General features: G+C 41.8%; 36 protein-coding genes, 1 non-coding gene and 2 pseudogenes across 57 annotated transcripts in view; 16 read left to right on the top strand and 23 right to left on the bottom strand.

Moving 5' to 3' along the window:
* LOC127766601 (uncharacterized) overlaps nt 1-3,324 on the top strand; it is a 3,852-nt gene extending 528 nt beyond the window's left edge. The window contains exons 2-9 of the mRNA XM_052291688.1: nt 282-397; nt 503-560; nt 696-845; nt 1,112-1,322; nt 1,731-1,776; nt 2,274-2,394; nt 2,511-2,583; nt 2,750-3,324. Coding sequence (XP_052147648.1) covers nt 282-397; nt 503-560; nt 696-845; nt 1,112-1,322; nt 1,731-1,776; nt 2,274-2,394; nt 2,511-2,583; nt 2,750-2,978 — 1,004 coding nt within the window. The 3' untranslated portion in view covers nt 2,979-3,324. The remainder of the gene's footprint in view (nt 1-281; nt 398-502; nt 561-695; nt 846-1,111; nt 1,323-1,730; nt 1,777-2,273; nt 2,395-2,510; nt 2,584-2,749) is intronic.
* Nucleotides 3,325-4,202: 878 nt separating this feature from the next.
* LOC127766600 (protein root UVB sensitive 3) lies at nt 4,203-9,280 on the top strand. Its single transcript, XM_052291687.1, has 15 exons — nt 4,203-4,528; nt 4,612-4,669; nt 4,994-5,053; nt 5,173-5,211; nt 5,316-5,378; nt 5,664-5,720; nt 5,863-5,926; nt 6,203-6,286; nt 6,377-6,459; nt 6,551-6,680; nt 7,201-7,293; nt 7,769-7,907; nt 7,994-8,031; nt 8,109-8,296; nt 8,963-9,280. The coding sequence occupies exons 1-15, from the start codon at nt 4,368-4,370 to the stop codon at nt 9,059-9,061; spliced, it is 1,356 nt and encodes a 451-aa protein (XP_052147647.1). The 5' UTR covers nt 4,203-4,367; the 3' UTR covers nt 9,062-9,280.
* A 93-nt stretch (nt 9,281-9,373) lies between these two features.
* On the bottom strand, nt 9,374-18,233 carry LOC127766596 (uncharacterized; annotated as a pseudogene).
* Nucleotides 18,234-19,822: 1,589 nt separating this feature from the next.
* Nucleotides 19,823-21,591, bottom strand: LOC127765601 (uncharacterized). The gene is made up of 2 exons (XM_052290538.1): nt 21,489-21,591; nt 19,823-20,728 (listed from the first exon to the last, which is right to left on the bottom strand). The coding sequence occupies exon 2, from the start codon at nt 20,623-20,625 to the stop codon at nt 20,137-20,139; it is 489 nt and encodes a 162-aa protein (XP_052146498.1). The 5' UTR covers nt 20,626-20,728; nt 21,489-21,591; the 3' UTR covers nt 19,823-20,136.
* A 2,053-nt stretch (nt 21,592-23,644) lies between these two features.
* LOC127765385 (DExH-box ATP-dependent RNA helicase DExH14) lies at nt 23,645-43,583 on the top strand. Its single transcript, XM_052290273.1, has 49 exons — nt 23,645-24,041; nt 24,126-24,178; nt 24,295-24,463; nt 24,565-25,009; nt 25,087-25,152; nt 26,240-26,344; nt 26,432-26,731; nt 27,879-27,995; nt 28,103-28,162; nt 28,298-28,369; nt 28,477-28,593; nt 28,660-28,821; nt 29,059-29,124; nt 29,197-29,349; nt 29,427-29,510; nt 29,900-29,974; nt 30,048-30,179; nt 30,245-30,310; nt 30,501-30,566; nt 30,661-30,783; nt 31,409-31,558; nt 31,854-32,066; nt 32,138-32,293; nt 32,376-32,600; nt 32,680-32,781; nt 32,887-32,967; nt 33,141-33,221; nt 33,960-34,160; nt 34,245-34,361; nt 34,685-34,807; nt 34,875-34,964; nt 35,043-35,168; nt 35,283-35,345; nt 35,537-35,625; nt 36,209-36,299; nt 37,116-37,265; nt 37,347-37,538; nt 37,691-37,756; nt 37,831-37,986; nt 38,078-38,221; nt 38,593-38,660; nt 38,753-38,918; nt 39,028-39,090; nt 39,633-39,728; nt 39,860-40,027; nt 40,150-40,320; nt 41,230-41,379; nt 41,915-42,046; nt 42,776-43,583. Exons 1-49 carry the CDS (start codon nt 23,935-23,937, stop codon nt 42,857-42,859), a joined length of 6,252 nt encoding a protein of 2,083 aa, XP_052146233.1. The 5' UTR covers nt 23,645-23,934; the 3' UTR covers nt 42,860-43,583.
* Nucleotides 43,584-46,253: 2,670 nt separating this feature from the next.
* LOC127765014 (uncharacterized) lies at nt 46,254-55,717 on the bottom strand. 2 transcript variants are annotated; one of them, XM_052289812.1, is made up of 8 exons: nt 55,444-55,717; nt 51,196-53,612; nt 50,961-51,076; nt 48,457-50,109; nt 48,258-48,306; nt 47,935-48,173; nt 47,702-47,821; nt 46,254-47,242 (listed from the first exon to the last, which is right to left on the bottom strand). In XM_052289812.1, exons 2-8 carry the CDS (start codon nt 53,377-53,379, stop codon nt 47,014-47,016), a joined length of 4,590 nt encoding a protein of 1,529 aa, XP_052145772.1. In that variant the 5' UTR covers nt 53,380-53,612; nt 55,444-55,717; the 3' UTR covers nt 46,254-47,013. The 2 variants fall into 2 exon arrangements, with proteins under 2 accessions (XP_052145772.1, XP_052145773.1); XM_052289813.1 differs by having other exon boundaries at nt 47,702-47,803.
* Nucleotides 55,718-59,896: 4,179 nt separating this feature from the next.
* LOC127765804 (uncharacterized) lies at nt 59,897-63,235 on the bottom strand. The gene is made up of 9 exons (XM_052290764.1): nt 62,978-63,235; nt 62,773-62,857; nt 62,646-62,687; nt 62,360-62,528; nt 61,939-61,991; nt 61,543-61,761; nt 61,234-61,280; nt 61,047-61,126; nt 59,897-60,604 (listed from the first exon to the last, which is right to left on the bottom strand). The coding sequence occupies exons 1-8, from the start codon at nt 63,190-63,192 to the stop codon at nt 61,072-61,074; spliced, it is 885 nt and encodes a 294-aa protein (XP_052146724.1). The 5' UTR covers nt 63,193-63,235; the 3' UTR covers nt 59,897-60,604; nt 61,047-61,071.
* A 632-nt stretch (nt 63,236-63,867) lies between these two features.
* On the bottom strand, nt 63,868-67,262 carry LOC127768019 (uncharacterized). The gene is made up of 7 exons (XM_052293520.1): nt 67,107-67,262; nt 65,822-66,171; nt 65,396-65,623; nt 64,963-65,317; nt 64,754-64,878; nt 64,492-64,627; nt 63,868-64,395 (listed from the first exon to the last, which is right to left on the bottom strand). Exons 2-7 carry the CDS (start codon nt 66,163-66,165, stop codon nt 64,156-64,158), a joined length of 1,428 nt encoding a protein of 475 aa, XP_052149480.1. The 5' UTR covers nt 66,166-66,171; nt 67,107-67,262; the 3' UTR covers nt 63,868-64,155.
* Nucleotides 67,263-80,733: 13,471 nt separating this feature from the next.
* LOC127767934 (beta-glucosidase 6) lies at nt 80,734-88,025 on the top strand. Its single transcript, XM_052293423.1, has 13 exons — nt 80,734-81,066; nt 83,228-83,294; nt 84,124-84,182; nt 84,313-84,388; nt 84,524-84,595; nt 84,679-84,766; nt 85,232-85,487; nt 85,595-85,710; nt 86,050-86,273; nt 86,619-86,650; nt 86,752-86,854; nt 86,963-87,071; nt 87,206-88,025. The coding sequence occupies exons 1-13, from the start codon at nt 80,875-80,877 to the stop codon at nt 87,375-87,377; spliced, it is 1,566 nt and encodes a 521-aa protein (XP_052149383.1). The 5' UTR covers nt 80,734-80,874; the 3' UTR covers nt 87,378-88,025.
* Nucleotides 88,026-89,237: 1,212 nt separating this feature from the next.
* LOC127767443 (probable mitochondrial-processing peptidase subunit beta, mitochondrial) lies at nt 89,238-93,881 on the bottom strand. Its single transcript, XM_052292783.1, has 9 exons — nt 93,057-93,881; nt 92,381-92,545; nt 92,119-92,256; nt 91,898-92,049; nt 91,683-91,791; nt 90,900-90,998; nt 90,745-90,810; nt 90,551-90,658; nt 89,238-89,729 (listed from the first exon to the last, which is right to left on the bottom strand). The coding sequence occupies exons 1-9, from the start codon at nt 93,732-93,734 to the stop codon at nt 89,643-89,645; spliced, it is 1,602 nt and encodes a 533-aa protein (XP_052148743.1). The 5' UTR covers nt 93,735-93,881; the 3' UTR covers nt 89,238-89,642.
* Nucleotides 93,882-94,546: 665 nt separating this feature from the next.
* On the bottom strand, nt 94,547-99,124 carry LOC127765441 (microtubule-destabilizing protein 60-like). Of its 2 annotated transcripts, none has more exons than XM_052290348.1 (8): nt 98,054-99,124; nt 97,913-97,964; nt 97,740-97,817; nt 96,200-96,319; nt 95,831-95,929; nt 95,572-95,726; nt 95,290-95,355; nt 94,547-95,139 (listed from the first exon to the last, which is right to left on the bottom strand). In XM_052290348.1, the coding sequence occupies exons 1-8, from the start codon at nt 99,037-99,039 to the stop codon at nt 95,115-95,117; spliced, it is 1,581 nt and encodes a 526-aa protein (XP_052146308.1). In that variant the 5' UTR covers nt 99,040-99,124; the 3' UTR covers nt 94,547-95,114. The 2 variants fall into 2 exon arrangements, with proteins under 2 accessions (XP_052146308.1, XP_052146307.1); XM_052290347.1 differs by having other exon boundaries at nt 94,549-95,152.
* Nucleotides 99,125-100,240: 1,116 nt separating this feature from the next.
* Nucleotides 100,241-103,423, bottom strand: LOC127765509 (SNAP25 homologous protein SNAP33-like). 2 transcript variants are annotated; one of them, XM_052290421.1, is made up of 6 exons: nt 103,217-103,423; nt 101,744-102,112; nt 101,195-101,285; nt 100,991-101,115; nt 100,817-100,914; nt 100,241-100,708 (listed from the first exon to the last, which is right to left on the bottom strand). In XM_052290421.1, exons 2-6 carry the CDS (start codon nt 102,062-102,064, stop codon nt 100,609-100,611), a joined length of 735 nt encoding a protein of 244 aa, XP_052146381.1. In that variant the 5' UTR covers nt 102,065-102,112; nt 103,217-103,423; the 3' UTR covers nt 100,241-100,608. The 2 variants fall into 2 exon arrangements, with proteins under 2 accessions (XP_052146381.1, XP_052146382.1); XM_052290422.1 differs by having other exon boundaries at nt 103,223-103,423.
* Nucleotides 103,424-104,235: 812 nt separating this feature from the next.
* On the bottom strand, nt 104,236-106,070 carry LOC127765167 (B3 domain-containing protein Os03g0212300). 2 transcript variants are annotated; one of them, XM_052290011.1, is made up of 5 exons: nt 105,777-106,070; nt 105,526-105,662; nt 105,158-105,444; nt 104,942-105,077; nt 104,236-104,834 (listed from the first exon to the last, which is right to left on the bottom strand). In XM_052290011.1, exons 2-5 carry the CDS (start codon nt 105,607-105,609, stop codon nt 104,541-104,543), a joined length of 801 nt encoding a protein of 266 aa, XP_052145971.1. In that variant the 5' UTR covers nt 105,610-105,662; nt 105,777-106,070; the 3' UTR covers nt 104,236-104,540. The 2 variants fall into 2 exon arrangements, with proteins under 2 accessions (XP_052145971.1, XP_052145970.1); XM_052290010.1 differs by having other exon boundaries at nt 105,158-105,447; nt 105,777-106,064.
* Nucleotides 106,071-106,663: 593 nt separating this feature from the next.
* LOC127765166 (plant intracellular Ras-group-related LRR protein 7) lies at nt 106,664-110,328 on the bottom strand. 2 transcript variants are annotated; one of them, XM_052290008.1, is made up of 10 exons: nt 110,080-110,328; nt 109,166-109,235; nt 108,709-108,755; nt 108,473-108,581; nt 108,208-108,293; nt 107,964-107,996; nt 107,790-107,880; nt 107,348-107,433; nt 107,074-107,160; nt 106,664-106,988 (listed from the first exon to the last, which is right to left on the bottom strand). In XM_052290008.1, the coding sequence occupies exons 1-10, from the start codon at nt 110,176-110,178 to the stop codon at nt 106,875-106,877; spliced, it is 822 nt and encodes a 273-aa protein (XP_052145968.1). In that variant the 5' UTR covers nt 110,179-110,328; the 3' UTR covers nt 106,664-106,874. The 2 variants fall into 2 exon arrangements, with proteins under 2 accessions (XP_052145968.1, XP_052145969.1); XM_052290009.1 differs by lacking the exon at nt 107,964-107,996 and having other exon boundaries at nt 106,665-106,988; nt 110,080-110,322.
* A 3,012-nt stretch (nt 110,329-113,340) lies between these two features.
* On the bottom strand, nt 113,341-115,323 carry LOC127768453 (UDP-glucose flavonoid 3-O-glucosyltransferase 7-like). The gene has a single exon (XM_052294032.1). The coding sequence runs from the start codon at nt 115,255-115,257 to the stop codon at nt 113,761-113,763; it is 1,497 nt and encodes a 498-aa protein (XP_052149992.1). The 5' UTR covers nt 115,258-115,323; the 3' UTR covers nt 113,341-113,760.
* Nucleotides 115,324-118,367: 3,044 nt separating this feature from the next.
* Nucleotides 118,368-122,554, top strand: LOC127765036 (probable leucine-rich repeat receptor-like protein kinase At1g35710). The gene is made up of 11 exons (XM_052289833.1): nt 118,368-118,629; nt 119,140-119,287; nt 119,994-120,065; nt 120,651-120,722; nt 120,970-121,041; nt 121,131-121,274; nt 121,370-121,450; nt 121,545-121,616; nt 121,702-121,773; nt 121,874-121,945; nt 122,053-122,554. Exons 1-11 carry the CDS (start codon nt 118,518-118,520, stop codon nt 122,141-122,143), a joined length of 1,008 nt encoding a protein of 335 aa, XP_052145793.1. The 5' UTR covers nt 118,368-118,517; the 3' UTR covers nt 122,144-122,554.
* Nucleotides 122,555-128,051: 5,497 nt separating this feature from the next.
* On the top strand, nt 128,052-134,256 carry LOC127767276 (probable galacturonosyltransferase 14). The gene is made up of 6 exons (XM_052292553.1): nt 128,052-128,815; nt 129,833-129,891; nt 130,003-130,158; nt 130,905-131,492; nt 132,034-132,336; nt 133,334-134,256. Exons 1-6 carry the CDS (start codon nt 128,488-128,490, stop codon nt 133,631-133,633), a joined length of 1,734 nt encoding a protein of 577 aa, XP_052148513.1. The 5' UTR covers nt 128,052-128,487; the 3' UTR covers nt 133,634-134,256.
* Nucleotides 134,257-135,003: 747 nt separating this feature from the next.
* LOC127769139 (U5 spliceosomal RNA) lies at nt 135,004-135,121 on the top strand. The gene has a single exon (XR_008016706.1). It is a non-coding gene; the product is annotated as a U5 spliceosomal RNA (small nuclear RNA).
* Nucleotides 135,122-135,328: 207 nt separating this feature from the next.
* Nucleotides 135,329-139,667, bottom strand: LOC127768400 (heparanase-like protein 2). Of its 2 annotated transcripts, none has more exons than XM_052293979.1 (10): nt 139,175-139,667; nt 138,613-138,840; nt 138,468-138,504; nt 137,774-137,954; nt 137,454-137,602; nt 137,092-137,325; nt 136,487-136,676; nt 136,235-136,360; nt 136,056-136,155; nt 135,329-135,857 (listed from the first exon to the last, which is right to left on the bottom strand). In XM_052293979.1, the coding sequence occupies exons 2-10, from the start codon at nt 138,829-138,831 to the stop codon at nt 135,468-135,470; spliced, it is 1,626 nt and encodes a 541-aa protein (XP_052149939.1). In that variant the 5' UTR covers nt 138,832-138,840; nt 139,175-139,667; the 3' UTR covers nt 135,329-135,467. The 2 variants fall into 2 exon arrangements, with proteins under 2 accessions (XP_052149939.1, XP_052149940.1); XM_052293980.1 differs by having other exon boundaries at nt 138,613-138,833.
* Nucleotides 139,668-142,221: 2,554 nt separating this feature from the next.
* Nucleotides 142,222-145,295, bottom strand: LOC127765386 (pentatricopeptide repeat-containing protein At3g29290). Its single transcript, XM_052290274.1, has 2 exons — nt 143,490-145,295; nt 142,222-142,814 (listed from the first exon to the last, which is right to left on the bottom strand). The coding sequence occupies exons 1-2, from the start codon at nt 145,068-145,070 to the stop codon at nt 142,647-142,649; spliced, it is 1,749 nt and encodes a 582-aa protein (XP_052146234.1). The 5' UTR covers nt 145,071-145,295; the 3' UTR covers nt 142,222-142,646.
* A 1,097-nt stretch (nt 145,296-146,392) lies between these two features.
* Nucleotides 146,393-148,919, top strand: LOC127767709 (remorin 1.4-like). Of its 3 annotated transcripts, none has more exons than XM_052293138.1 (6): nt 146,393-146,707; nt 147,091-147,179; nt 147,550-147,804; nt 147,895-148,222; nt 148,298-148,346; nt 148,552-148,919. In XM_052293138.1, the coding sequence occupies exons 1-6, from the start codon at nt 146,682-146,684 to the stop codon at nt 148,741-148,743; spliced, it is 939 nt and encodes a 312-aa protein (XP_052149098.1). In that variant the 5' UTR covers nt 146,393-146,681; the 3' UTR covers nt 148,744-148,919. The 3 variants fall into 3 exon arrangements, with proteins under 3 accessions (XP_052149098.1, XP_052149097.1, XP_052149100.1); XM_052293137.1 differs by having other exon boundaries at nt 146,395-146,707; nt 148,298-148,379; nt 148,552-148,916; XM_052293140.1 differs by having other exon boundaries at nt 146,705-146,783; nt 148,298-148,379; nt 148,552-148,915.
* A 1,620-nt stretch (nt 148,920-150,539) lies between these two features.
* Nucleotides 150,540-155,385, bottom strand: LOC127768774 (uncharacterized). Of its 3 annotated transcripts, XM_052294419.1 has the most exons (3): nt 155,203-155,235; nt 154,283-154,370; nt 150,540-153,218 (listed from the first exon to the last, which is right to left on the bottom strand). In XM_052294419.1, exon 3 carries the CDS (start codon nt 153,157-153,159, stop codon nt 150,844-150,846), a length of 2,316 nt encoding a protein of 771 aa, XP_052150379.1. In that variant the 5' UTR covers nt 153,160-153,218; nt 154,283-154,370; nt 155,203-155,235; the 3' UTR covers nt 150,540-150,843. The 3 variants fall into 3 exon arrangements, with proteins under 3 accessions (XP_052150379.1, XP_052150381.1, XP_052150380.1); XM_052294421.1 differs by lacking the exon at nt 154,283-154,370 and having other exon boundaries at nt 155,203-155,385; XM_052294420.1 differs by lacking the exon at nt 155,203-155,235 and having other exon boundaries at nt 154,283-155,139.
* A 6,553-nt stretch (nt 155,386-161,938) lies between these two features.
* LOC127768935 (uncharacterized) lies at nt 161,939-164,558 on the bottom strand. The gene is made up of 2 exons (XM_052294602.1): nt 164,358-164,558; nt 161,939-162,964 (listed from the first exon to the last, which is right to left on the bottom strand). Exon 2 carries the CDS (start codon nt 162,915-162,917, stop codon nt 162,135-162,137), a length of 783 nt encoding a protein of 260 aa, XP_052150562.1. The 5' UTR covers nt 162,918-162,964; nt 164,358-164,558; the 3' UTR covers nt 161,939-162,134.
* Nucleotides 164,559-165,838: 1,280 nt separating this feature from the next.
* LOC127765848 (uncharacterized) lies at nt 165,839-167,732 on the bottom strand. Its single transcript, XM_052290807.1, has 2 exons — nt 166,496-167,732; nt 165,839-166,383 (listed from the first exon to the last, which is right to left on the bottom strand). The coding sequence occupies exons 1-2, from the start codon at nt 166,723-166,725 to the stop codon at nt 166,242-166,244; spliced, it is 372 nt and encodes a 123-aa protein (XP_052146767.1). The 5' UTR covers nt 166,726-167,732; the 3' UTR covers nt 165,839-166,241.
* Nucleotides 167,733-175,382: 7,650 nt separating this feature from the next.
* Nucleotides 175,383-184,962, top strand: LOC127765413 (uncharacterized). 2 transcript variants are annotated; one of them, XM_052290317.1, is made up of 9 exons: nt 175,383-175,961; nt 176,875-177,063; nt 177,610-177,702; nt 177,825-178,007; nt 178,081-178,183; nt 178,273-178,461; nt 179,056-181,463; nt 182,318-182,904; nt 184,376-184,962. In XM_052290317.1, the coding sequence occupies exons 1-9, from the start codon at nt 175,761-175,763 to the stop codon at nt 184,383-184,385; spliced, it is 3,963 nt and encodes a 1,320-aa protein (XP_052146277.1). In that variant the 5' UTR covers nt 175,383-175,760; the 3' UTR covers nt 184,386-184,962. The 2 variants fall into 2 exon arrangements, with proteins under 2 accessions (XP_052146277.1, XP_052146278.1); XM_052290318.1 differs by having other exon boundaries at nt 184,372-184,962.
* A 130-nt stretch (nt 184,963-185,092) lies between these two features.
* On the bottom strand, nt 185,093-186,802 carry LOC127765414 (uncharacterized). Its single transcript, XM_052290319.1, has 4 exons — nt 186,511-186,802; nt 186,016-186,105; nt 185,743-185,839; nt 185,093-185,648 (listed from the first exon to the last, which is right to left on the bottom strand). The coding sequence occupies exons 1-4, from the start codon at nt 186,695-186,697 to the stop codon at nt 185,510-185,512; spliced, it is 513 nt and encodes a 170-aa protein (XP_052146279.1). The 5' UTR covers nt 186,698-186,802; the 3' UTR covers nt 185,093-185,509.
* Nucleotides 186,803-188,310: 1,508 nt separating this feature from the next.
* LOC127766964 (uncharacterized protein At5g39570-like) lies at nt 188,311-189,787 on the top strand. The gene has a single exon (XM_052292151.1). It carries the CDS (start codon nt 188,377-188,379, stop codon nt 189,550-189,552), a length of 1,176 nt encoding a protein of 391 aa, XP_052148111.1. The 5' UTR covers nt 188,311-188,376; the 3' UTR covers nt 189,553-189,787.
* Nucleotides 189,788-191,919: 2,132 nt separating this feature from the next.
* Nucleotides 191,920-194,656, bottom strand: LOC127766965 (uncharacterized protein At5g01610). Its single transcript, XM_052292152.1, has 3 exons — nt 194,401-194,656; nt 193,836-193,890; nt 191,920-192,708 (listed from the first exon to the last, which is right to left on the bottom strand). The coding sequence occupies exons 1-3, from the start codon at nt 194,485-194,487 to the stop codon at nt 192,329-192,331; spliced, it is 522 nt and encodes a 173-aa protein (XP_052148112.1). The 5' UTR covers nt 194,488-194,656; the 3' UTR covers nt 191,920-192,328.
* A 2,512-nt stretch (nt 194,657-197,168) lies between these two features.
* LOC127767156 (pre-mRNA-processing factor 39-1) lies at nt 197,169-203,749 on the top strand. 2 transcript variants are annotated; one of them, XM_052292399.1, is made up of 15 exons: nt 197,169-197,321; nt 197,436-197,549; nt 197,632-197,822; nt 197,903-198,009; nt 198,497-198,726; nt 199,248-199,415; nt 199,667-200,027; nt 200,528-200,671; nt 201,266-201,418; nt 201,500-201,616; nt 201,947-202,027; nt 202,139-202,288; nt 202,656-202,919; nt 203,180-203,284; nt 203,384-203,749. In XM_052292399.1, exons 3-15 carry the CDS (start codon nt 197,786-197,788, stop codon nt 203,522-203,524), a joined length of 2,058 nt encoding a protein of 685 aa, XP_052148359.1. In that variant the 5' UTR covers nt 197,169-197,321; nt 197,436-197,549; nt 197,632-197,785; the 3' UTR covers nt 203,525-203,749. The 2 variants fall into 2 exon arrangements, with proteins under 2 accessions (XP_052148359.1, XP_052148358.1); XM_052292398.1 differs by having other exon boundaries at nt 197,193-197,321; nt 197,436-197,822.
* Nucleotides 203,750-204,752: 1,003 nt separating this feature from the next.
* Nucleotides 204,753-206,724, top strand: LOC127768583 (uncharacterized). 2 transcript variants are annotated; one of them, XM_052294191.1, is made up of 3 exons: nt 204,753-204,861; nt 205,220-205,340; nt 205,445-206,724. In XM_052294191.1, exons 2-3 carry the CDS (start codon nt 205,239-205,241, stop codon nt 206,543-206,545), a joined length of 1,203 nt encoding a protein of 400 aa, XP_052150151.1. In that variant the 5' UTR covers nt 204,753-204,861; nt 205,220-205,238; the 3' UTR covers nt 206,546-206,724. The 2 variants fall into 2 exon arrangements, with proteins under 2 accessions (XP_052150151.1, XP_052150152.1); XM_052294192.1 differs by lacking the exon at nt 204,753-204,861 and adding an exon at nt 204,991-205,036.
* A 2,053-nt stretch (nt 206,725-208,777) lies between these two features.
* On the top strand, nt 208,778-209,233 carry LOC127768767 (cysteine proteinase inhibitor 6). Its single transcript, XM_052294412.1, has one exon. It carries the CDS (start codon nt 208,831-208,833, stop codon nt 209,170-209,172), a length of 342 nt encoding a protein of 113 aa, XP_052150372.1. The 5' UTR covers nt 208,778-208,830; the 3' UTR covers nt 209,173-209,233.
* A 1,698-nt stretch (nt 209,234-210,931) lies between these two features.
* On the top strand, nt 210,932-211,523 carry LOC127768938 (putative cysteine proteinase inhibitor 7). Its single transcript, XM_052294607.1, has one exon. The coding sequence runs from the start codon at nt 211,004-211,006 to the stop codon at nt 211,355-211,357; it is 354 nt and encodes a 117-aa protein (XP_052150567.1). The 5' UTR covers nt 210,932-211,003; the 3' UTR covers nt 211,358-211,523.
* A 2,776-nt stretch (nt 211,524-214,299) lies between these two features.
* LOC127769055 (putative cysteine proteinase inhibitor 9) lies at nt 214,300-214,644 on the top strand. The gene has a single exon (XM_052294755.1). The coding sequence runs from the start codon at nt 214,300-214,302 to the stop codon at nt 214,642-214,644; it is 345 nt and encodes a 114-aa protein (XP_052150715.1).
* Nucleotides 214,645-218,217: 3,573 nt separating this feature from the next.
* On the bottom strand, nt 218,218-229,630 carry LOC127768902 (rho GTPase-activating protein REN1-like). 7 transcript variants are annotated; one of them, XM_052294573.1, is made up of 27 exons: nt 229,479-229,628; nt 228,474-228,597; nt 228,085-228,195; nt 227,456-227,575; nt 227,047-227,083; nt 226,122-226,198; nt 225,132-225,199; nt 224,972-225,050; nt 224,590-224,734; nt 224,370-224,474; nt 224,107-224,184; nt 223,854-223,909; nt 223,695-223,764; nt 223,450-223,534; nt 223,005-223,248; nt 222,716-222,898; nt 222,118-222,151; nt 221,843-222,021; nt 221,708-221,757; nt 220,993-221,053; nt 220,828-220,911; nt 220,547-220,633; nt 220,263-220,429; nt 220,086-220,158; nt 219,513-219,597; nt 219,208-219,401; nt 218,219-219,021 (listed from the first exon to the last, which is right to left on the bottom strand). In XM_052294573.1, the coding sequence occupies exons 3-27, from the start codon at nt 228,118-228,120 to the stop codon at nt 218,866-218,868; spliced, it is 2,553 nt and encodes an 850-aa protein (XP_052150533.1). In that variant the 5' UTR covers nt 228,121-228,195; nt 228,474-228,597; nt 229,479-229,628; the 3' UTR covers nt 218,219-218,865. The 7 variants fall into 7 exon arrangements, with proteins under 7 accessions (XP_052150529.1, XP_052150530.1, XP_052150527.1 ...); XM_052294574.1 differs by having other exon boundaries at nt 218,220-219,021; nt 220,263-220,372; nt 220,517-220,633; XM_052294572.1 differs by having other exon boundaries at nt 218,220-219,021; nt 220,517-220,633; nt 229,479-229,627.
* A 1,317-nt stretch (nt 229,631-230,947) lies between these two features.
* On the bottom strand, nt 230,948-235,134 carry LOC127766043 (uncharacterized). The gene is made up of 5 exons (XM_052291051.1): nt 234,860-235,134; nt 234,049-234,122; nt 233,809-233,888; nt 232,937-233,088; nt 230,948-232,558 (listed from the first exon to the last, which is right to left on the bottom strand). The coding sequence occupies exons 1-5, from the start codon at nt 235,080-235,082 to the stop codon at nt 232,488-232,490; spliced, it is 600 nt and encodes a 199-aa protein (XP_052147011.1). The 5' UTR covers nt 235,083-235,134; the 3' UTR covers nt 230,948-232,487.
* An 868-nt stretch (nt 235,135-236,002) lies between these two features.
* LOC127767649 (methionine--tRNA ligase, chloroplastic/mitochondrial) lies at nt 236,003-243,471 on the bottom strand. Its single transcript, XM_052293053.1, has 12 exons — nt 243,129-243,471; nt 242,523-242,666; nt 242,281-242,430; nt 241,695-241,862; nt 240,598-240,722; nt 240,048-240,141; nt 239,114-239,212; nt 238,143-238,323; nt 237,887-238,002; nt 237,140-237,295; nt 236,702-236,830; nt 236,003-236,502 (listed from the first exon to the last, which is right to left on the bottom strand). The coding sequence occupies exons 1-12, from the start codon at nt 243,408-243,410 to the stop codon at nt 236,338-236,340; spliced, it is 1,809 nt and encodes a 602-aa protein (XP_052149013.1). The 5' UTR covers nt 243,411-243,471; the 3' UTR covers nt 236,003-236,337.
* A 5,937-nt stretch (nt 243,472-249,408) lies between these two features.
* On the top strand, nt 249,409-254,342 carry LOC127766987 (probable protein S-acyltransferase 22). 2 transcript variants are annotated; one of them, XM_052292179.1, is made up of 9 exons: nt 249,409-249,757; nt 249,858-249,971; nt 250,470-250,829; nt 251,346-251,414; nt 251,513-251,584; nt 251,816-251,944; nt 252,088-252,168; nt 252,446-252,637; nt 253,120-254,342. In XM_052292179.1, the coding sequence occupies exons 1-9, from the start codon at nt 249,716-249,718 to the stop codon at nt 253,855-253,857; spliced, it is 1,797 nt and encodes a 598-aa protein (XP_052148139.1). In that variant the 5' UTR covers nt 249,409-249,715; the 3' UTR covers nt 253,858-254,342. The 2 variants fall into 2 exon arrangements, with proteins under 2 accessions (XP_052148139.1, XP_052148140.1); XM_052292180.1 differs by lacking the exon at nt 252,088-252,168.
* Nucleotides 254,343-254,396: 54 nt separating this feature from the next.
* Nucleotides 254,397-257,044, bottom strand: LOC127766988 (vesicle transport protein GOT1-like). The gene is made up of 7 exons (XM_052292181.1): nt 256,880-257,044; nt 256,222-256,302; nt 255,572-255,663; nt 255,399-255,479; nt 255,221-255,318; nt 254,959-255,040; nt 254,397-254,862 (listed from the first exon to the last, which is right to left on the bottom strand). The coding sequence occupies exons 2-7, from the start codon at nt 256,250-256,252 to the stop codon at nt 254,824-254,826; spliced, it is 423 nt and encodes a 140-aa protein (XP_052148141.1). The 5' UTR covers nt 256,253-256,302; nt 256,880-257,044; the 3' UTR covers nt 254,397-254,823.
* Nucleotides 257,045-269,813: 12,769 nt separating this feature from the next.
* Nucleotides 269,814-273,371, bottom strand: LOC127769051 (uncharacterized; annotated as a pseudogene).
* Between the last annotated feature and the right edge of the window lie 1,590 nt (nt 273,372-274,961).

The following is a 274,961-nucleotide window of genomic DNA, read 5'->3' as shown; positions in this document are numbered from 1 at the left end:
CTCTCTTCAGATTTGAGCTTGGACATTGATTCACCCTATTCTCTTAGCCCACTCAATTAGGCCAACAAATAGTTCAGAGTTCTGATAACAGGTTATAGATTTCAATTACTCTGTGACATATCATGGTTTAATTTCATCAATTTCTTTGCACTTTCAAGTTTCAACAGCAAACTATGTGATAACTTGTATTAGGGTTTTACACTTTTACTGCATCTGGGCAATGCATTTTCCAGAAGAGAAACATGCATTAGATTATTGCTAAGATAAACCCTGTAATGCAGTATGGAGGGAATTTGTATGGGGAGCAATTGCAGGCGCATTCGGTGAAGGCATGATGCATCCAGTCGATACTCTGAAAACACGGCTTCAGAGTCAGGCTATAATCACAGGGGCTAAGGTATGAGATAGTTTACTTTACATGTGCACGGACAGTAATGTTTCTTGCTGCAATTCGTGATTTGATACATGGATACTGCATCCTTCTTTTCTTTGTGCTGAGCAGGCTCAGAAAAATATATTCCAGATGATCAGGACAGTCTGGGTCTCTGATGGTCTGAAAGGTTAGCCATTCTCTGTTGTTTGTTTACTAAACAAAGGAAAAACAACATGAAGCAACTTTGTATTAGCTCTGATCAAAACCAGTTACTTCGTATCAGCAGCAATCTTGATGAAATTCAATACTCACCCATTTTCAGGTTTTTACAGAGGAATCAGTCCAGGTGTTACTGGATCACTTGCTACAGGGGCAACATATTTTGGTGTTATTGAATCAACCAAGACATGGCTGGAGCATTCTAATCCTAATCTAAGTGGCCATTGGTCTCACTTTATTGCTGGAGGAATTGGTGGGTAGCTATTTTCTTATGTCTCTTGAATGTTTAGTATTGTAAATATTTATGACGTTTACCTAAACTTTTTTATACTAGGTTTTATCAACTGTGATCAATATTTATTTTTAGAAGTATGCCCTTTTTTTCCACGCAATGTAAACATTTCTGGCTGATGGAATTTTGCCTTCTCATTGGAATTTCGCTGCTGGAAATTTGCCTTCTGATTGGAATGCATGGAACTCGAGAAAAATTCTTATGCCGCTTCATTGTGCTCATTGCAGGAGATACACTTGGGTCTTTTATCTATGTGCCATGTGAAGTCATGAAACAGCGAATGCAAGTCCAAGGCACCAAGAAATCTTGGGCCTTAACTGCCACAAAAGGAAATATTTCTCAAACTCCAGGGGCTCCGATGTATAACTACTATAATGGAATGTTCCATGCTGGTTGTTCTATCTGGAGAGATCATGGTCTGAAGGGACTTTATGCAGGGTATTGGCACTGTTTGCTTGTTGCTAGCATGCCTATCGTTATTGATAGTGCGTTTCATTTATTTATAGTGGAGGGGAAGCTTTTGTTTTAATGAATTATTATTTTCTAGACACTCTAAAATCGCATCCATTGAAATATGCTAGAAAACTATTTCTGCTCGAATACTGATTATTGAATTATGCTCGAATACTATTTCTCAACCTTTGAATACAATTATTGATCATTAAAAACTACATTTTATATACACATTTCTGGACGCGTAAGTGTACAGTTGTTGATTGAACAAACCTACTATCAGTACAGTTTGTATGTAAAGAGACAAACTGATACTATCCCTTGCGTGATGATAGGCTAGTTATCATTCATTTCCTTTTTCTTTAAACTGACACAATCTTTTGTCATACACAGATACTGGTCTACACTTGCCAGGGATGTACCTTTTGCTGGTCTTATGGTAAGTGAGAAATTCAGCTTGCACTTTTTTCTCATTGTTCTAGTAATTTTAATATACATTTTCATATCTCAAAGCAATAGGTTTGGGGCCCTCCTCCTTCATGCAGTAGGCATGTCTTAAGAGCTAAATACTCACCACAACATGGCAGCCTCAAGCATATGAATTTTTAAAATTTGGCCAGGTCTCATCCCAGATTGCACATGCTTGATAAATAAATATGTTTTGCTAGAGGGCTGTCTTCACTCTTTAGTAGCTTTCGACTATTAGAGTTCGGATTTGAATTGAGCCTTTGAGCTCCTGTACCCTACCTGTTCTATCTTCTATGCATAATTATCTCTACCATGACCCTAATTCTTGTAGATATTCATTTCAGCTTACAGTCTGATTTTATTGACAGATCTACGCATGTAATGTACACTTTAAGATTCCTTAGCTGCAGACAGTAAGAGAGTTCCTTTTTATCCTTTTTTGATGAGCATGATCTTTTGCATTTTCAGGTCACTTTCTATGAGGCAATGAAAGAACTGACTGAGTATGGGAAGAGGAAGTATTTGCCAGAGAGTAATTTGCATGCTAGCAGCTCCTTCGAAGGGCTTCTTCTAGGAGGCTTGGCAGGCGGTAGGTCTGGTCCAATTTTGTTAATACACCAAATGTTGCCTATAGTATTACTTGATTATCCGAAAATGCTTAGGTCTCTTGATATTTACTTATTTTCCAATGTTTTTCTATGTCAGGTTTTAGTGCATACTTGACAACCCCCTTGGATGTGATCAAGACAAGGCTGCAAGTACAAGGATCAACAACTAGGTAACTGGAAAATCTCACCTATCTCTCCTTTTCTGCTAGGCCAATATGACAGTCATGAATGAACTTTTATGATAACTGCGATATCCAATTTATACTCTCCCAAATCGTCACACGCGTCATTTTGCTGTTTGACAAGGTACTGATCATTCTTTTGTTTGTTAATCAGTTACAATGGGTGGCTGGATGCTATTACGAAGACATGGGCTAATGAGGGAATGAGTGGCTTGTTCAAGGGGAGCATTCCTAGAATAATATGGTACATACCTGCATCTGCATTCACGTTCATGGCAGTGGAGTTCCTCAGGGATCATTTCAACGAAAAGATCGATACAGATGCCCGTGAACTAACCGGCTTGTCAATGGACACAAGATCAGAAGTTGAGGAAGCTGCATGAAGCCCTGAAGGCCTGAAGTAGTTCCCTGTTTTGTAGGACTGATCCAGAGGAATTTCTGATTTCTCCGTCAAGTAAAGTTCATTTCACGAATATAAGTGTGAAAAATGCAATGTCAGCCAAGTTTCAACGTTTACAAGCGTAGAAGAGATAAGGAAACTGATCATCCTTCATCTACTCAGTATTTTTTTGGGGGTGTTGGAAACCAGGATTGTTGGTGGGCAGTAGTTCTTCTGGGTCTTCAAAGCCCATATTTGGACCTAACTGATGCACTCCAAATTCCATACCATATGTACCTTCCAACATTTTGTTCTATCCAAATGCAATTACAACGTAGTTCTTTTTTTTATTATTATTTTTAATGAACGAGCCGGCACTAGAATGTATCAATTCCATTGAATAGAGCACGAGTACAACGCAGTTCTTTTGTTCATTCAAAAACAGTAATACAGTTTGCTGCAAAGCGCCGTCCATTGGGCTTCTGAATCTCTTCCGAATTTGTAATGGAGAAATTTTTGCAGTAATTTCACGAAATTGGAACCGATTCCTGGCAGAATATAGAAGAAGCTTTTTATCATCGAGCGTCTACCCAGTGGGTCCCTCCCGATGCACACTAGTCCGATTGTCATTAGCTCAGAATATAGAAGAAGCTTTTTTATCATCGTGCGTGTTAGAGCAAGGTTAATAATACACTTTGCAAGTATTCTCTCAGCATACCCATATTCTCCCTCCATCTACTTTTGATAGTCATATTTCATCTTGGCACACAGACCAATGATAAATAATTCCAGTTATCATCCATTTAAATATGCTACTAGTCATTCCTTGTAAACAAATGAATCATTAATATTTACATTTCTCGATGTCCATATAGCAAATCTTGTGTGGAAAAATGAAGAGTCACGTATTAAATCCGAGAAAGTCATTAAGATGATATGTTATTGGATTGAAATATGCCTATCAAAAATAAATTTTTCAGATTTGGAAATATGCATATCAAAAATAGATGGAGGGAATAATAGTTAGCTCTCCCACATGTCTCTCACAGAATTTATTGATTCTTGTGTCAAGTCGACTAGTCCGCTTCTCCTTTCTCTCATCTATACGGGCTTACAGCCTCCTATTGTACTTGCTCTTAGCTTATCCAGTGGGTCCCTCCCGATGCACACTAGTCCGATTGTCATTAGCACACGTGAGTCTGACAAAAAGAAGCAGAAACTCCACCAGTCTCCTCGTCTTGAGCTGAGCAGAAGCCCGCGACGTGCCCTGCACTGCACGCGGAAGCAGAGCTCCGAGCCGTGGCGGCGGCGGGCGCGGGGCGGCGTCCGATCCAGATCCGCGCCGCCGGCGTGGGCGGCCGGCTTACGAGGTGGTGGGCGATTGGTTGGCATCATGGACTCCTCCCGCTCCCGGAGTGCGGCGGCCACGGAGGCGGCGGAGGCGGAGGCGGCGGGGTGGGTGACGGTCGAGGAGTGGGCGGGCTCCTCCGCCGCCGCGCTCTCCCGCACCGCCGTCCTCACCGCCTCCCCCTCCTCCTCCCTCGCCTCCCGCAGGTGAACCCCCGTTCCTCCTCCCTCGGATCCGCTTTGCCCCCGCTCACCCATCTCACCCCGCGACGCGGCGGCGGCGCGCGCAGGTTCGGAAGCCGGTGGGGGCGGGTCGGCGGCCGGCTGCTCGGCGCCTTCGTGCCCGAGGTGAGTGAGTCGCCGTGGTTGTGCGCATCGCCTCGCACGCGGAATCGTTGCTCTCGTTTCTCGCCCCTGCTATAACACTCGCACAGATGCAATGCAATGCAAACACCCTCGAGGAATTGATCATGTTCAACTACTACTACTACTACTACTACCAACACGCGACTTGATTGATTGCTTTGCCCTCTTCGTGTCAATGGCGACCATGGGCAAAGCATGTGATTAAGGCCGGTGTCTGATGGAATTTACTGCCGTGGAGTCTTCTCCATTTTCACACTTTGAAAATTGTTGGTAACTCACGAGCGAGAGCTGCCTCTCTGTCTGCAGGGCTTTCCTGGGAGCGTCACTCCGGATTACGTCCCGTTCCAGATGTGGGATACCTTGCAGGTGAATTTTTTTTCTTGTGGCAATGAACTGTGTGTCACAATGTCTATTACCTTCGTTTTTAATAACTGCTTTGGGCTAAGTTCTTAGCCAAGTTGGTATTATGCTTTGCTTATTTGCAGGGTCTCTCGACTTACATCCGTGCAATGCTGTCTACTCAAGTAAGCTTGACGCTGCCCAATCTTCGCTCATCTTGCACTCATGTCCTGTCATATTTTGCACTGTTCTAGATGGAATGCCATATTAATTTTTGAATGGACTCCAGGCTCTTTTAGGCGCTATTGGAGTAGGTGAGAAATCTGCCACGGTTATAGGTGCCACTTTTCAGGTAAATTTCGATTTCATGTCATGGTTTAGCCTTCTGCAGTTTTTCTTAGGAGCTAGGCATAACGTAAATGGTTTCTGATGAGCATACGTTAACTTCTTTTTGTGTCTTAAATTTGTGCATATATGAAATAGATTGCTTAGGTTGTTGTTTTCATTGCCCTGAGCTGCAGTCAGCTGGTAGTAACTTGCTCTGCAGTCTAGTATGTGTTTTCCCTCCTCAATTTTCTTCTTTTATGGGCTTAGTTTCAATTTCCTCATCATCTTTAATTACATGCTATTCTTGCAGTGGTTTCTCAGGGATTTGACAGGAATGCTCGGTGGTATACTGTTCACTTTTTATCAGGTGTCGAATTCTCTTGCTAACTCGAATAGGCAATGCCATCTTATTGCCATTGATAGTTTGTTTACTGATGAGATAACTTGCTTGGTCAGTATTTTATTTGTCTATAGGGTGTACTAATTCTTTGTGCTTTCACTTTTCCCAGGGATCTAACCTTGATAGCAATGCTAAAATGTGGCGCCTAGTTGCAGACTTTATGAATGACCTTGGTAATATAGTCTATATCAGTAATCGCTGTATTAATTCTTTGAATGCGGGCGTCTAATTTAAAGGTCCTGCAATCGTTTGGTATTTATATTCAAGACTAAGCATTCATTTTTCTTTTGAGGTATTCTGCTATAGTAGGTGAATATTAAATAGCATATGTGTCACATGCCCCTGCAAATGCATTTCACATGGAATCTGGATTTAAAAAATCCTTTGTTTAATGCGAATTCCTTGTAGTATCAAAGTATGCTAGCAGAGTTTGTTTGTTGGTTTTGCAGGGATGTTGATGGATCTCTTAAGCCCTCTGTTTCCTTCATCATTGATTGTTATAATGTGTTTAGGCAGCCTATCTCGATCCTTCAGTAAGCGGATTTACATGATGAATTTCATAACCTTTTAAATTTTCTTTTAAAATGTTTGTTCGTTAACTAATTATTTGACTATCTGTATAGCTGGTGTTGCTAGTGGAGCAACTAGAGCAGCGTTAACCCAGCATTTTGCACTTGCCAATAATGCAGCTGATATATCCGCAAAGGTAACTTTGCATTATCTTGTAACATCCTAAATGGCAATTAGATGGTAAATTTCTCTAAACTGTAGCTGCAGAAGCATACTCAACTTTTCAGGAGGGCAGTCAGGAGACACTTGCAACAATGTTAGGAATGGGACTGGGAATGCTTCTTGCCCATGTTACCAGAGGGCATGCTTTCGGTGTATGGGTTTCATTCCTTTCTCTAACGATATTCCATATGTATGGTGAGTGCATCATTCCAATATTTATTTATTTATTTTTGTAAGAAGGCCTTTATAATTGAAGAATATTATTCAATTATGAGGTCAGAGGAATATGAACAAAAGGTGTGTAGATAAGTTTTTCCATCAGGACACTGCCACAAAAACACAAATGAATAGTGAAACAAATATGGTACACTTGAATAACATGAAGAAAGCAGTTATAACAAGAATGCTGCATACATGGATTTCCTATCGAAATTTTCTATGGATTCTGGCAGTTTAAGGTATCCAGAGATTCAGACGTGGCACTAATCTGGATTTAGCTAAACTAGATAATTTTTATCTGGATCCCGAGTCCTAACCTCCTTTCTGGTCCATACCAACTTTTCACTAAATAAGTTTTGTTCTTTTCCTACTTTGTTCTTAGGAATAGGTTAGTTTGAAACCTCATTTTTCTACTTTGTACTAGATAATTTGAAGCACCACCGAGTATTTGCAGGAACTCTTCTATTTACATCTTGTTTTATTTGGGACTATTCAGCAAATTACAAGGCAGTGCAGTCACTTTCACTCACAACACTAAATTATGAGAGAAGTTCCATCATGCTGCAGTACTTCATGGACAATGGTGAAGGTGAGTACACTATTTTCCTTTTCATGGTATCATGAAATTCATGCTCTTGCTATCACTATTGCATGCGAAAAAAGCTAATGAGCCCTGGAAAGTGTTAGTAGCTTGAAGAGGATGTAAATATATTTTACTGTAATAGTGTTTGTATATCATCAGCGGCTTAATGCTATGTGCTTTGTGCCCATTATTTTCTTCTATATCAATAAAAGCCCAAGCTTGGTCAGCTTGTGGTTAGCAGGCCATTACTAGATGCACCTAACATATTGTAACAAATTTCAAGTATAATGTGTACTGCACTCTGAAAACGTCCTGCTTCTCTATTTTATCATGAATTCATGTGTTGATGTTGAACTATTCACGGCATATGAAATCATTTCCTTAACAATAGCTTTTGCTGCTTCATCTGTGTGAATAAAAATTCCATGGCAAGCCATTACATTATTTAATCATCAAAATTTCTTGGGTGGAATTTTCCTAGTCCTCACACCACAACAGGTTTCCAAGCAAGAGCATATTCTTCCATTTTGGTCAAGCTGGCGGAAATTGCTTAGAATTAAACTGCCACATGAGCATGTACATTTAGGTGCTAAAGCCTCAAGGCTTACACACCCTGATTTGTAAGTACTAAGTTTTGAGTTATGCTTTTATGTGTTTATCACTCTATGGGGGAAGAAACATTTACTCTGTTTGTCAAATTTGATAGGCTGCAGATTGCAAAAACAAGGCCCTACTATAGAAATGGTATAACTCGTCTCTTGGTTAATGTAACACTAAACTAACTGTTGCTGACTTTTCTTTTACTTCACAAATCTATTCAGAGAACTATTTCTTGCTGGATAAGGGAGGCAGTGTTCACATTTTCATCCACAAGCAGGCAGCGGCAACAGATATTTTGATGTCCTTCATACATGGACTCGTGTTAGCACATTTGATGCAGAAGAGCAAATCTGGGCATGCGGAGGCTCGCCAATGGATTGATGAGAAATATAACACTTTTATCTCAAAGGTAAAGCCCTATACCATAGAATATAGATGTTCATGTTGCGTTTGACTTGCTACGACATTAACTGATGTTAGTTTATCCTTTAACTGATGTTAGTTTATCCTCTCAGCGTTTCTTAATTTGTATTCACATACAATTGGTGGTAATTCATGCAAGACCAAAATCTTTAAAGAACCATCTCTCTGAGCTCTGAGCTTATATTCGTAGAATGAACACACAGTTGTAAATGCCTTCTTCTATATCATTAATGGTAGGGTTGTGGAGATGTACTATACTCCCTGACTGTCTGTTACAGCTAATGAAAAATGAGGATTCCACGCATTTGCCTGTTGTATATGACACCAAACTGCGGTGGGAGAAGTCAGATCCATAAAGTTAAGGAATGCTCTATTTTGGGTATGTCAAAAACCAAAAGCTGAGTCATCGTAACACTGATTTTCGCCTTAGCATGGCTACCCCCAAATGGCGTATATCCCCATCGCAGATAGCAGTATAGCACCATCTTATGCACGTGTGTTGGAGTACATTCAGGTCTCTTAGTAGCCTGGTCCTTGTACTTTGTCAAAGGGTGGATTTAGGTCTGGTAACATTTTATGATATAAATGTGAATTTCAACGTTTTTGCAGTTGTCTTCTACTGATGATGATTAGTTTTCTCCCCTTTGCGCAGTTGCAAGTTGAAGGTTACTCAACAGAGCGACTTCTTTCACACTCGATCGTGTGGAGGGCACATTGGGTTCATGGTCCCTCTGAAGAGAAGCTCGAGTAGAAGGAAGCAGGCGAAGGTAGCAGTATCTGTTCAACGCGATATTATTAGAGCAATTCGACATACTGCATAGGATGCTTTGCATATCTCGTTTGTTTCCGTTCCGAATTGCCACTTTTCACCATGGAGTTGCACTGCATCTTGTAATCGCATGGGATATACTTTAAAAGCTATACTTGATAATAATACTATTAAATGATATAGCAAATGGTTTCGTCGATATTTGGTGGTACCAGGTTACTCGTTAGCTACACTTCGCAAGAAACCCAAAGCTGCGCACTTTTGTTAACAAGTGTTGCTTAAAACGAAAAGGTGCCGCTTCCTGTTGCTTAAAACAAATGATATGGAGCGCCACAAATCACCCCTTTGGGAACTCTTCGCTGCATACAAAACATGCACATTCATCACCTGAAATGTTGCCAACTACAGCATTTGCTTCTCGTGTCAGTACTGTAGGACCTGACACTTGTATATCAACTAATCCTTCCCTTGAGATTGGTTGGGAACTCAATGTTCGACGATCCATGACTCTGTTTAGAGCTATGCGCCCATTCACCCTGAGCCTTTTGAGTGTATCTGCAGGAGAAGGCTCGGGTGATTCTGGGTGATCTCTCTTTCTGTCCTGTATTTGGTTGTCTGGTGCATCATGAAACTTGCCTGCAGAAGGTCCACAAACTTCAGTGCAGTTTATATGAATACTTGTTTTTTTTTTAGTAAATTTCATAAAACTACATGTATTTTTATCAAACAATCATAAAACTACAGATTTAAGACGTATCACAAAACTACAGATTTAACACCATATTTATCACAAAACTATAGATTTAACCTATTTAAGGTTAAGTATCACAAAACTGCATATTTAATATTTAAGTTATCACAAACTATAACTTTTAGAGTTTAAATCCCTAGCACCACTATTATGCTGGAGCTATAAACATTATTGTTTTATGACTAAATTGGTTCTAAACCTATAGTTTTGTGATAATTTAGTTACTAAAAACATGTAGTTTTGTGACACTTCATCTTAAATGTGTAGTTTTACGATAAACTTGGTGTTAAATGTTTAGTTTTGTGATGCACCGAGTTAAATATGTAGTTTTGTGATAGATTAGTCATAGTATTTGTAGTTTTGTGAAATTTAGAAAAAAAAAGATGAATACTTGTAGGCTTGGGTGAAGCATTTGTGTTCGCATTAGAAGAAGCCGAAGAGCTCAGAATATCAGAAAGAAGCCTGGTCTTTGGAAACAAACGCTCCTCTGAGCTTTCGTCCCGTTCTGTTACTACCTGCACTAGTACAGCTGCTAATATCAGCTAAACAATGAATATATAATTCAAATGGAATGCAAGACAATACATCGTGCAAGGCACAAAGACAGAAGATAATTGGAAACTATAAAAATGCATTGTGAAGTAGGAACACAAATATATGGCTAAAATTCAGCCTCTGACTTCACATTTACTTAAATAGCATAAACTCGTCTTCACATTTACTGAAGATAACTTTTTTTTTACTCGCAGAATTTTTTTTAAGAAGCAAAACATGGCTATGATTGAAGCCACAAGGAGCAAACAACAAAATGATAACTAAATTTTGGCATTTCAACAAAAGATACCCTGCTTCATTGAAAGTCTGAAACAACTATTAGAAGAGATGTAAAGGATTTTTGAAGGGTTTCAATCCATGAAACCGCAAGTAAACTATCATCAGGCAAATCAAGAACCGAAAGCCTCAGAAACAATTCTCATCATGTTTTGAACAAAAATCAGGGAGTATTTTTTTCCATACTAGCAGCAGCTTACTGGAATGTGATTCCATGAGCAAAACATTGGTGTGAAATAATGCACAAGCGGAGCAGTACATATGCACACATGCACTTAAAATAATTCTGAGGTTCTGCCATTAAAGTATTGGGAACACATTGAACATAACACAACACGGCTTACTAGAACATGGGACAAATTGGCAATGGTTGGTAAAGGACAATAAAATCTCGTTTAAGGAAAAGGAAATTAAAGATAATTTAGAAAGCATGGGATTATTAAAATAATTAGGATGGGAACCATGTTGTACCTCATCCTGCTTACTTTTAATTTCATCTTCTTTTCCAGTTGATGCCTTCTCTGTGGCCATACAGATTGCAGGCAACCCAGGCTCTTGTTTCACTGCAAGCAGTTTAATAAATCCAGGAATGGCTTCTGTTTGTGCAACCCTTGGAACATTCAGAGTGAACTTAATGAGGGGTTTCTTTTCAGAAACAACAGTTTCAGATCCAGCAGTAGATACTATGGGTAGACGATGGGCTTTAGTAAATCCCGGAGGAACATCAAGAGAAAATCCTAGAGGGGTGTCCCAAGAAAGGCTGTGACTGTGAGAAGTGTTTATGTGAGACTCAGTAGTTTCTCCTGTATGAGGGAGATGATGAGCTTTCATAAAGCCAGGAGGGATATCAAGAGAAAGCCCTGGAGGTACGCCCAAATTAAGGCTTGGAGATGAGTCTATGTAAGGCTCAGTGGTTTCTCCTGTATGGAGGAGACAATGGGCTTTTGTGAGGCCTGGAGGGTCATCATGAGGAAACCCGGAAGGTGTGTCCAAAACAAGGTCAGAACCAGCAGGAACTCTAGGAGCAGATTGACAAGTAAAATCTGTAACTAGAGGAAGTATAATAAGCAAATCATGGATGAACAAAAAACAAATCAGTAGAATAACAAGATGTGCCGGCCCATACAAAAAAGCAATTGTACCTGAAGAGCTTGCCGCAGCATTTGGATCAGGAGTCAGCATTCTCATGCATTCGTTGATCCTATCTCTTTCTCTGCTAACTGCCGAATCCAATTTATTACCAATCTCCCCACATTTTTCCTTCTCTGTTTTTTTGTCTTGTGTCTCCAAAATCTTGCCAGTTTCCTTATTTTTGTGCCTCTCAATCTCTTTGCATCCTGTTGCATCAAATGACATACTTGTTTGATTATAGGATCTGTGCAGCGCCCGGAAAACACCCCAAAAGTAAAACTTATCACATTTTCCTGTTAAATTGGTAATTATACAGAAAAGGTTAGATGATAAATTTGTACATGCATACCACTTTTTAAAACATTTAACAGGGACTGTACAGCTATGCTCATGCAAACTCCATGTGATTTCATCTGGTTGCAAGAGAAACTACTGCGACGAATCAAAAACAGGTATCACAAAAAAAAATCAAATTAAAAAAATATTCATACAAATAAGATTACCAAATAGTAACTTTGAGATATGCATGCATCACAGCATCAGTTTGTTTAAGCATACAAGTGTAACAAGTCCAAGCATTGTCAGTTATGGGGGGATACATGACATGGTTTATAATGGAAATGGGACATAAAAAGGATCATGGAACATACTTTGATATTCTTGGGTAAGTAACTTGGATGAAAATATCAGCAACTCAGTAGCACCAATCTTGGTTCGTAACCCAATATGCGAAGAAATATTTTTCAGGAGATGGTCAGAACTCCCATTTGGTCTGCAAAGAAAAAGAGAGAAAACACATAAATGCAGATAAGCTTCATGCACACAGCTGCATTCTGTAGTTGACAAAAAGAGATTAAACTCCAAAAGCACTCGCATTTATTTTTCAGAGATAAATTGTTGAATCGGTTTTCAATTGCCGGTAACTGAAACGAATACTCCCTCCGTCCCAAAATATAGCAAATTTTCCACTTACATTCTCCTCTCAACCAATCAAAACCTTCCACATTTAATTTCTCCACCTACCTCCTTTTCTCAACAAATCATAACATTCACCCATTTCATTCCACCTACTTCCTTAATACCCGTGTTCAACCCCAAAACTTTTTATATTTTGGGATGGAGGTAGTACTTGTTAGGATATGACAGATGATGTGGCTGAACGCACCAAAAATCATTGGTGATACTTCTGAGGTTAATTTCTATCATGCCACTAAACATCTGAGAACTTCCTCATTTTATAAATAATGAGTTGGGTCCATACCAGCAGGCCCACATGCCACTGAGACAAGTGAGAGGAACAAAAGGAAAGTAAGTAGAAGCATTGATTTGAGGGGTTGTACCTTTGAAGAGAGCTAATGAAGCACAGTCCAATATCTTGTCCTTCTGGAGGTTTCATCTTGAATGTTTTCGGCCACAGATGAGAAAGAGGTCTAGCCTCTAGCTTTAATATTTCAGGCATTTGTTTTGAAGCCTCATATACTTGGGCAGAAATTTCGAAAGGGAAATGGGCTTCAAGTCCATCACAAATATGTGTTAGCTCTCCAGTCACTTCAAATTTACCCCTAAAGAACATGGAAACAGAGCCTCAATGTTTAACTGAAAATCAAACACACGTATACTAAAATAGCAAAGTCTCACAGACTTTCCATTATAACTTAACTTCAGCATTGGATAAAAGTTCAACACTTCCAAATTGCATAATAATTCCAAAAACAGAAGCAGCATCACTTATCATACATGTGAAAATTGTTCTGAGATACTATATAGCTTACCACATTATCACTGGCACAAAAAAGCTCAAGATAATTCTGCAGATACTCTGCTAATCAACTATATTTGCTGATTAGCTTCATCCTTACCAGACAAGATTCAAGGCTTATAATGCAAGTGAAAAAAAAAACAATGCTCTTTTTTAGACAAGAATGCCAATTTCATCCATTAGTACATCAAATTTGAGGACAACTTTTGATAACTTTGAGTTTGTAATTGATCCCAAAACAATTTTTTATACAACACGGTAGCTACAGCTTATCCGGTCAGATAAATATAGGGCATGTAACTGGTAAAATACAGTGTGATAAAAATAAATTCTAGTGATAATTCAAAAATACTCTAATGCATGAAGTAAATTACTTACTTCCAGCAGGCTTCTGGTTGGTAATGCTTCTTGTGCAGCTTTGTATGTAAAATTACTGGGATACCTGTTTGCACCAATACCAATGTTACTACAGCAGTGTTCTCAAAATAAGTTTTTCATCAATAAATCTCCACAAGGTAAAATGGCATGCCCATGGCTAAAACTTAGTACCGCTGCTTTCACTTTTGTCACCTTTTCAATTTTCAATAAGCATAATAATTGAAGGGCTAAATGCAGGGATGTCTGGATGCTACAGTACTATTAATGTCAGCTATTTTAAATATGTAGATGAAAGAATAGAAGAGATTACTGTCAGGATCCACACTGTACCTGAAGATACATTACAATTGATTGGTGCCTCCTGGTTCGTTTGTTTTTCTGTAATTATATGGCTCTTAGTAGATGGAACTGCTTCAAAATCATCAGGCGGTTCAACACATCGTGCATGAGATGTAGACTGTGGACTTTGTGATGGAGGAATGATTGTTTCACTTTGCGGTGAGCCCACCTTGCATTTTGTATCAAATAAATTTGGTCTGGAAGAAGGCCTTGGAGCAGTATCAGGATATGCCTCGTTGGACTTTTCACTAAGCACAGATTTTGGGCTCGGTAATGCAGGCTCCATGGTTAGCTTTTTTTGCACTGAAGGCGCCACAGCAGTTCTTGTGCCTTGACATTGTAACGTGCCCAACTTACAGCTCATAGGGGATGACTTCTCATTGCCAGGCGCACAAAAACTTTCAGCAGAAGGTTCTGCATTTGTACCAGGAGGAACTACAGTTGAATGTGCATGCGCAGATGAGAAGGTTCTGGTGCGTGAACTGCAACTTTTGACATATGCTTCTCTATTACCCGATCTGCTAAGATTCTTGGGAGCAGTGGCATCAGTACCAAGAGGTGTCCCAGAAGGCTGTGAAAGAACAGCCATGCAGAATGGTGATGGACGCTGTGAAAGAGAAGCTATTTGTGTTGTAAAGGAATTTGTGATATAGCCCCCAACAAGTGAGTGACCATTTCCAGCTGTCTCAGGCCACATAGGAGAGATAGGTGAGGTAGCAAGTGAGTGAATCTTTTTAACTGCCCCAGGCCAGTTAGGAGAGATAGGTGAGGTAGCAAGTGAGTGAATCTTTTTAACTGCCCCAGGACAGTTAGGAGAGATACCTGAGGTAGCAAGTGAGTGACCATTTTCAGCTTTCCCGGTCAAGTTTGGAGAGATACATGAGGTAACGACTGAGTGAACATTTTTAGCTGTCCCAGGCCGGTTAGGAGAGATACGCGAGGCAGCTGGTGAGACTGGTGGTGTAGGCCTCTGATTAACCACTGTAGGTGTCACAAGAGACACTTTACGTGAACTCGGAGGGGGGGTGACACTTCGTCTGCGTTGCCTTTTCTGTAATCCATCTGAGCCAACAGTTTTACCACATAGTTTTCCATGACGTACATATGTAATTTCTTCTGCAGGAATTATCTTTACTCTTGCATCAGGTTTTGAATATGTACCACCAGAAGATTTGTGCATCCCATACTTATTTGAAGAGTTTGGCTTTGCAAATCCCTTTGCCTCAAGCATTGCATCATTCGTATGATGGATTTCATGCTTTCTGAGATGGCCCAAAACAGCAAAAAAATACTACTATTAATTATAAAACCAATAGGACTAGAATTAACACATAAATATTGCAGAATCTGTCATGTATAAAAATGTGCACGACATTTGAATACAATCCAGGTAACAGAGGATTTTATAGTCTGTCAAGAGCTTGCACAAGCCAAAAAAATGTATGCATGCCTCACATAATGCTGTAATAACAAATATCCACTTTTATGAGAAATAGGATGCCATACAAAATAAGGAAGCCAGTAGTCTAGTATATACACGTGAATACTCAATGGTCAACAGATATAGATTTTTTTTTAAAAAAAAAAAGCTTCAGCCAATACACCTTATCTTATTGAAAGAAGTATTATGCTCAGAATGACATCATCTCATTCTAATTTTGCAACACTGACTTGATATCAGATGTGAAATATATTTTTTTTGTGTGTAGAAAATTTACATGTATCAAGTTATTAATTGGATTATATAAACTTATATGCAACTCAATTAAATTCAAATTTACAGCTTCTTTCTATTGCCCGATTCCTTTGGGTCATTATGATCCATATTTGTGCATGTGCAAGAAAAAATAATACTAAGGGGTCTAGTGAAAGCCTAATAAATAGGTGCAATCACATAAAACCTCACATAGCCAATAATTACCCGTTGGATGAAAGATGAATGAATGGCTACCCCGGACTAGGCGGAAGCAGTGATATTCTAATAAATAACCATCTATGAATTGAGTGGCTTATTAAGAATTTTATCCACCACGACCCTTAAATCCCTGAAAATTTGATCCATTCATTTATCCAACATATGTTGGTTAACGTGTAAAGTCTGCATGATTTCATCTAGCTATTGGTTGCACTAGATATGTCCCCTTTACCAATATTTAATTATTTATTATACGCATTGGTGGGTTAGGAATATGGGTTAAGTTTCTCAATCTATGGACATTTATGCATGTTAAACAGACAAGCTACCTTGGTATTACGAGTAGTTTGGACACTTTCAGTAAATTGTTGAAAAGTTTTTTGGCACCAAAAAGAGAACAGACCACATTACAGTTTGAAGAAAACAATTCAGCATTATCCTTGTGGACATAAATGCAAATTACAATGATAAATGGCAAGCTTCTAAAAAATTCTTTAGGTAAAATGCACATGACAAAGGTGTAAAAACAAGCCTATCTTTGTTTAATATAACTAAATAAGCACAAATGACAAACAAAGGGACCTACGCATGCTCTGGAGATTTCTTGCACTGACAACGTATTACATTTCCTGAATCAATTTTATCACCACAAGTTGCACAAGCTCTATCCTGCAGTAGTTGAACAAAACAAAACAAAACAAAGTTACACATTTAGGTGTCTCTGTATGGAAATAAAAACAATAATCTGGTAAAGGAATAATTTATTTTAATTTCATTAAGCAGAACCAGAATTTAAAGAACAATTGAACAAACGGTAAGAAAATAAGAAAAAGGAAAAAAATGGGCTAAAGGCCCAATGACACACTATAGAGTATAGATTACCCAGGAATGAACTGGTTTAAACAAACGCTCCCACCAAACACTCACACCTTGCCTTTGATCTTATGAAGTAGGGCTTGTTGGGCCTGTCTCAACATGTTGGAAGACCCCTACTACCAGATTCCCCATGTAACAAGATTACAAGAAAGGCATAATGAGGGTGGACTCTTGACTCTAGAAATCCTAATCCAAGTGTGAAAGTTAATTGGAAGGCTGTTATATATATGCATGCATATATATGCCCGTCACAAAGATTAGGCCGACAAGATGAAACTAAGGTGCTATGCAGGAAACCAACAAACACGTCCTAAGAGCATGTCCACACAAATGTAAAAAAGAATCAACCATAGAGATGTCGTGTGTACTCAATGTGGTAAACGCTATCGCACTGGTAGTTTCATACTTTCATGGCATGTTTGAAAAAGAAATGGCCCACATAAGTACCCGTATATTAGATCAAACGAGGTCAGACATTGTGAAGCACCGGGTGCTAGGTAGTATACTAGCTAGTGCAGAACAACTGAACAAGCACAAGTGCTACTGCTACTACTACCAGCTTTACAAATTAAACTGGGTGACATTGCGCAACGATTAGAACAGAGCAATCCCCGCAAAGTAAGAGAATAGATAGCCTCATAACAACAAAAAGTAAAACACACATACAAGGGTTCCGCAAAATCTATGGAACCAAACAGTAATTAGACCCAAAGCTCTGCAAAGCGGAATGCACGCCCTACCCCAAAAACCCCTCTTTTCTTTCTCACGCGACAAAATCGGACCAAAATACCCAAAAGGGGGCGAACTAGGCGATTGCTACTAACGCTTATCGAGAGCAAAGCAGCACATACGCAAAACGCACACGCAACCAACTATTCCACGCCGCAAAACATCGCCTGTAGAACCTTAATAAAGCAACCGCGATCGCCAGAAATGTTGGGGGTAAAAAAAAATACTAAAAAAGCAGAGTCCGCTCCGATGATCACCTTCATCCGCGCAACCCTCCGTGGCGCGTCGCGGAGGCCAGCGGCGGCGGCAGCATCCGCCGCCGCGAACGGCGGCGGCGGCCGAGCGGGCCCGGGGCTAGGGTTTCGCGCGCGCCCACCCAATGGCCGCGCCGCGTGCGCCATTGGATCCCTCGGCGATCGCCGCAGAGAGAATTGATGAAAGTGGGTTTTGTGCTTCTTGTTCGGTGCGTCTCTTCGATATGAAGAGAGAGAGGGAAAAAGGAAGGAGAAGCCGAGAAGGGCCTCCTCCTCCGGGCCCACCTCGCAGCTTCTGTTTCGGGAAATACACAGTCCACGCGACGGGGTCTTCCGACTTCCGAGCCTACTGGCGGGTGGGTCCCACCGCGTGTGGGACCGGGATGTCATTGTGTCGTTGCCCCGGCGCGTAGACAATATGGGGGGGCGCGGGTGGTTGTGTGGGAGGTGAGGGGCCCCACGTTCCCAGTTCGAGCGGTGGGCCCCACATCAGGCGTGGTCTGGCCGGACCAGTTTTGGCAGGGGGGAGGAGCGCATCGGGCCGTTTATGATGGACGATCCGACGGCTGGAGATTAATCTTGGGTGGAGACGCATCAGAAGGTTACAGAAGCCCGAAGGCATCACCTCTGTTGCTCACGGATTTGACCGCTGGGCTCCACGCGAGGAGGTGCGTTTTGTCTTGATCGCACGGTGAGGATTTTTCATGCGTTAGGCCCCTTTTTCTCTCAGAGAAGTTGGATGAAAATCTGAATATTCGGTGCATGTTTTTTAAACTGTTAAATACTATCTCTGTTTTAGGTTACAAGACTTTCTAGCATTATTCACATTCATATAGATGTTAATGAATCTAAGTGTATATATATATATGTCTAGATTAGCTAACATATGAATGTGGACAATGCTAGAAAGTCTTATATAATGAAACGGATGAAGTAGTATATTTCATGTGAAAACTTTCTATATGAAAGTTGTTGTAAAATATCAGATAAATCTGTTTTTAAGTTTATAATAATTAAAACTCAACTAAACATACGTTAATACCATATCGTTTTACATAAAACACTTAATCTTCATCTTTTACCATTTTGTGTTAAACACTTAATTTTCATTTTCATGAAGAACACCACCTAGTATTGCATATGGATGGGCCGAGATCTTGGTTATTGATGTTTACGGACCGAGATTATTAGATTAAGGCCCATTGAAACATATCCTACGAAGTTCTTTTAACACCCTCTCCTGAAGAATACGTCCATGTTTCCGCATGTTGTCGGCGAAACCAGAAAATGGCATCCAATCCATCAATCATCAATTATGTACAAGTTCTATGATCTATCAGCAAATTCAACCATAGCATATTAACATGGCTTGAACACAGCTCATGCCGATGGAAGTGTATAATCACAAAGAACGAACACAGGCAGGAGTAATGAACAATGAAACTGTAATAAATACACCATAACTCCACAAGTGTGGAAGGTTCACTATTGCAGTGTCAGTTTCTCCATTTGCTCGGCGTCAATCATTCAAGATTTGCAAGGATTTGATGACCAACTTGAGTAAAACAGCCCAACTACAAAAGGGCACAGCCAGCAATGCATTTAACTTGAGTAAAACAAATATCAGAAACAGTAATTCTCTGTAGTCTGTACCCTGCATTTGCTCAGTCATAGCTGCTCTCGATTTCTTATGCACTATAAATATGAAACAATGTCAGATTTAGGTGCACAAGATAGCAGAAACACAAGTACCAAGCTGAGTGAAATGGCAAGTGGAGAGGAAGGAAACACAAGAGCAATGCAGTGAACTTATATATATCACCAAAGATGTTTGATGGCATTCGGCAAGTTTCCATGATTCATCATTGAATAACCCGAGTAAACCTGCTTGTCCAGGCAACTACAACTTCTGAACACCACAGTGGTAAAAACCAGATATACTAACCACCTCACTAAATTAGTTAAACAGTGCCTTCGGTTGGGATTTGACAAGTTGAGCCCTCCAAAGCAAAGGTAAACTGGGAAGGAGATAGTGACCTGACCTCCAGAGTTCAGTTCAATAGTTTAAAAACAACTGATAGCAAGGTCCATCTGCTAGAAGAGGCCTCGCTGGCGAGCAAGCGCGATCAGGTCCATAGGAATGGCAGGAGTGCTATCCCTTGTGGGAATCATGAGAACTGCCTTGTACAGAGGATCACCATCCTTGTTCTCCACTTCAGAGGTGGTGCGATCTGGGCTTGGGGTTGGGGTCCTGATCTTGGCACCCCACCTCACCTTTCTTGTGCAAACCCTAGGCCTGCGCCGCTGCTTGACAATATCGCTCATCTCATCGTCTCGGTTGTCCTCTGAGGAGCTGCATCCAGGGGTGGTGCGCGACACGGCTGCTGGTGATGGCAATGGTGCTGGTGCTGGGGACTGGGACTGGGTGAAGGGGAGGGTGCACATGGTGATGGCGTCCTCTTGAGTTGTGGGAGGTGTGCTGAAGACCTCACCATCATCACCACCATTGAGGAATGAGGAGTGGGCAAGGAGTTCTTCCTGGGAAGCGGAGATGTCGCCACACTCCAACACCACTGAGTCCATAGCTGATTTGATAAAACCCAAATTGCAACACTATCACTATCAAATTTCCTTTAACTTCCTTTAACTCAAAACACCCTGAAATTGCCAGATAACTTCTCCCTCCCTGAAATGAATGCAGATGCAAAAAGATCAGTACTAACAAATTTTTATTTGCAATTAGGATTAACCATTTGTCAAAGAACAACTACTGATTAACACCCCAAACCGAGCACAATATCTTCATTGACCCAAATGGAATGCAGACAAAAGTAGTAAAATGGGTACTACTGCATTAATTTAACAGAGCTATTGCCCAGGGTTTAGATATGATATTCTCACTAATCACATGTATGGAATATCTTCCAGTCCTACATGAACACTGACATGAAGCTCGTACTTCATCGGTTTCATAATGTAAGTCATTCTAGCATTTTCCACATTTCATTAACATCAATATGAATGTGGAAAATGCTAGAATGACTTACATTGTGATACGGAGGGAATAGTAAGTTAACATCAAGAAATAAACATAACAGAGAAGCCAGTCAAAACTCAATTAAATTTTCTACTTTAGCACTAAACAAAGAACCCTGGAATTGACTATTATACCTCAACAAATAACCAAGATCACATATCCCTGGGCATGAGACAGGGGCGAATCCAACTTGGGACATGGGGGTTCAGTTGAACCCCCAAACTTTTGGGGGGAACAAACAATAAACTGTTGTTACTTGTATTAAGGTAAGGGTCTGAAATTAAGAGAAGAGCTTCTTCCAGATCTAGAAGAGAAGCTAGGGTTAACGAACGCAAGCAAATTCCAGACAAAAGTAGTCCCGGTGGGAGAGAGAGATGAATTCTGAGAAAGAGGATATGTGGATGCTCACCTGCAGGATCCCCTCCTCTCCCCTGCTCTGCTCGCCGCCTCCCCTGTTCAGCCGCGAGATGGCGCAAGGAGCGGAGGAGCCGAGACGGGAGATTTTCTTTCAGCTTTGCTATTTTGCAGTTGCCTGAAAAATTGCAATCCGTCACCGTCAGCCGATTTGTGGGCCATTAGATTTCTGTCAAGATTCGTGCGCTATTGGGCTTGGTTGTGGATGCGCGTTTTGTAATGGGCTGCATCCCTTTGGCCCGCTAACCATTTGTTTTTTTTTTCCCTCACCAACAGCTAGAGCCAGACCTACACCGAGCAAGCCGGTGATTTGGGTCGCTGGGCAGCCATGCGAGCGAGGCCCTGTGTAGATTCCGGAGTAAAATTTTTTAACATGTCACATCGAACGTTTGAATACCTGCATAAAATATTAAATATAGGCTAAAAAATAACTAATTACACAGATTGTAACTAATTTATGAGATGAATATTTTAAGCCTAATTGCTCCATGATTTGACAATATGGTGCTACATTAAATATTTGCTAATGACGGATTAATTAGGCTTAATAAATTTGTCTCGTGGTTTACTGACGGATTCTGTTATTAGTATTTTTTGTTAGTGCCCAAACACTCCATGTGACACCCCATATAATATTCAATATGACATGCAAAAAACTTTACACCTTTGAATTTAAACACCCCCTGGACTAGCAGCGGTGGTGCCAGCGGACTAGCAGCGGCGGTCGAGACTTTGTTTTTCTTAGCGTCTTCTCAAGTACAAATCGATGAATCGATCTATTTTGTTTATGTGGATCTGATAGAAGTTCAAATCGTTCCTCCTCTCCACTTTTGTATGCGGGGCCGCACCCTCTAGTTACCAACATGTCTCTTCTCCTCTCCCATTGTCATGCACACTATTGTTATGGTTGTCGTTTAGGTCGGAGGTGTTGGGCCTGCAGTGACTCAAGGAGGCAGGAGCTGACCCAACGAAGAGCGGAGACGCTAGATCTGAGCTCCTTGCTGGATCCCCAATTGTCGGAGGGAAAATAGAAATAGAGAGAGAGACTTAGTGTGTGGAGTGGTTATTGAGTAATCGGACTTGTAGATGGATAGAATAAGGTGGTCCAAAATAAAATGTAAATAATGGTTAAATAGTGACATAATATGAAAACTTTTAATAATACATAGTATAAACTGTATTTTTTTTTCTCTAACACCGTTAAAGATGAGTCGTCCATTACCCGATAGTGTCGTCAAACTCTATTATACCATAAGCCCATGTAAGGCTTATTTGGAAATTAGCAAATTAGAAATTTCCAGTTCACATGTGCTTTGAGTTTTTTTTAAGGAATATAAACTATTTGCCACTCTTATAGGTGGCAATTAAGGATTTATCATTGAGCTCATGTGTCATTGATACATGAAGGCCTATATGTCGTAAAATGTGAGAGGTAAAAGTGGCAAAAAGTAAAATGCCCCCTCCCGTGTGTTTTAGGCCATGTTCTTTTCTCCCACAAAAGTTGGATGGAAATTTAGATATTCGTGAAACGTTTTTCAATCTGCTAAACGGTGTGTTTCATGTGAAAACTTTTTATATGAAATTTGCCCTAAAATATTACATAAATATATTTCAAGTCTGTAATACGTTAGTACTACCTCGTTGTTATATTTGATCTCATGAGTTTCAAAGCCTATCTAAAGGTCTGTTTGGGGGAGCTTAAGATTCTCAGCTGGTTGGTAAACATCTTCCAAGAATATGGAAAAGTTGGGTTTCACAGCTTCTCAGAATCTAGACCAAAAGCTGAACTGTTAGAGGGAACTTCTGATTCTGAGAGAAGCTGTAGTAGCTAGAAGCTCCCCAAACATGCCCTAAGGGCCTGTTTAGATGGCAAAAAATTTTTGCCCCTGCATATCATATCAGATATATGTGGATATAAATTTGAAGTATTAAACGTAGTCTAATAACAAAATAGATTACAGATTCCGCCATGAAACTGCATGACAAATTTATTAAGCCTAATTAATCCATCATTAACAAATATCCATCGTCTCGTAATTTCCTGACGAACTGCGTAATTGTTTTTTTTCTCCCTTTAAATACTCCAGCGTGAAATTTTTTGTTTAGAGCTAAACATGCCCTAAGTAATAAGGGGAAAACAGCCCGCACGCGATAGTCCGGTGTCCGGACGAGACCGATCCAAAACACCAGTAGACCACCAGTAGTAGTCCACCATCCCGCCGGCGCGACCGCCTCCGGCGCTTTCGTAGGGGACAAGCTGCTTGCGCGCGGCAGAGGCCTCTCCTCTCCTCCCTTTTAAGGGCCTTGGCGTCGCGGCGCGATCCAAACCGCCACTATCCCCCAATCACACCGACAACCCGATCGCCGCATCGCCGCCCTCGCCGCTCTGCTCCGCCTCCCGCACCGAAACCCTCGCCGGCGGCGGCAGCCGCTACGCCGAGATGCTCGCGCCGCTCCCGCGCCTGACGAGCGCGCTCCGCGGCCACTACGACGCCGACCAGGCCTACCTCCTCCGCAAGTCCGCGCTCCAATCCCTCAAGCTCCCGAGGTTTATCCCTCTCTCTCTCTCTCCCCTTGCCGTCCCCAAAATCCCAATCGCCGCGGGGAGAACCTAACGATTTCGCCTCCGCAGGCCGCGCGACGAGTGGGAGCTCGCACGGAAGATCGTCCCCGACTGGGACGATGGTAAACGCCTCCAAAACCCTCGACTATCGTGTTGCTGCGTCTGCTGCGCGCGAGCGCTTCTGATTTTTTCCTTTTTTGATACAATAACTGGTTGCGATTGCCCCCTTGTGTTGCAGCGCCCAGTGATGTGCGCCAGGCGTACAAGCAGTTCCTCGGTGCCGTGGTGGAGTTGTTGAATGGGGAGGTCGTGTCTGAAGAGCTTCAGGAAGTTGCCCCTGCTGTGTACGCCTTGTTTGCTGGCGATGATACGCAGTCTAATCTCGCTGACAATGTCCTTCGCAGAAGGTAATGACACAATTGTTATGGTTCGAATTTGTATGTTCAATTGATGATTTCATGTAAATGCTTTGGATATCCCAGTACTTAAGATGTGCCTATCTCCTCAGGAATGAATTGGAGAACCTTGTGGGTTACAGTGTGCAAGACTCTGTTTTAAAGAAGCTAGCTCAGTTAGCTCAGATGCTCTGTTCTCTCCAACGGGCAAGGGGCCATGAACTTATTCAGATAAATGCAGATGAAAGTATTACAAGTGAATTTGGAGCAAACTTTGATTTCAAACCACCTTCTCGTTTCATTGTTGATGTTTCCCTTGATGATGACCTACCCTTAGGAAGTGGTGTATTGAGCTCTAAACCTGCTGAACATGATCAATACGATGCCAGCAGCGCATCCGTAAGTCATAATTCAGTTTCTCCTGGGGATTATGTAAATTTGAGGTGGCTAAAGGATCAGTGTGATTTGATAACTAGAAGTGGTGGCTCAGTTCTCTCAGGAGATGAACTTGCAAAGGCTTTGTGCAGAGTGCTCCTATCTAATAAAGCTGGCGATGAGGTTTGCAATGCCGTGGAGTAAACTGCTTTTAGTCTTTCCTTTTGTTGCTATAATAATCTAATAGCACCACTTCGCAGATAGCTGGTGAACTGTTGGACCTTGTTGGTGATGCTGCTTTTGAAACAGTTCAGGATCTCCTTTCGGTAAGAGCGGAAGGCCATTTTATTTTCCATGTACAGTTTATTTTGCATGTTGTTCTTCATACATGATACATGGATAAGATAACCAAAAGAAAGATTATGAGATGACCTCAATTGTTATAACTTGTATTGATATCAGCTAGATGTTAGTATTTCTGTATATGCCACTTAGTCCTGTATTCTGCAACCTATCTAGGAAGTAGGGCATATGTACCAGACTAATTCCAGGACTCACTTTACTGGTACAAATCACACAATAAGATCACTAAAACCTCCTAGTTGGCCATATATATCCAAAGTCTATGGTGTAGCCAACATTCAGAACTGTCTTGGCTCTGTTTAAGTTCAAATTTTGACCGCTTGTCTTTTTGCGGAAAATTTATAAATACTTGAGCATATATTATATTACTGAAGTGTGTAGCGCCATAAATATAATCATACAACTTTCATCCATCATAAATATAATCATTTAAAATTAATCTGTCATAAAAGTGATATGGCCGTAGTCAACAATGTCAGTTATGTGAGAAACGGAGGGAATAGTGAACACTTAGTACAACAAGAAGATTATCCATGTCCCAAATAGGAAGTCGAGTGCTAGAGGACTACCTTAAGCCTTATTGGTGCTGTTTTATTGTGGCTACCTAGCGATACCATGAAAAGGAGCCACACAGTAAATGAACTGTTCTTATGAGGATATGCACACATGAGAAATATCGAAACAAAAGGGGGTGGACTTCAGTGAATTTTGGACTCTGGGACATACAAATGTAATGCTGGATTTCTAATACTATGTGCGTGTCAAAAAGTACTTTATCAGGATCTGATGCTTTATTGATCATTAGGAAATATGATAGTGATCGGTGAGTGGTCACTGGTGCAATTATTTCCTATGGGCTCACCCTGATTGCTCAGCACATTTCCATATTTAGAGTTAAATATCTCGTTTCAAGATTGCAAAGTTCCTTATTTATGGTTCAGTTCATTAATACATAGTGGATTTCATTTGTTTATCATGATAATAAATTTTTTTTATTTTTGGTCTGCCATATGATAATGTAATCAAACATGATCATGTCATGCCCTGCAGCATAGGAAAGAGCTAGTGGATGCAATTCAGCACGGATTGATGATATTGAAATCAGAAAAGTTGTCTTCAAGTAATCAACCAAAGATGCCAACATATGGCACACAAGTATGCCAACTTGGTTTTTTGATTGCTTCCAACTTCCTATGTTGTGGATACCTTGGTAAAAGTTAAATGCCCTTTCTCGTATTGTAGGTAACAGTACAAACAGAATATGAGCGCCAGCTTGATAAGATTAGGAGGAAAGAGGAAAAACGTGGCAAGCGTGGTACAGAAACTGCAACAAATGATATTTTTTCTGATGATTTTTCATCATTTCTCCTGGCGAGTGAAAGAAAGCAGCCATTTGATGATGTGGTTGGGACTGGAGAAGGGGCGAACAGTTTTACTATAACTTCTCTTCCTCAAGGGACCACAAGGAAACATATGAAGGGGTATGAAGAAGTGAAAATTCCACCAACTCCAACAGCACCACTGAAAGCCAATGAGAAGCTGGTACATCCGTGTGTTACCCTTCGTTTGCTTGTGCACGTGTTTTTTAATTGATTTGAAGAAGCTGTGGTTCTGTGTTACATTAAAAGAAACCAATGAAGCAGGACAAGCCATGCATTACAATTAGTAGCAACATAGCCATGTGCTATGATGGATACCCATAAATATGCTATAATCTCTAGAGTTAAAAATACAGAAACATATTTATCCTCAACTCTGATATTATACAAATGGCTATATGTGATCAACCAAAAATCTAAATACAAAAATATGCAAGGAATGTGTTTTTATGTAAAAGATACCACAAACAACTCACACATTCCCTCATATATCTAGCCACAAAAGATCTTGATGGTGGGATGGTTGTAGAACATACCATCACCCCCAATTCCTCTAAGGAGTAAACATTTTAAGATGATTGCCTGGAGTCATACTTGTTCTTTTTTTTTTACTTGCAACAATCTTTATGTAACTCTTTGACCCAGAGTGAATGTTTAGAATGTGGATTAATGAATACCTAGTACTCCCTCCGTCCTAGATTATAAGCATTTTTAGAGTTGGACACGGTTATTAAGAAAGTTGATAGAATTAAATGAGGGAGTGTTGTGATTGGAGGAGACGTGGAGGTAGGTGGGAAAATTGAATGGTGGAGGTTTGTGATTGGTTGAGAAGAGAGTGTTGGTGGAGAAGTTGTTATATATTGGGACAAATTCTAAAGGCTAGAAGTTGTTATATTTTGGGACGGAGGGAGTACTAAGATTATCATGGCCTGAATGGGTTGGCCACCATGCATGCAGTTTTGCTCTAGGGTACTCTCAGATGCAAGCTACTGCAGGTCAGGGTTCACGGGTCAGCCAACCAGATGAAACTGGTTTTGAAGTTTCAACATTATCTGCTGGTGAAGGACTGAAGGGATCAATTTGCTTCACAACTTTCTTGTCTAACCCACTGCTTTAATCCGTGGGAAAAAAAACCCACATTTTGCATATGCGCGATAGTAGTCTTTCTCTTCTTTAATTTGCTTGGCAAAATGGTTTCACTTGCATGAATCTCATAAACTCTTCAGAATAAGAAGATCTTAACAACTGATTTCATGTCAATAGTGGTGTTCTTTTGCTGGTAACTATGGTGTTCTCTTTGTCTTCGCCAGATTGAAATAGGAGAGTTGGATGAACTCGCCCAAGCTGCTTTCCAGGGATACAAGTCACTCAACCGTGTTCAGAGTCGTATTTTTCAAGCTACATACTACACGAATGAGAACATTCTAGTGTGTAACTAAGTCTGCGAACCATGCAATTGCACCATTTTTTTAATATTAGACTTGTGCCATTTCATGTACTTTTGTTATCATAGCTAACTTGCATCGATTTTCAGGTTTGTGCTCCAACAGGTGCTGGCAAAACAAATATTGCAATGATTGCTGTTCTTCATGAGGTATTCATTGGCAGAACCTTGAAAAGCTACCCAATTCTACAAGCTGCTGATTTCTAACATTATCCCCCTGTTTTATCTGCTCGTTAAACATCTAGTTGGGAACCTTAAATATTGGGTTGGGCACTTCTTTTGCAGGTCAAACAACACTTCAGAGATGGCATTTTGCATAAAAACGAATTCAAAATAGTCTATGTTGCCCCTATGAAGGTATTTCTTCTTTCCTATTCTATGTTTTTTTTTACCAGGTCACCTGATCTATGTTATTGTTCAATGTTCTGATTGTTGTGGCATTTTTGCAAAATTGTGCCATTTAGGCTTTGGCTGCAGAGGTAACATCCACATTCAGTCGCCGATTATCTCCGTTGAACCTGGTTGTTAGAGAACTTACAGGAGACATGCAGCTGACCAAAAATGAGATTGAAGAAACACAGGTATGCAACTTTGTTTCATTATTTTCAGTTGCAGGTCTGAGCTGTAATATTTGGTGCTTTCCATAGATGATAGTGACTACTCCTGAGAAGTGGGATGTTATTACACGGAAAAGCAGTGACATGTCACTGTCAATGTTGGTGAAGCTTATAATCATTGATGAGGTGCACTTGCTAAATGATGATAGAGGTTCAGTCATTGAGGCGCTAGTTGCTCGGACTCTTCGCCAGGTCAGTCTTTTTAAAGGAGCCCCTTCTCCTTTTCCTTTTGATGTGGAAAGGGTCCTTATGCTTAATGATGGCAAAAATTAAACTTGAATGATCTGTAAAAAACTTGTGGCTGTTAAGATGGACATGCTTGAAATTTATTACGCATCCATATGACTAAGTCTTTAGATCATGAATGCTCTTGTTTAGATCTTGTCTTTTACCCTTGATTTATATTTATGAATAGTCTGAATCTTACAGGTTGAGTCTATGCAATCAATGATTCGCATTGTTGGCCTATCTGCTACCCTGCCCACTTACTTGGAGGTCTGTTACCTTAAATTCCATGTATGCTACATGAAATTGCATATTACTGATACCATGAAATTCACATTTTAGGTTGCACAATTTTTGCGGGTTAATCCAGATACTGGTCTTTTCTTTTTCGATTCGAGTTACCGTCCAGTTCCTCTTGCTCAACAGTACATTGGAATCAGCGAAAGGGATTATGCCAAGAAAATCGAACTATTCAATACATTGTGCTATGAGAAGGTCTCTTTTTGTATATCATGGTCCCATATGGATTTCTGCCTCGTTACCTATCTTTAATTTCTGTGTTAAATTAATAGGTTGTGGAGTCCATTAAGCAAGGTCACCAAGCATTGGTTTTTGTTCATACTCGTAAGGATACGGGGAAAACTGCTAGAACATTGGTAAGCCACATACTAGTGTTTAGCGTGACATCGTTTAATTGCTTTATAGAACTACTATAATAATGTTTTCCTATTGTTTTCTATTTTCTTTGTATGTGCTGGATATCTTTTTTCTTTTACCAAAATACTGCAGGGGAAGGCCCCACAGTGCAGTTTTATTTTAATTATAATTAAAAGAATAATTTACATGTTACATTACAAGCCATGAATCCAAATGGATATTACTATTTATCAAGTGTTAGAATGCATGCTCTTAAGTTCTTCCTTATTGAAGATTGTTTGTAGCAAGTGATTCTGGACTCATGTTTTTGTAGTACCAAATATGCTGTGTTTATATAATTTATTCATTTGAGTATTCTGGTTTCTAATTCTTTTCACATGCTATGCAGATCGACCTAGCTGCAAATGCAGGAGAATTGGAGTTATTTTCATGTGCTGACCATCCCCAATATGCATTAATCAAGGTATGTTGTTACCTTTATCTGTAGCGTTAATTTGAATCTACTAGTCATGATTCAACTAGTCTTTTGGTTGCAGAAAGATGTTAGCAAAGCCAAAAGTCGTGAAGTTGCAGAATTTTTTGAATCTGGTTTTGGTATTCATAATGCTGGAATGATTCGATCAGATAGAAGTTTGATGGAGCGCTTGTTTGCTGATGGGCTCCTGAAAGTAAGTACTATTCTTTTCAGCCAACCAACAGTTTTGACAAGGGTTGTAACATATTTCTGTTTTAGGTCCTTGTTTGTACTGCAACATTGGCTTGGGGAGTGAACTTACCGGCTCATACAGTCGTTATAAAGGTCAGTATCTGCTTTTTGGGTCCAAAACAGACGTGTGACGGCAACACCCAGTTTCCTGGCATCTATTATGATTACTTTTGTGACTGTATTGGTAAATTGTAATATACTGTTAATATGTCAAGTGTTAGAATTCATTTCCTCCAGTTTAGTAAACGAAACACTAATAAATACGGTGACTTCCCACAAACAGGGAACACAACTATATGATCCTAAAGCTGGTGGATGGCGAGATTTGGGGATGCTTGATGTGATGCAGGTACCGCTTTGAACTTGCCTTGATTCTGACGTGCTATATTCATTTCTAGCTAGCTAAAGTCTATGTTTCTAATGTTAATTTTATTTTTTATTAGATCTTCGGGCGTGCTGGACGACCGCAGTTTGACAAAAGTGGCGAAGGAGTTATTATCACGACACACGACAAATTGGCTTACTACTTAAGATTATTAACAAGTCAGCTTCCGATAGAAAGCCAGGTTAGCAAATTACTTTTTGATTCGGAGAGTATTGAAATAAGGATGCGGAAAATATCAGTCAGCCTTTATCTTAGTTCAGTTATGGGTGAAGAAAAGATTCAAGAGGATATGGCCCTAACATTGAATTGTTGAGAAAATGAATATGCCATGGCCAAACATAAATCAGTCACACTTCCCATTTGTCTATATTAACCCCTAGGTGGTTGACTAATTTTCACATAAACCTATTTTTGTTTACCATGTCAGTATCTTCTTAAGATTATTTATGAAGCCTTGAAAAAATTGCATAGTTATGTGGAATGCCTTTTCCACATGTACATGTGGGTACCTGCACTACTGTCATTGACAAACGGGCTTTAAGACTACTGTGAATTTCTAATATCCAAACCAATCAGATATTCAAAAACCAGATTCATTGTAATGTCTTCGGCACAAATACATAGCGCTTTAGATGGGTAGGATAATGCATACACTAGTAAGGCCCATAGATACATTTGGAAATACATCTTGTAGTTTTCTTTCCTCCCTTTGCTTCTTGGTCTTGGCTGGTGGTCAGTTGGTTGATGTTGCATGTTCATTCGGTTTGATTTGAATTTGACTAATTGTGGCCATGTTCATCGTGCAGTTCCTTGGATCTTTGAAAGATAATTTGAATGCTGAGGTTGCCTTGGGCACTGTTACAAATGTCAGGGAGGCCTGTGCCTGGCTTGGCTACACATACTTATTTATAAGGATGAAGACTAATCCTCTGGTGTATGGAATAGCTTGGGAAGAGGTATCCTTTTCTTCCCTTGTTTACATCTTCGATGCAAATGATGTTGCATAAGCTTATTCTGGAAAGTATGTATTTTGCAGTGTGAATTGAATGCAGTGCTGTATACTAACTTTTTATGCATTAGCACTTGTGGAAATGTGACGTATTATCTGTATTTTACTAACGATCGTTTCTATCATGTGACAAGCAAGATAATTGTCCTTTTTATCGTGCTTCATTGCACAGTTGATACTCATGTTCTGGTTTTTGAATCTAACTTTAACCTTTATCTACTCCCACCCTTATATTTGTCAAGGTTATTGGAGATCCTTCCTTGGGTTCCAAGCAAAGAGCGTTTATTATTGATGCTGCACGTGCGCTAGACAAGGCTAAGATGATGCGGTATGATGAAAAGAGTGGCAACTTTTACTGCACAGAACTTGGTCGAATTGCAAGCCACTTTTACCTTCAGTACTCCAGTGTTGAGGCTTACAATGAGATGCTTCGGCGTCACATGAATGAGAGTGAGGTAAGGTTTTATCTCTTTTTGTTTGGTTGATGCTTGTGAGGTTGTACTAATCATTCTGGATACTGCCTCAGGTGATTAATATGGTGGCCCATTCCTCTGAGTTTGAGAATATTGTAGTAAGAGAAGAAGAACAGGATGAATTAGAATCCCTTTTTAAGAATGCATGCCCACATGATATTAAGGGGGGGCCAACTGACAAACATGGGAAAATTTCAATTCTCATACAGGTATCTATTGGATAACTACTGTTTTTCCAATGTCTTGAGCCTAACAACTTTCTTTAACCAATCACTGGTATCAATTTTGCAGGTTTACATATCGCGTGCTCCAATTGATAGCTCCTCTTTGCACTCTGATGCTCAATACATTAGTCAAAGCTTGGCTCGCATTATGAGGGCATTATTTGAGATTTGTCTGCGCCGAGGGTGGTCTCAGATGACATCCTTATTATTAGAGTTCTGCAAGGGTGTTGACCGCAAAATATGGCCCGAACAACATCCACTTAGGCAGTTTGACAGAGACCTTTCTCATGAGGTTTCTTATCTGCTACAGCTGACCAATAATTTACATTTTTATGTGTTTGCTAATATTTTTTATGTGTTCTCTGAATTAGATATGTAAAAGACTTGAGGAAAAACATGTTGATCTGGATCGTCTTTATGAGATGGAAGAAAATGATATCGGAGCTCTTATTCGGTTTTCTCATCTAGGAAAGGTATGCCCTTACTTAAGAAGTGGTACCTGTAACTTGCAAGGTTGATTTGAATACCGCAATCGCTGAAGAGTACTGACTAATGAAATTTACATTCTTTTGCTGAAGGTGGTTAAACAATATGTTGGATACTTTCCATATGTCAACTTATCTGCTACTGTGAGCCCAATCACCAGGACTGTTCTTAAAGTAAGGGCTACTGTGACCTGTAATTATTTCTTTTCTTAATAAAATTTCTAGCTGTGGGGGCCTCCTCTACTGTGGTCTTGGTAACAAAATAAGTAAGGGCTAATGCTAATTGATTAATCTGAAAGAAATACCAAATTAGTTGATTATTTATGCCTTTATCTCTTGCTTTGTAGGTGGACCTTCTTATAACTCCTGAATTTTTGTGGAGAGATCGTCATCATGGCATGTCGCTACGATGGTGGATTATTGTTGAGGTTTATTACTTTGCATATATTATTTTGATGCTCCTGCCGCTACATCATTTTAGAGTTGTAGCATAACATATCTTCCACCATTTTGATTGTCTTATTGCTTTGATGAAATATTCTCTTATAGTCTTGTTAGAGATCGCTTTTTTTGTTGACTCTGTTCAGTACTGTATGAAGTATGGAACTATGGATAATGCACCTCTTTTTTTAGTATGAATGTTTTGAGGATTCCAACTATATTGGACAGTGATATTGATTCGTGGATAGCAAATTAGTAACTCCAGAGACAGTTATAAATCTCACCATCTTCCTCAGCAACCTTGTCCATCAACTGTATCACTCATGCGGTTATACTAAAAGCTAACACAGTGTTGTGGGTCACGACAAATATCAAATAAATGTATCATAAATTCTGAGTGTAAGAAATGCAAAATTATTATTTTGAAAGAAACTAAAACGCTATAGATGTAGTCACTTAGGATCTACAGATAATGCAATCCTTTTTCCCCGCAAAAGATCCTACAAATTCACAGAAGGGTGATAGTATAGAGTGCTAGAGGCTAGTATTATCACCACCAACTCTTGTTTTTAAGTGGTAGAGGATATACGAAGCATGTATATTCCCTTTTATATGTTTTTAATTTGATCCTGTAGAACTCTATCTATATTTATGTCATGCATTAATGTATTTACCGCCAAGTGATTTAGGAAAATGCGTTGGTAACATTCAGTTTTATTTTCCAGGATTCTGAAAATGATACTATTTATCATTCAGAGTTGTTCACACTAATGAAGAAGGCAAGAGGAGCACCTACAAAGATTTCTTTTAATGTACCGATCTTTGAACCTCATCCACCACAGTACTACATACGGGCCATATCAGATTCCTGGTTAGGAGCAGAGTCACTGTTTACTGTTTCTTTTCATAACCTTACCTTGCCACAGGTGAATTCGACGATGTCTTGCTGTAGTTCTATAATGTTTTCTTTTGACTTATCATATACTGAAGTTTTCAGGTGTTCTTTACAGACACAAATAACACACACTGAACTTTTGGACCTGAAGCCTCTTCCATTGAGTGCTCTTGGCAACAAGACGTATCAAGATCTATACAGATTTTCCCATTTCAACCCGATACAAACACAGGTTCGATTGAAAATCAAATTATCTTGCGTTTTAGTTGTCCATGTTACATCTGCATGCTATAAAGATGACTGTAATTACACTGCATAACCTTTCTATTTGGCTGGAAGTGGAAGACTTCATTATGAAAGGCTCATAAAATCAAGAATCAAGAAAAAACTTTGATTAAAAAAAAAGAATCAAGAAAAAACAACCAGAAGCTCATGCTGTGAATTTCTTTTACTATATAATGGCCAATGCATATATCTGTTAATGCATGCAGACTCCACTTGAATTTTCTTTTTTATATGTTTGCTTTTTATAATCTGATGTTATCTTTTTTTCAGGCTTTTCACGTCCTCTATCACAGCGACAATAACGTACTCTTGGGAGCTCCAACTGGGAGTGGCAAGACGATTTCTGCAGAACTAGCAATGCTTCATCTTTTCAACACACAACCAGACATGAAGGTTAGTTCATTAAATACTTACAATGAGCTAAGATTGTTTCTGGAATTGATTTTCAACACCCTTTCAGGTAGTTTACATTGCTCCATTAAAGGCTATAGTACGGGAAAGAATGAATGATTGGAGACAACGTCTTGTTACTCAGCTTGGGAAGAAGATGGTAAAGGGCAATCTGTTCTTCTAATTTTCCAATACACCAATATATATATAACTTATCTCAAGTAATGTGCTTTGGCAGGTTGAGATGACTGGCGACTTCACTCCAGATATGATGGCCCTATTATCAGCGGACATCATAATTTCTACCCCTGAAAAGTGGGATGGGATTAGTCGTAGTTGGCATAGTAGAAGTTATGTTATGAAGGTATGAGTTTTTCACTTTCTACATCAGCTTTAACTATTTGCTGATTTGTAATTTTGCTTTACTTTGTGATAAATAACACTTCTATTAAGTATATCTTGTTAAGCCTGTTAATAGGTTGGGCTCATGATATTAGATGAGATACACCTTCTTGGAGCTGACCGTGGCCCTATTCTCGAGGTATCATTTCTGGAAGTCAAAGACATGCAACATGTGTTATGGTCCATAAGTAACTTCATTTACTTTAACTCTATCTCAGGGCAACATAATTTATTGTCTTCTGCATTCATCTTAATCCCATCTATTCATGCTGTGCTTGTTTTTCAAAGTTATCTTTTTGCCAATTGTTTACCATGATGATTTTTTTTCAGGTCATTGTATCAAGAATGCGATACATATCATCACAAACAGAACGTTCAATTCGGTTTGTTGGTTTATCAACAGCATTAGCCAATGCTCGGTATGTTACTAAGGGAAACTTTGGCATGCAATCCTCTTATCCCCTATCACATAGGAATACCTTCTACATGACTAGTTCTATATAGATCTGTATGCTGTCCACAACCTTCTATACATGTATTTTTGCTCCATGGATTGCAGAAGTCTAGTCACATCAACTGTTATGAGTGGTTACTGCCTTACTTGTGGTTGATGGTATTGTTAACCCTGGTTGTTGGAGTCCTGATCATGATCAATGTTACATTGATTTTGATTTTGATTTTGATTTTTGTGTTAGATTGGTGTGAATTTTAAGCTCTTGAAAATTTTATTAGTGCCTCCATCCAAAAATATAATTTCTAGCGTTCAAAATTTGCCTCAAAATATAGCAACTTCTCCACCTACTCCCTCATCTCATGCAATCACAACCGATCTCTAATTAAATTTCCCCACCATCCTCATCTCAACCAATCACAGCCATCTCCTCATTTAATTTCACCTACTTCCTTAATACCCGTGCAGAACTCCAAAAAGGTTGTATTGACTGTGCACTTGTGCATTATTTTCCTTTGGCTGACCTCTTTCCATTTGTCATGGTACTTCAGTGATTTAGCTGATTGGTTGGGCGTGAGAGATGATGGTCTATTCAATTTCAAGCCCAGCGTGAGGCCTGTACCTCTTGAAGTGCATATCCAGGTAAGTAGGATTTTCACATTAACTGAAGCTCCTATTCTGGCTCAAAAAGAGCTAACACAGACATTTTTTTTAGCACAGCCATTTGCCCCATTGTATTGCTAACTTTACCTGGAAAATGCATCAAGCTGTTATTTTCAATATATGTACACACACACACATGCACATTTCTCTTACAATGGATTAGTATTTGTTTTGATGTATTCTTGAATGGTTCTTAAGAAAAGAGAAAAGACTAAAAAGAGGGTACAACTAGGTCCATGTTGCATTTTGCTCAAGCAGGTCACTACATTTGATTTTTAGTGAGCAAACCTAATGAGGGTGGTGTGAAATGCTTGTAAGTCGTAAGTAATGCTTTGCACCTCTTCTAGTTGCTTAACGGATGCGAGATAAACTTGTACATGAACCAACATACTTTGACTGCAGGAAAGTAAAATGCAGAATGCATGTTATTATCTCATTGATGGGTATGGTATGAGTGTGCTTACTTTGCGAAATTAGTGCCCCTCAGCCTGTGTAGCCATCCAACTCAGCTATATTAGCCCACATTTCATGATCAGTGACAAAGTTTGCATCAACAAATCAAATTTTGGTTGACTTTTTTGATCAAAATGCAAGATGTGTGACTTATTCCACCATCCACTTTGCAAGTTTGGTGCTTCCGTTCATTTTATTCTTTAAGAAATGCATTAGCAAGCATTTGAGAAATCTATTTTTAAGAGTATTTGCTTGATGGGCCACCTTTTGTTACTTTCAGTTTCCTACTCTGTGTAAACATCTCTATCATCAATTCTTAGTGCCTTTGTTTTATACCAACAGGGATATCCTGGGAAGTTCTACTGTCCAAGAATGAATAGCATGAATAAACCAGCATATGCAGCAATATGTACTCATTCACCAGACAAACCAGTTCTGATTTTTGTATCATCTCGTCGGCAGACTAGACTTACTGCTCTTGATCTCATCCAGGTGGATGCTGTTTTGGATTCTTTTATTTAATGGATATATAGATAACTGCTATCTTATACATTTACTGTACTCTTATTACAGCTTGCTGCATCAGATGAAAAACCAAGGCAGTTCCTAAGCATGGCAGATAACTCTCTCGACATGATTCTTTCACAAGTCTCTGACACCAATTTGAGACATACTCTGCAATTTGGAATAGGTCTGCATCATGCAGGTCTAAATGATAGAGATAGATCCTTGGTCGAGGAACTCTTTTCAAACAACAAGATTCAGGTTTGTTTGGCGTCAAGTAGTGTTTTTTTTTTCCTGTAAACATGCTATTCTTTACATTTAAGTAAGATTATTGCGATTTCTCTTGCAACCCAAGCTAATTACATACCTGGGCTAATTTAAACATCATTTCTTGTTGCTTGATGTTTTTCCAGGTACTGGTATGTACTAGCACACTGGCTTGGGGTGTTAATCTTCCAGCTCACCTGGTCATAATTAAGGTAACACAATGCTATATATTTTGTTTGTCTTCAATTGTCATTTTCCTGAGAACTCATTTAATCGTTTGTTATAGGGAACTGAATACTACGATGGCAAAACAAAAAGATACATCGATTATGATATCACGGATATTCTGCAAATGATGGGTCGGGCAGGTCGACCACAATATGACCAACATGGCAAAGCTGTTATTCTTGTTCATGAACCAAAAAAAAGCTTTTATAAGAAGGTTTCATATTACTTTTTCACTTTGTCTGCCTAACAAACATTCTAATGCATATTTATCTGAAGTTTAACAATGAATATTGTAATATTCTCAGTTCCTGTATGAACCATTCCCTGTTGAAAGTAATCTAAGGGAGCACTTGCATGATCACATAAATGCGGAGATTGTTTCCGGCACTATCAGTAATAAAGAGGAGGCGATCATTTATCTTACTTGGACATACCTGTACCGAAGACTGGTATTTATCTCGTGCAATCCATTTCTTTACTCTTTATGTCCTTGTAACTTACATTGAAGAAACAAAAGTATTTAGTCATTCTGGTTTCAGCATGCTTTGTGTTCTATCACAACTCAATTATTTGGGTGGAAACCGTTCCTACTCTTGTAAAGTTGAAAACAGAATCATTACTATAAATCATATGGCTAGTAGTTGACAATTGATGCAGTGAACTGTCGACATTCTTATTACACTGGTTAAATCTGTGGCTATTTGAAGTTTTCAGCTAAAAATGACTAAAGACTTTAATTCAGTGTAACTTCTTATATGTTCGTATGAATCTATTGTATTTCCTTTTGGTTCGTTACCAACATTTGGTTTCTGCATGGCAGGTTGTTAACCCAGCTTACTATGGATTGGAAGATACTGAAACGTACACCTTGAATTGCTACCTCTCAAGGTGATGATGATGACTTCTGTTGTCTTAGATCTCATCTGCCACTAGCTATAACATCACATGAGACCAATTACTTCTCACATTTATCTAAACAGGCTAGTGGAAACAACATTTGAAGATCTTGAGGACAGTGGATGCATAAAAGTGGATGATCACTCTGTAAAGTACTTGATTTTGGGAAAGATAGCGTCACAGTATTACCTTAGTTACCTTACAGTCTCAATGTTCGGGACAAATATAGGCCCCAACACATCATTAGAGGTAAGTAAAAGTGCTGCCCCATTTGTTTGCAACATTATTAGTTCAACCTGCTTGTAGTGCTAGTTGATTTGGAATGCCTATATAACTAACAGCCTAAATTGCTTTCTAGGCATTTGTGCACGTACTGTCAGCTTCTGCAGAATTTGATGAGCTTCCTGTACGCCACAATGAGGTAATTTGTCCTATTACTTTTTTCAGAGAGCAATTGAATACTTGCTCCAGTAAAAGAAATATGATGTTTGACCTTTTTACGCTCTTCGAGGTGCTACTTTGACCATAATTTTTTTATTAGGATAAATTTATAATATTGTGAAAGTGCTTCTCACGAGAAATCTCACATAACATTTCCATGTTCTCAAGCTAAGGATTTTATTAAAATTTCATTTATAGTCGAAGTTTCTGAAGTTTGACCAGATCTTTTCGAAAACGCCATATATTTATAATCACAGAGAGTTAGTTCATTTTCAAACTGGTAGTTACTTCTGCAAACACTATCATCCATTGGACATAAAACAATATGTAGGCAAATTTAATATTTTGATTAATGTTCCCTGTCCTTTCATCTACCAATTTACAAGATTAATGTGTATATCTCGATGGAAAGAAATTGCTATTCAACCAGTTTGTAAATGCATTATGATCTTAGTCGGGCCTGAATTTAGTTGTTATCATGGTGCAATCTTTTGTTGTATTCAATGCTCTTTGCTGATTCAGGATAACTTGAACCGAACCCTGTGTGGAAAAGTCCCGTACTCAGTTGATCAGCAACACCTTGATGACCCACATGTTAAAGCAAACTTACTCTTTCAGGTAAGTAGATTTGAGCTTATGATTGGAAATTTGGAGTATCATCTTATTTTTGTACTGGCATTTTTATGATAACATTTGAATGCACAATGAATGGTTATTACCCCCTTTTTTTCCCTATTTCTTGCTTGCAGGCACACTTTTCCAGAGCAGAATTACCAATTAGTGACTATGTCACTGATTTGAAATCGGTTCTTGATCAGAGCATACGTATTATACAGGCTATGATTGACATATGTGCCAATAGTGGATGGCTTTCAAGCGCATTGACTTGTATGCATCTTCTACAAATGATCATACAGGTCAATTTCATTGTCTCAGATTTCTCTCCCCCCCCCCCCCCCCCTCTCTCAATTTGTTGTTAGTCCTGTATCAGAATCCCAAATAGATATATTGTTGAACTAGACTTCATTAACTTTGTCAGGGTCTCTGGTTTGAGAGAGATTCATCGCTCTGGATGCTACCATCCATGAATGATAATCTTCTAGATCATCTGAAGGGCAGAGGAGTTTCAACAATTCCAGCCTTACTAGGTCTCTCTCGTGAAGAATTACATAGGTTGCTTCAACCATTTTCTGCTTCTGAGTTGTACCAGGTACTGCTTGAGAGTTTGGACATACTAACCTTATTTGGAAGAACGATTTTATTTTTTGGTATTTTACAATGGTAGCTGAAAACAGATTATTTGCAATCACATTGCTGTATTTCATTCTTTGCCCAGCCCTTTTTGCAGCCAAGAGGAAATGCAAACAGAGCAGATTCTTTTTTTCTCTTATCAGAATGTGGTGACTGTTGTGAAATCAGCACCACCCAACATTTTTAGTGTTATTATTGTTTCATGTACTGTATTCTAAAAATGAGAAGAATGCTAGGGAATCTGCTATTCAATCCTGCTTAAGATATCATGTGTTAGGTTCACCCACCTATCACTATGCTTTGTACCAGGGTTAAAACCCTGGGTTGGACATTTTTTCCAACTTTACCAAGTAAATCATGGACCATACTCGTTTTTATCTCAGTTTACTTTAGAAGTTTGTAGAATTATCAGCTTCAAAGAACACATAAATATGTATGTACCCTCAGTCTAATGAACATTAAATAGCAGTAGATAACACTCACAGGAGCGATGCAAATTCTGGACCTCAGTGGGAAATCCGGTTCTGCTGATAACCAGCAGTATTTGAACCGTGCTCAGCAGAACTTTAAATTTTCTAGCTCTACAGTATTTACTGTTGTAGTTATTGAATATTTTGTACGATATAACAAAATGTCTCAGGATCCTAAGGTTTTCTCTATTGTGTAGCAAGTCAAAACTACGTGTCACTCCTTCCTTTACATTTTGTATAGCTGGGTAATTTTGTAGTTTCTGTGCAGTTGTTTGACTTGTTTCCCTCAAAAATAGTTTCCTTGCAATTATCTCATTGGTTTTTATCCACATATTTCTCGATGGAGATGTCATCACATCATTAACTCATGAATGAATGCTGGATTTTGCATTATGCAGGATCTGCAACATTTCCCTTGTGTGGATGTAAAACTTAAGCTTCAGAATGAAGATAAGGACCAGTCCAGGCCTCCAATTTTAAGCATTAGATTGCAAATGAAAGATGCGCGCCGTTCAACATCAAGAGCATTTTCCCCTAGATTTCCCAAGGTCAGTAACTATACTGATTACATGAAATGTACAGAGTTCACTAATCACAGTGAAGTACCAGGCTACTGGTTTTAATATTACTTATCTTACTATTTTCTTTATGTTTGTCACTTTTTGACATTGATGACCTCTTCGATGAATATGCTTGATTGTTTCCTATTCTTATTATATGATGGTTTTTATATAAAACAAATAGGAGTACAAGATTTGGTGAAGATTGTACTATAATTTGTCTGATCTAAATACTTTTGGGTGTATGATTTTTTTACTTCATGCATTCTAGGACAACAACTAAAGAAGGGGTAACTATTTTGAATATCCATGCAAGAGTATGCCTGAAGAATAACTACCTTTGAGAATTGTAAATTAATACTGGCTCAGCATAACAGTACGAAAGAAACAAATCAACTTATAATCTGCAAAATTGATATATGTTATGGAAATCTAAGTGAATGATTCATAATACAAAGTATAGAATTATGTGCTGGGACTGTGTGCTGATCTGTATTCAACATTTTGATACTGTATTCTGTAGGCAAAACAAGAAGCTTGGTGGCTGGTCCTTGGGAACATTAGAAGTTCAGAGCTCTATGGTCTGAAAAGAATTAATTTTATGGATCGGGTGGTTAACACTCGGATGGAATTGCCAGCAATGTTTGATATACAGGTATTAAAACACTACACCATGTGCAAATTTTCTAGGCTAAGCTAAGCTCAAGGTAAAGATTTTTATTACTGTTTTGAGTGATTCAAGATGTCTGTGCCCGTGACTTCCATATGTTCCATATTTTGGCTTGTTGATTCTTTTGATTTTTAGTTCTAGGCAATAGCAATGACAAACTGATTAGCAACTTAGTATAACGAGCCTTCAGCATCACAAAGCTGACACCAAATCGTTAATAGATTACCTTTTGTCTTGTCATTTGTGATATTTCATTGTGTATCAGCTAGAAAATGTTAGTCTAGCAGTATTTCAGGATGATGTATATTGTTGAACCTGAGGAATAGACAAGTTGTATGTACCTTGAACTTAGCTGGACAGATTGAGAATGGTTGGAATTTTACTCCTTGCCAGTTACAGGTCGAAACTACTCTATTCATTATTCGAATTCAACCTATTGTGTCAATTTTCTGAGCCTTCTTGAATTTTTAGCAAGCAACATAGAGGAATGTGTACAAAGTAAAACAATAAAAAACTGGGAAAAAGAACTACCAGTACCACTAAACTAAGCTTTCCGTGCCACTGTTCTGGATGATTCTGTTATTTTTGTCTTTTCAAAAATAACTGGGAGAGTTAGATACGTTGTTGGAGATCTAGCTCAAACTGTGTGCTTAGCTGGTCCACTGATCCTTATTAACCTTTTTTATATGTACTGATGGGGCGATTCTTTTTCAGGAGACGAAGCTAATTTTGGTGTCGGATTCCTACCTTGGGTTTGATCAGGAGTACTCACTTGGGCATCTTGCAAAGGGTGTGTGATGCTCTTGTTGGCTTACCAATGCAATGCTCATCTACTGTAGGGCCCAACACTCAGCAGTGCCGATCTTGCCGTGGTTTAGTTGTTCAGCATATCTTATCTTAAGAGCCCTTGGGAGCTTACATACAGTATGACGGGCCGCGAACATTATGAAATGAACGGTGGAGGTGGCTCATTCATCTCATTTCTCCTTCATCTCATTGTCTATTACTAGCCATAACAGTCAATGTTTATTAGCCTCTGGCCTTAAATTTTGTTAGTATTAACCATGGGTATTAACCTCAGCCTAGAATTTCACGAATGCTTCATTTGCTTCAACAATGCATGAATTTTGGCTTTGGCCTGGAAATATTCGTGTATTAGTAATTTGGTCCAAAGTTTCATGAGAATTAAACATTAGGCTCAAAAACGAGTGTCTATTAGTCGTTGAGCTAAAATTCCAGGAGTATTAACATTGGGCCTATAAAAGCATGAGTATTAAGGCTTTGGTCCAAAATTTAATGAGTATTAATATTGGGAAAAATGTATGAACATAACCTCTGACCCAAAAGAATTTTTGGTCCAAAGTTTTAAAGAGTATTGGCCTTGAGTTTAGAATTAAAATTTCATAGGCATTCACTCTAGGCCCAAAAGCATACGAATATTACACTTTTGCAGGAAATTTTATGACCTTTGGCACAGAAACACATTAGTATTAGACTGTCCCAATATTTGTGAGCACTCCCTTCGTCCATAATATAGTGTCCTTTTAGCTTTGAATCACTGTCCAAGTTCTATTTTAGAGAAGGCGGTAGTTTTAACTTTGTGCTCAAAACGTTTTGCTTGGGCAAAAAAGGTAGTTTTAGCCCTCGTCTCAATAACATGAGTAGCCTTCGACATAAAATTCAATGAGTATTAACCACAAAAAAAACACATGAATAGCTATTTGCATAAATTTTCATGATAATAAACTGTCCCCCCAAACACGTGAATATCATCCATCTGCTGAGAATCGTGTATATAGTTATTTACTTATTTACCTTGGAAATTGCGTTCGGCCTTGGGTCGGGAAAAACATGCTAATTATCCCTTCGCTCCAAAATTATTCACCTTAGGTCCAAAATGCATGAAAGCCTTGGCCCGAGAAGGAGTGAATATTTAACATTTTAACCATGGGCACGTGATGTTTATTCTTTAACAGAAAATTTGAATAGTAACCTTGGATCCAAAAATAAACAATTATTGTGGCCCAAAAATTAATAAGTATTAGCCTTAGGCAAAAATGTGTGAATATTTGCTTTTGGCCCATAATTTCATGAGCATCACCTTTGGCAAATGCATAAATATTATCCTTTTGTCCAGAATTTTGTGATTATTAACTTTGGGCCAAAAAAACGCATGAATATTAAGCCTTTGGTTTTAAAAAATAAATCAGTTTTAGTTTTGCTCCAAAGTTTCATGAGAACCTTATTGGGACCAATCACACATGAACATTAGCCTTCAACCCTAAAACAAATGAATATACCCCTTTAAAATTTCATGACAATTTTCCTTGGGAACAAAAATTCATGAATTTTAGCCAAAAAAGACATGAATATTAGCCTTGGGAACAAACTTTATAACTATAGATTTTGGGTCCAAAATTGCATGAACATTGCCTTTGGCTTAAAATTTCTTGAGTATGAACAATATAATATTATCCTTCTGCCTAAAATTTCGTGATCAACATGGGTCCAGAAATGCTGAATTTTAGACTTTGTCCCAAAAGCACATGAGTAATAGTTATTGGCATAAAATTTCGTGAGCACAAACCTTTGACCTAAAAATGAATGATTAGCTTTCAGTCCAAAATTTCATGAGTTAAATACACATGAGTAATATTCACCCATGAGTAATATTACACATGAAGTTCCGTTAATACACATGAGTAATGATTCACCCATGAGTATTATTGAGAACATCATGAAACTAACATACTTTCATGTGTAATATTCATGTTAGTACGCATGCTAACCATGGGCCTGAAACTTAAAAAGTCCAAACCTTGGGTAAAAAAAACACAAATATTAGATTTTGCCAGATTACGCATGAGTATGGTTCTTCGACCCGATCTGAAAACACAAGTATTAATCTTTTTTTTTGAAGAGAAAGTATTAATCTTTCTCTCAAAAGTACATGGTTCAGTGGCCCAAAACACATGAATAAAAATGAAGGAGCACTGGCTATTTATCTGGCAATTTCATGCTTATTTGTCTTGGGAATAAAAATGCATGAATTTTAGCGTTCAGGCAAAAAAAAAACACACATGAGTATTAGACTTTGGCCCAAACTTTCACTAGTATTGTTTTTTAGGCTAAAAGAGTATGAATGTTATCTTTTGGCCCAAAAGTTTCATTAGTATTAACATTGTGACCAAAAACCCTTGAATCTTAGCATTTGGCCAAAAAATCATGAACATTTAATATTTTAAAATTAGCATGAATAGTAAAAGAGAATGAATATTTGCATGCGATTAAAATTTTCATGATTATGAACCTTGGGCACAAAAATGCATGCATTTTAGAATTTGGTTGAAAGCTGTCCAATAGTAGCCTTCAGCCAAAATTTTATGAGTTTTACCTTGGCCAAAAAAATTAGTGATAGTGTTTATGCCATAATTTTGTAAGTATTAATCTTACACCCAAAAGTGCATTAATATTAGCATTACTATTAACCTTGGGAACAAAAATGAGTAAATTTTAGCCTTATGCCCCAAAACAAGTTAGTATTAGCATTTTTTATCAGTGGCGGATTTAGGCTATTTCTGTGGGGTCGGCTAACTCTACAGCTTTTTGAAAAACATCCTATAAACTTTGATTTTTATGTATAAATAAATCCAAAAGAATTTAGAGAAATGACCCTACTTAAATACAAATCACTAGTAATTGACCCCACAGGTTTAAATTCCTGGCTCCGCCACTGCATTTGACCCAAAAATTCAGAAAGTATAGGTTTAGGGTCCAAAACATATGAATATTATTATCCTTCACATAAAATTTCACAAGTATTAACATCAAGCATAAAAACGAAGGAGCACTGGTCTTCGTCCAAAAAAATCATGAGTATTATTAGCATTGGACATAGAAATTTATGAATATTACCATTTTTTAGAAAACTGTGATTTTAGCACTATGCCTAAAACACGAGGATTAGCCTTTGGTCTAAAATTTTGTGAGTATTAACCTTGAGGAAAAGGAGTAAATATTAATCTTCTACTTGAAATTTCTTTATGCTTAGAGTTTCTCTAATTATTAACCCGCGCACCAAAAACGCGTGAAATTTAGGCTTTACCAAAATTATTACCTTTCTCACGAACCGACTCACGCAGGAGGCAACAAAAACAGACAAATGATGGGACTATCCAGAGTTGAAAGCATATATCAATGCCAACTTCAGCATCCGCTTAAGAATACAACTAACAATAAAACGAGCATCTGGCTCAAACAAAAGGTTACATGAAGCACAAGAGCATTCTTACCTCAGTTATATTTTCATTTTAAATTTACAAGAACCCATTGAGATTTCGACATCACGGGGATTCAAATTACAACAAGTTTCCAAGCTCCCTTACCCGCCACTTGTTCCATGAATGCTTTCGGAACTACATAACTCTAGTAATTAACTGCTGACTAACACTGGTCAGTTAGACTGGACACACTAGCCAATTTGCATCCCATCCTAAACGAACAAAAGAACCCAGAGGAAGGTTCCCGTTATTATTCCCCCCTCTAACCAGCCAACACTTCATCATCATGGATAAAAAGATGACAAATAGCTACATAGTTCGCCAGATGTACTAAGCTAGCAAAGCACTGGGCTCTCTAACAAAGTATGAAGCTAATACTCTTCCTTCATCAGAAAAATGATGCGAGATCCGTAGTTTCAACTTGCTTTCCACAATATACAGGACCTATACTTGATACAAGGGAGGAACAACGGCAGCCAGCACTGAGTTGATCGGCTGGACGCACCCCTTGGCTTCTCCATCACCATGGTATTATGTGATGGTTTCGATTTTTTTTGGACTACCCCTGGATTTGGTTGCTCTGTATGAAAGGCCATGCTTTGCATGAGAACAAGGAGCACTGGAAATCACAGGGTGAGTAGTTTGTAAAAAACGATGGGAGGAATCAATGCACTAGAGTGACAAACAGTACACCCCTTCAGGAAGATTTCCAGGCACTGCAAAAGACATGACATGTCTTTCGGGAAAAATTCTGCGAGGAATCATTTCTGAAGCCGATGAGGCCTCGACTCCCGCCGCATGGTTCCGGCCATGGAATCTTCCCAAACGATTTACAATAGAAATTCTTTCCAAATCTTGGCATTCAAGTTGCACATCTAGCATAGAAGACCTCTTGTTCAAGCTGCAATAATGAAAAATGGAGATGATAAGAATTAACATCAATCTAGTTTAGACAGCATCCCAGGGGTGCAAGTAAACAAACTGTCCTGACAAGTAAAATATGGGATGGAAGCTGGTGTCAGGGATTTTAAGAAGTGCAACACAGATCACATCTTGTTGTGTAGTTAATAGATGGTAATGAATTAATTCATTCACTGTGTGGACCAATGAACATGCAACCAATAAGTACTAAAATGACTTCTTGGGTTCCAATCAAAAATTTAATTTAGCACATGGGACTACAAATAAGACTTAGACCTTTGGAAAAACCAAAAAATGGAATAGGTCTTAAGACTTTTTGATGGATGGAGTATGATGGAACTCTTTTAGCGACAGATGTTGCATAATGAAAACTTTTATGCATAAATAAAGGAATAGCATTAATGTCTGCATTCGTCAGGTGGGAGTTAAACGTGTGTACCTCACAAAGTCATTTTCCATCTTCTTGATTCTTCCAGTAAATACTTCCACAACCTTTGACAATCTGTCTTCCATTTTCTTGGCATTTGTTTGTTCAGATGAGCTGCCGAATAGTGCCAGGCTTAGAACGAGAGAATTAAGCAACGGGTTTATTCAAATAAATCAGTCTATCATGCTCATAAGAGAATAAGCAAATAAGGCACAACAAAACTCATTCAATTTACAGAAACTTACTTATTTTCATGATCAGTAAGAGTGCGAGAGTTATATGATGCCATGTTGCATGCATCTCCTAGTGTGAACATAGCGATGTTATAGGTTACACCTTCATAAGCTGATGCAGCTTGTGCTCTGAGGACCTTTGCTGGTATAGCAGGAAGAATTTGCTGGATTAACCGTGTGGTCAATCTTAACCTTTTGCGCCACAAATAATTTACAGGGACATCTTCTAGATTTTCTGCATCATCCTCTGCCTGTTTTTTGAAACTTAATTCAGTACCAAATAAAGATTGCTGTGCTCAAGACCTAAAAGGTAGAAACAGTAAGGCCCTACTAACCTTCTCCATTAATCTATTAGCTGCCCAAGCCCAGTCCATCTCAGTTGTGCTGTCAAGCCAATTGAAGATTGTCACGACAGAGAGCAATATCAAGACCATAAATTAAAGCAATTCAACATAGAAACACAATTGTCACAGAAACTAGTGATAAAAAGTATCAACTAAGGACAGGCTAAACCTGTAAAGGGTGGGGAATTACCTCATGTTTCTCAAAGTTTTGGGGTGCTCAATGAGTTTATGCCAAGAAACAAGATCAGATTCTGCAGATTTGCGCTTCTTTGGCCTCCTTTGCATTATACTGGAAGGGACTGAAACTTCCATCTTTTTCGATGAAATGTAATGCCCAGGCTTAACAGATTGGCCAGAATCGATTCTTTGCTCAGCAGAATTATTGTCCATGTTCCAAGAAGGTTTTTGGACATTATATGGCGGAACAGGTGTCTTCTGCAAATTGAACATGGAAAGATTCTGACCATTTCTGTGGTTTCCATAGCGCTCAAACCAAGAAGGTGCCATTTGAGGGTTTATCCTGGGCCTCTCACTTCTTTCAATTAAATCTGATGATGCATTTGCTGGCTCAGTTTGTGCTGCAACTGCCATGCCCTGAGAGGGAGGTTCTCTTGAAGGGAATTGAGAAGGTATGCTTGGACCTCTATCTTCATTGTTCCTTGGAGCAAAGCTTAGCATCTTCATGTCAGCAGGGAATGGCCCTGGGACATTTGCATTGCCAATGTTATCTACAGACGATCTGACCGAGTTATTGGTTCCATGCGCAAACCTCTGACCAGATTTCCAGTCAACCTGTGAAGCATCAGAACCTGTTTCAGGTGATTTAAGCTTCTTTCCAGCTATATTTGCCGGATCAACATCCACGTGTCTCATGGCTTGCATTTGATGGAGTAAAGAGTAATTCTGCTGCTGAATGTTTGACGGTGTCGGGCTTCCATGTAACCCAATACCAGTGTTCTGAGAAGTCTTCATAGCTTGAAAGTTCGCTGCAGGGTTCTCCCCTTGTTTAGGGTTCATGATTCCCTGCTGGTGCAACCGTGCCAAGGATGAAACATGCATGGCAAAATTCCCGTCTGACGAATGCTTCTGTATGGATTCTCTCGACATAGTAGCTCCTGTTGAATCAAGATTTACCATCTCAGAAGAAGCTAACCCTGCATCACTGTCCCCACCTTGCTTTGTTTCTTGATTTTGTGAATTGGTAGAACTTGTGGCAACATCAGATGGAGTTGATGCTCTCTGTCCTTGATCATCAGCCTTTTGGGAGCCCCATAAGTTGGTATCTGCAGCGCTATTGGGAAACATCATAGACTGGAGAATATTGGGTGTAATTTTGTTAGGTTGCACACCGGCTAGACGCTGTGCTGATATGTTTGTCCATACATTCTTGAACACTGTTGCAGAACTGCCTTGCTGAGGCATCGCTACAGAACCAGATCTTGACTCAGAGACAGGGTATTGTTGGCCTGAACCAAACTGGTGAAATTGCCCAGTTTGCTGTCCAGTACTATCTATTTCTGAAGAGTTAAACGGTGTCGGTTGTGAACTTGGATGCCCAGGTGGCAAAGACTGGCTAGCAGCGGAAGGCTGTGTTTGATCTTCTCCCTTTGTTGAGTGCTCAGGTTGCTTGCCATCAACATCAGCACGAGTAGACCATACATGGCCTGGAGTCAATTGTCGTTGTGATGGTGGTGCGAGTCTTAATCCAAAACCTTGCAGAGAAGATTGATTAAGCTGTTGCTGAACAGTACCAGTATTATCAGGAGAACTGTTTGGCATATCAGCAGCAGCATTGCTATCTGTTGAATTGTCCACCTTATGCAGAAGTTGAAGCATATGTTGACTGCATAAAGCACAAATGTGTCAGTGCCTTATGAAGAATTTCAAGCATAAAGTGGCTACAGAAAAAAAAAAGATCGAAGAACTATGCATGGAAAAAATACACTGTTTGCAAAAGAGTTAATCAGTCCTGCAATAAATCCCAAGTAGAATATAAAGCAAAGGAATGCTTCAGTCCTACAGTGAAAGGAGCATTAATGTTGTTTGCAACCTTATGTTAAAGGCTACAGGGCTCCACAAATTTGAGTTCACTCCATTAGTAGTAGATGGCGCATATACTAACCAGTTACAATAGCTCATTTCATTTTTAAAAACACAGCCAAATACCATGTGCTGCAACGATTTCTACATTGAAAGGAGCATTGATGTTATCTTAATGCTAAAGGCAGCATACAGTTCTCCACAAATTTGAGTTCGCTCATTAGTGCTAGAGGGCACCAAAGCTAACCGGTAACAATAGCTTACTTCATTAAAAATAACTAGCCAAATACCCATGTGTTGCAACGATTTAGAATACGTACATCATAAACTCTTAAGTTTAAAAGAATATATATTTTTTAATTGAAATAGGCAAAATAATTATATTACAAACCATGAGTGCAGATGGTATAGTTATCCAGATTCCAGATAAGATTTTTCAAGTAGTATACATTTCACAGAAAATCCCATGGTGGTGGTGATGCGATGGCAGACTCACCACCATCACTCACTTAGTTTATAATAGTAGATAAAGGAACAAGTGTAGGAAACAAATTGCATAAATTACAGCAAAAAATAAACCTAAACTCTTACAAGTGGAAGATCTAGAATTCGGCAAGCAACACATGATTTGAGTAATTAAGAAATAGGAAATACCTGTTTTGAACTGCTCGATTTTGAGGCAGGCCAGCATCAGATCCTCCAAAGGGTGGTGAACTGGAGCTATTTGGAACATGTCGAGATTTAAATTGCTCCTCTCTCATCAGCATTTTCTAAAAAGGAAATTACTTCATAAATAAGACGAATAAACAGACTAAAAGTACATTAATAAAATGTATTCAAACAAAAATAACAATACTCTTCATTATGTACATGAAGTTGGCAGGCATACCTCATTTACTGAAGCCATATTACTCGAAGCCTGGGAGCTAGGAATGAATCGAGGTTTCAGGTTATTATGCAACTGATGTGACTGAGATGGAAACTGATTAGGCACTGGATTGCCTGAAGAATGCCTAATGTTCATTCCTGAGTTATCCATGGCATGATTCTGCAACATGTATGATCCCATTGCTTGCTGACCAGATTGACCCAAATTTTGGGATTCTTTTCCAGCAAAGAAAGGATGCCTCCTGGTAGCAAAATCACTGCTCACATGTTGTCCATGATTTGAACCATGCCCTTGCCTTTCAGTAGGGAGCACATTTAGGTAATCCTGGTTGTGGTCATTTGACTTTTGCTCTGCACCTCTTCCTAGTGATCCTGTAATCTCTGGACCCTTACGTCCCATATTATGGTTTTGCCCAACATGTTCACCAGTTCGACCAATAATGGATTGATACTGATCCTGATTTAAAGTTGGCATGTTTGAGCCCATCGCACTAGTGCTTTTACCGTCCGAACTGTCATTTGGCATTTGCATGGTGCTTATATCAGGCTTCATCTGTTGAGGCCTGTGGACTGAATTTGCATTGCCTCCACTAGACTTCCAAAAGCTCCCATCATTATTAAAGACGTTTGGGGTACTGTTGATGTCCTGTACAAGGGGGCCCTTGCTTTTCCAGTCATTTTGGGTGCTACCAGACTCTCTGCTGATATTATGATCAATACTGTTTTGTTGGGACATCCAAAATCCATGTGCACTTGGTGGTGTAGCATGTCCACCAGATGAGTGTGAATTATTTCTTGGCATTTCAGGTTTCTGGTGTGCCCAAATGCCATTTGATGCGTTCATTTGTTCTTGTCTACTGTAATCATCAGATTGCTTTTGTTTCATGCTCTGCTGAAAATATCCATTATTGACTCCTGCAGTTGATTGATGATTGGTACCAGTGGCATTAGAAGAATCATGTTGCATTCTGTCCCTTTGCTCATAAGGAGTTCTTGCAGCATGCTGAAAACCAGCAAAATTTGGATTATGCATTGTTCCATCACCGTAGCTAGAAGCTGATGAAGGCCGTTGATTTTCTAGATTGGCACCACTCAATGCTGAAAATTTATTCTGGTCATGACTTTGCAAGGTTGAATTGTTGGCTATAATTTGTTCTTGTTTCTGGAAGCTCAAGCCACTCCATTCTTCCTTGGGACTGTTGTCACTGGTTGTAGACTGTAGTGCTTCCTGCATAAGGGCGCTCCAGCTCCCACTCTGGAGAGATGGCAGAGCTCCACCAAAGTTGTCATTATCCATAGAACTGCCATGATCGTTGCCACCCCTCAACAGAGCTCCCCAGTTGCTATCCTCGTCATTGCCAAATAGGAACTTCTCCTCGGTAGGATCAAGGCTAGCACCACCATTTCCTGACTCTACCTGCATTGTTGATTTTTCACGCAGGCCTGCTTGAAAATCAACTTGGTTTGGCCTACTATGAAAATCTTGGTGTTGAACACCATGTTGTAGATGATTTACTGGAACAGGGGTGCCCACCTTAATATTATCACCTACCTTCCCAAGGAAATTTTGCATAGAGCTGGATGGACCTTGTTCACTCATTAAAGAGCTAAATTGCATCGATGCCTTTTCGGACTGATGTGCTGCTGCCCTTGCCATTGCATTCCGTGGATCAGTTGGGATCCCTAAGAACTGAGAGTGCTGATTTCCAGATCCATCTCTGCTGGTAGTATTTATTGGATATAAAGATGGGTTCATTTGGTGTGCAGCTAATCCCATCGGTCTCATGGGCTGAATCGGAGTGTTTGAAAACATTGAACCGTTTACAAAATTGGCTACACCAGGAGCACCACCATATTGCTCCCAATTTGTGTTACTGCTAGGATTCAACATTTGAGAATTGCTTGCCAACCCTGGGTCACTACTACCATGTAGTTGATGTGACCATGCATAAGCTGTAGATTCATTGTTTGGCATTTCATTCGTCATTGCCGAGAGTTGATCAGTTGGAAGTGGTTTTGCAGGAGCTTGAAACTGTCCAAAAGAGGGTTGCATCCTGGCTCCATGATCAAGCTGTTGTACCTGCTGCTGTCTCTGAAACTCTTGCAATTGCTTGTACATCATCTGTTGTTGCCACACCTGAAAATCACTATCACCTCCATGCTGAGTAGGGTGAAACTGTGACATTCCCAACGTATTACTGTGGGTCTAATGCACGTGAAAACGTAAGGCGTCGGCAATATGCAAACCCCAAAGTTTCATATCAAACGACACTACATGCAGCTCTTAGATCTGTCAGGTTCAGGATGATGAGGATGATTCCACTGATATTACAGCTAACACGGAAGGGTAACCCTCAACCAATAAAGCAGAATTCAAGCTGAAAGCAACCTGAAACCGGCCTCTTATTTTTCCGTAGCCTGAAATGTTAAAAATGTTCACGTTAGACTGCTGTTGAACACTATACATTGAAAAGAATAAGGAGTACAGTTCGCTGCATTGCATTGACATGCAAACACGAGGTGTTAAAGACAACATAGAGACGATAGCAGTAAGTATCCATTAAGCAGGTGTAAATTATCTCCCATTTAAAACAAGGAGTTGGTTGTGATTGTGCAATCTACCCCCATACTCTTCTCATCAAAATATCTTTTGTGGATGGATCTGCATAGACGTGCATCATTTGTAAGCTTTTGTAAAGGATTGCACCTAACATTCAGCGGTATGGTTGATCCAATTAGAATTGTGTCTGCAGTATTTTAGACTACAGAATCATTATTCTTGTGTTAATTTAAGATTAGAACCTTAAGCAATACTTAATTGAAATCATCACAATGCACCGCCTGATAGGAACTATGCTACTTGAATTAAAAATATGTAGTCATGTTTGAATGGTGATGAGACAATTTACCAAGATTAGTATTTTACATTCCTGGATAAGTAATCAACAACAAAAGTGGATCTACATCTGTATTAGAGTTAAGAAACGTTGTCGATAAATGTAGCAAGGAGGGATTCAATTTGTGCACCAACAATCTTCAAAGAAGACATTGTTGCATTTCTGGTTTGAATTATGTAAATAGAGTTCAAAGTTTGTTGGTGGCAAGTGAAGAAAGCTACGAGTGCTGCAGATCAATGCACAGGAGACACAACAGCTCATGAAACAACACACTACTTAAGCTCACTTGCTAGAGTGCCATACTTGACCGAAACTGGCATGGAGACGAAAAAATAAACACAAAAGCTCAGCTAAGTTAAGCGTATCTCCCAGGAAACACTATTAGTTAGCACGACCGAAATGGCATCTCTAAACTCATGCTGTATTCGGAAGCTATGAGCAAGGAAAAGCGAACAGAGTAGAACCATGAATTCAAAACAAAGAAACTTGAACTTGAACACATCATCACAACTATGTCAGCAGATTCATAAATACTATCACTATAATTAGGCAGCCAGCTTGAAATCACAAAGACAAACTCCATTCCCCTTAAGCAGGCACCAAAGCAAGCATATATGCAGGAGAAAATAAAGCCTGGAAATGTCGATACCAGCAGACACACCATACGATCTATTTGCTAAGCTCAAAGATGCCATTTTCCCCCACTTATATACCATTAGAAAAGGGATGCAGCCTGTAAATCTCCAAAGATGCAGAGGAGACAACAACGAATTAGCTCGAACTCTGCATCATCAACTCAGACCTCGATGCTCAAAGGAACCATGAAAAGGTGGCCACACGAAATAAAGAGAACGCATCTACTGAAGCAGACCCCAAATCCCCCACGTTTCTCCGCCGCCAGGAGACGCCCGAATCCCGGAGCATGCAACCAAGAGCAACCCAAAGCTACGCTCCCGCGCTGCTTAGCACGAGCCTACACTTTTAAGCAAGTAGATGAACTCAGCTGAAGTGAGCTCAAGCTTGAATCCAGCCAAACCCTCGACCATCCCACACAAATTACCCCTCGGAAACCTAAAATTTAGCACCCAATCAAGCAAACCCAGCCACAAAAACCCAAGATCGAGCGCCACATAGCTCCCAATTTCCCCACTCACACAGATCCCCCATGAAACAAACGAACCCCCAAACTTTTCCCCCCTCCCAAAAAAAAAAATCCCCAAGCCCCCGGTCACGCCACGACCCCCTCCCACCCCCACCCGATTCACACCCATCCCCGCAGCCCCCCCACGCAGGCACACCCCAAGACCACACCCCCCGCGAATTCCGGGGAGCCGATTCGGGCGGAGACCTACCTCGATCGGCTTCGGAACTTTAGGGCGGCGAAGCGGATCGGATCGGCGGCGCGCGCGCGTCCCCCCCTCCCTCCCCCGGGACGCCCCCCGCGGCGCTCGCTCGCACGGCCCGCGCGGCTAGGGTTAGGGTTCCCCCCCGCGGCCGCGCAAATGGCGAGGGTTTCGAGCTCCAGCAGCAAAGCGAGGGGGGCGAGATGAGAGAGAGAGAGAGAGCAGCGAGCGCAAGCGAGAGGAGAGGAGAGAGAAGGAAAGCTCAGCTCTCGCGATGGGGCTGCAAAGATAAAGCGTGGTGTGTTGTTTACTAGCCCTCCGCGAAGATTTCAACGAAGGCGCCCACCCGGTCCAGTCCGGTCCGGCCTGGCCCGGTTCGGCGGCGTGGGCCCGTGCCGACCGGCCGGTCCGGCTCGGGGGGGTGGTGGGGGTGCATCTGGGCCGTGGGTTGGGGGTCGGCGGGGATGCGGGCCGTTGGATGGGGGGGAAACGGCGGGGAGATGACGGCGTTAGTTAGGGGAGGGAAAGGGACGTTGGTGGGGGGGGGGGGGGGGGGTGGCCGCGTGGGTAGGAAAGCGTGGGTATTGGGATGCGAGCCGGGGGCGCAGGGAAAGTGGTGACTGGTGTGAGTAAATGCGCTATGGACCTGGTTGGTTTTTACTTTAAAAGAGGGGTTGTTTGCTGGTGAGCTACATGGATTTTTCCATCTAAAGATGCTTGAAAGAGTTTAGGGCTATAGATTTTGGGTGAGATGTTTTGCTTTGTTTTTATTTAAGTATATTTATCATATATATCATTGCTGTGGTTGTATAAGATAGTACTCCATCCATTCCAGATTGATCTTTCTCTGAGCAAATGACACCAAAACCAAGAACACCAGAATATTTATCATTCTTAAATTAATTCTCATCGGTTAAGGTGTTTCATCGTTTTGTGACTCATGTATTGCTCATATCTAAAATATTGCATGACATTGCACCAATAGAAATTAATCTTAATGGTGCACATTTACTTTTTGCACAAATAAACGAATGACTCTATAATTTTGCTTATTCGGGGAATAAGCAAAACGACAGATTTGCAAACGAAAAATAATTTGTGGATAAAATTTTTATATTCGTATTCTTAGATATCTAAAAGCAAAGGCTGAAAACTAAACTTTGATGAAAAAAAAACCTCAAAATCAACTTCAAATTTAAGGTTGGAAATTCAAATTTTGTCTAATAAGCATAAGCATAGGCTAAAAGATGAGACCGGAAGAGATACTTATTAGATAATGTTTATTTTGGGAAGACATAAAAATCCTTAGGGGATGATGAAAATGGGGATGAAGGGAGTAGCAAATTTATGAAGCTTGAGCTGAAACTATCATACTTTGGATTAGGTAGAGATATGTTTAGCTTGATAAAATTTAAGTTGAAACAACTAAGTTTTCTTACTATAATATTTATCATTGTAGTGAATATATTTCAGTACACCACTTTTATATCAGGGTAGTGGTTATTATTATCTTTTTATAAAATTAATTAAGAGTTACTCAATAGTTGAGAGCTACCTCTTTTGCATGTGGATAGAAAGTACGTTTTGGTATGATTCTCTAAAAGGATATGATAATATTATTAAGATATAACTGATACTCAAACTTAGGTGGATGGATACACTTGTATGCGTACCATTTGTTGTTCATAAGAGAATATAAGCATATCAAGTTACTTATCCTACCCTCCCCCCTCCCCCTCGGCATGACTACCACCGGGGGAGGGCCTAGGCCTCGGGGCATCCGTCCTGAGGCCCAAGGCATAGGATTGGAGGCCCATTATGATGTACATTTTTTCAACATGTAAGACGCAACTCAGCATGGGCTAGCCCTAGCCTGACCCTTGAGCCAATCCTGGGTCTATTCCTGGCCACCACTACTCCCAAACTGGGGCAGATCCAGGACAAGTTTGGAGGGGCTCATCTTCCTCCTCCTCTAGCCCCCTACCCTTTTAGTCCTTCTCTTATTTCCTTCTCTCCATAAGGATCCATCAGCACCCCCGTGTTAGATCCTCCATGCTCCCAAATTGATATTGTTTTATGTCGTGGCGTTCAACTTGATATGGTTGCTAAAAATAAAATTTTGACCGTTAGTTTGTTTAAATCTACAAACCATGCTGTAAAAGTACTCTCAAATCCGACTACAGTGTAAACATGCATATTGTTGAACTTCTTGTTTGTCAAAATTAATAAAGTTCTCTGAATCTTGAAATGCATAGTACCTGGTAAAAATCCTATTACTTGAATACTAGACAAATTTGAACACCTTCCAGATCTAATATGATATCACTCGCACAACAACATATCATAAGGCTTAATCCGAGAATTCATCATACCACAAAATAACTTATGATAATAGAGTTATTTAAGAACCACTAGAACATTTTCTTGCTCGATCAGCAGTAGGAGTGGATTAGTGGAAGCTTTGGTGCATATGTTCATAAATAAATACCAAACTTACTCTACATGGCTTATAGTATATGAGTATAACAAAAGTCAAGTACTCAGCTTGGAAGAGTTCCTGGACCATATATAGTGGCATAGTCCCCACGTTGACGGCCGGCCTCTGTTATCTAAAGCAAACAGTACTCCCAAAAGAAAACCAAAGGGAGAGACGGCAGCAGCAGCAGCAATCAGCCAGCATGAGGAGCCGCCACATCGTACTTCTCTGCGTCAAAGAAGCTGCCAATGGGAGTTATTATCTCATCATCATACAACACTCACTCACTATATCTCTGTGCACTACACTGCACTGCATGCATTGCTGTACTTCTCCTAGAAGTACTAAAGTACAAAACGCTTTCCATCTCGTCATCAAATCTTTTCTCTCTCTCTCTCTCTCACACATACACATGACTTTGGGACTTGGGACACATGACTGCAACTGCAGCATCAGCATCAGCAGGAGTACACTTGGAACATTCTCTGCAGTGCAGGTGTGCAGGCCATGCCAAAGCAGTACCAACAGTTTTTGATTGTACTCTGTCCCTGCTGCTACTACTACTACAAGACACTGGCATGCATATGCAGGCAGGATATGGCAGGTTCTGTTGCCTCGGTTAATTGCAAATACTCCATTCAGACACAGAACACAACAGCACGGGACAAACAAAGCAGCCGCGCTGACTGACTGACTGACTGACGCACACATGTTAAGCCCAATATACTGTCTCACTGCAATCTCACACTGGGCCACTGGATTGGCTGCGAGCCTGACGTTGTGTGTGCGCGCCACATGCCCAATGCCCAATCACAACACGTCGTCTGGCTGCTCATGGTGTGTGCACTTGCTCCAAGATTCTTGGGGAAATTAAAGCGACTTGGATACAAGATTCTTGCTCATGGTAACCTTTTTTTCTTTCTTCCTTTCTATATTTCAATGAGAAAAAAATAAAGAGCCGTGCAATTTACTATAGATGCGTAGGAGGAATGTAAATATTAGGGGAATATTAGTATTAGTGCTGGCTTAGTTAGCAAAGTGGATTTGATGGTCACATCATCGCCGTGCTCTTTTTTTCCTTTTGTACTTTGGCGTCAGTGTGTGTGCGTGACTCAAGTGACAGGATCAGATATACTCCACCATAGGTTCCCTTTCTCTTCTGCCTTTCTTATCTGAGAATTAGACGGAGGTTGACTGACTCGAGCTGGCCTTTTCAAAAAAGCCCTGCCGATTTGGACACACTACTGAAGCAATGCAGTGTGTGTGCACAAGTAAGCAAAAGAAAAAGACATTTTTAAGGCCCTCTCTCTCTCTCTATCTTTCAAACCATAAACAAAAGTGACAAAACCGATTCTCATCGCATCAGCACTACTACTACTACTACTTGTGCACGAGGCTGTGGCTGCACTTTTTCCTCGACGATGACGACGACAACTACAACGTCGTACTGCAGCTGCACGACCGGATCTACTGAGAGAGAGAGTTTGACAGGGACAACCGGGGGCAGCAACTGCTGCTGCTGTCGTGGCAGTGTAGTGGTAGTACGTGCAAGTACTCCTCATCCTGGAGAGAGAAACTAATTAACGGATTTGGTTGGCATCGAAAAGAACATTGAAAAGGGCCAAGTGGACAGGAACACATATATACTCTCTCGTGTGGTGGCAAGTGTATTGATTTGATTAGTACGACGACGTGATTGGCTCTCGATCGATCGGCTACTGCCCGCCGCGTCGTCACGGGAATGTCCCCTGCAAAGTCGCGTGCTGCCGCTGGTTGGATGATGGATGGATCGATGTGGTCGGCTACTCGGCTGGACCGGCCGGTTTGGTCATGTGATCATGTTACGTGAGGCAGCCCTGAAAAGAAACTACTCCCTCCATAAAAAATAAACCACATATCCCGTACGAGGTTGGTTTATTTTGGTACTGAGGGGTACTACTCGTGTGCTTTGCTTGTGACAAACAGGAGAGGATAAATTGGGAGATAAATGGATCAGGCCGGTCTCGGCTAATTTAATGCCAGGAAGAAGAAGGAGGAGGCACATGTGTGTTGGGTTTGACTCATAGTAGCATCAGGGAGTGAGCATTTTGTTTTTTTGGATGTTGTTGTTGTTTCTTAAAGGAGGAAAGGGCAAGGGAGCTGACAGGCATCAGAGCTGGTCCATGGTATGGAAGGAGCATTTTTAAAGAGCATGTGTTACTCTGTGAGTGTCCAAGCCATTAAAGCCATTATTAAGGTGCTATTGGAGTCGAATTCTTGAGCAAAGGAATTGGACCCTTCTCTGCAATACATGGAGTCGTCGTGGATTGTCACACCTGCTGCAGGAACATACTCGAGCGGTTGATTGCAGGCTGTTTCTCAGGAACGAAAAGGGCGTTTGATTCCTTCAGATATCTCAAGCAGATTGTGTTTGTGTTTTTGCTGGGCAAGAAATAATTTTTCTCGAGTTCAGCAAAGTTCCATCTCTTTCAAGGACACGGAACGGGAAAAAAAAAAGCGTTTTCTATTTGGAGGTGCTGACGGGCCAACAGGCCAAGCCAGGCCTATCGCAAGCCCAGCAACCAGACACAGTGTTTCCTTTTGTCCTTTTTCACACACCTACCACTACCAGTCAATCCTTCAATTATGAACAGAAGGCACAATACATAGGTATGAGCCTCTATGGCTTCATCCTTCACTTCCCTTCATCCATTCCTTCACGCCAGATTATATCACACGCAAAATACAAACACAAGTTAAAAGGAGTTACAGGTGTGTTTTGCATGAACAGATGTCATCAAAATTATGGGGCAATTTAATGATGTATTCATAAGAAAATTGATTATGTACATATATGATGAGCCAGAACAGACTTGAAGCTAAGGATAATATACTTTAGAACTTCAAAACCTTGTTTAATTCGATAGCGGATGATGGCTTAAGACTTTTCAGATAATGATCAGTGCTCTCCCTCAAACGTGATTCCTCAGTGAACCTTGAGGATTCTGTTTTAGTGTTAAACTTTCTGTTTGTAAAATCTAAATTATGAGAGAATGGTTTTCTCCCTTGGGGTTCGAGCAGATTACATAAGGTTTTAGCATTTAGGACTTCTAAGGAAACGAAACCACAAACAGGAGGATAGATCAACTTTTCTTACTTATAAGTCATACGCATCAGAATCCTCAAGACAATTTTATCTGCATCTCCTCCCCGACAAGCTCAAATATTTCATCAATTCTGAAATAGTGCAAAGTCACTGTTACTATCACACAAGTTATGACATCATAACTATAGTTCTTAGTTTATGAAATCCATAAGATAAAAAAATACAATAATATGATTACCTGCTTGTCTTGATGTTCACATTAGCAAGCCAAGAAGTCAAATAAACCTGCAAAAGAAACTCTGGAGCAGTTAAAAGATATAAACCCAATATGCTAACTTTTGCACAAAAAAATCCAATCAAAAGATGGACTATTAATTAACTCTTTATATACATAAGACAACTTTGTCTTTACTATGAAGACAACCAGACAGAAGATGTAAAATATATGAATCAAGACAGGATCAATTGAGCTTTCTTCTGTCTTAAATGCCAAAATTCTCAAAACATAAGGTTTCAAAAAAAAAATTCTCAAAACATCAACCTGTACCTGTAAAACCTCATGGGATGGGGTTTGATCAGGTTGCCATGCCTTTGAGACACCAGCACTCCAATTTTTGGGCAGTGCGTAGTTATCTCCTGACAGAAGGCCAATACTCTGAAACTCATTGAACTCCCCATCAAATAGCTCATTGGACCATTCTAATGATGCGTCATGTTGTACACCTTCCTTGAAGGTTACCGAGAGGAGTTCCAAGACAAGCAATCTCTGTGATATGGAAACAATTTCCATTGTCAGGAAGGTTCCCAAAGTAACAAGGAAGCAGGCATGTATAATAAAACCAATATTTGTACTGGCTAAAAAAAGCTAAAAGTAAATGCATATGCTGTTTCTGGAATCAATAAGCATCACCATAGAACAATAGAAAAAGAACTCTCGATATACCTTCAATTGCAGTTCTGAAATGAACATATCGACAAGTTCTTGAGCAAGATTCTCTGTGATAAACCACAAATAAACGAATTTAAATTCAGGAGTTTATCTTGTTTGATTAAAAGCAATGTATTTTCACTGGGAGGATCTGAAAGAAGATCGTCCAATAAAGAAAACCAGGAAAAACATAAAAAACTAGATACTGATCCATGGGATACTGTTAAACTGAATATTATATGCAAACTAAGAATCAGTTTGCTAATTATAATCTACGCCCGGCATGTACCTGGTACGCAGCAACATGACTTCGAGGAAATGTTCTTCAGAGATTATACGCGCTTAGTTGGTTGGATGTCATATCGACCAGAGAGTAAAAGAAGGGGGCATGCTAACTTAAATCAGGTTTTGCATTGAAACAAAATGAATAACCCACCGAATTCTAATACGGAGAACCATTTGAATACAGGGGATCCTCCTCCGTCCCCCGAATCATTCATATCATCTTGGCGCTCAGTAAACCGTATCAACGGACTATTCGCGGCTACTTTGGAAAAACAACGCATAGAGTGAGAAGCTCTAACCAACTCGGCCGTAGCAAGGACCTGTTAACAGGTGAAACAAGAAGAACTATCACATGAACCGGCCATGCTTTGCGGTATCCAATCTTTGGATTGAACAGTCAATGAGAGTTTCGACCAAGCACAGCCTTACGCCCTTACCATCTCCCTATAAGCCGATAGAAGCATGCTCTGGCATTGCTCCTGAACAAAGCAAGATAGCAGAGCAGATCAGGAGACATACAAACACTTCATAGGCAAAATTCACCGAAATGATGGCGATGATTACCTCCCTACGCGCAAGCTTACCGCTCGCCTTCTCGCGGATCCCGGGCATGTCCTTGAGCACCCCCAAATCCATGCCCGGCATGTACCTGTAACCACGCAGCAACACGCCCATCGTCAGCTAGTAAAACCCAAACCCCCCAAACCACCACGAAGGAAATACCGGGGCATGGAGGCGGAGAGAGAGAGAGAGAGAGTGGTGGACTTGCCTGCGGGAGAGGTGGGCGTTGACGAGGGCGGAGGCGTGGGAGCGGCCGTCGGCGGCGGCGGACAGCCACCGGGCCTTGGCGGCGAGCAGGCGCGACCACTGGTTCCGCAGGTTGCGCTGCGCCGCCGGCCGCCACTGGCGCAGCGACGCCGGCGACGGGGACGGGGAGGAGGACGGGGCGGCGTGGGGAGGGCGGGTCGGGGTGGCCGCCTCCATCGTCTCGCCTGAGAAGAAAGAGAGAGCGTTTCTCTTCTGTAGCATAGACGACATGGGTAACTCGCATACACGTTGGCGGGCCGGCGAATTGGCCCACCCACCCTTAAATTACAGGGGGCCCGTTGCTAGATTGACGTTTCGATATGCTCCAATCCGGAGGCTGGAGCACTTAACCAGAGACAATTCTTATTGGAGTACTAGTTTTACATGACGTGTTTTTTCATACGTTTGATCTCCCGTCTTGTTTAATTTTATTAAACATATAAACATATAGGTTATACTTAAAGAACCTTTATTTTTGAAATCACAACAAATTACTTACTTCATCTGTCTCAAAATAAAATATAAGAACCTTAAATCGAATGGAACATGTCCTAGCAATATAAATTTGGTCAGACTCCAGTCATTCCTGATAAGTTCATCAGGTTGTAGGTTCTTACATCTGGGGGCATATTTGGGGATGTAAGGAATAAATGATAATATTTATATGACTTTTTTTAGTAAGGCGAATAGTCACCAGTCTCAAAAAGTTAACGATAACACATGCTAAAAAATGAGAATGTCTTTTGAAAGTTAACATTTTATCCATGTGGCCAAACACTTGCAATAAGAGAAGCAGCAGGGAGACATAACACCAGATTAGTTTCCAGTGATCAGAAACATTAGTCACGAAGGTTGCAGCAAAAAAGAGATCAGGAATCAAATATACTATCCAGTTTAAAAGATAATAAAAATTGATCGCAACACATCCAGTTACTACGATGGCCATTGCTGTACTCGGGGCAGGAGCAGGACAAATAACTCCATACACTGGCATGAACAAAACGCATACTGCTACAAGATTCTCATTGTAAGTAAGTCGGCAACCTAAGCTGATTCTGAGGTCTCCCATTACATGACAGCCGGCCAAGCAGCACTGTGACTCGCAAGAAGTTCCAGCTAGGAGTTATACAGCTAAGGTGATCAAAACCCAAAGAAACCTAGCTCGGTAGCCCTTTCTTTCTCGAATGTCTCAAAATACTGGTAGATGATTGTAACAGCGAGCAGTATCCCAGTTCCTGAACCAATTGCACCCATGAAATCAGCTAGGACAGTCAATGCACCAATGCAGACTCCACCAAATGCAGCAGCTGTAGGGATGTATCTGTTCAATTCTTTCTGTAAATTCGACTCACGATGGCCTGGCATCACCATTTGTTGCTCCTGTTAAATTGCAAAGGTTGGTGGTTTAAAGGTAGCTCTTGCATGATAATTCTGCATTCCAGACCAGATATAGAAAATAGTTTTGTTTTATTTTACCTTGAGCTGTTTAGCAACATCCTTTGCTGATGAACCAGATACTTCAATCCATGTCTTTGAGAAGAGAGCACAAGCTGACAGCATGAAGACCACATAGAACAGTGCATGGAATGGATTTGCGAGAACATCAGCTAAACTGCAACATTTCCAGTGCATATGCCAAGGTAAGTATAATTAAAAGTAAATTTTATCAAACAGTAACAGAAACTAAAATTGCGAGCACAAAGAGATGAAGGCCTCATTGATGAAATTGATTCTTCACCTTGATGGAGCAGTTACATAGTAAGCAAGACCACCAACAGGAACAGAATGGCCAGAGTACTCAGATTCCTTCCATTTCCCAATAAGGTTGACCAGGAAATTTCCACTGTACCTCCTGTAGAGAAGCTGCCAAAGCAATACAAACATGTTAATGCTAAACACAAACATTAAAGATTTATCTTGCTAAAGCAGTGGAATTGAAGTTCAGACCTGGGATATGAAATAGAGGTTGGTAATCAGTGCAGAATGCAGAATGATGGGCATGTTTGAAGTGTAGAACAGCTTAATTGGGTATGAGCCTTGTTGACCACGGGCATTCTTGGATCTCACTGGTAGCACAACACGGAAGCCTTGGAAGTAGATAACTATGAGGAAGACTAAAACAGTAGCAAGCAAGTTGGTCACATTTGGAAGATTCTGGCGGTAGAAAGCCTCGCGCAAGGCACGGACTTTGTCGGTTCTAGTAATCAACAGATGGAACAATGCAATGACAGCCCCCTCGAACTCAGCACCACGGCCACTGTTGATAGTTGTGGGGCTAAATGCCTTCCAGATGATATTCTCACTACAGAGAAAGATTTCCATAAGTCAAGTTGAATAGAAAATGTCAACAATAGAGAAGAACAAAGTTCAATGTGCTCACCAGATATTGGTAGCAATAAAGAGAGAAATGCCAGAACCCAAACCATAACCTTTCTGGAGAAGTTCATCCAGACAGATGACAATGATGCCAGCAAAGAAAAGCTGAAGTATAATGAGGATGGCATTTCCAGTTCCAAGCTGGCTTACACTGCCATACATTCCAGACAAAACATATGCCACAGCTTCCCCAATTGCAATCAGGATACCAAGTAACTTTTGTGCGCCATTCCTGGGTAAAAAAGTACATTAGCGTAACAAATATAATCAAAAGACATGGTAAACATGAATCAGATACGTAGTAGCATTTAATCAATAGCCATTCGCTGAAATATGGTGGGCTACAAACAGCAGACCATAGTAAATAAGGCACTAAGTTTCAAGGTTCAGGTAATAGTAAAGAACATAGTGTTAATCTCATAATACTTACAGCAGAGCACGATCCTCTCTCACACTGTTGTCAACTTCAATGATCTTTGATCCCACTAGAAGTTGCATTACCATGCCAGATGTCACAATTGGAGTGATACCCAGCTCCATAACAGTACCACGGTTTGATGCAAGGATAACACGCATCCAGTAGAAAGGATCAGCTCCAGTAGTTGAATGGATGCCATACAGTGGTAGCTGGCTGCATACCAGGAAAATGAATAGGGAAATAACAGTGTAGATCACTTTTTCTCTAAATGGTATTTTCCTATCAGCACTCTGTACTTCAGGCAGGAAAGCCAGAAAAGGCCTGACAAGATGCAATACCCTAAAGCCACCAGCCATCTTTTCCTGTGACCAAGCAAAAAAATAGGTCAAGATTTTGTACAATGCACACAAAATTATAAAACATGTGTCTTGTAAAAAAAATTCAAACTTGGTAGTTCAGACTTTAGACAGTATATCACACTTCATTTAAGAAAAAAAAACACTGAATCATAATAGAACCTAACAAACTAGAGAAGTTATTCTTCACCATAAACAGGAGGGCGCATTTGAAAAAAAAATGGAAACCCACATTAACATGAACAATAATAGGCATCTTTCTTAAATAATGTGCAAACATGAATGTTTATTCAGCTGCATGAACTTGAAATCAAACAATATGATCACATCACAATGAAATAATAATAATAATAAATTCTCAGTTCCTCATGCAGACTTGATTGAAACAGTTCGGTGAAAAAGATAACTCTGGCTAGGCCCGGGCTGCACAAAAGGAAGCTGATGATCCGCATCCATCATATGAATCACAGAATGAATAAATGACACGCTTTCCATGTCAATCTGACAACATGCATAGATGAATCACACGCCCGATAAATGAACAGGGTAACTGGCTGCTGGCCATGTAACGCTCATATGACAAATATGAAGGCCACTAAAACTATGGCATCCCTAAATTTATTTTCTAAAGCAATCCTCATGGATCAACCAGCTTGGATCTAGAACAAATTTCGCTAGCATCAGACCTACATCTACACCGCACGACCAACCGAGCGTTCCATCACACGCGCGCACGTAGCACCCAGATCAGCCCCCACAAAAAAAAATCCCCAAACTGAGCACGAATCCACCACCGGAACTCCCACTTCCCGCTTTTTCACCGATCAAAAAGTGGTCGCCGCAAAAACGTAATTCTAACGACAAGCCACTGAATCTGAAACGCATCGCCTCCGCGAGATCCAGACACGAGACATGACGAGGAAGGGAACACGCGGATCTACCTGGTAGCGGACAACGACGACGGCCCGACGCCGAGGAGTGCGGATGCCTGCCTCGCCGCCGCAGCCGGTGGTGACGAGCTCGTCAAATCCAACGCGACGAGAGAGAGAGAGACGAAGAGAGGAGAAGAAACAACGCGCAAGGCGGAGGTGGTGGAGGGGGGGGGGGGGGGGGGGTTTAGAGGGATGGGGAGGAGACGAATCGTGCGTGCCCCCTCCTCCACGCTGGCGCTCACTGACAGGTGGGCCCCGGAACGTGGAGGCCGTCGGATCTGGATCGTGCGGTCGAGATGCGCTCCCGTGACGTGGAGGCGGGTGTCTAACAGAAAGGGGAAGGGGGGAATGGGTGTCCGCACGGGACAAGGTTTGCTTTTACGGTTTTTGGCGATGACCTGGTCTCTCATCTCTCATATCTACCATCTTTCCGTTCGGATAACGTGATGAGCTGGGTGCTTTTGGTGAAAGATTTGTTAGGCGTTTTTGTTCGTTCTGGCTTTTGATCATGGCCATCAGATTCTAACTCAACGTACGTGCCCATTGTGAAAATTGTTGTGCGTTTTTCACGAGATGTTTGCACCTATATTTGGAGTGAGGGTCCTCTATAGCTGATATATGGGTCCCACATACCCTCGGCCACACAGTATTTAAAACTAATCTTTTTAACTTATAGTTTCTCATATACTATACTATAAAGTTTATTGCAATAAAATTATAATCATATTAAAGTAAATTTAAATGTCAATCCAATAATATTAATTTTAGCAAATAAAATCTAATTTATATTATAATAATTGTTGGTAAAATATTTTTAAAGTTAAATCTTGTAATTTGTGCACGTCTTATATTATAAGATAAATGAAGTAATATTTTATAGATTCGTGTTTCACGAACTACTAAACTATAAACAGTGTGTTTTTAAAAATAAAATTTAGCTGTTGCTCTCTCTTTCCCGGTGAGAACACGAAGAGTTGGTCAGAAACAGGGTGACGGATTTTTCCTTCGCAACTTGCAGGGGTGAAAGATGCTCGGTCTCCCTGATTTTGTCTAGTGCAAACGAGTCATAAAGAGTGGGCTCAGTCAACATTGGTCGTGTGCCGGTGTGATAGCAATTGATTTTCACCTCTCTGCGAAAGCCCAAAACGTGCCGACTCAAACAGAAAAAAATCCCAAAGACTTCTCCAACCGTGCAAAAAAACGAGTGACTATTTAACACTGTAGATCCCGTTTCGCAAATGCACACTGTAAGAGATTGGAGAAAGGGAAATAATTAATGGGGCCATCGTTTCGCTTATTCGTGCGATAAGCGAAATGGCATATTTGCAAACGAAATTTTAGCTCATAAGCATAGGCGAAATAATATGACCCTAAGTGAACGGTTAAAACAAAATTAAATTACGTGAGTCGTTCGAAAAAAGGACAAAGATGGCCAATCTACTTCGCGGCTTGTGCTCACAATCTGTGGAAAGCCCGGAATGACAATGTGTTTCAGCAAAAAAACTGCACATTATCAACCCTACTCCACAAAATCAAGGATGACATCAAAACCTAGGAAAACAGAGCCAAACCAAGCTTCCGAGTGCACATTACTAACTGAGCATGCAAGCTCAGCTAAACTGTCTTACACCTTAACTTTCAAGTTTTAGTTCTTTTGTTTTTTCTCTTGTGATTATTCTTACTTTCTCTTACATTCTGTTCCCATTATTTTCAGTATTTCTTCTGTCTTTCTGAATTTGGCAGCTTGGCCTGTACTCTTTGACACACCATTTTCATTAATGGATACAAGGTAGAGTCTCTCTACTTTTTTGCCAAAAAAAGAGGAAAAAATATATGGGAAGAATGTATGGATAATATATAATGTCAAGCTTTAATAAGTGGAATATTATTTCCTACCACATTTGCCAAAGAACCCCTTTCAAATCACTAATGCATCATAATCACATTTTGACGCAACCAAGATTGAGGAAATGAGTCATATGCGGTGATCAACTAGATACCGCTGGGTCCCGGGATCCTGGAGGCCATGGCCCATCAATTGAACTGTTGTTCCTTCCTTGCTGGACCTCATTATGGCCCATCTCGAATAACGTCGAGAGAGGTAGCGTTGGGCAGCAGCAGTAGCAGAAGTCCACTTGACATCCCTCGTATTTACGTCGAGTTTAATGGGCATTCCTAAACTACAATAAAATGTTCACCTCTCGTCTTAGTAAAATCATCCAAATCAGGTCCCATGACAATATAGATGAATGGTTTCACCAACATAACATGTCAGCAGAAAAAAAAAAACATATAAGGCCCATATTGCCAGGGTCATGGATACCACATACCCAATAGTAATCGACTAAGCTCGGCAGGGCCCATCACATACCAAGTTTTATACGGAATCATACCTCGTATATATAAGGAGTTTCGGATAAGGAAGGACGAATAAAGTTCTATATAGAAACGACAATGACTACTCGGATTGTATCCATATTGGTCTCTCTAGTTTTACTCAAACAAGGGGGCATCTATGAGTATAAATACAAGCCCCCTAGGAGGAGAGGGGGAAGCAGATCAACATAGATAATACACCGGCTTCGACCAACAGGATATAGAGCTATTACCTGTCAGATAAGGGGCCCGGACCTATATAAAAATCCTTGTCTCCATCTATTTTACCTCAATCTCGCATATACCCCTCTCCCTCTCTTTCCTTGTTTTTTTTCTCTGCTCTCTTCCCTTTCTTCACGTTGAGGGAGACGTAGAATGAGTCGATCAAGCCCACCCTCGTCGTTTATGCTAGCTAGGAGTGGCGGGAAGCGGGATGGATGGGACAGCGAGCGCGACCGTCGCAGCTTGGGGGAGACAGTGAGTATGTCTAGGCGGTGGGCGAGCCCCTCCGAGCTCTAGCTCGCCCGGCCTCAGGGTGAGGGAGGAGGAGGATGAGGGCGAGGTGCTTGTGCTTGAAGATGCCACATCAAGGAAGCCACCATTTATACTGTCATGCGGTCTGATTTAGACGATTTTGCTAAGATGAGAAGTGAAGATCTTTTTTTTTTTTTGACAGGAAACGTGCTCTTTATTATCAGTTGGTTCAGTGTAATCACGAACCATCAGGGACTGTACAAAATCTGGGAGGGGGTCAGCCCAAATGGACATATGACCCGGGTCCCAACTAGCTCCTTGATAAGCAAGTTCATGAGCACAGTTATTACATGAGCGACTAGTAAAAGACACTCTGATCATAACAAAATCCAAATGAATCATCGCTTTAATCTGCTTGAAGATGACACCCGCCGTAGTTCGGTCACAGCAAGAAGACTCCAAGGCATTCACCAGGGTGACAGAGTCTGTCTCCACAGAAATGTGCGAGAACCCATGATCTACTGCAGCTCGCAACGCATGCAAACAAGCAACAGCCTCGGCACTTAGAGCATCCTGCACCGAATCAATCCTCCCTGCACAGCAAGCACAGCACTCCCCGCATGATCCCGGATTGCAAAACCCCACCCTCCAGTTTTGTTTTCACTGAAGAAAGATCCATCAAAATTCAGCTTTAGCTCACCTTGAGGAGGAGGACACCATGTTTTTTGAACGCTGGGACTTTTTTTTTTTAAAGATAATGGAATATAACATCCCAGCCTTTGCTCAAAAAGAGTTACGGCCAATTATTACAAAATAGCACTCCAGAAAAGAGTGTAGTTCAGATAAAAAGAACACACCAAACAAAAATAAAGGTAACCAAGCCAAAATAAGGAGAACACATTTATTGAAGTCTATTTGTGAACCTCCACCCATAATTGGTAAATAGTTGTATAACCATCGACTCCAACCTGTGGCATGCAACCTTTAGGAATTTTCCATCATCCTCACACCTTTATAGCTGTGCCCAAAACCGGAGCCAGTGCATTGCTCTGAAAATTACCTTGCAGAGCTGAAGAAACTATAGTGCCCAACGTTCTCGGTGGCGACCTCCTCGGAGACGGAAGAGGACCGCTCCAGGGTTTTACCGCACTTTCCAAGTCTGCCAAACTATGACCGGAATCGTCGCTAGACGCATCCTGCAAAATCGAAAAACGAGATCCCGATGAATCACCGTATTCATTTACCTGATCAAACGCAGCGGACGATCCATGCACAGCTCTTGGTCTTGTCGCAGAAGCCGCCGCCGCCTCCACCAAGCGGCCAAGCCGAAAACGAGCGCGCTCACATTCTTCAGAAGAGGACTTCGCCGGCGAAAGGCTAGCTGCTAGTCCCTTGGAAGAAGTCGCCCAAGACGGCGCCAGAGTGAGACGACGGCGGCCATTGCCACCTTGGCTTCTCATTCCATCAGAGAGAACCAGCACAGACTAACTATCGAACGCTGGGACTTGATTGGGCTTTATCATGGTTTAAGGATGCTAAATAAATTTAACCTTAAGATGAAAGCGGTAAGTGAACTTATTCCTAGCACAGCACGCGCCCATGCCGGCAGGTAGTTTGTCTCCTGATGAGATAGTCCATAACCAGTCAGCACATTTCAGATCCAGAGCTAAAGGAATTCAGTTTGACATACTCGATTGGGAACGTGACATGACACGGGCACATTCAACGCCGGACATCGGAACATGGCTTCTCGCCTCAGGGAATTTAACTATTTGCCACTTTTAGATTTATCACTTATCCAGATGTCCCTATTAGGTTAGCGTTTAATAATTTACCACTGGAGAGAGAGGTGATTTCTTAACTACTCCCTCCGTCCCAAAAAAAACTTAACCTAGGAGGGGATGTGAGTATTTGCCACTCTTGCCTACGTGGCGAGGCATCATGGTGTGCCCGTGTGAAAAACGACATGGACACCACCAATCAGCCCCTCCCCTCACCTTATTCTCCACCTCCGACTGTCGTTTCTCCTCCACCTCAGCTCGCCAGGGTTCTTGTTCCTCTCGCCGGCGTTCTCCTTCCGGTGCTAGACCGCCTCGACCTCTCGCTTGTCTCGTCGTGGGGGCACCCGCTCCTCTCCTTCGTCCCGCCCGGTGGCGGCGGCACGCCGTCGTCGTCAACGTCGTCGGGAATGAAACTGTACCACCTCGAGGAAATCTCCGAGTAGAACGCCTCCATCGCCACCCATCTCGCAGGTTGCTTTCCGGCGGTGATGTCACACCCCAATCCAGCACTGCCATACAACGGCACCTGACAGGAGCGTGTCGTAGGAAAAACGGCGCGAACCGCTTCCTACGAAACCGCAATCTCAGTACCAGTCCCAAGACATAGCGCTGGTACCCACGGTGACAAATATGAATCGTTGCAATCCTTATAATAAGTAGAGGACTTATTTACCTTAACTTAGGTTGCAGCTCAGAATAGCCCGAGAATGCAACCGACGACACGGACGAGGAAACACCAACAACAGAAGCAGCAACGGCGGAACCAACGGACTAACACCTAACACCACAGGTGACGGCTGGGAACCAGGACAAAACCCTACGCTTCACTTCACTTCATCTTCTCTTCAGGGCGGAGGAACTATATATATATTTATATAGAGCAAGGGTGAGTACTTTTGTACTCAGCAAGTCACGGGAACTTAGGTGTTTAATACAAGCTTGGAAGAGAGGCAAGGTTGTTTTGCAAATCCTTTATTTTGAAATCATTTTGAAATCACTAAGTGATTTATTTCTTTCTAAGTTTGGGCCGAAAAGAGACTTGCGTCTCGATTCGACTTTAAGAGATGTTTTTCAACAACTCAATTGGTAATGTACCGACCTCCCGGGTCAGATCATTACTTCTCGGCTCCTAGAGCCATTTCACTTGATTAATCGGCTCCCAGAGTTTTTTCATTTTCTCGGACTCCCAGAGTCCAGCTGCCCAGCAGCACAACAATCCGCTTCCACTCGGGAAACCTAGTCTATGATATCCGTAGACATCCCGAATCACACAGATTCGTTTCTTGACCACTTAGGTCATCCATCTGCCACATAGGCTGATTCTGGTAACGGTTCCCACACCACAACAACTTTTCACAAAGCACAAGCAAACAAATCTACGCTACAGGAAACACCTCACATCCGCCCATGACCGTGGGCACGGCTGTTCGAACAGTTAGTTAACTTCTGCAGAGAGGGTACACTTTACCCACACGACATTACTAACCCGGATCACCCAGCCCGTGAGATCAGCCACGTCGGGAGACCCTAAGGCTTTCATGACAAGGCATTTCGAAAGCCGACACAGGGTTGCCATATGCCAACGAGAGGGGTCCCAGACCGACAACAGGTTAGGTCCCAGACCATACTATGCCAGGAAGCCCGAGGGTTCTACCCGACACCACCCCGTTGAATCCACATGTCTTTTGGCATCAAGGCTTCCCTGGTTTGCTATTTACTCAGCCAGGGGCGTCCCATTGCACCCGTGTGGTCCCACTTGTTATATGCTCGGATGAATTTCCCACAGGAATCGGTCCTTATATGCGAATACGGGACAGTGCCACATAGGCACAACCCCCGCATTGCGAGTTTTCACAATTTATTTTATTTTCAAACACGCGATACCACATGTCGGGTTTTCAAGGCTTCTCAAACCCATTTCCCAAGTTTTCGACAAACAACGGTGTATGTGGGATATTTGGTATACGCGCTCAGAGAGCACGGATACCGAGTTACCATAAAAGTGGAGCGACAAGGAATCAGGGTAGTATGGCCTACAGGAATTAGTGCGACTACTGGGTAGGTCCGTCGGTTTGCACGCAAACCGAGGTCAAACAAGTTAAACGTGAGTGATTCTAATAATGCAAGTTGCAAACAAAATAGTAATGATTTTTCAATTATAGGAGCAATTGGTCAAAGGGTGACTAGCTTTGCTCAAGGCCTTCACGGAGCTTCACGAATCTTCGAGAAATCCACGATCGATGGAAATCCGGTAGCTGTAACTATACGCAAACGATCAAAAACCTAAACAAAAGACCAAAAGAAGATCCTATTTAGACTAAATAATAGTGCCATTGAATATATCTCAATTTTACGGAATTATTGGAAGTGGAACGGAGGCGTTCGGACGAGCGGATCAAGAGATATGAATTTTGGAAGGATTAAGGAATTTCTGTCTAAAGGAAAAAGGATTTATTAAATCCTTTTTGAAAAGAAATAAAGGAGGGATGTGAATCAGACTTCGTTGGGCGGCTTAGGGCGCGGCCCGATGGCTTGCGCGGCTCGGCCGAGCCGTATTGGGCCGGGCGAGCGCGGAAGTCGGCCCATTAGGGCACGGGAGAGATGGGGGCGGTTCCGGTCGACTGATTGCACCGTGCGGGGTCCCGGGTGGGGCCCGCTTATTGGTGACACGGCCCACGGTGGGATGGGCGCACGCGAGGGCGGCGCTAGGGTTCGGGGGAAAGCGGTCCACGCGCGGCGCGCGGGTGGACGCGGTGTGCTTCGGGCCCACGCGCAGCCTCTCGGCTCTCCGTGGACCCCGCGCGCGAGTGAGGAACGGAGGGAGGCGGCTGACCGAGGTCAAGCGGGGCCGGGTGGGCTGAGGTGGCGTCCACGTGGACTTCCACGCAGGCGCAGGAGAGAGGAGGAGCTGCCCGGGATCGGACGGCTCACGACGGCGCAACGCCGCCGGCGAACGGCGACGAATCGGCGTAGGCGGCGGGCACCGGAAGCGAGAGGGAATCAAGGCGGTTCCATTCACCGGCTCGGATGAGGGAGAGGTGGCGCGACGGCGGTCGGCGACGACAGCCGTGCGGCGGCGGGATGGGTGGCACGGCGCGGGCGCAGCCGGCGAGGCGGGCGGCCGCGGTGGCTCGCCGGGGAGGTTCAAGGGGACACGGGGAGGGTCACGGCGCAAGGAATCGGTGAGAGAAGGGCCTACGGCGGCGGATTGCGGCGGCGGCCATCGCCGGCGGAGAGAAGGGGAAAACTCGCCGGGGCAACGGGAGTCCAATTCACCGGGGAAGGAGCTTCTACACGATTCCGGGAACTCGTTTCAAGCGACGGGCGGCGACGAGCTAACCTAGGGAGTCATGGCGACGGTGAGCGACCTCCGGGGCAGGGCAAGGCGGCCGGCGAGCTATGGCGAACGGCGACGGGCGCGGCGCGGCGTCTAAGCGCGAGAGCACGAGGGTGACGGCACTGTGTTCATCGAGACGAAGAACACGGTGCGGAGCTCACCGACGAGAGGGGAGCGGCGTTGGCGGCGCGGATGGAGTCGCGGCGAGACGGTCGCGACGGCGGGGCGACGCGGCACCGAGGGTGCGCGGCCGAGGAGGAAGGGAGGGAGAGGTGGCGCCCGGAGCTCCTCGTCACGCGTCCACGCACGCACCGGCTCCCCCGGTGCTCGGCGACAGACGGCGACGGCAAGGACAGCGGGAAGGCGACAATGGCGCGGTGAAGGCGAGGGAAAAACGAGAGGGATATGGGGAGGAGGCTCGGGCTTTATAGGCGCGGGGGATGTCGGTTTGGGGAGGGAGGAAACCGACCTCGTGGGCGGTCAAGGATGCAAGGGCGGCGAGCTGGCGGTCGTCGACGCGTGCAGCCAAGGAGGCGGCAGGTGATGACGCCGGCGGTGTCGGGCAAAAGTGGAAAAGGAGGGGAAAAAGGGAGCTCTTCTCTTTGCCGAGTTGGGGAGGGAGAGGGATGGGAGCGGGAGCTCGGCCTCACGGTTTTGGCAGGACACGCGTCGAGCGGCTCGGGCACGCGCTGCAGAGCTCGCGGCAGGCAGCGGGGCCGAGCGGCAGCGCAGCGCAGGCGCTGACGGTGGTGGCGACCGGGCGGTCGGTCACGACCGGCGCGTGCGCGGGAACCAAAAGCGGTGGCGGGTTCAAATGGCGGCGGCGAAAATCGAATCACGGCGACGGTGCATAGCGCGGCGAGAGGAGAGAGAGAAAGGAAGCAGAGAGAGAGGGAGAGAGCGAGGAAGGAGAGAGGAAGAAGAGAGGCGCTGCCTCTCTCTCTTGGCGCGTGCAGCGCACGTGCGGGGAGGAGGAGGAGCGGCCGAGAGGAGAGAATGGGCCGAGCAAGGGAGAAACGGCCCACAACCAAGAGGGACGCAATGTAGACTTTTTCCGAGGGAACTGATTTGAAGGGTGTTTTTGAATTGGAGAGAATTTGAGAAGGATTTTGGAATTTAACCTTGATACTTTGACTCTAGGAACATAAGGTGAAGTCAAGGGAAGGATTCGAGGCGGGATTTGAATAATTTTGGATTCGTAGAAGTATTTGACGAGAATTCAAAGGAAGGATTTGAATTTCAGAATTGATCTAGGAAGTTGAATCGGAATTGACATTTTAGAGGTAGAGGATTTTGATGGCGATGGGAGGGAACAATGATGGATTTAAACTGATCCACGGCACGACTTAGACTCGCACACAAAGAACGGAATTTTCGCAATTAGAATTTTGCCGAATTAGTTTTTAACGTCCCGCTAAAAGCGCGGCGTTACAGGTGACCTCGCTCACCGTCTACTACCGCGACCCCACCACGCTCGCCAACCTCACACCGCATTGGTAGGCCTCCCTCCACTGCGTCAAGCTTGTGCGCTGGCACCAGCGCCCGCCCAACCTCCCCCACGGCGTGGATCTCGACCTGATAGGTAGAGAAACGGCGGCCGGAGGTGGAGAAGAAGGTGAGGGAGGGGCTGACGGGTGGGGTCCACGCTATTTTCCACGCGGGCACGCCACGTAGGCAAAAGTGAGAAATAGTTAAGAACTCATCTCTCTCCGGTGACAAATTATTAAGCGCAAATCTAAAAGGGTATTTGGATAAGTGACAAAGCTAAAAGTAGTAAATAATTAAATTCCCCTCTCGCCTCTGTAGTCAGTTGTTTCTTGCTTCTGCATCATCAGTAGTAGTAACACAGAGTATCCCAGCTGTTCGGCGGCATAGTTCCAGTCTCCACCGATCCAATTAATTATCATGGGCCTGTCGAATATATAAACCAACGAATACCGGCACCGGCACGCGCATTGCCTGCTCTGAATTTGATTTCTGAATGTGAACGAAGATTTCATCATATCATAAACAAGACGAGACGAACAACACAACGCCTAAACGATGACAAAGGTGTCGTTCACACTATGCATGATCAAAACATTATTGCAGGAATGAATCGAGGAACCGAAGCACATACACTAGCCAGCTAAGGTCGGTCGGGATTGGGGTCGCAATCAGTGCAGTATACTCCCACAAATCAAATTATTCAGACTGCAACGCACGCCAGCGACTCGCAATGCAGTGCATGCAACTCGCTTGCGGCGAATGTGAAAGCCGCGGAAGCGCCCAAGCTTAGACCGAGACACAGCTTGTTTCTGAATCTCTGAACTGAAAGTACTCGGTACAATCTGTTAGCAACTTTCTGTGATAAGTTGATAAGCACGATCACAATATTTAAACGCCTTGCGGTGATATGGAGTCACCAACCACCTCGATCTAGCCAAACGGCCAAATCAAAATGGGTTTTATGGAAAACAGCTAAACCGGCTAACGGAGCCGATTTAGAGATCAAAATCAGCATCTAGGCCGATTTAGATTGATATGAGGATAACTACCCGTCTCGTGGGCAAATCGGAAGATTTTCATGACAAACCTACAAAGAGGTGTCGCACTCTCGCAGCGGCGGCGGACGATTTACGGCACAAATTGACAAAGATGGACTAAAACTAGGGTAAAGTGGAAAACATAACTGAAAAAGTAAAGATAAAATAAAAGGCTACTCAAGTATATTGTGTGTTCAGGGATTACAATTGAATCGGCCTTGTCCCTTAAATAGGGGTTGGTCTTGCCCTCTACAGACCTACCTCCATGTCCAACTCGGGATAGAAACCAAAGAAACCCGAAACATGCCTTCCCAAGCAAGAAAATCCGAAACCCGACGAAAACAGACTCGAGCTCGGACCCTGACGGTCTGATCGGCCACATACATTCGGTCAGACTAGAGTTCAGGCCGCGGTCAGACCGTCCACATACCTGCGGTCTAGCCGGCCCTGTGAAGGAAACCCGGCACTTTTCAAACTTTGGCAATTTTCCCCTATTTCGTCTATAGGTGATAAATTTGGTGTAAACACAATCTACTATTTTCGTTCCAAGATAACTCTTTTCTCTGCTCTGAATTTGATATATGTTAAAACAACGAATATTAATAAGTGTTTGGACCAGCTACAGCTGCATAAAGAAACACGGTGGCTATTGGCTGTCACACAATATATGAAAATAAGTGTAGTCAAATAGAGGCTTTGTTAAGATTGATCTATCATAGGTTGGGTTATTTTGGGACGGAGGATTAATCCGCTGCAGGTCAGGACAGGTCTGGTCCGATCTGACGCGTGCATGAGTCGCCTACAAGTTCGCTCGCCGCTTCACACCGATTTCGTACTTCCAGTGAGGCCAGCAAATCATCGCCATGAAGGAGACGGCGACCAACACGAGGAGATCGACCGAGAGATGCGCAAGAGTGGAGTGGAGTCGCGAGCGCCTACACGTTTCGCCCCCCCATGTCCCGTGTATCAATCAACACTTGTCGTTTCACACAACAAACCTTCAAAACTTCCAGTCTGATGTTCCTAGTCCTAGGGTAGAAGCTCAGAAAAAGGAGGGTTCAGATCATCATCGAGTCCATTCAGAATATATATTCAGAATGAACACAAGAATATGAAATGGTTCAGATAGCGCCAGCCAGCTGGCCACCGGTGTAGTATCTGTATGATCGATCGAGACGAGCATGGACAAGACACCGATATTATATATCGATAGGTTCGCATATATCTGAAAAAGAAACTTCTATACTGGTACAGTACATTACTAGTTGTATCAGCAGTTCAGTACTGATGATCTGTGCATGTGTACATGCACCATGGAGATTGATTTGAGCTGGCAAACTAAGACGCGAAATCAAATGATTGGGTGGAGGCAGCCAAAGCAAAGCGAGATATAAAGAAACAAGCTAACAGACAATTATATTGATATATAGAGAACTGCATATATGATGCAATAGTGCCTCTCACAAGTATGGAGGCAATGTATTCGGGGAAACTATTCTAATCTCTCGAGAGGATGTTCCCTCGTTTGCTCAAAAACCATCTAAACGGTTATGAAAAATTCTGAAAAAATTTGACAACATTCATACAACACATATATACAACTTCACAAAATCTTAAGTCCAAACTCAACTCACACGTCGAGATATAAAAAAGACAAATTCAGCGTATGAATAGTAGCGTACTGTTTATATCTAAATTTGTCTTTTTTGTTTCTCGATTTGTAGATCTAATTTGAACATGAATTTTGGTGGACTAGTAGGTATCATTATACTCTATATTGTCAATTTTTTTCAGATTTTTTCACAACTATTTACATCGAATTTAGAAGAAAAAGATATACGAGGGGATATCCCCTCGAGAGATTAGAATCCACTCCCATGTATTCGTTTTGTGATGGTCCGTACATGCAAGGGATCATCTGTATCAATTGTGCATTTGTTTGCGGCAAATTGCACGGTTTGTGGTTGGAAACATGCGAGATGATAACGAACTAATCATGACAACCTTGGAACATGCCAAACTCTCTGAAAGTAGACAGGGGAACACACGCGATTAGGTTCCTTGTAAATCTGAACCACGTTGATGCAGATGTTATTCACGTCTTTAATTTATCTAGGATCAATGCAGACGCAGTCCTTTTCAACAGATGTCCGCATGCAGGCAAGGTGATCAAACCCCTAAAAACTGGCTCGATTTGTGCTTATCTAAATACTTGAACTGGTCAATTTGCTCCAATTAACCTGCCTATTCACAAGTATCCATGCTATCTGATCCTGTTAAAAACATTACATGCCGAAAGAAAGCATTGATTTTTTTTCACAGATAATATGCATTCAAATAGTGGATAAAAATACTAAAATAGTACACCTTTTTCTAGATAATGGACATTTCATTCATCCGGCTAGTGCACTAGGATAAAAATAGCACACTGTTAAAATTTGTTATAAATACGTACCCTGATCTCAAATTTATCCATTTTTTACTCCATTCCATGGTACTTATTTAATACATTAATTTGATGCCCCAATAGAAGCACGCCAATCATGTTATAATCAAACAGCAATCACCATTTCATAGTAGTTACCAATTTAAAATGTTTGATTCCCCAATAATAACACTGATCACTGATCAATCATGGCATCATGCAAGCAGGACTAGCAGAATGCTTTCTCCTCCCACACTTTCGCTGTTCCTTCATTTCTCTCCTAACCAAAGGACCTCATCGTCTACCCTAGTACTTATAAGTTGTTGCCAAAATTTAAATTTTAAAACTTGATTTGGACCAATGCTTTTCTAACGTAGTTTTTCTTCATCATTAGTTTTTGAGAAACTTTATAGTCCTTAATAAAGTACCTTATGGTACTTAAATTTTACACTATAATTTTTAGTATTTAGAGGTAGCAAATTATACACTATAAAATATGATATCTCTAGATATCTTCTCAAGGATGGTAAAATAACCATTAGTTTTTTAAGCCGTCAAAAACAGATTTGTAAAAGTTCTTATCTATAATGTTTTAATCACTAATAAACCATTACGGTCACAGGCAACCGATAGAGTCCCAACCACGCTTCACACTTCCATCCCTTAAAGCAAGAGCTCACTACTACATACATACACACACCGAGAGAGATCACATCCCAAGCGAAAAATTGGTTATTAGTGGGAGCGTGCATGCCTCCATTTCTGCCGCTATAAATACTCATCTCATCTCATCATCCACCATCAGTCCGTGCAGTTTGGAGCCCACACACCACGATCTCCCGTACCTTCTCTCTGCGAGATGGGGAGGATAAAGAGTAGTAGTGGGCGATGCAGCACGGCGAGGCTGGAGGCGGTCGCCGTCCTCGTCGTCGTCTTCGGCGTCGCGTCGTCGTCGCTGCGAGGATGCATTGCGCAGCAGAGCGGAGGAGGGCTAACCAGGGGCAGCTTCCCCGAGGGGTTCGTCTTCGGCACCGCCTCCGCCGCGTACCAGGTTAGTCACGGATGGATTTCCCATTGTTGTTTTGAGAGATAAACTTGTGGAGAATCTGTTGTTCGGTTTCAGAGACAAACTTGTTTGTTCATCCTTTTTGCCGTTTTAGTCGTACAGTGGTTGAACACACGTACGTACGACTTGATCAGTGATGATTAGTTACCAAATTAAGGGGGAATAGCCGGATGGAAGTGCAAATGGGATAAGAAACAAACTTTGCTTTTGTTTCTGGAATTTATGTGTGTCTCTCGTCTTTGCCGGATTCTCGATCTCCCCCCTCCCTCTCAAAGTTGTGTTCTTGTCTTGTGACCTTGGGTTTGCTCGTTTGCTTTTGGAGAGTGGCGTCTCAGATCTTGAAATCACCTGCGTCGTTGCCATCTCCGAATGTCCGGTCCTCCATGCGTCCACCTCAACACATAGCTTTCAGCGTGCACGCGCCCATACGGCAGAATTGCACACTTTTGTTACAGTCGCGCGCGCCAGATTGGCGGAAGCTTTTTTCTTCCATTCTAGTAGAACAGTACCGACAAAAGAACACCACTACACTCTGATCTCTTCTCCTTTTTCCATCCCAAAACAACAGGTTCGGTCCATACGGACTACATTGGTACATGTTCCAGAGTCACCATGTGTAGTGGACTATTTTTACTGAAAACGAATGTGCGCAGCGTGCGTGCGTGCGTTGCGTCTGATCGTCGCTCGCCGTTGCGCAGGCGGTTTTGGCCGTGGTCCGTGGAAAATTCCGCGGAAACGATCGGAACCACCTCCACCACCAGCAGCGGTTCACGTGCCGCGTCCGCTTGCGAGGAGAAGACGAGAACGCATGGGGGGACGTGGCCCTGGGCCCTGGCCCCGCGCGGCCTACCGCGAATTCGATCGCCAGAGGCGCGCGGACCAGGAGTAGTTGGGGGCGCCTTGGCGGTTGGCTGGCTCCGCGCCGCGCGACACCACCGCCCAGTCCACCACCACCCCGCGCCGCGCGGCGCGCCGGCGCCCAGCTTCTCACGCATTCTCTCGCCGTCTCCCGCGCGCGCGGCGCGGCCATCGTGAGATCGTGGCGCCCGGAAGAGGAGGCTTGGTGACCAGAGTATTTCCCCATCTGAATTTTCATTAAAAAGGAGGGCTACAAAGTTTGTTACACATTCGTCAGAGTTTGAAGTGGAGCCGAAAAGATAAGCTTCCAAGAAGTTATTACAGAGCGATGCTCAAATTTGAGGCGTTCTAGCCAAAGACCACATTCCTCCATACATTTGCGAAGAACCGATTGCAGAGACGGGGACATGTTCCTGAAGAAAACGTCATGGCGATGATTCCACAAGGACCAAAAACATAGCAGATAGAACACCCTGAAGTGCAATTCAGGCAGATTCCCATCGGGTTTAAGATTGGCCATATCAGTAACCATGTGTATTCGAGGGCTTAAACCTATTGCCTCCCAGAAGCCTTGAGCGAAGGGGCAATTTAGACAAAAATGACTTCCGTCTTCCACTTCAAGGTTGCAGATGTCACAAGTAGCAGAGGAAACGATTCCTTTTTTAATTAGATTATGTTTCGTTGGTAACCTTTCCTTTGCTAGAAGCCAGGCAAAAAATTGCACTTTTAGAGGTGCTCTGTTGCACCAGATGAACTTCCAATTCACACAGCGAAGGCGGTCATTGAAGTTTTTGAGGTAAAGTTTCTTTACTGAGGGAATAGGCACATTTGAAAGCTCTGAACAAATCCTCACATCTTCACCAGCATGGAGAGAAACCCCCTGGAGCTCTGCTTGGTGACCAGAGTAGACACGAAAACAATCGGAAATGATCATAAACGGTATCATTATTTTATCATTTTTATGAAAACGATCGAAAATAATTGAGATATTTTTATATTGTGAATTAATTATTTAGTGCCAATTTCAATGCAACATTGATAGAATTAAAAAAAACTAAATTTTAGGAATGATAAATATTTGTAAAAATTGTTACTTATTATATTAGTTTGGAAACGGTATAGGTACGGTAACCAGATTCAGTTGGTTTGTTCGTTTGACGACAAGACACGCTACGCTAAAAATACCGACGCGACCATGCAAATAGCAGCACTGTGAGTCTGATTCAGATTCGTGTATGTATTTTGATGTGAATAAACAGTGGGTTTTTGTTTTTTTTTTATTTCGTAGTACGAGGGAGCTGTGAAGGAGGACGGGAGAGGGCAGACCATCTGGGACACGTTCGCGCACACCTTTGGTACGTACGTATTGCTACACGTTTTTCTTTTCTCAGTACTGCAAAGTTTATTCCAGATTAATCTGCCTGTCGTCATATCAAATTAGGGCGTTTCTGCAAAGCAAATACTCCTACTTATACCTATCAAGTTCAAGCACATTCATGGTGATTTCATTTCTGAACACGTTTATTATAGGACACTAGGGGTGTGTTTGAGGAGAGTTTAAGATTTTAATAAACAACTCGTGGATAGTCAGCTTCTGGCAATCTGAAAAGGTTGTGCTTTTTTTTCAGCTTTTAGCTCTTCTAGATTCTACAAATGTAGCTTCCTAAGATCTAAACGAAAAGCTATACTATTAGATGATAAGAAGCTGTAGTTGTCTGAATATCTTTCAAATATAGCCTAAAACTGCAATAGGAAAGCCGAAAGCTCCCCTTTTGTGGAGAATCCAATCATTGGATCGTGCCACTTGTACATCTCGTCTCTTGTGCAGAGTGCAGACATGGTACCTAGATAGACAGTATAGTTAGTGCTTGAAGCTTGTTGCAACTTTCTTCACCCAAAGTTGGATAATGGAGCAAACAAGACCGCAATTGTGCTATTTGATACTAGATCTCACCTACCTTTCATAATTAGTAGTACATGTAATTCAGTAGTGGGGATAACTAAGGTAGTGCTCATGTAGCTTAAGATAGTGGGCCTAGTGGGTAAGAATTAGTTGGCATCTGTGTTCATCTTTCGTAATACTGGCTGATCTTTAACCTTAACCAGGTGTTCTCAGGACTAGTAGTTGCAGCTAGTCACTACCGTAACGCTAATGTTTTGCTTATTTCTCATCTTTTTGTGCAGGAAAGATCACCGACTTCAGCAATGCTGATGTTGCAGTTGATCAGTACCACCGTTTCGAGGTGAGCACCACTCTCTCTGATTCTCTCTATCTTTCAGATCAAGTGCACACGTATTCATATCTTATCCATTTATCCTGCAAAATGAGCACAATATAATCGATGTAGCCTACGAAATGGATGCTTTTTTCAGGAGGATATACAGCTCATGGCAGACATGGGGATGGATGCGTATCGGTTCTCGATAGCATGGTCAAGAATCTACCCAAGTACGTGGTGTCCAACTGAGAAACTAGCGAAGTCGACCATGATGTCAAACTGCGTCTTCAGAGTCAGAAATTTTTACCTGCACTTTCTGTCCCCATATTCTAATTAGCCTTTGCATCATCTCGTGCTTACTCCAGATGGTGTTGGTCAAGTCAATCAAGCTGGTATCGACCACTACAACAAGCTGATCGATGCACTTCTAGCAAAAGGTGAGCACACAGATTTGAAAGTGATAAATTCAGGTCATCTTGACAGCTTCTGAATTTGCTGAAAAAGTATAACAATCTTTCAGGAATTCAGCCATATGTGACACTCTACCACTGGGACCTCCCCCAGGCCCTTGAAGACAAGTACAAGGGCTGGCTTGACAGGCAGATAGTGTGAGTGTCGTCTCCCTCAATTAACTAACCAGTTACACACTTACAATTCAATTTCCTTTTTTTTAAAAAAAAACAAAGGAAGAAGTTCTGCCTCATTTCATTGATAAAAAAGAGATACACATCAACTAAAGAAAGGGTTCATACTGAAAACACCATCCTACAAGCACCTAAGATCATTCCTCGAAGCTAGCACTAAACACCTGAAAACACCAAAAACGTACACTTTCAACTAACCCAGCAACAATCTTCATGGCAGAGTTACCAATCCCAATGGCAATTTCAGTTAACTAAGTAGGAGAAATTAACGATCTTGATGAATGAATGTATCAAAAAAATGCAGAGAACTTACACTTGAACTAATCCAGCATCAATCTTCATGACAGAATTACTAATCCCAGTGGTAGTTTCAGTTAATTAAGTAAGTACACTAACCATCTTGGTGAATGTACCTATCCAAAAATGCAGGGACGATTTCGCGGCGTACGCGGAGACGTGCTTCAGGGAGTTCGGGGACAGGGTGAAGCACTGGATCACGCTCAACGAGCCGCACACGGTGGCCATCCAGGGCTACGACGCAGGGCTCCAGGCCCCCGGCCGCTGCTCCGTGCTGCTCCACCTCTACTGCAAGGCCGGCAACTCCGGCACCGAGCCCTACGTCGTCGCCCACCACTTCATCCTCGCCCACGCCGCCGCCGCCAGCATCTACAGGACAAAATACAAGGTGACAAACTGATCCGTTCTGAATTTCTTCCCATGTCAATGTGTTGCTGCTGCGTTCTTCCCATTATCGATCTTTATCTTACTATACGGATGGAGTGGGAATCGCAGGCGACGCAGAACGGGCAGCTTGGGATAGCGTTCGACGTGATGTGGTTCGAGCCGATGTCCAACACCACGATCGACATCGAGGCGGCCAAGAGAGCGCAGGAGTTTCAGCTAGGATGGTGAGCTAAGCTCTCTTCACCTCCCTTTTCATACACCGGTCTTATCGTCTTCTCATTAGTCATTATCTACCTCTGCTTCGACCTCGGCTATATTTGATTTAGATTATTGTCGCGGATTATCTACTTGGGTAAATAAATATCTTAAAAGATAAACTTAACAGATGGCCTGAAAAAAGTGGTCTAAACAATACAACAGAAAAGTTTTTTTTTTTTAGAAACGTATTCCATTTTTAATGAGTTGAAAAGAACAGTGCCGAATCGACATGTTCTTTTTTTCTAAGGAAAACATATCACACATGTTACAGTATGATTGACCGGCTGCATTGTTTGCAATGGAAGGTTTGCTGATCCGTTCTTCTTCGGCGACTACCCGGCGACGATGAGGGCGAGGGTGGGGGAGAGGCTGCCGAGGTTCACGGCGGATGAGGCCGCCGTCGTCAAGGGGGCGCTGGATTTCGTCGGCATAAACCACTACACCACCTACTACACGAGGCACAACAACACCAACATCATCGGGACATTGCTCAACAACACCTTGGCAGACACCGGCACCGTCAGCCTCCGTGAGTTCTCCTTCGCCATTTTCGTGCTTGGTTTTTAGTGTGATTCCAGGGTTCATATCCTCTACCTAGTGACACTATCATTGTACTCCCTCTGTTTCACAATGTAAGTCATTCTAACATTTCCCACATTCATAATGATGTTCAATATGAATGTGAGAAATGTTAGAATGATTTACATTCTGAAACGGAGGAAGTAAACACTAACCCTACGATAGAAAGGTGTGACCCACATACCAGTGACTATAATGATAGTAATATTATGGTAGAGAATCCTCACCCATAATTCTGGTAATGGTATGGATGCTGATTTCTTCTTTTTCTTGGTGATGGTTTGCGCTTTTGCAGCATTCAAGAATGGGAAGCCAATTGGAGATAGGGTGAGTTTGGCACCAGAATTAATCTTGTGGACTCCGGATGAGCATTCCGAATTTTGCAATGTCACACTGAATTTGAAACGAGGTGTGCTGTTGTTTCGCAGGCAAATTCGATATGGCTGTACATTGTGCCCCGAGGGATGAGGAGCCTGATGAACTATGTCAAGGAAAGGTACAACAGCCCACCAGTGTACATCACTGAAAACGGTAAGAGCATGAATCCTTGCTTTACCCATATTTTTGCGCATGAAACTAGCAGTCGTGAACCCAAGATTACACCAGAGTTGTGACAGTGTATAGCTGATGATGATTCAGGGATGGATGACAGCAACAACCCGTTCATTTCCATCAAGGACGCCCTCAAGGACAGCAAGAGGATCAAATACCACAATGACTACCTCACCAATCTGGCTGCTTCCATCAAGTAAAGCTACAGCAACTACGATTCTTTGCTAATTTCACATTGCAAATATTGGTTATATGCATTCAAAGTGTAGATATATATTTTCTTCTACAATAAAAGCTTTAATTAGTCCTCCGTGGATGGTGATGTTGCAGGGAGGACGGGTGCGACGTACGTGGGTACTTCGCGTGGTCTCTGCTGGACAACTGGGAGTGGGCGGCCGGATACTCCTCGAGATTCGGGCTCTACTTCGTGGACTACAAGGATAACCTCAAGAGATACCCCAAGAACTCGGTGCAGTGGTTCAAGGCCCTCCTGAAGACCTGAACTCCAGCTGAGAAGTAGTGCTACAATAGTTTGGGCGCCATTTCCATACATCCGGTAGATTTATTGGTCTGCACATATACGAATATACGATACCCTGCATATCTCGGAAATGTTTTGTGGTTTTTGTTTTGTTTGTGATACGATAGAATGTATCACTGAATCGTCTGGTCTGTTAGCACACGAGTGAAAAGGGGTAGTACTGCACTCTGCACCTTGTCAGCTTCAAATTGGAAGTCCGGATTCGGATCCTCTGCATTAGAGAAGCTAATGCACAGGGTGGCATTAGCTCCAATCCTCTCCATTTATCTCTATCCAACGGCTGTGATTAGTTAAACCTCTTTCTTTTTTATTTCTGTTGTTCGTATATTTTGACAGGGAGAAGATGGTTGCAAGTCTGAACGTTAATGGTTCTTGCATGTTTGAACCACTGACTTGTATAAAAACTCAAGTCAAAAACTGAGTTACTGTTCTTGTTGAGGAGCTTTGCCACTGGGGAAAAAGAAACACGCGTGACCGGCGCACCCCAGTAGCCAAAGGCTGTGTTTAGTCCCACTTTCAACTTTTCCATCACATCAAATATTTGGACACATGTATGGAGCATTAAATGTGAACGAAAAAAACCAATTACACAGTTTGCATGTAAATTGTGAGACGAATCTTTTGAGGCTAATTACGCCATTATTTTACAATGTGATACTACAATAAACATTTGTTAATGACGAATTAATTAGGCTTAATAGATTCGTCTTGTAGTTTACAAGCGAAATCTGTAATTTATTTAGTTATTAATCTACATTTAATACTTTAAATGTGAGTCTGTATACATAAAAAATTTCATACCTAAACAACTAAACATGGCCTGTACCCCACCTTCCCCTCCCGGCGGCACAGCAGCGCGCGCCGCGCACTCCCACGACCTGTCAAGATCCACATCGGAGTAGCGGACGGCGAGACGGTTTGTTGCCGTTCTTGCCGATCCGATCAGCCTGAGCCTCCTTGGTTCAGGCCTTCAGGCGCGCAGAGCGGAAAGTAACTAGCTGTCCTAAAGCGGCGGACACCATGGCCCGAGGATCTTTTAAGTACGAGTACACAGGACGATAAAGCTATTAGTATATAATTAATTAGGTTTTAATTATTTTAAATTTTAAAAATATATTTATCTGATATTTTAATTTAACTTTTATATAGAAAGTTTTCACATAAAATATATCGTTTAGCTATTTAAAAAATATGCTACCAAAAATTAAGATAAGATCTGTATCTTAACTTAAAAAATGAGATAAGACAAGATAATACTCCGCTCTTCCAGATTCACTATAAACTGGGATATTAGGTCGTCTTGGCCTTGGAAATGCCAGGGAGTATATCTCAATACTCTCTATCGCCATCCACCGTGTGTAAACAAACCAATGAACTAAGGCCGAGTTTAGTTCCAAACATTTTCTTCAAACTTCTAACTTTTCCATCACATCAAAACTTTCCTACAAACATAAACTTGTAACTTTTTTCTTCACACTTTCAATTTTACACACATAAACTTGTAACTTTTTTCTTCACACTTTCAATTTTAGTCAAATTTCTAATTTCAGCGTGGAACTAAACACAACCTAATACAGAATCAGTCCAAGTCGCGACGCCCGGCGAACGGATGATGCCAACTGCTCAAGCGCCAAGGCCGTGCGAGCGTGACTGGAAACGTAACGCACAACAATTTCGCCATGACCTAAAAAGAGCAGCCGGAAAAGGCGATGGAGCGTGAACACCGCACAAGGAGACACATGGATGGCTGTTACCGCCTCGTTCGAACCATTCACCGCCATACCTTCCCAAATACTACAACACAACGAACCAACAGCCAAGTTTCTCCAAGAGGCAATAAGAGATTAACAGATCGGTACAATTCGCACCTCGTGCAGTTGTCAATAGTCGACACAGCAAAACTATCATCTTTACATAAGCAGCTTCATCAAATTATTCCAAGAAAAAGAAAGCAATTTTGCAATAAAAAAAAAGGATAAGTAGGGGTAACGATTCATCGTAGAAACAACGGGTGGCAACTCAAGTAAGCCACGTCAGTTGAATTTGCCTATCATTATTGACAGCTTTGTTGGTTTTGGACAAAGAAAACAAGGAAAATGGTGCTCAAAAAAATTTCCTCCACGTCGCACACACAATGTGCATGGACGAGGCCATAATATACTGATGCCAAAAGAGGCAATTATCTTGCCTTTGCAGAATGTAAACATAGTACATCGGTTGGAGAGTCTAGTAACGGAGCATGTAGGTCCGGCGCCTGAACCAGTTGTAGTCCGGAAGACCCTGAATGGGTCCCATTGCAGCAATAGCGATATCCTGAGAAAAAGAGATAATGACAATGAATATTGGCCTCCTGCCCACTGAGCAAAATTTAAGTTCATATGATGTAACGTTTGTATTGCTCTTCACATAAAGCGCAATATTTGCCCAAGCCACCAAAAATACTTGCTCCTAAAAATCTGTGCATCTTGGGTTCACAGAATGAGAATTTGTTGCTCACAGCAAAGCAAAAGCATAGCATTGAAACTATATGTACACAAGTAACCAGTAAACTATTCTGTAGGATGGTAAGGAAAGAAAACACGCGTTTATCACTAGTGATTAGTGTGAAAGAGAGGATTACTGGCAGCTCCATAACAAAGCATGCCTCATGAAAAACATGATACAAGTGACTAAAATTTGGTAGGTTCAGCATATTAATACTATGAAAAACTAGCTAAAGGACCATGCATTGCAACGGATATTATAAGAGATAAAAGCAAAAGCAAAAAAAATACAGTTCATAGCATAGTTAGGCATATAAAAGTGCCATATCGAAAGCAAAAGCATATTCACGTGTGGTCGTGTGGGGACCTTATGGCCCCACATGTCAGCTTGTGGCATTGGAGATAGACTCGGACAGCACCACTAGCATCATTTAAAGTAGTATAGCAAAAGCAAAAAAATATAGGTTACAGCATAGTTAGTTGATTAGGCATAGAATGCCATATCTAAAGGAAAAGCACGTGTGGTCGTGTGGGGACCTTATGGCCCGGCGTTGGAGGCAGACTTGGACACCACCATTATATCATTTAAAGTAGTATAGAAAATCAAATATTCTACATGCCATATCTGTATGCTGGCAAAATAACAATTACCTGGTCAAAAATGAAACGGTTGGCCACTCGCTTGACTGTGCTTGCGTCAACTGCATCTATTCTTGCAAAAAGCTCAGGAATAGGAATTCTTCGACCATAGATGAGTAACTGAGAAAAAAGAAAAAAATAAGCTAGTGTGGATGGCATTAATCAAGAATGTGATGTGACATCACATAGCTAAAACCTGGTAATACCTGACGACCAATATCCTCAACAACAGCAGTGGAACCATCGAGGTGCAGTTGGATGGAAGATTTCAGCTGGAAGTCAGACCAAAGTAATGAGAATGTGAAGCTGAAGTGCATAGTACTATATTGTGGCCCAAATCAGTAGTAATTCAAAGAGATACCTGATTACGTGCACGGATAACATCTTCCTCAGTAACCCGGTATGACAGTTTGCTAATCTCTTGCATGATTGCAAAAGCCAAATCATCCAAGCAGTCAGGCTGCAAAATAGGTGATACAAAACCATCATAAAAAAGGAGGGTGTGAACACTAGCAACAATATTATCACAATACTACTGTGCATTTCGAGAAGCCCTCGATCAACAAAGTGCTATAAAATCGAACAGACAAATCAAGTGGACCCAAGAAAAAAGAAGAGCAATATCGTGTATGTACCATGCTCATGTCCGACAGAGGAAAATTTTGCATACTGCGCTAGACTACCAAGTTTGCCAAGATATTTCAAACTTGCTAGCCAAAGTAGGGGAAGAATAACCCCACAATGCAAAACACACACACACACACACACACACACACACACATACACACAAAAACATCCACTTCATCTAAGCAACCCATGAGTATATCTGTGCCAAGTAATCAAGTTTAACACTTCATTCGACGAAAAAGCAGAAGCAAGAATTGGAACAGGAACACCATCACCACTTCCACAGATCAGTAATACAGAGCTCTTTAGGCCTGAATTTTTGTTCAATTACTCTAACCATAACATTTGAGGGGTTCGGACAATTATTATTATGGTAACCATGGATAGGAAGGATTGCATGACCAAGGATTTGCACTTCAGACATACATCACTATGAAAAACATATAAGAATAAAAGACCAGTTCGAGCACTTAATATAAACTTTTCCTTGATAAATAGACATTCAAGCAAGACTTACCTTAGCAACAGCGTAGACACCAAAGAGGCCAGTGTCCTTGTAATTTGTATTAAATGCCATTATACTCTCAGCAATGTCATTGATCGCTACCCTTTGTACAAGCTCTGAACTGTAAAAGTTATGTAGGATGATCATCAGTCAGTAGAACAAAACAAAATTTGGTCCATATAGAAACACTGATAAAAACACCAAGAGCTAGAGAAAGAAAAAAATACCCCATGTGTTTCCCTCCTCCAGCACTCTTGTTCCATGAGCCAAGCATGGATTGCATGACCATCAAGGCAATAGAATCAGGATCTACCCATGATGCTCCATTAAAGGCAACAGCAAATTGAGCAAGGGGCATGTCATCATCAATGATGCGGACCTATTGAGTAGCATAAACTGAGATCAAGCCATATTAACAATAGATAGTGCAGGTAAGCGTCAAACACACCTCAGAACCAGTAAAGCAGGCTGGTTGGGTAGAAACCAACATGCTTGTTGTTGTAGGGTCAGTTGGTAGGTCATTAAACAGTTTTGTTGCCATCTCTACAATATCATCATGCTTAACAGCACCAGCAGCAGTGATAACCTGAAAACATATAGAAGCGTATGATATTTACTAGTGAAAATGGTCCATCCAACTGCAGCAATAGAGGTACTATAAAACAATAAATCTGTGAATAAAAAAATTCAATAAATTCATTATCATGTACCATTCTAGGAGCCGTATAATGTGTTTCAATATACTTCTGGAGGTCCTCTTGGGTAATTGACTTGACATTTTCTGCAGAACCCAAGATCGGTCTGCCAAGAGAAGTGTACTGGAATGCAGTTGCATGGAGATGATCGAATATAACTTCCTCATATTGTCCCTCAACCTAATATAAGATAGCAACAGTCAGAAGTTATGCCGATGCCCCTCAAACAGAAAAAAAAAAAAAAGGCCTTAGCTAGTGAATTATGACACAGTGTGCCTTAGCTAGTCAATCAAAGGATTAGATAAATATTGGTTTCCACAATTAGGATAAATAAAGCAAAAGAAACAATCTATAGAAAAAATTCATGTGAACAACCGCAACGCTTCAAAATTAGTATGTCTATATGTCTAACATAAATGTACTTAATCCAAAAAGAAGATTTAGAAGATTTCGCATCATACAAAAATACCCATAACACAACAGGATAAGGTGAAGTTATTTCCATCCAGCATCTGTCGTGTTGAATTTGCATTTGAATGCAGCTTATCTAATTTATCATGGGCCTAAAGGTAATATATAATGCATATATAATCTACACCAGAACGTCAACAACTAGTAACATAAATCAGCCACCATCACAATGAAGATGATTAATTAAGGGATGTTCACATCTAAGCATAAGGAAGCAAACCTCTTCCATCTCTCGCAGAATAACATCGCGCTCACGTTCAATGCGGGACTCTTCCAACTTTGAGCGCTGCAGAATGTCCGCAAGAATATTAAGTGCACGCGGCACATCCTTGTCGAGTACTTTGGCATAGTAGGTCGTCTGCTCCCGCGACGTGTATGCGTTGAGGTGGCCGCCGATGTTCTCGATCTCCTCCTCGAGCTGCGCGGCGTTGCGGTCACCCGTGCCCTTGAACAGCATGTGCTCGACGAAATGCGCGACCCCGGCCGAGTCCTCCGTCTCGTACCTGCTCCCGGCGTCGATCCACACGCCGACGGTGGCGGTGCGCGAGGCGAGCGAGGACTCCGTGGCGACGCGGAGCCCGTTGGGGAGCGTCGTGACGCGGGTCTCCGGCGCGGCGAGGATGGCGGTGTGGTCGGCGTGGGCGGGGACGGGGCTCGCGTAGCGGAGGAAGCGGGGGTCCGGGTGCTCGAGCCGACGGAGCCTGGCGTTGACGGCCTCGGCGATGCGGTCGTACACCATCATCGGGGGGCGGACCGGGGCCGCGTCGGGGGCGATGACGCCGGGCCCCGCGGCGGCGACCGCGGTGGATGCCTCGCGCGCATTCCCGGGCCCCGCCGCCGCCGCCGCGGCGGCGGAGCGACGGCGCACTGCGGCGGAGAGGAGGCGGCGGAACGCCATCGCGGGGGGATCTGTGGCGGTGGGGCCTCGCCGGAGGCGGCGGCGGCGGCGGCGGAGGTGGAGATCTAGCTCGGCTAGGGTTTGGAGAGAGACGGGTGGATCGGGGAGATGGGGAGAAATAGAGAGAGAGAGAGAGAGAGAGAGAGAGGAGGGCGTTGTCGCGTGGAGGCTGGAGGGTGGGATGCCTGCCAAGTGGGAGGAAGAGAGGGCTTGGGTGCGCGAAGCTTAGCTTGCGGAGGTCCCACCTGTCAGTCAGAAAAGGCGGTTGGACTTGGACCGCGGGATCACTGGGCCATTGATTGACTTCGTTTCTAGCCCATGGGCTCTTCTTGGGCCTAATGGAGCCCATAAAACGAATGCTAGGTTGTACTCTCTTCGTCTTGTAAAAAACAAACATATTTAGATTCATATTATTAGTATATGTCACTAATATGAATATGAATATATTTGTTTTTTATGAGAATGAGGGAGTACTATGTAGTAGATCTCATGTGTTCTTTTGACGTCTGATAAATTTCGTTTGGAGAAATCAAATATACTCCATCCTTTTAGTTCTTAATCTTATTTTGTACTTCCTAAAAATATATTTGGTGATTAGGATAAATCTAGACAATTTTTAAAACTTTACCTAACAAATTTACATTAGAATAATTTTGTTATACAATATAACAGATTTATGGTATGTATTGGTATTTTTTCAAGGCAATACACACAATTTTTTTTAAAAAAAATAAACATTTGAGAAATATTTGATATCAAAGTTCCAATACTTGACCAAATCATGCCAAATGTTTATGATTGGAGGGAGTAATTCATACAAATTCATACAGTGACCAAACATTCAGCAGAGGGAACAAAATAGGAATATTATGGGCATACATCATTTTAAACCTGAGAAGCATATACATGAGCTCCTTTTTAGCACACAAGGAGATGCTCAGTTCGTCAGTTCCAGTTTACTGTTTTTACAGCCAATTATTTTCAGTCCAGTGAAAATCGCCGTAAAAATCTTCATCCAGAAGTCCAGAACAAAATGAGCTAAGAACCAAGGTATATATACGAACACGATGGTATTTCTGATTTGGCAAGAACGAAGGTTTTGAGTACAAGAATACTACTGCAGCATATCATAGAAATTCTTGTTTGAATTTCCACTTTTATGTTCCTTGTACAACTTCTCAACCTCGGTGTGGTTGCATCTGAAGCACAGAGCTACTGATAAGGCATGTACATAAAAAGAACTCGAGGGGACAACTGAAGATACAAAAATTAATGTGATTTTGTTTCCGGTTCAGATAGTTCAAAGAATCTAGAACATGCGTGGCAATGCCTTGGATTTCTCAGCAAGTACAGTCGACTGATCATGAAGACATGATGAACTCAGCATTCCGGTGTCCATGCATCGCTGTCGACATAAACTGTCAGACACCATTGAAATATAAGAAGCATTAAGAGCATGCTTCAATTTGTGAATGCAGAAATATTTATTCTGGATTAGAATCAATGAACTTCATAAATAAATACATTTTCTTAGCTCCCTTGAAAGTAAACTCACCATGACTGTTTTTCCGGCCGAGGATGAAATTTTGGTTCCTTTGGAACTGTTGCTGGTTTTGCAGATCTTTTGGAGAACAAACCAGAGATAGAACTGAGTATTAGTAACTTGTGCAAATGGTAAGATAATGCTGGTGTGCTACTGCAAAGTAAATATACAGCATTGATTTCTTTAGAAAGAAATGACAATACTGAATCATTATTTCCAAGCAACAGACGAGAGTGAAAGTGCTACAAAAAGAAATTTGGCAGGCTAAGTTTCACTTATAAACTGGATATTCACCTTTTTGGAATGAACGGCCGATCAAAGTACGGCATTGGCTGAGCTTTAGGAACCAGCTCTTTCCTGAGCTGCTTGATCATCTCTTCCTCCTCCAGCTTCTGCTGCCGCTCCCTCTCCAGCCTTAGTTGCTCAGCGAACTTGTTCCTTTCTGACACCTGCATTCTCAACCAAGCATACCAAGTATATGCAATAAGTAACGTTGTGGTTTACTTAAATATAATACACAAGACATATAATGAGTTTGTGGTGCGATGCTCACATATTGATCAAATTCTGCACGTTCAATTGCTCGTACATCACTGTGCAGAACAAGGTCAACAGGCTCGGTGGTTTCTTTGACTGGTGGCTTTATCAAGCACTGCAGAATAAAAACGCAGAGTCAGGATACCATAGAAAATAGGTAAAATTATTCATCATACTGATTTCAAAGAAAAATAGGTAAAAAGCTGTGCAAATATACTCAATCCTGACTATTTTGATATGTTAACTAACCTAGCTGCAATGAGAACAGCCAGGACAAACAAGCGCAAACAACAAATTTTAAGCCAACTCACTTTGCTTTTTGAACAAACTGGTAATGAAGGCCTTGCTTTGAAGAGAAAACAAGAATGCTCTAGTCTAGACATACCTCAGGTTCATCTGTTGTCCATGGAAGTCCTTGTGCAATATGTATACGTTGCTGCTCTTCCTCCATAAGCATTTCTTGTACTTTTTGAATAAACTGTTGTTCCTTCACCCTTCCCCGTTGCTGTTGCAAAAAAGAAAAAAAGGAGTGATTGATTTTGATGCACTAGTTTATTTGAGGGAACAGCTAGAGATTGTCATCAAAAGAATCATAATCTGTAGAAAATACAGAGCAATGCACTGAGCAAATTGTATTTGCAAAATCCAACGAGAAGCAAACAGCCTCATCGTTTGGTTTTTTTCATAATAAGCCAAAACGGCTTATTAGAGAATAAAAATGAATTTGTAGGTAAAACTTTTATATATGTGTTCTCGGTGACTTAAAAGCCAATGCTGAAAAAGAAACTACGTTGAAAATATCTCAAAATCAATGTCAAAATTAAGTTTGAAAAATTCAAATTTTGGCTTTTTCTTTGGCTGAATAGGCCATCCGATAGGAGCCAAAGTAAATCAGAGATTGAACCAAATGTTGTTGCATTGGATGTATCAACATGGTACTAGCAATTGGCATGTCAAAGAGAAACACTAAAGAATAGTATGGCACGACACATTTCAGATATCTAATAATCTTTCCATAAGCATCAGATGTATGTTGCCATGTTTATCCTTATAAACACATACAACCAACTCATTGAAACGCTTCATAATAAAACTATACTTTTATGCTACCATTCTACCCATTGTCACTTGATGGCGCATTTCAGTTTGAAGAACAGTAACACTGGCTGGTAATGGACTTAATAAACACTTCAAAATTGACACGAACCCAGGTATAGGTCGATTGTGCTGTTGTTGTCACTGTAGTTTCAAATTAACCCAATAGGGCCCCTTTGAATCGCAGGGTAGAAAAAACAGAGGAATAGGAAAAACACAGGATTCTGACAGGATTTGAAGTGTAAAACAGAGGATTGCAAAACACAGGAAAAACATAGGAATAGTCGTTTGATTGGAGCGCAGGAAAAACGCAGGAATCGGATGAGAGAGATAGACTCAAAGGAAATTTTCCAAGAGGTTGGAGCTCTTGCTAAATTTCCTCCAAAATCCACATGCAATGTGCCATTCCATAGGAATTTCATAGGAATTGGAAAGCTTCAATCCTTTGAATCAAAGGGCCAAATAGGAAAATTTCCTATAGGATTTGAAATTCCTATGGAATGGCACATTGCATGTGGATTTTGGAGGAAATTTAGCAAGAGCTCCAACCTCTTGGAAAATTTCCTTTGAGTCTATCTCTCTCATCCGATTCCTGCGTTTTTCCTGCGCTCCAATCAAACGATCATTCCTGTGTTTTTCCTGTATTTTGCAATCCTCTGTTTTACACTTCAATTCCTGTCAGAATCCTGTGTTTTTCCTATTCCTCCGTTTTTTCTACCCTGCGATTTAAAGGGGCCCTAAAACTTTTGTGCACTTCTCCTATCCTAAACGGCCTAATGACACAATAGATTTACAACAACGATTCACACTGCATCAAACATATCGTTTACCTCGGTTCTCAGCTTGAACGGATGCTGGCTTGTGACCTTCAGTTTCTTGTTCCAACTGCTTCTTAGAGACTCCGATGTCTGACAATCAAAGAATAATATACGTTCACATCAGAGGCCAAATATGAAACATAATTAACTCCCAAAAGGAAACAAAATTCATCGTATATCCTCACATTTCGCCTGCTCCTGCACTTCCCTGCCGATGTCCGGCTGTCCCAACTCAACCTGAAAAGATACAGAATTGTTGATCAAACTATTGCATTGGCAGCAACCAAAACACAATCCATATCCCCCACTTGTTCAAATTGACCAACCTGTCGCTTTTCCCATCAAGTGAAGAACAGAGCCTGTTCGGTCCTGCATTCAAGAACTCAGCAGAAGAGGACACCGACACCGGCGGCATCCCTATCTTACCCTCGCAATCTTCCTTCCATGCCTGTAACCCGGGGAGCGCCCAGGACCCCTCACCGGCCCTGTCGGCGTCAGAGGTGGCTCCAGAGATGGAGAGGATGCTCTCGAAGGCCTGCACAAGGTGCTTGACACGACCAGCGCCAGAATCAGGGACGCTGCTCAACGCCTTGGTCATCACTTTGGTCCTCAGCGCCCTCACTTTGCTGCTCCCTTCCAGTTCCGCTACATCTTCCTCCTCCAATGTCTCCAATGCGCCTTTCTTGGCTTCTTGCGCGGCCGCCTTCTCCTCCTCCTCCTCCTCCTCCTTTTGCAACTGCTCCTCTGCTGCTGCGGCCGATGCGGCGCGCTCCTTGCGGAAGAACTCCTCGTGAGACGTGCGCAGGGCCTCGCGGGCGGCCTCCCTGCACTTGTCGAAGTCGAAGTCGCCTCCTCCGCCACCGCCGCCGCCTCCATTGGCGCCGTTGCGCCTCCGCCGCGCCCTCTTCTTCGCCACGAGGAACCGCCTCTCCCGCGGCGGCGGCGGCGGCGCCGGCGTGGAGATCTTCTTCCTGGCGGAGGCGGAGGCGGAGGCAGACTTGGACGCGGTGGTCGGCGACTTCGCGGGCTTCGACGGCGGGGGGGACCCCAGGATGTTGGGGTGCGCGTTCTCCGACGAGGCGTGCGAGAGCCGCGCCAGGGTGGGGTTCTTGGACGGGGTCCCGGCCTCCCCCGCCGCCGCCGCCGCCGCCGCCGGGATGTTGGGGTGCGCGTTCTCCGAGGAGGCGTGCGAGAGCCGCGCGCGTGAGGCGGGCTTGGAGGACGGGGTGGTGTTCCCGGCCGCCCTCCCCCCCGCCGCCGCCGCCGCCGCCGCCTTGGTCGGAGTCCTCGCCGTCGCCGTCGACGTCGCCATGTCTAGGGTTTGGGCCTCGCGTGCGTGATGAGTGAGGTGGTGGATTTTCTTTTGCTACGATGGAGAATTGGAGATTGTGGGAGGGGGGAGCGGAAGGAGATGGGAAAAAAAGAGAACGTTGCGGCGAGCGGGCGATCCTAACGGCTAGTTTCTCGCGAGGCGGGCCCACCCGAGGTGGCTAAAATGGTGGTGCTACTTTCTGCACCTGTGCCGTTTCTTACCCGACCCACTAGATGTGGGCCAGGATCGTGGGTGGGGCCCAGTTTCATCGACTAGGGCAAATGTGGTCGATGTGGTGTTGCAGTGTAGCAGCTGTCAGGTGGGAGAGACGCTTGCGTGGCGATTAATCCCTTTCACAAGATTCCAATTCTCTTGAGATGATTTATTTTACACATAATCCTCCTCAATCTCTTCAAATCCTTTTTTCCTCGGGGATTAACCAAACAAAGTCTGGAGAGTGTCCTAACAGTGCAATAAACATGCGACAACTGAAGGTGTTCTCAGTGCAGATTGTTATAATTTTGGGTCCAATTTGATGAAATTACTCCTACCTAGCAAGATTTGATTGTGTTTTGTAATTATGCAACTAAAGTTGCTATCCATCTCAAAAGCAAATGATTGTCAGTTTTGCTGCTCGTCCAAACTTAGCAATAATAATAATAATAATAATAATAATAATACTAATAAAATTACATAGGCGCGTCCAACCAAGCAACACAAACTGTCACAGGCCGCATCACCAGCCGTCTCCTTGCCGGCCGCGCCCACGGAGAGCGCGCTTGACCATGCTGAGTACCGCCTTGGGCACAGCGGCGACCCAGCTCCCGGCCCTGCGCGCCCGCGCCGCCGCCGCGGCGCCACCACCCCCACCTGCGCCGCCGCCATCGCCGCTCCCGCTCTCCAGCAGCCGGTTCAGCCGCACCACCATCGCGTTGAGCTCGAACGAGTCGTACAGCGCGCTGCGCCGCCACCGCCCGCCGCCTCCTCTTCCGTCGACCGGCCCCGGCGGCGAGATGACGCCAACGTCGCGGTCGGCGCCGCATGGCTTCGTCGTACCCGAGGCCATCGCGCCGCCCGCCGCGCCCGCGCGCGAGCACACAGACCAAGCCCGTAATAAGCGTGAGAGCGCGGCAAATCGACAAGGGCAAAACATGGGTTTTGACGTAGCAAAAGCGTACGCCAAGTCCTAAGATGAGCTTCAAGGACAAAACAAGGAGCACACATCAAATTTGCTGGAGTAATTCTATCGCTTGATTCAATTCTCTTCTCATCTCGTTCTGGCATATTTAGGAGTACAGATTACATCAAGATTCTAAGAGAAAAGGGGAATGGTGGTTATGTCCTACACCAAGTAATTGAAGCTATCAACTTATCATACAACAAGTGTATATGACGATTTCTCATACAACAACACAACACGGGAATCTGAATATTTGCTCAGAATTCAGACACGACAGAATATCCAGATGAAGTAGGCGCATCTGCTAATCGCACTCACAAGTCCTGAATCCCATGGGGTGGAGAAAACTGCTAGAAACAGAGTTGCTGTGGTTCGACAACCTGATGGCATCATTTGCCCAATAACCGGCGTCCCCGTTGGTTTGCCCCTTTAACTCTGAAGTTCAGTTCATCAACATCATCACCGAAAGCATCCAGTGATTTATTTTGCCTGCAGCAAAATGATAACTCCATCAAATTTTATGAACAGTGAAGTGAACAGCTGAAATGGGCAATCTCTTCTATAACATTTTTAACAAATATTTGAAAGAAGTATTACCTTTCAATTTCTGTGCCCATATCCAATGCCATACCCTTCAGCTCTCCCAACATGTTACTCAAGTCTGAGAGCGCATCATCCTGCTTTGCTATCTCAACCTAAAAGAAGAAAGTGGTGTAAACTTCCAGAACAAATTACTCATTCTACAATTCATGGTTAGATGGGAATGCAGACCTGAACTTTCTCGATTGCAGTTGCAGGTGAACGATGTACTTGATTTGGAGATGGCTGACGTGTTGAGGAAATACCTAGCCTCTGCCTCTGTTCCATGTGGTTCGCTGAACTTGTGAAAGAATTATCTGCCATAACTCAAATGGATCAGTTAAGCAAAAAAAAATAGAGAATCCCAGAAATTAGTCAGAATCTAAACCATCATACTTTGTGAAATCGGTCCTTTTATCTGTTGGTTTCTCTTTGGCTTCCATGTCTTGGAAAACAGCCCCCCTAGACTTCCCAAAAGCTTCTCACTCTGAAGAGACCATAAATTTGGATTTCAGATTTTTTTTTTCTGATGAGATTAAGAACAAGGCAAAGAATCTCTATAACTTCAGAAATAAAATACATCATGTAATTTATATCTTAAAAACAAGCCAAGCAAAACACAATTATCTAGACAAGCAAGAAAAGGAATAATAATAGTACTTAGTAAATCCTCCATGGTATAGCCCAGCAATTGACACGACATAGAGAAACATAAACTAGAGGGGAGTTAAGATAGTGAGATAAGGATAGATATGTGCAAAACATCACATAACTTATCGTTGAGGTGCATAGAAATTTAGTCTAATGTTTGGATGAAATATTGAAATGATGACTGAAATTTAGTACTAACACATCCAAAAAGTTCTATGGAGCTTCTACCCATATTTATGAGCAATACTCATGAGAAGAAGATCAAGGATACTTGGGTTCCACAATATAACTTACCATACTAAGATCGTGTTCAATATCCGCGGCTACTCGATGAGTTCGGGTGATCTGTTCACCTTGACGATGCAAAGTAACCAGTGTTTTTGTAGCATCTTCTCTGATTGCTTCAGCGGCTCTGACACAATCATTTACTTTGCGTGAGGTTTCTTCTACTTTATCAACAGCATAGTCCTCCAGCTCTTGTATAGATTGATCTGTGCGTCGCACTGGGACAGATTGTGCCCTTGACGGTCTTGAGGGCACTTCAGAATCAGAGTCAGAATCGAAGGGATTTGTCCTGTAGACAGGAGTGCCTAACGAGGTCTGTTTCTTATCCATTAATATCGGCACTGTCTTTATTCAGAAACTGGAGTTGTTTGCAGCAATCTGGTGTGGAAACAGAAGAAAAGGGAATCATCAGGAAATGTTACCTTTGTGAGGTGGTGATGCCTATTGCCTAGCATTCGTGAAAAGAAATTATACACTAGAAAAATGTGTTTAATAGAAATAATGAATGAAGGCTAAATTGCTAACCCACCATCCAGAAGAACATGTATTTACTATGGAAAAGAACAGTGAATTGAATGAGATAAATTTTATGAAAAACCACAGTTAATTGGAAAAGACAACACGTTAGCATCTTGCACACATGCTGTCATTCTTCCACATGAGCTTATCCAACAGCATACGAGGTGTAAGCAAGACGAGATTGCCAAGAATTTGCCCTAACACAAGCAATCATTTGTAATGTAAATAAGAAAAGGAACTAGTAAAAGAAGCCTAAGGCCATGACTTCTTGAACAGCAAACTACCTGGTCTGAAACCCGCAGTTCCGAAATTTTGTAAAGTACGAACAGCAAACTATGACAAGCACAATGATACAGTTATAGTAAATTTCTGTGAAAAACAACTAGAGCAACAACAACATTCCAGTACCAAAAGACCTTATAGAGGCCGGATTTCTATCCATTATCTAAAAAAAAGAGTACCAAAAGTCCAATTCTGGTCGATTGACCATCATGTGCAATGCGCCAGATCGTCCAATGCCAATCTGTGGGAAAGGGCAATAACAACTTTTGAAGGTACAGATGTGCTATCTCCTACCAAAACATCCAAAGAAGTGCGTTCTTGATAACATATACCCTTCTATTGCATTTTCTCTGCTATGTAATTAGACATGAGTTGCTGAAGCATTTGAATAAAAAAAACATGGGTCATTGGGGCTCTAACCTATCAAGTTGTTGGTATCAAACTAAGGATACCTAAATCCGCACCAACCAAAGCCATCGCACGCGCGCATCAACCCTAGCACACAAGGGGATCGGGGGAGCCAGATCTGATAGATAACTCGCATATGCTTTCGTAGATACTGCCCGTGTCATCCACGGATGTAAAGAAGAACCGCAAGACGAAATCACAGCAAAAACTACAGAAGAAAACCCCTAAATCTCTCTCTCTCTCTCTCTCTCTCTCTCTCGGGGGAAACCTTACCCTTACCCCCAAGGTTGACTCCGGCGGAAGGAAGCCGGCAGCGTCGCCGCGTAGCGCGCAGGCGACCACGGCGGAGACCCCCTCGCTCTCCGGTGACGAGGACGCGGCGGCGGCGGTGGTGGCGCGAGGGGGAGGAAGGCGAGCACGCGGCGCGCGGCGGAGTCAGCGAGGATAATGTGACCGTTGGAGCCTCTCCTGACCTGGACGTGTCATATCGTGTGCTTCATTTATGCAACTGATTCCGGGTATCAGGGTGCACATCCCAACACGGCAACGAAAAGTACATAAAATGACAGGCGGGCCCAACTATATGGGCCTTGGGCTAGCAGGCTCGTTTCCAGGCAGATGTATGGGCTTTTTTATTGGGCCGGGCTATATGGGCTTTAAAATCCTTTTAGTCTGAAGATTTCTACCATGGAGTGGAACGGTTCAGTGTCGTTCCTTAAGCTGTGTCACTCTCACACTTTGGATCTGTTTGGATGGTTCAGTTTTTCATTCAGATTTTTAGAAGATACAGTTACACATATTAGAAAATGGACTAGATGCTTAGGCCTTGTTTGGTATCTAAAACAAAAACTTTTCACCCATCACATCGAATGTTTTGACACATGTATGGAGTATAAAATGTGGAAAAAAACTAATTACATAGTTTACGTGTAAATTGTGAGACGGATCTTTTAAACCTAATTGCACCATGATTTGACAATATGGGGTTACAGTAAATATTTGCCAATAATGGATTAATCAGGCTTAATAATTTTGTCTCACAGTTCCTGGCGGAATCTGCAGTTTGTTTTTTATTAGACAACGTTTAATACTTCAAATGTGTATCCGTATATCTCAAACTTCGGAAACAAGATTTATCAGTTTTAGCTTTGAACATTGGCTTATACTTTATACGTCTCAAAATAAATAAATATGAGATAGAATGAGATATTTTATAATATAATAAATTTAAATATAAAATATCACGTTTTATATTAAGTTGGTTTACATTAACACTGAGGGAGCACTTGCGATACGAATCCATCCAGTCTTATGACGAGATTGGGTTGTTTCCCATTGTTGTGAATGCGAAACACAGGGCCTTGTTCGTGAAAGAGAGTAATAAAGCAGTTCGGTACACAGCTCGGCCACCTGTCGATCTGCCAGTGGCCACACCCACAAACACCATCCGATCAAGTACCAGACGATTTAACGTAAGACAAATACGGGCCATTTAGAACGACTAACCAACACCTAAACACACACACACACGACGAGACGAGACTACGAGAGCGCGCTAATTAATTTATTAATCTCAGTAGTTAATTAGTAAGATCGATCACTCGAGGGTGGTGCCGTCGGCCTTGCGCACGGCGACCTTGAGCACGTGGTCGTCGGCGGCGCCGCCGCGGCGGAGGTCGCCCTCGCGGAGGACGCGGAAGAAGCAGGTGTCGCCGACGGCGAGGCCGTTGTCGACGCAGAACCGGTGCCACCCGTACCGGAACGCCGTGCGCTGGCCGCGCTCCCGCCTGCTGTGCTTCAGCCTCACCGTCCATGCCTCCCCGCGCATCCGCAGCACCACCTTCTCCCGCCTCGCGTACTCGTGCGCCTCCTGGAACTCCATCGGCACGTTCTGCGCCGCCGCCGCCGACGGCCGGTGGTCGGATTGGTTAGCTACTTAGCTAGCACATGGCAATCGGCAACAAGAAATGGCAGCAAAAGAAGTGGGCACGAGCTCACCAAGTACTGCGCCTGCTTGTCTTCGAGGTTGCACTGCCGCAGCGTCACGGCGAACTGCGACAGCGCCACGTCGCCGACCCCCTCCGCCGCCGCCGCCGCCGCCGCATCACTGCTGTCGCTGCTGCTGCTGCTTCCGCTCTCTGCAGGCGGAACACACAGGTATCAGTCATGCCAGAGCGAGGGCGGCGGCGGCCGGCCGCGGCGGCGAGCAATTACGTGCCGGCGGCGTCGTGGTGGCGGCGGTAGTCGCGGCGGCACATGGTCTCGTCGAAGACGGTGACGGTGAACGCGGCGGCGCCGTCGTAGCGGAAGACGAGGAAGTGGCCGTCACGCAGGTCGTGGGCGCGGGCGAACTCCTGCCAGCCGCGGCCCAGGTACACGTCGCCGCTGACGTCGTCGTCGAACACCTTCACGTCCCACGGGCGCCGCCCCTCGCCGGCGACCCGCAGCCTCGCCTCCCGGAGCTCTCGGTCCCCAAGCTCCCTCGCGAACTTGTAAGGCAGCTTCTGCACCACCACGGATCGATCAAACACACACTAGGCTGAAGCTAGAAACCCAAGAATCAACAAAAAAAAATGGTTTACCAGTTTCGTTTTGGAGGATCCGGGCAGGATGATCCTGAAGAACTCGAAGTCAGTCAAGCGAAGGTTAGCCATCTGGTCCTCCATTCTTTGGGCTAGAATTTGAAGGAGATCAGGGCAGCAAGCAGAATGGGCGAGAACTAGAAATTCAAGAACACAAAGTGCAATTGAGTCAGATCATGAGAAAGATAACTCCAAGCAAAAACAAGAAAGAAAAGTGGTGGTACATGGTGCTGATCATCACAGAACCTTACCTTTGATTCGATGTCTTCGACGATCACGCAGTTCACTTCGTGTGATGATGCAAGATAGAAGAAAAATGTGAACTTTGCTAGGCTAGCTGGACTTGTGGGTGAAGAGAGGGGAGCTACATTGAAGAGGGGGGGTGCCTAGGAACCCGGTCAAGAAATTTTTTTTAGTTATAGTTCATATATTTTCACCATATATGCACCCCTTCAATCCAAACTCAGTTACTCATATCAGTCTAAACTCGGCCTAAAGCAGATTAAAGCAAGCAGTGGCACCCCTCCCCATTTCGTTCTAGCTCCGCCCTCAATGGTTAGGTCTTTCTTCCACAAGCTCTAGCCAGTCATATTGCAACAAGTATGACTACGACATCTCTTCACCCATCCAAGCAAAAAGAAAAATGAAAAAAAAAAAAGAACAATGCAACATCTCATCGTAGGCTTTGTTAAGGGTCCTCAACCTCAAGAAGCATTTTCCATTGCCTGGCCAGAATTAGCATGACACTTTTGCCTTGCGCCACTACTGATGTGCAAATCACTTAGCTTTTTTCTGTTTGGACGGAGGGAAAAATGAAGCATATATATTGCATGCTGTAAAAGTATCAAGCATATGTGATTCTCTAAAAAGCACATGTTATTATTTCTTAATTTTCAGCTAACGAGTTATTAAATTCTTCTGTTTATATGGTTACCTCATCTAGCATAGCCAACACGGAGAAGAGAAGGTACTCTTGCTATATTCATGCTTCATAAAATGGGTATTCAATACTCATGGGTCTAGTCTTTATGTTATTTTTTCTCTTGCACCATTGGAGTTGAACTCCTGCTGATGGGTATTCAATACTCATGGGTCATGGCTTGCATTCCTTAGCAAGCAGCAGCAGTACTAAAAAGACGACCCTTACTGGTAGTAGATCAAAGATGGTGATGTACACCTAATTCATTGAATATTTGCAAAAATTACACAGTTCATTCATTAGTGTGTGTTATACATTTATTTGTCTTTTTACCAAATCAGAGTATGGGAAAAACTAATATGTACACTAGATTTACAGTTGGTCTTTTGACTAATGGGGTAAATATAAACTAAATAAAATTTCTGAAAAACTAGTTCAAATCAATGCCTTCATCCAGTGCTGTGGAACTCATCATGACATTTGAATCAATCTGTTTGTCAAATTTTTTCCTTCGGCGTGCCTCAAATTCCGTAAAGCCATCCATCTTCAACAGACAAAGAAAACAAATTATAATTGAATCAAGATTAATCAAATTACAAGAATCTGTATTAAGCTTTCATGCCACTAACTTGTTGAAACTGGTCCATCGAGATTGGATTGTCATGCAACGATATGTTCTGAAGAGCCTTGCAGTCTTTCAGTAGGTTTTGGGGAAGCTGTCAGGGAGAGTCAAAGTTCGGAGAATCTTTGCTTATTATTTTGTACGTTACAAGTTGGCAACAATGTAACCAGGATATTTCAAATCTAAATGAATAGTCATTATTCACTGACTTTGACCCTAGAGCCTCCAGGTTCAAACACAGAAGTAATCGACGAGGGAAAAGCATATTCATAAGTTCGTACCTGACGAATCTTATTCCCGTTCAATGATAGGGATTTGAGGCAAACAAGGTTACATATTGATGAAGGCACGTCTTCAATTGAATTTCCTGAAAATGTTTTCGTGAAGGTTATCTAAGATGATGCATCGAAAACGAAAACCACGATGTGCTTTGCATTTTTTTTTAAACAGCATATGAATGGTTGGATCATATTTGAGTTAGATGACAAAAGGTATCTAAAAATGGTTCTGGCATGCCTTTCCCAATGGAATATCAGGTGGTATAGCATACGAGATAGGAAAGTACGACGGCACAGAGCACTCATGTTTGTGTGTGTGTGTGTGTGTGTGTGTGTGTGTGTGTGTGTGGCAGCAGTATAGCATTAACATGGATGCATGTGAACAGGGTGCAGAGAAAATTGAAATGATATAAATGCTACCATTGCAAAAAACTGATGGACTTACCATTTGCCTGCAATTCTTCCAGGGAACTGCAACCTCCAATTGATTCAGGAAGTGCAATTAGTTTGTTGTCAGATACATTGAGTAGCAACATCTGCATCAGGAAAAAAAAAGGTTGAAAAAACAGTGATGAGCACAGCATAGTCTCCATTATTAAAACAAGTTTAAAATACTTACTAGTAAAGAAGAAACTTTACGGAATGTAACAAGCTGCGTAAATTTCATATGAGGAAATATAGAATCAAGAGTTTATTTGATTCTGAAGAGGAAAATAAAAAGAAGGAACAGCTTGTAACTCTGAAGGCATTCATGCTATACCAAAAAAAAAGTTTTGAGAAGACAAAAAAATATTTTGTGCCTAGAAAAGTTGCTTTTCAAAGATATATAAAATTTAACATCTTGAATCGAATAAGAAACTTACATTGCGCAAATCTCCTACACTCTTAGGCAGGCGTGATAAAGAATTCTGAGAAATAGAGAGTTGTTGAAGATTTGATAGAGAACCCACTGGATAGAATGGAAGAAACAAGTTAGGACTTAGAAGTGGGAAATTGTGAAGTGCAATATTGCAAAAGTCAATAAATCTCTACTAACTTGTTGCTAGGATTAAGAATATACACGTGGACAAATGATAAATATTATCTAAACATATAAATAAAGATAGCATTAGGTTTTTATGAACTAACATTCTTCAGGTAAGACAGAGATCTTATTTCTGTCAAGTGTGAGGATTTTAAGATTCCGCAGATATCCAATGTTAGCTGGGATGCTTTCAACCAAATTACCAGCCAAAACCTACAGGAACAGAAAAGAAATAGTAAACTTAAATGTCAAGCAAAGAAGAACCATTCTTAAAAATACATGTCTCTAGTAACTTGGTAAGATGAACCAAATCATGATTTCTATTAACATTAACTCTTACAAGTCTTTGCATATTCACGAGTGTGCCAACTTCCTGGGGAATCTCAGCTGCAACATAAAATATATATTTAATTGATATTTCTCAAGATATAGAAACATCTAAATACAGTGTGTGCAGTTCAATTGGATTTTTTTTCTACCCAAACTGTCAAAGAAACCCTGCAAGGTAAAAAAAATAACTTGTCGAATTGTTGCTGACTTGCTTCAAGTATATGCATTTGTTAGTGATGCCAAGTGAAAAAAAAGGGGTGTGCATAATTTTTTTCCTCTCATAATCAATCAACAGGAACCATCTGATACTGATGTGCATAATAAAAGAAAGAAAGAAGCAATGAACGACTCCAAACTAGTTTCTTCCTGACAATATATGAGAAAAAAAAAGAGAGAGAGAGAACATATTGATACTAGCATTGCAGAACTTCTAAGTATCCAGGGGTCATGGTCTAAAGTCCAAATACCTATCTTATTGTTAGTCAAATCCAGAATCCTCAGGGAATTCCCTACTTGTAGAACTTCATTTGGTACTACCTGCATGGTAACATTGACATTTAACAATTTTGGAAGAAAAGTTCAATTTCACAGTAAAAGAACCTTGTGTCTTCGTTCTTTGAAGAAAATTAAATATAAATTGGCATTGACTTGCAGGATAAATATATATTTTAGATGAGATAGTAGAACATATCACATACTGATATGAGGACAAACAAATGAATGAGAACTAACGCCAATATTAAAATGCACCTCTATCTTCTGGACATGGAACAAAGCACTAAAATCTTACAATCTGGTGAGTGTTTATTAAATATTTAGTCGCAAAAAGTACTTCCCATGCTAATTAAGAATTTAATTATTGATAGGCAGTAGCTCCATTATGCAAATAGAGGAGAAAGTACAGCAGTTGTTTTAGAGAGAGAAAGAATAAAGGGTAAGTATAAAGTGTGGAAGTGCCATGGGCAAAAAGTTTTTAACCATCAGCATTCCCTGAAACTACAGTGAAAAAGAATTGGCCAAGTTAACCCATCAGGCCATCACCATTCACCAATCACCACGTATGATTACATACTTGTAACGGCAAGATTGTGCCTTTCCTTCAGACCTCCACCTAGCAATCCCGTAGGATTAAAACACCCGCAAGCAATCCAAAAATCACACCTTTGCTTAACCTAACGCCTATGTGGCAGTAGACCCCTTCGGCTGATTAACAGAACTCCTAGGATGCATCATCATATTTGTCGTGTCATCGTGTACCCGAATCACTAAGCATCAGATGATCAGAACTCGGGAGCACCGAAATTCCTCCACGCCCCAACTAGCAGACTAGACAGAATCCCCAATGGTACTAAATTTACAGGAAAAATCAATCAACAGGAACCTTCAATCTGGCGTCGCGGAGGGCGACGATCCCGGTGGAGCGCCAGCGCGTGACGCGGCTGGCCGGCGAGTCCGCGCTCCGGCTGCTGCAGCAGCCCATCTCGCCGCCAAACTCGCTCGCTCGCGGCGCTCTCTCCCCTTCGAATTCGACGCGGGGAGGAGATTTTTTTTTTTTTTGTTCGCGGGGAGGAAGAAGAGCTTGGTCGTCTCGTCGACTTTGGTGGGATCTGTACTACTCGTCCTCTCACTGCTCGGTGGGGCCCAGCTGTCTGTCTCTACTCACCGCCTCACCGGACGGTGGCGGCCGTTTTCTGTTGCGTAAAAGCAGGCTGTACAGTTGGACAGTTGGACGACCACGGGAGAAATCGGCCAAATGTTCGACGTTTAAAGGATAAGATTGGTTTTAATAATTTTTATAACTTTGTCCACAATTTTACATCAGACATGTTCATAAATTCTAACGAGTTTACGATCTTATGATAGTACTTTTCTAAAAAAGGAAATCTACGGATAGAGATTTTCAAAACCAAACGGTTTGAGAAATTATTAATAGTTAAAATTTTAAGGTTTGACGAGGGCGCTGTCCCGGGGGCGACGCGGGACCCCCGCCCTTCTCCTCTCCCCAGCATCGCCGCCGCCTGAGCCACCGTCGGCGAAGCCAGGTGGCTGCAAGGACGGCGGCGGCGGGCTCCCTCTCCCTCGCTCGTGGTCAAACCGTACGGGACGCCGGCAAGACAGGAGCTCAGGCTTGGTGCCGGCGACGAGGAGAAGCGCTCGGCGGCGGCCAGATCCGGCACCGTGGAGGCCGGATCCGGTCCTCCATGGCGGGATCTGCTCGGCGGCAGGGTTGGAAGGTGGGTCGGGGGCGACAGCGACCTGGAGTGCTCGGCAGCAGGGTTTGGCGACGGGTCCGGGGCGGCGACGACCTGGCGTAGCTGGCGACGGGTCGTTGCCGGCGCTGGCTCCCCTAGCTGCGCACGGACGCTGTCGGGATGGCGACTGGCGGCGGGGAGGGCGACGGCGAAGGCAGGGGCGCGCGGTGCCTGGGCGGCGGTGGTTGACTCCACCGCGCCAGCGCCAGTTCAGCGAGCTGCCCCTATGTGCTTCTGATTTATGTTTGTGCTCCGCAGCTGCTATCCTCGCACTCCGCAACCGCTGTCCTCGCCGGCCCCTCAACGCCCTCCTTGCCCTCATTTCCCTCCGTTGCCGCTTCCTTGCCGGTGCGGGCGAGAAGGTCTAGGAGCAGCCGCACTTGGCTCCGGTGACCTGCTCGGTAGGCTAGCCAGCTACCTTGGCATATGCAAGCCTGCAGTTTGGGCTTGGGGAGAGAGGGCGAAAGCTGTGCACCCCCCGGTTGTGCGATCGACGGCGACGCCTTTTGGTGCCGTATACCTCCCTGGAAGCGTTGATTTTAGTCTCCCCAACCAAACCTGCAACCATCTGCCCGGTGCTCTTTTCGTCGATGGTGGCGTCCGTGGATGTCACTTTCCTTGCTGAAGGCATCGACGCAAGCGTGCCCCCTCCTGCTTCGCCCTTTTGCTCTCCAAGCTTCTAATCTTGTGCCAATTCCCGTTGTCTCCCATTGATGTCCTTCTTCCTTGTGGAATTCCCCTCCTCAGCCATCTCCCTTTATGTCCAACTCCATGTTCGTCTCCATCCATTCCTTGGGATGTCCTCTATCACATTGCTTCGCTGCCTTCCCTCTTTTGAGGCTTCCTTCCCTCAATGGACGTTGGAAGGCGTGAAGCCAACAAGCAATTCGTTTTAGCCTGATCAAAGACGACTCCATGTAGGCGGCTCTGGGCCGCAACCTTCAGTGCCTCTCCCCCCTCTGGGGCTTCCTTCCCCCAAAGGGCGTTGGCGGGCACTGTTCTAGCTGCAACAAGAAAATGTTTGGATTCTTGAAGGCTTCATGCGGGTGGTCTAGTACTTCCATAGCCTTTTGGTCACCACTTTCCCCTGCCGGCATGCTCATGACACTCTGCCCTTTGGCGCAGCGTTCTGGATTCCAAGGCTGCTTGAGGATTTGTTTGTTGTTGATCTAGGAAGTTAGCTTTTAGGCGGTTATGGTTTGTGACTAGGTGATTTTGCAGGAAAAACGTCTTTGGTTTCCTCGGAGGGCCACCTTTTCTCTCTGTTGTTTTTCTCTTCTTTGTGTTTCCCTGTGTATCCTCTACTACTATCCTCCAGGGCACCTGCGCTTGTGTAGGCCGAGCTTGCCCTGTGTAATTTCGTTTGACTTAATATATTCAGGTGGGGAAACTCTCCCCCCCCGGTTGATTCAGTCAAAAAAAGGTTTGATTAAATCTTACTCCAAACATCAAATATTTATTACGAAGAAAGAGAGAGAGTATGTGTGCGCAAAGAAATTGTTCCCTCCATTTCATATTATAAATCGTTTGATTTTTCCTTAATTAAACTTTATTAAGTTTAATCAATTTTATAAAAAAATAACATCATCTAAAGTATACTCCCTCCGTCCCAGAATATAAGAAGTTTTATAGTTGTACGCGGTTATTAAGAAAATATATAGAAGTGAATGGTGGAGGGTTGTGATTGGATGGGTAATGAAGGTATGTGGGAAAATTGAATGGTGAAGGGTTATGATTGGTTGGGAAGAGAATATCGATGGAGAAGTTGTTATATTTTTGAAGAAATCCTGATGGTTAAATGTTGTTATATTTTAGGACAGAGGGAATACCAAATTAGTTTCATTAAAGAGAAAATCTACTATATGCTACTGAGTTTGTCTCAATTCAACGATTTGCCATCAACATTGTCTATTTCTATAATATACCGGTGACTTTACCAATTGTTTTACAATATGCCACTAGTCTATACATTTTTTTATAAAATGCCCAAAATACCCTTAAAGACATACTATGTTAACAATTGTTTTTTATCTCATTAGAAGTTTCAAAAAAATATGAAATTTTTTGTGTTGCCTTTTTATACAACATGGAGGTTTGTATATAAGTTTCATGTTTTTTTTTGATATTTTTATTTTCTAAAACAATATATTTTTGTGTAGAATTAAAGAGAGAAATTACTTACACAAAAGATAATAGCATAAAAATAACTTATATAGCATATCAAAGATGATTTATATTAAAAATAACAACACAAAAAAGTATTTTATATAGCATATAACTGATAATTTATATTACAAAAAAAATATAAATGAAAAAAATCTTAAAACTTGTATTACAAACTTTCATATCGTGTAAGGAGGCCAAATAAAAAATTTCATATTTTTTCCAAACTTCTAATGAGATAAATCAATTGTCAACGTTATATGACTATAAGGGTATTTTAGGTATTTTTGAAAAAGATCTCCAGCCCAATAGCGTATTGTAGACTAATTGGTAAAGTCGCCGGTATATTGTAGAATGAGATAATGTCAGTGGCATATTGTTGAACTGAGATAAACTCAGTGGTGTACACTAGATTCTCTCTTCATTAAACCTCACATTGAATATATTTGTTTATGTTGAAAATACTACTATTATGCTTTTTTTTATAAATTGGAGAGTTTGATCTAGAAAAAAAAAAGTCAAACGTCTTGAAATATGAAACGAAATAAGTAGTCATCAATTTAAGCCCGATATACACTCGTTTGGTAATCGGTCCAAATTTTTAGTTATGAAACATTTTAACATTTCAGTTTGTGATTCATATGGTTTCATACTTCCTTCACGTTCCGTGGATCCGCCGCCATCTCCCGGCGCCGGCGCCGGCGCCGCACATCCTCCAGCAGCGCGCCGACGGCGTCGTACGACGACCCGCCCACCTCGACGGCGCGGCGCGCGCGCTCGCCGACCTCCTCCGCCCGCCGCCGCATCGCCTCGTCAGCCATGGCGGCGCGCACCCTCTCCGCCACCTTCTCCCTGCCCACCACCACCCCGCCGGACTCCTCGCCTCCCCACACGTACCCCCTCTCCGCGCCGACGCCGGCGCCCGTGCCGGCGAGCCCGACCACCAGCGCCTCGTTGTAGAACTGCTCCGCGAACACCGGCCACGCCAGCACCGGCACCCCGGCCGCCGCCGCCTCCGTCACCGCGCCCCACCCGCAGTGCGTCACGAACGCGCCCACCGCCGCGTGCCTCAGCACCGCCACCTGCGGCGCCCACCCCGCGATCACGTGGCCGCGGCCGGACGACACGGCGGCGTGCACGACGTCCGGGAGCAGCGGCGCCGCCGACGCGTTCTTGCCCCCGACGACCCACACGAAGTTCACGCCGGAGCCCGCGAGCCCCGCGCCGAGCTCCGCGACCTGCTCGTCCGGGAACCGGGTGAGGCTGCCGAAGCAGACGTACACCACCGACCGCGCGGGCTTCTCGTCGAGCCACGCCAGCGCGCGCGCGGCGTCCGTGGCGGCGCACGGTTCCCCGCCGCGCCCGCGCTCCATGACGTCGTCGCCGTCGCCGTTGACGAGACAGACCGGCCCGACGGCGAACACGGGCTTCCTCGTCTCCTTCTCGTAGTGCTCGATGTACCTCTGCTCTAGGTCGGCGAAGGAGTTGACCACCCACCCCGTCGTGGCGCGCTCGCCGTCGAACATTCGGTTCAAGAACTCCCGCGAGTGCGCGCCGGGGAGGGTCGCCTCGGCGAGCCTCGACTTGGTGAGCCGCACCGCGTCGGGGAGGCCCGGCACGAGGAACGGCTCGTCGTCCGACGCGACGCCGTCCTGCGGGGCGTGGAGCAGCAGTGCTCGCTGCACCGAGAGCGCGAAGCACCCCGTCCCCGTGAACGCGTACCGCGGGACGCGGAGCTCGGCCGCCGCGGTGGCAGCCCACGGGAGGACGCCGTCGAACACCACGGCGTCGGCGGGTCTGCGCCGCAGGAGGTCGGCGAAGAGCGGCGCGAGGAGGTCGACGGCGACGGCGAAGGGCCCCGCGAGCTCGCGGCTGGGGAGGTCGTCGGCGCTCTCGTGGCCGCCCGTGAGCCCCGCGGCCTCGGCGGGCAGGGCGAGCGCGTGGACGCGGATCCGTGATCCCGCGGCGGCGGCGCGGGCGACGGCGCCGCCGAGCCTGGCGGCGTTGGCGCGCGTGAGGACGAGCGTCGCGTCGGCGCCGCGGGACGCGAAGAGGCGCGCGAGGTCGCACATCGGCAGCGCGTGCCCCGGCGTCGGGAACGGGATGAAGTACACGCGCGGTGCCGCATTCTCCGGCGACTGCATGGCGGCACCGACCCGCTCGGCTACCGGCGGCGAGGGAGGTGGTGGCGACGGCGAGGTGTGGTCTTGGCCAGGATGGGGGGTATATAATAGACTTCTTGTACAGACAAAGAAGGTGCGCCACGAGAGCGCGGGAAACGCGATTTTCACGTAGGCTTTGCAGTACGAGTCTGTCTCCGAATGAGTTAACCGTTTTATTAGCCTTTTTATCTTTTAGGCAGTTAATTAAGCTACTACTAAGCTAGTGAATTCGTTAAACAACATGACATGCTTATGGCATTTCTTGGCTAAGTTGGCTCGTACCGACAGGTAACAGCACGAAAGGGTTGTATCCTGCTCTAGCCTTCTGTTAAGCTTTTGCCATGATCAAAGATTCAAAGGTAGCTTCAGTATTCAAGTAACGGTTTTGCTATGATCCATCGTTTAGGCATCCCCTAGCCAAAACCACCCAACCAATTACTACAAACTCACTCTAGATTACATCCTCTTGTGGCGGCGTCCTAACTAGTCTCTACAAGCTGGCCATGTCGGAGGGCCTAAGGGGAGAGGAGTTCCATTCTTCTCTCTCACCCTCTCTCCTTAACTCCTGAATACTTGGATAGAGCGGACCCTCTCTCCTTAACTCCTGAATACTTGGATAGAGCGGGGCTTTGTGTTGATTGTAAGAGTTGGGTTTTGGGCGATCCCGACCGTGTTTTCTTTGTTGGCCTAGCGGAGGTCGGCCACGGTTATTGGTGGCCGGTCCGGTGCTAGCCTTCTCCTTGTTCAGTATTTGGCATTGTCGGTGTGTGGGTGGTGGTATATTTTTCCCTTTTTCCTAGTTACAACCTCCAGGGTTGTAATCTTGTAATTTTTCTTCTGCTCTATCAATAGAACTTCGCACCGTCTTATGCGAGTCGTTCAAAAAATATTATAACTTGTATATAATTATAATATAATATGTATGTAACTTTTTATGTATTTTTAATCCGTTAGATTTACTTTAAGATTCTGCAAGCGGGAAAGGAAAAAATCATAGCGCAACCATGGGTGATGCAATTTGGTCATGTGTACTCCTTTAGTGGAAATAATGTGTTAAACAAATTATATTATAGTTATGTGTAAGTTACATTGTAATTATATTACAATTTTAATATTTACATTGGTAATCCCTTTCAATAATACTTTGCTATACCTGGATGAGTTAACGTTTTTATGTAATCAATTAATTTAAGTTGTTAAGCAGCAGGACATGCCTAACGCATTTCTTGGTTCTTACCAACAACATGAGAAGGGTTGCGTTCTGCTATAGCATTCTGTTAGCGTTTGCAATGATCAAAGCCAGCTTCAGTATTTCATCAACGCTGTTTGATTACATTTCCAAACAGTTGTAGTACTGATCACTTTTGCTACAGATCACACTCTCTATATTTCAGTTACTACCTCAGTTTTTTAAATACTTGATACCATTAACTTTCTGACAAATGTTTGACCATTCGTCTTATTTAAATTCTTTTGTGTAAATATAAAAAAAATATGCCACACTTAAAAAACATTTTAGCATAAATCAAGTCGCAATAAAATGAATAATAATTACATAAACTTTTTAATATGACAAATGATTATACGTATCTAAAACAACAACAACATTACATATTAAAAAAGGGAGGAAATATGTGACTAGATAAATTCAGTAGATTCAGAAAACCTTTTGCTGCAACGAAAAAAAAAAAGCTAGGTGCGAATTGTGGTGGGCCTATGCCCCTCGAGTCGGCTTCGGGTGGCCCGGCCGGCCGGAGATAGCGAAGCTGGCCTGCTCGTTAGCCCGCCCCCAATGCGGCCCACGTAAATCCTGACAATCGCGACAGATAACCGTTTTCATGTTAACTAGGTCAAAAGTTAAACAAACCGTTGACAAACCATACTTTACAATAATGTCAAAATGTTCAATACAAACTCATGATTATCTGTAGTACGCTGTACACATTAGTCGTTGTTACCTTGCGAGATCAACCGTCTTCCAAGAGTTGCCTGTGCAAATTTGACGTGCTCGCTAGTCGCTAGTTGCCCGTCCATGTGCTAATAAAAAAGAAATTGGTGCGGTCTTTGGCACGTTAGCTAGTTAGCCCGTCCCATACTGTATACATATGAATATGTACATGGATTCGTGTATGAATCTATTGGCAATCTAAAACGTCATATAACGTGAAACAGATAAAGTATTTAACAGAGCTTATTAATGATACTTTTGTTATCATTTTCCTTTTAGATAATTTTATTTTCATTTTATTTTTTTAGGAAACACAATTTTATTTTCTAGTGTAACTTACAGCACATAGTATTTACCTCAAGATTTACAATATCCACATATTGTGGTGAGATTTATTGTATTTGAAAAAAAATGATAATAGTTTCCACTCTAAGTTTTTATTTAAAAGTATAAATGAAGCACACAAGTAAATTGGTGTATGATTAACATGTTAAATGTATATGAGACTGTTTAGTAGAATTCCAACTCCTAAATTTAGGTTTAGAAGTTAGATCTAAAGCAGAGTTATGGAACAGCTTAAATCCAGCTCCATCTCTATAGTTCAGTCTTGTTTGGCACCATTTCAGCTCTGAAGCCCAGCCAAATGAACTGAGAAGTGGAGCTAGGTTTCGACTGCTCCATAACTCCACTCTAAACCCACATTGTAAAGCTAAATTTAGGGGTTAGAGCTCTACCACATACCTACTCCCTCCGTCTCAAAAAAAAAAGATAAACCCTAGGTTTCCGTGTCCAACGTTTGACCGTCCGTTTTATTTGAAAAAAAATTAAAAAGACAAAGCACGCATAAAGTATTAATCATGCTTTATCTTCTAACAACAATAAAAATATTAATAATAAAAAAAATTTATATAATACAGACAATCAAACGTTACACGGAAAGCCATGGTTTATTTTCTTTTGGATGGATGGAGTAAAATACTGTATTCCGCTCCGGTTCGGCGACACTCCACGTTCCAGTCGTCGCAGTCCCGGTGCGCGGCGGCCAACCGGCCAACCCACCGACGCGGCAGGCAGCGAGTCAGTGTGCGTGCGGCTGTGCGGGGGGAGTGCGAGTGCCCATCCGCCCACTCCACTCCACTCCACTCCCCTCTCCCGCACTTCCATCCCCAACCCCGCCCCCGCCGCGGCGCCACCTTCCCCCTCTCCTCTTCTCTCTCTCTCTCTCATATGGTCTCCCGCGGCGCGCCCCGCTACTGTCCATCCTAGCGCGGAGCCGCAGCTTCCCCACACGTCCATGGCCGCCGCCGCCGCCGCCCCCCGGTTCTTGCCCGTCCGCCCGCTCTTTCTCCTCCTCCTCCTCCTCGTCCTGGCCGGCGTCGCAAGCGGCAAGACGGTCAAGAGGGACGGTACGTAGCTGGCTGCTCCGCTCATCCTTCTCTGCACTTCTTTTTTTTTTTTTCTTTTCCCCCCGTGAATTGAGCGAGTGATACTGGTCTCGTGATGCGCGATTCCGCGACATGGAATTTGGGAAAGATTTGGTTTCTTTGGCCGTTCCCTGCTGGAGATCTGACCATCTGGTGCCTTGCATTCTTTTATGCTCATGGCTGTGAATTGGGCACCTGCTCGATCGGTTAGCTGCCTCATTTGGGGTGTGTAGCATTGGGATCTGTTGTTGGCTTGTGTCTTAGATGTCTAAATTACTCTGTGATTGTATACATGTGACTATCTAGTTTTGCCATTTCCTAGCTGTATACTAATTAGGCTCCACACTGACACTGCATCAGGTGGAGAGGTTTATCTCTTCATAGAGACATGGATATTAGTCTGACTTAACAATGTTTGGCGGCCTTTGAGTAATTTCATGGTTCGTAGAATGTTGGAACCGACTGAAAGAAAACAATTTTTTTATGCTGCAGTGAAAGCATTGAATGAGATCAAATCTTCGTTAGGATGGAGAGTTGTCTACTCATGGGTTGGTGATGACCCTTGCGGGCATGGTGATCTGCCCCCCTGGTCTGGTGTGACCTGTTCTCAGCAAGGAGATTACAGAGTTGTCACCGAACTGTAAGAAACACGTCTTCAATTTCTTGATCTTAAAATTTTCTGCTGACATACATAAGGATCTGTAAGGATTTTTAGATTGTTATGTATTGCCTTTTCTATGTGAAAGAATACAAATCTGCTCGTAGATAGATTGTTTCCGAGTGGGGAAAAACATTTGTCACTTATGGTCTCCAAGGTCAAAACTTTTGTCTTGCTTGGCTGCTCCAACATCCGAAACACTCTTTTACTCCCTAGTTAATTAAAAGTGCAATGATATTTCTTGCTTGCTGATTTGATGTGGAAACTAGCTGATTAAGTCCTTTATCTTCATGCTGTAGCTGTCTGAGGAATCTTAGTAAAAGGCTCAAAGCTACACAAAATTCATAATTTTAATAGTTTCTTGCTGAGTCTTAAATATGCAACCTCAACCTGAAGAACTGTACCTGACCATGCTTTCTTGTGTATGCCAGATATAAAGCTTTGGTGTATGAGGCCATAAAATGGATTAGAAAATCCTCTTACATGATGCCATTTCGTTCCTTAAATTTCTTTTCTGTAAATGCTTTGAAATAGTTGGCAAGAATAATTCTTAACTGTTCTAATACCAATGGCTGCTGCATATGGATCTCAACTCTATTAACCGCAAAATCATGCAACTTATGTTAAGCTATATTATATGTTTGTTGATGTACAAATCTGAGTAACTATATTGCTTATCTTATTTCAGTGAAGTCTATGCTGTATCAATAGTCGGTCCTTTCCCTACAGCAGTTACAAACCTTTTGGATTTAAAAAGATTGTAAGTATGTTTTCCTTGTCACCACTGCTTTGTTCCCGTATTATGTACAATTATCTTGAGGTGCATGTGTTGGTACTTTGTAATTATTTGGTGCAACCTGAGTGGAGTTAATGTTATTGTCTAATTAGTTACCTTCTTTGCAACGATAATAAATTATACGTTTCTGGTCTTTTAGAGTTTTAGTACAACCATCAGCGAAATTACAATAGAACACATCTGTGCAGATGTATGCGCTCTTGTAAATTTATGTTTCCATGTAATAGGCTGTGTCATGAAAAATGGATTTAGAGAGAACATTAGCCATAATAGAAGAATTAATTTATTCTTTAAATCACTTCAGCTTATAAAATATGGAGCTTTTATATTGCTTGAGTTGCAGAATTCTATGTACAAACAGTTTCTTCCATTTGCATATTGCAGCGGATATATTTGAGTAGTATTTTATTTTCCCAAAAAAACTATACAAGACCAATTCTTCTATAAAACAAGTACCTTAAAGGGTGTAAGTATCTTTGTAATTTGACCATATCTTGCATATTTAAGCAATCCTTTAAACCATGTGAATAATGACTACTCCAACTACAGGGATCTACACAATAACAAGTTGACAGGGCCCATTCCCCCACAGATTGGACGGCTGAAACACCTCAGGATATTGTAAGTATGGATTGTCTTTGTGTATGCAGAGCTAGATTAAGATATGCTTGTCATCCTGAGAATAGATACTGGCTCTGGAAAACATTTTAATTTGTGATGCATAAACCATACTTGTTTATGCTCTTTATTCCTCAGCCTCAGATAATACTTTATTGAATCAATATTACTATGTTGGTTATTGGCTAGATAGCTGCCTGTTCTTGAGTACAGATTCTATTCAGCTAATCAAATTGTCTCATGTTCTTAGGAACCTGAGGTGGAATAAGCTTCAGGATGTGCTCCCACCTGAAATTGGTGAACTGAAGAAACTGACACATTTGTAAGTTCTTTTTCTTTTTGGAATTCTTGAGTTTATATGGAAATAATACTTCATTTTTTGTGCCTCTAATTGCCATTGAAAATATGCAGATATTTGAGCTTCAATAACTTCAAAGGTGAAATTCCTGTGGAGCTTGCAAACCTACCAGAACTGCGCTATCTGTATCTTCATGAGAACCGCTTTACTGGGAGGATCCCTCCTGAACTTGGAACTCTCAAGAACCTTCGTCACCTGTAAACATCCATCCCAGATCCTTTTACTGCCCCCCAACTATTGACATGCTTGTCTATTGAGTTGTCTTACTGAATGCTGAATTCCATTTTTGCAGGGATGTTGGTAACAACCACTTGATAGGCACCCTCAGGGATTTAATTGGCAATGGGAATGGTTTCCCCTCCCTCAGAAATCTGTAAGCAGATTTTTTACAAGCTACCATATCCATTCCTTCTCTCCTGAATGGCAAATGCTGTCTTCCTAAGCTTACTGTAAACTGTGTTCTACAGGTATCTTAACAATAATGATTTGACTGGCGTTCTGCCAGACCAGATTGCAAATTTGACAAACCTCGAGATACTGTAAGTTTTCTTAAACTTTGCTGTCAACACTGTATCAAGACCCTGTAACCATCACGTCATTCTTTTACATATGTATACTCTGCAGGCACTTGTCTAATAATAGGCTGATTGGATCGATATCACCAAAGCTAGTTCATATTCCAAGATTGACCTATTTGTGAGCTTTACTGCTTCGATTTCTATATTTATGTAAAGTGAAATATTTGATCAGCTTGGGTCTGATATGTCATATGTCTCATTTTACAATGGTTTTACAGATACTTGGACAATAACAACTTCATTGGGAGGATTCCTGAAGGATTATACAAACATCCATTTTTGAAGGAGCTGTAAGCTGGCTTTAGAATTTCTACTCTCACGACATTATTATTTCATACTTGAATCTGCTCTGTTTTAGGTTTACTTAGGCGCGCACTTTTTTTTTTTTTTGATGCAGGTACATTGAAGGAAACCAATTTAGACCAGGAAGCAGATCAAAAGGAACGCACAAGGTGCTTGAATTACCTGATGCTGACATCTTAGTTTAACAACTGTTTATTCTGTGACGATAGCAGAGCGGCTACCGTTCTACATCTCCTCAGCATGCACCAACAAAAATGTATGCATGTTTTTAGGATATATACGATATATGTATCAGTAGTACAGACACTGTGTTTCTCACAGCACTGTTCGAGGACAAGTTCACACACACAAAAGGCCACTTGCAAACCAGAAAAAGAAAAAAAAATTGTAAAGTTCAGAGCACTGCTGCTATCCTGTCATCCAAGAGTATGTTTTCATTAGATGAGTGTACAGGTTGTATTGCATTTCTTGTAACTTAGTACTACTGTGTAATGGAGATGCAGTTCAGCTGTATTGCCAGCACATTTGCATGGCACCGACAGTCCTGGTGTAATGTAACCAGTGTGCTCAATGATATTTTTTCTTATACCACTGGACATGATCTGGCCTTTTGGAAGCAAATTTAGGGCCATGACTAATCGAAATCATAGGCATGTGGGGAGGAGAATATGCCAATAATAACAGGCTGGATCTGCCTATACGAGGGAGCACTCTTATTATGAGCTAACGCTCTTGAACCCTTTCAATTTCATATCTACAGAAAAAAAAGCCAGAAAATAAATGTTTTTTTAAAAACAATTTTACAAGAGATTAATTATATATAAAAAAGAATTGGGCCATGCACTCATGATGAGGAAAAAAAACTGAAGTGAAATCTAGGAAAAATTGTGTGGTGTAGGAGTACAAACTAGCAGTCTAGTACCATGTCATCTCCAGGCGCCTCCAGTGCAGAAAAAAAAAACTGACATGTTTATAAGCTCAGTTTGATTGGATGAGTGTTGCAGTAAGGAATACTGTCAAGGGCACATGCATTTCTTACACCATTTAGCATGACACCTCTGCTGGGATGAGTGGTCCATACTGCATCTGGTACCTCTGCTCCCTTTCAAGCTCAAACTATGATGCTTTTTCAAGGGTTATGTTGTTGCTAGTAAATAAAGGATATGAAATAGGTTTGATGAAATGTAAAATACTTGTCCTGATTGATGTCGCCAATGTAGCATGGTTAGATTGTGCTGCCACCCTATCCAATACCTTGGTACATGATGCCAAATGTTTGCTGCATTGCTGGAACCAATGTACTGCCAATGTAAATCCAACACTGTTATTTTGTACCCTATGAAAAGTTCCTGTCCTGTTCTCTGAATTGCTGTGTGTTTAGCCCCCGCACTATTGATCTGTTTGCCACAAGCAAAGTTTTTCTTTTCTTTTCTCTTCAGTTCTTCTCCCCACATGAAGTGTCACTGTCCAGTGTTCACCCCCAAAATGGTTCTTGTTTGTGCTATTTTGCTGTTCCCATGTAAGCAAAGCCTGTGCTATATTTTGCTGGATCATATGAGCTACTCCCATGGAGTAGTATGTTTCAGACTTGGAGATGTCCTAGTCTCCCATGCTTCCAAGCACATCTGCACATGGAGAAACATTCACCACCTATGATTAAAAAGGGCAAGAACTCACTGAAGACAAATGCTTCATGAGCAAAGTGAAATTTTCTGTTTCAAAATATGAACAAATAGCTAAGCCATGTTCATACCACAGTGCCAGAGGCTTGTGACACATCCTGCATTCTTCAGATGCTGCCCTCAGGCATGTGGCCCATCTAATGACTAGCGGCTCAATCATACTTTGCAGGATAGTCAATTGTGCAGGCTTTTACACTGGTTTTGCAAGATGTTCAGTACTTGCAAAATGAACAGTTACTTGATGTTGCATGATTGAATCTTGAAAGAGAAAAATATGTGATTATATGATTATGTATCCATGGATCATATCTAATTGCAAGGTTCAGGAAAATCTCTTTTACATAAAATAGAAATTTAGAAAATTAGGGCAGTGTTGAGGTGTTAGGTTCACCGACACCGTTAGGGGGTGATGTCTGCTAAGATTTTTGTGTGGTTATGTTCCTTCCATTATAGCTGTCAATTGTCACCTTATTAAAATCTGAAGAAACACTCCCCTTTCTCCTCCTTTGCATTTTCTGAAGAAGCTGAGATATGAACAAACATGCCGTCTGAATTTCTCTGCTGCTACCTGCCCATCTTTCATCCATAAAAAAAATGTAAACAGTTAAAAATACAGTAGCACTGTACCTGTTCTTGGGTGTATGATACTAAATTACTAATATAGTATAATGGTTCCCATTCCTGTAGCCTGAGGAGCCTGTCATTTTTGCCACTTGTTTTTCTTTTGCCCTCTCTGCAAAGAATCAATCAGAGAACACACACATGAGTACATGGCACAAGCCAAGCTGTGCCTCTGCATGCATGGGTCACCTGGGGTGCTGGAGCATGCAGATGCAGCAGCTTTGCCACTGTTTGTTTATTTCACCAAAACACAAACCAAAAGGCATCACCAAGGCAACCAAACCAAACCCCATGGATGGTCCAAGGCTGTGAGTGAGTGAGTCCCAGCATTCATCATAATTTTGATTCTGCTCATCCGGATGTTTCTCTGAACATGACAAAATGAATGACATTTCCTTTATCCAGACCATCATCCCTTTATCTGAAGAACTCTGCTTTTTTTAATCCATTCTTGAGGTTTGGTATGGTTTGTGGAGTTGTTCAGAGAACAGCTCAAACCTGGACTCTACTGATGATGCTCTTTCCAAAATAATAATAATAATAATAATAAAACCTTTAGAGCAAAATTAGGAGGAATAATTTACATAACTCAGGAAAGAATCTATAAATGAGCTATATACAAAAAGCTCATCAATCTTCCAAGTGACCTGTGACACTGCTGCTCTATTCTATAACACCATAAGTGCTACCAAACCACCTATCACCAAAACCACCTCCACCAAACCTAACGGCCGACCTCCCCTGGGACGAAGAAGAATATTGAATTCGTTCCATTCCATGTCACTGAATTTGTGAAACACTATTTTTAAGGTTCATTGATTATCTGTTTTTTTTAAAGGTTCAGTGAAAGCAATGGACCCAGAATCACTTGTTCAGTACTGAAATGTCACTACATTTGGAGCTCATTACTCAAGTGAGCAAAAGTAGAGTTGAGACCACATCAACTTGATGTTAAAAATTAAGAAGTTTTACCAAGTAAAGAAAATTAGGAACAGGATACTGTAACTGCATGTGGGGTGATGGTAGTATTATCATATAGTAGTAGCACAATTAGCAATGCTATAGTATAACAAAGAATCCAAAGGACACTGTATTTTAGGCTGCAAGCACGTGGTTAGCCAACCCCAATCTGATTAGCTAGATCTGAGTGCTCAGAAGAGGAGGGACATGCACTTTGTAATTTGCACCAATTGAGCACTGCATTATCCCAAATATAAAATGGCAAGATATCTGCTTCAGCTTCTCTTCCTTCTTCCTTTTTTTCTCTTTCTTTTTTTTTGTTTGCTGGGAGAGCTCATGAGAGAATGGCATGGCAGCATGTAGATGAAGACATGCAAGTCACCTAGATGCCACTTCTTTAAAAAGGTTAGGTGGTCACTAACTTGGACCCCACTCCTTCAGTGAGCAAAGGGGAGAATTAAGTAAATAATCAGCACTAGAATTCACTCAATTATCTCATGTGTTCTTACTTCGTACTACACATTTTGATAATATTTTCAGCAAGATATGATAGACCACCTATACTTTTGTCACTGACAAATAGCCATTTGATTTTTTTTCCCGGGAAAAAACTTTTTTTTGAAAGATCATGAAAAGACCATTTTCAACATTTATTCTGGTCTCTTACTACCTTTGTATTTAAATATATGATACTGTTGATTTTATTCGATATTTGATGTGCAACCTTGATCACTATTTTTCTATTAGAATATAACGATAAAACCTAATAAAATTGTAACATTATAAAAGTATTTATAAAAAAAATCTAGATCTTTATATTTTCAAACTAAATATCTTAAGAGCTACTCATGGTCAAAATTTCAAATATCTGAACCGAATAAAGTCAACCGCATCACATATTTAAATATGGATGAAGTATTATATTTCAGTACACACACAAAATCCTTCCATTAGTTTAGTGATATGGGATCGCAACCTGTAAATGAGCAGAACAAAATGGCACGCTCAACTTAGGTAAGAAGTTCCACTCACAAGTCAAACTCTGAGCTCTCACGAAACATACAGCTCCTTGATCTCCAGAACAACAAACCAAAAAAAAGAAAAAGGAAAACAATGACTCACTCTACCCCGAAACTGTCGGTGCAAATAATCGCCACGTTTTTCACAACGCATTAGCAGTAACAGCAACAGCAAAACGTAATTAAACCACCACCAATTGCAAGCTTCACTGACCCGAGTAATAATTTAAGGTCCTGAGTTTAAATTTTCATAAGAGCGGTTGTTTGCGAGGCTAAAGTACTAATTCAAACGGGTGTATATATTTGGTTGGATGTTGAGTCATGATAAAAAAAATACCCTTCTCTCTCTAAAAAAAGCTAGAAGCTTAATCACTAGACGGAGACCAAGAGAAAAAAAGAGAGGAAAAAATGAAAAAAAAAAGTGAACAAGAAAGAAAGGGAGAAAAACGAAAACGAAAGTACGGGCGGATGTGCCGTGCGTGCGCGTCTTGGCAGCGGCTGATGAGGAGTAGCTGTCGGAGAGGCGAGGGCTCTGAAAGCTTCAACGCCTTGATTGTTTAGTCCCACCTGCTCTGCTCTGCTCCTTCTCTCTCCGTACGTTGGTTTCTTTCTTCTTCCATTGCATCTCCTTCCATGGACGTCGGAGACGACGAATCTCACTCAGTGCGTCGTCGGAGTGGAACCGTTCAATTCAAAGATCGGTGGGTGGGGATTGGAAGGATCGGATCGGGAGCAGTGACGCCAAGTCGCGCCCAGTGGCGATGGCCAGAACGTCAATTGGGAACGCGAGAGTCAATGGCTTGAGCTGAGTTCAAACCAATTGGGTCAGAACGTTGCTCTATAGCAAGATTTTTCATTAATATTAATATATAATTAATTAAGTATTAGTTAATAAAAGTTAGAAAAATATACTAATATAGTTTTTTTAAAAAAACTTTCATATATAATTTTTTAAAAATACGCGTGTGAGAAAAGCGAGAGATGACTTACGAGAAATAACAATGTTCATCTAGTTGGGGTTTCTGAAATAATTTATATATTAATAAAGAAATGAAATATGAATAGAACAACATCATGCTATATAATTACACTGAATGCATGTTTACAAACACCCTTTTCATCTAGTCTAGAAAATGAATTAAGCAATCCATTGCTATGGAATAAAAACCTCACCAAACACCCCGCATCATTATGTTTTGATCTTTAAGCTTTCGTATGGCTATTTAGAATGGCAATTCCACCTTTATATTCAATACATTTGCTATAGCACCAGGTTTCTATTACGTTAGATGCTATTGCCACATTCAAGATTTAAGAGGTGACTTGTGAGGAATTACCATGTTTAATGTTTAATAAACAAATTAAATCATGTTAAATACTATGCTATACATAACTCAATTACATATGTGTTCGAATTGCTTCAATTAGTCATATAGAAAATAAGTTACGCTAACCACTGTTGCAGAAAAGAAACCTCACCAACAACCCAATATCAAGCCAAAACAATAAAACCGCCTAGCGATTCCGAGTCCCATTGGTTACCTTAATAAACCAAAGCACAAACTAAAATTTGAATTTTTAAATTTAATTTTGAAGTTGATTTTTATATATTTATAAACTATCTAAACTAAAAGTCTATAAAACAACACCTCCTTAGGAAAAAAATATTTCAAAAAATAAAAGAAAAGGAGGGTAAAAACAAACTTTTTTTTTTAAAAAAAGAGCTGAAGAAGAAAGAAATGAACAACCAATCGAAATCACCTCTCTTCTTTTTCTCTCTCCTCTTTTTTTTTTCTTTCTCCTCGCGGCCGGAAGAGGGAAGGGGGAAGCAAGCAAGAAAAAAAAAAAAAAAGAAGGAGAAGCCATAGCCGCCGCCCTCCTCCACACTCCATCCGCTTCTTCCCCTCCTCGAAAATCCCCCCGATCTCTCGAGCTCCAGAGGCGAGAGCCCCCAAAATCCCCCGCCAAATTAGCTGTTAGGCCCCCGAGCTAATCCCGAATTCGCTCGCGGCGCCCTGCATTATTCCATTTATTATTGTTATTATTATTATTCCCATCTCTTTTTTAGTTTTTTTGGTGTTATTTTGGTTGCGTATTTAGTATCACCACCCGTGCGATTAGCATGTCTCAGCCCAATGCCACCGCCTCGCCGCCGTCGCCGGAACCCTAGGCCGCCGCCGCCGCCGTCGCCGTCGCCGTCGCCGGAGCCGGAGTCGGAGCTCCCGTCGTCGGCGGGGGAGGAGGAGGATGCAGCTGCGGATCTCGCCGAGCATGCGCAGCATCACCATCTCGAGCAGCAATGGCGTCGTCGACTCGATGAAGGTGCGGGTGGCGCCGCAGCCGCCCCCGCCGCCGCCGCCGCTCGCGCTGCAGGGGGTGGTGACGCCGGGCGCGGGCCGCCGTGGCGGCGGGGGAGGGGGAGGTGGCGGTGGCGGTGGGTGGTGGGGGGCGGGGTGGTACTGGCGCGCCGTGGCGTTCCCGGCCGTCGTGGCGCTCGGCTGCCTCCTGCCCTTCGCCTTCATCCTCGCCGCAGTGCCGGCGCTCGAGGCCGACGGCAGCAAGTGCTCCTCCATCGGTAAGATCGGCGTCCCGCGATCTGGGGCGGCGTTTTCTGGGCTTGGTTGCAGAGGGTTGTTGGGTTGTTGATTTGGCTCGTTTTGGGGGGCGGCGAATCTCGGATCTTAGTGCTCTTGGGCGTGCGATTTTGCGATGTCGGTGGGAATGTAGGTCCGTGGAGATGGTTCCCCGACTTCCTGTCTAGATTTCCTGCTGAAAACGCGTGATTGGCTCTCTGATAGACTTGTTTGTTGAGCTGGATTCGAGGTATCAGGTTATGCGATCTTGTTTATGGGTGATTTGAACTGGAAACATGAGAGTTAGACGATTCGAGTTTATGGTTCAGCTCTTGCTGGTGAGTTATTTGTTGGATCCCGGGCAGCTGATTTTCTGGTATTGACCAAAAATGTATGATTCGAACTCAGCTAATTTTCGAACATCTGGAATGAGTGCTATCAGCTGCGATGTTGATTTGGAAGTATTCTTTTATCCTGGTTTTGCGCTGAATCTTGCAAAACTGGAGTAGAAACACTATCCTGTGCTGTAACTGCTTAGAGGGTTAGCTTACACAAAATCGCAAACAATTGGGACATTGGGGATGGATATGCAAGTAATGCAACCTAGAGAAACAATGCAACACCCTTGATGCACCTGGCTGATTGATTTGTTGAACTTATAATTTGCTTTGCTTCTGCGCCTATGGCAGCAACATTCTTGGCCACCCGACTCTTACTTTATAAATTACTAAATCAGGATCACTTAACAGTTCTCTCCTACTCTTTCACTATAAATATGTTGTCACCAAGCCCAAGCAACCATGTTGTTTATGTTTGATGCTTCAGTTATTGGGATTTAAAAGCTGCTATCTTATGTGCTAGACTTAGCAGTTGTCTCCTTGAATGTAGAGATTTCTGTAATATAAGTTTGAATGCTGTTTATATACCTTAGACAGGTTATACACCTCTCAAACTGATATTTGCAATTCAGTTGCTTGATGCATCAATTTGTTCTAAGTATTGCATTTTTTGTTTTGCAGATTGCTTGGGGAGGCGAATAGGGCCTAGTTTCCTTGGTAGGCAGGGGGGTGATTCTACGGTAATTTACTTGATTCCTGTGCTTCTATTTGTAGGTAAAACATGATCTGTGTTTTACCATTTCTATTAAAGAAAATGCAAAATGTATTGACTTCTTACTCAATATGCACAGAGGCTGGTGCAAGATCTGTATAGGATTTTTGATCAGGTTAACAATGAAGAATCTCCTGATGATAAAAGAATACCAGAATCATTCAGGGACTTTCTTCTGGAGATGAAGGATAGCCATTACGATGCTAGAACATTTGCTGTTAGGTTGAAAGCTACGGTATGGAACTAACAATCAAAGGTTTTTTTTTCTTTGAAAACTTAGTGGTGCATAACTTCTTTCATTAAAGCAGCTAACTTCTAAAACCAAATTGATTTTGTGATGCACATTTTGTAGTTGACAGTAGCATATTGTCTGAAGTCTTTGTGTTCCTGGACAAATTATAGGAAAATAATGCATTATTAATTCATGATAAACAGCTGCATGAGGAATTAGATATTTAGATCAAGTGCCTGATATCCAATTATGCCCGCTCAGCCACCCAGATGGGCCTTAAAATTAGTTTGAAGGAGAGAGTGATACAAGAGTGACCTTTGCTTATGAACCATGACTTTGTAGCAACATTTTGTTTTGAAATGTTTTTGGTAGGGATGATATACTTGTTGTACCCTTATTTTTTGAAAGAAATTATTTCGCTTGTGTTTTATAGTGGGATGTCTTGCAGCTATTGGTACGTAATTTCCATTACACACATCTCACGTTTTACATTTTTGGTATAAAATTTCCATTACACACTTCTCACGCCGAACATTTTTGGAGCATGTGATTCTGCTCCTAATGTATTTTGCAGTTTTGCTGCTGGTGGTCATTTGATACTGTCATACTGGTCGCTAGAATTTTGAACTTGGCTTTGGTGGCACCACATAGCTTATTCATGTCTTATATACTGTTAACCCTGATGAGGCACTCTGATGTTTGCATCCTGCATGTGAAATATATTGATCACTTTATGTGCTTCTTTGTAGATGGAAAACATGGATAAGGAAGTAAAGAAGTTAAGGCTGGCTGAGCAATTATATAAACATTATGCTGCAACTGCTATTCCCAAGGGCATACATTGCCTGTCTCTGCGTCTTACTGATGAATATTCCTCAAATGCTCATGCTCGGAAACAGTTGCCACCACCTGAACTGTTACCTTTACTTTCTGATAATTCATTCCAACATTACATTCTAGCCAGTGATAATATCCTTGCTGCTTCAGTTGTTGTGAGCTCAACTGTCCGATCTTCGTCAGTACCTCATAAAGTAGTATTTCATGTTATTACTGATAAGAAAACGTATCCGGGGATGCATTCTTGGTTTGCTCTTAATTCTATATCACCTGCTATAGTTGAAGTGAAAGGTGTTCACCAGTTTGATTGGTTGACGAGAGAAAATGTTCCAGTACTAGAGGCTATAGAAAACCATCGTGGAGTCAGAAATCACTACCATGGAGATCATGGGGCAGTTTCTAGTGCAAGTGACAGTCCGAGAGTGCTTGCTTCAAAGCTGCAGGCTCGAAGTCCCAAATACATATCCCTGCTTAACCATCTCCGCATTTATTTGCCTGAGGTACTTTGTCCTCAATATTCTCTATTGCGGTATAATAGTTCATCATTATGGTCCATTGGAATGTCAATTTATTTAGTATTTTCTATGTTTGGAGGATTTTGCCAGTTTAGACATTTCAGTTTTGTGAAAATCCCCTGGTCATGATACACATTTACAGAGTGCATTAGGTTGTGCAAATGTCTGCTTGGAGGCATCAGATGATTAATTGAGCTTGGAAATGTCATGGTGCAATCTTTCTTACACAGGACAAAGGAACTTAGTGGAAAGTCTACAGTTAAATGAGAAAAAAAGTGGTCCTTACTTGGATAACTTGAATATTTTGAATATGCTTTGATTTGAAAATATTAGGTTATGCAATCACTAAGCAAAATAACCTTGATATCTGATTAAACCATTATTTTTATTTTGGGCTATCCATGTTATCAATAAATTAGAATGGGCTGAAACTGGATAATAGCTGTGTTACTTTTATAGCTACTGACAAATGAAAGATATGGCCTACCCATCTTTCTTTAGCTGATGATATTATTTATTTATACAGCTTTTTCCGAACCTCAACAAGGTGGTCTTTCTTGATGACGACATTGTTATTCAGCGTGATTTGTCTCCCCTTTGGAAGATCAATCTCGAAGGGAAGGTGAATGGTGCTGTGGAGACCTGCAGAGGAGAAGATAACTGGGTGATGTCTAAGCGCTTCAGGACATATTTCAATTTTTCCCACCCTGTGATAGCTCGGAGTCTTGACCCAGATGAATGTGCATGGGCATATGGGATGAATATATTTGACTTGGCAGCTTGGAGGAAGACAAACATCAGAGAGACATACCATTTCTGGTTGAAAGAGGTAACCTTTTTTGTCCTTACAATAATCTCTCTCTCATTAATCAGATGGGTGCTTTGATCACTAAGCATCAGTGCTATGAAAAAAGTGCCTTATCTGTCTTACTTGGCATAAGGTAGTTGTTTTGTTAAGTGCTGGAAGTCTTGAACTTTCTTTCACCTGGCTTGCTTCTAGTTAAGATTCTGTTTCCAAAATTTATCCTCTGCTGCTTTTGAGATCAACAATACTATTCTGGATGTACCTATTCGACATGTAGAATTTTAGAATGGTTCCTCATGTAGATGAAGTTTTATGATCAAGAAGCTTCAAAGTAATATTGATACTGATGAATAGTTAAAGTTCATTGCAAGTGAAACTTTCATATGTACAGTAGGCATGCGCATAAGACCTGATTTAAGAATATATAAGGACTCCGACCTCCAAACCAGAACCTCCAACAGGTTAAACTGGGATTTAGCTGATGTGTCTATTAGAGAATTTTCTTGAAAGTGACGGCTAATCTAAAATCTAGATCCCATAACAGAGCAGTCAATGATATTCTTCGGAGTATTACGAGCTTAATTGTTTGGTATAACTTTTGTATATTTCTTGTACAGTTTCATCTGATGTATTACAGAATCTAGGCAGCCAACATTGTATTAAAATATTTTTACTGGTGTGCTTCTGACATTTTTGCTGCCAGTAACACAAACACACCCCGCCACATATATTCTCACTTATCCGTGTATATTTATTGTGCTAAAATGTGTAACAAGATCATAATGGTAATACCATTACTGCTAGGATTCTACCTGGTTTATATTTGCCATTATGTGCTATATGAAATAGACCTAAGCAATTAAGCTATATTAAAAGTATTGCTAGCCACTGACATAGAGAAGATTTTAGTTTCATCTTTGTAAATACCTCAGGATGGTAATTTTATAATGCTGAAAAGTGAACAGTATGGCATTGTCTATGTCTTTGTTTAATTTCATAATAACCTCTGCTTCTTTTGCAGAATCTAAAATCTGGTCTTACTCTCTGGAAATTTGGCACTTTGCCGCCTGCGCTAATAGCATTCAGGGGCCACCTGCATGGCATAGACCCATCTTGGCACATGCTTGGCCTAGGATACCAAGAAAATACAGACATTGAGGGTGTTAGGAGATCTGCAGTGATCCACTACAATGGCCAGTGCAAGCCATGGCTAGACATTGCTTTTAAGAACCTACAACCATTTTGGACAAAGCACGTAAATTACTCCAATGACTTTATTAGAAACTGCCATATTTTGGAGCCCCAGTATGATAAAGAGTGACTTCTGGGAAATGGGGTAGGCGCATTGGAGTATATCATACCGGTTGTGATTCATTTGTTCACTGGAGAGGCTGATTGCTGTTGGATGGTGGGAAGATTGGTCAATTCGTTAACAACCAGAACACAATCAGCACTGAACATACCTGACTATGTGCCCTGGATCGACTGGCATGCAAATACTCGAGACTTTTCATCTGTATCATATATGGCTACACGATTCTTTTCATCTGTATCATATTGGCGCATCATTCTTTTCGACACTATGAACTGCGAAGGATAGCTTGGTGAAGTCTCCCTCTGTGGGATTGGGCTAAATCCTTGACCGCAGAATAATGCAGCGGAGGGTAGCACAGATTGATCGATCGATCGATTGATTGATCATGGCGAAGTAAGAGAAGGCAGCCACTATGAGGTCGCGAGAGTTTATATGTTTTCCCCCTCATTTTATTCTTTTTTTCCTTCTTGATATACTCGAGTCCTTGAAATTTTGTTCTGTTAGTTTTGTGGTTGCTTTGGTAGGTTGGAGATGATTGTAGTAGAGATGCCATTGTTTGTGAGTAACCTACAGGACATTGTTACACTTGTTGACATATTGAAAATGTGCAGATAATTCTTTCAAGATTATTTGTGTTGATTTTCCCGATTACGGAACTGAGGCACTACGAATCATTGCCCAGATTTTAGCTCGATTCGAACGTCACGTTTTTTTGTTCACAAACGCAGACGCTTTTGTACATGTGATGTGCACGCATCTCTATTGACTTGTAACATGACACGTTATTAGCCTAGACAGCACTGAGAGTGCTGCTGCTGATAATTTTCGGACAAATGTTTACGTATTCAAAGGGAAAAAAGGGCTAAACAAAACTGAGCGAAAGTTGTTCGTCCTGCAGGGTCCAAATTTTAATCTCCGACCCCATTGACTAGTTAAAATGACCGACCCTTTGGATTCGCGATTAAAATTCAGTTCCCTCCTTAATCCTCGTTGATTAATCTCTAACCCCAATCCAAAACAAAAAATAATTCCAACTTTAGGGGGTTCAAAATAAATCCAGCCCTGAGGGTTTGTTAAAATGACCTATCTTTCGAATCGCGATTAAAATGACCTAACAATCTGACAATCTCTAACCCCTCCTCGTCTCGTTTGAAAAATAAATAAATAAATAATCCGGTCTGTGTTCGGAGTTTCAACCTGCGTCCCCCTTGAACGCACTAAAAAAATGGGCCTGCTAGCCCAGCCCAATATGATTTCGGCGTCACGGAAGCACTACTAGAACTAGCAGATTTTAGTCCCACCTCGACTGCCAAGCGAGAAGCGATGACCTGGGAGGTGTACAAATAGGTGGCCTTGGCAGTCGGTGTAGAGCATGGAGCTGCGTGGTGAACACAAAGCGAACTATTCTTTCGCCTTTTACTAAAGAATACCGTGTGCGCGCCACATTAAGCAGCATACCTTTATTTTTGGAGGGTGCTTTTCCTATCAGGAAAGGCCCCAACAATTCCAAACTTCAAAAATTTTGCTCACAATTCAATTGTTATTTACTCAAAATCTGTTTACATTCTTGTAATTTACTCACAATATGTTTAAATTCTTGTAATCGTTCTATGCATTCTAAGGTAAATTCTTGTGATCCTTCTTGTATTCGAAGCGTTTTGGTGCATTCTTTTACATTCTAAAGGCTTTGCTATTCAAACCAGAAAACGAACAAATGGAACACTCCATTCTTTTACATTCTAAAGGCTTACATTCCAAGGGTTTTGCTATTTAAACCAGAAAAGAACAAATGGAACATTCTAAGGGCGTAATACTCAACAAGAAGGCAAAGATTGATCACTCAAGAACAGGCCTTGGCCTCAAACATTGGAAGAACTACAAAGGCGATCGATGTCGGTGCCAGGTACACTGGCGAGTTGACAGCAACGAGCGCAGGGCTCATGGCCGGAACGCCGCCGTCGTCCGAGAGTTCCAGCGGTGCGCCGTTGAGCAGCATCGTCTTGCTCTGGAGGTCGCCGTCCTTGGCCGTCAGGTGGTACTCCTCCCTCCTCGCGACGTCGCTTGACGGCTTGCGCCCCAGCCATGAAACCGCTCTTCTGAGGCTGTGTGAGAAAGAATTGTGCTTATGAAGGCTGGCTGTTTTGTCAAGGCTGACATTGATGTCATTCTGGAGGGTGACGTTGTATCCGGTGGTATTGCTCAGGTTGATCAACAGGAGGGTGATTCCTTGCTGCATGTTGAAAATAAGATTTGTTTCAGATTCTTACATGGAAGAGTGGCTAATCTAGACATTTACCTCACTTGAATTTAACATGATGTTTACATGGAAATACGGCAATTTTCGGTCATAGCAAAACAGTCAGCGGTAACAGGAACGCCATAATTTGCGAAGTCAAGAAAAGAAAAAAAAAATGTGTGCAATTTGTACCTGCTGTTTCCTGCAATGAGCATAAGCACGCAGTTTACGCGGCGCATTGATATCAACTGAAAGAACTTCCCTGCCCATAAGTCGATGCCATAGTAGAGCACTGGGGACAAAAGAAGGTTTAAACAGTGAAAACTTTGTACCGTAAAATGCTGCAGTAAAGTCTAAAGATGTAGCCTTACCTATAGTAATCAGGATTTGGCAAAAAAGTTTGGGTGTCAAGTAGACCATAGTGGCCACCAATCAGAGTCTGCCTGCAGAATACTTTTGTATTGTACTTAGATGCCATTCCAAGCTGATCAAGATACCTGTTTGCATTGAAAAACCATCACAAATTCTTGCTGCCACAAGATGCTAGAGTGTAGCTGTGAATTTATTTTGGTGTCTGACCGCATGTAATTGTGAAAGTTCATGAGAAAATATTGAGAGCTGACCAGATGCTATTGATGAAAGTGTTTGACACAAGTTCACCGCCATTGTTGAATACACCTCCGCTTTCGCTGACCCAGGCAGAAGCCCATGTTCCATGCCTTTGAAGGGTGAGTTGCATATCCCTATAAGTATCTTCTGAACGATCTAAATACTTTGGATCTAATATCTTCCTTATAAGGTGGGCATCATTCCCTGAAAACATGGCGTCGCCATTGATGAATTTTGCTTATTAATTACAAAAAGTGGACTAATAATGATAAAATAACCTGGATTTCCAGTGAATCACGCTTATATATTTCTGATCAAATTAAAAGGACTCAAATCCAACACAAAAGATGTTCTTAACATGAGTAAGAAAAGAATAAAAGCCTGCAAGAAACTCATGATTTGGCATTTCAGAAAGACCATAACACAACTCATCGCTTAACAGGACAGAACCCTTTTTTTTGGGAAAGTTAGAGAGAATTAGTATGATTGAAAAATGTGAAACAAGTAAAAGTCCTGCCTACAACATTCTTGATCATTCCCTCAAAACGTCAAGCTACAGAATCGAAGCACAGAAACGATTTTTCAGATGCCACTAGAGCAAAAGTAGCATATCACATACCTCCACCAAGATTATAAATATGATGCGTCAAAGCACTGACAACGCCATGACCAGAAGTCTGAAGTAGCTGAGTGTACCACTGCTGATCAAAGAATCCTCCAGGGGCTAACAGGGATGGCTGGGAGAGTGGTGCCTTGTACAACTGTTGAAAGATGGATTTAAGTTCAATTGCATCTTTTCCATACAGTGTAGCATCGACTCTTGCCCCAATTCCATGCCCGCTCAGTTCATTACCTGACAAAACAACAAATGGCACTATTGAGGCTCACATTCGCTCAGCTTACTTCATGTTCCAGAACTCCGAATAAATGGTATGCAATATTAAATGACCAAGTATAAAAAAAAATAATACAACAGATTACCATATTCCCATGAGTCAACTGGATATCCCTTTGAGATTGTGTATTTTACAAAATTATATGCATTTGTAGAGTTCCATTTGCCAGCCCAGAAAGAATGACGGACATTGTACCTCCCATAGAGCGCATTCAGACCAAATGTGATAATTGCACTGGAGATAAATGTTTTTAACACCCATTAGCTAGCTCTGATAAACAAGTATGAGTTGCATGATTGATGCAAAAGAAGATTTTGGAACTTCATGAAGAAAATGAAAAAAAAATATGCATAATTTTTTAGGGAGAGTTTTTTATGCATAATAGTCATGTAGTTAAATACTCACCCTGTTTTTTGGAATAGAGCATTCAGTTTGTCCCACCTATCCATGCTTAGACAACCATCTGAGAAACCAAATAAACCATTTGACATGTTTGTGAACGGGGTGCATGGACTGTTTGTACCCACATCATAAACAACTCGGTCTTGCAAAGAGCCTCCCAGTCTAATCCTCAAATTATCAAATGCTGCAGAGAGAACAGAGAAAGAGAGACCGTGAGACATTTAGGAATCAATTGACTTATCATTGCAATTGAATAAGCATCCTGCAAATAAACATAATTGTATCCACCGATATGGTGCAGCCGCAGATAGTATCATGTCAGATTTTGAGTAGTATTTTTTTCTGCTGAGAATTGATACAACACAGATAGTAGGAAATAAGATTTAAGAGCTTCTTTGGAATATCATCTCAAAAGAGAGTATACAAAATCTTTGCAATGGAAAATTTATAGGGATCCGACTAAAAGTAGAAATTGCATTCTTGCAAACTACAAACTAAAGTAGACGTGCTTCCTAGGCTGCAACAATGTTTGAATACAAAAGGACTTATTGCATTAGAGATGTGTGTTTGCAATTCCTTTTTGTCTTTACCGCATCAGTCACCTATATACGAAAGTTCTCCTCTGATAATCCAGACAAACCCAGCAGAAATGATTAATATGGAAGCAGTAATCACCTAATGAAATCCAACAACATACCTTGAATGGCTTGAGCCAGGAAGGGATGATCCAAATCCTACATGAACCAGTTGGTGGAACACCAAATGAGAAGTAAGCCCATGAACCAATGCACAATAACAGCATATAAAAGTAGTACTACTCCAAGGGAAGAGCATAACAATACCAAGTTTAGAATTGACGATTGGCCCCATGGACACTGATTATAGTTACACTTCTCTGGTGGCCACCAATCGATTGTAGCACATATATAATTTTTATTCGTTTCAGCGATTTTTGTCGATCCCTTAACTATGACCGTCGCCTCCTCTGGCTGCTGAGCCGAAGCCGCCCAATGAAGAGCATGCAGACATATGAACACTAGAAGCAGCAGCCTCACCTCCATGCCTGCCACCTATAACAAATCACGATCAAAATTTGTTCTATGCACTACAAGAGTATCCATTTTCTGGAATATTATGAATTTCTTATATAAACTTTTGCGGGGATTGGAAGATTATGAGCTGATATGATAACTGAAAAGTATGCATAATTAGCCACTCAGTGACTGATGCGAAAATTTCTAAATTTCACCAGAACTCTCTGAATTCAACAAGAAGACATGACATACTAAGCAACGGTAACTGAATTAACCGATCAGATATAGCAAGAATAAATACTTGTCTGTGCCCAAGAAAGATTTTTTTCTTTTTTTTTTCTCACTTAACATAAAACATGCCATTTCTAACCTGGAAAAAGACGCGGAGACCCCACACTTGCAAGCTCACATCTGCAAGACAAAGATGCCGATTTCTAAGCCGGCGAAGCAAGCGGAGATCCCACCTGACCTGGCCTGGCCACCTCCCCTCCTCCGCCGCCAATCTCCGTCCCTCCCGGCGGCGCGCTGGCTGCGAGGAGATCCGGCAGTTGGCCGCCGGCGGATTCGGAGCTCACGGGGGGGCCCAATCAGGCCGCCATTTCTTGGCTCTCAGGGTGGGTAGTACTGGTAGCTCGGTAGCTACAACCGGAAGAAGCTGCCTTTCGGGGATACAGGTGATGATGATGCTGCCGGTAGAGCTGCAGGGCACGGCGAGCTGAGCTGCTTCTTGGAGCAACGTGGCAGGACAAGGGAATAAACAGTAGGTATATCTTGAGGTGCGTGCCTTCTCCTTCTCCTACTACTAGTACTACTTCTCTGTGCTGCAGCAGAGTTTGCTTGTGTCGGTGAATTGTGTCCGATTCAGGAGATGCTGTGTGTGTGAGATCAGTGACTGTCACTGTGAGAAAACAAATTTCAGAAGAAAGTTGAATAAAATAAATCCAGTAATGGAGGTCAGTGAACCAGCTTGTTGAAACAGAGGACTCTTAGATCTGACTTCGGTAGGAGTTAATACTCCCTACGTACCGTAATATAATAGATTTTAATATTTTTATTGTACTGTTCGACTATTTGTCTTATTCAAAAAATTTATGTAAATATAAAAAACGAAAAGTTGTGTTTAAAATACTTTGGATAATAAAGTAAGTCACAAATAAAATAAATAATAATTCTAAAATTTTTTAAATAAGACGAATGGTCAAACAGTACAAACAAAAAGTTAAAATCCCTTATATTATGAGACGGAGAGAGCAGTAAACTCCGGTATAGGGTCTGTTTTAATAGCCCTCCGGAATCTTGTTATTTAGAAGTATTAAACGTATAATACTGACAAAACCCATTCCATAACCTCTACGTCTCGTAAAATAGTCTAAGGGTTATGGAATGAGTTTTGTTAGTAATTTATATTTAATACTTCTAAATAGTAAAATTTCGGAGAGATACTTAATAGCCTGAAGATCCAAACAGGCCCATAGTTGTGGTGATAAGAGCAGCCCGATAGTGACAGTGCGCCCACCGCGAAGCTTTGCTCGTGTCATGTGTCAAAGCTTATTCTTTATTTAAACACCTCCACGTAACCACCTACGCCTACCCGTAGCAACCGCGAGAAATTCTGTTCACCAATATTAAGGGCATGTTTGGAGACTTTTAAGATTAGAGCAAGGCTAATAATACAGCCATCTACTGACTGTATATATCTTTATAGCATATCTCTCAGCTCACTTATATAATGGTTAGCTCTTCGCTGTAAACATATGGTCCACCTGTCTGTCTCACAAATTTTTTTTTGATTCCTATGCCTAAGCCGGTTATAAACTTACAGTCCGCTTCTCATCTCTCTCCTCTCCTCTTTCATCCACCTCAGCATTCAGCATTTTTATAGCCCACTATTATTCTTGCTCTTATGAGAAACAACTACTCACTCGGTCCAAAAAAAACAAACCCTAGCTATGAGGGAGTAGTTGGTAGCCAGCTTCTAAGAATCTGTAAAAACTGGGTTTTTCAGCTTCTGACTTCTAGTTTATTTTCTGTATTCCACAACTATAACTTTTTAAAATTTAGATAAAAACTAAACTGTTTAGGGAAACTTCTCATCCTAAGAAAAGCTGCAGCAGTTAGAAGCTTCTCTAATCAGGCCTTAATCTCCTGTTGTTGCATATACGAGCAGCGATACGGATGCAACAGCGAGGATTTGTTGAAGGAAAGCACTAGACCAACCAAACGGCCAGGGGGGAGACGCGGCCTCGTAAAGCTTACTGAAGAGACTAACCCGTGCTATTACGTGCTAAACCACCACAAAGGCACAACGCGGCCGCGAGGCATGCGACTGCGCCACCGCATTTTTGCATGGGATCCCGGCCGGAACATCGCGTCGCGCGTCGATAGGCACAGGCTGCGTTCGGCACGGAAAACGGAGCCGCAATTAGCAAGTGATTAATTAAGTATTTACTAATTTTTTAATAAAAATAGATTAATATAATTTTTTAAGCAACTTTCGTATAGAAACTTTTTGTAAAAAATACACTGTTTAGCAGTTTGAAAAACGTGCATATGGAAAATGAGGAGGAGAAGTCAGGAACATCTCACGGAACACAGCCACAGTTGGTCACGGCACAAAACTTAGGTGGTGTTTGAGAGGGGAGGGACTTATTTTAGTCCTTCTCACAATATAAGTCCCTTCTCTGTGACTTATACTTTTGTGAGACCCAAACACCACCTTACTCACTCATATGCGGATGCGCCTCCCTGTCCCGGGCAAAAGCTGGATTCACCGTGTCATCTACTCCCTCCGTCCCAAAAAAAAATGCAAACCCTAGATTTTCGTGTCTAACTTTGACTGTTCGTCTTATATAAAATTTTTTTATAATTCGTATTTTTATTGTTATTAGATGATAAAACATGATTAATATTTTATGCGTGACTTGTCTTTTTAATTTTTTTTATATTTTTTTCAAACAAGACGGACAGTCAAACGTTGGACACGGAAATCAGGGTTTGTCTTTTTTTTTTGAGACGGAGGGAGTACTATACATCCACAGATCTACCCGTTGTTTGTACGAGGAACTTGTGTGCCAACCAACCCAACTATTCGTCTTCGTCGTCGTCTTAATTAACGTAAGCCTCCAAGTCCAGTCTGTAAGCATGGCGAGAAGGGCGGATTCACCTTTTACCGACGTTTTATCAGCATTGTCGCGCGCATAAAATAGAATCGGACACAAGGGTTAAGGGGTTGGAGTTTTAATCTCGTTTGGGAAAAGAAATCCGTTGAGGAACAATTTTCCCAGTAAACATAGGCGGACACAGTCAAAAGAAGAAAACATGGAGCAATGTCATCATATCGTATCACATAATCACCACGACAACGTACGCTGGATGGTCATCGCCGGATCATTTACACTTCTTTTTTTTTTTACAAAGGAACATGTGTAACCTAACTGTTCGTCTTCAACATAAGCCCAGGGTTTACATTACCATCAGCAACCGCGGTTACCAGTCTTACCGCGGGGTACGGTAATAGAAAAACCACGATAACCTCCTTAAATTCAAATAAATTTAGAAAATAATTTGAATTTTTGATAAATTTTGCACGGTTTGGTATGGTTTTTCACAGTTACCGCAGTAACCGTGCTTACCGCCGGGGCGCGGTAACCCCGGCCCCGGCGGTTTGGGAAACCCTGCATAAGCCTCCACTTTGTTTGCTTTAGCATGGCAACAGCTAAAATGAGAACTGCTTGATTCAGAATAGTGACAGCAGGTTACATATAGTGGTGTGATGCTTCGTTTGGATCTGTACAGCTACTGACTGAACTACAAACTAGTGTTTTCTCAGGGACATTATACTGCTAGTAGTCAGTGGCTAAATTCTGCAGCATGAACGACCTGGTCTTGCCATCTGGTTTCAGCCCAATGCTCCGCATTTTCGTGTATACCTTCCTCGCTAATCTGATCTTGCCTCGCAGACAAAGCCCGTGAATTACCGTGTTGTAGACCGAGGAGTCTGGAGCGACCTCCTGCAAGGTTCAAAGTTCATATAAGGTGAAACGAATGAAATATGCGATTCGGTCCATTTGGAAGTATCAAAATTGCACAGAGTAATATGTCATGAAAGTTGAACATCATGTATTTAAATGCTACCGTGGGCTAACTAGGTACGATTTTACAAACACCAAAAAAGAGGAACTGCAGAAATTTAGGCATGCTTTATCCTTAATGTTAGCATGATGAATGGGTGAGGAAACAAGAAGCTATATGTATACTGTATTGTTTTAGCATACGTGTTATTCTGAATCATGGTAACAGAAACATTGGAAACCGGAAAACGTCAAACAGACGTAGAAAACATTAGTTACGGTTCGCTGGGCTTTCAGGACAAGGCAGAATCATAGGAATCACTTGCCTTAACCAATCAAAATATTTTTTCATATTGGCAGCAAAAATATAAGAGCTTGTTTAGTGTTTTCATTTTCTTTGTTTCTCTGCGTGGAATAATGGTACTGCAATCTACAACATGCTTACACCTAGGAACAGGAATTTTTGCCCTAACCAAGCAGGGGTCAGAGTGCCACTAATTCTGTTAATCATGCTTTAGGTACCAGCATGGTAGACTAACGCATGCTAAGCAATGAGAAATCCCATTTTTTTTGGCCATCTGAACAGAAGTATAAAGCAAAGAAAGGAAGTAGTACCTCCAATATATCCTCAACTTCATTCCAAAGAGATCCCCATATGCAAGCTCTTATAACAGATAAATGTGTGAACGTGTCTGGTGAACACCCTCGATGAGTCATACGCCGGTACACTTTCAGAGCAACTTTTGGCATCCTAGCAACTTCACAAGCACCTATCACATGATTGTATGAAACGGCCGATATTTGAAGTCCACCTCTTTCCATCATCCATAACAATTGCAAGCCATGTTCCCATTGACCAAGTCTTTCACAAGACATCAAAGCTATGTTGTACAGATGGTTATTTAAGAGTGCTGAATGCTTGGTCTTAATTCCTTGAAAAAGATCTAGGACATCCCAACAACGACCAGACCTATATAACGCTGACAGTAAAGCACTCCATGTATATTGATCAGGCTTAAGGCCTGAAGATGTTAGCAGATGATACATCCTAAAGGCAAGTTCATCTTCACCGGCCTTACCAAGTGAGTTGATTATGGAATTGAACACAATGATACTAGGTTTCATTCCAGCACTCAACATTCTCCTGAATGTGGTAAGCGCAAACTCCCATTTCCCTTCTTTTGTACATGATGCAATGATGGCCTTCAGTATATCTTCACTTGGATCAATACCACTTTTGAACATTTCCTGATAAGCATCAACTGCTAACTCAGACTGCCCACACTGGACAAATGTGCTAACTAACAAATCATAAGTCATCAAGGTTCCACTCAAAGAATTCTCCCCTAGCCTTCTCCAAAGTCTCTCCACCTGCCTCCAGTCTTTCGCTCTTCCGCACACAGATATCACCGTGTTGTAAACGATCACATCGACATTCTTCTTATCGCTCTCTTCAATTTCATCAAACATTTTCAGGGCTGCAAAGTAGCCCTCAGTAGTGGCAACAGCCTTGAGTATCAAGGTGTACGAATGCCCGGTTGCCATTCCTTTCCCCTTCATGAACTCGAATACCTTCATCGCATCGGCGAAAGAACCCCTTCGCACAAAACAAGCCAGAAGGGAGTTACAGGCATGCGCGCTCGGCTGCAAGCCTGAGGCACGCATTGAATCGAACAGCTCGGTGGCACTCCTGACCTTGTTGGACTGGCTGAGCTTGATCAACCTCCTGGACAGCATCTCCTCATCCCTCTCCTCCAAGAAGTGCAGCCTCGATCCCCCGACCTCAGATTTGCTCCCCGCGGCTGACGCCGACGCCGACGCCGCGCTTCTTGCTGCGGCGACGGGGCCTTCCTCCACAGCAGCCGGCCTCACCGGGCGCCGCCGCAGCCCGTGCCTCCGGTGACCATCAGCGACCGGCGGCTCATCGTCCATGCCCCAAACCGCCACACCGACCTCCTCCTTGCCGGCGACGTCGGGTTCAAGAACGCATGGAGCCGCCGCCCTGCACACGCGCACGCGCCCTCTGGCGAAGACAACCACGGTCCTTGCAGCTTCCGCATGGCGGGTGGTGGCGTCTCTGCCCGCTCCTCCGCTCCATGGATGGATTCTTGCCCCATCACCGCCCCTTCTTCCACGCGGGTGTGGGGGAAGTTCTTGGCTGAAGCTCGTGCTGCAGCCGCTCCACACTGCAGCCATATATGCCCGCCCCGCAAATGCAAACGAAACCTGCAAAAATCTCTCAACAAGACAAAGGGATTCTGGAAATCACGCTGGAAAAGGGATTCGGCTGGCTCATGAGGGGAAAATCGGCAGGAAATCTGGTGAGAAATTTGGTCCTTCGCTAGAACGGATAGGAGGGTGGAGAAGAGGAAGAGGGAGAAGAGAAGAGGAGAAGAGAGAGCAGCAATGGTGGGAGCAGAGCAGCGGATGAGGGGATTAGAAGATGGAGGGCTCGTTAAATGGGCCGAAGTTTCCTTTCATTTAAGATGGGCCTAATTCTTCGTCCTGACGGCCCGTGAGATCAAGCTCTTGATTATTTTCTTGGCCCACTAATGCTTTCTTATTTATTTTAGAAAAATGTTCTTTTTAACTTTTTTTAGTAAATTTTATAAAACCATACCAATATGGTCTAAGTTACACAAAACCATAGTGATTTTGGCACATGGAAGTATTATGGTCCCGAAGTTTCACAAAAGCACACCATTGACCAATTTTACATATTCCTATATTCAAAATTTAAAAAGCTTTACTTACATGCACGTGATATTTATATGATGGATAAAAAATTCATACATTTGAGATATTATTATACAACTTTAAAATGTGGTTGATCAAAGTCAAAATGTTTAATACTGTGGTTTTTGAAACTTTATAGCCACAATATTTGGGGTTAAGTGCCATGCCAAAATCATGTGGTTTTGTGCAACTCGTACCAAAATATTTAGGGTTATTTTTTATTTATGATTCTTATTGTCGTTTACTGTTCAGTCTTGTCACTAGATTTTTACTAGTGCGGAAAAGATGAACAAAAATGCACACACGAGAACTGATGCTTAGTGGACTGGCATGTCTAATCTTTCAACCTGATGGCTCCTTTGCAAGAATAAAATATTGGAAATCAGTATCCCTTCTTTGGACAGGATGCAGTTTAACCTTTTTCCTTTCTAGCAACCTAGGCACTCAGAATAAAGTAGAGTAAAAATCTAGCATCCAACTAGAATCACAGAACAGATTCTGCACTTGTGAGAAAAAGCACATTCTGTTTACTTTGCTCCTCCAATAGGGCACTGAAAACTGAATTTTGCAAGAAACAGGTTTGAACACTGAATTGACATCTGTAACTGATTAGTAGGCTGACAGTTAGATTACTAGCTACGTGCAGAGAACAAGAATATTTCATATTAAGAGAATGTTAGACAAAAATGATGCTGAATTGTACTAAGGAAAATATTCCCTGAATGTTTTTTTTTTCAAAATTTATTAGGCAAATAGCTAGCTATCTTCAGACTTAAGCCAAGGGCAAGAAGAGCAAGAGAAAAGCACAGGGAGAAAGAATAGCACATGCTAAGCCCAAAGAACAGAACAACCAAAAGGGGGGTTTGATTCTTGAAGATTTCCATGGGTTAAAGCAATCCCATATCCATTCCTCTTGCCTTTCTACAATACAAAAAATGGCTTCCTTGTTCTCTGCCTCTCTTCACCACCTATGAATACAAGCAAAGCAATATTTAAAACGCAGGGCTTCGCTTAGTTCTGAAGATTGTTCTTCCTTGGAGCTATTCGTTCTCTACAAATACGTTGGGCGCCATGGACGGCGACTTGAAGAAGCTAAGGTATGCAACCGCATGAAACATCTTGAGGTGAATTTGGTGAAAGCTTTGGATTTTACTTTGTTTCGTCGGCAAAAGGGTAAACTTTTCAATGGCTTAATTAGTTTCGTGTCATCTCAAGACTGTAGCTCATACGAGCTACTAGCTCATAACTGTAGTTTTTGTGCCCTTTTGCCCCTTGTGTTTTGTCGAGAACTTCAAATTTCTGCAAGAAAATGTGTTGTCATCTTTCCTCCCTTATTTACTTGTTCAGTTCTTCTCAAGAGCAGCCATGTTTTATTTAAGTTCCTCAATATATAGCTGGATTTCACATTGGCGCCCAGTGATTAGTGCAGGGTAGTAGCATCAGCATCAAATTAAAATTTCAGAACATCGCTCTTGCGCAGGGTTCGATTTCCTGGATTAGGAAAGGGAAACAAAGGTGGCAGACAGGCTCCAACAATACTGCAAGAAGAAGACACATCTCTTCAAAGAGGTAGGTGATCAAGATTTCATCTTTCAGTTTTAACGATGACATCATCTTTTATTTACTGTTGATCGCTACCAGCAGTTTGCCATTAAACTTCTGTCCTATAGCACTATGAACAAATCGGTTAATCAGCATTCTGCATTGTAAAAAAGTAATTTCTGCTATCAGATGTTCAGATGTTTGAATTAAAAAGCAGATGTTGAAAATAGATAATTGTCAAAGATATATATATCCGGTTTAGTTTGTCAAAGATGTACTTTTCTAGTTGAGCCATTTATTCTGTTGAAAGAAAGAAATAAATCAGGATAGAACACACAAAGCAAAATATAAGAAGAAGGAAACGGAAAACTTAATAACTGGCAGTGAAACTTGGCAGCACCGATGAATAGCAGCGATGGATATGATGCTGCATTTGCGGCCACAATTGCTGCAGCAGCATATGCAATTGCTGCGCAAGAAGAGAAGCTAGCAGCTCAGAAGAAGCATGTCCCCATTCAGGGGCAATCTACTACTACTCCTGTCCAGTCTCCAGTAAAGAGAGGTGAAAGCATGAAAAAACCCACAGGAGGCAGCAGGATCTCAAGATGGTTTAGTGGCAAAGAGCCTGCTGAAGACAATGACGATGGACCAGGTATTCTGTAAATATGTAACTCCATCTTTATTCAATTTTACTGTAGCAAAACCTGCAAACTTCTTATAACGGTGCTGAAATGCATTTCAGCCAATGTATCTGTAAGGAGGCCACTTAAACCAGCACAAAGAAAGCAAGAGGACATAGCTTCAGATCAGAAGGTGCCACCCAAGATGGTTGATTCTTCTCTGAGCGCGAAGGAAGGTTCGGGTTCCTCTAGCAAATTGCAAGACAAGAAAGGGAGCAAGAAGTTTGAGCAAGAGCAGGCGATTCAGAAGACCCCATCCACCACAAGGCCAGCAACATCGTATCATTCTAGACGGAATGGAGATGGTACTGTTGGATTAACTGCTGTTGGCCCAGCAGACACCAAAACTAATGAATGGGAGAAGGCGAAGCTCGCTAGCATTACGGAAGAGTAAGTACAATTGTTTTGAACTATATGCATGACTGTTTGATGAAAGCAGAATTAACTCGGCTGTCAAAATTTTAGGTATAAGAACATGATGGATACCATAGCTGAATGGGAGAATGAGAAGAAGGTGAAGGCTAAGCGCCAAAAAGAGCAAAAAGAGGTTTTTGTTTATTATTCGTAATTTAATAGCATATTACATTGCTTGTTCAATATACCCTCTTTATCTTTTCCTGGATATAAACTCTTTATGTTTTGAAATGTCGTGATTTATGTAGCATGTCAATAAAATGTTTAGATTGACGATACTAAAAACTGAACTTGCTAATTTGCAGAAAGTGTTGGACCAAAAGAGAGCAAAGGCACTAGAAGAATACAGCCAGGAAATAACAAGGATCAACAAAATTGCTGGAGGAGCAAGGACAATGGCAGAGGAAAGGAAATATAACGATGAGAAAAAGATCAAAGAAAAGGCAAATAAAAGACGGTCATCGGAAAAGGCTCCCCACGCATGCGCTTGCTTTTAAGATATTTCCATATGATGCAATATTTGAATGGAATGATAGGCGATTGCAAGATTGTACCCTCCAAACAACGATGTATTGTGCTTTATAATGTGTATTGGTTTGATGAGTGTATAGAATTTTATCCATCATGCAAAAAGTTGGCATGCTCTACTGAAAAAGGTACAGCTTTTGCATAATCACCAAGTGCTTTCAAAACGATGTGTTGTGCTTTCAAAATGAAGTAGACACTATAAGAAAAGAGTATATGTTCAGTACAATAATACAAATTCAGGAACTTATCGGTGATGTGTCTATTACATACAAATACACATCAGGATAACAAAAAAAAATACTTGGTAAAAGTTCTTAAAAAAACACTTGGTGAGCCAGTTGTAGTTCTCTTCTAGAAATGAATAACGGAACTGCTAGCTGACTGTCGACAGTTTTCATGAGTAAAAACTTTACCCAAAGTTTCATATCTAAAGCAAGTTTTCAAGAAACTGCTCGAGTTTTAGCAAAAGCTGCCTTAATAAAGGGGCTCCCCTCCGGATCACAGATATCATCCCCTTCGGAAAATAACCCTCTTTTAGTTTTTTTGCGGGTCTATTGTTTTGTGATAGACCCTGTATATATATCCGCACTGTGAATTTACTCCTTCTCTATTGATACAAACGTGGCAAAACTTTTGCCTTTTCAAAGGGAAAAGAGTTTTTTTACAGTCCTTGAGGGAAGGCAGTACCATATCCTAGCCGTTGATTTCGTGTGATCTAACGGCTGGAAAACCTCGGTACCACGTGGTACCGCGTTTCCTGTGAGAGGAGGTACCGATCAGTGTTTTAGGTGGGAGGGTATTATCGTAATTTCGCGTCACTTCTCTCGATCAACCTAACCGCGAGCGCCGCTCCTTCGAGCTCGTCACTGCGCGGTGGAGGCAGCGGGAGCGGCGCGACGGCGATATGCGACGGCGGGCGCGGCGCGACGGCGGGGCACGACGGCGAGATGCGACGGACGGCGGGATGCGACGGCAGATGCGGCAGTGAGAAGGCGGCGGCCTCGATGCGATGGCGGCCGCGGCGCGACGGCGGGCGACCCAAGCCGAGACGACGACGACGACGAGCATGTGAGATCGATCGATGCGGCCACGACGCGACGGTGGGATGCGACGGCGGCGACGACGGGATGCGAGGGGGACGGCGGCGGGAGGACGGACGCGCGGCGGCTGGATGTCGGCTGGACGGCGGCGGGCGGACGGACGCGCGGCGGCGGTGGCGGCTGGACGCGCGGCGACGGGGGCGGCTGGACGTGCGATGGCGGCGGGCGGCTGGATGCGCGACTGCGGCGGCCGGCTGGTTGCACGACGGCGGCAGCGGCCTCGATTGGCGACGACGACGGCGGGCTGGATGGGCGACGACGACGGCGGGCTGGATGGGCGACGGCGACGGCCGGCGGGATGCACGACGACAGCGGGCTGGATGGGCGACGGCGGCGGCGGCGTTGATTGGCGACGTCGACGGTGGGCTGGATGGGTGACGTCGGCGGCCGGTGGGATGCACGACGGCGGCGGCGGCCTCGATTGGCGTCGACGGCGACAGTCTGGATGCGACGACGCGGCGGGCTCGACGAAGAGAGGACACCTGTTTTTGTTAGTCCGATCATACCCCTGCTAAATTAACGGTTAGATTAGATTGATACCTCATAGTTCCTCCTCAAGATGGGAAAAATGCTCAAGAGAAAAAAAAAGAGTAAAGTGGCTCCTGCCCTTGGTTGTGAGAGAGAGAGAGAGAAGTCAACCAGAAAGTGACTACAGAAATGCTTGTAAACAAGCTCCAAGCCATCACCTCTCTTATAGCATTTGCAAATCCAATTACAAGTAAAGCACACTTGGTTTTATAACTTCTCATTTGATTTACAATGAAATAAACCTGACATCACTATTTACAAGTACATTGACTACTTATTATACTCTAAACCTGTTGAGAAAATATTACTTGTGAAAGAAATTTAATGTACAAGCTACACAACATCCTCTGCATTAATCCAGATCAGAAAAAAAAATAAAAAAGAAGAAGAAAGCTGAAAACATGACTGCCAAGTTGGCAATGTTAAAAAGGCACACATGATCTATGCAGCTAGCTCAGATGCATTTCCCTCGTCATCATGAAATAAATGTGGTGAATTGCCAGCATGTGGTGTAGACGCGGGTTTGCCGTCCTGGAGCAAGATCACTGTTTCAAAAGCACCAACTAGAGCCTTTACCTTGCTTTTCCGGGACTCGACAAGTTTACTTGCAGTTTCTTCTATCACATTATTAAACAGCCCCTGTGCATCTTTCTTCTCTTGTGTATCTTGGTGTCGCAGTTTCACACCAGGAGATTCCACATCTAGGTTAGAAGGTCCAGCATCTATTGTGCTATTCATCTTATATATTCTTCTAGCTGACAGGCCTTCACTGCTTGAAAATTGACTTGCACTTCTTCTTCTAAATTTGAGTTTTCTTGGGCCATTACTGTCTGGTTGGAGTTCAACAATTTTACCTCTCTTAAATTTCAATTTGTAAGGTGTGGCACTATCATCATCCTGTTCAAGCGCTGAGATTCTTTTTGGTCGTTGTCCATCAGCCTTTAAATGATCATAGCTGTTTTTATTGATCGTTGGTCCTTCATCTTCTGTACCAGATTCATCTAATTCACTTAACTCAAAATCATACTCTTCGTAAAATTCATCCTCTGATAGTTCTTCAGGTGACTGTTGAAGGAAAAACCCTGGTTTCAGTTCATCCTGTTCAAAGGTGTTGCCAGTACTAGAAATCACTAACCCATCTGTTTGTAGAGTAGAATCACTTGGTTGAATTTGCACAGACTTTGGCTCCCCCAGAAGTTCACCATCTGATGAAGTTTCTGAAATTGGTTGGCAGTGTGAAGGACTGTTATTAGTCCAACCCTCAAATATTTCATCAGCCTTGACATCTTCCACTGTATTTCCTGAGGTGGAACCAAGAAAAGATCCAGGCTCCTTAGCATGTTTTTCACCGAGTGCCAACTGTTCTATAGATTCTTGAAGGCCTTCATGGGCTTCCTCTTCTTCATTACCTTCAGCGACTTGAGACTCCATGCTAGCGTTGGCTTTCACTCCATCAGCTTCAATTTCTGAACTATTTTCGGTTGATAGAGAGTCGCCCAGAACTGCATTTTCCACAGCTATCGAGTTTTTAGATAATTGGCAAGGAGAAGCATCGTCTGTTTGGTTTTCTTCTGCCTCTAAATTGCTCAGTGCATTCTTGAGTTGCTGATCATCCGATGATTGCAGCAAGCCTGTTACAATGGAGCTCTGCAGGGGTTCTTCATTCCCTCCTGATGCTTCATTCTTCCGATTGCTTTCCATCCCATCATCCCCTGACACAGGCCTAATTATTTCTTCTGGTGCTGATCTAGATTCATCAACACATTCTGTGGTATCTGAAGACACTCCTGCCAGTGTCGACTCCACATGAAGACCTCTTATGAATGAATCTTGCACATCATGTTCTTGTATTACAACAGAAACATCCATCTTCGATTCTACAGAGAATGATGATCTGGCCATATGCAAGCCTTCCTTCCCATTGATACTTGGCTTGCTTGAATTCATCGAACTTCTTCCAGTTTTACCACTGTTACTTTGACGCACACCAGTAACAGTTGCTGGTGAAGATGTAAGCTCTCCCTTTACAGTACGTTTAGCTTTTGAAGAAAGTAGATGACTAGAAACCTGAGATGGCACGGGCACTTGCTTAATCAAGTTAAGCTTAGTAGGCAATGAAGTCGGTCTCTTAATTGATGATTGCTTGACCGTTGTGACCTTTTCCATAGTTCTAGATTCCTCCAGTTGTGGCATCTCTGCCAGCTTCAACTTGGCAGGCACTATGGTTCCCTTAACTGGCATTGCTGATTTTTTGTCAAATTTAGGAACTCCATTGGAAGATCCTGAATCAGCTGAAGTCCTCTGTGCAACTGTTGGATGCTTCTTTCTTCCATCAAGGTTCACGTTTTTATGATCAGCTGATGAAGAAGTGCGTGTAATCAAATGATCAGAGGATCCTTTCAAATTTGCTTGTGTTTTCTTGGAAGCAATGCGGTCAGATTCACCCAGAGATATACTCGACTTGGCTAGAGAAAGATTTCTCTGCCTGACATCCTTTGATCTATCCAAGATAGCTGATCTGTGCAACGTCAAATTATTTAAATGACTAGGAAGTTTCTTTCTTCTGCCTCCTGAAGTTGAAAGCTTCTTCTCTTCCTCAAAAGGATTTTTGTGTCCATATTTGCATAAATTATGGCAAGAACCTGTAGAAGCTCTTAGGTAATGGGGTGTCGTTTTCTCATCCTTTCTTGAACCTGAAGCTGAACTCGTAGGAGTGCTACCACCAAATGAATTTCTTCTTTCCAATACTTTGGACATTGAGGACTTTGAGAAACCGAGACAATTCTATTCAATGCTGGCTATCTTCCTTTGAATTGCTGCAGGGAAGATTATATGTTAATTAGACAACCTGTACAGCCTCTCATGATTCAACATAAATCAAATAGAACCTGAAAATTCTAAGAAAATAATTGGCAACAAAAATTGTACTAGTTCCAAGTTCATCTGAGCAGCATGCATGCAAGTTGATGCTAATAGCTTATAGTCAACCAAAAAATTGGCATGCAGAAACATGTTCTTATCATCACAGTTGCACATCGCAAAACAGATTTGTATCAAAAACCATAGGCAAAATGAGATGGTGGCGCTGATTTAGGGGGCAAAACAATTTATCTGTAGCAAGATCCAGTACATTTACTGACATAGCTAAGTGTTAGATGGTTTCCATGGCTTTGTACGCTGGCTAGTATGCCACTCTAGTATCCCAGTTTCTTGCAAGTTCCTATCACCTCACTTCATTGATGTGGCTTAGTACACAAAAGTATGAACTAAATGAAAAACTTTTCAGTGGGTTCATTTTTTTTTAGAAGTGGCAGTGTATTTTTGTAGTATCAATCCCCATCATCAAAAGCAATGAACAAATTGTGAAAGAAGTGTTTCAAAGAACAATATATTTTTCATTAGTGTGTGATTGAATCATGTTTAGGGAGTTTCATTGTGTATTCTATAAAGAACAAAAAGCTACAGGGGGATGTAGGACAGTTCATTGGTAAGTTAAATGTGATTATACAGGATGCCTCAACTATATATTGGTGAAGAAAAAAATTGGACGTAGCCACACAGATTCCATTTCTATGGTATTTCTCTCCATGGCAACAGCTGTGATCTTGGAATAACAAGTACGCTATAATAGAATTTCCATAAAAAAAAACTATAGGACAACTCCACTCCAAATCAATAGGTTGGTATTGGTTCATTGAGTAATTGAATAGTAAATACAGAAAAAATTCACATCACATCTCAGCAGTTCAAATCAAAATTAGTTTTTCTTAGTTGCGTAATTACTACTGTCCACAAAGTTGAAGTGCTTGAAAGCAAGCTGCAAAGGTAGAATCAGAAACACAAACTGAGAAAAAACACACAAAATACATCTGCATCATACCTCCTGAAAGCAAATATCCTCCAACTTTATGCTTCTCAGGCAGCACTTATCGGAGAGTGTTTAGCAGTTTTCAATATAAAGAATTCGCCTAAAATTTGACAGGAAAGAGGTCAAGGAGACATGAACAATTTCTGGATGAATCATGAACTACTCTGGAACAAAAAAGTTAGTTTGACCAATTGACCATTCAACTGGAGTATTTGTCAAACAGAAAAGTTTTAAAAGATTAATTGGGCAGAGACACCTTTTGAGATCCCATTCCTCTGGGAAAAAAAAACAAACTAGCTGGTCATTAACACAAGCAACCTTTTACTAGCCAAGCTGTTCTAGATCACACCATACACCATTATTCGTTCCAGCTAGAAAGACCAAGGATTGGATGAGTAAAAGCACAATATGCCAATCAAAACCCCCCACGGAAACAAAAGAACACCTAGTGATGAAGACATTAAACTAAAAGATGGCATCTTTTCATCGGCATATGTTTACTCTTGACACTCAACACACTACTAATCTGAGCAAAGGTACTCACTGGCAGCGAAATTTAGAATGCCAATAATGTTCTGAAGATTGCCAGTGCAATCGATGGATAACAAGAATAACTTAATAAAATGGTAATGATCAGGTCGATAAACCGTACAAGTCAACAATTTGACATGAGAAATACACCTTTTTCGCATCAAAATTCTGTCCTCGTTTTTCTTTAAAAAAAAGAAAGAAAAAAGAAAACGCATCGACCAAATTGATCCCCGGCCGCGGCCAGATTTCCCTGAACACAATCAATCCCCAATAGCCCAAAAACCACATCGCGGGATCCAGACGAAAACCCTCGTAGCATCCAAATCCCAAACAACTAACGCGAACCAAAATCAACCAAAGCAAAACAAACTTGCACCAAAATCCTCCCGCCAAGATCGTACCTCTCGGAACAACGGATTGGCGGCTGCCGCCCCACCCACCCACCCACCAACGGCGGCGGCGGCGGCGGCGGCGGACGAGCCGGAGGAGGAGGAGGAGGAGGAGATGGTGACGACGCAACTGGGCTGGGTTGGCTTGGCTGGTACGCGGGTTGCCCTGCCTCTGCCACCCTTTTTCTCTCTTCTCTCGAGGAGGGAAAGAAAGGGAAGTCGTGCGCGCCGCAACTAGAGAAAGAAATCGAGAAATACGCGCAGACGAAACCGACGGGAGCGGCGCGGCCGTTAGCGTCCGCTGCAGTGTTTCGCCGTCATATGTTGCGCGCCATCCCGTGACGCCGTTTGTGCTTCTCTTGTCTGCCGCTTTCTCGGAGACCACGGTAGAGTGGTTAGTTTTGCCCTACTTTTTTTTGAGGGTTGCTACCCATGGGATACTGTGGAAATAGTGTACTCATGGGATAATTAAAAAAACAACGACTGCATAAAGGAGCACCTCACAGAACACGTGATTTGTCTCGATACCTAGCCACTGTTTGCTCGGTATCGTCGCCGGAGCAGTGGCTACCTTACCTCGCCGGCGTCATCGCCGAAGTAGCAGCTACCTCACCGCCCAAAAATTCTCCTCGGTATCGCGCGCTCGGGTGATACCTAGCCAGCATCGTCGCCCCTGAGCACCCAGAGTAGCAGCTACCTCACACGCGATACCTCGCCGGCGTCGTCATCCCTGAGCACCCAGAGTAGCAGCTACCTCACCGCCAAATCCTCCTGGTACCTTGGGTAAGGTACTGAGGTGGTACCTGGTACACTGGTATCGGCTGGTACCTGGTACCCTGGGTATCGAGCTGGTACCTAGGTATCAAACCTCGGTGCGTGGGTATTAGCGTGATACCCCAAGAGAGAGAGGAGGAGGAGGAGGAGGAGGAGGAGGAGGAGAAGGAGGAGGAGGAGTCGCGGGGTCGGGAGGTCCTGGTACCCTGGTATCAACTGATACCTGGTACCCTGGGTATCGAGCTGGTATCTAGGTATCAGACCTTGGTACCTGGATATCAGACCTTGGTACCTGGATATCAGACCTTGGTACCTGGGTATCAGCGTGATACCCTAGGAGAGAGGAGGAGGAGAAGGAGTCGCGGGGTCGAGGAGGTCGAGCAGCGGGGCAGCACGGCGGCGGAGGAAGAGGAGGCGACAGATCTGGTGCCTAGTACCATGCCTCCCCAGCCTCCTCAGCCGGCTGTGGACGAGGACGTGCTCGGTGCACCCCTGCCGCCGGCCATGGAGGTCTTCATCACCGACGCTGTAGTAGATCCGCTTGCTGCCGGCCATGGAGGATGTCGCCGCAACCGCACCCTGTTCCGGCTCCACCGCACCCCCGCTCCCGCTCTCCCTCTCGCTCACCGCGCTCGCCACCGAGCTCCTTGCCGTCGCGGCCTCCCTCGCGGCGACGGCCGCTGGCTCCGGTGAGCAGTGGGCGATGGCGACGGGGAGGGCTGCAGTGCCGTGTGATTTGGGAGAGGAGAGTGAGGTAGGAGGAGAGGATTTGGATGATTTTGGGGAGAGGAGTGAGGTAGGAGGAGGGGATCCCGTCTCCACGGGATGCCGTGGTGCAGGTTTTCTGTACTTTTTTTTCTTGTTTCTTTTCTTTCGTTTTTTTTTTCTTTTGCACGGTTCAAAAAGCTTTGTGACTGACTTCGTGCAGGTGTAAAAAGATGCCAGGGCGTTCCTACCAGTGAGAGCAAGTGATATACTCCTCAGTCCCTAAATATTTGACGCCGTTTAATTTTTAAACATATTTAACCATTTGTCTTATTTAAAAATTTTTGTGAAATATGTAAAATTATATGTATATATAAAAGTATATTTAACGGCGAATCAAATTATAGGGAAAATTTTAATAATTACTTAAATTTTTTTAATAAGACGAACGGTTAAATATATTTAAAAAAGTCAACAGCGTCAAATATTTAGGGACGGAGGGAGTATATTATTTCGAATGAACATAGTGGCGGTGACAATGAATATGTCATGTTGTCATCTCACTTTTTTTTAACAAATTTTGCAAATAGCCTTGGTGAAATTCTTAATATTAAAAGCAATCAAATATAAATGGATAGTCATATGACTCATATATAAAATTGAAGTAGGGTGAATATTCCCTATAGTAGAAAGACAGGTAATACAGTATATAAAAAATATGTTTTATTTATATTATTTTATATTTTCTTTTATACGTATCAAAGCATGTGCATTTAGCTAGTCGCAACAAATGAAACAAGCAGCAACAAGGTGAATGGAGTACTGCGTAAGTCTTGTAAAAATTACAGTATTGAGAGTTGCTCAATTTTTTTTCTCATACATTGCAAAATTACAAGCTAGTAGAGACTCCTACATTGGATTAAACATACTATCTGGGACCAAACAAGGAGAAAAATACTGAAAAAGATAACGGGACGACGGGAAAAAAACAGTGAGGATGAAAAGATTTTTTTTTTAGAAACAGGAGGAAAGGTTGATGTGCCGAAAGCAGCAGCCAGTGAATTAATCACAACAAAATTGTGCGCCCATGGTTAGTTGGCTTGGATTAAATTAGCATATTAATACTAGTTTGATTACGATTACTCAATCACCAGGACGCGAAATGATTAGTCCGGCTCCGGCAAAAGTACCACGTCAAAGAATCAAAGAAAGAAAGCATAAACTTACTTAAAGAGCAAGCAAGAAAGAAAAAGAAGGGAAGAACGGGTCTCGAGAATTAGTTCGGTTGATCAACCATTCGATCGTGGGGTCCTGGAGACCGATGCAATTCCTTCCCTTTTGTTCCTCCGCTTCATTTATTTTTTCTTTAATTATTAGTTGGTGATGAATCATTGCTCTTCAGTAATACTACGCGTCTAAATGTCTGACAGCACAAAAGAAGACCTGAAAAGGCCTTAATCCAGAAACAAAAGGCTTGATCTTGGGTCCCTGAGTCGCTTTGCGTTGGCATGCAGATTTTGTTGCTGTGCAGAGAAAGATCTAATGATAGATCATACTATCATCTTCAGTCTACTCATTCGCACTCTGCCACAAATCCAAGCAGCAGAAAGTTCAGTCCAGTAACTTGCGGACTGCTGAGTAGGAGTACTGAACACTGGTTAGCTAGAATACTCTGAATATGTGGAGTGTAACAATGTAAAATAAATCTGTAATTTGTTTCGTCGATCAGTAATTTCAGTACTGATCGACGAAAAGAAAAAGGATGTTGAGACAGATCGTGCACATATCAATAGGAGGACTGGACGGTTGGTTGGACCATGCATGCCGGTTCAGGTTCTGGATGGAAGTATGAACAGCTAGGCAATTCAATGATCCAGCCATGGCAGCAAGCTGCAAGCAGATAGACCCTTCTGGTCTCTCTGACAATGAACAGGCCCCTCTCTGACAACGAACAGGCCCATCGATCGATCGAATGATCGATCAGTGGTCGATCGATCGGCCACGCGGCAGTGTGCATCAAATTCTCGCTTTTTCTGGGACAATGCAGGCCACGATGATTGAAAGCATGCAGGTAAGGGAAGGAGGAGAAGCTGACTACTCCCTTCGTTCAAAAAAAAATCCAACCTAAACAATGATGGAACGCTATATAATACAATAAATCTAGATATACTCATGTCGTTATACTATGTAGTGTCTAATCGTTGTGTAGGTTAAGTTTTTTTTTTTGGGGACGGAGAGAGAAGCTGTGACGTTGCGCCAGTGTGGTTGTTGGGTGATGGGTTATTGATTGATGCTTGTGATTCATGGCAATCATCGGTGCAAACAATGCGACCAAACCCCGTAGTAGATGGGGTAGGGGATTGATATAAGATCGTTGGATTTCTAGAGATCGGGATCGAAGTTTAGTGCTTTCTTTCCTCCATGAGACGCTGAAGCTGGCGAGATATGCTTAATACCTGGTTGTGGAGCTTCTGCCTGCTGTGGTTTCTCCTAAAATCTTCAGTTGCTATAAACTCTTGTACATATTTTTTCACTTAAATTTTAAGAATTTGTAGTTGTAAAATTATAAAAATGAATTAGGGTTTTCTAAGTTCTCCATATTCTCACTTAGTATTCTTCTGCAGCGGCCGACGGCGTGAGGCAGTCCAACTTATACGGACCGCATGGAGGCCGCTGTCCAGATCCGGCCCAGTTCTGGTGGGCTGTACGGAACCCGCAGTGAATTTCCATTTCGACCTAACTGAAATGGTGAGATCTGCTCGGTTTAGGCCGGAGAATTGAAGGCCAGAGCTGGCTTCCAGTTGGGTGGTGAACCCAGACGGCTGCATCATCGTCTGAAGAGAACCACACGTAGGCTGTACGTAGTGCTGTATTCCAAAAATTTTCGTTTTTTTAAACGTGTGCTAGTGAACACATTCGCCGGTATATGAATGCCGTGTACGTGTGCGGTGGTGCGTATGCATCTTTGGTGAGAAGAAAATAATAGTTGTGGTTGGATTAAGTTTAAATTTCAAATTGAATGTTTGGATTTGAAACATATCAAAAGTTTTTTTTCAGTGTTAGACAACTCACAACAGAAAACACATGAAAGCATTCGGTAGTCGGCGGCTGGTTGATGCGCGAGTCCAATTCGGAAACAAACCTTTGATCACACCTCTCTAGTTCTACTTCGAAATTCGAATCCGATTCAATTCAGGAGACATGCCGACCTATCTACTCCTGTTCTTTCGGAGCGACGTCCTCACCACGATAAATTTGGCCGGAATTTATCAGCGTTAGGCACGGACACAGCAGTGGAGTGCGCGAACGCCGGCCGCCGGTTCAATGTCGAAGCGGCACAGATCCGATGACGACGGCGGCGAGCTCGAGTCCAGGCGGCCACTCTCGCGCCACCGCCGCCGCCGGCGACGGCGGCATCTCTACGTCGTGCTGGACGACTGGTCCAAGGGATACAGCGTCTACAAGGTGGACGTCGACGGGTTCGACGGCGACCCCGACGCCGACCTGGACGACGAGGCCGTGCGCCTCCCCGAGCCGCCGGTGTTCCGGCTGGAGACCGCCGACTACGGCCGTTTCGGGATCTTCGTGGCGGTGGGAAGCAGAATCTTTGCCACTCACTACAGCGAGGACACGAACGCGCGCGCTCCCGTGCTCATGTTCGACACGGTGACCGGTGGCCTCGCCGTCTGCCCCGGCGTCCCGGCCGAGCTGTGTAACCAGCCCATGATCTTCCCCGCCGGCGACAAGGTGTACGCCATGGGCAGGAGCAAGATCAAGATGGACGCTAGGGGAGAGTTGCGGAAGTACTTGGAGGAGCTCGCGGCCGACGGCGAGGGCAGCTGGGCCTGGAGCAGCAGCGTCGACGACCGCGCGCCGCCGCCGCCGTTCGACGTCGGGCGGGCCCGATGCCACGCGGCGCACCCGGACGGCCGCACCGTCTTCTTCTCCGCCCACGGCGATGGCACCTACTCGTTCGACGCCGGGACGCGCGGGTGGACGCGCCACGGCGAGTGGATGCTGCCGTTCGACGGGCAGGCCTACTACGACGGCGAGCTGGACGCGTGGGTGGGGCTCTGGAGCGGCCACTCGGGCCGCCGCGGGCGCGTCTGCTCCTGCGACGTGGTGGATCCCCGCGGCGGCGGCGGCGGCGAGCAGCCACCGCCGGCGTGGAAGCTCGCCGTGAGGAGCCACCCGGCGTGGCGCGCCAGGTCGAGGTTCTTGAGCGTGGCGCTGGCGCGCATGGGCGGCGGCGAGTTCTGCGTGGTGGAGTGGAGGTCGCGGAGGGGCGTGAGCGAGGAGGAGCTCCACGAGCGGTGCCTGCTGTACGCGACCACGTTCCGGCTCCGGTACGACAGGGACGGGTCGCTGGAGGCCACGGATCGCCGCGCGCGCGCCTTCACCGCGCGCAAGAAATCGGACGAGTTCGAATGGTGCGCGTTTGGGATCTGATCGTCTATCTGAACATCGAGCGCGCGCGGTGTCTGACTTGAAATTTGCGTTGAAGATCGTGTTTGAATCCAAAGCACATTTTTAACTCTCATATAATTCATTTTAGACTTAATCCAGACCATGGAACAACTCAAAACAACGTTACCTAATGTAGTATAAAACCTTACGTTTGACTTGTTATTAGCTCTCCGTCCTAAAATAAGTTTATTTTTCATGCATCCCATACATACAAATAGAACACCTATAATATTATAATACCACTTTATTAAATCTTCTCTTTATCTACTCTCAGTATTCCCTCCGTCCAAAAAAAGACAAACCCTGATTTCCGTGTCCAACGTTTGACCGTCCGTCTTATTTGAAAAAATTATGAAAAAAATTAAAAAAACAAGTCACGCATAAAATATTAATTATGTTTTATCATCGAACAACAATGAAAATACAAATTATAAAAAAAATTTATATAAGACGGACAGTCAAAGTTGGACATGGAAATCCAGGGTTTGCCTTTTTTTTGGGATGGAGGGAGTACATACCTTACTTTCACAAACTTATTTTAGGAAAAATGGGAAAAGCTAAAAATGAACATGTTATGGGCTAGAGGGAGTATTTACTACTCCAGTACAACATTGGCAGCTGATAATAACATGCAACGTCATGATGGTCTATAAAGTATATAAACCATATGCACCAGAAAGATAATAAAAACACTAGAGCAAAAAATCAGACATTGAGATGTCACAGTAGTGCTTACTTTTGATTTTCGCAAGAGTAGCATAACATATATACATCGTAAAAAGGTAGGGTCGGAAAGACAGAATTACAGTAAAACCTGAGTGATTCATGTATATCAATGCAATAATTAGAGTTCCATCTTACAACTACTGTCCCTGAAGGCCTCAATCGAATGGATAAGAAATCACACTTGACATCCTCCCCCAGAGCACATGAGATTGCAAATGCTAAATTTTCTGCTGCTGAGTTATAAACTGTAATGACATGGAGTACAATATAACTCAATTGAAGATCTCTCTAACGAGCCAATCCAAACTGGGATAAGCAAAGTAGAGGATCAAAAAGGACGGCAGTGCAAACAAAACTGTAACAAGGACATACAATACTAGAACTGCTACGCTTGCAGGGACAGCATATAGAACTATCAGAAGGAAAATTATCACGAGTGGAAACTTGGCTGTCATCTGAACAAAAGACAACATTATCTTTTGGAGAGATGCACTGATGCTGTAAGTATTGAAAACGTTGCCAGCAACACTCCTTTCTCTGCCACTGGCGCTTTCTGTTCGTGGAGCAGGTCTTCGATGGTGTTGACTGGAACTTGGGCCACCACCAGAAGGGCATAAAGAATGGCGCTCTTCATGACTAGGGGAATGGAACTTTGCTCTCTCGCCATTCATGCTCTCAACCATCCATAGCAGAAAATAGTTCTTGCGTGGGAACTTGAGGTTTCCCTTGTAAACTAGCCGGAAAGATAACAGGTTACACCATGGACATGAGATGAAGAGAGGCAGTTGTATAGGAAGGGTTGGGAACTTGACGACAGCCCATTGAAGACCCAAGATGCAATTCTTGCACATTGTATGACCGCACCACAAGACATAGGGAACATTCTCAACAAGGTTGAAGGATTCCCAACATATTGGACATTCAAGGCCTTCCTCTCTACTTGCACATGAAGAAACATCATCATCAGAGCAATCAGGATTGGATTGACTGCATTTTGAGGGCTGTGCCTTTTTCCTTATGCTTCCAGCTATGGCGTTTGACGCAAAACTCCACATGTTGAATGAGAGAGAGCTGGTACACTATATCTTGTACTCCTGAGATCCTGCTTTACAGAAGACAAATCATAACATATATGTTGCTCCACTAAGTCTAGCCACTACTCCTATTTATGTTGATAAAAAGAAATCCAAGTGCAAAATGCTCTCATAAAGCAAAAGAAATAGCAGTAGATAAAGTAGCATCATCTAACTTAACAGATATAAAAGCCCCAAAAAAATTCTAAACATGTTCGGTAGAAGACGCATTTCCAGTTACCAAATCATAGAATTATTTCATATTGTATAGTTTTGTGGGTAGTCCAGTAATACAGTTTCATAGTGCAGTAGTGATTGCGAAAATGGGGAAATACAGAATGATCTGAAAAAAATGTAACAATATCTAAGCAAATACAAATGTACTAGCATGTAAGGAAATGAAGAAGATGTCATGGATATGTTGTTAGAAACCATCAAGTACAGATCACATGGGCTTTACTGCACAAGTGCACAATAAATTGAAGAATCAAATAGACAATGCAAAAGTTCATGCAGGCTCAAAATTTTAAGCTATGAAACGATACCCAACTGACAGTCAACTTGGAGACAAAACCGTTTGCCTTCTCCTATTACTTGTTCATCATCATTTTAGTATCCAGAGCCTAATTGGTGGAGTCTGAGATCGATAAATGCATGCCTCCTCAAACAAATTTGGTTACAGTTTACAGACAGCTTCTAGACGAATGGGTTTCACCCAGATTAATGAGCCTAACCCAATCCCCCAGCTAAATACACAGCTTAAACAGTGTCTAGAACTTTAGATACCACACCACAACTTCGGAGAATTTCAGCGGACATGATTAAAAATCATAAGCTCTTAACAGGCCTGCAGGTGCATTAGGAAATGGCCCTGTATCAAGATCCCAACCTATTTGATCACAAAAATTCCATGGGATTACAGCATATACTGACAATACTATCTGCTCTATTGGTGGCCACCAGAACCACATCTGCTGCCTCTGCTTCAAGTCTGAAACATTGAGTTGTCCTGAACTAATCAATGTCCGGTCATGTGTCCCTCGCTAACCAGTGCACAACAACAGCGCAGCCGCTCTCTTGAGCCGCACCCAGTGACAAGTGACAACAAGATCACCCGCAACATCCAAATTACAAACCGTATGGAAATTGTAAGTTAGCGATGGTCGAGGATGTTGTAAATTATTTCCACAGCAGAAATCTGAACATCAATATATCCATAGAAACTCAAATCGGCGATGTGTCCTAGACTGTAGACTCCTAGTTCCATATCCAAGAAAGACACCAACTCTTCAACCTCACCAACAACGAGCAAGCGCCTCACGCAGACTAGCAACATGAAATTCCCGACCAGCGTAAGCCCGCGGGAAGGAATCGGACGCGAATCAGGCAGTTCCACTCGAGGATTAGGGAGTAGCGGCTTACCGAGAAGAGCCCGGATCTCTAGCAGCGCAAGGGCATACGGGAGCGCCCCGGGAGATCGCGTCCGGTTGACGGGGAGACGCTCATCCCGGCAACGTCCTCCGCGCCGATGGGTGGGGGGAAGGGGGCTCGCCGGAGTCGGGGGAGCGGCGGCGGAGGAGAGGAAAGGGAAGAAGAGGTCGTCGAGAGGAAGAAGGCCACCTGGTTTTCCTTCGATTTCTCGTGTGTGAACTCCCCAACCTGTGGTAAAATCTGGACCGTTCGCTCGCCTGGACGGCTCGGATGGAGCCATCTGCGTATCTAGAAGGAATTGATCATCTCCTCTAATCAAATTTTAACAAGACCTTTTTATTAGTGGCGCGCTTGATATAATCTAGAAAAAAAATGATGCTGGTAAAGCTGGAGTGATGTGCCATGTAAGTGTTTGTTACAACAACACTTCATCCAACTTGAAATTGAACTTTGCATCCACAAAATATAAAACGGACGTTGCATCATATCATTTCCCCTTCTCCCTTGACAAAAACGTCCGGCAAAAATAACGTAAGGCTTGCCGACCTGCCGTTGATTTTACTCGACGGCTGATTGCATCATCTTGAGGTACCGTGGATGAGAGTAGTATGGGCTATGGAAATGCATTGGTTCGCCGACAAGGATATATACTTCCTCCATTTTAAAATATAGCAACATCGTACTGGATAAGACACATACTAGTATAATGAATCTGAACAGTGATATGTTCAAATTTGTTGTACTATGATATGTCATATCTAGTACAAGGTTATTATGTTTCGAGACGAAGAGAGTATCTAACGTATGTGGAGAGATCGCCGCACCGACAACGAGGTGTAAAAGATTTGCGCGATAGAATGGCCTCGTCTTATTCCTGGAACAGAGACGAGAGCAACAGCAAACGGTCTGCTTAATTCCCATTGCCCATAACCATAAGATACTCATATCGATCGGAGTCACCATGTGAGATTTTGGGCATTCAGCGATTGCGATTTGCAGTATACGTTTTCTGCCTGAACACGGGAAGAGGATTTTGATGTCTCGAGGGAATATTCCATCGTTCTTTCATGTCACTTAAATGGCTATTAAAAAATTAGAAAAGATGTATTAACATGTGATATATCACACCACAAACATGCAAGTAAAAAATTTAACTCCTATATCTCGCAACGAAAAAAACAAATTTGACTCCGAATATACATTAACTAGTTGCGGTTTAATTTGTTTTTTTTCGTTACGAGATATAGAAGTTGAATTTGAAATTGCATGTTCGTGGAGTGTTATATCACATCTTAATACACATTCTCATTTTTTTCAATTTTTTTCATAACCATTTGAGTGACATGAAAAAAACGAGGTAATATCCCCTCGAGGGATTAAAATAGTTTCCCCTCAACACGGATGCAAACGCGTACTACCAATGAAGCAACCCATTCCGACTTCCTCGTTTACACGCATCAACTTAGGCCCTGTTTAGTTCCATGCAAAAATTTTTCACTCAGTCACATTAAATGTAAATAACTAATTACACAGATTGCGTGTAAATTACGAGACGAATTTTTAAGCCTAATTGCTCTATGATTTGACAATATGGTGCTATAGTAAATATTTGCTAATGACGGATTAATTAAATAATAAATTCGTCTCGTAATTTATATGCGGAATCTGCAATTTATTTTGCTATCAATCTACATTTTAATACTTCAAATATATGTCCATATATCCGATGTGACACGCCAAAGCTTTTCAATGCTGATAACACACCCCTTAGGCAAAAGAAATGCCCATTGCGATCACGATCGAAGTATACAACACGTAAGCATGATGGTATCACGACGACTACATGATCTGCAGCATGGCTCTTCTTCCTAGGATTCAGGTGTTGTTACTGCCGTCTTCCGACGATGGCGAGAACACGACGGCGAGGCAGAGAGGCACGACGGCGTAGGCGGCCAGCTTGAGCGCCTCCTCGGTGTCCTTGGAGATGGCGCCGATGCGTGACCAGTCGCCGCTGTACCTGCAGCAAAGCCGCCCCGAAACGGGTGAGACCGACCAGATCGACCACCGGTGCAAAACGCAATGGAAATCCGTCATCCGCGCGCGCGCGCGCGTGCGTGCGTGCGACTCACCCGGCGTCGACGAAGCCGAGCGCGAAGAGAGCGGCGCCGGACCGCAGGAGGGCGCCCCTGGTGACCACGCCGCCGCCGCCGGCGGTGGCGCCTCGCTCGTCGGTCCCGGGGCCCTTCTTTGCGCCGCACGGGCGGAGGCGACGGCGGCCTGCTCCGCGCGAGTGCGGCGGCGGCGGCGTGGACGGGGACGGGACGGCCTTGGCGACGGCGGCGGTGGGCCCCGCCGGCATGCTGTGCTGTGTGCGCGGTGGTAGTTGGGTGTTTGGGTGTTTGCTTCTCGTCCACACGTGCGTTAGCAGCAGAACGTGGAGCGCTGCACGCTCTCGGGGTGCGAGGTACGGACAAAACTTGGCACTCCCGCCGATGCAAACGGTTCCTCTGCTGGTACTATATATTTACTATAGCAAAATGCTACTAGCTATGTTATCTAGATATGGGGATGCGGATACGAATACGTGATATGGGGATACACCATTTTCTCAAAAACAAGGATACGAGAATACGCTTATATATATATGTGTGTAAATTAAAAATACAGAAAATGAAATATTTTTTTAAGGGAACAACAATAATGTAGTTTTGGTGCAGCCTATATGTCAATCTAATTCCTCTGAATCTCACTTCTAGATAGTTCAAGTTAGCAAAACAATTAATCTTGCCGACTGACAATAATACATGGTAAAATCATACATGTATATAGCAGAAAGAATAGTGAACTGATACATCATGCTTATATTATCAATTTAAGTGTAAACTGCAGTACTGCACAAGTAGCATCACCAACTCACTAACCAGACCATAAAATGCAGATTAAACATCGAAGGCCTGAAAAGGGGATTTACTCACAAGAGAATGAAGGGAAAATTGTTCGGTGGCTATGGGTTGATGCTGCTGCGCCTGTTGGCTGGTGGCAGAGGCGCTGCTGTAGTGTTGGACACGGAGCTGCTGTGGCCTGTGTGGACGGCCGGCGGCCGGCAGACCTAGACCCGGAGCCCAGGGGCAGCGGAGGTGCTGCCCTCGGCTGCGGCGCGCCCGGTCGAAGCGAAGCTGATGCGCCCGGACGCGGTGTAGGAGGCGCGGCGTGATGCGGATGGGCGTGGTGCCGCTCCCACGTATCACGGCGACGGCGGCGGCGGCGGCGGCGGCATGGGAAGAGTGGGAGCGTGTGAGGCGGCCAAGTAGTAGTTGAATGGCTAGGTTGGGTGTTCGACGTATCAACGACGTATCCATAATTGTTTTATTTATCTGAAAATCTATGAGTCGCTGGATACGTACAGGATACACGTATCGGAGCGTATCGATACGTATTCGTATCCGTCGGCGTATCAGATACTGATACGCGACCTGATTGCCGTATCAGGGTAACGCTACTAGTACTATTCCGTGACAATGTATAGCACGCTTTGCAGCCAAATATTGTTGACACAGTCCAAGTTTAATTTCAAAGTTTTTTTTTTAACTTTCAACTTTTCCATCACATCGTAACTTTTCTTTACACACGAACTTCCAACTTTTTTATCACATCGTTCTAATTTCAACCAAACTTTCAATTTTAACAACTAAACACACTCACAATAGATCGAGTTTATGTAGCTCACATTTATTCACCGTATTGTTGAGGTTACCCGTTTCTTGATTATCACTGAGCCGATCGCTCGTCCTTGCGCTGAAAAAAACTGGGCTGAGGGCATGTTCGTTTGGACAAATCAACCATTCTCCATTAGCACACTTCCCACTAAACGATACGTTTTGTAAAAAGAAAAATCTATATAAAGATTGTTTAAAAAATTAAGCATATGTATTTAAAGTTTGTAAGTAATTAATACTCGATTAATTAATGCGTTGGAGAACCTTTTATTTTTTCTGAGCCGTTAATGGCTACAGCACTATAGCTAATTCAAACTTGGCCTAAGTCGATAAGATTGGCCTAATCCTTTCCGACAACAAGCTTAAACCTTGGTGGTGTTGCAAAAGAAGTAAGTCAGTGTTTGGAATTAATGCCTAAATAAAATCATGCATGAGCTTGGATTACAGCTAGAAAAAATAAGCATTTTGCCTTCTTTTTAATTACATGATATTGTCTCCTTACAATTATTGCTATTATATTATTGCAAAACTAAAACATATCAATATCAATATTTAATTTGTTTTTGTCTTTGTTTGGGTTTTGGGTCAAAATTTGAGGACCAAGTACAACCGGTACAGGCTCCGATAGAGCTTCAGATGAATAGGCTTGTAAATGGTAGGATTTGTATTCCTTCTCAAATATACTCTTTAGTTGTTTTAAATATATTATTGAGCATTTATTTCTAGGGCCTATCTGCACGACACGTATCCTTGCAAAATCATTCGGATTTTCGAACCGCATGGTTAGCATCCAACGGTTCCAAGTCATTCCCACTTTAGAATAAAAACCTATGAACCCTAACTTCTAACCTCTCCCTCCCACTCCCTCTCGAGCATCGCCGCTTATATTATCCTAAAGCATATCAATCCGGGCCTTCTCTCTAACCATCGTTGCTGGCTAGGCCAGTTGAGCTACCTCTGTCGATGCTAGTAATAGTAAGAAGCATCACATCACTTGCCATGTTGTCTCCTACAACTTTCATGAGAAGCTATCATGTCGGTATCGTCTCTCGTATCCAGTAGTCCCTTTTTAGATCGGCTTTGTAGCCTTCCTCATTGTTTCGTTATTCCAAGATGAAAATCCCAATCAAAAGGTTCATTGGGAATTGGCGTAGATGCTGAGAAGGATGGGGTATGGTGAGGATCTTCAGTTGAAAAAAGAGGTTATAGACCTGAATTATTATTTTCCAAACGAAATTTAGAACAAACGCGTTGATTGTTTAGTAGATTCCAATTGTATTGCATTTATAGATCTATTCTTAGTATATTGGCAAGAGTTAGTAGTAGATCTAAGGGCACCCGCAATGGTTATCTATAGGCTCTCTACAAGAGATCCATGTCAGCATATTTTCCTACTTGGAAGATATTAAATGAAGAGAGAGAGAGCAAAGCTATCTACTAACTTAGAGATAGTCTATAGAGAAAAACGAGGCAATGCATGAGAGAGCTATAAATACCCATGTAGACATACTATTGAGGTGGTTTACTATTAATCTAGTCTATTGCTGAGATATACATGTTTTATAGAAAGCACCTTACTTTACCATTACGGGTGCTCTAAGTACACAATTTTTTAGGTAGCAAAAGTTGCACCAAAGTTTACTAAAAGTAATATTGGCTTAAAAATGGGTATAACATTTTTCACCTTTCAAACTATGTCCTAGAAACTTGTCTCCATATAAGGTATTATATAATTGTAGGGCAAACTTATCGGAAACACACAAATATTGTTGATAGGAAGAAACTTTATTAAGAGTACACTTATAACGCTTTCTCCCATTGCCTCTAGGATTAGTTAAAGTGAACTCCTCATAACTAAACTGACTCTTAGTATTTTCGAGTTGAATTGAAATTTCACCATCAACCACACCTAGAATGATTGTGGAAACATCCCAAGTTGCATCAACCGTAAACCATGGTATGAAGAAAATCCGCATGTAGTAATTTTAAAGTACATACCCCTCTGTAAAAGGATTTACCACTGCATTAACGTACCCAAGCTAAACAAGCTACAACTAATTCGTTGTCTATATATTGTTTAGTACAATCCAACTGTATTGTATTTATAGATCTATTCTTTATTTATAAATTAGCAAGAGTTAGTAGTAGATCTAAGTACACGGGTTTTTGATAGCAAAAGCCGCACAAAGCTGACAGGAACTATTGCATATGCCTCAACTCTAAAAGTAATATCGGCTTAAAAGGGGGTGCCACTATTTTTCACCTTTAAAAACATGTGCTAGCAGTTTATCCATAGGAAGTATACCAACGTCGTGGTTGGACAAACTTATGGGAAACACTCAAATATTGCTAATAGCAAGAAATTTTACTGAGTGTACACTTTAACATTCTCTCCTCTAGCATCAAAAGCATTCATCTTAAGAAACAAGTTATTCCATTGGTGGAGAAATTATCTTTACTCCCGGTTTATAAACCCCCTGTAGTCCCGGTTTTCCAACCTGAAAGGGTCAATTAGGCCTAGGGGGGTGAATAGGATAATTTACAACTTTATGCGGAAGCTAAAACTGAGTTAGGGTCAGAAAGTCTGATCCACAGTCAGACTATCCGAAAATATCAGATAGTCTGATGTTGGATCAGACTGTCTGATCCACTAAAAGAACACTACAAGAAGATCTAGTGCACAAACAAGAGTATGGCGCAAACAGCGACTAGATATATAGCGGCACAAAAGCAAAGCTAAATAATGGGAGAAGAGATATCACCAACAATGAAGTTCACCGAGTTGTTCCCGGAGTTCAAATCCTTGAGGGGATTCTACTCTCCGTTGAGGAGCTCACTAAGAGCCGGGTCTTTGCTAACCCTTTCCTCAAGAGGTTGCACTAAGCACTTCTCCTTCCACTAAGGGGTATCTCTTTCCTTGTGGAGGCGATATCCGGCCTTCACAAACTTCTCTCGACCAACCACACGTAGATTGGTGGCTCGGGAGTGACACCTAGCCGTCTAGGAGTCCTCAACCTCCAAGAGTAACAAACACCACACAACTCTTGGTCAACCCTAGTGCTCAAGATCGAGTGAAACACACACTAGGCCTTCAAACCCCAAATCCACAACCACCAAGATCCACCACACAAAGAACAAGGAGGGATTTGAGAGAGGGAGAAAGAGCTCAAAGATCCAAAGCACCTTAGCACCAAGCTCAACCCAAAGTGAATGAGAATGAAATGAGTTGGGTAACCCTAGAAAAGGGTTAGGTGGGGGTATTTATAGAAGCCCCCAAAATGTGGCCGTTGGGAGAGAATCTTTTCATCCCACCTCGGAAAGTCCGATGTTTTTGACCCCCAAGCAGGCCAGAGACAGAGAACGAAATTCTGGAGAATTTCGGACAATCCGATCGATCGGATAGTACAATGTCATATCGGATATTCCGTTATTTTTGAACCAAGAATTTCATCCTCTCACAGAGACTCAAGTTCCATTGAATTTCGGAGTCTCTGGATCATCGGATACTCCGATCACATCGGATAGTCCGATTTAAAACTCACTCAAAAGGAATAAAAAGCAATTCAAAACAAAGAGTGAAGTTCTGAGAAATTTCAGATAGTCCGACGTATCGGATAGTCCGACCTTATATCGGATAGTCCGATATTTTTTAGCCAACACTCAGACCCAAGACAGTGAGCAAAGTTCTGTGAAATTTCGGATAGTCTGAGCATCGGATAGTCTGATCAACATCGGATAGTCCGACAGACATAAAACAGGAACACTTCAAATAAATGATTTTGAGCACTAGTGTTCTACCAATTATATGCATGTGGCATCCCTCTTAATAGTACGACATCCTAATACTCAAGAACACAAGATATACATGGATTAGAAGACAATTACCACAAAAGATGCCGCAATACTTATTGTGTTGACATCCACTCCTTTTTCATCCCTGCATACATCTCAACAAAAAGCATTAGTTACCCTCTAATTGTGTTGTCATTAACACCAAAATAAATGAGGGGTCCTAGATGCACTTTCACAACCGGAACTACGAATCCGGGACTAAAGATCGCTATCTTTAGTCCCGGGTGAAATAACCGGGAGTAAAGATCAATCTTTAGTCCCGGTTGGTAATACCAACCCGGACTAAAGAGAGGGATCTTTAGTCCCGTTTGGTGTTACCAACCGGGACTAAAGAGAGGATAGGGACAGTCCCGGATGGTCCCCTTTTATTTTTTTTGTTACTTTTTTATTTTCTCCCGAATCGGATGGCATGCACATCCCAAATCAAACCCCAAATCCCCAAATCAAAGTAACATCCTAAATCCACATCACAAATCTTAAAGTCACTTATACACACCAATATAATACATCACAAATCCTGAAAAATTTACACACAAATCAAATACAACACAGATTATACATCTTAAATCAATACAATGAATCACAAAATTATACATCTCAGTGAATCACAAAATATCAAAAAAAAAGAGAGAGAAAACAAGCTGCCGGATGTGCTACTACTCAAGAAATCAATCACAAAATATCAAACCCACTACTGCCGGCTGCCGCTATCGTTACTACTGCGTGCATGTGCTTCCCCTGCAACGCACGTCTGCGCCGCACGCGGCGCATCCGTCCGTCCACCACGTCCGCGCGGCGCGGCCTCCTCCATCTCCAGGTGAGGGAGGAGGAAAGGGAGGGGAAGGAAGGAGGAAGGGGAGGATCTATGTAAGATCCATCTCCAGGTGAGGGAGGAGGGGGAGAAGAGAGGAGGATCGATCTGTGGGTGAGGTAGTGGTTGTGAGTGGAGGAGAGGATAAGGACTATGGATTATGTACTACGTGTTTAATTTATTACCAACCGGGACTAAAGATCTAAATGATCTTTACTCCCGGTTAGTAGTACCAACCGGGACTAAAGTGGTAATCTGTATGAACCGGGACTAAAGATCCTCGGCCCCTTGACATGCCTCTGACAGGGGATGAACCGGGACTAAAAATCATCTTTAGTCCCGGTTGGTGTGATCAAAATTTTTTTAATCGAGACTAAAAATTGTATTTAGTCCCGGTTTTAAATTGAACCGGGACTATTGTCGAATTTGGTCGACCGACCAAAGATGGTTTCTCCACTAGTGTTCATATCTAAACCGAGGTTTTCTTTCCTAAATGAATTTTCTAATTCACCGTCAAACACCTAGAATGACCATGGAAACATCCCAATAAACGGGGCTAAGATTTACCTAATCTGACCCGAGGACGAGCTCAAGCCTTGGTGTTTGAAAATAAGTAGGCCGGACTTTCAAGATCTTTTGTTTTAACAAAAAAATCAAGCCTGAGCTCAGAGTAGGGCTTTGTTATCTTGTCTTCTTTTTAATTACACAATATTACCTTATTATTGTTATTGCTATCATATTATTCCAGATTTAATATATATATATATATAAATATTTAATTTGATTTTGTGTTTATTTGGATTTTGGGTCCAAATTTGAGGCCTAGGTACGACCAGTATAGACTTCGGCAGGGCTATATCAATTAGCTTGTTAACGATGGGATTATTTTATTCCTTCCAAAAGATATTTGTAGTCATTTGAATATATTATTGAGCATTTATTGCTTGGGATTATCTACACAATATGTATCCTTACAAAGCATTGGGATTTTGGGACGTGTGGTTAGCATCCAAAGGTTCCATGCCATTCACATTAAAACCCCAGGAACCCTAACACTTCCCCTACCCCCTCCCCCTCCCCCTCCCCCCCTCCTCCTCTAGCGCCGCCATTGATATCATCCTAAAGCATACTATACTAGACCTTCTCTTCAGATGTGGACGCTGGTTAGGTCCATCGGGCTACCTTCATCGATGCTAGTAATAGTAAGAAGTGTCACATCACTTGCCTTGTCTTCTACAACTTTTGTGGAAAGCTATCATGCCGGTATTGTCTCTTGTATCTAATGATCTTTTTTGAGATCCACTTCATTCCCTTCTCATAACTACAGCTTCTATGCTTCTATATTGCCCGTCACATCTCTGTCTCCTAGATCTATCGGCACCAAAATTGTATCATTATTTCGTTATTCCAAGATCAAAGCCCCAATCAAAGGGTTCATTGGGATTTGCCAATGATGCTAAGAAGGATGGGGTATGGTGAGGATCTTCAATCGAAAGCACCGGTTAGATATCTGAATTACTATTCTCCAAAACAAAATTATAACAAATATGTTGATCGTTTAGTATATTCCTGTTGTATTGTGTTTATAGATATGTTCTTTGTTTATATATTTGCATGAGTTAGTAGTAGATCTAAGTACACGGATTCTGGGTAGCAGAACCCACATAAAATTTACAAGAGCTATTACGTCTTTCTCAATTCTAAAAGTAATACTGGCTTAAAAGGAGGCACATGATTTTTCAGCTTTTAAACCATATTCGATAAACTTGTGGGAAACACATAAATATTGTTGATAACAAGAAATTTTAGTAAGGGTGCACTTTAACATTTTCTCCTCTTACATCAAAAGCAATCAACTTCAAAAGTGAGCTCCTCATAGCTAAACCGAGGTTTAGGGTGCGTTCGCTATTCCCAGTTGATAGCTTGGAACAGTACTCACGGAAAACGGAGCGGTTCATTAGCGCATGATTAATTAAGTATTAGCTATTTTTTTTTCAAAAATGGATTAATTTGATTTTTTAAGCAACTTTCTTATAGATTTTTTTTTTTGCAAAAAACACACCGTTTAACAGTTTAAAAAGCATGCACGTAAAAAATAAGGGAGAGAGGTTTAAAAAAGTGGGTGCCGAACACACCCGGTCTTTGCAAGATGAAATGAAAATCCGCATCAAACCACTTAGAATGACCGTAGAAACATCCCAAAGTGTCATCAACCGTAAACCAAGGTAGGAAGAAAATTCTCACTACAGTAGTAGTATTAGTAAACTAAACACCCCTCTCAAAGAATTTACCACTGCGTTAGCATACCAAAACTAACACAAGCTACGACCAATTCGAGTTGTATGCGATCGCAATTTCTGAGAAAATCCAAATGCTCCAAATCACACGCGCTGCAAAAGCCCGCGACCGCATATCTCGGTGGCTGGTCGAGCACGCCTGCATCGCATCCCCATTCCCCCACACCGCGGCCGCTCCAGCACGCCACGTCTGAAGTGTTTCAGACGCCGCGGCCACCGTGGGATCGAGGCATCGACCTCCTCCTCTTCGCACTGCGCTGCACTCTCTCTCGCGGTCGCGGTCCCGGTCCAAACCAACCCAAACCAAAACCGAACCAAACACCGACCCGCACCGCACCGCACCGCCCATTTCGCTTTGCACACCTCAACCCTCCCGTCCCCTCCCCTCCTCTCCTCTCCTCCACGCCGACCACTCCCCATCCCCATCTCTCTCCCCTCACCGCCGCCGCCGCCGCCGCCGAAGAGCGGGACGCTTCGGGTGGCGCGGGGGAGGGCAAGGCCGATCCGAAGCTCATCGGCGGGAGGTTGCCCCCCCACGCGATTTCCACCGGTTCCGGGGGTGGGGGTTCGATCCGCGCGGAGCCGACGGCGGGTGCGGGGGCCGTGCCGTGAGGTCCGCCGCTGCCGCCGTTCCCGGGGTGTAGGGTTTTTGGGTTCCCGGCCCGGCGAGCGAAGCATTGGTTGGCGTGGCCGCGGCGGGTTGTTTTGTTTTTTTGCTATGGGGATGGTGCCCAACGGGCTCCTGCCCAATGCGTCGGCCGGGGTCACGAGGCGGCTCGACGGCGAGCGGTGGGCCGCCGCGGAGGTGCGGACCGCGGAGCTGATCGCGCGCATCCAGCCCAACGCCGACTCCGAGCGGCGGAGGCGCGCCGTCTACGACTACGTGCGGCGCCTCATCACGAACTGCCTCTCGTGCCAGGTATAGCGATGGTGTTTGACTGCTGGATTGATTGTTCCGAGAGGTGTTACGGATTATTAGATTGAAGGGTTTCTCTGCGTGGCTTCGTGAGCAGCGAGTGAGTAGAGCACAGCCGTTCACCTGACTCGGTTGTAGTGGAATCGACCGGATTAATGATATTGGCATAAGAGGCAGATTGATTTCTATTTCTAAGTAAGTTCTATTTGAGCAAGGGACACTGGTTAGTGCCCTATTGGATCGTTTTGTGCTTTTTGTTCAAAAGTTGGAAGGTCTTGCTTCCAATAGCACTTGCATACAAGCACATGGGGGGTATCTTATCTTCATCATTGTTTGAGATATATGCTTTTTTTTTTCTTTTTGCTTCAGATCATCTGTTTATACTCTTTGAAACTTGTTTACACGCCTTGAGTTCTCATCCAGTGGAGACGATGACAAGGATTAAACTGCATTTTGGGAGAGGAGTATGATTTTGAGATATTCGATAGTCTATTGTTGAACTGTTTTTCACAGTAACATCCATTTCCCTGCAACATGGAATGCATCAGAGTAGCAGTTATCATGTTAATGAAAAGCTTGTGGAACTACAACATTGACCTTAGAGGAAGGTGATGATATGATAAACCGGCAAATCTTCAAGATTCAAAGTCGTAGTCAACCCATATGCATATGTGATGAGCGACTTGATTGGCTGATTGAATGACCATTTTTAGTAGGTGTGTCGGGCGATAGCAACGTTTAAATAGCTTCTTGTTTCTTGAGAAATGGAAAGAAACTTGTTCCATCATCTTTCTTCCTTAAGTCCAAAAGAGTATTGCACGCCTTGGAGCTTTCGTGGTCTTAAGTTTATCATTTCAAGTGTGATTTTTTTATTGACTATATACACCTGACAGAAGTTATCTATTTGTGTCTCTAGGTTTTCACATTTGGATCGGTCCCTCTGAAGACTTACTTACCTGATGGTGACATTGATGTCACTGCTTTTAGTGATAGTGAAGAATTGAAGGATACTTGGGCTAACTTGGTTCGGGATGCATTGGAGCATGAAGAGAAAAGTGAAAATGCTGAATTTCGTGTAAAAGAAGTTCAGTATATACAGGCGGAGGTAGAACCCTTCCTCTGAATTTTTAGTTTTGGAAAATGGCTATTGATCCGTCATGTAGCAGTCTTGATTTTTTTTGCAGCTCAGAATTATTGTTGTTCCTTTGGGTACATGGATGTTAAAGTTACTAATGATTATTTTTTGCATTTTCTGCCACATGAAGCAAATTAGAATAAGCAAAATATATAATACACCTATCTAAAGTGCTGGCTATATTATACTCTTCATTTTTTGCTGATGGAGTTTTACATGTGCTTCTGTTTCTAAAAGAAGATAGCGTGGAAACTTGAAACTGTTATTTTTTCAGATGCCATGAAATTTTAGGCGATCCACTATTGTAGGACCTGCTAGCCTATAATCCTGTTACTGCCTGGTGTGGACATTCAAGAGGATTGTTTAATGAAAGATACTTTTAGCATCCTACTAAGTACAGGGAAACACATTCTTTTGTTTACTCATTTTTGTTTTCATGGTTTATAATGTGTCAACTGTCTCACTCTGTTGTCATCTCTTTGGTATTGTTCTCATTTATTTGTGAATCATGTCCAGGTAAAAATTATTAAGTGTCTTGTGGACAACATTGTTGTTGACATATCATTTAATCAAGTTGGTGGATTGTGTACACTTTGTTTCCTTGAAGAGGTGCGCTCTCTTGTTCAAATCTAGCTGAATGTATATTGCTGTTTGGTTATCCTTATTGCATGTGTTTGGAATAAAAATTATTTGATTTTTCTGCCTTACTTGCTTCAATGGATCTACATTAGGTTGATGCCTTGATCAGTCAGAATCATTTATTCAAGAGGAGTATTATATTGATAAAGGCATGGTGTTTCTATGAGAGTCGTATTCTTGGAGCTCACCATGGTCTTATATCTACCTATGCATTGGAGACCCTGGTTCTGTACATTTTTCATGTGTTCAACAATTGTTTTACTGGACCACTGGAGGTGACTACTGGTTCTTGCACTTTACTATCCCAGCACGAGAAACAATTCTTATTTGATACTTATGTGTTTGTAGGTATTATACCGTTTCTTAGAATTCTTCAGCAACTTTGACTGGGAGAAATTTTGTTTGAGTTTGTCGGGTCCTGTTCCTATAAGTTCACTTCCAGATATGACTGGTAATCTATATGCTGCTTACTATGACTTCTATATCAAAGTTGTTTATACGATTGTTATTTTACATTTTTTTCAACGTTATTTTGTGCAGCGGAGCCACCACGGATGGATGCTGCTGAATTGTTGCTGAGCAAGTCCTTCCTTGATAAATGCAGTTATGCATATGCAGTTACACCTCGCATCCAGGAGAGCCAGGGTCAACAACCATTTGTTTCAAAGCACTTCAACGTTATTGATCCTTTACGGACAAACAATAACCTTGGAAGGAGTGTAAGTAAAGGTAACTATCGAGCATCAACTTACATAGTGCTTCTCTTATTGAAGTGACATGTACCGAACAGAGTTCAGTCCTGGTGGTTTTGTATATTACTATACTATGAATGCTAATCTATATTTTTAACAAGTTAAAGATGTTTTGACTGCCTAAGAATTCATATCGCAAACATGCTAATGGCTATTTAAATACATGGTCCTTGTAATAACTGTACTTGTTTTCTCTTTCTTTTGTGGAGGTTCTGTTTTGCTGACATAAGCTGTTTGACAATAAGCCAACAAACAGTTCTTTCTATATTAAATACTTCCAGATTGGATAGTGAGCACTTTTCTAGTAACTCATGAAACTCATCATTTGCTGGATTACTGGGATTCATCTTGCGAGTATAAAAATTCCTTATTGTTATGAACTTGTGATGCATCTCTTGTCAAATGTACACTCTTCAATATGTTGGCTTTGTGGTCATTTTGATGCTGTGGCCAATCCAGCGTCAAGTATTGAACTGTAACGGGCCATTTGACTATCCAGCGGAAGTTCTATTTCTGCAGAAAAAACATAGTACATATTATGTTGAGTTGATGAGCTTCTTCTTTTGTCCAGGCAATTTCTTTAGGATACGCAGTGCGTTTTCCTTTGGGGCGAAAAGGTTGGCAAAGTTACTCGAATGTCCAAAAGAAGATCTAATTGCTGAAGTAAATCAGTTCTTCACAAATACATGGATAAGACATGGTAGTGGCAATCGTCCTGATGCACCTACACTAGGTCTGGTTCATCAGCATCATCTGAAGGTTGTCCCTGCTGAAGCATCAAATAGTCAGAGAAGTGCGATGGCACTCAAGAAAAACGCTGAAAATCCTAATATTCGTGCTAACCAGGATAATCTCAGTGAAAATGCTAATAGCTATCCTGAAGCTACTTCTCAGCCACTTCAGAGAAGTGTTCTACACCCGAGAAATTCACTGAGAACAGTCAACCCTTCTGATTCTCATGCTCATCACCAAAAAGTTCATGTGACACATGCCAATACAAAGGTCTCTGAGCAGCTTGAAAGAAACAGATCTGATGGATCAATGCAAAATGAAAGGAACAAGACAGTACCAAATTCTCTCTTTGTTAATGATAGAAATGGGCAAAACAGGTCTCGGTTTGCAAGAACCCGCTCTAGTCCTGAACTAACGGACCCTTCTGTTGAAGGATATTCTCGTGGAAGACGGACTGGAGTGGTTGAAATGGACAAATCTTTGAAGGTTGATTACAATAGCAGAAGAAACAACTTGGCTCCAGAAGTTTCTAGCAGCCACATCACTAAGTCTTCACAGGATGAGTCAGTGTCTTCGATGAACAGTTCATCTCACTATAGTGGGAAAGCAGCTTCTGACTCAAACAGTGTGTCAAGCAGCTACCGCGAAGATAATGGTTTCATAATGAACGAAGAACTTCCTTCTGTATCTGAGGCATCAGATAAACAGCAAGAGGAGCAAGTCCTAGTTAATTTAATGTCATCAGCTAAATTGCATGACTTCAACGGGCAAGTTCAATTGCCAATAGAAATGCCGCCTCATTTTTCGGTGGCACCCTCCCCTTTACTTGCACCAGCAGCTTTTCCCCCAAAACATTTTGCTGGAATTCCACCAACTAGCTTAATTGGGGCTCCATGGTCCAATATGCATTTGATCCATGGATATGTTTCACCACCCATGGCCCATTATGTCCAAAACCATACTTTCGCACCAAACATCGAAGAAGGTAACGAGAGTGAGAAACCTATTACACCAGATGCGAGTCGTGATGATGGCAACAATTGGCATGAGTATGGTGTTGGATTTCCTAGATATTTTAATCATCAAGGAAGAGATCCACAGATGCGCCACTTTAATGGAAAAGAGCATTCCTCTTCACCTAACAGTGTATCTGGTGCCCCCTTTGAAAGACAGGGAGAGATTGCTGTTGAGGATAATGGAGCAGTAGAAGAGAATTATACCAACATGTTTCAAAACCAAACAAGTAGACAAGCCAGCATAAATACTCGAATAGGTAGTGGAAATGCAAGAATCCCTTCTTCACAATCCGGTTTGTCAAGAAACAAAGCTATGCCTGAGAATTCATGGGGTGAATCAGCTGGAAATACAACAAGATCATTGAGGGACAAATGGGGAAAAAGGCCTGCCTTTGCAGCACCTGACACAACTACACATAGCAAAAATAATACTGGTTGGCAGACTGGAAATGCTTCTGAGCATATCCCCCCAGAGGTTGATGATGGTGCCCGGAATGGGGTTATAGTACCAAACATTAGACATGAGGCCTCTGACATAATAACAGGGTCTGGCTCAACAGCATCAAGAACTAGTCAAGTGCCAAATGATTTTGAACCATCACAGATTGGCATGCCTAATCCACTGTTTGCACCTCTTTTTATTGGATCCCCTCAGCAGAGACAATCTGGTAATGGCGGACTGACTTTTATTCAAACAGGTCCAGCGGTTCCTTTTTTGATGTTGCCATATGCTCCTGGGAATGATGGATCTGTTCCACAGTTTGAGAGGAATGAAGGGGTTGATCAACTTCCTGTCAATATTGCTGTCCAAAATTTTAGTTCACTCAACAATGTTCACCATCCTGATATCAATGCTACCTCAACAGCTTCATCCAGTACTGCAGGTGATCCATCTGAAGAGCAAAAGCCTGACATTTTGAACAGCGATTTTGATAGCCATTGGTGTAATTTACAATATGGACGGTCATGCCAAAACCCGCGCCCCATGAATCCTGTGTTATACCCCTTTGCAGTGCCACCAATGTATTTGCAGGGCCATGTTCCATGGGATGGGCCTGGCAGACCAGCTTCAACAAATGTTAACTGGACCCAGATGGTCCCCCCCAGCCAACGAATCTATCCTATGATGCCTCTACAACCTTCTTCTGAAAGAATTACTGGTGGTCCACAGCACCACACGGAGGATGCGCCCAGATACCGTGGTGGCACAGGAACTTACTTGCCAAATCCTGTAAGATCCTAACTAGCTGCTTTGATATCTTAATGCATAGATAACATGTTTAGTTGTTTACTATTGGTATATTGAAAATTAAAACATATTCTATCACATATATAGAACTCTAATATGATGCTAATCTATTGCAAAATGGTCTTATCAACCATAGCTTCTAAATTATATCACTGATTCTAGCTTTTGTAACAGCTGTTATAGGCGACAAGTTCACAGCTAACAAGATGCTACTACTCTTGTAACAATCTAGTGGAAATGTGTTAATCATAAAAAATAAAGTCTGTTTAATTTGCGTTGAAATTGTGATAGAATCTAAATCTAATAGAAAACGAAGGTGATAAAGGAAGTAACAAATTTGTAGGAATGTATAATGACAATGGACAACATTCACATATTCTATGTATAGCAAACTAGATGTGAGATTCATGGTTCACTGGTGAGGATGGATACTCAGCTACCTGGATCAACATACTTATTAGTTGCTGAATGATGAAAACTCTTGAGTTTATTTATGGTTGAATTTAAAATTTTTCAGGATGATGGAATTTAGGCCTAGTGGTTGTATCTTAAGTGCAATAATTTATTTCATTTTCTATAAGAAATAAAATTCATTAAGCAATCCTTTATGAATTTGATAGTCTGAATTTTTTTTTTGTTTGAAAAAAGACACTTTAAGGGAGCCCCCCGCAGTTAAAACTTTATTCAATTATACTATTAAGCATTAGGTTACAAAAGTTCAATCCAGTTTTCTATTACATCTCTCTCATGAGCTGATAACCTATATAAAATCACGAATATAGTCTGAACTGGTTGATACTAATTCGTCAATTCTATCTATTGCTTTTCTTCTTCAGAAGGTTCCATTTAAGGACCGACACTCAGGCTCAAGAAACCACAGAGGAAATTATAACACTGACAAGGGTGACCATAATGATAAAGAAGGAAATTGGATAAATTCAAAACAACGAAATCCTGGCCGCAGCTATGGACGTAGCCACTCAGAGAGGTCTGGCATACGATCGGATAGACAAGCAGCAGATGAAAACCAGTATGATAGGCAGCGGCGATCTTATAGAAATGATTCATACAGGCATGAGACAGGCGCCCAATCTTCTGGATCAACAAACTATATACGCAGACCAGGGAACATGACACATGGGGATCCATCACCATCTGCTTCAAATGGTATCGGTGCCCTTTCTGGGTCTTCAGCTCCATATTTCATGTACTACTCATGTGAACCAGGCACAAATCACGGTTCTTCATCTGAACCACTTGAATTTGGTTCACTTGGGCCAGTTCCTACAGCTGATGGTGGTGACATGCCACGACCCACTCGCCAAGCAATGCCCAATGAGTTTTATGGGCAAAGGCATGTTGCATTTAGGGGTGGCTCCTCTCATTCATCTCCTGATCAACCATCATCACCTCAAACTCGCAGGTAATTCTCTCTTCTGTCCCCTTTGTTGTATCATGGTGTCGGTTTTCAGTCTTTGAAGTTTGATTATCTGAACAAAACAAACCAAATCATTACTTGTACTACAGAGTTTATCCTATTTCTAGAAAACTTGTGGTTGTTCCTTACTTAAGTGTTGCTTCCTGGTAGTCAACCTAGCTAAAATCGACAAAGTTGTATGCCTGCTAAATAAGTCAAATCTGTTAGTAAGTGGTTATGTGTTGAATACACTGGCACATCACGTGAGATGGATGCAGAAAAAGGTAGGAAAACTGGCATTGAAGAGAATCTGCTTCATATAATCAGGAAAGTAGGAAGTTTTAGCTCATTTAATTTTTGCTCTTCAAATTCCTTTTTTGAGTTTTTCACTAGGTACAGAAGTTCTTGAAAGTCTGAAAATTGTTTGCTAGAGATCAAACTTGTCTTAATTGGACAGACACAAAAAAGACAATTACCAGAGCCTTTTTTGTGAGTGGCTTTTCCACGGGGATATGGACCAGGAATTGTGGGCTTCCAAATCAGACCTTCAGTGAACAAAACTTGACACTGTTTACTAAGTAATCATCCTTTTCAAATATATCAAATGAGGTTGACTTTGGTCTTGAAATTTTTCATGAGTGCAGACTATTGAATATGCCCTAGTAAGTTTTTAGAACTTATAGACCTAGTCAAAATGGATTTTGCAACACGTGCAATTTGCGCAGTACGTCCCATAAGCACTTCCCTCTTCCAGTAGTATTGATGCTATTGCAAGCTAATTTACAACAGCTGGAGTCTGTTAGGAAGCTTTAAGTTCAGTAGTTAACGTGTCAAAATGAACAGAGTAAATGTCCTCCATAACAATTGCTCCCTCCGTTTCATATTATAAGTTGTTTGACTTTTTCTATTCAAATTTTGTTAAGTTTGACCAAGTTTGTAGTAAAAATTAGCAATATCTAAAATATTAAATTAGTTTCACTAAATCTAACATTGAATATATTTTGATAATATGTTTGTTTTGTGTTGAAAATACTACTATATTTTTCTATAAGCTTGGTCAAACTTAAAGAATTTGATTCGGAAAAAAGTCAAATGACTTAAAATATGAAACGGGGGGAGTAATTAAATTGTTTCCTAATATTACCATATGTAACTTTAACCTATCCAGCTAATATTTTGCTATCAAACTATAATGTTTTTTCTCGATATATCATGTAATGCACTAGTACCTCTTTGATCATCCGCTCCATTGACACAAACCCTCTTTGATGCAAAAAATCTGGTGATAACATGAATGGCATTTCCCATTTTAGTACCTGCCTTTTACTCATTATTCTCTATGTTCAGTTTTTGAACTTTGGCTGCATTAATTATTCTTTGTGCTTCCATGAATTGCTTTCGTGATAATTACTTTTACTGATATTTTTTTGTTATCATCAAGCTGAAAGTTTATGTATTTTATTCCCTTTCAAGGTAGTCTGTTCTGATCTCCTAATCTGATGGCTGGTCGCATTGAATCCGGTGCTTATGGTTGGTTTGGTGATGAGCTACCCAGAAAGCAATTGTGCTCTGGCAGCTGATACCGAATACTTTTAGCGGCCTCACCAGAATTTACTTCAGTCCGACGATACATCAGATTTATCATAGCACTACCTGATATCGGCAGCACCAACCTTCTGATTTCTGAACAAGCCATACAACTTGGAACCCTGAATATCTTCATGAAGAATTAACCTAAAGGATAAGCTCGAGGATTAACTGAGAGTGCCACCCTTCTCTGTAATATTACCGTCAAAAGATGACTATTAATGCTGAAGGAAGGAGAAGGATTGGCTTTTCAACCTTGAAGTAAAAGCATGGAAAATTATTGGTGGACAAATGTAACTGAATGAATGAGATATTCTCTTGTCTACAGGTAGAAGAGAGATCGTGTACTCTAGTTTACATACAACAAAACTTTTCACATTAGATGTACTAGATTTTAGGCGAATCCTCAACAGCAAATTGAACGGTTCTGTTTCTAGCATCCTTTGACTCAGTAAAAAAAATTAAAGTTGGTACTCATTTTTCTGGTGTCTGCTTGTTTATTCCTGGTGCTTGCTTTTACCTTGGGTAATCTGATGGTATAATTTATTCCTGAGGTTGCTTCATTTATATATGCTGTCACTCATTGAAACCTTGATGGATGAAAAACTTTCAGAACTGCAGGCCACCGGCAGTTGTATATATACTTCCCTTTTGGGCGAACCACCACAAAAAAAGAGAAGGAAAGAAGAACAGGCAGAGTGCTAACGGTAAGACAAGAAACGAAAATTTTAGGAAGCATATGAGAGGTTATTTGACATATGTGGGTGCATTCTGAAATGTCTGATTACATCTAATGCATCGTCGGATTTCTGTACTGAATCTGAAGAAAAAAGAAAGAGTGGAATTGTCTTTGAGTGTTTCAGACTTTGTTCCTTCCTACAATACAGAACCTGTGCTAATCAGGCTACCAAGAGTAAAATGCCATTCCTGGATCTAAACATAGTGGTGGTACTGGTCTGGCAACAAAAGCTGTATATATGCAGTGGCAAAACTCCACCATGGTGGAAAATGGTCTACACATTTTTCACTCTTGTCCAGTTCTTTTCTTCAGCTCTGCGATGAAATCCTCCTTCTCCTGGTCCGACATCCCCTCCGTCGAGCAGTCCCCGACGCCCCACTCGGCGCCACGCAGGCAGTATTTATCCTGAATCTCCCTCTCATTCCTGCAATTTTTTGATAAATTGTTCAGAGACCCATGGCAAGAACATGGCTGCAGGAGAGCTTCAAGAGAAACAGGGCTAGCGAAAATTGGGGTACTTCAGTTTGTTCTGCTTGGACTTCTCGAGCAGATCCTTGAGCACTTGGGAAGACTTGAACCTGGAGTCGAACTCGGCGTACTTCTTCTGGTTCTCCGCTTGAGAGCACCAAATTAAGAGAGAGTTTTTTTTTATCAGCGAATTCATGTCACAACAGAAGTGACAATTGGCAGGAACATTACAGGAACTCTCAGCGATCGAGATTCGAGAGAGATATGGCATACATACATACATACATACATATATATAGGAGAGTAGTAGCCAGTTTGCTAACCATTCCATTTTTCCAAGAACTCCACTCGTGGCAGATCTGGGCCTGGAACCGATTCCATCCCTTTGAACCCTGACATGATGCCAGCATGTACTGCAGAAAGAAAGAACAATCAGCATGGCTGTGCGGTGCCAATTGTGTCTTGTGTGTTCATCCATTGTTCCATGCATCCTCAGTTCATGATCCAACTATCTACCACTCCCTCTGTTCTATATGTTGTCGTTTTGACTAAATTTTTAGACAAAAATAGCAATATCTATAACACCAAATTAGTTTCATTAAATGTAACATTGAATATATTACGATAATATATTTGTTTTGTGTTAGAAATGTTATTAGTTTTTTTTATTAAAATTAATCAAACTTAAAATAATTTGCCTAGTCAAAGCGACAATACGAAATGGGAAACGGAGGGAGTAGCGTATACACTAACACTATCACCGCTTGCTTGCAAGCTGTTACTAGTCACTTCAGCTGTGCCTGTGTGCCGGTGTGTACCTGGACTGGACCAGAGGACAAGTGAGAGCGAGGCGGCGGCCGCTGGGACGATGGCCAGTGGAAGCCGGCCGACGTGGCCAGCCGTCTTCTCCGGCGCCGACGTCGCCGCGGTCGCGGCACTGCACCGCCCCCTACGCCGCGGCGCGGTGACAGGTGACGCGGCGACGAGGCCGCGGAGGCCAAGCATGGCGATAACTCTAACTCGCCTGCTGGTTTTCCTCCTGCTCCGCTCAGTGGTGGCCTCGCCCAGCGTAGAGAGAAGGATGGGGTTAGTGGGTTGGAGACTGGGAGTAGTCAGGCTGCTGATGGGAAAAGATCGAAGGATGGGTGCCGACTTGTTCTCTTGTGAGCCACTAACAGCGAGATGACTGGGTCTTGCCTCTGGGGCTTTGCCTTGATTTTTTTTAAAAAAATTAGTTTTTAATTTATTAATATATCTTTCCAAAAAGTATTTCCGAAAAATACCCCTTTTGGCCACTCCAGCCCGTCTGGCTGGCCAAATAATTTTGTCACACCACGCGCGGCTGGCATGCCGGTGGCAGTCTCTTGCCACGCTAGAAGGTTCAGATTTTAAAATACTTTTAGAAAAAAGTCTATTCATAAAATTAAAAAAATTAAAAATAAAAAAGATATTTTGCCTTTGGGATATATTTTTTTACTCTTTTCTCTTTTGAAACAGATTATTGATAGGTTATTATCATATATTATCCATTTGATTATAATGATATATTAAATATTTTACAAAACAAAATTAATAAAAATAGCTTAGAATAGAGTCTAATCAATGTGGTGGAGAAAGTTTGTTGAGAAAGTACTATATTTTATAGATGTGGATCAGATAATCCGTGATAGTAGTCCGTTCAAGGTTTTAAATTTTTAAATATTTTAAAAATATTTTTAATTAATACTTAATTAATGATGTAGTAATTAATCATTTCGTTTTACGTGGACGAGTGAAAAGTTTTCAACTCTTGCATTCCAACGAAGCCTTATAGATTTGGCCTTGTAAATGGTGTGTTTTTTTCTTAAAACAAAGCATTACGATTTTGCTATAAATCTGTTGACAAATTTCTTCCTCAGAATTTGTCAATTTTTGAACCGCTTGATGAACCTCGGGATTCGTGCTTTTGCGTCGACGTTTTGATTTGTTTCTTTTGACGGCCGGTGGCTACCGGCACTGGCGCGGCTCATGCACGCGTAGATGTCAGACGAAGGGCAGAGATAAAGCGACAGGGTATAGCCGAACATGCATGCATGAATGATGGCCTCCACACGCATCGTACAAACAGACATTGCGAGTTCGTAATGCCTCTTTCACGTGAGTAGTGCCAAACATAAGTTTTAGTATATCTTACTTACATGCAAGTTATATTATAGTTAGAATGTAACTACATATAAATAACAATGTAATTATTATAGTTACAGTGTAGTTATACTAAAGTTACAGTGTAGTTATACTATAGTTACAGTGTAATTACATGTAAGTTACAGTGTAATTATTCTATACTTATAGTGTAATTACAGTATAATTATATTGTATTTACATTTGATAAATTTTTAAGAGAAAATTTATCGACAAATGTACATGTAGTCCCGAGCCTTATATGGAGGCCTCCGTATGATTTGGCCTTGTGTCACATATGACAGAACATCGCGACCGTCCGTGTCTTGATCGGACGTTTCAGATGCGTCCACCCAACGCTAACCTCAACTTGAAAGCTGATGAAACCGAAACTGGATTGATTCGCCTCAAAAAGCAGAGTACCGTGTAATAACACACTTGACAGTTGACGCGGCATCGCGAGAAATTTCTTCTTCTCCTTCAGATCCCGAGCTAAAGCTAGCTAGCTTACCCAGCTCGCGCGAATGGCCTCCTACGACGGCGGCGGCGACGGCCACCGCGGCCGCCCGCCCCCGCAGCAGCACCGCCCGTCGTCCGGCGGCGGAGGCGGGGGCGGAAGCGGCGACCTGGCGTCGAGCGCCAAGCTGGTGGCGGAGGCGGCCAAGTCGGTGTTCCAGGACCACAACCTGGAGAAGGTCGACAAGGGCCGCGTCGCGGGCGCCGCCGCCGACCTCCTCCACGCCGCCTCCCAGTACGGCAAGCTCGACGGCAAGCCCGCTGGCAACTACCTCGAGAAGGCCGAGGAGTACCTCCACCAGTACGGCCGCAAGGAGGGTTCCGCCGGATCCGGCGGCGGCGGCAAGTACCAGGATGAGGGCGGCGAGGGCAAATACAAGAAGAAGCCCGGTCATGGAGGTGGGAGGTACGAAGAAGAAGAAGAAGAAGATTACAAGAAGAAGCCTACTAGTGGTGGTGGTGATGGCTATGGAGGAGGAAGGTACGAGGAAGAAGATAATTACAAGAAGAAGCCTACTAGTGGTGGTGGTGGCTATGGAGGAGGAAGGTATGAGGAAGAAGATGATTACAAGAAGAAGCCTAGTAGTGGTGGTGGTGGTGGCTATGGAGGAGGAAGATATGAGGAAGAAGATGAATATAGAAAGAAGCCGAGTGGGGGTGGCTATGGTGGGGGGAGGTATGAGGAAGAAGAAGATGATTACAGGAAGAAGCCGAGTGCCGGTGCGGGTGGATATGGAGGTGGTGGAAGGTATGAGGATGAGTACAAGAAGAAGCCTGGTGGTGGTCATGGTGGAGGGAGGTATGAGGAGGATGATGAGTACAACAAGAAGCCTAGTGGTGGATATGGGTATGGTGCTTCAAGTGGTGGAGGCCATGGTGGGAGGTATGAAGAAGATGACTACAAGAAGAAGCCTAGCGCGCACTCCGGTGGCGGCGGTGGCAGGTATGAGGAAGAGGAAGGGTACAAGAAGCCTAGTGGCCATGGGGGAGGGAGGTATGGTAAGGAGGAAGAGGAAGATGACAAGAAGAAAAAGAAGCATGGCGAGGGGTCGGAGGGCGGCATGGGAGACTACCTGAAACTGGCACAAGGTCTCATGAAGAAGCAAGGCGGTGAGGGGGAGAGCGGTGGCGGCGGTATGGGTGACTACTTAAAGCTTGCGGAGGGGTTCTTGAAGAAGCGCTGATTTGTAACTGAATCTATGATGTCTCATGAATTGTGAAGGACCTTGCTGTGTTTGGTTAGTTTCCTGTTCTACTTAATGCCCAAATGGTGTGAAATCATGTACGATCTCCATCCGGTTATACAATAAAACTGTCTTGGTCAGTTGGTCATGTTGTCTCTGCATTGTAACACAAATGCTTAGGGTGCTACCCATGAATTCGGGGGAATAAATATTGGATGGAAACCTGTGTTGCTCATGTTGTGTGTGCCATTCCTGACTATAATTAAGTATTATAATGCTATGCAGATGCATTTTTTAGAGTTATTTCCTTATTGGTTCATAGTTCATAGTTGACATATTACTAAGTTATGTTTTCAGGGAATAACAAATTAGCCGTGTTGTGGAGTATGAGGGTAATCTATCTTACCATACTGGACTATCAGTTAACTAAATTTGGGTTGCTATTAAGGTTTGCTGGGCTCAATAGAAGAAAATGCTCTTTTTTCCCTCTTCCAGAAGTGTTTTCACTTGATTGACAATGGTTTCATCTTTACAAAAATCCCTTTTTGATCGATAGGCTGAATTATTGTTGTTATGCAAGTTATGTTCATATGATTCATGGACTATTCCTATCCTACCTATAAGCTCTTATCTTCTAGAGACAGTCATCAACTCCTTTGTTCACTCCTTTGTTTTTAGGCTGGTCACTGAATATTGATGTCTCAATGCTAAATGGTTTTATGCCTAAACGATTCAGTATATTGTTCAAATACTTAGTGATAAATAGTTGTCTAACTAGAAGAAGTATTTAATCTTTAACTCGAATCTAGTGATAAACTATTTAAAGTAGACAATGGATTATTTAGCAAAAACATTATAAATTCTGTTTGAACTCTGTTATTTCGGCTGTTTATAAATCACATATTGTTAACAAAATAAATTCGAAGATGATTGTTGAAACACATCCTCAGCTGGTGGGTTAGTCCAGGGCAGAAAATAGGTGGTTTTAGAGTGACTTCAATGAAACGGTGGTACTATTCTTAGAATACAACAAAGCTTTAAAGGATAAGATTCAAAAAACAGAAAAGAAAATGCAGACTGGATACCAGCTGGTTCCCAACTGCAGGCCTTGTTCTTGAACTTCCATGATCTAATTATTATGCCTTCTTCCTTCTCCCAATTCCATGATAAAGAGAAAAAGCACCACTCAAGAAGAACATGAATAAATGGTCAACTCTAGTGTTACCTTTACAAGCACAAATGTCATCTCCTTCCACTATGGTTGAATATCTCTGCAATGTCCATCTTACCTTATTTGCAGCTGCAGGTGCCTCTTTTATGCTGTGTGATCTGTTGGTACTAATTCCAAAGCTTTTCAGACAACCTGAATCTAATTGATTTGAGCAATAGAGGTGTGATAGGATCAGCAATCACAGTTGGTGCTTCTGCCATCTTCCCTGGAGATGTACTGTCTAGCGCTGAGGTGGTGGCAGCAGCTGTATGTTGGCTTACCACCATGAGTTCAGCAAAGTTGTCAAGCGCTGCGCTGCTCCCTGCTGGTTAAACAGCTGACCTCCTCAGCTTCCCATTGACTTATGGCTAGATGCATGAAGGAGAAATTCTTCAGTGAGAACACTGAGGGTTACCTATACCCGTTTCGATCTTCATCAAGGGTATGTGTCAACAAAGTCTGATGATGAAGGTGGTGGAATTTGCGTCTGAAACAGCGAAACAACCAAAAAAACCCTTCCATCAGTCTTCACCAGAAGAACAGGAATGGCTTTTGGTACAGCAAGCCTGGTAGTCATGGTTATTTGGCTTCTGATAATTTCTTTGGTGATGGTGGTCATGAATCAGAGGAAGGCGATCCAGGGGACTACATAAAGTTTGACACAGATGTTCTTGAAGAAACAAGGTCAGTATGCTATCATGGAGGAGTCACAGGATAGTTTGAGGAACTACCTGAACTAACCAAGGCTCACCAGGAAATACTGAGCTCATTTCCTTGATCCATGGGGTGTCAATGTTGCATGCCTTCATGGAATTGGTATTGATGTGCTCAATGTTTGGTATGGCCAAATATCTAAGGTAAGTACTACGCTTTAGGCGTGTTTGTTTTGGGTCAACATTGCAGCTGCTGATGGATTTCAGTACCGAATAATGTAAATTAATGGAACATCATGTGTTCCTTTCTATATCCTGATTTAAAATATTATGCTAAATATTATGTGTTCTTTTCTATATGCTGCTAGCCACTCTGCCAAAATTAAAACGTCCTAAACCTAGATGCATATCATTGTTTTTTCTCCAGAGGTTTATATTTTCAATAGGCAGCCAGGCAGGTTCTCTTCAACTTGGGCATGGTTAAGCATCATCAAACAATCAACGGATGCGTTTATATGCGCAGGAAAATTCCTTCGTGTCTGAATGCTCCATGAAAGATGATACAACTTGTTCAGCAAAAGGACATGCAACTCAGCAGATAGGCACCACCCAACCACATGCAAAAGACCATAGACGACCGGATCACATGTCCCCTAGAAATAGGCAATTCAGAACGAAAACACATACTAAAATGTTCACATTGCTAGGACATCATCCATGTGAAGGACCGGATGAGAGAACATGCAAGAGTGTCTTTTGTCAGGAGGAACAAATTCTCCATGTTTCCAATATACAAATCTGCTGAATCACAGCACCAGAAATCACCAATGTGTCCTCCAGAGAATCACACACCACATGGACTCAAAAAAAATGGTAAGAATGAAACTATGAGATAACACTGATCAATTCAGGTTCAGAACTCCTCAACTGCGATGCCTTCCCTGGGGACCTCATAAGCATCCTTCTGCCTCAGCTTCTTCACGCCGGCTATGAAGCAGATCTTGTCAGACCTGAAGCTCTCCAAGCTTATGCTAGCCACCTTCACCCACACAACCACCTTGGTCTTCATGCCTTCGATCGCGGAGAGCTTGCCTCGAGACAGAGTCACCTTGACACGAGGCGCGTACCGTATCACGGATGAATCCTTGAAGCTCACCTCACAGGGCTTAGACAGGTGCACAACAAGCTTCGAGCTTGTTTGATCATATTCGTAGCAGATGATATTCTGAGGGAAGAGGCCTGGAGGAAGGTTGTACTCTCGCAGGAGATCAGAGAGTGACTTGTTTGGTTTTCCTGGATAAGAGAAAATGGAAGTCAAGTCTCTTAGTTCCCACTCTTATGTAAAATTCAACTTCTCTGCAGATCTAACATACTGATAGGCAAATTCAGAAGGCATTCTGAGCTATTCAGGGAAATTCAACTGTGGTGAATTCTGAGTGAAATACAAAGGTAAAATCTGCATTACATAAAACTTGAATATCATTTCTATGAACAAAATTGCAACCAAAGTGCACAAATTCATACGAGTCTCAATTCTCAACTCTCAACTGTAGGAACAAACAACAACCTTGGCAGAACTTGAGGAGCAGCACACAATATTGCATACATCTGTTCTCTAAAAAAATAGAAAATATATAACTAGAAGTGTCATAAAACACACAAATAGATCTCCTTTGCAAGCTGGCATACTTTCTTTTCCCCAAGTCAGGCAATGTATTAAAAATGTCATTTTTATGTTTTCATGTGAGCAGGTAGATTAGGATACTGATTATGCTAACTTTTTTTCTCCACTGAATACCTACTGGAGTATATATCGGACATGTATGAAACAGAATATGCATTACAGACTGGCAAGTTGCAAATCAGCTGGTTGGTGTCTCATAAAACCGTGCCATACTTAACACAACCTTGCTAATACCGCCAAAGACTTCAAGAGACCAAGGCAAAGATTGCAAGTAAAACAAGGTGTTAGGTGAACAATTCTGTTAGACAAATCCCCTTTCCTCTTAGGAGCTTTTGCATAATGTCGTCAACAGAAACTGGACCCATTGCCAGCCAAAGCACATTGGTAGAATGTCACAAAAGTCTTCAGTTTGGCCCCCCCATGTGCATTACTGTATAACTTTGTAGATCAAAAAGGGATGAAAGAAAAATAAAGAAAAGCTATATCCGAACTCCATACAAGAAAAGCAGAAAAGTTAGAACAAAGCAGATCACTTTGCATTGTTTTGGATTTACGCATTAGGCAAGAAAAGCAGCATTAGCAATTTGGCACCACTAATAACTATGTACAATTGTACTAAGCATAATGATTTACCAAGACAACACAAAATGCACACATCAAGGTCTGCTTCCTGTCTTAAAACTCACTCTTAATTTTTATAGCCACAAATAGAACAGAATTGAAAGGAACAGTATACCTTTGAGCTTGTCGAAAACCCATTTCGCCTTCTCCTCAACAGTGCTCGAGAGACGCTGAAAATCACAACAGTTAGGTTTGTCAGTGTGATGTGAATGTCGAACCTAAAGTGCACTGTAGCAGAATTTCCTGTGATTTGAACCTAAACTGCATTGCACAGAAGTAAAGTGCAGTACAGTCGAATCAACAGGGTCATTTTCATGCATCTCCCACAAGAAAAGTGAAGCAAAAACAGGTTGCAGAAACATCTCGAAGAACTCCAAATGAATCCTAACACTGACACCAACAATAATGTGGAAGAACAAATCGTGCATTCGCACAACCAAACTGTTAATCTCCAGAAAAGACCAGATCATTTCTAGACGGCAGCTTCCTCAGATTGTAACAGAAAACAGCATCTCCAAGAAGCAAGCCAGCGAACAAGGAAACCAAGAACGGCATTGATTGATTTCAGTAGTCCAACAAAGATTCACCAAGCAAAGAACTAGCCCTGATATAATCCAACTCCCAACAGTCTCAACAAACCAATCAAACAGAAAAGCGAAGAGAAGGCAAGTAATACTTACGGAGATATCGCCGCCAATGGCGGAGAGCTCCTGCTTGGCCTTCCGGGAGATGGTGAAGCTGCCGATCTTGGTGAGCGCCTTCTCCATGGGTATCCCTTCTCGTCGCTCTTGGCCGGAGGCTGTTGTGTGGAGTGTGGACGTGTAGACGACGACGGACGGGCTCTGCAGTCTGCACTGCGATTCTGCGAATGGGTGGTGGGGTGCCGCAGGATGGGCGACACAGAACCGGGTTCAAAGCTCTGGCACCCTCCTCCTCCGGATGATCCCAATAAATAAGCAGCCGGCTCGGGGATCGATTTGGTGGTGGACCTACGGCGCCGGATCTTCTGCGGCCAAAGAGTTGCTGCACTGTTTGCTGCGTCAGATGGCAGGAATTTGCTCGCTTTTTGTTGCGTTTTACTCGGAGGAGAAAGAAAGACGTTTGTTTGAACTCGTACTGCCGCGAAATGCACAGTGGATTTCGGGCTTTTCGGTCTGTACGTTTCCCCGTACTCGTACTAGTGGCGTTCGGAACGGGGAAACGTACAGCGAGGGCTCGGTAAATTGACCGAAAAGCCTCTTTTTCCAACTCTTCTCCCTCGTTTTCTGCACGCACGCAGTAGCACGCACGCATTTTAAACTGCTAAATGGTACGTTTTTTTTAAGGTTTCTATATGAAAGTTACTTTAAAAAAATCAAATTAATTCATTTTTTTTTAAAAAAGTTAGCTAATATTTAATTAATCACGTGTTAATGGATCGTCCCGTTTTCCGTATCTACTGTACCGGTTGGGAACCGCTTCGGCGAACACACCCTGAATCGTCCAACGGCCGAACCGAGGCGCGAGCCGGACAGCGGTAGGAGCGGGGCGCATTTGGTGCGTGTGCCGCGCTCATCGCGGGTGCGGGGTAGGCGCCCGCACCGCAAGCGAACCGTGACACGGACACGCGCTCGCGGTGGCTCGTGTGGCCTCGTGACTCTTGGCATGCGCGCGCGCTGGGTGCTGGTTGGTTTGGCCGCTGGAGCGGACGAACAGCGGCCCGGCGCGGCACTCCGCGCGTGGTGTGTGCGTGCGTGCTACTGTCGATCACGCGGCGCGGCACGGGGGACCGACCAGCCTCGTACCGTGGATCGGGTGGGATCTCTTCGTGGTGAAATGCTACCAAAGCTATCGGCGGCCGTGACAGAGAACGGTGCGCGTCTCGCAGTACTGCGCATCAACTGGTGAGGGAAACAGTACACTGTGCACTGCGTATCACGGGTCATCGTTTGCACGTAGTGGTGTAGTGGGAAGTTGGGAACCGAACCTACTACTCTGCTACTACTACTAGCAATGAACAGAACGAAAGTACGAAAGCTACGCGAAACCCGACCTGGTCAGTGAGACGGTCACGAAGGAAGGGCATTTTGAATCGCAGGATTGATAAAATAGAGAAATAGAAAAAACGTAGAAATTGAATGCCATATTTATTGGATTTCTATGGGATTTTGAAACACAGGAAAGTCTCCAAACTATCGTTTAATTAGCACATAGAAAAAACGCAGGAATTTTAGACACATAAAGAGGAAAACATGAGGTGAGACCTCATGCTTATTTTCCTCCAAAGTTACTCTAGTAAGGTTCATTCCATAGTAATTTCAAAGGAATTAATAGAAAATAATCCTTTGTTTCAAAAGACTCTATAAAATTATTTTTTATAGGATAAAATCTTCTAAAATTTCTATGGTTTTTCCTTTGATTCAAATGGGCCGAAATGTGTGCTCGGAGAACAAACGGGATAGAAAAGGATAATAAGCTCATGGTCATCCCGACCCATACAAATCGACGATCATGCATGCCTCCACCAGCTCACAGATGCTTCACGCTTACATCGATTACATGAGATCGAGCTAAGGTAGTCCTTGTCATTCACGCTAGCTGTCCTCCACCTAAAGCTAATGTGTGCCATTCTCCATTCTCGTGAATTCCCCTTGGTCGTGTACTCGTGTGGTGGCTCTGAGCCGCTGCCTGCTGGCTTCGCAGCCGCGCACCGTACAATCGCCTCAGATTTTTGGTCGGCGTCTCGCACGCCGATCCAGTAGATTGATAAGGTTCCCCATCGTGTAGCGTACAATATTACGAGTCTGTTTGGAGTGTTTAATATTTTGGGAAACAACTGATGATAAATTAGCTGACGATAATCTGGATAAGCGAGAACCCAACTTTTAGCTTACATGAGCCTGTTCGGGGAGATTATGTAGCTACAGCTTTTTTCAGAATCACAAGCTTTTCAAAACAGTCTAGTTTTCCGTTCCCTTAAAAGTTAGCTTTTCGTTTAGATTTTAAGAAAATATAGTTAAAGAATCCAGAAAAAAAAAATAAAAGTCAGAAATTGAAAAACACAACTTTTCCATATTATCAGAACTGGCTACTATCCAGATGATTCTTTAGAATCTTAAGCTCTCTAAACATGTCCTATTTTATTTTCTAGAATCTACAACTATGGACTGATTCCGAGAAAAAAAACCTAGATTATTAAAGGAACTTCTACCCGATAGAGATTATAAAAGAAGCTGCGGATGGGAGACCCTAACAAACCCAATGCGCGGGGCCGACCCGAGTAGAGGGAGACGGCGAAACGGGCCCTTGGTTGGATAAGACAACGTGGGCCGCGGCAAAGCCTCCCCCGCTCTCATTGGGCCGCGGAGAAACAGAAATTTGGGCCGCGTCACGCAGCCCGCAGCGGGGGCACACGGGCTCCTCTCCCTGTACTTCCCCGACGGCCCACCTCTCCGCGCCCCCCCACCTTTCCCACGCCGCTGATACTGATAGCCTCCCACCGATCCAATTCCAACCCTAACCCTCCGCCTCCGCCTCGCCTCGCCGGCGCCGAAGCCCTCGCCCGCTCGTCGGCGACCCCTCGGCACCTCATCCTCCCCGACGCGCGCGCCTCCGCTCGCCGGTGCGTGCTCCGTGATTTATCCTCTCTTGTTCTAGCTCTTTTACGGCTTCGCTTTTGGTGGTTTTTTTTGGTGTAATTTTTTTTATCAGCCTTCGCCAACTGTTCCCCCCGTAGGGGCGAGAGGGATTCGTCGGTCACGGCCCGCAGCCGCAATGGAGCAAGATCAGGGCGTTGCTGCCGCGGCGGCGTCGGAGAATCCAAGCGCCGGCCAGGGCGCTCACGATTCCGGTAGCGCGGGGGCTGGCGCCGCAGCCTCTTCCATTGCGTCTTTCGATTCGGCCACTGCAAACCCTGACGCAAACGTTTACAGTCAGAATCCGAGCTCCGTCCCGCAAGCCGATGGCGCTCAGGGAGCGGATGCCTCCGTGTACCCCGCCGACCACGCGCCGCTAAACGGGACAGCGGGCCAGGTGGTAGATTACCAGTCTGCGGGAGCTGCAGAGAACGGCGCCGCCACAAACGAGATGGGTGAGCCGGTTCCCGAGCAGTCCTATGCGGATGGTAATGTTTCGCACATATGAACACTCTTCACTCGCTATCGGGCTTGATTGTACTTGCTAATTCATTGTTTCTTTTCGCAGCTGTGCTTTCAGCAGAAGAGGCAAGGTTGTGGAATGCCGTTACAGCGAATTGCTTAGACTTCAATGCTTGGACTGCGCTTATTGATGAGACAGAGAAAACTGCTGAGGTAATGTTTTTACTGTTGCCGTCACCATAAAATCTGTTATTACTTTATTCTGCAACTTGTTGTATGCATAGGCACTCTAAATTTGTAACTTCTCATTTTCTCATTCATTCACATGAATGATAGATTTACCTTATGATTATATGCATCTATATCTTGGAGAATCTGGTTCCATGAATCTGCCTTGTGGATTTGCATCATCTCATATAGGTAATCTATGTTCATATAGGTTCACAATGCTTGATGTGTTTTGGCATAGTTTGCCATGTTGAGCTGTCATTTGTAACTTTACTTTCCTATCTCTCTTATTGAAATGGTAGAGCTCTTATCCAAGTTTCTCAGGGAAAAAAATGAATTGTTATCATTTGTCCTATGATAGTTTTTGTAAATATTTGTTCATTTATGTTTTAGTTAAGTAAATTAAGTCGGAATTATATGGCAAGAGTAGTTCTTTTTGTGCTAATAATTTTTTTTATCTATTCTTGCCCAGAGCAATATCTTGAAACTAAGAAAAGTGTATGATGCATTCCTTGCGGAGTTCCCTCTCTGCTTTGGATACTGGAAGAAATATGCAGATCATGAAGCACGTCTTGATGGTGTCACAAAAGTTATAGAGGTTTATGAACGTGCAGTTCTTGCTGTTACTTATTCCGTGGACATTTGGTATAACTATTGTCAGTTTGCAATTTCTACATATGAAGACCCAGATATCATCAGAAGGTAGCAATCACACTCTATCTATTCCTATTTGTTTCCTCTTGTAGCTGATAGCTGTGTGTGATTCATGTCCATTTTTTGGATTGCTGCCAAAAATCTTCCCTACCAAGTCTTTTGCCAACTTAAATAGTATTGCACTTGTTTGAATTGAAGCCAATTTTGGCAACCCTACCAAAATTTGGCTCCTAATTAGTAGCAAACCAAAGGACACAGTTGTAGCAAAACTCTACCCACCAAAATTTGGCTGCACCAATTCTTGCCTAGGTTTTGGCAGTACCAAATTTTGGGAGGGTAGAGAACTAAACTCACCCTATAGGAAATCTATGTTGGAATGTTTGATACATGTGCCTTCGAATATACTAGCAATTTATAAGTAAACTTGGGACTTTTCTGTCAAGAATGATATGATCCTTCGTGGATGTAAATGTAGGATGTAGATAACACTGAGTGCAGCAGCCGGCCATCATTCATTGTAAAAGATTTTATTTCTACATTAACAAATTTTCTCACATTGTCTTTTACAGACTGTTCGAACGGGGTTTGGCATATGTTGGAACAGACTATCGTTCCAATATTTTGTGGGATGAGTACATTAAGTACGAAGAATCACTGCAGGCATGGAGTCATCTAGCCATCATATATACGAGAATATTGGAGCATCCTATAACACAGCTTGATCGGTATTTCCATTGGTAAGATCATTGGGTATTTGTGCAGTTTATTTTTGAATTGTATTACTTTTTATGAATAAGTCATTGATTAGTGGTCTATCAATTGTCAGGGTGATTAATGAATTAGAGTCATATAAACCAATTACAACAAAAGAAATAGCCATATAAATGTAACGTGGTATTTTGGATGATAATTGTTATATTCTTAATGAAACATAGTGAAGTAAATTTTATACTTGTACTAATGGTCATTTGTTTTAATTTCTACTCAGCCTAAAGGAGTTGGCCGCAACACGAAGTTTATCAGAAATACTTACCTCAGAGGAAGCTGCCATGTATTCTGTTACTGCCGAGAACACTGCTCAGACGCTTGATGGAGAGACACAACCTGGTGATGTAGATATGTCTGCTCAACCCGAAATTTCAGGTTCAACAGAGGCAGATAGCCTGGCAAAATACGTTTCTGTTAGAGAAGAAATGTATAACAAGGCTAAAGAGTATGAGTCTAAGATTATTGGTTTTGAGCTAGCAATTAGAAGACCATATTTTCATGTCAAGCCCCTTGACAATCCAGAGCTTGAAAATTGGCACAACTATCTTGATCTTATTGAGAAAGAAGAAGACATAAATAAGGTATGCTTTTGCAATGGAAATAGTCCTTTACTTTTTCATTCAGTAGACTTCATGCAGTACCTGGAGTCTTGTAACTTACAATTTTAGTCTTATTGGCTCCATTATATGCTTTAACGGCTAGTATTTGGACGAAGCTTCCTTTGTAATGGGATATTGAACTGAGGATAGAGCATGGACATAATGTTTGGTTTCGATGAGGCTAAGTACTCCAAACTTTCATTTGTCAGTGGCCGTTCTGGGTTAATGATATGTGCTACCAAATATCAGTTGTTTGAATTTTTAATCTCATATATGCAGGTAATTGCTTAATGCTCTCCTTCTTAACCATCTATCTATCAGGCAAGGATGGTCCCTCCTTATGGAGGGGCCTCCCTAATCAGCTAATGGAGTAACCTGTGTGAACTTCTTCTGTTTTTTTGTCAATATTTTATTGTTATTCCCTTTATTTCCTTTATTACTTCCGCTCAAGTTTTCTGATGTTACCCAATATTTGTTTTCAGGTTATCAAGCTGTATGAAAGATGTGTTATTGCATGTGCTAGTTATTCAGAGTTTTGGATCCGTTATGTGCTATGCATGGAAGCTAGAGGAAGCATAGAACTAGCAAACAATGCTCTGGCTCGTGCCACTCATGTTTTTGTCAAGGTATCACATATACAGTCAGTATAATTTACCTTTTACCATTATGTTTTTTCTCCTGCACACTTTTTTGATATGGATCTTGTGTATATCCTTCTATCTACATGCCACTAACATCATCATACGATATCAATCAGCAAGGTCTGACAACTGATCTAAAAGTTCTGTTTCTCATTTCATCTTGTGTTCTTTCACTGTCAAAGATTCTGTATCTGCGAAATGAAAATCTTGTGATTCTTGATTCTATATAGGTACTCTGCATGGAGATAAATAAGAAATATAAGAAAGTGGTCTGAATTATTAGTTTGCAGGCTGCTTAACGCATATCTACCCTTTACTTGTAAATTGCTTTTGTTATTGTGATTTGAGTAGACAGTAGACTCCTTCTGAAACCTTGTTTGATTATTTACGTGCTGAAAACACAAAGAATAAACTAATAGCATCTGTCTGTCATGATTACCATTTGCCATTGATAATCTGATTGGGGCCTGAGACTGTATCGACAGTCAGTATTTTATTTATTGCAACGTAATGCATGTAGTTTATACTGCAATCGTTTTAGATTTACTGAATGACACTGTTTCTTCTATTCTTTAACAGAAGCAGGCAGAGATCCATCTGTTCAGTGCAAGATTCAAGGAGCTTAGTGGAGATGTCTCTGGAGCACGTGTAGAATACCAGCATCTTTATTCTGATCTGTACCCTGGCCTTTTAGAAGCCATTGTTAAGCATTCTAATATGGAGCACCGATTGGTATCTCCCGAATCAAACTACGGCATTATTGTTTCCTTTTTTTTTGTGTTAAAAGGTTCATTTATCTTTTTCATCTTGCAGGGAGATAAAGAATCTGCTTGCTCAATTTATGAGAAGGCCATTGCCGCTGAAAAGGAAAAGGATCGGAGCCAGATTTTGCCTACTTTGCTGATTCAGTACTCACGATTCTTATCTTTGGTAAGTGTATCTTTATTGCTACTTTTGAGATAACAGAAATATTGCACATGTCTCTTTTGTGTCATCTGACACTGTTAATGGAACATGCATGATTAGCTGATAAGAAAACACTCAAAACAGCATTAAATAGAATGTTGTCATTTGGCATTCTTCATTATTTATGTTTGAAGTGTTGTATATATATTAAACGTTTGAGCCTACGGGATGACCAGTTGTGTCATGTTAACTCGTTAAGTGGCTGATTGGATCTGATTACAATTATTTTCCCCTTCCTTTTTGTCTCCACTAGCTCTTTTTGCAGAATTTGATGTATTTCTTAAAAATGTGCAGGCCATCGGTGACATCGAGAAGGCAAAGGAGACGCTAACTGGTTTTCTCGAACAATGCGATTTGACAAAATCAATTATTGAGGTACGATTTTTCCCCTTCTAAATCTACTTGAGTTTTCTATTTACCACCTTCGCTTTCTTCGTACCCGCTGCTATTCTCAGCTTCTGTATCATTTTGTCCATTTTTTGGCAGGCTATCATGCAACTAGAGTCGATCCTTCCATCTGAAAAGCGTATTGAATTTTTAGATTCACTGGTCGAGAAGTTTCTTACAGCTGAACCAACCGAAGGGGAAGTCACAAGTCTAGCTGACAAGGAAGACATATCTTCCATATTTTTAGAGGTAATTCTTCAAAGCTACATGGCAGTTCTCTTTAAAGTATCTTCCATATTAAGATACCTATCTTGAAGTTTTTAGCTCAGGAGCATTAAAACTGCAAATTAGAGATAGTTTATGTATGTTTTGTTTTTTGTTTGCCTGCCTGTTAATGAGATACTGGAGACCTACTAGTAGCTACGGCCTCAGTACTAGTTTGTCTAGCAGAGAAGAATGGATCATAATTCTCTAGGAATATGAATCAAATGATTGCACTGCTTGTACTTCTTTTCCTAATCTGAATTGTCCTGCATGGCAGCATCTGTTTTATTTGTTCTTTTGGTTGACCCACTACGATTGCTGAGTTAGTGACGTGTGTTTAAATTCTCTACAGTTTTTGGATCTATTTGGGGATGCACAAGCGATCAAGAAGGCTACCAATCGGCATCTTACTCATTTTTCGCGGAAGAGAAGCATGCTGTCATCAAAGAAGCGAAGAGCTGATGATGTTATCATGTCAGACAGAGATAAATTGGCTAGGATTGGGGATGGTACTCAGCCAGTTGTGGGAACTGATCCAAATGCTCATAATCCTCCAGTTTGGCCAGCGACATCTGAAGCATCGGGGCAACAATGGGGAGCTGCTTATGCACCACAGGTTTTTATATTCCTATAATCCTACCAATCATTTATTTATGTCCTGAACGTGTGTAGCATGTTTTCTATGCTGTTGCAAAAAGTGAAAATATATTTTGGTTTCTTTAAACGTCTTCTGAGTTTGCAGACTTTCCTCTACTGTTTATATCCTCGCTTGCTATGTCTCTGCTGTAATCTGTCACTTGTACTATCTCTCTTTGTTATAGTATTTCTTTTAACTATTTGTTGATGCGATTGACTCTTAACCTGTTTGCATTGCAGGCCACTTATCCTGCGTATGGAACTTACGACTACAGCCATCAAATGCCTCAATCTGCTCCTCAAGCAGCTGCTTACGGCGCCTATCCTCCAACATACCCCGCTCAGGTACTGAAGATGTTCTCCATCTAAACTTGTAAAGTACCTCTGGATTTGAACTGCTTTGTGCTTAGTAATCTGATCAAATTGTGCTCGAAATTATTTTAGGCCTACACACAACAAACCTATGCACAACCTTCAGCAATGGCGGTGGCGGCACCAGCACCCGCAGTGGCACCGGCGGCAGCTTACCCTCAGCAACCTGTTGCAGCTCAGCAACCATATTATGGAACAGGAACATACTACTGATCTGTAGACTGATTCAAGAGGGTGCTACGAAAGTCTGTTTATTTGTTCTCGCGCTTGTATCGCTGCAGCCTAAATTAGCATATTTTACTGATGATACTGTAGGTCGAAGCCATGGCAGGACCCTTTGTATTAGTACTACTAGCGTTACCGGAAGACTAGTTAAGCACATGATTTGTATAGCACCTCGTGACATTTTCCTGCTAGCATAATGGTCCATTGTTTTCATCTCTAAATGGTCGTTCTGTTGGAATGAGTTATGCATGTGTCTTGTCAACCAGCCACGTTGGCCTTGTCTACTTGTTCTGCCATGCATCAATTTGCAGAACACCAGAATCCATTCGCTGTGTATGTGAGCGACGGCCGGAAATGGAATAAGAGCGGGTACAATAATATGAGATATCATATTTGTGTTTATGTGAACAAGATGATAATATCTTATTTGTGTTTATGTGGAGGAGAGGAGAGGAAAAATGGGCTACATATTTATATAGCCACCTGTAGCATGAACAATAGTGTAGTATGTGTAGTATGTATATAGGCCTGGTTAGATCAATTTGCTGTGGCAAATTACACTATGTGTAGTATGTATATAGGCCTGGTTAGATTAATTTGCTGTGGCAAATTATTTTTGCAAAAGTTTTGGTGGTGAAAGATTTGGCATTGAAGTTTTGCTAGTTGGTGTTTAGATTCATGGTAAAGTTTTGCCATTTTACTAGTAAAGACAGAGAGAGCGCGGCTCCCAACATACTTTTTAGCAAAATTTGCTACTTTAGCCTTCCAAATAACAAATGTCAAATTTGTCAACTTTTGCTACTAGTGTTTAGATCATTTCGATAAAAAAATGCTCCAAAACAACAAAAGTTTTGTCATTTTGGAGGAACTAAACAGGGCCATAGTTAACTAGTATTGTATTTATTAGTATGCTACTAAGTTTGATATAGATGATGTGTTAATTATATTAATAAAGCTAGTAGTTGGCTTATATTATTAAACTGCTCTAACGGATAAACCGCGGTGGTGGTGGCGGTCGTACGCACCGAGAGCGGGAGAGCCCACGACGAGCGAAACGATCGCTATCCTCCGGTAAATACGCTCGCAAACTCCTGCACATTCCTGCGTTGGTGGTGGCTCCAAGCCCGAAGCGTGCCGCCTCCTCGTGTCCCTTTCTCTTCCTTGGATCAGCGTCTCGTCTCCTTGTTTGCCACGAACCCACGACGCCCTCGTCGTCCCGCGCCCATCTCACCCGCCTCTCCCCTCCTCGCCTATATCAACAAACCAACCGGTTTCTTCGCCGGTGAGGCTATGCACCGGTGATTGGCTGCTCTGCTCAAGCCAAGGTAAGCCACGCCTTTCTTTCATTCCCACTGGTATTATCTCTCTCTATCCGCTAGTAAATTCAACTTGGTAAAATTGCTCGGTAAAAGTTGAACCGACATCCGACATGTGTGTAAATCTACAGTTCTATCCGGCCTTGTTCGGTTAATCTTCATGAGAAAGGGATCGAAGGTTGAGGTGTGGAATAAATACTCTCCAAATCTCCTTCAATTTTCTTAGAGGAAGGATTAACCCAAAAAGACCTTAGTGTGTTAATACTTTTGGTAAACTTCAGATTATTGATTTTTAGCTTACTGTATTACGCTTGATTTTGTTTAGTACTACATCGAAAATACTGATCGATCGACGGTAAGAGTGCAGGTTATCGATCGTCTTGGACATGGCCGAAATCGACACTAGGCCGCTTGGATCTGTACGAGCAGCACTGACCCACTTCCAGCAGAGAGCTGATCATCACAGCAGGTTTAGCCCAGATAGAAATGTGCGTAACTGAACTGAAACTATCCACAAAAGTACAAAACTGCAATTCCATTTTAGTTCCTGGATTCCATCTCTTCTCACACACTTGTCAATTGTCAAATGCAGCTGCAGGAGATCGAGATCCTGACGAAGGAGCTCGCGAGCTGCAGGATGCAGCTCGAGGTGAAAGAGAACGAGAAGATCCAGGCCAACCTGAAGCTCGAATCCCTCCAAAACGCCATGCAAGAATCGTCCGACAACCGGATGATCGCAAGGCAGCAATCTGAAGCTTCTGAAGAGTGCAAGGCACTGAGGGACGAACTGACCGTCGTCAGAGGCGAGCTCGACGCCGTCAGGAGCTCGAACTCGTTTCTGCTGAGAGAGATCGAGCTGATGGAGACGAGGATGATCCTGGAGAAGGAGAGCATCAGGGACTCTCTGAATCACGTGCTGCAGATCAACGAGTCCGTTCTTTCGTCTGCTGTCGCCGCGATCAGGGCGGAGGAGGAGAGGTCGGTGTTCTTCCAGGAGATCACGCTCGAGTTCTTGAGCTCTGACAAGAACCGGGAGGTGATCGACCGGCAGGTGGAGATGATCAAGAACCTGGAGAGTGAGCTGATGGCGAAGACGGTGGAGATCGCTTACCTGCAGTCGCAGCTGCAGCAGGTGAAGGAGCACTGCATTTCATCGGAAATCATCGCAGGGAACCAAGAACAGCAAGCGGAAGCATCGCTGACGCTGGGCAATGGCGACGCGGAGGCTGTGGTCGTCGCCGGCGGCGGGTTTGTCGCGGTGATCTCCAAGGAAGACGACGGCGGCGGCGAGGAGTTCTACACGAAGGAGATCGAGCACGATCAGCAGCAGGCGGCCGGGGCGGCGGGGCTCGCCGTCGCCGATGGGTACGTGCTCGTGGCGAAGAGCGACGGCGGCGACGCGGACCTGAAGGGGAAGCTGGAGGCGGCGCGCGCGGAGATCGGCGACCTGCGGTTCAGCCTGGAGGAGGCGGTGAGGCGGGCGGAGCTGGCCGAGGAGGCGAAGGCGGCGCTGGAGAGGGCGCTCAGGGAGGAGATCCAGAGGAAGGCGCAGCCGCGGAACACGCCGTCTCTGACGACGACGACGACGACTCCGGCGAAGCCGCCATTGACGGAGCCGAGAGGAGGCGACGGGAGGCCATTGCCTGGAGGCTGCCTGACACTGGGGAAGGTGCTCAACATGAAGTACAAGTAAAACTTTTTCAGGTTTTTTCAAGCAAAGCATGCATGAATTCAAAGATTTCAAGTGATGCTGGTGTATGCCTATGACTTGTTATGATTACATTCATGTGCTTCCTTAATTGTCTACTTAAGATGTAGTATGACTGTATAAGCACTCAAATGGATGCCATATATATTAAACTAGTTAGGTGGTCCGCGCAATTGCGCAGCTAGCACGCAAACAAAATCATATATTTTTCCGTATGACTTTTACTTAAAATTTATTAAATAGCTATCTTATTGTCTTAAGACTTTAAAAGACCAAACCTTATCATTCCCGTATTTCTAATTATATAGTTTTTAAAATTAACACTAGCTGCTACCCCTTACTTCTGTCATATCCTTCTTTATTTGCTTGCTCGATCTGCCACTATTTCTATTCATTCTCCTTGAAACCTCTAAAAAATGGATCTTATAGTTTTTAGAATTTATTGTCTCGTTAGGTTTTGTTTTTATAATTTCTATAAGTTCCGTCAAACGCTACCATTATACTCCTCTATTGCCCATCCATTGTGTTTTCTCTTTATTGTCATTGGGATTTTAAAAATCGAATATAATTATTGTTCGGGTTCAATTTTTTACTTTCTAGAAGTCCCGCCAAACCGTCAGCGGCTTTACTACTGTACTTCTTTATGGCTTGCCCGCTGCCTCCACTCTTTATTGTCATTGAGATTTTAAAATCGAACATGATTATCATTATTTTTTTTACTTTTTAGAAGTTCTGAACCTTTAAAAATTGGATCCTGTAGTTTTTAGAGTTTATTGTCTTGTTGAGTTTCATTTTTTATAATTTTTAGAAGTCCCGTTAAACGATGCCACTATACTCGTCTACAGCCTATCCGCCACCTACTCTTTATTGTCATTGGGATTCTAAAAATTGAACATAACTATTGTTGAAATTTATTTTTTATTTTCTAGAAGTTCCGCCAACCGTCGGATGCTCTGCAACTATACTCCTATACACTTTGCCCGCTGTTGCTTCTTTTTATTGTCATTGAGATTTTAAAAATTAAATATGATTATCACTGGGGTTTATTTTTTTGTCTTTCTAGAAGTCCCGGCAACTGCCTTACCCGTTTGCTTCACGGCATGCCTGTCGTCCCTCCTTTTAATCGTTATTAAGATTCTATTTGGTGTTTTATTAACGGTTTTTATATGTCGTATCAACCGCCACCACTCTACTTCTTTATAGGCCTGTTACTTAATTTATCTCATCATGTGTTTTACATGGTTTTCTTTTAATAGTCTTTATTTTTTTATCACCAGTTTTAATTATTTATAAATTGTATTCCTAAATGATTTTTTCCTTTTTCTAATTAATCGTGTGTTAATTGTTTAATGACGATTAATTGTATATGTGCAGCAGTGCAATCTTTGTTTATTTGACAGCACAACTCTTGTCCGTGTAGGTTTATAATTGAATTAGATTATATGTGTACTGTGTACACCGCCAAAGAAATAGAAAAGGAAAGACTCATAGTATGTAACGTACACAGTACATATATATGGACTTATCTTTTCTACAACAAATCTATACAGTTAAAATCTAGAATTGAATCAAAGGTTTTAATTAATCTCGTATTGGGTTCTTATATGGACTCCTCTTACAATATTGCTTATTTCTAATTTCGAATTTCAGCTATTTTTTAGATTGTATTTCTACTTGGACTCTTCTTTTTTTTTTTCTTCGATTAATGTGGGAATTTCTAGCCTCCACAGCGAACGTGGTGCCTCCTTTTCGAGCTGTCTTAATAATATAATAGATAGATAGATACTGTTTAGGCAGGTATTTAGTTTGCATTAACATTTCATATCTCAATATTTTTATAATTTTATGAATGGTTTTAGTACTCTTTTTTTCCTGAATTTAGAACTCATTGCCTGATGATTTATGGACACCTCCAAAGATGAAACTCATTTTCATTATTCTAAAAAGACTGGAATGGTATTTCTTGGAGCAAAGGAGACATTATCTCGGGAGATATTGAAGAATTTCTCCTTTCTTTATTCACAGCTTTATATACATCAGACAATTTAATGGGTACCAAATCTTATACTGCTAAAGTTGGAGTAGGATATATACCCAGTTAATTCCCATATTAAAAAATCCATTAAATTTCTGCCCGTTTGAGCCACACCATTCTCATCTATTTAAATGCCTTCTCCTTGCTTGTCATCGCCATTGCCATCGTCATCACAGCACAAATCAGTCAAATAGTCAAACAAAACACACACCACCAGCAGCAGCTAGCCATAGCCATGGCCATGACGACCCGCACCCTCCTCCTCGCCGCCGTCTGCGCCGCCGCCGCCTTGCCCCGAGGCTGGAGCCCGATAAAGAACATCGACGACCCGCACATCCAGGAGCTCGGCAGGTGGGCGATCACGGAGAACAACCGGGTGTCGCCGAGCGACGAGCTCACGTTCCACAGGGTCACCGGCGGCGAGCAGCAGGTGGTGTCCGGCATGAACTACCGCCTCGAAATCGAGGCAGCGAGCGGCGGCGGCGACGTCACCGGCAGCTACGGCGCGGTGGTGTTCGAGCAGGAGTGGAGCAACACGCGCAAGCTCATCTCCTTCGACAAGAACCACAACTTCTGAGCTCCCCGGAGGGCGATCGATAGCTCTCGATCGGCAAGATTTATGTGTTGAATAGCTCGAGTTGTTTTGATGTAACCATTGCGTGGATATTTTGTCCATCCAATTATTTTTCACATCGATAAAAAGCCAGATTTCTTCTGATCTCAATCTCTTTTTTTTGAATGAATGAGGAAAACAAACCTGTTCAAACAACACCATTAATTCCTCACAGGGCCCACATGTCAGTGAATATTGCTGTATGTGTAGTACCGCAGAGGATCTGAATTCGATCGCCCCCTCCTTTTGTTCTCCTTTTGTTCTGGTACCAAACTATAAACGCATGGGTGACACTATATATATATTTGTCAACAGATATGACATTGCTCTTTGGGGACATTAAGGAGATGTTCTTTTTGATAAGGGTACATGGTACAGGGCATTAGAGTCGTTTCCTCTCCTCTTGTACTGAATATGTTACCCTTTGAGTCTAAATCAAGCAACAATTCGATCCCCAAATTCACTATTTGACACTTTTAACTGCCCCACGCCGGCAAATGCATGAATGGGAAATCACATAAATGGGAAAAATACATTTTTATAGGAAATTAAATGCATATGTAAAGTTGATAATTTTAAAACAAGGAGTAGGAAGAATACAGAAATATAATTCTTTGGATGGTTAACAACACTGGAAAATAGATGAAAGAGATATACTGAAATATGAAAGAGATATACTGAAATGGAAGCTTCCAAACGATTGGACCTTCTGCTATCCTTTTTCTTTTTAGAAAAATCATGCATTGTGCCATTGCAAAGGAATTTTACATGATTTGGAAGCGCTAGTATTTTGTTCTAAAGGTCAAAGGAGAAATTTTCCTATATATGTGACTTTGTTACCAAGGGCACTTTATCAACCTTATGTGAAAAGTTCATTTTATCCCGAGCAGTGCATCTCACCTTTGGGAAGTGCTTCATATGTTCCGGGGTAAGATAACTCTTCCCGTGAGGTCAACAAAGTGCATTTGGCTAAAGGCTAACGGCGATGGTAAAAAGAAAGAAAAAAAAATACTCTCTCCGTTTCAAAATATAAATATTTTCAGTATAGTGATAAGTCAAATATTTTTAACTTTAACTATTAATAGTGAGAAAATAAAAAAGATCAGTCATGTAAAATTAATATTACTATATTTATGTTAAACAAACTATCTAATACGCAACTCTTTTCATTTAAAATATCTTACTTTTATAGATATTGTTGATCAAAGTAGTATCTTGGAGACTGTGTCAGAGTCTAAAAATACTTATATTTTAGAACGAAGGGAGTATATGTTATGGCATTTTGTAAAACTCACATTCATCTACGGCTATTTTGTTGAATCAATCACATGTCAGTGGCAAAAAGTAGAATTGCTCCCATCCCGTCAATACACAATTGCATTTACTGTATCCCAAAAATTGCCTACTATTTTGCTCTCAGATTTCATATCTAAATAATTGATTTGGAAATCATTTAGAGATCCCAAACTATATGTACTTATAACCAGATAGAGTAACATGCATGAGAGCAAATCAAAGCATATCCCAATTTGTAAAATTACAAACCTGCCAATTAATTTCTTCTTATTTAGTGAGCATAATACATATACATGTTAAGATATCACCAGCAATTAAAAGGATGCTAATTGAATCATACAATTGGATAGGTAGCAATTAGCAGCCTATAATTTTCTACCTGTTGGCAGCCACACCTTTCCATCTATTTAAACGACCTCTACTTTGCTTCTCTTTTCACCTTCACCCACTGTAAAAAAAAAAAAGTTTAACCGCAGCAGCTGCAGCTAAGCTACTAGCCATGACCATGAGGACCAGCAGCCTCCTGCTCGCCGCCGTCGCCGTCGTCGCCATCGTCGCCGGCGCCACGGCGGCCACCGTCGGGTCATGGGAGCCGGTGGACATCAACGACCCGCACGTCCAGGAGCTCGGCCGGTGGGCGGTGGCGGAGGAGGACAGGGGGGTGGCGGCGGGCGGGCTGACGTTCGAGAGGGTGACCGACGGCGAGAAGCAGGTGGTCGCCGGCGTGAACTACCGCCTCACCCTGGAGGCGTCGAGCAGCGGCGCCAAGGACGGCAGGTACGAGGCGGTGGTGTACGAGCAGGACCCGCGGAGCAACGCGCGCAAGCTCGTCTCCTTCGAGCCCATCCACTGATCGATCGAGCAGCTAGCTCTGCGACGGCGAAACTCCGGCGATCGAGATTGCTTTGATTAATTACCAAAGTGTGGTGTTTATGTTTTTATTTATTTACTCCTGCATGCGTGGATAGGCTTGGCCCATCCATGTAGCGTGATTGCGTGAGATACTGAGATCAATAAGAGGGGAGATTTATATTTTCTTATGTTCGTAAGGTAAAATTGTTGAATGAATGGATGGAAATGAAATTGTTGAAACAACATTGATCATTTATCTCCAGGTTCCCTTCGTTCTGCCAGAATCCAAATTAATAAGGTTTCATTTCTTCATTTTTTTTTAAAAAAAAGTTTTTGAGCTCTTTAGGGTCACACACAAATACATGTCTGTAATACACATTGTCAAACTTAACAAGGTCAGTCATTTCCTAGCGAATAGGGGCCGTAGTGTTGGCCGTTCTGAGTTTTGGCCGGACGACAGTTGTAACCTTATCTCACACCTGGTGAGTGTGGACAATTCAGTAATCTAATGAATTCCCTTTCCCCGCAAAAAAAAAAAAAAACTTAACAAAAATCTAAATATTTGGATCAACTGACACATGTATAAATCATATGACAATTTCCGGTGTTATTAAAAATTTAAAATGAACCGTAAAAATTTTGACCGCATAAAACACAAAGCATGTCACATTTGGATATTATAAAAACCACTTTTTCCAGGAATCCATACAACATATTCCTGTCAGTAGTGTGTTCAGTTGACAGGTTTGGTATCTTTGATCTTATAGAGGTTGGGCTTCTCTATACTCTCCAATCACAACACTTGGATTTTCTCTACTTGTGGTCTAGAGGTGAAAGGGTTGAGGATGAATGAGTAAAATTTTAAACACACAAATACAACTAAACCAATCACAACAAAATTACATATTTTTAGTAAGACAGATAGTTAGGTGTATGTAGAAAATATTAATAATATTAGATATTAAAAACAGAGAAAGTCCGTAACTTTTGAACGGTAGATGGCCGAATTTTCCATTAAGTATCTATTACTTATTGCATAGAGTATATACATATTGCAATGCACCAGCCAAAAAATTAAGAAATTAATTAACAAGGAAAAACATAGATCAACAAAGAGTAAAAAAGACAGTATTTCATATGCGTAATTCAACTATTTTAATTGATACTAAATCATCATACATCAAGATGGATTTGGATCCAATAAATTTCTACCTACTTGAGGCCTTACCATTCCCCTTCTTTTAAAGCATGTTCGAGATGGCGATCGAACAGGACCCTAAAATATTAGGGGACCCAAAATTTTCATACTTTAATTCATGCTAATATGTTCCAGCATGTTTAAGACATACGTTCCATTTCGTTTCATTTTGTAAAAGCTTTGCTCTTCCTTATTTACTTATTTGGCTAGAATAGACTTCTTTTCTTCAGGTCCAATAAATGTTCTATAGTAATGCACGACCATTTTAAATAACTATGACTAAACATATATACAAGTTCACATTCTTTGGATCTACCTATCTATTATAGAGTAAATAGTTCTTTTCACAATAAGAGTTATCCATACAGTGACGGTATTTAATTATGAAAGTTAATTGTCTAAGTAACTGACCCTATTAGTCGGTTTTTTTAAGATAAAGGAGCATAAGCCTTTATCTTTTTATTACTATTTTCTCCGCTTAATGAATAGCCGTTTGCTACCAATGGGGGAATGGCTTCTTATTTCCAATCTAGATGATTGGATTTGTACCAAAGGAAACCAGAAATTTCATATATAGTAGAAATCTAGGATAGAGAAGCTCGTCCTATTCATTGGTACCGATCATGAATACTTTAAAAATTGTCTTATTTATTTATTTGAACCCATGATCAGGTTCCATTTTTTTCACTTAATCAAAATTAAATGACTACAGCTAGACAATTCTTCTTGGCAATTGAAACGTGACTCTAGCTTGATATATTATGCAACCTTGGTGAATACATATTTGTGTTAATTCATTAAGTCTATTCTTTGATCTATATATAGTTTTTTTAGGTTATTCCTAAATGATCTATATATTTGTATTCATTCATTAAATCTATTCGTTATTTGTGCATTTGAGTAAATGGATATTGATGCATATGCACACAAGTATTTATAACCCACATGCAATATATTTGCTATTGGCTAGGAAACAGTGGGGATGATGCATGCATCGAGTTTGTTGCTAGAGTAAATATAGTATGAGAGAGTTATTAGCTTTTCTTGGTCTTGGTGTACCTATAAAATATATCAATTTGGAATGGAGGAGTATGTATTATGTGAAGTGAAATTTACTCTTCTATTTCTTAGCATTTTCTAACATTAAGTCTTATTTTATATTTTGCACCGGGTCTCAAATTTGTATGTATGGCCCTGGCGCCCTCTTCTAAGTTATCCTCGTAATCTAGATCAAACACTTTCACACTGCCATGAGGACCGTAGCATCCTCGTTGCAACCGCCGTCGCCTTTAAGATATTTAATATCTTAATATTGATTTGAAAATGTAGAAATTATATGTATTTATAACAAGATTTGTAGTAATAACATGCATGGGAGGGAGCAGATCATGCATATCCCAATTAATTTGTAAACCTGACAATGAATTTCTTGTTGCTTACTAAGCATATTGTATTACCAACACATCGGAAAGATATAAAGAACAAAATAAGTGGGGTACTTCATATGCAATCAACCAACGATATAATAATCGTATGCAATCAACGATATAAATGGATGATAATCACTAAAAGTCATACAATTATTTTTTGAATCTAAAAAAAACCATACAATTGGAAAGACAGCATCCAATAATTTTCTTCCAACAAGAGCCACACTTTATTCCATCTATTTAAACTTCCTCTCTTTTGCACAAGCAGCTAGCCTTTCACCTTCACACACACTGTAAAAAAAAAAAAAGCTCACAATGAGGACCAGCAGCCTCGTCCTGTTCGCCGCCGTCGCCGTCTTCGGCGCTGCCTGCACGGCGGCGGCCGGCGACGAATCCTGGAAGACGATCGACGCGAATGACCGGCACGTCCAGGACGTCGCCCTGTGGGCGGTGGCGGAGACAGACTGGGCGTCGGCGACGGGCGGCCTCACGCTCAACACGGTGGACGGCGCCGAGAAGAGGTTTGAGGCCGGCGTGACCTACTACCGCCTCACCCTCGAGGCGTCGAGCCGCGTCGTCGCCAAGTACCTCAGGTTCCAGGCGGTGGTGTACGAGGAGGGCGACGAGCACAAGCTCGTCTCCTTCGTCCCCATCCACTGATCGAACGCTAGCAGCTAGTCACTCCATCCAAAAAAACGAATTTATAATTGGATATAACACATTTTAATACAATAAATCTACACATAAGTATATCAAAATTCATAGTACTATAATGTGTCATATCCAGTACTAAGTTGGTTTTTTAGGATGAATAGAGTATCTGAAACTATGAGAGGCTGCGAAGGCAAAATTAATTCTGGCAAGATTTATTCTTTTTCATGTATTCCCTGTGTGGATATACCGTCCACGTCCACGACACGATACACATCCATCCATTCATGTATCGTGACGTGACGTCGATCAGTAAGATGCAAATTATATTCAGATTTTCTATTTTGTTGTTAATAAAAAAATATGGGAGAAATCTGTTGATTTTTTTTATCATAGGATATCGATGCACACCGATGTTCGTGCTGGTCGTTGGGTATATTCGTGCGCAACAGAGAGAAAATTGTTGTGTGCGTGCGGGGGCTCGATCACGCACACTTGTTGCTTCCACTAAGCAGTGGCATGCGTGCGTAATGGGTTAGAGCCTTTAGGCCGCCCTTTCACAAACTATCTTAGACTCTCAGTCCTTAAATATTCTAGCTTAAAATTTTACTAAATTTCAGCCCAATCCTTATATTTTGTAGACTAAGAGGTAGGGCTCATTACCACCCCTACACATGCCTACAAGTGTACGGACTCGATCCCACAACCTTACTATAGTTAACCTTAAAATATTAAGATGTTTTTCTGTCGAAAGTTGTATAGATAATTCCAATTATATTTCTTCACATCGTATAATCTAAGATTGATGAATGCAATCGATTTTGCTAAACATCCGTCGGGTGATTTCTTCTCTCATATTTGATGTTTTCTTGGCCGTAGGATTACACCGAGATTAGTGCAGGAATGACGACGTTTCTCACTTCCATATCGCGCGCGCTCTCTCTCTCTCTCTCCCTTTCTTTTCTAAATAAAAGTTGATTTCTTTATATGTCAAAAAATTAAGACATTTGAAACTAAAATAAAGAATGTAAAATTAATCCTATTCCTATATAACTAAAATTACATTTGTAAATTCAGTTGATATGATATGTAAGTCACTGTATAAAAATTGTTGTGCAAGTAAATATGTATTTGCTATTTTCTTTAAAATATAAAATTACAGTCATATATAACTAAATTACATTTGTAAATTCAGTTACTGACATGTAAGTACACTGTAATTTTAATAAAAAAGTTATGCAGGTAAATATGTATTGGTTATTTTCTTTTATAGTCTGTTGGATGTAAATGTAAGGGTAAAAAAAATCTGAGTGATTTTTTTTTTTTAGAAATCACCCGATAAATTCCGTCGCCCATACGAACATGCAATAATTTGCCTCTTATATATATTGATGCGACGATCTGTCCACACAGGACGAGTACATGAAAAAGGAAAAAAAAAAAACTTCAACAATCTTGGATCATCTGTCCGCTACGAAGGAGACGAGCTTGCGCGAGTTGATTACGGACTACTTGCGCCACGGCCTCACTGTCCGGCCTCCTTCGCCGTGGCCTCCTTCGTATAGCCGTCACTGCCTACTTGCGCCGACGACGACGGGACGTACGGCCGTGGTGTTCCGCGACGGGGAGCCGCACACGTCCCGCCACAGCGCGGTGGTCGGCACGGCCATGGTGCGGCTGGTCGACGCGCTGGTGCACGGCGGCGGCGATGACGATGACGACGATGACGGCGGCGGGTACTACTACTTCGCCTTCGGCTGGGAGTGGGAGAAGCCGCTGCTGGAGGGGACGCTGGTGTTCGACGAGTCGGTGGCGCTACAGGGGTGGCGGCTCCCGCCAAGTGGCGGATCCACCATTGGTCTATGAGGTTTCGAGAGTCCACTATCCGTTTTGTAACTATGAGAGACTCTACAAAGACCTCACTAAAATTTTCTGTCATACGTCTATTAGAAAAGAGGGCTATAATTTTGTATAGTTTGTTCAGACCCTTATGTTAATCTTTCCTAGATCGATCCCGGAGCCGGGGGAGGCCGCCGGCGGCGCAGAGCCAGCGAACGTCGTGCGCGGCGTGGTGCGCGCGCGTGCTCATGTTCTTGACGGTGCAGTGACTACCGGAGCTCGTCGCTGCCTAGCCGCATTTGCATTGCATGCTGTCAGCCTGCATAGAACATTCGCAATCAGCAAGGACTCAGATCACCCGTTTTGTTTGCTCTACGAAACGAATTGCCTTCAAACTTTTGGTTTAGCTCAAATTTACTATTGTCAGCAGGAAACTTGACACTATATAAGGGTGTCAGGGTGATAGACAAAGTTGTTCTGATTTAATTATGTTATCTGGTTTGGCTCCAATTTACAATTGTTATCATGAATCTTAAGACTTAGGGTGATAGACAATTGTTCTGATTTAATTATGTTTCTTTATTGTGGCATTTGGTACTGCCAGTGTTTTCAGAAGCTTCTCTACTATGCTACAGGAAGCCCCACGGAGAAAGATACAACCTCATCTCTTTGCTTGTGTTTATGCTTATCAGCCAAAATTTGAATTTTCAATCTTAAATTTAAAGTTGATTTTAGGGTTTTTTTTTCATCAAAGTTTATTTTTCAGCCTTTGCTTTTAAATCGTTAAGAACATATATATAAAAGATTTATTCACAAACTATTTTTCGTTTGCAAATATGCCGTTTGGCTTATTCCCTCGATAAACGAAACAATGAGGGACCTAGATTTGAGTCAACCAAAATAGGCCCAATTTAGCACTGCTATATCCTCTGCTGTGGGTTCTAACTTATGCCAGGTCGGCCGAAGATGTGGCGGACGACCAATGTCATTAAGATTGGGAGGAAAGGAAGTACAAAATGTGTTACATTGACAAGAGAATGTCGAGTAGGTCCGAGGCAAAATGCCCCGGTCCCGTGAACAAAGAAAGGCCCAAAATCTGGGCGGAAAAAACTGTAGATTCACTTAATTACATTGGGGAATGATTCCTGCCAACTAAAATCTTACATATTGTATTCCGTTTTCCAAATGTCAATGGCAGTTGCATCACTGCATTGGGTTTTAAGAAAAGGGACTGCATTTATGACATCACATTTTGTACACCGTAGATTAAAAATCTTACAATGTAAACTTGCACTGTAATTAGGATAAAAACGATTGATTACCTAAAGGAAAAGATAAGAGAGATAGAAACATACTCTTTTTTTTTTGAGGGGAAGATAGAAACATACTTACATATAAGCAAAATAGCAATTAATAAGAAGAAAGTGACTGAAATCCAGCTAAAAATGTGATGTGTTTTTAGCGAAACTGTAAAATGGGTAAATAACAAAGTCAAAGGGATACTGAAAATAATCCTGAAAAAACTTTGCAGTTGATTTGGTAAAAGATCATACTACCTCCGTTTTTTAATAGATGATACCGTTGATTTTTTCTCACATGTTTGACCATTCGTCTTATTCAAAAATTTTATGCAAATGTATAAGATATAAATCACACTTAAAGTACTATGAGTGATAAAACAACTCATAACAAAATAAATTATAATTACGTAAATTTTTTGAATAAGATGAATGGTCAAATATGTGAGAAAAAGTCAACGGCATCATCTATTAAAAAACGAAGGGAGTATTAAAAAATCAAGAAAATTTCACTCTTCTGGAAATCAGCAAGGCAAACATTAAAATGTCTAAAGCTGCTCTACCGATGGAGTAAGCCACTGCAGCAACACGTATACGCCAAAAAGGATAATGATATACAGCAGGTAATTGCTTCTGTACAGCAGGAAGATATGATGAAACCCTCAAGTTACTGGGCGTCGAATGCAGCAGGTAATTGCATTTGCAATAGCACTGTGGTTTAACTATTTTCTACATGAAATGGTGCAACCCGGATAAATCAATGTCGCTGCAAAATTACTTATGAAACATCGTGGTAAAAACAAGACAACCTGATAAATTTACAGATTACGTTTACCTAGAACTATGGATATTTGTCCAATCCACGATTTATGTAAACACCACCAGCATCCTCTTATTTTATTGCATGATGACGCATCTCGGACTGGGTAACCTCCGGTAAGGTTACAATATTGCACCACCCCCATCTTCCAGAAGCAGGATGTGAAATAGCTTGTGTAGCGTCCATCATATATATGTGCATCGCTCACATTTGACACTTGACAGTACAAAGCTCCGTAGCCTGAGAATGATGCCATGTTAAAATTCTAACTTCTCATGTGGAGTCTTTCTTTGGTGCTGGAGCTGTAGGCCCTGGTGGGCGAGCCAAATTTAAGTTTTGCATCTCACTTGCAAGAATCGCCCTCCTTTCTTTCAAAAAATTGAGCCGGTTTGTCAGCTTGGCTAATGCAAATGGCACTGCCCCAGATTCCTGAAATAATAGCAAGCACATACAACGGTCATCACGAACTTCAATCCACGAAAGTGGCAGTAAATAACCGCATTTCTATAGAGGATACTAGCAGTATACTTATAGGACACAAAAAGGCCAAAGAAACATACATTACTATATCTTGCCGACTAGAAGTGATATCGGTTGAGGGGTCAGTGAGATTACCTCTGTTCTAGTGCTCGAATAGGCATTTGATCCAAGCCTGCCTAACAGTGGATTGTTTGAGTATTGTTTCTGTGCAAGGTTCCACTTTGATGTAAATGATCCATCTTGGCCATCCTTCATAATCCCACCCTTAGAAGATAAGATCCTTTGAGCCCTTTGGCTGATGGTACTTGATTGTTCATTGGATGCAATACCTACGCAAAATCACATATTTGAACTACTAAGAGTGTTGTTTCTTTGGATTTATTTATTTTTTAAAAAATGAGCAGGGATTATATTTATCATATTTTGTTGATAATTAGTACTCTTTTGATGTTTGTGGAGAGTTGGCTTGTCTATGGAAGAAGATGAATGTTGTGTGGTTTGCTTCCTTGATTGCTCAATATCTGCCTGAAATGTGACATAAAAAATAACTTAATGATAGAATTGAGACCATGAATAACTAAAAACACACCCAGAACTGACTGCACACTCATTGTTAAATCCATCGAGCTGGATATTTCCTACGCAATCTCGTCTTTTTGCTTGGTTGTCTACAGCAATGAAATATGCGCGATTGTGATGTAACAAGGATATTTACTTTTTTTTTTTCCTGCACATTTTTTACTGGGCACCTCTGCGCATATTCAGGCAGACATAACAAATGTGACTAACTTTGTTACACAGTTTCAAAAACATCTACTACTATGAGACATGCACATGCAATAGTCGTCCTGGATTTGGTGTTAAGGGTATAATATATATGCCATGGGCATTTTAGTCTTTTCCAATCTATTGTACAAAATATATGTTCAGTGGGCCTAACTCAATTGCAATAGAATTCATTCCCCATTCCTCTCTTCTTCTCCTAAATTAACATGTGTCTCTAATAGTCTTACCATGTCTGTAGCCGATGCCATGTCAGACATAGAATTGGGCCCAACATTTGATGGTGAAGTATTCTGTTCATCTCTGCAGAAAGGTAGCCCACAAGTATGTTCCCTTCACAATTCTAATTGGACAACAAAAGGCTACATAAAGTGCTAAAATACCACAGAACGCTGAAAGATTCTTACTCGAAAAGCTTGTCTGTACTTAGGAGTCGTTTGTTGCAAGAGTCACATAATGAGGTGGAGCTCATCTGGACATGGTTGTTGAGTTGTCCACGGAGATCAGAAACCTTTTGCTTCAAGTTCAAAATATCAGCTTCAGCAGTAGCAACTTCCTCAAGATCAGCCTTAGTCTTTCATTAGCAGAACAAAAAAAATAAAATAAAATGGTGGGAAAACACTTGTACTTTAACTCGACAATAAAATTTTAAAAAGAAAACCTTGCTATCAATTGTTGATGGGAAGGACACCTGTCCTCTACGCAAATTCATCAGCCCAGACTCCAATGAGGCCCTCAATTTTCTCTCCTTCTGTAGCTGATCCCGCAAATTTTCCACCTGTTGTATGAAAAACAATTTCCGTTTAACAGAGATTTGCATATTTCAGCCAGATATTGAAGATGTATAAAATTTCTGGTGATCTTAACATAATGTAAGGATTTCTTATGGAGATAAAGAGACTTAATCATAAAATCTACCTGGATGTTCTGTTTCTAGAAAAAAAATACTTTTCCCATAGTTTGAGCTCTTACTTCTTTTTCAAGTGCTAAGCGGCGTTCATGCAATTCTTCTTTCCTCCTTCCAAGACTTGCCTGGAGGATTGAATTTTCTTTCACCTGAAATAGACATCACTTTGTCTCATGCAGGAGAATCTGTTGGTACATAATTTCTCTGTAATCCTTGGGAAAAGACTGTACCTCCTTTGTAATTTTAGATTGGAGATCCGTCTTGTTGTTCTCAAGCTTCTCAATAAGAGTCCTGTTGAAAATTCAAATTGAAAGAAATAACTCAAAAGTTATCAACAGTGTAAAAGCTGCCCGATATCTTCTTCTTCTTCTTCTTCTTCTTCTTCTTCTTCTTTGAAGTTTCCAACTATTATTGTTTAAAACTTTAACGAAAGATAAGAGGTAAACTCTAAATGGTACAAATTTTACAGAAGCAACTGGAAAAAAATCACCAATCATGCAATGAAAGAACCAAAAAATTCCAGGAATGATTTTGGAAGTGTGCTTGTATTTTAACGCCACAAGCTCTTGCTTTTCCCCCATCCACTACTGATCCTAATGGGAGTGGAAGGTAAGTTCAAGAAAATGTTGTAGGAGGAGAAAATATGAAAAACCATTTATAATTAAAAGTTATCAATACCATATTAGCACATCCCATACATTTAATTGACGCAATGAGAACAAGTGAGGTGACAAGTAAAACCTAAAAGAGTAAGCAATATTACTTATTCACAAAATTACCCTAACAAAAGTCAATTATTCCCACTGTTGGTCCACCATCAAAGGAGTAGTTAGTTATTGAGAGAAAGATGGAGATTAAAGAGATGAGGTATAAATATAATTGCAAGTAAAAAAATAATTTGAAGCATCTAAAGAACATAACAAGAATATATAGCTGGCTACTTACTCATCATCACTGCAAAAGTCAGTCTCATCTGCCGACAGGTCTCTTCTTGCCTGTAAAGAATGTATTTTACTTAAACTATAATATTATCCTAGCCTCATCAATGTGTAGGAGTATGCAGATAACAATTGCACATACTGAAGCACGGCCCAATAAGGTCTTTTTGCTCTTATTTCTTGAGCTTGATTTCTCCATAAATTTTGCTCTTGATGATGATGCGCGAACATTTGACTTTTCTATTTGATCTGTGGATCCATTTGATTCGTGTAATTTTCGATGGGATGGATCATTGCTCTCCATTTGGGAAGTATTCTCCACTGGTGGAACAGAAGAAAATTGATTAGTGTCTTCCCTTAGCACACCATGTTCTGTTCTTGCTGCTTTCTTAGGAGGTTGAAAACCCTTATCATTACCATTAGATGCCTTGCCAGAGTTATTCCTTTTAACCTAGAAAATATAGATCAAGGCATTGTAAAGACGACATACAAATTGCAAGAGCAGCCAGAGACACAAATTGAAAGAACAGTAACAGACAGTGGGGTAGCAGCTATTGTAGTACAATCGCAGCAGCATAACAATCTGATACTGCCCTTCAGCATATTCTAGTTTACATACATTTCAGGTTCATTATTAATTTGCTCTACATTTCAGCATATTATGGTTTAAACTATTAAACAACATATTCTGCTACTAATGTTATGTAAACTACATACACTTTTTTTATATAAATATTACATATCAAGATTGGAAAAAATTGACCTGACTCATAAAAACTTATATTTAGGAGTGAACATAGTATAAGAAGTTAATCCATGTATGCTAAAAGAAAGACAAGGAGGATAATTACAATACAAATTCAGCAGTTAACCATTGAAATAAAAGGGAAAAGACATGGGCAGATCATAAAGAACTACAAAAGGGAAATCCCCTCATTGCAAGGCCTTTCAGACACAGCATACAGAGTGCCTTATTTGTAATGCCTGAAATCAAAATAATGACTAGTTGAAGTACCTTGTCATCACATTCACTGCCACCAGAGGAGTACTCAGTATCATCTTCCATGTCTTCTTCAATGTTATCTTCACCAGAATCATAAGAGCCATCCACATCATTATCCGTAGAATATTCCTTGTCAACATCGCCATCTTCTGAATCAGTATATGCATCTGAAGAGCAGGAACCGTCTTCCAAGTCCTACACAGGTAATTTCTGAATTAGAATTCATGAAGAGTCAATGCAGTATAAATTCAAATGGAACTTGACCTTATAGGAAGGAATGCATAAAGGAAAAGGAGGATACATCAAATATCTCGTCGTATTCCTCGAGCATAATGATGACAATTGCTTGAGCATGGTTGGCAGCAGCTGCAGCTTGAAGCAGCTGGAATGAACCATCCCCAGCCATACTAAAGTCACTATCAATTTCACATTCACCGAGAAGAAGAGGTCGGAGAAGGAGTGGTGCCATGCAAGCCGCCAAAGCCGATGGAGACATCCTATTCACAGCTTTGTGTGATCCAACAATCTGCATCATCTTAAGAATCCTAAAAGAGCAACAGTGAGTTTTGGAGTCCATCAGTAAAATTTGAAGATATTATACTGTACTAATGTAAAGCTAACTCCCAACAAAATAATGAAAAAATGACAAGAAATGAGGACTGTTTCATCACGAATGAAAACCTCAGACATGACATGGAGGGTGTTAACTGACAAGAAATTTCAAATCAAAGCATCCAAGGTGATACCTCTGCAATAGTTGCTGGTTTGGTTCCGGAAAAACTTCATAAATCACTTTACTCATAGCATCAAGCCTTTTTGTTTTGTCGGTTCCTGTGCAATCAAACATCTTTATCCGTTTGTAATTCTAAGAACATCAGCATGTTTCAGGTTAAGGGCATGTTCTGAGCTGATTTTAGCAAACATCAGTTAAATGCAAGACTACATTGACTGGTTGTTTAGGTGATAGAAAAAAATATCAAGTCAATCTTACGGTAAGCTCCAACCAGCGCAGTGCAACATGGTGCAGGAACAGGAGATGATGGCATCTCTCGAAGAACATACTGTAGCAAAGGAAAACCTAAATATGTTACTTCAAGGAATGTGGTAAGTCTATTTGTCACAATATAATCAACAGTTGCCAAATAAATACCTTGATACAGTCACCAATAACATGTGCATCCTCTTCTGGGGAGAACTCATTTTTCCCTACATGATTTAAATGGTACATTTTTATCATGTGAACAGGACAAAAAAAATTAAGGATCACATGTTAACCAATGCTTAATGGCTTACAAGTGACAAAAATATCCTTATGAAAAGAACACTTCATTATTTTGATTAGAGTAACACTCATCAGGCTCTTAGATAGAAGAGAAGGGAAAGGGGCAGGGCGAACGAATTACCCTTTTCATAGTCTTGGACTCTGCGTTTGACTTCTTCAACATCAGCAGACTGACGGAGGATTCCTTCCACCTTGACACCTACAAACAGAGTATGTTTCTGCTTGTCACTAAACCATAGGATTAGTAAACATATGTACAATTCTTTTAGTTTGTTAGACAAGTATCGTACTTCTACTTTATTGTTGTTTGATATAACTAGGATATCATGAACACAAATAAGTGAAGGCCATTTGCTGATTAATTACGATTAGACAAACACTCACCATAATCTTCAATGAACTTCAAGGCCTTCTCCAGGAAAGATGGACTACCATCAGCATCTACAAGGGCAAACTCTGCAGGTCTACCAATAACAGATTTGTCGTCCGCTGCAATGGAAACAGTAGGATTTGTTTGTTCAAGTTGAATGTAGGAATCTCAACCCCCCTAACTGGAATCTAGTACCTCAGATGGTGAACAACTGATGAATTTATCATAACTTACGCTGTTCAGCTGGAGCTTCAGCAGGCTCTGCTATGTCAGTGCTGAAAATTGGATTTTGGCCAACAGCATTTGCTACAGCAGGTGCTTGTGCCAGAGCATTCTCTAATGCACTTTTCCACTCATTGAGCTCTTCTGTAGTTTCTGCCTGCTCAGTGAAAATCATTCCATTAAGTATGATAGGTGTATCAAATATGAATGGAACAACTCCTTGCTGTTGCATGATCTAATCACTATCAAACAGTTGGTCTGCCGGTGATGATCCTCCCCTCTCTTCCCTAGTATTTTTTGCTGCATTAATTCCTGACACTCATGGGTAGCAGTATGTACTGCCAGCAAACACTGACAATAGTATGTTGAGAATTGAAACAGGTGTGCTACCAACCTTCAGAGTGAAGGTACGGCCGTCACGGCTATCAGGAAATAACACCGTTAAAAGTTTCCTGTCTTCTTTGACCACAACACTGAAACCATAGCTCATGATTACATAGCTCAGATTACAGGAATTTTAGACTTTCAACAAAATTTATTTTTTCAATATATACCTTCCGGTGTTATTCAAGTCAATTCCACCTAGTGTAACAACCGGTTCATTTCCTCTGACAGGTGCATTCTGAAATTAAAGCAGAAAATTGGGATGAGTTATCATGGTTATAGATACCCTAATCTGTTTAAGTTTGCATATTATCAAACAAATCCTCATGATATTTCACCAACTATCCGAAACATACATTATTAAGAACAAAAAAGTATGCTTACGAAATTATTGTAATCATGTTTATCCTCTTCAACATGGCTGCACTGACAGCCAATAGCCTTAGTGTTTGCATTGTCACTTTTCATGTCCAAATAGTATGCAAAAGAATAGGTATTCTACTTCACATTCAGGTCCACATATTATTATTTTTCATAATCTCTGTAAGTATAGGTCATAAACCATGACCAAGCCAGGATGCTATTGCAGGGGAGTGCTGAACAGGTACAAATAGCATTTTTTTTTAAAAAAAAATCCTCTGTCCTATTCCTGAATATACTACAATTATAATTCAATTTCGTTAGTGCTCAAAGTTCAAAATGACTACTGTGCTCATCAGGTGTTAAACTAATGTTATCATGACCAGACATATATAGGGTATATCTATATCAAGAGGCCCCAAAACAGAACCTAGAAAGACCAGCAGAGACTATACCTCCAGTGATAGCAATGCAATGAGTAGGAACGTAATACGACAAAAAAGACTTAGAGAAAGACAGGTCAAAGGCTAAAGCAATAGAAATGCCTCGTGTATCACAGCAGACCTAGCAGTTTAGCATTGCTAAAACTTTTTAATTTACAATGTAAAAGTATGCATACCATACAGCATGCTTCGTTACAACAAACATTATCTTAGCTTGAATAGCAAAATAAATCATCCACATTAGCTTGGTGAATGAAGAATGGATGTGAAGGAACACAACATAGTACAAGTACGATATAATACAGTACTAGGTCAAAAAAGGCAGATCACACAAAGAACTACTGTAATATATCTTACAGGATCACTTCTGAAGAACACTAATGATGCCCTTGTAAGAATAAACCAGCGCTTTTTCCATGTTGTCCAACCAATTCCTGTTACTTATCACTTTTAGTGAAACATGAAGAATACTGTAGATACAAGTACATTAAACTTCCAAGAAAAGTCTCACGTGTGTGTGTGTGTGTGTGTGTGTGTGTGTGTGTGTGTGTGTATATATAGAAAGAGTCAGTAGGTAATCAAGCTTCTAATTTGTCACATGCAAAAGATAAAACTAATCATCCTGAAACTGCATGAAGAAGCTCCCAACAAAAAAAATTTCAAAATAAGCAAAGCAATTTTTTTAGCTTGACTCTCTTTACTCTTATATGTGGGGCTTAGTACGGTTAAATGATTCTGAAGCAAATAGAAGTTTGGCATTCCAAGGAATATTTGTTTGTGTTACACTATGCTGAAACTTTTAAAGGATTTGATTTTTAGAGAGGCAATACCTATAAGCTCTCTAGGTCAACTAAATAATAAAAGCATTGTATATTGATTTACTTTTTGTACTTGATACTAGAGAGACAAATGAATCATGGTCTTCTCCAGTCTAATGTGCCAATCAAAACAATTGTCAATTTTGTAACCGCATAATAAAAGCTCATAATAATTTATGATGCTACCAAAACACCCATGACAGATGGTATTATTGACATTAAGAGTCAAGACATTTTCATAGTTGTGTGACTTCAGGATAGTGTGCTATTGGTTCTTGTGTACTTGAAGTAGCGAGACGAGGTTATATTGGTCTTATTTAGCCCATTGCACGGACAATATTCATATCCATAGATATATTACTCGAAGCTTTCTACCGCAAACATTATTCTGATGTAACACTGTATCTGGTAATGCTAAAAACAGAATTTATTCAACCATTACATATATAACCACAAAAACATACCTTTAGATGAGAGCAGTAGATGCCCACTCTTAAGAACCTACATCAGAAGAGTACTTAACATTGGTTATGAAGATTTGTGCACATGACAACAAAGCACACAAGCAACCATGTCTACTCCTTTTTTCTACTGAACATAACTCTGAGCTAAGCTAACCCACCCCCACCCCTTTCTTCTATGCTCACCAAACACCAAAGCACAAATGAGACATAAGAACATAAAAAGTGAAGTTTCAAGTATGAGGCAAGCGGCAAATACAAAGCTTATGTATCTATAGTCAATCTGATAATTTTGCTGTGAATCAGTGATGTGTCAAGCAGAGTATCCCTTGCTCAAGTAATGTACAATAAATCATTCGCAAGGTTATTTGTAAATGCATGTCATAACTTTTAAGTGCAAGATCTCACAAACCTGGCAATTAGGACAACTAGTTGGCGAACTGTCACCAGTTTCAGATGTGTTTGGGTCTCCTTCCCCACACCGGCAGATCTTGTACTGACCTGCATTCTCAGCAGTCTGTGAAGATGATACCTATCAAAAGTATGAAATAAAAGGGAGTGAATACTCACACTAATGCCACAATCAAGAGATGTATCTGACCTTGTGAAACTCACAAAAAAGCTTTTCCATGACAGTAGTATGAACACAAATAGTGTTTAATGTAATGTCATAAAGTGGTCTTTAGACAAAATGCTAATATTTTGCCATAGAGAGGTGCTATAGAGCAACAGTGTATTCAGAACTTTCATTGTCAAGACTGCTTAAAGATTTTGAAATGATATTTTGTGCTTCAGTGAGATTCACTCTTTATGCCTGAAGAAGTAACTGGCGACTGCTAAAATATTGTCTTAAACTAGCATCAATATAACTGTATTGAAACATACAACAGGGATTCACCCTGATCAACAAAATGAGACCTTCACCTTGCTCTTCACTTTAAATGAATTGAACTAGTCCAGTATCTCAAAAGCCAAATGAAAATGAGCCATGGAGAAGATATAGAAAAGGAATAACTATAAGGAAAGCATATCCCCACTTACTTGCTGATATGGAATCCTGAACTCCGAAGCTGACATTGTCCTCTAGATGGCTGACTTATGAACGCACCAGGATGTTTTTTTTCCGCCAATGAGTTGATGTTTCTCTAGAGACTGATAAACTTGTGATAAATTTATGATACATTCTTATAAAATAAATAATATGGCACAATGATAACATTAACAGTCTTCAAAAAAAATTAAACTTCAATAACTAATCCTGAAAGTTTCACTTTATTCAACGGTAAACTGAAATTCTAAATGTGATTAACCATTTGATTGGCCCAATATTTTCTTTAATACTAGTAAAAATTATGTATGAGGTGACAGAATCCAGAACGAAGTGAGTTCCCTGTAAAACACAAAATTGAACAACGGGAATAAGGATTTACCACAAGAAATTGAAGCATGCAAACTTATTTATTAGCCCCTCATGCAGTAGCTTCAAATCTGTCGAGTTGGTTTCCACATCCAACCTAAGCATTAGCCTATAAGCTTTTAAGCCGTTAGTTGGACCTGGGGATGATTCAGATCAAGAAAAATCACAACAGAGAGAAGAAATCACAGGTATACATAAACGAAGTTACAAATTAGAGTAAAATGGCAAGACTACTGTCATGCAGCTGGAATTTAGGTTCTGTTATGCCGCACATAAGTTTAACTTTGTTTCGTAATGATATTATGGAATAGTGAACACAACTTAAAATTTCCAAGTGGTGCCTACATACACGAGCATAAATGCATGATTTCTAAATACACCTTAAGGCATTAAAGAAACATTTCTCAGACAAACATAAGATATATTTGCACTTCCCATAAGGCTGACGAGCCAAACCATTTAATAGAGTCTGAAACATTGCACATTCGAGCAGATATACGAAGATCAAAATAGTAGGTAGTTATGCTTAAAGCTCCAAACGGAGTCCATTGAATGAGGCATCCGCTTGATCAAATCAACGACCAAATTCTCTCCGAAGCACAGATTTAAATGAGCGAAAGCTGCAATGTACGCCAACCAATCCCAAAATTACCATAAGCGAAACACCCCGTCCTACCTACGGATCAAACCTTCGGCTGTATCCGCAGCGATCAGCGTATGTAGCTTACGCAATCCGAAATTCAGAATCACCACATCAAGCAGAAATGCGAGACTCCTTCCACCTCTCTCATGTCAATACTTCCCCCAGCGAGGGAAACAACGCATGCACATCCCATTGTCGAATCAAAAAAAAAAAAGGTGCACTCATCGCAAATTCACGATGCACATGAGAACATATTTTACCCACCACTGCCCGCATTTCGATCACCAGCCCATAGAGGATTCGCAGATTGCACCGCTACGAGAAGAAACAGAAACAGAAACAGAAAACAGCCGGAGGCGGGGCAATGCGGCTCACCTGCGAACCACCACGGACGCGATCAGGAACCCTCTCGTGGGAGCACGCGCGACGCCATCGATCCCTCCCACCGCCTCCTCCTCCTCCTCCTCCTCCTCCTCCTCCTGGTTCTCCCCTTCTCTTCCGCTCCTCTCTCTCTCTCTCTCTCTCTCTCTCTCTCTCTGGCGTTCTATTTCCTTCGCCTCTCGCCCGGACTTTCTGCGGGGGGCTCTCTCTCTCTTTTGGCAAGGGGGCCAGGGGGGACGAGACGCGTCCCACTGCAGGGTGGGCCCGGTGATAGGTTGGGGCCCACGTGTCAGAGCAACGGTACACAAACTTCCAATTCCCCTTTCTGCCATCCCGAGTCCCGACGAGCGAGGCGGGTGCGGGACATGGTCAAGCGATCTGGGCCGTGGGTTCGATGGCGCGCGACACGTGGCGGACGATCGAGGGGTCATGTCTGTCGTGCGTAGTGGGAGGCATGTCGTGAGTGAACGGGGGAAGAACAGGTTCCGATTTTGCGGGGGCCATGGACAGTCTCTTACTAGCTGGGCTCCATTTCTTTGAAAATTATATTTTTCTTCTTTCTTTTCATGGAGAAATTTATATTTTCGTTTACTCCCATTAAGGCTGCGTTATTTTTTAAAAACACGGTACAAACGTAGACGCTTACAACGTGCGCATACTTTACCCTTATGAACACACACATACCCCTATGAGCAATTTCGAAAACTAAGCTAGTATATCTTGATATTGACGAAGTCACCATAAACGTTTCACAGTCAACAGCCACGTCGTCTACCATGAAAAAAAATTAGCCGCAAATACGAGAACTCGTGTCTACCACTGAAAGGCTGCGTTATTTTGTGCGTTTTGGCTTGGAGTTTCAAGTCATTAGCACCATGAGTGAGCATCATGATTGTAAAAACACGCTCCATATGCTCTGTATTTTGTTTCTTCAGAAACCAGACGACCAAAATGTTCATGCTATTGCTCCATACAATAGGATCAGTAAACCATCAGGCCAATGCTTTAGGTACTCTTGGAGCATAGCAGCATGCCAGCATTTTCTATGTAATGAAGATATATTGAAACAATTGCATGGAAGTGTGCACAGTAAAGTTCAGCTTGGCCCTATAAATCGGATACTGGTCGCAACAGAATTGAAAAGACTTAACCAGACAAGCATTGGTCAATATCCCCGTACAAGCATGGCAAATAGTAGTGGCAGTGGCAGAGATAAGAACTGCACTTCTTACCATTACCAAACCGAAGTGTACAATCCCTCCTCCAGGGTTTTGTTCAGATGCAGCAACAGATTACGATAAACACTTGATTACTTGAAAGTTCAAACATTGTTACCCACAATTTCCACAAACCACATTGAGTCATTGCTTGCCATATGCCCATACATCGACTTAACAGTTAACAGTCTACTGAGAATCTGAGACAATTTTGGGTGCAGTTTTTTTTTTAAATAATGGAAGCTTTATTTAGACTTAGTTAATTACATCAAGATGATACAATCAAACTGAGTCACCCCCGGCCTCTGCATAAAATGCACACAGCCAAAAAAGAAGAAAGAAATAATTAGAATATCTCCCAAGCACAAAAGTTTAACATAAACATATATCTTAGTGGCTATCAATCCGTAGGCTAAACCGCCACCCATGCTCCTAGGTAAAAAACTCCTGTGCCACCTGGTCCAACTGTCGAGATACCAACGTATATCTTAGTGGCTATCAATCCGTAGACTAGACCGCCACCCATGCTCCTGGGTAAAAAACTCCTGTGCCACCTGGTCCAAACGTCGAGATACCACCATAATAGTATCCTGCAGTCCCGGTTGGTGGAGGATAGCCCAGGTACGTAGCCACCGGGTAACTAAGGTGATAACCTGCAAAGGAGAAGACACCATCTTGTTATCAAAAATTACTCCATTCCTGCTTAGCCAAATGGACCAACACAGAGCTGTTACACCCATCAAAAGCAGATTCCTCATTTCTTTGGGGACACATGATAGACAACTCCCAAACATATGACCAACATTGCGAGGAGGTTTCAGATTAGAAGCCAAATGAATTACAGACCACACCAAGCGAGATAAGCGGCATTGAAAGAATAAATGTTGGATAGTTTCATCCTTGTGACAGAAACAACATGTCTTGCTGCCTTTCCAATTTCTCTTAGCAAGGTTGTCCTTGGTGAGAATTACGCCCCGACGTAAATACCAAAGGAAGATTTTAACTTTTAGGGGTACTTTCACCTTCCAAATCCGTCTATTGATATTCGGAACCCCGATATGTGTTAGAGCTAGATAATGAGATTTGACCGAGAAGACCCCATTCGAGGTGAGGTTCCAGTGAAATTCATCTTGCTCCTATACCAGAACCAAATCAGCTATGCGAGGCAATAGGTTATGCCAAGCAGCTAGTTTTGCACCAATTAAATCCTGTCGCCATGAAAAGCACGGAGGATTGGTTTGGAAAATCTGTGCGATAGTCGACTGTTTATGCCTAACTATGTTATAGAGACAAGGATACTGTTCTCATGAACGAGGCATTACCCAACCATTTGTCTTCCCAGAACCTAACTTGGGAGCCGTCCCTAATCTTGAAGGATCCAAAACGGAAAAAATCCTGTTTGACCTTCATAAGACTAGCCCAAAAATGTGAATCCCCCGCTTTCCAATAGGCTTGAGATAAAGGTTGTGATCCCAAATATTTATTGCGTAGCAGTTGTTGCCATATTCCATCGGTGGTAAGTAGTTTGTATAACCACTTACTAATCAACGCTTTATTCTTTATCTCGAGGTCATGAATTCTTAGCCCCCCTTGTTCTTTGGGACAACAAATAATGTCCCACTTAGCAAGCCGGTATTTCTTCTTATGTCCATCCCCTTGCCAATAATTTTGGGTGCAGTAGATACACAGTTTTGCTTTCTCCGAGTCTTCAAATGCGACGTAAGGAGGGAAGAGAACAAGGCCAGTCGGCCACTGCTACCGCACCCTGACAAATGTGCCTCTGCTTTTAGTTGTCACAACTTGGTTCATCGTCCTCGTCAAGATTGATGCCAGAGATGCTCATTTTCCCTATATTTACTGCAGTGCAAGATAGATACGAATTAGTAGACATTTTCAACAGTCTGCACTATGCACACTGCACACAAATGGAAATTTGTTCTCAAATGAAGCTGGATCGATGATAAAATTGTGGCCACGGGTTGGGAGGTGTAACACTTGGTGCGGAATAACTAAATCATTCATCCTTTACTACTGTGGTGCCGGCATCCTATAAATTTTGAGCATACATGTCTTCTCTGTGTGTAATTATTGGTCTTGCATGGTAGTTTACAACCTGTCACTAATGACTAAACCCCAACACCTCTGTAAGAACAAAAAAACTTATACTATTGATAGAAGGAAAAGAATCTCTCTTACGCACTCCCCAAACAACAAAAGACACAGGTATGTGCTTACCGACTGCATCCAATCCTTTTAGATTTGGCATATACTTGCTAATGTGCTCTTCTGCAGCTTTGTCAGCCTTCAGTGTCTCACATTCGAAGGAGAGTGAAAACTTCCGATTCCCGTGTTTCTTTTCAACCAAACCAACAATGTCATCTTCCCAACTGCACAAAAATATTATTCATTTGGTAAAACTTTGATTGGATAAAAATTCATACTCAGCTTAAAACAAACAATTGATACCAAAAATACAGTCCCCAGTTCCCTCAGGCCATAATCTTTACCATCATTCACTGGTGTCAAACGAGGGATACTAGAGATCACTTCTCATGTAATCCCCTCTTTTCCTTTGTCACACTTTCTTTTACTCGTTAGGACTTATGCAAGATATCTAATTACAGATAAGACAATCAACACAAGTCATAGCGTTTCAGGAATATAACAAGGTGTTACAGTACTAATCTACAACTCCAACTCCATGCCAGTAAGACCCAAAGCTATTATACATTAACATATCTCTGGTTGCTGGAAAAAGTATGCTAAATAACTCATGTCAAAGCTCTGGAAATTGCATGATGGGCCCGACAGAAATTTAATGAAAAACAGAGAACAAAGACGCACCAGATAGCACTTGATACTTGATACAAAGAGCCATTATCCTTCTCTTGGTTCTATTCCAATTCTACTAACCAGAGGACTCGTTCAAAGCATAATATGCTGCAATCATATATTGCTTTCATGTTCACTGTAAACTGATTATGTGCCCATGGAGCCTCAGAAAATGAGTACTAACAGTATCTCAGCAAAATCCTCTTGAAATTGTTGACAAATAGTAAATTCAGCATTAGTTATAATGAAATCCATCCATGACAAAAGGTACTTACCCATGCAAATGGTCAATGTTTTGCAACCGAGCAGCATCATGGCCCCTGCATTCCACCACAACCACCTTCTCGTGCTTGTTCTATCAAATAGGCATCATAGTTAAATGAGAATTTTTATCTGACGAGAAAATATGTGAATATAAAATATCTGCAGGTTAATTCTTATAGGTCCAAGAAAATACAGAACAAAATAATTAGTAGAAGATACACTTGAAGGTGGACCAAGTTAGAATTTCTCACCTTAAAATCAATTATGGAAAGCTTTATCAGGCGGTAATCTTCTCCTCGGCTGCACTCCCTCTCACAAGATATCGCTTACATGATAGACAAGAAATGGGGAAGAGTAATGTAAGTTTCTGAGATTTATATATCTTTCTATCTAGCACAGATACAGATGGGGCGCAATTCCACCGACACCAATTCCCTTATGCTACTCAGAACATATTATCTCACTACGTATCACTTAAGCTTCTATTACATGTCAATAAGGGCATCAGCTGTTAATCTTGATTCTTTTTTCATAAGGCACAAAAGAAACCCCAATTCCTAGATAATAACAGGTCATACAATTTTATACACATTTTCTTTTGAAAAACACAACATAGGTAAGGGCATTATTTGATACTCCTTCCGTTTCACAATGTAAGACTTTCTAACATTGCTTATATACATATAGATGTTAATGAATCTAAACACATACATATGTCTAGATTCATCAACATCTAAATGAATGTGGGAAATGCTAGAAAGTCTTACATTGTGAAACGGAGGAAGTACGATTTATCTGCTTGGTCAATCTTACATGTTTCAGATAGCATAAAAAGACTCCGACATCTCGTGCAAAAGGGTCATGCCATTTTGTAAACACTTAATATTTGCAATCAAATTTCCTTGTACATCACTTGATTAGTTGCATTTCATTAGTGCGATGAGCAAAGGGGGGTTTTGGTGAGAGCGCAGACGATTCAAGCAATAGACAGTTGGATGGAACCAACCCCATGATCGCCACCAGCAAGTGCAGGAATATGGAAAGAGAGAGGGAGATGGATACGTGTGCCGTGGAGGCCGTAGCAGACGGAGTCAGGGAGGCGGATGAAGTGGCCGGAGATGGCGCCGGAGGGCAGGAGCGCGATGGACGCGACGCCTTCCATCGTCTCACTCTCGCCGGAGTCCACCACCTCTTCGACCTGCGCCCCATTGTCCTCCATCGCCGCCTCCGCCGCCGGCTGATGGTCGCCGTTCGCCTGCGGCTGCGGGTCCGAGACCGAGCTCATCGTTGTTCCCCCACTGCGCCGCCGCAGCGGAAGCGGAAGACGGTAACCCCAAGTAAAAATAAAAAATAAAAAAAAAATCTTCGGTAGCCGATTATCACCGTTTTGAAACTACTCCATCCGTCCCAATATAAAGAATTTTGAGTTTTGTTTGCAATGTTTGACCACTCATCTTATTTAAATTTTTTTACAAATATAAAAAACGAAAAGTTGTACTTAAATTACGGTAGATAATAAAGTAAGTCACAAATAAAATAAATAATAATTTCAAAAAAATTTAAATAAGACGAGTGGTCAAACGTTGCAAGCAAAAAATTAAAATCCCTTATATTATGGGATGGAGGGAGTATTTCAGTATAAATTTAAAATTGAACCCGCCAACATTCCATTAAACTTTTCAAAAATTTATTTTTAGAAATAAGATCCCAGTGTGTTTACTTTCAAATCTTACTTCAAGATGTTCAAAAATAGGAAAGCATATTTATTAGTTTGTACTGACTACACCCTCCGTCTCAAAATAAGTTTATTTTCCATTCATCTCGCACATACCAATATGGAACCAAAAGAGTTGAATACCCTATTTTCTCAAATCCTAATGCAATTATTACTCGTTTTATCTATTTTCAATCAACTATTTTCTTACACAAATTAATTGTCTTAAGATGGAGGAGCTGAAAATGAACATGGACGGATAGAGAATATTTTGGGATGCACCAGCTCTCCGTCACATCTAAATCTCTTTTTTAAGAAATCAAGGTTGAGACAAAAAAAAATTGATATGGTTATTATTAGTTGAGATTAAAGTGTACAAATTTCTAACTCCAGACGTGCTAATGTGCTATTCCAGTATGGAGAGTACAAATTCTATACAATATTTTCTTCAAATAGTGATATAATTAATAATAACGTACTGCTCCATCAAATGCATCTTTTAGGGTGCTCCCAATTCCATAAATGTCATGTTAGGAATCGTACAAAAGATTTAATCTAAATTCGATAAAGATGGATGAGTTCAGGATGCTCCATTATTCCAATAACAAACAGAAGCAATAGCTGCGTTCACTGGAATAAAACATTGCGGGAGTGGGGAATTAACTCAGCTATCAGTATCAGTATGTACTACTTGGAATTGGAAAGCCAGTGTTAGAACAAAATTGCAGAAACCAATTCGCCCCAAGAAAATGCTTCAGGCCTTCTTTGTCACCAAGCGACAAGGTCGCAGGTAGTTTTATGCTATGTACACCATCACAAACTTGACTCATGCTTCCACAAGTCCTTGACTTCTTGCCTTCTTCTTCCCGCCTTTTGTTGCCTTCGAACTTGATTGATCTTTCTCGTCCGTCTCTGTTTCTATCCTTGCAAAAACTGGCTTTGGCTCCATCATTACCTGACCTGCCTTTAGACCTCCCCATTTGGTATCCTCCTGCAGGGCATAGTTGACAAATTATATGCTAGGTTGTCTAGTCATACCATAGGAAAACCCAACCTCCAGGTTCACAATACTAGTGTGCAAACCTTGTATTTTCTGCAAGGGTGTTGGATTATATATATTCGAGGATAATAACCATGAAATACTGGGAAATATAAATAAAGAGAAATATCACTTAGTCTTAAGAGCATACCCATCTCAATGTTCTAAATTGGTCTTCTGTGAAACCAAGCTGTGTATAAATCCTCAAAGAAAGGCTTGGGGTGATCGGTGATAGTGCAATTGCAATTATTCTCATAGTCTCCAAAATAATAACAAGATCCTGAAGATAGTTGGAGGCAGAATTAACTGAACAAGTTATATCTCAAAATCACAAACCAAACAATGTGATTAGTCTCAATCCAATCCAAAATACAGGCAAAAAAATAGGTCCATAAATATGAGTTCAATGCTTCAAATTCCTATAACGATTATTCCACATGAGATCAGATTTTGTGGCTTATATCTAATAGCACCAGAAGAAAATATATTGCAAATTTTATTTATTGATGCTGGTCGGTACATTCAGACTCATGCAGGCATCTGAAATCTGAAACAAGTAAGACAAACTGTGACAATTTTAAATAATTACCTTCGCTGCCTTTTCAGCACTCTCACCCCCTTGCTTGAAACAAGACCATGGTGCTTGCTCATCAATGTACAAGTTTCCTAAGTTACCAATCTCCATAAGAGTTTCACATGCTGATGACAGCAAAAGATTTTCAAACTGATCCTTTGCCTTGTCCACCTGCATAAAAAAGTTTATACATCTGCAAACCAACATATACACAACAGAGCATGCAAAGATCCGGATAAGAGTAAATGGATGGCAGGTGGTGTTCTGAAATATCCAGATGCAAAACAGATTTGGAAGAACAAATGAAACCAACATATCACTGACAAAAATCATGTGAAGTCCTTGCCATCACGTGCTAATATAATGAATAGCATATGCATAAATCATGAATCAGTTTAGCTAGCATGGTAAAAGTCGGTCCGTTTATTTGGTTGTAGCATGTAGGCTGATAAATAAAAATTTGGAAGATACTACACAGCAATAAATGATCAGTTTATCTCAATGATATACACATTAAAAGCACAAATGGACTTGAAGTGACCTCCAAAACATATGCATATTATAATTCAGTTGAGGAGCAACTGCTACATGTTCAAGAATTCAAGATTTTTAATGTACATTCAGAATTATTTTCTGCAAAGTCTTTTACTAAAGCGATTTTGAGCATGCCATGCCCAACAAGAACTTAACAAAAGATTTGTCATTTAAAATGTTATTCCTTGACTCCGCCAATTGTAGTTTATAGATGCCAAGAGGACTTACCAAGTTTTCAACATTATCCTTTAATGAAATTCCATCTGCGGCAGCAATCGAGTCAAAAGCTAATGTGGATTTACAATTCTTCTTTAGCAGCCCAAGTGTGCGATTGAGGAGGTTTCCTGTTTAAGATGAGAGAATGATCATTAACAACAAATAAAGATGCGCATTGGTGAAAAACTTCTACACCAGCTAAAGAAAAATCTAAAAGCCATCAAGACGTTTTATACTCCAGAAACAAAGGTGCTTTGAGTAGAAATACCAATGGTGTTGGCAAGATGCGCATTGACTATATTGATAAAGCGTTCCTCTGAATAGTCCCCGTCATTGCCAAATTCCACTTCCCGCAAGAAGAAGTACCTAACAGCGTCTACTCCAAATCTGTTTACCAGATCCTTTGGTTCAAGTGTGTTGCCTAATGATTTTCCCATCTTCATGCCATCCTAAAATTTTTCAAAATAAAAAGCATTGCTGCATGAAATAAAAGTGACTGGATGAGATAAGTAGCAAACAGAGAACCTGTAAACAGTTCTTTATGTTCACCACTGAAACCTTTCTCATGGAATATAAGATTGATATTTGTTTCCAGATAATGTAGAAGACATAATAGTTACAACTGGAAGGTCGCGTACGAGGGTTACAAACTTTAACACCACATCTATCTATCTCTCTTAATGAAATTGGTCGACCGAATCTTTCGGCCGACCCGGCAAAAAAAAATAAATAAATAAAACTTTAACACCACGGAACATGTGGCAAAAAAACCACATAATATTTTCTATAAGCTACATTGCTGCTACCTGTATGACTATATTTGAGATACCAACCAACATAAGAGGAAAGCCCATATACACTATAATCAGCAGAAAACATAGACTGCTATCTAAAGCAAAACACGGTGCATGCTACAGTAGAGCCATAGAGATGATATTTTGTAAAGATCTATAAGAGGGTAGTCCAGGATTTTTTTTTTTTAATATAGAATTGAAGTATATAGCTTCTTCATGCTCCTGGAGAGTTTATTTTTAAGAAGGGATGTTAAAGCTGTAAACAGAACATTAGGATAAATAATAATAATCATCATCCAGCATGGACATCCAAATGTTCGGATCAGGAAAATGAACATGAGTTGCAGGAAAAACAGGTTCCATTACTGTTTACTTATGGTACAGTGCTATGCTGTCATCGATCTGTAGAAATGGAAATAATAACGATGAAAATAGGTAGGATCACCTTTGTCAAAAATCCATGACCAAAAACTGCATCAGGAACACTTATTCCTGCTGACATTAACATTGCTGGCCAATATACTGCATGAAACCGCAATATGTCCTGAGGTAGATGTACAAAGAATCATCATAAACCATATTATAACAAAATAAAAAATAGAAATAAAACTCAAGAAGTTCATCCAACATTCTTGCCTGTACACTGGACATAAATATCAATGTCCACTGCATAGGTGATGCCAGATAAATCTGTCAGCATTAACTACAGCCCTATATTACAATGGAGAAGGAATAGTACAAATACTCAAAGCAGTAGATAAAGAGAAGTAAAGTGTGTCTTGGCATTATAAGAGTCAGGAAAAATGTGAAAATAATCAGATTTATCGTATTAGAAGAAGGCCGATTATCATTGATGTCCTAGCTAATCCTATTTCTGTCAATTTTTATCAGGGCCTAATTCTGTCAAAACAGTTTCAACTAAGGCATGCCGAACAAGAATTTGTCAACGATTATTTTCAAAATTAACATCCAATCCACTCCAGAATAATTTTCCACCTACCATCTCTATCTGTGCACAGACCAAGGAGATAAAAATTTAAAAGGAAATGTTCACAGTGCCCAATGTAAGGTTAGAGCATGGAAAACTGTAATAACACATGATTAAAAATATTATAGAATGAAAAAACCCAATATCTGGATTGATGATTAACCCAATAGAACCACAGTTTTTTTAATACTTAGTTGATGATTATTCTGAGACTCAAGCATCATCAGTGCTTAGTTATCAGCCCACGCCAGAGTTATCCTTATCATCGCAAGAACATATCAAGCAACGTGAACAAATAAACTAAGGGTAGATGAGAAGAGAAGCAAACAGAATTTGCTAGAAATGAGAAGGAGCATGAATGGTTGAAACTGTTAATACGCCTGAAATCCACCTTTCCTATCAAGTGTAGGGAGGCAGGCCAACCACGTTCAACTGCTTGTTGTAAACTTGCCTTCTCCCCATCATCTAGTAATGCTGAAATGTACCTAAACACAACATATGAAAATAAAACAATCAGTCTGAAAAAAAAAAAGAGAGTGGGATAATATATAAGATTATGTATTCATTTATAGGCATAGGATCTTTAGTAGTAATGGTGAAATGGATAACAAACATTCATGAGGTATATCAGGAGTGCCATTAGAGATAAGATATCAGAACACTTCTGAAGATTCAGAGAAATCAGAGTTTAACAGAGAGTAGAGTGAAACACTACAGGCAGTAATACATCCAGGAACGACGAATCATAAGAATTCAATGAACTACGAAAATGTAAACATGGACAACAACTAAAAGTTAGAAACAGAAGCAGTCTTCATTTATTTATAGAAAGCTGTGAGTTCAAAGAAATAAAAGCACAACTAGTGTAATAAATTCCCAGCAAGACTAGTAAACAGGAGCACACATTAATGAATATCATGTAAAGAAGCAGAGAAACATACCCTAATAATGCATCAAACCACACGTATATTGTCTGTTTGGTGTCATTTGGCACCGGAATACCCCACTCTACAGATGCACGGGAAATAGAGAAGTCCCTTAATCCACTTTTAACCCATCCTTGGACCTACAACTGTCTTAATCAGAAAGGGTAAAGAACAACTATATTTGAAAACACAAACAAAAATCATATGCATACTGAAAGACTGTCCATAAACATATAATATAAAACATCAATATGAATCTTGAACAATACAAATACACTACATGATAATTGCCTGTTTATATTATTACAGTAAAAAAGGAACATGTGTTTCCCTGGCAAGTTGATTCCCATAAGATTCTAATAGTAAGCGCAATATTTGTGACTTAAGAAGAAGCACAGCCCTTTCTGGCTTTCTTCAGGAAACAATAGAAGGTTTTAATTTAGAAATGTTAAGAGTCACATCAGTCCTTGCTTCTGGCATGCACTTCTCCACATATGCACATTGAGAAGTCAAAAGAAAAGGAATCACACAATGACTAAATTTCAAGCGTTATGCACTTAGCTTCACAGTCATTTATATTACTGTAGAAACTAAAGGCACATGTGAGTAGGCCAAATTCAGGCCCTTTTCAAGTCCTGGAGATATGATGAATGAGTTGGCCATATCATTAACTGGTTAGGATGCCATCTGAATAACAGTTTGATAAGTTTTTCATAAGAAAATAAATTACAAGGTTGTTTGTTCAGTATGCGAACAGCACTTCCTGGTAGCAAAAAGAAAGGCCTAACGAAACAGACGTAGTTTGGTTTGTAACTGTACGTATTTGATACTCCGTAACACAGATATTCTTTAACATGACTGTGGCAGACCTCCAAGCACATATGTGTAACCTAGTTATTTTGTCCTTTATTTGTCAATAATCAACTCATATAATTAGAGTCAACATTCTAACGGACAGTTTTACACTTCACCACAGTTTGCAGCGAAGTACAATGACTCAATAAACCAACGATATGTGTTAACTCAATACACCAGCAATGTGCAATAAATTGATAAAATAAAATAGATTGAAAACAAATTTTGATTCATAAGAATGAGGATTATAGCATCACCTCATTCAAGCGATGTGATGGCCGTACAAAATTAGGATTTTTTGTCAGTAGATCTTCCAGTTGATGCTGGTATTTTGACAAGGCAAAGAAATAGTTGTCTTCCTTTCTTGGTACACAAGGCTTTAGATGCACTGGGCAACATTTGTTTTCCCCAAGCTCTTTTTCGTCCTGTACTTCAAACAAAACCAGAATTTGCACAATTACCAATGTTGGAAAAAGAAGGATGATCTATAAGTGAATATGGCAACAACTGTAAAGCATGAAAAGAACGAAAATACAGAAAAATAATTCCCCTAAAAGTATGTCCTCCGGCATTTTCGAGAGAAAAAAAAAATCCCCAAATAGTTTTTTTTTTTTAACAAAACTCACATATTTTGTGTCTGGTTTCTGAAGGACCAAAATTATAAAGTTAAAACCTAAAACATCTGTAGGCACAGGATGTTGTTCGCAAGATTGCATGCTGAACATCATTATCAAATACCTACATTAATCATATTTTTTTATTAGGTAAGTGCCCTTCTATATTCCCCTAAAAGGAAGAAGTAGTGTAGTACTACCACATGGGGAAGTAAAAACAGAAGCTTACCTTGTACTCCTCACAGCTCACACAGTAAAGTCCTTCATAATCTGCTCTATATATGTCACCACTATCTAGCACTCTGGAATAGAAGTCATTGACAACTGCCTCATGCTTACGATCAGTTGTGCGGATAAACTTGTCATACTCTATGTCTAGCTGCAAGAAATGTGTAACAAAGTTGGAAGAAAAAAATGAGCTCAGCATTTATTCCATGTGGTGAATGAAAACACCTAGAATTGTGGACATACATCAGCCCAAAGCATCTTATATGAATTGGAAATTGTATCACAGTGATCCTTTGGGTTTCTACCACAAGCCTCTGCTGAAGTGGCAATTTTCTCGCCATGCTCATCTGTTCCGGTAATAAATACGACCCTCTTATCCAGCAACCTCTGCGACCATAAAAGTAGCATTAACACACTTAGATTGCGAGAGCTGATCAACAGATACTACACATTTCATTCCAATAATATTAATCAAAAATTGGTGGCCAGATCATTGAACAGACAAAACGTGCATCAAAACTGCACAGGTTTAAGTTGTCGTATTTTTATTGTAACCCCATATGAAATTCATCGAGATTAAGGGCATGAATAGAAAGTGACACGATATGCACTCATACTAGTACCTGACAATGGCATATCGTTCTCTACAACCCATATGAATTGCTCAGTTCATATATGCACTTGAGTGGCCTCACTTGAGACATTTAAACAATTGGACGTGTTAGAACTCCATAGATTTCTAAGGTATCAACAGTTTGACGTACTCAAAATCCCTAGACTGGGATTAGAACGCGAGCAGCAATGGAACGCAAACGCGCGCGCATAGGCTTGCTCGCTTTAGTTGCTTGCCTGGAAGCGGGCGATGGCGTCGGCGGCAATGGTGGTGTAGGCGCTCCCCATGTGCGGCGGGGCGTTGACGTAGTAGAGCGGCGTGGTGAGCACGTATGGCGGCGGCGGCGGCGCATCGGAGGCGGAGCAGTAGCATCGGCCGCGGCCGCGACGGTGTGGCCCGGTCGCCGCCGCGGCGGCGGCAGTGAGGGGAAGGGCCGTCGGGCACGCGAAGGCGAAGCGTCCGGCGCCGGCGGCCAGCGAGGAGGGGGCGGCGCGGAGGAAGGCCCGCCCGGCGGCCATGGCGATGGAGGCCGCGGCGAGAGGAGGAGGGGTTTTTGGTTGGGTCGCGTTCGTGAGGAGGAGGAGGAAGAAGCTGATGGGGAAGGAGATGGGTAAGCCAGGTCTTTGGGCTGGATGCGACGAAAGTTTTGGGCCGTATCGTAAAATTCGTCAGAGTTGGGCCTAACATGAAAGCCCATTGGGGAATGTGTTTTGGGCCGTGTCGTGTGGTGAATTGGGCTCTCCCCTAGTAACCTCAAGTAGGCCTGCATTCGGAACATTTTGTTCAAACCGTGTCAAAAACAGCCGACAGTGCTGAAAACGGTTGATGTGTTGTTATCTTGTCTATGATGAAAATTCCTGCCGATTTTTTAAGCAAATATCATTATATTAATAATGATCTGCCTTTTGTTAGGAAGCTCAGGAAAGAAATATTCCTGGTGATTAACCATCAACATCACCATATATGCGTGGCACTATTTTATCAGTGGTTGAAAAATGTCACGATAACCATTTGGTTTTGTTACTTATCGAGCTGGCACGAACCAAGAAACCGCTGGTTAAACCGGTCAAATTATGGTGATGTGGTTTTCTGGTAGTGTTATGGCTGCATGACTTCACATTAGATTTGTGTTAATCTAACTGCTAATAGGAAATTGAAAGTTAGCGTAATGGAATTCTTCTCAAAGTATGGGTGGAATTGGAGAGGAAGATTGAATTTTTAGGGTGGTTCGATATTTTGTTGTGAGACATGTGCTGGTTGTCTTTGGCCCCGTTCTTTTCTCCAACAAAACTTAGATTAAATTATGGATACTCGTGCTTTTCAAACTGCTAAACGGTGCGTTTCGTGCGAAAACTCTATACATAAAAGTAGTTCTAAAATATCATATTAATCCATTTTTCAAGTTTGTAATAATTAAAACTCAATTAATCTCACGTTATTCATCTTTAGGAGATTCAAACACTAATTTTATTGTCATGTGCCTCCTTTGGTGGCTTTTGCTTTTTTTTTAGAACAGTGGCTTTTGCTTTGAACTTGTCTAGTGAGCCTAAGTGCTTGGTGTTGTATCACCGCAGCCGTGTACATCGTTTGGGATGTAGAGGCCGGGTTTATTTAATCCATTATTAAGAAAAACATACAACATTATATGTATCCGTCTTTTTAAGTGTAACATGTCCAGAGCAAAGAACAAAGAAGCTAGACTTTGGCCTGGTTTAGTTCCCAACTTTTTCTTCAAACTTTCAGCTTTTCCATCACATCAAAACTTTCTTACACACATAAACTTTCAACTTTTTTAGTCAAACTTCCAATTTTGACATGGAACCTTGATGTATACGTAACTTATCTAGGGTGTGTTTAGTTCACGCTAAAATTAGAAGTTTGGTTAAAATTGAAACGATGTAACGGAAAAGTTGGAGTTTGTGTGTGTAGGAAAGTTTTGATGTGATGAAAAAGTTGGAAGTTTGAAGAAAAAATTTAGAACTAAACTTAGTCTTAGAAATTTCTTTATCTGTTCAATTTATAAGGAATCAAGATATCATCTCGTTTCGGTAGTTGTACTACCCCATTGTTCCATTGTTGCAGCTAGGGGTGAAAACGGAGTGGATATTATCCGATCCGATCTGCTCCAAATCCGTCCGAAGTGAGGATATGGTAAGAGTTTTTAGATATCCGGCCGGATGCGGATGTGAATGCGGATAGTTGCATGCGGATGCAGATGCGGATATGGTATCGGTAATATCCGGCGGACACGGATTATCCGATAAACGTTTTGGCAAATAATCCGAATTTCACACCCCATATAACCACTTAATTTGGCCCATTTGACATGAGCATTTTCATCGTGTAAAGATTCAGCCCATCCAGGTCCACCTTATCCATCAATCTATGCAGGAGTTCAGTCCGTGACTCCGTTGGCGTCGCGTCAACCAATTTTTTCATCGAGACTTCTCTTCTTCCAGTCCTCCCACGCCGCCGCCTGACGCCCTGACTTACGTGTAGAACTTCTATGTCTTACGTGTTATGTGAATGCGATATATCGTAATGTCAATACTGTATGTGTCGATTACATGCTTTTGGACAGAAGACAAGTCAATGTTAACAACTTGACATTATATTATGATGTGATCCGTGCTTTCATGAGTCATGTGAATTGTGATATTGGCACCTCATTATTGCTCATTGTACAGATGATCAGATGTTATATCGATTGTATATACATATCACATCCGATTATTTTCATTCGTTTCCTAGCCGAGTCCGCACCGACTCCGCAACATTTCCGACATGCGAAATAATCCGCTCCGTATCCGCACATTATCCACACCGTCTCCGAATCCGATTAAAAAATATGGTATAGAATATGGTAATACTACTATCCGTCCCAATCCGATCCGTTTTCACCCCTAGTTGCAGCGCCGTATCGCTCTTGGCAGGTAACTGGGCTGAACATGGTCCAACTCCAAACGTCTCCACACACACACAAGCCAAAACACCAGCATGGCACAAGCTGGTATAGCCAGGGCAGCCATGCCATATTGCCATGGACGGGGTCGCACGCAGATGCAGATGCAGCTGCAGCGCCTGACGAGAAGCAGAGCCCCATCCAGTAGCTTCACGCACAGCGGCTTGTCCCAAGCGGGGAAGAACGCGCGCGGCCGCGGATTCATTCCAGCTTCGCATTCGTTTTGACCATCCCAAGGGTGTGTTTTTTTCACACCAAAATTATAATTTTATTGAAATTAGAACGATGTGACGAAAAAGTTAGAAGTTTATGTGTGTACTCCCTCTATCCCATAATGTTGCAACCTAAGATGGAATGAACCTAGGATGGGTCGCATCCCATCTTAGGACTACGAGTCTAGACATGGGATGAGACCCATTCTAGGTTGTAACATTATGGGACGGAGGGAGTAGAGGGATGGGATGAGACCCATTCTAGGTTGCAATATTATGGGACGGAGGGAGTAGAAAAGTTTTGATGTGATGGAAAAGTTGAAAGTTTGAAGAAATATTTTGAAACTAAACACGGCTCAAATTTATGTGCGCGTAAGCGCAACTAGTAGGCTGATGTAATGGAAAAAAATTGAAAGTTTGGATCTAAACACAGCGGTAGTACTACCTCTGTCCTAAAATAAGTACAGCCGTAGATATCCGTGTCCAATATTTGACCGTCCGTCTTATTTAAAAAAATTGTGAAAAATTTGAAAATATTTAGCAATAAAAATACTAATCATAAAAAAATTCAAATAAGACGAATGGTCAAATGTTGAACGTGAATAGTATAAAACTGTACTTATTTTGGGAAAATTCAAATAAGACGAATGGTCAAATGTTGAACGTGAATAGTATAAAACTGTACTTATTTTGGGACGGAGGGATATCTGCTTTTGAGGTAACCGGTCCTAAAAAGACTCTGGCTCCTGGCTCCTGCACTGGCAGTGCAGTGCTGCTGCCCTCAGTCTCAGCACGCCAAAAGATAAAAAAGAAACATCGCATTTGGTAACAATACACTTTGCATTAGCAAAGGGCAAAGGCTCTTATGTGGTTATCAAGTTAGTATTAATTGCACAGCCTTGTAGTTTCTGGTAGTGATAGAGAGATTAGTTATGGATGAACTTGTAATCATGCCATCATGGACTCATGATGACATTGTAGAGAAAGGCTCTTTTCTACAGGATTTTTTTTCTCAGGGTGTTAGGGGTTCATGAGTGGTCGCTATGATGGTGCTTTCCTTCCTCCCGTAATTGCTGGAAACCTTCTTTCTGGGTAGTAGTTTACATATTCCTGGTGCTCCCTGTTTTTTGTCCGGCATGTTTGGTTTGTCCACCCACGCGACCCAGCAATGCAATCAGAATGGCCTAGCAAACGCTGTTTGATTGTTTTTGCCAACATCTAGGATGGATGGATGGATGGTTTGTTCGCTGCAACTGAGCAAAACAAAAGAAGCCTGGATTTCTTGGGCTCTTGTGCTGGAGTACCATGCTGTGATGGAATCACGTTTACAGGGAACGAATGGATCGGGACTCCAAAGATGGCACATTTTTCAGGTAGAACATGATGAATGAATAGCTCGTCGTGTCAAATTGTTCCGAATTTCTCCATTCGCTTGTGAACCCAGTGTTCGTGTTCCCGAAAAAGATAACTTGGGGGCAGTAACATTTCACCGAACGTGCAGGCATTTCGACGAAGGGGAAAAGGCATTTTGACAAAACAATAGCTTAAGATCCTGATAAATGGCTGCTAAGTAGCCATATGATGATAATCTAGAAAAGGTATTTTCTAGCTTCTGCTTATACTTAATTTCATAGATTCTATAAACTATATGTTTTCAGATATGGATGAGAATCTGAAATGTTTTAGCGTTCCAAAATTTTGAAAAATGTTGTACAATGTCACAAGTTCCCCCAAACATGGGAGTTGACCTCCGGTCGGGCGCCCGATCGGGAGGGGGTAAAATCGGGCGCTGATGTCAGCATGACGTTAGTGTCCGATTTACGTGCAAAATTACTTTAAACTGATTTTTCTCTTAGATTATTTATCCAAATCATGATCCGATTACACCATTAAATTTGTTGCAATTAAATCTTCAAAACAAGACCACACATGGATATATTCTGATGAAAAAATTAGCTTATTATTGAATTATTTTTAAATGTTGCACGATGTTCCACCAGGTATATCGGAATTGTTTCACTAAGTAAATCAAAAATGTTTCACTCGTTTAAATCGGGTGTTGTTTCACCTTATATAAAAACAATATTTCAGCAAATAGCGAAAGAATATTTCAGTTCACTACAACATTAGATCTATACATAGTGAAACTTTGTGAGTACACTAGGTGAAACATTTTTTGGTGGAACAAAAAATAAACCAAATTCCTTAATAGGGGGTTTACAAAATATGTGGGTCTTTTTTGTTGCAATGAAATGTTTCGTTCAATGTAACATTAGATCTACATATAGTGAAACATTGTGAATATACTATGTGAAATATTTTTTGTGGAACAAAAAATAAACCAAATTCCCTTAATAGAGAGTTTCCAAAATATGTGGGTTTTTTGTTGCAAAATATTATTTTAATTTACTGCAATATTAAATCTATAAATAGTGAAACATTATAAATATACTAAGTGAAACATCTTTTGTGGAAAAAAAAGAGGAAGAAGTGGGTGGGTCTAACAGTACTCACGTGGGGAGGAGCGCGCGGGGGGAGCGCCCGATCCGGCTCCCCCGCGCCGAGCGACCGAAGTAAAGTATTTTCCCCAAATATGACCACATAATCCTATTTTTTCGTAGACAAAAGGCACATCGAACACTGAACATAATCGACCAAGAGCCCGTCGTGTGTTTGCCTCACCCGTAAGCACAGCATTATCCGTGGCTAAAAAAGACAATTTACCCCATCAATTTATATTCCTTCGTAAACGAAACGGTTTATTAGAGAATAGAAATTTTACATAATTGTTCTTAACAATTTAAAAGTTAATGCTGAAAAAAATTACAGTAAAATTATCTTAAAATTAACTTCAAAACTAAATTTGAAAATCTAAATTTTAGCTTTGTTTTTGCTTATTAGGCTAACAAATGGGACCAAATTTGGCACCGCGCCAATTCACCGCACGTCCGGACGTGCAGCGCTGCAACAGCAGTGCAACTAGAAGGGGAGAATATGACGAGTAAGAGCAGGTAAAATAGCATGCTATAAGCCAGCTATAAATATATTTTAAGAAGATAAATGAGAAGAGAAAAGAGCAGCGGACTATATATTTGTAGCCAGCTGTAGCACGGACTCCAAGACGCAGTGTGTGTATGACAGGTGGGACCATATATTAATAGTGTAGTATATAACTATTGTATGAATGAGTTATTAAATTGATTATAAATTAATTAGAGCTAGTAGTTGGCTATACTATTAAACTTGCTCCAAAAGCAATGGTTTTCACAGGACAAACGGGAAACGAAGCACACACCCCATCCTCCACAATAAATCCAGACTCCGGACGGCGCAGTCGTCGTCATTCTCCCGAGACGGCCGCATTGGATGCCCATTCTCTCTCTGTCCAAAGAAACTCCAATTCTTCCAGCCAAAAAGAGAGAGAGAAAAAGTGGGAAAGAAAGAGAAAAGGTTTGGTTTTTGGAGGACCTCTTGGTCTCTCCTCGTCGCTGGGGTTCTTTGTTCTTGTAGTGGTAGTAGCCACTTGCTTGAGTAAAGAAAAAGAGAAAAAAAAAAGCATGGTTCTTGCGGCATCATCCTCTTGGTAGCCCTCGTTTAGGCGGCGTTGCTGTCTGTCTGTCTGTGAGAGTGAGGCTTAATCCGTCCAGAAATGAGGAAGCATGGGTGGCAGCTGCCTTACCATCCTCTCCAGGTATGGCCTTCTCTTGGGGTGAAATGCTGTTCTTGCTGTGTCCTTGATGTTCTTGTTTCTTGTGTGCTTTGCTCATGATGTTGCTTTGGTTGCTGCGCAGGTGGTGGCGATAGCGGTGTTCTTGGCATTGGGATTTGCCTTCTACGTCTTCTTCGTGCCGTTCGTGGGGAGGAAGGCGTTCCAGTATGTAGCTATGGTTCTCTACACTCCCCTGGTGAGGGTTACTCTCCTTCTCGAGGCGATTGGATTAGCTAGCAAGAACAGATCTAGCGCCCTTCCTTTTCTTTTCACTTGTTGCCATCTCATTGAGGATTGAGACAGTGCACATTAGCCATTGCGCTGTCTGTAGATAAGAGAAATGTAAGATGTTTTGCGTGTTCGCAGATATGTATTGTAAAACAATGATGTGAGGGAGATTTAGAGAAGGATGTACAAGAAGTATTTCTGCACCTAGTGATAGTGATACCCATTTTTGAAGTGTATGCCAGCTTAATATGTTTTGATAGCATTGTTGTCGAAGCAAGTTGAGAGGTTAAATCTTGACGGTGTGTAAAGCTGTCGCGAGTCGCAGAGTTCGCACCAGCATTTTGAGCACAACCTTCATAAATTGACCTTTCCCAATTTCGCATGAACTTCTCAGTAACAGGGTTCTACTGTACCGGGTAGTGATAGAGCAATTTTCTGTTGAGTAATGCATAACTTCTCATTGCAGATTACATCTGTTGTCGTGTTATACATTTGGTGTGCTGCTACAAATCCTGGTGACCCTGGCATTTTCAAGTCGGCAGAGCATCCAAAATTGAAGGATGGAAGGCGATCCCAGAAAAATTCAGATCATGGGTTAAGTCAAGGAGGAAAGATGTCAAGTGATGGTTTTAATGCTGTAGATAACAGCGAGAAATTGAGCAGCATGCTTGAGCAAAAGGATTCACATTCCTGGCCCGCATTTTCTGAAATACTTTGTTTCCCCTTTTCCTGCCTTTGCAAAAGATGCTTCCATGCGGATAATCAGTCATCTGAACAGCACACGAGTGAAGAAGGAATGTTCTTCTGCAGCTTGTGTGAAGCAGAGGTATGATTAACTGATGTTCAATTTTTTTCTTCTTCTGATTGTGATTCCTAAGGTTGTACTGGCCACACGCTCCAATTCCTTAAGTTGCACTGGCGTCTTTTAAGGTTGTGTCATACTGTCAGTACTTCAGATTGTAGTGTGACATGTGCCGGTAAATCTAAACTAGTATGAGTGTCAGAATAATCATGTAATTTAGAAGCAACTGTGATTAACTAGATTGCGTTCAGACAAGAATCAGGATTATTATTAGTCTGAATCATATATTCATGTGATTCCAGATTACAAATGATTGTCCATGTGTTGTGCATATGCTTACTTCCAAATTATTCATACTAGCACCGTCTGGATCTACATGTTTTATAGTTATGTGTTGAAAAGTATGAAACATCCTGGTGCAAGTTTTTTAAATGCCGAATGCTGATGAATTTGGACTGTACAAACATTTGATGGTACCTTCAGTGATTGCACTATCTTAGGGTATCAACATGTTGCTAAGACACTGTATGTAATATGCAGGTCATGAAGAACAGTAAGCATTGCAGAGTATGTGACAAGTGTGTTGATGGCTTTGATCACCATTGCAGAGTACGATACACTTCTTTTGTCTTTCCTAACGGTTATACCCTCAGTCCTCTTAACAATGTAATGTATTTATATTTTCTAATTACATTGTCCTCTTGTAGTGGCTCAACAATTGCATAGGGAAAAGGAACTACAAAGGTTTCTTCCTTCTAATGACTTCTGCTGTACTCCTTGTAAGTGGACATTCCTCGATGGGCTTACAAGGATGGATCTTTGAATAATACCATAGCTATGAAAGCTAACCTTGCAATAGTGCTTGCATAATTATATTGGCCCTTATTTGAGCTGAAACCATCATGTAATTAAGTGGCTACTGCATGCAGTTATCATTCTTTTCTTTTCCATGCACCTGTTATTCTGGTTGATTATTGACAGGTTTCCATGGTTTGTACACCTTGGGCCAGCTTGTAATGCAGTGGCTGTCAGGAGCCCTTGTGCTGATTCTCTGCATTGTGGATCGAGGGGAGTTCTCCAGACAGATTGTTTCCAAGTTAGGAAGTAGCTTCTCAACTGTAGTGTTTATAATTGTTGTGGTGAGTTTTGATAGAAATTTTCCTTTCTAATGTGTGATGGCTGCACAAAAGCACTACAAGAAATTTACTGGCTACATTTCTTATTTTCTATCATGATCCTACTAGAGAAAATTTACAATGCCAATATGATTTGACCTTTGCAGGCCACCTGTACCGTACTAGCAATGATTGCAACTATACCACTTGCTCAGCTTTTGTGTTTCCATATTCTTCTTATCAAGAAGGCAAGTTTTCTTTTAGCTTTTTTTTTTTATGTTGTGAATATCACATAGATATGGGTTAATGGGGCTTGCAATTTAATTCTTTCTCCATATCATTTTCTTTTATTAAACTGCTCCAAAAAGTGGTACAGCCACCATTGTTATAATGGAACTTGAGTTTCCATTTCCTTCCATCTGTCGCAAACTATCACATAGTTCATCTATGTGCATCTAAACTTTATTTTCCTCTTCCCTGTATAACTGTAAATTAAATTACTGTCATGTTTTTATATTTATTTAGGGAATTAGTACGTATGATTACATCATAGCTTTAAGAGAGCAAGAGGAGGATCAACAAGAAGAGACTGCTGGGCACCAAAGTCCGCAGATGTCTATTATTAGCTCTGTTACTGGATTTAGCACTGCAAGTTCTTTTGGTCCACTTCATCGTGGTTCATGGTGCACTCCACCACGATTGTTCCTTGAAGATCAGGTATGTGATTTCGCAGTGCCATTGGCTCACTAGTGTCAAGAGTCAGATATAATGAGAGGAGAGGATTCATCTTGGAATTGCCCATATACGCATAAAACCATATATATATAGCTAAATATGATGAAACCTGACCCATGTCACATGGTAAGATGCTTTGCATCATGATTAATTTCCAATGGAGTGTGTCATGTTGCATTGTCTGTAAGATGGATAATGAATTTATTATTCGTTTATGCTTTCACTGGTCAAATTTGTTCAGGCACCTGGATTTTCATTGTCAAATTATTAGTTATCTATAGTAATTTTTTTTGGTTTGTTGCAAGTATTTCAACCACCTTGGCCTGTTACCAACATTACCCAAATTCGGTAGCTTTACCCCGACTAATAAAAAGACCCCCAACAATCCTAATAAAATTTCAGATACAGTTTAACTCCTTATCAGAGACTTCTTTATGCTTAATGGTTATTCTGTTCTTGCACAGTTTGATGTCATCCCTCCAGAGATTGGCATGCTGCAGAACTCTGGGAGTAAGAAAACAAAGGAAGATGAAGGAGCAAGGCGAAGAACTGGGACAGTAAAAATCAGTCCTTGGACACTGGCACGCCTTAATGCAGAGGAAGTGTCAAGGGCAGCTGCACAGGCAAAGAAGAAATCCAAAATTCTGAAGCCAATTGCAAGACACGATGTTCCAATCGGCCATGACATAAACATTGGTGGTAAACTAGTTCCCAAGGCTGACAACAACAGAAGACCTGATAAAAGGGGACGATTCCCAGCCGAACTTTCCCTCGACCCCCTTACAAGACTATCTGCAAGTGGTACTGAAAGCAACGTCAGTGACACAGCAATAGAAACATCTGGGAATCTAGCCCCATTGCAGTTCGAAGCGAGGAGCGCATTCCAACCGAGTGCTGCGGCATCCACAAGAAATGCCGCCTCATCCCCAGAAAGCAGCTTCGACTCGCCTGATCTGCACCCGTTCCGCCTTTCCTCGTGCACAGCTGATGAGATGCAGGGAGCGATCCCGCATCCAGCTCAGAGTGGTATCAAGTTTTCGAGATCGACAAGCGATGGGTATGAAGCATCAGGAGGCGAGGACAGCGATCGCATCCCGTCGAGAATTGTTCACAGATCGTCGAACTGGGCCAACGCCATCTTGAGCTCAGGTCAGGGAGGAGGCCCTGCAGCTGATCCCAACATGCCATCATCTGAAGGGTAACTCTACCACCGGCCAGAAGGTCGAGCTAGTCAGATATGACTTGATTCCAGGCCATATGAGCTGCATGGTGCTGGCTCCTGGAGAATGCAGTATACAGCAGAGCAATGATGTTGGCAACACATTGGTGGTTAGTTTAGAGTTTAGGAGTAGCTTTGCTGGTGATTGGTGCCAAGTTCGTTTCATGTTAAATTAAAGCATGCGAAACTGCAATTCTGTTGCTTAGTTTTTGGCTGTCAGGCATTCTCTTGTGTCCCAGCAAATGTGAACCTGAGATTCGTTGCGCTCATTTGAGATCAGTACAGCATTCTGTCCGTTTAATGGCCTTTTGCAGGGATCTCCCTCATATGCTTTATGTTAATTATAAGGTTGAACAACCCAGAGTGCTCTTGCATCAGTCCCAATAACTAATCTCGTAGTGCTACTAAAATAAATGTTCGCAAACCACAACTGTACAATTGCAGCAAACCATGGACCCAAATATTACGAACAATTAATTTCAATTGCAGCAAATTTACTTTCTTCAAGCTATCAAATGAACATAAGTTGGGATAATTGCATCAAATTTACTTCTTCCAAGCTATCAAGGGCGCATAAGTTGCGACAATACGCTCAAGCATAAGCCGACAAGGCTGGAATATCTATATCTGCGACTGACAGGCACTGTTACAAAACGATAAAGGGTATGTAAAATCTATTTTAGTTTTCAATAGCGATCCTCTACTGCTACCTTGTCCCAACATGCGGGGCTTGCTTCAGAAGTTTCTCCAATGATCCAATCCAATTCATTGTAGAATTTGCATGTCTTTGGCCAAACGATTCAGTGGAGGTCCAGGGTTGTAATTTACAAAAGAACAAACCTACCAGCAAGTAAACATTTAGAGAAAAAGGATTACACATTGGGAGAACCACTTGCTGTTGTAACCCCCCAAAACCTTCAGTTGCTACATCATAAGAAACATAGCTGTGCTACACTGGAACCCGTTTTCCTCTGTAGCGGTCAAGGAACTGCAGATAAGGGAATTGAGAACAGTTAGAATAGGCAACAGACAAGCCACATGTCTCCCAGCAACAAAAGGATATTGTTCTGCCTGAAGTTCATACCGATGTGACAAATGGTTGTTGAAATATCCAACCAATAATAGGAATCCTTTGCAAGAAAACCACAAGAGTTGGCCAGAATCCACTGAAATAAAATCCAAGTTAGTGTCCATGACAAGCATGGGCAAACCTTTTGCACAAGAAACACACTGATTTTGCACATAATCATAAACAAAGTACTGAATACATTTTTTAGGTTTTGTCTCTTAACAATTTTCAATGTCAGGTTGCTCAAGAATGGTATGATGGAAAAAAGAAATCTGACCTGAAGAGTACAACAAAGCCATATGCCTCTAAAAGCATGCCGAAGAAGGGCCACCCAATGAGAACCAGGAAAAAGCCAGCACCAAATGAGATGGTACCCTGTTCATTACATCATCTAATAATTAGATGATACAAAATTTGATGGATCACAGCCATTGTGAAGTTAGCAGTTGTCAAACCTTGTAATTCTTAGGCTTGGTGAAGAATTGCATGGTTGATTTCAGACCAATTGTCAAACCCAAACCTGACAGGAAGAGAATCTGAAATAGTGCAGAAGAAGTGACCATATGCACATTCAGTTTGACTCAGATCCACAAAATTCAAGGGAAAATACAGAAGAAAAGATAATTACATTGCCCATTGCAATAAGCCCCTTGTCAAAGAAGAAAATGATTCCCAGGAATGAGAAGAATACTCCAAAGCCTGTCAAGCCTAGCCCAATCTCTGGTGAAGATAAAACACAGAAGTCACAGATCATTGAAATATTGATGGAATAAGAAGTCAGCACTACCATTGTTTCTGTAATGTTCCAGGCTTAGCTCACACCAAATCTTAGACTTTTGTCTTCAGTTTGACTAGAAGGTTTGCTAAATTGACCTTGTTTGGTCCTAGAGGTTTACATACTGTGCAAGCTCAATATAAAGTATTGAAATGCTAGGTTATGGTCAGGGTACACCATATGCTATCTAACAAAGCATCGATGTATCTACATAAATGTTTCATCCTTCTACGCCAACCAGCATTATATGATAAAAAATAGTACACAATAAACCCCCGCCCAGCACAAATCTTTCCACATGCATGATGATTAGCCAACATCATAGCACTTCTATCAGTTGGTGGCGTCATTGGAATTTCATATATGTGAAGGCCAGAAAGAAGCAGAGATAGACCACACAAAATAAATCAATTCAAACTTCATAAACTAGCAAATATAAGCGGTGCTCCATGAGAAGTAACTGCTACAATGCAATTTGAAAATGAACGGGGCCAGGTCCATACTCTTGAGGTCATTCATCTCGAAGGAAACCATATTGTTGAGCAAAGAGTAGCAACCACACCAGTGAAGAGCAGAACAAAAACCTGCAACAGCAGAAAGTGAAACAGTTAGGTGCAATTGTTGCAAATAAAACAGGGCAAACTGCAATAGTTTAATATAGCTCTAGAAGAGCACCGATCCCTGAGTCGATAGGCATACAAGATGACATGTTTCGATGAAAGACACCCCTAATCGCCACTCTTTTTTCTTTACTTTAGGCACGCAGCGCTGTTCTAAATCTAGCAACGGAATGGTGTTTGCGACATCGTATTATACTATCAACAATTAGCACAATGGTACCAAGAGCTTAAGAGAACATCGAGCCACATCGAGGCACAACTCTTCCCGGAAATTTTGCCACTGAAAACCTATCGTAAACGATGATCTAAGAACCCTCCTCCTGCGAATGCTGTGGCCTCCTAAATCAAACCGAGGAGTCGAGATCTAGAACCTCCGCACAACAATTCCGCCCCTGAACAGCGGCTCGCGCCTTACCCTCCCGCGGCCGAATCGCGGGCACCGACATCCATTCCCCAACCCACCGGATCGAGCCCCGGCGGAGGCTGATCCACCCCAGGCGTGGACACGGCCAACGAGGATGAGGAGAAGAAGGGGACTAACCGTGCTACTGGGGACGGGCGGCGATGCGAGCCCGCGGCGGCGGAGGCGGCGACGGCGAAGAGGAGGGGAGCGCGCCCGTGGTAGCGTAGCGGCGTTTTCGGTCGTTGCGGTCTGCGGGGAAGAAAGAAGTTTCACAGGATACGGGGCCCTTTGCTCCCGATTAGGATCCTCTGCCTTCACACCGTGAAGGCATCAGCGTGCAGTCAAGTAATATCCACCGTCCAAGATAATCCAACGGCTCAGTGCACACCCACTCAATAGCTGATGAAACCAATTTTGCTATATATTTTTCGATTACAGTACAATCGTAGTATAATTACACTATAATTTACATGTAATAACACTGTAACTATAATGTACTTCCTCCATTCTAAATTGATCTACATATAATTTTTTTTTGAGATTATTCCTAAATGATCTACTTCCTCCGATTCATATTATAAGACTTTCTAGCATTGCCCATATTCATATATATGCTAATGAATCTAGACATATATGTGTGCCTAGATTCATTAGTATCTATATGAATATGGACAATGCTAGAAAGTCTTATAACCTGAAACGGAGGTAGTACATATTTGTGTTCTTTCATTAAGTCTATTCGTTATTTGTGCATTGGAGTAAATGGACATTGATGCATGCATCCATGCACACAAGTATTTATAACCCACATGCAATATCTTGATTTGCTATTGGTTAGGAAATAGTGGGGATGGTGTATGCATCAAGTTTGTTGCTAGAGTAAATATAGTATGAGAGAGTTATTAGCTTTTCTTGGTCTTGGTGTACCTATGAAATATGTAGATCAATTTAGAATGGAGGAAGTAACTTGTATGTGTTAACGACCAAATTTGGTAATATCAGTATCGGAAAAGAGGATTAGATCGAAGTGGGGCGGAGATCGATTCGAGAACAGAGCAAGAATTGGCTAGAGTCCGGATCGGCTACGATCAGGATCGGTTGGGTCCGAGTCAGACTGGGTAAGCCGATACAGCCGATTCCGACAATATGACTTGGTGTACAACATCGGGTTGAGTTGATATGCTTCAAGATAATTGGCGCACATGGATAGAGTCCTGAGAAGGCAATTGTATCTATTAATTAGGATATTTTGTGTAAATTCCTTAGAGATATGTTTGGGCAAAAGTCTGCCGCAAAGACTTATGGTATCTTAGAGTTTGTTAGAGATAAGAATCGTATTCGATATGGACGTAGTTTGTAATTTTCGGGTATAAATAGACCCCGAACCCCATGTAATCAATTAACACACACGTTCAATACAATTTCGGTGCATCGCCACTCTTTTGCTTTAGTTTTATTTCGACGAGTTCTTGCTTTCGGGTTGAGCTGCATCGGTTTTGATCTTCAACAAGAGGTAAAACTTGTTATGACGGCTTGCGTTCTTGGGATTAGTGCTTCCATCTTTATGATACTCTAATCTTGTTTATGTAATTCGTCAAGTTATCATATATCTCATACAATCTCTGGCAATATCGCTATCTAATCTACAATCGGCTAACTTTTGTTAGTGGAGGGCAGCCGATTAGGTTAGATTTTGACGTTGATTTAGATTATATAAGATATCTACCACTCTGTGAAACCTCTAGTGGCTTGATTGTCTAGATATTGTTCTTCTTTTCATACTTAATGCTGCATCAGTTGAGTTTGATCTATTAAGTCGTGCTTAGAATATCAATCTCTAGCCTGCCTTCTGGTTGCCGATTAGGATAGCATCGGAGTTTCAGCCGATCTTATCTGATTTAACTATATTTGCTCTATATGCTTCATTGACATGTTAAGTCCGCCCTTTATGTTAAGATCTTATTGCACTTAAGTATATTAGGCTTTTGTTTAATATATTATACCTGTTTTAATATCCTGATATAGAGTAGTATCGGAGTATTAGCCGATACATGCTAGATCTATCTGATCGGCTATGCTATAAACATATATAGTCCTGTTATTAATATATATTTCGATCTAAGTGATTTAAACTGTCTCGGCATGGCGACCGATCTATCCCAATCACTTGATTTAAGTATATATCGATATAAGAACTATATATTGGTAATATGTACAGCCGATCGAGTAGATTTAGTTCTTTATTATCTATTTATAACCGCCGATCGATTCACATATGACATCGGCTTAAAGATAAATGATATGTCATCGGCACGTAGCCGATCGGCTATCGTTTATAGGTTTAACCGCGATGTCTTTGTCTCTATTTCTTGTTGATTGCAGGATCAAATCAACTGGCACGCTAACACACCTGAAGGCGAGCTTTGGACCTGCACTGGAGTTAAGCAGATCTCCCAGGCCTCGTGTTTTTCATCAACAGTATGTAACTTTCAAAAATCTCTCCGTAACATGTTATTTCAGTAAGATGAAGGTCGTGGAAATAAATCCTTTCACATATGTATGTACTGCGATTTTTTTCTTCCTTACCAGAACAAATCTTGTAATAGATCTAACGATTTAAAATTACGTGAAACTTATATACAAGTTACATATTAGTTACATGCAAGTTACAGTGTAATTACATACATGTTACAGTATAATTACACTATGATTGTACTGTAATTACATCTATTGAATTTTTAGAAGAAAATTTGTCGATAAATGTATAGGTGATCCCGATGAAACTAGTTAATTTAGCCGACGAAACATGGCCATCAGAGCCCACAGAAGCCCAACAACTAGTAGCACCGCCCGCGGCGGCGGTCGGTACGCGTCGCCGCCATCCGTGGTTTAATTCCTGCCGCCGCCTTGGGCTTAGCATAATGGATGCAACAATTAGCAATGATTCAACATGCTTGTTGTCTGGGATTTGGAACATTATTGCAATTACAATGAGCATAGCAAGGCATGTATTCCATTTGACCATGCAGCAACCAAAGCATGCATTCCATCAGGAAATTCATGAGTTTCAGTTAACATCATTCGCTGCAAAGTATGACGGAGTTTCAAGCTACATCATAAATCAAAAGATATTGTGATTAGTGCATAGGATCTGACTGACAACAACAAAAGCAATGCACTGGAATAGATGAGAAAATGAACAATATGCCACTCTATACCTAGGGTTTCGATGAAATGCCACTCAATAAAATGCACCAGATAAAATGTCACTCAGTACGTTGCCTACCGGATGAGATGCCACTTCGAAGAGTTTTAACCATTTTTATGCCCGAAATGCCCTTGGCTATGGCCATGGAGAGAGAGGGAGAGGGGAGCGCCGGGGGAGGACCGGGTGGACGGCGCGGTGGCACCGGAGGCCTCGCCGGGAGGAGGTGGCGGCGAAGGTGGCAGCTAGGACGATGGGGCAGAGGGAGGAGGAAGCGATGACGAGGACGAGTTCACCGTGACAGAGGTGGAGATGGACTCGTTGTCCCCGCCGTCGCCCGGCCGCTACTACTCGTCTCCCGGTCCTCCTCCCCCGTGCCACTTCCTCTTCCTCCCCTCTCCTTCCCCGCTGTCGCCGCCTGCCGGCGAACGCGCGGGCAAGCACACTCATCGCTCGCCGTCCCGTCCTCCTCCCGCATCGTCGCCTCTTCCTCCGTCCCGTCGTCCCGGCCGCCGCTCGCCACCTTGTCCTCTTTCCCCCGACGTAGCTGGGTCTTTGAGGTGTGGGACGACATGGGTCGTAGCTGGGTCGGTTGACCCACCCTGCCTAATGGGTAGATCCGCCCGTGCCTGTCTCAGACCACATGTCGGGTCCCAAAACTAATTACTTCGATCCGACTAAGATTAATGTATCAATCCCTGGATCAGTAAATATTTATACATACAATATAGTTGGTTCTTCATTGCATACGTTAAAGTTTTACAATACTAAGGTTTTACAGTAATAGATACTTACCTAATTAAACATAGGTAAGACTATTATACAGCGGAAGTTCTTATACATTCTGACTAGGGAGGTATAACCTCTAGGGATTTTCTAAGTTATCGGGGTCATCGTAGTAATAATCATAGGGGTCCACCTCTTGACCCAAATCTGAAAATGGGGTTATAAGAGCAAGGGTGAGTATTTACAATACCCAGCAAGTTACCATGGGAATATGTTATGCATTAGCATATAGTATGGTTCTTTGCAAAAGACAATAATAAACAATCTGGAGGAATTGCAGCAAGAATTTATAGATATGTAGACTTTAAATTTCTAACCAGGGTACCATATGAGTCACGGTACTCAATTCCATGAGTACGGCTATTCGAATAGTTTCAAAGATATTCTACTGCAGCAGATGTATGCTTTACCCGCAGTCCACGACTTGCTGATAATCATCGGCTTTAGTCATGGCCCAGTATTAGGTTTTTAACAATTGTGGCACCTGTTCCATGAACTTATATCCTCATATGCTCTGAACGTAATGTTAACAGCAGCAAGAGGAGCTCTGGCGTTCCTGAGGTATTTAAGGGGAACTGATCGTATGACACCACGTCATCTCAATCAGGGTTTAGAATTACCATTATAATTTATACTCGAGTATCACAAACCATTTACTTGTACATGGTAATGGTAAAATTTTGCCCTTCGTAGCTATAGTTGCCTCCTGCTCGAGGATTTAAAAATAAGAACCATTATACAGAGGTACCACATTGCTAAGTAACATAATAACTAGGTCTGTCCCCATTCTAGAAACTGCGGTCGTACCTATTCGTTCGACATAAGTACCTGGTAATAACTATATCGATCGAGACAGTACTAGCCACCCAGAAATCATCCAATTCCTATGTACTATCCTAATCTAAGTATAAAATATTTTAACCAGATTGTAAGCAAAATAAGCAATACTAAATTATCTGGGTTTCTATGGTTGAATTGTGCATATAAAATAGAGTATTGAATAGAAGGCTATAAATAAATAATTTGTAAAATATAGGCTTAAATGATCAAAAGGTAGATAGTAACTTGCCTTGCTCGATGTCCTGAGATTGATTGATATTATCTAGTGTGTCAGAAGAATCCTCAAGACCTAGGGTTAGACATATAAAATTCAGATTCAAAAGAGATTCAAATAAAATCCAAAAATAAGAGAAATAGGGAAAATAAAATAAAATAGAAAAATAGAAAAAAGGGGTCCCAAGAGATAGAGAATGATTTTAGAAGAATTTTGGTCCAAGTTTCACTGGAATTGGATCTATATTTTAAAAGATATGGGCTTCTAAAGTTTGAAAATCAAATAAATGTGAAATGGCACTGTGTGTGGGTCCCACCTGTCAGTCTCTCTCTCTCTTCTCTTCTTCAACCTCCAGCCGTTCCCGATTACGGCCAGCGGCGCTAGGGTTTAAGATTGCGGCGGCGATAGAGGAGGAAAGGGGTTGCGGCCAAGGAGGGGAGGTAGCTAGGGTTCTCCGGTGACGGCGAGCGGCGGCGAAGGGGTTAATTTGGTATGTGGGTGGGCTAGCGGCTAGGGCGGCGGTGACATGGTTAGGCCGTGAAGGTGATCGGGGTAGTGAGAGTTAGACATGGCTCGGGGAGGGGTCCTAGAGCATCTATGAGGTACCTAGAAGGGTTTAGGCAGCTTGCCGACCCTTGGCAAGGCGTAGAGAATACTTGCCGATGAGCGCCTCCATTGGCGCCTAGAGGGTGGCTTGGTAGTGCAAACCGATTGCAAAAATGGACTCTATGGAGTATGTAGATGGTTAAAACGGAAGAACTCACCGAGATCGATTGAAATGACGGATTGCGGCTGGAAAAACTTTGCGGCGGCGAAGAACAGAGCAAAGCAGGGGCGACGGTGCTCGGCTCGGTGTGACGAGGTAAAGCTCGACGTAGGGCTTTGGTTAGGGTCCAATATGCTAGAACATGGTTGATATAAGGTGTTCTAAGGGTTATTTAGGGTGGAGGATGGATGGAGGGGCGTGGAGTCGATCGCGCACAAGGTGTTCGACCGACAGGCGAGAGTGGTTGATGGAATGGATTGGTGAAGCAGAGCTTCGAGGTTGTGGGGCTATGATTGTTGATGATCGATGATGGACAAGGAAGGGATTGGGGTCCTATTTATAGGGCTAGGGGGAATGGATGAGCTCAGACGCCATCATCGCCATGGATGAGCTCGGGAATTGAATGTGGCAAAGGTGGCAAAGGGCTGTGAGAGGGCGGGCGAGATCAAATTGAGTGGCGGGAGGCCACGTTCGAATACTTACTGGTGAAGGATTGGCTTGACCGTGGATAGAATCGGCTGGCGACGTGTTAGCGCCAATCCGGGTGCGACACACGGTGGCGGTAAGAGTTAAATCGGTCAGCACGGCGGTGGTTGGTTTGAATTGTGAGAGGGGAAACCACTGTCTAACTTTAATCCAACCGTGCGGCAAGAATTGGCGCGATTTACCCCGGGTAGAATCAAAATCGGACTCGGCGGCGGCTTTGGACGGGCGCGCACGGCGTCGAGCGGCGATTCGTTGCGGCGGAGGTTGTCCTGGCTTTGTCGTCGTCATGATTGGTGTGGCGGTGACAGTCTGAGGGCGTCGATCGGCTAGCGGCGTGCCAAGGTGGTCGGGCACACGCGAGCGATCCCGAGGCCAACGCACGACGGCTCGGCGCGCGGCTAAGTCGGACGCCAGGCAGCGCGCGTGAAGGGGAGGAAAAGGCAAAGTGAACCACGGTTTTGAGTGGATTGTGGTCCCCAAGGATCAAACCTAAACTTTGTGCAAGATTGGATGGGTGTTGGGCTGCTCTAGCTGGGCTGGGCATTTCATCGAACACCATGAATTTTTGAATATTTCCGTAGAAAAGAATGAATTTAATCTATGAATTTGAAATGGTTTCACTAGGGTTTGGAGTATAGCAAATCCTTACTAATAATAGAGTACACTAAGGAAATAATCTAAAGTTTGAAGTTTGAGAGAATTTGCTCAAATTCACTAAAGTTTGGAATAAAGGGAATAATTAGGGTAAATTAATAGGGTTCTAAAGAAGTAACACTTGAACCAATTAAGAATCAAATAAATTTTTAAAGCACACTAGTCTAATTAAAAGCCAGCATGATGTAGTAAAATTTGAGGATGTTACACCACAACACCGCGAGTTCGCCTACGTCTCTCCCGTGCCAATGTTGTCGTGTCACGGGGCTGCGACAACGTCAACCATTTCACGCTAACGCACCATGACACCGTGCATCTCACGTCCTCGTCGCGTGAGACCGCGCTCGAACTCGTCAACTTGTCACACTGTTGTTATTTTCGTGCAATGGTTCAGGGATTTCGTGTCATTTTCGCACTTTCAGTCAACTATGATGGTATATTTGTGCCAGAAAAATACATATCAGATAATTTTTGAGAAAAAAAGACCCTGTTTAGATCTCACCCTAAAATTTTTTACCCCGTCGTAACGTTTGAACACATGCATGAAGTATTAAATATATGTTAAAAAATAACTAATTGCACAGATTGCGACTAATTTGCGAGACGAATCTTTTAAGACTAATTACTCTATGATTTGACAATGTGGTGCTACAGTAAACATTTGCTAATGACATATTAATTAGGCTTGATTCTGTAATTAGTATTTTTATTAGTGTCCGAACCCCTAATACGATACCATATATAATATCCGATATGACATGCCAAAACTTTATACCTTGATCTAAACACCCACTAAATCAACTTTATCAACTTTATGGGTTTCGAAGTGCACGCCTCACCAATCACCATATCACCCGCGTATTGAATTGCTTCCCTGTAGCAGGCAAAAGCAAAAGTAAAAGCAGCTGGACTGCTGGTTGCGTGTGGCTGTGTGTGTCCTGCTGCCCTGCCGCGCCCACCCTTTGTTATTTGATTATCTTAGCTACAACAACAACTAATATTCATTGATATATAATCTATCTTAATATCTAAATTTTTTTAAATAAGACAAATGATTAAACAGTATAAATAAAAAAGTTAAAATTAATTATATTATGAAACGGAGGGAAGTAGTAAACATTGGTGATGCCCTAATATGTTTGCTTGTGTGGTGCAACTACTGTACAAGCTAGTACTGGTAGCTACTCTTTCCGTCCCACAATATAAGGGATTTTGAGTTTATATTTATAACGTTTGACCACTCATCTTATTCAATTTTTTTTTAAAAAATATAAAAAATAAAAAATTATGCTTAAAGTACTGTGGATAATAAAGTAAATCATAAATAAAATAAATAATAATTTTAAAAAATTTTAAATAAGACGAATGGTGAAATGTTACGAGCAAAAGCTTAAAATCTGTAGGACGGAGGAAGTACTGTGAATTCGTAGCTAGCGCCTAGGATAGCGCCCAGAGCCTCAGAGCCAGGCATCATATCGCTCGCTTAGACCATCCAAAATGTGCTATGAAAGCGGTGAATAAGCAATAAATGGTCACTTACTATCGGTAGTAGCCATTATGAAAGGAGGTACAATATCAACTATTAGGCTGTGTTCTTACCTTCAAATTCGATCCATCTCCTTCGTTTTCCACGCGCACGCTTTTCGAACTGCTAAATGGTGTGTTTTTTTAAAGTTTCTATATGAAAGTTACTAATAAATCAAACTAATTCATTTTTTTAAAAAAAATAGCTAATACTTAATTAATCATACAATAATACATGCTTCGTTTTGCGTGTCGGAAGGAGGGGTTCCAACGCAGCCTAGGCATTTGTGCTACTATCGGATGTGAATGAGTAAAATACAATAGTTGTTCAGAGTTTTTAGACAACTGCCAGTCATTATGAGAGAAGTTGGAATGGTATTTTTTTTTTGTCCCATCTTAATACCCCTCATCTATCCATATGCATTGTGGTGCTTGATTTAACTATTACCAACTGATAAATGGTCTCACACTAACGCTCACTTCGGTATTACTTCCTCTGTCTTATTTTAGGTGCAACCATGGTTTTTCGCGTCCAACTTTGACAGTCCGTTTTATTTGAAATTTTTTTAAAAAAATTTAGGAACATAAGTCACGAGTAAAGTACTATTCATATTTTATCATGTCATAACAATAAAAATATTAATTATAAAAAATCTTTAAATAAGACGGACGATTAAAGTTTAACGTGGAAACTTATAGTTAAAATAGGACGGGAGAGAGGGAGTATTACCTTGCTGTTGCCCTTACAGAGAGAAGCAGCGTGGAGAGGGGAGGGCCGGCCGGGCAGCAGCACACTGGTAGCCTGGTAGCAGCTCCCCTCAGTGACTCCCGCCGCCGCCGGGGGAGCAAAGGGCCGTACGAGCGCGGCGGCGACGGGGAGGGGGACGGAAGCGCTCGCGCCCATCGCCGCAGCGACGTGGACCAAGCCAAGGGCCGCAGGGAAGCAAAGTTAGGCTGCACGTTGAGCAGTGCTAGCTTGTAGCCGCAACCAAGGGCTGCACGGACGCGCGGCGGCGACGGAGGCAAAGGCAGGCTCCACGTTGAGCAGTGGCTGCCTGTGCTGCTGAGGCTCCCGCATGGATGGAGGAGTTCTCCGGCGACTCTACGCTGTGCAAGAAGAAGGTGATGATCCGCAAAAAAAAAAACTTTTCTTTTACGCTGGTGTTTTCTCCTTCTGTCGTGTGTGAGCGTGAGCCCTCCTTAATTAGATCTTGCATTCTCACTTCATCTTTCCCCATCACAACCTAAACCCCAAACGCATCACATACTCCATTCACCACACCATCGAGAAAGGATTAGAGGTACTGCTCCTAGCCGGAGCACCCCAGCATGTTCAAGTGTTAGTAAAACACATCTAAAAATGGTTTGAAAAATCTGAAAAAGAAGGATTTTTTAGTGTACCTTTGGATAGATGTGTACACTTGAAAAGATGAGATCTAAGGGTGAAAATTCGTTCCTACTACACCTGCTGTAAGGTGCAGCAGTATAGTAAAAGGGTAATTTTAAAAAAATTATTGTGGCATTATTGTAAATTCAGTATTAAGAGAGGGTGTGATATGTAATTGCACATGCATTGCAATAGGGCCGTCCTGTTTCTTTCTTGAGGTGTAGTGTAGAGGCGGAGATTAACCAGCATCTGCGGACTGCGGCGGCGACCAGATCGCTACTGATTAGTTAGCCCCTGGACATTGCTGAACTACAAACAATTTTGAGATCATCAGAGCATTAGTTCTAGGCCATGGCATTGTTTCTTATCGCGTTTTCTTTTCTTCTCCTCTTATTTTTGCATGAACATATGCATTTCCCAGTTCATGAAACAGACAAACAAAAGTTAACAGTTTACAATTTTATTCCCAATCCATGTGTAATGAATGGCCAAAGCTATTGCCATCCGTTTCAGTAAAAAAATGTCAGCGCAAAAGTTAGTTAAATGCATATTAGATTATGTTCTTAGAAGAGAATTCAGAGCACTGAAATTCGAATTCCATGGATTCTGAAAATACAGTGCAATGAACTGAAGGGGGCAAATTATAAGCTAGCAGTGCAATATTCAGTACTGTCAGAATTGTGATCTTATTACATTTAAACTACCTTGCCCTTTTATTTCTTCTACGGTACCAAACTACCAATGCAATTTTCAGTACCGGTACTTTCATGCACTTCCATGCCTTCTGTAACACTAAAAGTTTGGATCACAGAAACTGCGACGAATTCGAAACCAAAGCAAAACACTTCATTTCTTCTTCTTATTGAGATTCTCAACATCAACTGATCTCTCTGGCGATAATGAATTCAGAAATGGCAATATCAACTGGTCATCTGCTGCAGGCATAGGAAATATATGATGCAGTTAGACTGTGTGATAATTTTCAGAAAATGTTGAATTTAAAATCCATCACATGTCAAATATATGAGCCCAAGTTGAACAATACTGCAATTGGTCCTAGTTTATCCTAAAATTGGCCCTAAAAAGGAGGTCTCTAATTAGTTCAGTGAATCAAAGAGTAACATGGCACTGAGTCAGATAAAACGAAAAGTACATGGGGAACTTACACAGTTAATACATCTGTTTTTATTCCCAATTACAAAATCACAAGAAGTCTCACTTTTTTTAACTCTAAAGTATTAATACATCTAGTTTTCAAGAATATATCCTCAAAAGGAAAATCATTATAGAATTTCTATCCTTCTAAACTCCTTGGTTATCACATTTTCATACTCCGTGACCTCCTCCAAACTAATATGATCACCAGGCGTTCCAAATTTCTGCAATTCATATTTCCAAAGTTCAACTATTAGTCAAACCACAAAGTTTGATAAAATCAAAATGTACTTATGTGGGTAGATGATGAATCTTAAAAAATCCACATTTACAGTCATCTAGTATTACTAAGCTAATACAGCTGTTATGTCGTATGTGTACATCAATTACTTATAACATACGGGGAAATCTTAATTGCTATATATATGCACATGATCAGGAAACTTCAAGGTTGTTTTCCTAAACCAAATATACCCATATATCGATTTATAACACAACTACACTCCCAAGAATCAAATTATTAAACTCCATCGTCAATTTGAAACTTTCATTTTTCATATATAACATCAAGTTACAAGCTTACTGCTTACAATACCAATCTAACAACCTACACATCATCAAATTAAATCTAGCACATATCATACCATTAAAAATATTCCTCAATTTCTCTAATCGATGGCACAAAGCAAATCTTTAACCTAGGAGGAAAATAGATAATCTTGCTCAACAAGAGGCCTTCCTAAAGAATTCTCTAGCCATATGCTTCATTACCTGAATCAAATCCAAAGCAGATGACTATCGGCGACTCCACAACCAATGTAGGCAAGCGGCTAGTGGGGTGGGCGGAGAGGCGCCGGGGGAGGGCAGAGAGGCATCCGGCGAAGAGGGCAGTGACGAGGCCGGGAGAGTGCAGATATGCAGCTGGGCTAGGAGGACAGCGAGGGGAGGGCAGAGAGGCGGCTGGCGGTGAGGGCAACGACACGGCCGGCGGGAACACACCGAGAAGAGGTCGCCAGGCTTCGCCGCCACTCGCGACATGGTTCAACGGCGGGGGAGTTTGATTCGCACGGTGGAGGGGAGTGGAGGGTGACGGTGACGGCTTATCGAAGGCGGCGCTACGGCGGCACGTACAGTGCTCCAAAACTCACATACGATGGTGGCGTGGACGAAAGGATGGGGGAAGGGCAGCGACTTGGACCTTGCAGCCATGCACACGAAATTACATATTTACCCTTCCACCAAGAATAAGAAAAGGTTGAAAATGCCCATAAAAATCAACGCTCAGATATAATCCTACTACACTACTACACAAAGCAGCGGGGGGCACCGTAAAATGCCCCAAAAAGAAAAATCAGGTGTGCTTGACAAGATGTGATCAATCTCTTTCTTGGGGGTGTTTTACGGTGCCCCGCACTGCTATGTGTAGTAATGTAGTAGGATTATATCTGAGCGTTGATTTTAATGGGCATTTTCAACCTTTTCTTAATCTTGGTGAAAGGGTAAATCTGTAATTTCGTGTGTATGGATGCAAGGTCCAAGTCGCTGCCCTTCTCCCATCCTTTTGTTGACGCCGCCATCGTACGCGAGTGTTGGAGCACCGTACGTGCCGCCGCAGCACCGCCGTCGATAAGCCGTCACCGTCACCCTCTACTCTCCTCCACCGTGCTAATCGAACTCCCCGGCCGCCGAACCATGTCGCGAGTGACGGCGGAGACCGGCGACCTCTTCTCGGTGCGTTCACCGCTGGCCACCTCTCTGCCCTCCCCCCGCCGCGTCGCTACTCTCTCCTCGCTGCCCTCCCAGCCTGGCTGCATATCTGCACTCCCCCGTCCTCGTCGCTGCCCTCTTCGTCGGATGCCTCTCTGTCCTCCCCCGGCGCCTCTCTGCCCACCCCACCAGCCGCTTGCCTGCATTGGCTGTGGAGTCGCCGATAGTCATCTGCTTTGGATTTGATTCAGGTAATGAAGCATATGGCTAGAGAATTCTTTAGGAAGGCCTCATCTTGAGCAAGATTATCTATTTTCCTCCTAGGTTAAAGATTTACTTTGTGCCATCGATTAAGGAAATTGAGGAATGTTTTTAATGGTATGATCTGTGCTAGATTTAATTTGATGCTGTGTATGCTGTTAGATTGGTATTGTAAGTAGTAAGCTTGTAACTTGGTGTTATATATGAAAAATGAAAGTTTCAGATTGACAATGGAGTTTAATAATTTGATTCTTGGGAGTGTAGTTGTGTTATAAATCGATATATGGGTATATTATCATCGCCTCAGCTTCAAAGAAAACTTGAGTAGGCTCTTTAACAATGTTCTTGAATTTTAGGTTATTTCGTGCCTTCCAGATCTGCCACATAATATTTAAAATTCTGTTCAAGGTGGCCTGGTTAGGACCATTGTTAGCAATAAAGGCAATAATGTGAGACATAGAAACATTGTTAGAGAATTGATCCGTATAGACATTGATTTCAGAGATAAGCCAAGTCGGTTTACTGAAGGGACAAGCAAAAAAAACAGATGGGAGTCACATTCAGGGAGACCACATCTATGACAATTTGCAAAAATATCACTTACCCTATGATTCAGTCTTAGAAAAGTTGGTAGAGCTCCTCTCAGAAGCCTCCAAGCAAAGGTTTTGATTTTTGGAGGGATGAACTTGTCATTTCAGATCTGATTAAGGATTGTATTTGTTTGATCATTTACCTGTGTGCAGGACTGCATTTCCCTTTTATATATTTCTTTGTATGCACTTTTGGTGTTACATATCCCATTTAGAGTGAATTTCCAACATAGCATGTCCTCCTCGTTATTCTGGATGATGGGACCTGCAAGATTTTATTGACTGCACGATACTCAAATAAGTTGTTTCGCTTCTGATTATCCCAAGTTTTTCATGTAGTCCACAAGTTAGCAACTATGGCCGGCATTAGGTTATGAACAAAATCTAATTTAATGTAACCATGAATATCCCCATCAAGATTACACCAAGGTTGACTCCAAATAGAGATCTTACCTTCAGCCAGTTGCCAGGTGACATACTTTTTTAGAGTTTTCCTAAGTTTGAGAATAGAGCTCCAGAAGACAGATTTTGCAGTGTTGATTGAAGCATTCCAAAAGGAAGTATTAGGGAAGTATTTACCTTTCAATACCTGGCTAACTTGTTCCTCAGGATTTGCTACAATTCTCCATGCAGAGTTTAAAATTAGACTTTTGTTTACCATCTGTATGTTTCGTATTCCCAGCCTTCTTCTTGTCTAGACTTACAAATGTCACTCCAGGATTTTAGACAAAGTTGTTGTTGTTGTTTCCCTATATAAATACACCCGCAAGGTCGAGGAAAATGCAGATGAAAAAGTGGGGAAAAGGAAAGAAAAAAAAGATGGTCAGCGATGAGAGGCGAGAAATTAAGGGGTGAAGGCCGGTGAGAAGCGATGGGTCTCCACCGGGCATCCCTCTCGCCATATCCGCCGGCGGCGAGCGGATCCGGTGGTGGAGAGAGCTTGTGGCGCTAGCAGGATCCAGTCGAGCTCAAGGAGAAGGAGAAGAGACGGTGACCCCTCCTAGCGATAGCGAGAAGCGGGCCTGACTCGCGAGGTGCGTTTTCTCGATCCGGCTTTTGATGCACGCATAGATGCAACTCATGCAAGCAAGCAAATCGCCGGCGCTCAGGCAGGGCCTCTTATCTCTGGCTCGGTTGAGCTAAGTAAGCGGCTACCAATCCAAACAGAAACCAAACCAATCCAAACAGAGGCATACAGACATGTATTAGTAGTAGTGGTACTGGTAGTAGTACCACTCATGCAGCACAACAAGAGCAAGTGCAGTGATGTTCATACAGTACAACAACTAGCTAATTTAAGCAGCTTCTAACATGGTTGTGCTGCAACACATATAGCATGCAACACTAGTCCAAAGAAACAGAGAAGATACATGCCTCCATGAGGCCAGAGAAGATACAACGACGTTCCTTCAAAGCTTTCCAATTAAAAAAACTTCAAATTGTTTCCTACAGATCAACATAAGAATGCAATGATCGTCTGAAAAATACAATGATAGTCTAATAAGTCAATTTCTGATCAATTTGTCTTACATACATCCCCGAATCTAGTATCCTGTCACAGAATCTCTCCAATCTAGTTTCCTGACGATTTATCTGCGTTTTTGTTCGAAAGCCTGCAAAAAAGAAATAACAATCCACTTTATAAATTCACATGCAAAAAAACTTTGTATTTGATATCAATTAAGACATGCTAAAGACTACACGACTTACACGTCAACTAGATGCTGCCGGCTATGGGGTTGTCATTGAGCAAGGCGCGATATCCCTTTTAATATATGGGGTAGATAGCCCTCAAGGCTAAATGAAAATGCAGCCTCAACTTCATGTAACATGAACTACATAGGACAGGAAAATATTAACTTCATGTAAGATGGTTAAATTTTGAACAGTAGAAATGGAGTAGTACTGAAGTTAACTGAACACACATTGTTTTGTGCATGTTTCAAGAAGTCATTTGCAAAGTGAAGGCATCCTTTTGCATCAAGTATACAAAGGATTTAGATTCTGCCACGCTCCATTTACAAAACGGGCTCCTCCATTGGGACCATAAACAAAAACACGATATAATTCTGGGGCTTTGATGGCGTCGTCATACCAAAGATATGTTCCCATAGCAGATCTATTTGATGCAGAGTGTCCAGAATGTCTAGGATAAATGTTATCAAGATGCTCTAATTACGCCATCCTTTCTAAATAAGATTGGAGACAGGGATGATTGATAATAAATGCCACAATAGCCTCATCATTGGAATTGTCTCCATCTGGACAATCCTTCAAGTACTCAAGCAGATCATTAAAGTACAATTGATCATCATGTGGTTTAAATTTTGTAGTGAATATGGAGTGAAGTTTTGCAAAATCTTGTTCATATGTCACTCCATTAAAAACATCCACTTGTATAGATATATTAACCCTGCATGCCTTGACAAATAATGATTGTAACCCCTGCAAAGAAAGAATCAGCAAAAGAACATATAAACATCAGCATATGACAATAAAAAACAAATGCGAGATTGATTAAAACTTGTTAGTAAGATGAAGTGCAACAATGCATTAACAAAAATGGTGCACACATTGCTTAAGATGTTTACAGATTATAATAATGTATACAAATTAGTTTCAACACTTCTCTCTAAGCTAAAAATGTGGTCATCACATTGTTGCTCTGACTTGAAAAATGGCTTGGGTAGCGATGAAAACTTGGGGGATGGTATGCACTCGATGATGACTTGGGCGATGGCATGCACTGCGATGATGACTAGGGCAATGGCATGCACTGTGATGAGGAATCAGATGCTGATACATGCAGGAACGTTGACTCCAATAATGATAACAATAGGTTTACTGACCTAGGTGGTGACAACATACTCCCTCCGTCACTAAATATAAGGGATTTTGGTGGGATATGACCACCTAGGTTAGTAAACCTACTGTTGTCATTATCGGAGTCAACGTTCCTGCATGTATCAGCATCTGATTCCTCATCGTAGTGCCTACCATCACCCAAGTCATCATCGCAGTGCATACCATCCCCCAGGTCCTCATTGTTGCCCATGCCAATTTTCAAGTCAGAGCAACAATGTAATGACCCCATTTTTAGCTTAGAGAGAAGTGCTGAAACTAATTTGTATACATGATTATAGTCTGTAAACATCTTAAGTAATGTGTGTACCATTTTTGTTAATGCATTGCTACACTTCATCTTACTAACAAGTTTTAATCAATCTCGCATTTGTTTTTTGTTGTCATATACTGATGTTTATATGCTCTTTTGCTGATTTTTTCTTTGTAGGGGTTACAATCATTATTTTGTCAAGGCATGCGGGGTTAATATATCTGTACAAGTGGATGTTTTTAACACAAAGGTTGATTCTCTAGTCAACTCTGTTTGTCAAAAGATAGGAGTCAATGCTCATGACACCTATGCATTATTGTGTGGAAAGATTTTTAGAGCGATAAATCACTGTCAGAGTACTCTTTACATCGAAACTCAACGATTGAAATCCGTTATCGAGGAAGAGTCGGACGGTGAGTATTATCTGTTTTGAAGTGATGTTAATTTCCTATATTTATACATGTCTCTAACATTGTAACATTGTGTGTTTTTCTGTAGGCCCATGACATTTTATAAGAAGGTTGATGATACTGATGCGAACACATGGTTCTCCACGGTTAATTTAGTACCTGCACTTCAAACTCAAAGTCATACAAATCCACTGGTTGTACCATGGTTATCAGTAAGTTACTTCTTGGACTTCGCATCATACAACATCCAAAAGGTTTTGAACCACGTCACTGCAACGCACCGGGAAAACCTGAGCTACAATGGCGCTTTCACTAGTGCCAACATCATATTTCACAATGGTGTTGTTACCATCCAGGGTACCATTTAATGGAGTGACATGTGAACAAGATTTTGCAAAACTTCACTCCATATTCACTACAAAATTTAAACCACATGATGATCAATTGTACTTTAATGATCTGCTTGAGTACTTGAAGGATTGTCCAGATGGAGACAATTCCAATGATGAGGCTATTGTGGCATTTATTATCAATCATCCCTGTCTCCAATCTTATTTAGAAAGGATGGCGTAATTAGAGCATCTTTATAACATTTATCCTAGACATTCTGGACACTCTACATCAAATAGATCTGCTATGGGAGCATATCTTTGGTATGACGACGCCATCAAAGCCCCAGAATTATATCGTGTTTTTGTTTATGGTCCCAATGGAGGAGCCCGTTTTGTAAATGGAGCGTGGCAGAATCTAAATCCTTTGTATACTTGATGCAAAAGGATGCCTTCACTTTGCAAATGACTTCTTGAAACATGCACAAAACAATGTGTGTTCAGTTAACTTCAGTACTACTCCATTTCTACTGTTCAAAATTTAACCATCTTACATGAAGTTAATATTTTCCTGTCCTATGTAGTTCATGTTACATGAAGTTGAGGCTGCATTTTCATTTAGCCTTGAGGGCTATCTACCCCATATATTAAAAGGGATATCGCGCCTTGCTCAATGACAACCCCATAGCCGGCAGCATCTAGTTGACGTGTAAGTCGTGTAGTCTTTAGCATGTCTTAATTGATATCAAATACAAAGTTTTTTTGCATGTGAATTTATAAAGTGGATTGTT

This window comes from Oryza glaberrima, chromosome 3 (genome assembly GCF_000147395.1).
Source record: "Oryza glaberrima chromosome 3, OglaRS2, whole genome shotgun sequence".
NCBI lineage: Eukaryota > Viridiplantae > Streptophyta > Magnoliopsida > Poales > Poaceae > Oryza > Oryza glaberrima.
This window is presented reverse-complemented; position numbering and strand designations above follow the sequence as displayed.

Bases quoted from the DNA above. Each gene is read 5' to 3' on its own strand.
- LOC127765509 (XM_052290421.1), bottom strand. From the start codon at position 102,064: ATGGATAAGAAACAGACCTCGTTAGGCACTCCTGTCTACAGGACAAAT. The intron at 100,915-100,990 runs GTCTGCATTCCC...TTCTTCTTTTAG, and splicing joins CTGCAATCGAGAAAGTTCAG to GTTGAGATAGCAAAGCAGGA. The intron at 100,709-100,816 runs GTAATACTTCTT...ATTTTGCTGCAG, and splicing joins ATGGGCACAGAAATTGAAAG to GCAAAATAAATCACTGGATG.
- LOC127766965 (XM_052292152.1), bottom strand. From the start codon at position 194,487: ATGGAGAAGGCGCTCACCAAGATCGGCAGCTTCACCATCTCCCGGAAG. The intron at 193,891-194,400 runs GTAAGTATTACT...TGTGATTTTCAG, and splicing joins CCATTGGCGGCGATATCTCC to CGTCTCTCGAGCACTGTTGA. The intron at 192,709-193,835 runs GTATACTGTTCC...TCTCTTATCCAG, and splicing joins GGTTTTCGACAAGCTCAAAG to GAAAACCAAACAAGTCACTC.
- LOC127766043 (XM_052291051.1), bottom strand. From the start codon at position 235,082: ATGAGCTCGGTCTCGGACCCGCAGCCGCAGGCGAACGGCGACCATCAG. The intron at 233,889-234,048 runs GTGAGAAATTCT...CCTATTTGATAG, and splicing joins TTTCCATAATTGATTTTAAG to AACAAGCACGAGAAGGTGGT. The intron at 233,089-233,808 runs GTAAGTACCTTT...ATTTTTGTGCAG, and splicing joins AACATTGACCATTTGCATGG to TTGGGAAGATGACATTGTTG.
- LOC127768767 (XM_052294412.1), top strand. From the start codon at position 208,831: ATGGCCATGACGACCCGCACCCTCCTCCTCGCCGCCGTCTGCGCCGCC.
- LOC127767156 (XM_052292398.1), top strand. From the start codon at position 197,474: ATGGAGCAAGATCAGGGCGTTGCTGCCGCGGCGGCGTCGGAGAATCCA. The intron at 201,419-201,499 runs GTATCTCCCGAA...TTCATCTTGCAG, and splicing joins CTAATATGGAGCACCGATTG to GGAGATAAAGAATCTGCTTG. The intron at 202,289-202,655 runs GTAATTCTTCAA...AATTCTCTACAG, and splicing joins TATCTTCCATATTTTTAGAG to TTTTTGGATCTATTTGGGGA.
- LOC127768774 (XM_052294421.1), bottom strand. From the start codon at position 153,159: ATGTCCAAAGTATTGGAAAGAAGAAATTCATTTGGTGGTAGCACTCCT.
- LOC127768019 (XM_052293520.1), bottom strand. From the start codon at position 66,165: ATGGCTGGTGGCTTTAGGGTATTGCATCTTGTCAGGCCTTTTCTGGCT. The intron at 64,879-64,962 runs GTCTGAACTTCA...TTGCTTTGGCAG, and splicing joins ACCTCTATTTCATATCCCAG to CTTCTCTACAGGAGGTACAG. The intron at 64,628-64,753 runs GTGAAGAATCAA...GAAATGTTGCAG, and splicing joins TATGTAACTGCTCCATCAAG to TTTAGCTGATGTTCTCGCAA.
- LOC127767443 (XM_052292783.1), bottom strand. From the start codon at position 93,734: ATGGCGTTCCGCCGCCTCCTCTCCGCCGCAGTGCGCCGTCGCTCCGCC. The intron at 90,999-91,682 runs GTAAGTCTTGCT...CCTATTTTGCAG, and splicing joins GTGTCTACGCTGTTGCTAAG to CCTGACTGCTTGGATGATTT. The intron at 90,659-90,744 runs GTATTACCAGGT...CTTTTTTCTCAG, and splicing joins TTGAGGATATTGGTCGTCAG to TTACTCATCTATGGTCGAAG.
- LOC127765414 (XM_052290319.1), bottom strand. From the start codon at position 186,697: ATGCTTGGCCTCCGCGGCCTCGTCGCCGCGTCACCTGTCACCGCGCCG. The intron at 186,106-186,510 runs GTACACACCGGC...TTCTTTCTGCAG, and splicing joins TGTCCTCTGGTCCAGTCCAG to TACATGCTGGCATCATGTCA. The intron at 185,649-185,742 runs GTACCCCAATTT...AAAAAATTGCAG, and splicing joins TCCAAGCAGAACAAACTGAA to GAATGAGAGGGAGATTCAGG.
- LOC127768453 (XM_052294032.1), bottom strand. From the start codon at position 115,257: ATGCAGTCGCCGGAGAATGCGGCACCGCGCGTGTACTTCATCCCGTTC.
- LOC127768902 (XM_052294569.1), bottom strand. From the start codon at position 228,120: ATGTCAGCTTCGGAGTTCAGGATTCCATATCAGCAA. The intron at 224,735-224,971 runs GTTGGTAGCACA...TTCACTGAGCAG, and splicing joins GCCGTACCTTCACTCTGAAG to GCAGAAACTACAGAAGAGCT. The intron at 224,475-224,589 runs GTAAGTTATGAT...TTTCCATTGCAG, and splicing joins TGAAGCTCCAGCTGAACAGC to CGGACGACAAATCTGTTATT.
- LOC127766988 (XM_052292181.1), bottom strand. From the start codon at position 256,252: ATGGTTTCCTTCGAGATGAATGACCTCAAGA. The intron at 255,664-256,221 runs GTATGGACCTGG...TATCTTCACCAG, and splicing joins CGAGATGAATGACCTCAAGA to AGATTGGGCTAGGCTTGACA. The intron at 255,319-255,398 runs GTTTGACAACTG...TGTAATGAACAG, and splicing joins CCAAGCCTAAGAATTACAAG to GGTACCATCTCATTTGGTGC.
- LOC127765413 (XM_052290317.1), top strand. From the start codon at position 175,761: ATGGGGATGGTGCCCAACGGGCTCCTGCCCAATGCGTCGGCCGGGGTC. The intron at 175,962-176,874 runs GTATAGCGATGG...TTGTGTCTCTAG, and splicing joins CGAACTGCCTCTCGTGCCAG to GTTTTCACATTTGGATCGGT. The intron at 178,462-179,055 runs GTAACTATCGAG...TCTTTTGTCCAG, and splicing joins TGGAAGGAGTGTAAGTAAAG to GCAATTTCTTTAGGATACGC.
- LOC127767649 (XM_052293053.1), bottom strand. From the start codon at position 243,410: ATGGCCGCCGGGCGGGCCTTCCTCCGCGCCGCCCCCTCCTCGCTGGCC. The intron at 242,431-242,522 runs GTATGTCCACAA...CATTTCTTGCAG, and splicing joins ATAAGATGCTTTGGGCTGAT to CTAGACATAGAGTATGACAA. The intron at 238,324-239,113 runs GTGATCCTACCT...GAAAAATTTTAG, and splicing joins GTCATGGATTTTTGACAAAG to GATGGCATGAAGATGGGAAA.
- LOC127765441 (XM_052290347.1), bottom strand. From the start codon at position 99,039: ATGGCGACGTCGACGGCGACGGCGAGGACTCCGACCAAGGCGGCGGCG. The intron at 97,965-98,053 runs GTTGGTCAATTT...GTATCTTTTCAG, and splicing joins CTTGATGGGAAAAGCGACAG to GTTGAGTTGGGACAGCCGGA. The intron at 95,356-95,571 runs GTGAATATCCAG...GTTCTCCAAAAG, and splicing joins CGGCCGTTCATTCCAAAAAG to ATCTGCAAAACCAGCAACAG.
- LOC127766600 (XM_052291687.1), top strand. From the start codon at position 4,368: ATGGACTCCTCCCGCTCCCGGAGTGCGGCGGCCACGGAGGCGGCGGAG. The intron at 7,294-7,768 runs GTGAGTACACTA...GAATTTTCCTAG, and splicing joins CTTCATGGACAATGGTGAAG to TCCTCACACCACAACAGGTT. The intron at 7,908-7,993 runs GTAAGTACTAAG...CAAATTTGATAG, and splicing joins AGGCTTACACACCCTGATTT to GCTGCAGATTGCAAAAACAA.
- LOC127768583 (XM_052294191.1), top strand. From the start codon at position 205,239: ATGGCCGAAATCGACACTAGGCCGCTTGGATCTGTACGAGCAGCACTG. The intron at 205,341-205,444 runs GTGCGTAACTGA...TGTCAAATGCAG, and splicing joins GGTTTAGCCCAGATAGAAAT to CTGCAGGAGATCGAGATCCT.
- LOC127767276 (XM_052292553.1), top strand. From the start codon at position 128,488: ATGCAGCTGCGGATCTCGCCGAGCATGCGCAGCATCACCATCTCGAGC. The intron at 128,816-129,832 runs GTAAGATCGGCG...TTTGTTTTGCAG, and splicing joins CAGCAAGTGCTCCTCCATCG to ATTGCTTGGGGAGGCGAATA. The intron at 132,337-133,333 runs GTAACCTTTTTT...CTTCTTTTGCAG, and splicing joins ACCATTTCTGGTTGAAAGAG to AATCTAAAATCTGGTCTTAC.
- LOC127766987 (XM_052292179.1), top strand. From the start codon at position 249,716: ATGAGGAAGCATGGGTGGCAGCTGCCTTACCATCCTCTCCAG. The intron at 251,415-251,512 runs GTACGATACACT...GTCCTCTTGTAG, and splicing joins GCTTTGATCACCATTGCAGA to TGGCTCAACAATTGCATAGG. The intron at 252,169-252,445 runs GCAAGTTTTCTT...ATATTTATTTAG, and splicing joins ATATTCTTCTTATCAAGAAG to GGAATTAGTACGTATGATTA.
- LOC127768935 (XM_052294602.1), bottom strand. From the start codon at position 162,917: ATGTGGAGTTTTGCGTCAAACGCCATAGCTGGAAGCATAAGGAAAAAG.
- LOC127765385 (XM_052290273.1), top strand. From the start codon at position 23,935: ATGCTCGCGCCGCTCCCGCGCCTGACGAGCGCGCTCCGCGGCCACTAC. The intron at 32,294-32,375 runs GTATCTATTGGA...TCAATTTTGCAG, and splicing joins AAATTTCAATTCTCATACAG to GTTTACATATCGCGTGCTCC. The intron at 38,661-38,752 runs GTGATGATGATG...TTATCTAAACAG, and splicing joins TTGAATTGCTACCTCTCAAG to GCTAGTGGAAACAACATTTG.
- LOC127767709 (XM_052293137.1), top strand. From the start codon at position 146,682: ATGGACGGCGACTTGAAGAAGCTAAG. The intron at 147,805-147,894 runs GTATTCTGTAAA...AATGCATTTCAG, and splicing joins AGACAATGACGATGGACCAG to CCAATGTATCTGTAAGGAGG. The intron at 148,380-148,551 runs GTTTTTGTTTAT...GCTAATTTGCAG, and splicing joins GCCAAAAAGAGCAAAAAGAG to AAAGTGTTGGACCAAAAGAG.
- LOC127765804 (XM_052290764.1), bottom strand. From the start codon at position 63,192: ATGGAGGCGGCCACCCCGACCCGCCCTCCCCACGCCGCCCCGTCCTCC. The intron at 61,992-62,359 runs GTGGGTTATTCA...GGTTTATCACAG, and splicing joins GTTCTCCGTATTAGAATTCG to AGAATCTTGCTCAAGAACTT. The intron at 61,281-61,542 runs GTACAGGTTGAT...TTTCTTTTGCAG, and splicing joins CATCCCATGAGGTTTTACAG to GTTTATTTGACTTCTTGGCT.
- LOC127765036 (XM_052289833.1), top strand. From the start codon at position 118,518: ATGGCCGCCGCCGCCGCCGCCCCCCGGTTCTTGCCCGTCCGCCCGCTC. The intron at 120,066-120,650 runs GTAAGTATGTTT...CTCCAACTACAG, and splicing joins CTTTTGGATTTAAAAAGATT to GGATCTACACAATAACAAGT. The intron at 120,723-120,969 runs GTAAGTATGGAT...TCATGTTCTTAG, and splicing joins CTGAAACACCTCAGGATATT to GAACCTGAGGTGGAATAAGC.
- LOC127765386 (XM_052290274.1), bottom strand. From the start codon at position 145,070: ATGGCTGCAGTGTGGAGCGGCTGCAGCACGAGCTTCAGCCAAGAACTT. The intron at 142,815-143,489 runs GTACTACTTCCT...TGAACCTTGCAG, and splicing joins AAGTTGAGGATATATTGGAG to GAGGTCGCTCCAGACTCCTC.
- LOC127766964 (XM_052292151.1), top strand. From the start codon at position 188,377: ATGGCCTCCTACGACGGCGGCGGCGACGGCCACCGCGGCCGCCCGCCC.
- LOC127768938 (XM_052294607.1), top strand. From the start codon at position 211,004: ATGACCATGAGGACCAGCAGCCTCCTGCTCGCCGCCGTCGCCGTCGTC.
- LOC127767934 (XM_052293423.1), top strand. From the start codon at position 80,875: ATGGGGAGGATAAAGAGTAGTAGTGGGCGATGCAGCACGGCGAGGCTG. The intron at 84,183-84,312 runs GTGAGCACCACT...TGCTTTTTTCAG, and splicing joins ATCAGTACCACCGTTTCGAG to GAGGATATACAGCTCATGGC. The intron at 86,274-86,618 runs GTGAGTTCTCCT...GCGCTTTTGCAG, and splicing joins CACCGGCACCGTCAGCCTCC to CATTCAAGAATGGGAAGCCA.
- LOC127765014 (XM_052289812.1), bottom strand. From the start codon at position 53,379: ATGTCACAGTTTCACCCTACTCAGCATGGAGGTGATAGTGATTTTCAG. The intron at 51,077-51,195 runs GTATGCCTGCCA...TTTCCTTTTTAG, and splicing joins ATATGGCTTCAGTAAATGAG to AAAATGCTGATGAGAGAGGA. The intron at 48,307-48,456 runs GTAATTCCCCAC...TTGGCTTGACAG, and splicing joins AAAACTTTGAGAAACATGAG to CACAACTGAGATGGACTGGG.
- LOC127768400 (XM_052293979.1), bottom strand. From the start codon at position 138,831: ATGGAGGTGAGGCTGCTGCTTCTAGTGTTCATATGTCTGCATGCTCTT. The intron at 138,505-138,612 runs GTATTGTTATGC...TGGTTCATGTAG, and splicing joins AATCGTCAATTCTAAACTTG to GATTTGGATCATCCCTTCCT. The intron at 137,955-138,467 runs GTATGTTGTTGG...TTCTCTCTGCAG, and splicing joins CCTGGCTCAAGCCATTCAAG to CATTTGATAATTTGAGGATT.
- LOC127769055 (XM_052294755.1), top strand. From the start codon at position 214,300: ATGAGGACCAGCAGCCTCGTCCTGTTCGCCGCCGTCGCCGTCTTCGGC.
- LOC127765166 (XM_052290008.1), bottom strand. From the start codon at position 110,178: ATGGGCTGCTGCAGCAGCCGGAGCGCGGACTCGCCGGCCAGCCGCGTC. The intron at 108,582-108,708 runs GTAAGAGTTAAT...CTGTTCCTGTAG, and splicing joins TCGTGAATATGCAAAGACTT to GTTTTGGCTGGTAATTTGGT. The intron at 107,997-108,207 runs GTAAGTTTCTTA...AAATTTACGCAG, and splicing joins GTGTAGGAGATTTGCGCAAT to CTTGTTACATTCCGTAAAGT.
- LOC127765601 (XM_052290538.1), bottom strand. From the start codon at position 20,625: ATGGACTCAGTGGTGTTGGAGTGTGGCGACATCTCCGCTTCCCAGGAA.
- LOC127765848 (XM_052290807.1), bottom strand. From the start codon at position 166,725: ATGCCGGCGGGGCCCACCGCCGCCGTCGCCAAGGCCGTCCCGTCCCCG. The intron at 166,384-166,495 runs GTGAGTCGCACG...GCTTTGCTGCAG, and splicing joins CTCGGCTTCGTCGACGCCGG to GTACAGCGGCGACTGGTCAC.
- LOC127765167 (XM_052290010.1), bottom strand. From the start codon at position 105,609: ATGGAGGACCAGATGGCTAACCTTCGCTTGACTGACTTCGAGTTCTTC. The intron at 105,078-105,157 runs GTAATTGCTCGC...GCCTGCAGAGAG, and splicing joins CACCACGACGCCGCCGGCAC to CGGAAGCAGCAGCAGCAGCG. The intron at 104,835-104,941 runs GTGAGCTCGTGC...GCGGCGGCGCAG, and splicing joins ACAAGCAGGCGCAGTACTTG to AACGTGCCGATGGAGTTCCA.